Raw genomic sequence first — 205,531 nt, 5'->3', positions numbered from 1 at the left:
GTGCCTGCCGTCGATTCCTAATAGCATATTTGCAATCATCGTTCCACCATGGAACGAAAGGACGTCTAGGATTACCCGATGTTTGTGGGATATATCTGTTGGCATTCTCAAGTATCATGGACGTAAAAGAAGAATACTGGTCGAGGATGTTCGCTCAATCGTCATACTGCGATTGGAATGCTTTATGGTATCCGTTCCAATCTGCCTTATCAACAATCCATCTCCGTGGCCTTCTTTTAATCTCGCAGTCTACACCAAAACCAATAATAATTGGTCTGTGATCACTGCAGTGAAAGTCATCACAAACAGACCAATTAAAATGAGGGAGCACATTCGGTGAGCATATGGAGAGATCAAGGTTAGATACAGTACCAGATGATAAGGACATGAATGTGTGTGATCCATTATTCAGTAGGCAAAGGTCAAAGTCTTGCCTCAATCTGTTTATCATATTTCCTAGAGCGCAGCAGAAGGTTGAGCCCCAGGAAATATGATGGACATTGAAGTCTCCTACTATTAACGATGGAGATGGTATTTGCGTGAGGAGATTTGAGACATCTAAAGCACTGAACTCAGTGTTCGGTGAGAGATACAGACTGCAGATATGAAAAATTTGAAGGGAATAGATACCTTTACTGCAATAGCAGGAATGACAGTGGTTAGTTGAATTCTTGTAGCTGACACCCCATTCTTCATGAAAATAACCACTCCACCACTCCCCCTACTGTCTACTAGGCAGTCGTATCTCTCACAGAAGTATCCTCTGAGTGTAATTGGGTCATGTTGTAGAAGGTGAGTTTCTTGGAAACACATGATTAGTGGATCATGTGCGTGCGCTAGTACTCTAATATTTTCAATGCGGGACCGAATACCTCTAACATTCCACTGAATAATGTTCATAAGTGTAAAAAATAAATAAAAAAATTAAATAATTAAATTTCGGAAATTATTTCAAAATTAGCTGTACGTGTTTCGGTTTTTATTTTTTGTATTTTTTATTTTAAAGAACTCCGATGCCCTAGGGTCGGGTGGTTCTTCAACCATATCCTCCAGTATATGAGGTGATGGTGGAGAAGATTTATTTGAATGGGATGCTGCAGTTAACATCCCAGAGGGGGTGGTTATGTGGGTTCCCTTTACGGGGAGCTTATTAGGTGGCTTATTGCCAGCTGTGATAGTCGCTACTCGTGCCGGTACGACTTTGGGAACAGGAACTTTCGTATGTATCACATTGTTTGGATTCACTAACTGCGACGAAAGACTTTTTATTCATCTTTGTTAGCTCTGAGATAGTGGCTGTAAGTGAAGATACTTGATCAGAAAGCATCTGAACAAGTTTTTTAAGTTCATTGCAGGATCCGCACTGCTGATTATTAACGTTTGTAAGAGTTTGTTTCGATGTAGCGGTGGCAAAAGATATATCTGGTTTAACCAGGTTCCGTGAATTATTTAGCTTTTTGTATTCTCTTCGTGCGGGCGGGAAAGATAGCTTTTGCTCTGTACAGATTTTGAGAATTGCCTTTTCTTCTTTAAAGATTGGATAATCTCGGGAGTGGGCTGTATGTGGACCACTGCAGTTTGCACATTTTTCACTTTCTTCGCAGTTAGTGTCGTTGTGACCTTCTTTACCACATCGAGCACAGATCTCAATTTCTCTGGTGGAACAGCGAGATTGAATGTTAGTATAAGAGACGGTGTCAGTTCTTCTGTTCCGTTCTGCCGTTTTAAATGATTTTAGATAAAGCAGAATAAATTCTGCTTTATCTAAATGGTCTCGACAAAAAATTACACCCCGGCTCGTATTTAAAGTTTTGTAGCTTTCTGCACTTATATTTATACTACCCATATTACGGAGACGTAAGATAGATCGACTCTGTTCGTCGTTGAATGTTTAAATCAGAATCGATCCGTCACGTAATTTCCTGATGTTCTTCGGGGAGCCACTTGCACCTGTTACAGTTTATTAAGAAAGGTGAAACCTTTTGGAGGGAGCCACATTCATGACTATTCCGGAGAACAACGAATCTAATGTTTTTACAGGTCAAGTCTAAAAATTTGCAGTTCTCTTCGGTAGGACTTTTATCCTCGTCAGACAAAGCTGATCGAGGTCTCTTCACAAGACTTAATTTGGTGGTTTTTTCAGATGGACCACCAACCATCTTGGAATTTAATATTGGAACAGAAATTTTGGTCCCACGAGTACCGGCGAAAAATGGACCACTCCAGCAGAGCGCACGCGTACTGGAGCTAGAGCTAAGTACAACTCGGTTCGCCCTGGTGCCCAGAGGACATCGTTCGAGACTAACTACGTAGAGCCATTCACCCATCGGCACGATTTGTTCCCACCTTGGGTTACGGTTGCGTTTCGTAAGATGTCGCAACACCACCGAGTGTTAATGTAAGAAATATCAGTGTAGAATGTTGTTGTGTAATTGTGTAAGTGTGTATGTTGTAATTTATGTAGTGTTCTTGGTGTAGTATATGTGTATGATGTAAAGTGTTCTGCAGCTCACTGTATAGTGGGAAGAATAGCTGCAGAGGCTAGGCCCGTGGGGACGCCAACCCCCAAAGTCTTAAAGAATAAGACTCCCCGTCGGGGTTGTGTTTGTGTTGGAGATTCTCTGTCGGGTAGCGTCACTTTGGAGAATGGAGTCCCTCAATGGTGTATTGATGCCACCTTGTTCGCTATAGCCATCAACGGTATTACTGATTTTATATACCCACCTGTTTCATGTTTGTGTTTTGCTGATGATTTTGCCCTATATATTACGTCCCATTCAACAGCCACAGCAAAGAGACTACTACAGAACACAATATCTCGCCTTGAAGCTTGGTCCAAGGTGACCGGGTTCAGATTTCCACCTGAGAAAACATAATTTATAGTCTTTCCTCACTTGTGGGACCCATCTACTTCGCAAATTTTTCTCAACAGAGAAAAAATTATTATCAGTCCTGATATCAGTTTTTAGGTTTTATTTTTGATAACCGCCTTAGCGGGTCAAATATATCAAAGAACTAAAAACAAAATGTTCCAAATTGCTAGATATACTACGAGTTCTTAGCAACACCATTTGGGGAGCCAATAGGTCATGTATGTAAAAATTATGATGTCATGTATAAATTATTCCTTAGTTCGTTTCCATTCAGATTACAGTTATATTACCTCTTCAGTGCGTAATACCACGCTGAAGTTGTTAGATGCTGTATTTCACGCTTCTGTCCGTCTTTCTACAGGGGCTTTTAGATCAAGCCCTGTCACTATCACACGTGTTGAGTACAGTGAACCATCACTTTGGGATAGACGTGACCAACTTTCAGCATCTTACTTTGCCTGTCTTAAAGGGCAACCGAATCAGCCGGCTTTTACCGCAGTTCTTCCAAATCCTAATTTACAAAGATATGAGGACTATCCACGATCCATTGCACCTATGGGTGTACATATCTAGTGTTTATTACAGCTTTTAAACGTAGACATACCATCTATTTTTCCAATGTATCTCTGTTCGTATCCTCCATGGTGAATCAACCTTATAAATTTTATTTTTGATCTCACCATATACAAGAAACAATCAACACCACCTGTTGTCTTTCAGCAAAATTTTCACCATATCCTTTGAAGAATAAACCCAGACGCAATACTATACACAGATGGATCATTTTTTTTTTTTTTGTCCTCAGTCATTTGACTGGTTTGATGCAGCTCTCCAAGATTTCCTATCTAGTGCTAGTCGTTTCATTTCAGTATACCCCCTACAACCTACATCCCTAACAATTTTTTTTACATATTCCAAACGTGGCCTGCCTACACAATTTTTTCCTTCTATCTGTCCTTCCAATATTAAAGCTACTATTCCAGGATGCCTTAAAATGTGGTCTATAAGTCTGTCTCTTCTTTTAACTATATTTTTCCAAATGGTTCTTTCTTCATCTATTTGCCGCAATACCTCTTCATTTGTCACTTTATCCACCCATCTGATTTTTAACATTCTCCTATAGCACCACATTTCAAAAGCTTCTAATCTTTTCTTCTCAGATACTCCGATTGTCCAAGTTTCACTTCCATATAAAGCGACACTCCAAACATATACTTTCAAAAATCTTTTCCTAACATTTAAATTAATTTTTGATGTAAACAAATTATATTTCTTACTGAAGGCTCGTTTCGCTTGTGCTATTCAGCATTTTATATCGCTCCTGCTTCGTCCATCTTTAGTAATTCTACCTCCCAAATAACAAAATTCTTCTACCTCCATAATTTTTTCTCCTCCTATTTTCACATTCAGTGGTCCATCTTTGTTATTTCTACTACATTTCATTACTTTTGTTTTCTTCTTGTTTATTTTCATGCGATAGTTCTTGCGTAGGACTTCATCTATGCCGTTCATTGTTTCTTCTAAATCCTTTTTACTCTCGGCTAGAATTACTACATCATCAGCAAATCCGTAGCATCTTTAACTTTTCACCTTGAACTGTTACTCCGAATCTAAATTGTTCTTTAACATCATTAACTGCTAGTTCCATGTAAAGATTAAAAAGTAACGGAGATAGGAAACATGCTTGTCAGACTCCTTTTCTTATTACTGCTTCTTTCTTATGTTCTTCAATTATTACTGTTGCTGTTTGGATCCTGTACATGTTAGTAATTGTTCTTCTATCTCTGTATTTTAACCCTAATTTTTTAAAATGCTGAACATTTATTCCAGTCTACGTTATCGAATGCCTTTTCTAGGTCTATAAACTCCAAGTATGTTGGTTTGTTTTTCTTTAATCTTCCTTCTACTAGTAATCTGAGGCCTAAAATTGCTTCCCTTGTCCCTATACTTTTCCTGAAACCACTTCTTCCATTCTCCTCTCAATTCTTCTGTATAGAATTCTAGTTAAGATTTTTGATGCATGACTAGTTAAACTAATTGTTCTGTATTCTTCACATTTATCTGCCCCTGCTTTCTTTGGTATCATTACTATAACACTTTTTTTGAAGTCTGACGGAAATTCCCCTTTTTCATAAATATTACACAACAGTTTGTATAATCTATCAATCGCTTCCTCACCTGCACTGCGCAGCAATTCTACAGGTATTCCGTCTATTCCAGGAGCCTTTCTGCCATTTAAATCTTTTAATGCTCTCTTAAATTCAGATCTCAGTATTGTTTCTCCCATTTCATCCTCCTCAACTTCCTCTTCTTCCTCTATAACACCATTTTCTAATTCGTTTCCTGAGTATAACTGTTCAATATATTCCACCCATCTATCGACTTTACCTTTCGTATTATATATCGGTGTACCATCTTTGTTTAACACATTATTAGATTTTAATTTATGTACCCCAAAATTTTTCTTAACTTTCCTGTATGCTCTGTCTATTTTACCAATGTTCATTTCTCTTTCCACTTCTGAACACTTTTCTTTAATCCACTCTTCTTTCGCCAGTTTGCACTTCCTGTTTATAGCATTTCTTAATTGCCGATAGTTCCTTTCACTTTCTTCACCTTTTTTTCCAAGAAAATGTGGCTCTCTGCATTTTCATGTAGCAATGGTGGAGGCGCCTTCCTTGATAAAATATTCCGGAGGTAAACTAGTCCCCCGTTCGGATCTCCGGGTGGGGACTACTAAGGAAGGGGTCACCAGAAAATTAAAAAATAACATTTTACGAGTCGGAGCGTGGAATGTTAGTCTAAAAAAGGTTGGTAGGCTAGAAAATTTAAAAAGGGAAATGGATAGGATAAATGTGGATGTAGTAGGAATTAGTGAGGTTCGGTGGGAAGAGGAAGGCGACTTTTGGTCAGGTGATTTTAGAATAATTAACTCAGCTTCAAATAATGGGCAGGCAGGAGTAGGTTTCATAATGAACAAGAAGATAGGGAAGAGAGTAGAGTATTTCAAAACGCATAGCGATAGAATCATCGTAGTAAGGATAAAATCAAAACCTAAACCGTCAACGATTGTTAATGTCTATATGTTTACAAGCGCCCATGATGATGATGATGAGGTAGAGTGTGTATACAAAGAGATTGATGAAGCAATTAAACACGTAAAAGGAGATGAAAATTTAATAATAGTTGGAGATTGGAATGCAAGCATTGGAAAAGGCAAGGAAGGAAATATAGTGGGTGAATACGGGCTGGGCAAAAGGAATGAAAGAGGGGACCGACTTATGTAGTTTTGCACCAAGTATAATTTACTAATTGCCAACACCCAATTTAAAAATCATAATAGAAGAATATGCACTTGGAAAAAGCCAGGCGATACTGCAAGGTATCAGATAGATTATATCATGGTTAAGCAAAGATTTAGAAATCAACTCGTTGACTGCTAAACTTACCCTGGAGCAGACATTGATAGCGACCATAATTTGGTGATAATGAAATGTAGATTGGAGTTTAAAAACCTGAAGAAAAGGTGTCAGATGAATCAGTGGAATTTAGAGAAGCTTGAGGAAGAGGGGGTAAAGAAGATTTTTGAGGAGGACATCGCAAGAGGTCTGAGTAAAAAAGATAAGGTAGAAAATGTAGAAGTAGAATGGGAGAATGTTAAAAAGGAAATTCTTAAATCAGCAGAAGCGAACTTAAGCGGAATAAAAAGAACTGGTGGAAACCTTCGGTTTCAGACGATATATTGCAGCTGATGGATGAACGTAGAAAATATAAGAATGCTAGTGATGCAGAAGCGTAAGTGTACACGAAATTAACTAGAAGTACTCTCAAGTTATTTCAGCCATCGGACCGTTTCCCTGCGCGATGGCGGCTTGGAGGTTCGTAAGACCTTAACTAAAGGATACCCTCAGGGCAATGTTTTGAGTCCCCTTCTTTGGATGATAGAATTCGATTCGATAATGCGCTTAAGGTTGCCATATGGTGTTCATGTCGTTTATTCTGACGACGCGCTGCTACTGATTGAACGGGATTCGCGTAACGAGGTAGAGTTCCGAGCTGCTCGTACTTGTGAGACACTCTGACTGTGAAGTCTCCAACATAAGATGATTTTCAGCCCAGAGAAAACCACAATGATGTTGCTTAAGGGCCGATTGGTTGCTTCCCGACAAATCCGGGTTCGGATGGCTGGTTTCCCCATTCAGTACGTTACGACTCAAAAATACCTGGGTGTTATCCTTGAAGAGAATTTTCGGTTCAAGGAACATCTACAGTATGTAGCAAAAAAGGCCGCTGATGTTTTTTTGTGGAATCCGTAGTCATTCATCGCGATCGGGGGTTGAATTATCGTACCATGCGTATCCTTTACAAAGGTGTCGGCGAAGCTATTATGCTGTATGCTGCGCCCGTCTGGGCTCACCGCATGGCTTGTAGATATGGCGCGGACACTTTCTTGCGAGCCCAGCGACTCCTCTTGCTGGCTGTTATAGGCGGTTACAGAACAGTCTCGCGGGAGGCAGTCTGTGTTATAGCTGGAGTCAAACCAATACATATCTTGGCTAATGAGCGTAAGGAACGCTACATTTTCAAGGTAAATAACCTATTGACGTCAAAACGGAAGCATGGGATTGAAGACGGGGGCCTTGCGTCTTGGCATGTCACGTGGTATGAATCCCCCACAGGTCGCTATACGCATGGCACATTTCCTATAGTGTCTAATTTAGGTGTCTAATTTGGATGGGTCTCCCCCAATCGGTATATCACACAGTTTCTCTTCGGACATGTTGCCTTTCGGGCGAGTTTGGCGAGGTTTCGTTTGGTGGATTCGAGTGAATGCCTGGATTGCGGGACTGACGATACAGTGAACCACGTCCTCTACGACATCCCCGTTACGAACGTTCACGGGCTGTTAGGGAACTTGAGAGAATACATTTCTTTCTGGATCTCCGTATTAACTGGATGATCCACGAGGAGTAGACCACTCCTCGTGGATGGTGGCAAGAAAACCTGCCACTATAGACCATAGTGGTAGGTTTTCTTCGCGCTCTTGCGGTATGTAGTTCTGCAAAGGGAGTTTATTATCGAGGGTACGCGATTGTGGTAGGATCCCGGGTGGCTAGGGTACCGGCTCAGGCATTGGATTGGTTGGAGATAAGCGCATTGGCATCGTGCCACGGTTATATTGGTATTGTTTATGATTCGATTTGGGGCTCCCGCTGTTTTGCGGGGGGGGGTTGCGCTGCCGGGGTATGGTAGCTCGTGTGACCGGGGTCGTGGCCTCCCTCCGTCGGTGGCGGTCCTGATCGTGACTTGGTAATGCTACGCGAGACATCCTGATGGGACCGGGTGGTGGTGCGGGGTTTGTCTCCGGCTCCTGCGCGGATCGGAATGAGGATATGTTCTTGTTAGGTGACCTAAACTGGTCGACTTATTTGGGTGTAGGTCTGAATTTCTATGTTGCGTAAAACACAATTTTGATTGGTATGAATGTAGCATTGATTTAATTTTAAACTCGGTCGTTTTCTGAGGCATCACAGTCACGAACGGCTGTCAAATCTGAACTCGGCGCGGGGTCCGCGGTTTCGGTTAGTTAGTTTGAGGGAATCTTGTTACGTTGGATGTGAAGATATCCGTTTGAAGCTTACGTGAAGGCGAAATGTAATATGTATTTACTTATGCAAATGTCTACCGAGGTCTTTACATCGGTGGCATCCCGACCGAAGCCTGGCTGATGACTGTGAGATGTAATCAGTTAGAGGGTATAAAGACGACCTCCGGTAAAGTCCCTCAGGGCTTGGAACGCAGGGGGTAGTGTGGCGACCAGTAACGTCACAAGATGGGTGTCTTCCCCCTACGGGGTTGGGATGCCACACTGTAGTGGTGACCCAACTGCCATTGAGGAGAAGCTCGGTCTGACTTCAATGGAGGAGCCTCAACTCCCTGACTTCGACTAGCTTCCGGACCCAACAGCTCTTCTTAGAGCTAACGCAAAAAACAGCCCTTTTCAGGGCCACCACAAGATTATGAATTATGAGCCATCGAAGCCATTCGACGACAACAGCTCTTCTCAGGGCTACGATAAGGTTATTAATTATAACGAGCTGTTGAAGCCAATCGACGATAAAAACGGCCCTTTTCGAGGCTACTATAAGGTTATTAAGTGCCATGTACCATCGAAACCATTCAACAACAATATATTACATCAAAAAATTAAAACCTTTGTTATGTACCACGGCATTATAATAATTCTTGGTGGTTATAATATAATAGTTTAAATTATTTTATTTGATACAGTCATAAATATGTTTGAAAAAAGATATATAAAGAAATAAGACAAGATTTTGTTTTTCTATACTTGCTTTCTAAAACACTTTATACAAATTGTGGTTCAGAAGCAATGGCCGCCAAACATAACTAATTGAGAACAGTTGAAAAAATGAAAAATTTATTAATAATTTCATTATTTACTTAAAGTAGAGGAATATTACTCAAATATTTACTTTATTTACATAATCACAATTTCGTTTGAAACATTTTTGATATGGAATAAGCTGCTCTAAATCCACTGCATAAAATTCCAATTCCTGGGATTGTAGACACTTTTGTACTGAAATTTTCAACTCTTCAGATTCCTCAAATTGTTGAGATACAAGCCAGTTTTTGATGTGTAGGAAGAGATGATAGTCACTGGGTGTGAGATCAGGACTGTAAGGGGACGATCAAAAATCTACCATCTGGATTCTGAATTGTTTCTGCTGTGCAAGCAGACATGTGTGAATATGGATTATTGTGAAGAATTCTGGATCTCAGTATTTTCCACGACGGAGTTTAGAAAGTGGTTCCAATAGACTTGTGATGTGATGGATGTTCCAGGTTACCTGAAATCAGTCAAAAGCACATGCTTTCGGCCCCAGAATACAATTGCCATGATTTTCCTTTTGAGACTGAACTTGTTTAAAGTTTTTCAGTTCAAAGTGAACTGGAATGACACCACTGCATGGATTGTTATTTTGACTCAGCACTGATGTACAAAATCTATGTTTTGTCACCAGGTGACAATAAAGGAAAAACATTTGTCTTCCTTGTGGTTAAAGAGGTCGAGAAGAGCATGTGCAGATGCAACTATTATTGTATAGGTACTTGTCAAATTTTTCAGTACTCATCGTGCACACAGTTTATGACAGCCTAGTATGTTAGTCATGATTCTCATTAATATTGTCTTTCAAACTTCTGCATATTCTAGAGAAAGATTGCTAATCAAAAACGGATGATTTTCTTTCACTTTTGCATTCACACAATCAATGAGATTATTAGTCTGGACAACAGCCTGTCACTTCTCTGTTCATCCTTCCTTAAACTCATGACACCATTACCTCACTTTTCCTTCATTCACTGCGATAGGCTCATATGTTTCATACAATTGATGGTGAATTTCAGCAGCATTATGTCCTCTTGCATTTAGAAATTTAACCACTGATCTAACTTTAAAACGGTGGGATTTGTTATTACTGCACTCATTTTAACACACTCTCATAAAAATAAAGAACAATGAACTAAGGGAAATTTTGCGGTTACATGCCCAACAAACTACTGAACATGCATGAATGAATCAGTTGTTAATTGTTATTTATAATTCATTAGTCCTTACTTTTAAACTGCACCTCTCACTTTCAGTCATCACTTTCTTAAATGCTTTTTCTAAATCCATGAATTAGAATATTAACAAAAACTTACAGTAATTCAATGTCTTATCCAATGTTGCAATGGTAGGATATTATCCAGCATTGAATAATTCTTTCTAAACCCTGTCTGGTTACTGTGACATCCACCTGTATTGTTTCTCTTGTTCTCTTTGTTATACATAATCATTACTAGATTGTATATCACTGAGAAAAAACATATAGGTCACAATTTTTCAATTTCGACCCATAATTTTATTTTTTTAAATAAAATTAATTTAGATACAGTCTCAAGTGTGGACTTTTCTTACCCAAGACAATTATCAAATAAATCTTGCAAGTATGAGCATAGTATAGAATTGCTACTTTTGCTGTCTTTATTTCTTTACCCATAATGCTATCTACACGCCTTTTTACCAGGTTTCAGTCTGATTACAGCAATAAGAATTTCTCTCTTAATGTTATCAACTCACCAACACTTCATACTTATGCCGTTCTCTATTGTGCTCTTTAATTTCATGTTCGCCTCTATACAGATTATTATAAAATTTTACATATCGAATATTTGTTTTTTTATCAATTATCATTCCTTTTTCATCTTCAGTGCTAGGATTATACCTGCACCTATTAGTTTTTGCTTCAAACAATTTTTATTACTCTTCCTAGTCATTACTAATTCATCCATTTTCCCTTTTTTTTATAATTTGACCAGTGCTTCTTTTTCTTCCTAATAGCCTTTGATATTCCCTGAATTCAGGCTTCTTTGTTCTCAAGTATTTTAATATTTTTTACACCCAGACCTGCAGAACTCTTCACATTATACATATACACTACACCAAGAACACTACACAAATTACAACATATACCCCCCCTAACACAACTACACAACAACATCCTACACTGTTTTCTTATATTTACATTTGGTGGTGTTGAGACATCTTATGAAATGCAACTGTAACCCAAGGTGGGAACTATCATGCTGATGGGTGAATGACTCCCTCATTTAAAGACATGAATGTGTGTGATCCATTATTCACTAGACAAAGGTCAAAGTCTTGTCCAACTCTGTCTATCATATTTCCTTGAGAGAGCAGAAAGATGTGCCCCAGGAAATATGGTGGGCATTGAATTCTCCTACTATTAACAATGGCAATGGTTGCATGAGGAGATTTGAGATTTCTAGAGCGCTGAACTCAGAGTTCGATGAGAGATACAGATTGCAGATATGCTATTTGATGGGGATTAAGACCTTTACTGCAACATCAGGAGTGGGGGTGGTTAGTGGAATCCTTATAGCCAACACCTCATTCTTCATGAAAATAGCAATTCCACAACTCTTTCTACTGTCTACTAGACAGTTGTATCTCTCGCAGAAATACACCGTCTTAAGTGTTACTGGATCCTGTTTTAGAAGATGTGTTTCCTGGAAGCACATGATTAGTGGATCATGTGCACACTCCAATATTCTAATATCTTCAATGCAGGACCGAAGACCTCTAACATTCCACTGAATAATGTTCATAAAGGTAGTAAGATACAGAAATACAGATAAATATATGAAAAATTAGTTGTACATGATCTGGATTTTCTTTTTTGTATTTTTAATTTGAAAAAACTTCAATGCCCTCGGGTCGGGTGGTTCCTCAATCATATCCTCTAGTATACGAGGTGATAGAGGAGGAGATTTGGGAGAATGGAAAGTCGAAGATGACATCCCAGAAGAGGTGGTTGTGTGGGCTCCCTTAACAGGGAGCTTATTTGGTGGCTTACCACCAGCTGTATTTACTCCTGTCCGTAAACATAAAACTTTAGAGACCGGAACTTTCATGGGGATCGAACTGTTTGTTTCACTGGCTGCAACTATCGACTTTTTATTCATTTTAGTAAGATCTGATACTGTAGTTGTAATTGAAGAAACTTGATCAGAAAACATCGCACAAGCTTCTTCAACTCACTGCAGGATCCACATTGTTGGTTAGCTGCATTTAAAGAAACTTCCCTGGATGTTGCGGCGGTGAAAGAGATATCGGCTTTAGCCAAGTTACAAGAGTTGATTCATTTTCTATATTCCCTTCATGCTGCTGGAAAGGATAGTTTCTGCTCCATACAGATTCTGAGAATTGCCTTCTCTTCTTTAAAAGTTGGACAATCTTGGGAGTGAGCTGTATGTGATTAACTGCAATTCGCACATTTCTCGTTATCTTGGCAGTTAGTGTCACTGTGGCCTTCCTTAGTACATCGAGCACAGATATCTGTTTTTGAGCAAGAAGTTTTAGTGTCCATACCCTTGGCATTTGAAGCATCACCGAGGATTAGGTATGAATGGTTGTACTTGAACTGACAGATAACCTACTTTTAGTTTCTTTGGTGGTAAAGGAAGGTTAAATGTCAAAATAAGGGAAGGTGTAGATTATCTAACATCGACCATTCCATACGCTCACCGAGTTTACTCCCTCATCTTAAGTGGTCTGTTTGTGATGGCTTTCACGGCAGTGATCACAGGCCAATTATTATTGGTTTTGGTGTTGAACATGAGGTGAAAAGAAGGCCACAGAGATGGATTGTTGAAAAGGCGGATTGGAACGGGTACGTAAAGCCTTCCAATCACAATATGACGATGGTGCACACATCCTTGAGCAATGTTCCTCTTTTACATCCATGATACTTGAGAATGCTAACAGATATAGCCCACAAACAACAGGTATAGGAATACCTGTTGATGTCCTTCCGTAGATGTCCTTCCATTCTATGGTGGAATGATGATCGCCAAAACGCTATTAGGAATCGGCAACAGGCACTACATAAATTTAATCGCAGGCCTATAACTGAACATCTAAATTTATACTGCAAGGCTAGAATGGTATGCCATTGAGTATTCATGGATGCTAAGAGGAAATCATGGACGAAATATGTGAACACTATTTCATGCACTACTCCCATGCCTACCGTGTGGAAAATGATCTGTGCAATTTTTGAATCACCGAAACAATCTATTCTTGGTCTTATTGATGAAGAACTCCTTTCATCATCTTGCACAGTGGCAAATACCTTAGCAAAATCTTTCTGCTTGGTATCTCCCCCTTCATCATGTAATAACGATTTTCAGAAGTACAAGATACAGATAGAAGTATTATCATTAAACATTGGTAATTCAGTTGGCAAATTAAACACCCCATTCATATTCAAAAATGTCACTCACTTAAAAACTCACGTGACACTTCCCCTGGACCAGAGAACATTCGTCTAAGTATGTTTTCACACCTTCCTAATTTGGCACTGCAACATCTACTGAACATTTACAATGGTTTATTTTCTGAACAAGTCTTCCCACCCAGCTGGTCAGAAGCCTTTATCATACTAGTAATTAGATCTGGTAAAGACAAAGCCAACCCCACAAGCTGTCCCCCTCTCCATAACAAGCATTTTATGCAAAGTAATGGAGAGGATTGTAAACCGCAGGCTTACATAGTACTTGGAGAGACATGGTCTTTTATCTCCAGAACAGTGTGGTTTCTGACAAGGACGATCTTCCATTAATCATTTAGTGTCAATGGAAACATCCATACAAAACGCTTTCCTACACTGCCAGCACCTTGTCACTATCTTCTTTGATATAAAAAAGGCATACGACACGTCCTGGCGATGTGGTATTCTTAACACTCTCAAGGAATGGGGAATCAAGGGCAATATGCTTGCTTTTACTCAGGGTTTCTTAAATCACCGAACATTTTGTGTTCATGTGGACGATTCTCTTTCAGGTAGCAATATCTTGGAGAATGGAGTGCCTCAAGGTAGTGTATTAAGTGCCACCTTATTTGCTGTAGCCATCAAAAGTACTACCAAATGTGTGCAGCCAGCTGTTTCATGTTCTCTATTTGTTGACGATTTTGCTATTTACATTGCAACCCAATGAAAACAGCAGAGAGATTACTACAGAACACTATAATTCATCTTGAGGTTTGGTCAAGGGTTACTGGCTTCACATTTTCACATGAAAAAACAAAATGTGTATCTTTTCTCAGCTGCGAAATCCTTCCTTTCCACAAGTTTTTCTGAACGGGGAGCTTATCGCTATATTTCCTCATGTCAAGTTTTTAGGTTTATTTTTTGATAGCCATCTTAAACATATCTCAAACATATCAAAGAATAAAAAACAAAATGTTCCAAACTTTTAGATAAGATGCAAGTCCTTAGTAACACCAATTGGGGAGCTGATTGGTCATGTATAAGTTTTTATTATTCCTTAGTTCATTCCTGTTTAGATTATGGTTGTGTCACCCACTTTTTAGCTTGTCATATCATGGTTAAAATGCTGGATACTGTACATCATGCTTTCCTTTGGCTTGACACAGGTGCCTTTAGATCAAGCCCTGTCGCAAGCTTTTTTGTTGACTGTGGTGAGCCATCACTTTGGGATAGACAGGACCAGCTTTTAGCATCTTATTTTGCCATGTCTCAAAGGACAGCCAAATCACCTGGCTTTTGACTCAGTCCTTAGGAATCCTAATTTAGGAAGGTAACAGGACCATCCACGTTGTACTGCTTCTATAAGTGTTCGTACCCGACATCTACTGCACCCCCTGATGGGGAGTCTTATTTTTAAGACTTTGGGGGTTGGCGTCCCCACGGACCTAGCCTCTGTAGCTTTTCTTCCCACTATACAATGAGCTGCAGAACACTTTACATTATACACATAATAACAATTACACAACAACAACCTACACTGAAATTTCTTACATTTACACTCGGTGGTGTTGCGACATCTTACAAAACGCAACCGTAACCCAAGGTGGGAACAAATCGTGCCGATGGGTGAATGGCTCTACGTAGTGAGTATCGAACGATGTCCTCTGGGCACCAGGGCAAACCCAGTTGTATTTAGCTCTAGCTCCAGTACGCGTGCGCTCTGCTGGAGTGGTCCATTTTTCGCCGGTACTCGTGGGATCAAAATTTCAGTTCTAATAATAAACACAATGATGGTTGGTGGTCCATCTGAAAAAACCACCAAATCCAGTCTGTGAAGAGACCTCGGTCAGCTTTGTCTAACGAGGATAAAAGTCCTACTGAAGAGAACCACAACTTATTAGAATCGAATTCTAAAAATATTAGATTCGTTGTTCTCAGAAATAGTCAGGAAGGTGGCTCCCTTCAAAAGGTTTCACCTTTCTTAATAAACAAAACCATAACAGGTGCGAGTGGCTCCCCGAAGAATATCAGGAAATTACGTGACGGATCGATTCTGATCGAAACATTCAACGATGAACAGAGTCGATCTATCTTACGTCCCCATAATATGGGTGGTATAAATGTAAGTGCAGAAAGCCACAAAACGTTAAATACGAGGCAGGGTGTAATTTTTTGTCGACATCTCTTAGATATAGATATCTCTGAAATAGTTGATGAGCTTTGCCACCAAGATGTTGTTGAAGTGAAACGTATAATGAAACAGCAGAACGGAACAGAAGAACCGACACCGTCTCTTATACTAACATTCAATCTCCCTGTTCCACCAGAGAAGATTAAAGTGGGTTACTTCTCGGTTCGGGTACGACCATTCATACCCAACCCACGACGACGTTTCAGATGCCAAGGTTTTGGTCACACTACAACATCTTGCACGAAAACTGAGATCTGTGCTCGATGTGGTAAAGAAGGTCACAACGACACTAACTACGAAAAAAGTGAAAAATGTGCAAACTGCAGTGGTCCACATACAGCCCGCTCACGAGATTGCCCAACTTTTAAAGTAGAAAAGGCAATTCTCAAAATCTGTACGGAGCAAAAACTATCTTTCCCGGCTGCACGTAGAGAATGTAAAAAGATAAACAATTCACGGAACCTGGTTAAACCAGATGTATCTTTTGCCACCGCTACATCTAAGCAAATTCCTACAAATGTTAATAATCAGCAGTGCGGATCCTGAATTGAACTTAAAAAACTTGTTCAGATGCTTTCTGATCAAGTATCTTCACTTACAGCCACTATCTCAGAGCTAACAAAGATGAATAAAAAGTCTTTCGTCGCAGTTAGTGAATCCAAACAATGTGATACATACGAAAGTTCCTGTTCCCAAAGTCGTACCGGCACGAGTAGCGACTATCACAGCTGGCAGTAAGCCACCTAATAAGCTCCCGATAAAGGGAACCCACATAACTATCTCCTCTGGGATGTCAACTGCAGCATCCCATTCAAATAAATCTCCTCCACCATCACCTAATATACTAGAGGATATGGTTGAAGAACCACCCGACCCTAGGGTATCAGAGTTAATTTTTATATAATTTCTGAAATTTAATTATTTATTTTTTTACACTTATGAACATTATTCAGTGGAATGTTCGAGGTATTCGGTCCCGCATTGAAGATATTAGAGTACTGGCGCACGCACATGATCCACTAATCATGTGTTTCTAAGAAACTCACCTTCCACAAAAGGACCCAATTACACTCAGAGGATACTTCTGTGAGGGATACGACTGCCTAGTAGGCAGTAGGGAGAGTGGTGGAGTGGTTATTTTCATGAAGAATGGGGTGTCAGCTACAAGAATTCAACTAACCACTGTCATTCCTGCTATTGCAGTAAAGGTATCTATTCCCTTCAAATTGCATATCTGCAATCTGTATCTCTCACCGAACACTGAGTTCAGTGCTTTAGATGTCTCAAATCTCCTCACGCAAATACCATCTCCATCGTTAATAGTAGGAGACTTCAATGTCCATCATATTTCCTGGGGCTCAACCTTCTGCTCCACTCGAGGAAATATGATAAACAGATTGAGACAAGACTTTGACGTTTGCCTACTGAATAATGGATCACACACATTCATGTCCTTATCAACTGGTACTGTATCTAACCTTGATCTTTCCATAAGCTCACCGAATGTGCTCCTTCATTTTAATTTGTCTATTTGTGATGACTTTTACGGCAGTGATCATAGACCAATTATTATTGGTTTTGGTGTAGACTGCGGGATTAAAAGAAGGCAACAGAGATGGATTGTTGAAAAGGCGGATTGGAATGGATACCATAAAACTTTCCAATCGCAGTATGACGATGATGCGAACATCCTTGACCAGTATTCCTCTTTTACGTCCGTGATACTTGAGAATGCCAACAGATATATCCCACAAACATCGGGTAATCCTAGACGTCCTTTCGTTCCATGGTGGAACGATGATTGCAAATATGCTATTAGGAATCGACGGCAGGCACTACGCAAATTTAATCGTAGGCCTACAGCTGAACACCTAAATTTATACCGCAGGGCTAGAGCGGTGTGCCGACGGGTATTCTTGAACGCTAAGAGGCATTCAAGGACGAAATACGTGAGCACTATCTCACACACTACTCTCACGTCTACTGTGTGGGAAAAAATTCGTGCATTTTTCGGATCACCGAAACAATCTATTCTCGGTCTTATTGATGAAGGAGAACTCCTTTCATCACCTTCGCCAGTGGCAAATAGTCTAGCAAAATCTTTCCGCTCGGTGTCTCTCACCTCATCATATAATAACGATTTTCAAAGGTACAAAATACAGATAGAAGTATTATCGTTAAACATTGGTGATTCGGTTGGTGAATTAAACACTCCATTCGTATATAAGGAATTGTTACATGCACTTAAAAACTCACAGGACACTTCCCCTGGACCGGACAACATTCACCTTTCCTTGCTTTCACACCTTCCTAATTCGGCACTACAACAACTTTTGAATATTTTCAACGGTTTATTCTCTGAACAAGTCTTCCCACCCGGCTGGTCAGAAGCATTTATTATACCAGTACTAAAACCTGGTAAAGACCAAACCAACCTCTCAAGCTACCGCCCTATTTCATTAACAAGCGTTTTGTGTAAAATAATGGAGGGAATGGTAAACCACAGGCTTACATGGTACTTGGAGCGACATGGCTTTCTATCTCCAGAGCAGTGTGGTTTTCGACAAGGACGATCTTCCATTGACCATTTAGTGTCACTAGAAACAGCCATAAAAAAAGGCTTTCCTAAATCGCCAACACCTCGTCGCTATCTTTTTTGATATAAAAAAGCCGTATAACACAGCCTGGCGACGTGGTATTCTTAACACCCTCAAAGAATGGGGAATCAAGGGCAATATGCTTGCTTTTATCCGGGGATTCTTAAATCACATAACAGCTCGTGTTCGGGTGGACGATTCGCTCTCAGATAGTGTCATCTTGGAGAATGGAGTGCCTCAAGGTAGTGTATTAAGTGCCACCTTATTTTCTGTAGCCATAAACAGTGTTACCAAACGTGTGCAGACTCCTTTTTCATGTTCTCTATTTGCAGGCGATTTTGCTATTTACATTGCAAGCCGTTCAACTTCCACAGTAGAGAGACTACTGCAGAACACTATATCTCGCCTTGAAGCTTGGTCCAGGATTACTGGTTTCACATTTTCATCCGGAAAAACAAAATGTGTAGTTTTTCTCGGCTACGAAACTCTTCTATTCCACAGGATTTTCTGAACGGAGAGACTATTACTATATCTACCTACGTCAAGTTTTTAGGTTTATTTTTTGATAGCGACTTACTTGGGTCAAACATATAAAATAATTAAAAACAAAATGTTCCAAACTTCTAGATATAATGCGAGTCCTTACTAACACCAACTGGGGAGCCGATAGGTCATGTATGATACGTTTTTACTATTCCTTTGTTCGCTCCCGTTTAGATTATGGTTGTGTCGCCTACTCTTCAGTTCGTCAAACCGTGCTTAAAATGCTGGATAGTGTACATCATGCTTTCCTTCAGCTTGCCACAGGCGCGTTTAGATCAAGTCCTGTCGCAAGCTTACTTGTAGACTGTGGTGAACCATCACTTTGGGATAGACGAGACCAGCTTTATTTTATCTTATTTTGCTCGTCTCAGAGGACAGCCAAATCACCCGGTTCTTGAGTCAGTCTTTAGAAATCCTAATCTAGGAAAGTATGAGGACCATCCACGTCGTACTGCACCTGTAGGTATCCGTACCCGGCGTCTGCTGCAGCATATAAATGTTGACACACCGTCATTCTTTCCTACGTATCTTTGCTCATATCCTCCGTGGAGAATAAACCTTATAAATTTTAATTTTGACCTTACGACATTCACTAAACAATCAACACTACCTATTGTCTTCCAGCTAATGTTTCAGTGTGTTCTCTCTAAGATGAAACCAGACGCGGTTGTATACACTAATGGATCGAAACAAAACGATACCGTTGGTTGTGCATTTGTTGTCAATGAAAGAACTTATATGTTTGGTCTACCCGGTATTACGAGTGTGTTTACCGCTGAACTATACGCTATAAATAAGGCTTTAAACATCATTAACCCTAAATATAGAAAAATTCTTATTTGCAGTGACTCGTGTAGTGCTCTCCAAGCCTTAAAAAACTTTTATTCCACACATCCTATAGTCATTGAAATTTACAACGCAATCGCTGAGTTGAATAATCGCAACACAGAAGTAACTTTTTGCTGGGTCCCTAGCGACGTAGGGATTGAAGGTAATGAACATGCAGGTTCTGCTGCCAAAGAAGCATGTAATCAGCCTCCTTTCACCAACCGAATTGCTACCTCTGATTTTATTAATTGTGTAAAACAATCACTGAGAGCGTGGTGGCAAGGTGACTGGACGGCTACCGTTGATAATAAACTCCGACATATTAAAGATTCTGTGTTACCAAGGGACTCCTCATACAGAAAAACTCGGCGTGAGGAAGTAGTCCTTTGTCGATTGTGGATAGGACACACGAGGATCACTTGATGACAAGAGGACAAGCACCCCTATGCGCACGATGCAACTGCCCCATGACTGTGCACAATATACTCGTGGATTGCATATGTTATCCGGCGTTGCGTCGTAAATTTAATCTACCCAGAAACATCCGTGGTGTCTTGTGCAATGATAATGAAATTTTAACCCGGTTGTTTCTATTTCTGCGTAGTGCTGGGTTAATGCAAAAAAATTAATATCGTTGCGTATATTTTTTAATGCTGGAAGAGTTTTTAATAATTTTTTTTTCTGAGTTTTTGATTTTTTTATCAGATTAGGAGCTTTTTACACTCCTTATCGGAATTTCTTAAATGTGATATAGTTTTTTTTTTTTTAATATTTTAAAGACTGTCTGTGATATTAGTTGTAAGATTTCAGTAATGTTAGTTTTAAGTTTTATTTCACCTTTTTAATTTTTATTTTTAACCTAGTTTTAATTATATAATTTGTGTTAGTTTTAAGTTTTATTTAATTTTGTTATTTTAGTTTTTAACCTAGTTTTAAGTTTTATATTAAGCCCTTTATGGTTTTTAGTTATCCAATAATGGGCCCTTTACACCCATCTTGGACTTTGTAAAATTCTATTTACTCTTGATTTTATATTAGTTTTTACCTGTGATATTAGTTGTAAGTTTTATTCATCTTTTAGAATAGTTTTAAATCCTTTAATTTTTTATATAAAAAAAAAAGATTCCGGGCGATAATAACGCGCAAGCGTTTTTCGCCCTCAAAAAAAAAAAAAAGTCTATTGCACCATATAAATTTTGACACACTTTCATTCATTCTAACATATTCATGCTCATGTCCCTTGTGGGGAATAAACCTTTTAAATTTTATGTTTGACCTTATGATATACAATAAACAATCAACACCACCTGCTGTCTTCCAGCAAATGTTTCGGTGTGTTCTCTCCAAGATGGACCCAGATGCGGTGTTATACACTGCTGGATCAAAACAGAACAATACCGTTGGTTGCACGTTTACTGTCAATGATAGAATTTATATGTTTGGTCTACCTGGTATTATGAGTGTGTTTACTGCTGAACTGTATGCTATAAATAAGGCTCTAAATATCATTAACCCTAAGTACCGAAATATCCTTACTTGCAGTGCTCTCCAAGCCTTAAAAAACTTTTACTCCAGACATCCTAATGTCATTGAAATTTACAACGCAATCGCTGAGTTGAGTAATCGCAACATACAAGTAAGTTTCTGCTGGGTTCCTAGCTATGTAGGGATTCGGTAACGAACATGCAGATTCTGCTGCCAAAGACGCATGTAATCAACCTCCTTTCACCACTCGTGTTGCTACTTCTGACTTTATTAATTATATAAAACAATTCACTGTGAGAAAAATGGCAAGGTGACTGGACGGCTACTGTTGATAATAAACTCCAGCACATTAAAGATTCTGTATTACCATGGGATTGCTCACGCAGAAATACTCATTGTGAGGTGTGAGGAGGTGGTCCTTTGTCGATTGCAGATAGGACATACGAGAGTCACTCACGAGTATCTAATGTCAACGGAAAATGCACCACTATGCATAAGATGTGACTGCCGCTTAACTGTGCGCCACATCCTTGAGGACTGCATACATTATGCGGCCTTACGTCGCAAATTTAAGCTACCCAATAACATTTGCTGGATATGGGAATGACATTTCCTGGGTAATGACAACAAAGTGTTTGATCAAGTACTGTTATTCCTACAGAGTATAAATATGATTCAGGAAATATAACCTGTGTAGTTCTAGTATTTGTAATCTTTATTCATGAGCAAATGTTTTATTTATTATTATATTATTTTACTTATAAACATAAATACTTCGTTATTCATGAAGGGACCCTTTACACCCCTTACGGATTTTGTTAAATTTAATTTTTTTCTTCTGATTATTGTACTTATTTTTAAATAAATTTATTTAATTGTTAAGATTTTAACTGTGATATTAATTGTAAGAAGCTTATTGTGATTTTAGTTTTAAGTTTTTAGTGATATCTGTGATATGATATTAGCTTTCAGATTTAATTGTTTTATTTTCCTCTTTTAATATTAATTTAGTTTTTTATTTATTTTTTTTTTGTTGTATGTGATATTTGTCGTACGTTTTTAATGATATTAGTTTTTTAGTCATATTTTATATAATTTACTTTCATTTCAGTTGTTTTTTCTTTTATAGATTAATTTTAATATAGTTTTAGTTTGATCCAGACAATGATAACATGATAGCATTTTTGCCTCCCAAAAAAAAATTCATCTACTACTATACTATTATTTCTCCTAGTATATTGCTTCATATATTTAGCTAATTCTCTGACCTTAACAAAGTTCCTTTTTACTAAACAAAGTCAATTTAATTTTTTATTTCTCTGATGTGGCTTATACATGCCCATTTATTTTTTAACTTTTTTGCAAAAAAAAATTCATCATATACATGGTATGACCTTCAGTAAATTCCACCAATAAGCTTCCCCTTTTTTTCTACTGCTTGTGACCCTTTTGTCTTCATTTTTGCCTAGTTCAGTGTTACTGTCATCCATTACAATTATGAATCTGGACTTATCTTTTTCAATGAAAATTTGTGTATTTTGAAAAAATTCTAGGTATTTTCTCATCAACACTTTATTTCTGATCCTTCCTCATTTCACATATTTTCTTTCTAATTCTAAATGAATGATTTATAATTTAAAACAAGTTCCTTTAGATTACTATAAATAAAAAATTCTATATAAGTAACTTCACTAAACCATTGTAATAAAATAAAATAAAATTCCACTTCCCCGCTTTCTACATCTTTTACAGTCTCATCTTACATCAGCTAATCCTGTTTCAATTAAGTTTACATTTTTTCAAGAAGTTCTGATTACTTACATATTCCAAGAAAGTTTCTCAAGTTGCTATATATTATCGTAATTGTCCCAACCACAAATCAGCCCCTTACCTGCCTGCAAAGATTGTACGTCACCAAAACTTTTGTTCATAAAGTTATAAAGTTGAGTGAATCTGTTTCTTCTTGTAAATTGGCCTAAACTTCTAAGTGTTTGTTTTTGAATTTTTTTTGCAGATTATTTCTTGAATCATCATAACTTAAACATGATGGAAATACTTCAGCTCTTCTCATTTGGCTATAAATCTTATCAGAGCTCATCTCATTTTGAGTGTGAACTATAGAAATTTATCTTTATTTTTAGCTACTTTAACCCCTTATCAGTCTTTGACAAAAAATTCCGACATACTCAATGTGCATTAGGGCCTTTGTTGGAATATTTCAATGTCAACATTTTGTCCAGTTTTAATTTGTTCTCTGTAATAACAAACTGTTGATTTACATAGTTTTTTTAATAGTAGTATTCTGCAATGATAATAAAAAGAATGAGAACACTAGTTGAATATTTTGTTTTCAGGAAAAATTATAAAACTAATTCCATAAATATTTCACATATATACTGAAATTCTGTGAATTTTGCATGTTTGTATGTGTATGTGTGTAATAAATAGATTTTGCATGTAAAAAAATTGTTTTTAAATTACATATTAGGTCATTATTAGTCAAAATACATACGAGGTGTGATCAAAAAATACGGTGAATGAATTTTTATAGTGGCAACTGCCAACGCTACATCCATATGCTGTAATTTGTCCAATAGCATGATCAACTGAGACAGGCAGGGACAAGTTGTAACACGTTCGAGCTTGCCAGTCAGCTGCCAGAGCCGCTAAAGTGAGGTTGTGTTTATCGTGTCTGTCGCGCAACATGGATTTTGAACAACGCATTAATATTAAGTTTTGTTTTAAGTTGCAAAAGAGTGCCAAAGAAGCTCACAAAATGTTAGAATCCGTGTATGGCAATAATGTGGTAACTTTGAAGACTGTGTACAAATGGTATGACCGATTTAAAAACAGAACTGAGTGTGTTGAAGACGAGCAGCGTGCGGGACGTCCAGTAACCTCAAAAGTTGAAAATGTGCAAAAAGTGGAAACAATGGTTCGTTCAAACAGGCGAATGACTATTCGAGAGCTATCGGAAGACCTTAACATCTCGTATGGATCCGTTCAAAGCATTTTAACTAATGAATTGCAAATGAGACGAGTGAGTGCAAAATTTGTTCCCAGACTTTTGAGTGATGAACAGAAGGAAAATCGTGTGTCAATTTTCATGGAGATGAAATTTGGGTCTATGGCTATGACCCTAAGACCAAAATGCAGAGTTCCCAATGGAAAACCAGTTCATCTCCTCGCCCTAAAAAGGCATGTCAGTCAAAATCCAACATCAAGGTCATGTTTGTTGTTTTTTTCGATAGTGAGGGCATAGTGCGATCAGAGTTCGTTCCAAGGGTAACAACTGTAAACTCTAATTTTATAAGGGAGTACTGCAACGTTTGCGATACGACGTACAAAGAAAGCGACCAGAAAAATGGACCAATGGCTTCCTTCTTCACCACGACAACGCGCCGTGTGACACCTCGCTTCTCATTCACGAGTTTTTGGCCGAAAAAAGAGTGTTCCTGTCTGTCCACATCTGCCATACTCACCGGATTTAGCACCATGGGACTTTTGGCTCTTCCCAAAAATTAAAACTGTGCTTAAAGGAAAACGTTTTGACACCATTGCTGACACTGAGAGGGCCACGACCGAGCAGCTGAAAGCCATTCCGAAAGACGCCTTCCAGAAATGCCTCCAGTCATGGAGTCAACGTTGGGATAAGTGCATTGCTAGCCAAGGACAGTACTTTGAAGGAGATTAAATCGAATTCTATGTAACCTTATTACTTTTTCTAATAAAAAAATTATTCACCATATTTTTTGATCACACCTCGTATCCTCGTATATTGAACAAAAAAAAAATAAAGCAAGATAACATTCATTTCTGTAAAACAAGAAACCATAAGGAGTTAAATATTCATAATCTACACTCAACTAATATATCTTTATAAAAATGTAATAACCCTCAAGTTTAAATTTTTCATTTTGAGTACAAGAAGCATAATTTTCCTATTAGATTTCTAGGGTAATATGCTATATTATTTTTGACAGTTTAAAACTACAGAATTTTTAGGAATTCCATACGTCTTTCACTAGGTAGTTAATTTTAATATCACCAGTTCATCCTTTTCACTGGGTTTTTCTATTCTTAAAAAGTTATCAACTTTTATCATCTTTATATAAAACTTCATTGTATCATTCAGTAGCAACTGCACATTCATTTTAAGATCTTCACGTTTTCCATTTCTTCATTCTTGTATTCTTTGTATTATCAAATTTTTCCTCTTTCATTCCCTATTAAAATAACTCAATCTTCTTCACGTTTTGGAGGCTACAATCCATCTGTTTTATATCATACTGTTGATCATTTCAAACTAGGCATTTATATAATTTCTACTAGAAAATCTGAAATATTCCCCTATATCTCTTTCAATAAGGCCTTGCTTATTCTTGTTACGTTTAACTTGTGTATTAATCACCTAATTCAGTTTTATGTATAAATTCAAAATTATATTTTACTACAATACTATTAGTGGTAAAATAATAGCAATGAGTTTGTAGATTAATTATTTCAATACCCCATTAGTTATTTTTAAAAAACAAGCAGAGAGTTTACTTACTATACAAGGGTGTTCAGAAAGTTCTTGTCCTGACAGAAAGATAGCACAAGATGACCAAATGATGGCAATATTTGTTCTTTAGATGGTTTGCCGCAAAAATTCAGATGCATGTGTTTAGTGCTTGTTTATGGTAATCGAGTAAACCTCTTTTTTTATGTCCATTGGGGTTACAATTTAAAACCAAGTACTTTATAGCAGCTTTAACTTCAATTTTATCCATTTTTCAGAAAATGTCAAAAATTGTTTGCTTTAAAGGTACTACTTCAGAGGATAATATGTATGAATGTAAATGAAGTGTACTGTAAAAAGACTACAATTCATTTATATTCATAAATATCATTCTCATTCATAATTAAGGTAATCAAGTAAAGCAAACAAGTTTTGACATTTTCTGAAAAATGGATAAAATTGAAGTTCATGCAGCTATAAAGTTCCTTGCTTTAAAATGTTTAAACCCAACAGACATAAAATAAGAGGTAGATTCCACTTTAAAGGAGCCTTCATCTTCGTTTTCAATGGTAAAAAAAATGTTGCTGCTGAATTCAAATAATGTCACAATCTTTTCAAGATGATGATGAACGCTTGGGATGCCCAAAAATAACTACAATATGAAATCATCACAAAAGTTCACCATGATGTAGTAAATGATTGCCAACTGAAGGTATGTAATCTTGCTGGCATAGCAGACATCTTGACAGCGTGTGTTCACTACATTTTATATAATATTTTGAGTATGAAAAAACTTTCTGCTCAATGGGTGCCACATTTATTAATCGTTGATCAAAAACACATTTGACTAAACACTTCAGGTGGGTATTTACATTTTAAACACGATGCTCTTCAACAAATTTCTGCAATGCTTTCTAACAGCAGAAGAAATATGGATTCACCAGTAAATGCCAAGACCAAATAGTGGATGGGAGGAGGTGAAAGCGCACTAAAGAAAACGAAAATGGTCTAATTTGCAGGAAAAATCATGGCTACAGTCTTTTGGGATTCAGGATTCCTATAGTGTGGTGCTTGTAAACTACATGGAAAAAGGCAGGAACATCACAGGAGAGTATTATGCTTCAATATCAAACTGAGTGAAGGTTCCTATTTAGGCTGAACATCCACATCTAACCAAAATGAAAGTGCTCTTTCATTTTACTGTACTCTTTTCCATTTTACAGTATTCTTTCCACACCTGAAGAAATAGATTTCTGGACAAAGACTCATGTCAAACAATGAGGTCAAAGCTGAGAGAACTCTTATTTTGCAGTTTGACAAAACACATTATACTGAGGCTATTAAAAACTCTGAAGTTGTTCAGTTCAACTAAATGTATTGAATTGTAAGATGTCAAAATAGAAAAATAAATAAAAAATTTCTGAAATATTTTATGGTTTTTTTTCCGGCTGAGAAGTTTCTGAATGAACCTTGTAGTATTTCAAGTAAGTTTCAATCAATATGTAATCAGTTTCCTTAGAAGGAACAAAAAAACAAAAAAAAATTCTAGACTCCACATATTTATAAACCTTAACATATTATGAAATATTCTGCATTAATATTATTCCATTACTATTCTTATTAGTTATTTGTCACAGTTAAAAATTAATCATCAATGTAATCCAATTCAGCTATAATGCAAATAACATCAATAATGATAACAATCAAAACAGAAATTTTCTTATAACTCAGCATAATTTATATTCACTACGAAAATTAGACTTTTACCTTGAATTATATTTATTTGTTACGTCTAATATTACTTCTTTTACGACAAAGTTATTTTTTTACTCAGAAACATATTTATTTAATTCTGCTAATATAATGTAATGCTTACCTGTTTTAACAGAGTTACTGAATGCGACATCAAATTATCTTTAATCTGATATATATTCTGTATAAGTAACACAGAAATAACTACATTCAACATTAAAAAAATATAGGAGAACAAACTAAACATGTTTATTATACTATAATCTCATGTTTTCCAACCAATGATAAGATACATTCTGTAAAGAAATGTTCACTAGGCAGGTATGATATTTTAAAATCTTAAATCTATAACAATGCATACATCTTAAAAAATTGTGTTTTATATTGGACATGAAAACCAAACAGAAAAAAATACACCAACTAGTTGTGTTCCTTACAGGCTACATATTCGATAGCCTGAGTTATCTGTTTTATGTTTTCTAATTTTTGTCTTCCTCCACACTTTTTACCTTTTGCAGATTCCTGTTTTTTACCAAATCTATTAAACCTACATATACATCATATTACGTAACATATGGCCAACCAGCCTTCTTTATCTCTCTACATGATTCTCCCACAAAGTTTTCTTCTATCCTGTTTATCTTACGACCTATGGATTCAAATTTCATCGACCCACCTAATTATAAACATCCTTCTGTTAATTCCACAATTCAGCAACCTCTATTCTTTTTTTATACTGTTCACATAAAAGTACTGCACACTATACAAATATTTTCAAGAATTTCTTTCCAATTCTTAGATATATATGTTTAATACCAGCAGATTTCTTTTTTCATGAAAGCTCTCGTTGCTTGTTAAAGGGCATAAAAGTAAAAAGACATTCTTAACAGATATGAAACTTAGTAATCAGAAGAAATCTGTTTAGGCTGAGCTTCCTACCCTGTTGTTACATTACTCTGTTAGCTGTTATATTTACGATATAACATTAAAAAAGCAGAAATTCTAATAAAAATTTCAGTCACCAAAACTTAATTTTAGCATTTAATTTATAACACTGAATTCATAACAGTATGAATACAGGATCCTCTAATATCTCTGCAAACTGCAATTGTGGAGATATCATATTTTTAAAAAAATATTGAAAATTTGACAGTCCATTCTAAAATAATTACCTCAAAAATATATACAATATTTAATCAGATAAACATCAAATGTTTATGTACCATTACCCACCTACTTATTAATAAAATTCAGTAAAATGTTCATGTGTATCAGTAAATAAAAAAATTATTATATTTTATTTCTAGAAAAATATGTTTCTATTTTAATCCATTTAATTATCCCCTTAAGAATCATGCATTCTTATATTACCTATCCTTCAATAGCTGCCCTTTTTCTCCTATAACATTTATTGTTCAACAACTTCCATATCTTGTCCTGTATATTTTGATCACAATAAGATTGTTCAAATAAATTTATTTCCCTAGATACTTTTAATTAATTTACAAATATTAAAATAATAATGCTAGTTTTTTTAAAGCAACTAAATATTTTTAAGTTTAAAAGGAGTTATGCAGAAAATGACGCTGGGAAATTTTCCCTGGAGTTAAATACACAGTTAATGAAAAATAATGGTTTAAAATAAAACATATATAAACAAATAAAAAAATTAATTTATTAAGCTATGTATTATTTACACCCACTTTCAGTTTAATATTAACAGAAGCTAGTTGTGCTGTAAGGTACTTAAATACATGAGGAATTGACATGGTCTCAATTTGACCACCATCCCGACATATACGGCATTTTATGCTTAATCTACTCTTCTTTTTATCTTTTTTCTTAGCATCAGTATCATCATCATTTTCTTCATTTAGTTGAGATATGGCAATTATAGGACTCAAAATACTTCCACAGGAGTGACACACCATAGTCTACAACAAATACCATTAATTCAGCTAGTTTATATTCATTTGATTAACATTCACTAAAAACCATAACTAAATTAAGACAGTAATACAAATTGTACATAAAAGGAAAAAAAAACTTAATGCATATGTCAAACAAAAAACTGGGGCTGTGTTGGGGTGCACAGCTGTTGGTTTAACGTGAAACATTACACAACTTGGATGAAGTTCCTTCGAGCTAACGACTGACTACTTATCTGTAGAGTTAAATGGGAGAGCCACCATCATATTTTTTGAACAAAACTGAAAGTCTCCAACATATTGAATTTTTATACTTTTTTACACGCTTACTTTAATTTTTTACACATAAATATTGTCTAAAATACACTTATGATTACTTAAATCGATTTATCTTGACAAACTCTAAACACAAACAAATGAACCACAGTGCTATCACGTCTAAGTTGTGAGCTACACTGAATGGAAATGAGTGAGAGCGCCAGTTTTGGCCAATCTGGACTGTGCCCCCTCTCCGCCAACCTGCTCACCAGTGATGCAGTCGTACCAACGAGCTGACCATGTGAGTTATAAAATGACACTGCATTTATGTCTCTGAAACTAATAGTTAGGAAGTTATTACAGCAGGACGATATAGACCTTTTCATTACGCAACAAATTTCTGTTCTGGTACCTATATGTTTCGGTATGTTTTAAAGACTTTTCATGTCAATAAACAAACAATCTTATAATTAAAAATTATTTAACTGAAAAATATATATTATGATAAGCATGGACATCTGTAGGGAAGGGCGAGATTGTTCCTCCTTTAGGAATCCCATGTCTGTTCTAAAGTCTCTTTCATTTCTAAAGGAAAGAAATTTCTGCAGCAGCCTATGTTTAAACTGGTCAGTGTACAGTGTAAAATAGTTGATCAGAAAAGCACAACTTTTCTATTTCATTAAAAATGACCAAATCTCTCAGGAAATTATGAACTCGATGCATATCAATTGTCTGAAGAAGTACTTAAGATTATCTTTGGGTAGGGTGATTTCTCACCCTAAACTTCCTTTGAATGTATATAAATATAAACGGTGGTGTTTTACCACCTACTCCTTTGATCTTTCACTTTTCATGGGTATAGGTTTGTTCCTGTAAATTCGGGCTAAGGAATCTAGAATTTATACATCCAGGATATCCTTGATGTAAATGGTTGTGAGGGGGCTGCCTGTAAAATAATTTGGGGACTTCTATCTAATAGCTGCATAATAACGATTATGAGCATTTTAATTTCCTTGAAAATAAAAATCAGCATAAAACAAAGTAAGGAGCTAAAATATGATCTACAGTCATATTATGAAATAAACATTAATGAATTAACAAGAACTTTTGAAAAAATTTTAAGAAAAAAAAATGTTTCAAAATGTTGGATCCAGTTTACTGAAACTGATTTATAGGCTGAGGAGAGGAAGACCTTAATTACATGCATATCATAGATGTACAAATTGTAGAATTGGGAAGACATCAAATGACAAATGGTTATGAGACTGTAATGAAAGCAAACTTTCATCATGGGCTGGCTGCAGTGCAAGCAGAACAAATGAAAATTGTAAACATGCCAAAAAAATGATAACCTTATATAATTCAATCAGTTGAAATAAAGAACCCTAGGACCATTCAACCAACCAATATATATATTTGACAGAGAGTGAAGATAGGTATATATATTTAATAAAAGACCCACTATCACTGAAATAATGATCAAAACTGTCAAAAATTTGATGAGGGAAATGATACTATTATGAGTCTATTAACAGACTCATTTTGTTGAAGAGCATAAACAAAAAAGGGCATAAAACTACTTTCACACGGTTTTTTTGTTAATACAAATATTTCTTTTCAGATAACATGTAAAAAAACAGATGAGGTGACCTAAATTCTTTCATTAGTTAAACTATAATTAAATTATATTTTTAATTTTATTATAAATAAACCACTAGTATTCATTTTATTAATTGTACATTAAATAAGATATTACAAATATTAAAAAATAACAACGGTTGACTATTTTATTAATTTTTTAATATCTTTATTTAATGTGCAATTAATAAAATGAATTCAATCATGAATGAAGATGCAAGATTCCACAAAAGTACTATCATGATAAATTAAGATGTCTTACCTAAGTATTCTGAACTCTGTGGTTTATATTAACAGAATTAAAAATATAATTTTAACATAACATAATTTTAACTTATCTTAAAAAAATTTATTTCAAAAATAATTATGTTTAATACATACATGGTATACCTGTATTATTTTATTATTTATAAGCATTCGTCAGCTTGTATAAAATTTCAGATAAATTAAAAGTTATTTTGATGTTTTATTTGAAAAATTAAATATTTAAAAACTAATACAATAAGATTTTATGATTACAACATGGGTAAAAAGGTTAATGGTGTCAATACTAACAAGTTTAACCAAAAATGAACGGACCAAAGGAGCAAGTTTCTATCAATTATTAAATATTTTATTATAAAGGAAGACAAAACACTTAAAAATATGTGGATTGTGGCAGTATGATAGATCATTGTTGAATTTCAAACAACCTTCATAAAGCACAGCATTCTGGTGATGAGAAACTAAGGCAGCTAGAGTCAAATGTACAAAATACACACATCAATAATGCAGTTTTCACATTTTTAATGGCGTTGGTAATTTTCATTAATATGAGATTACTGTCTTTTCTTAGAGTATAGAATTATTCCTTTCAATGTTATATAAAATCTCTATTAATTTAAATTAGTTTTGATGTTACATGGTTAGTGTATTGTAGCAGTTCTTAATGTGGATGCTCAATACGAATTCACAAAAATATTAATAAATATTATTAGGGTAGTTTTACAAGTTGACAAATGTGAATAAAAATCTAGCCACTACTGCAGTGTTCTGATACTGCTACAAAAATATTTTAACTGCAAAAACGCTAACCAAAGATATAATATATAAGATTATTATATATTATATAATTATTTTCTATTACCGTTGATTTATCAGAACAATTAAAAAGTCTGTCGTGTAGTAAAAATGAAGCACCATGAGCAAGTAGCGAGTCTCGTTCCATTTCACCAAATCTAACACCACCACCTCTTCTTCTTCCTTTAACTGGTTGTCTTGTAACTGCATCTACTGGGCCAGTACTACGCACCTGCAGCAGGGTAAAAGATAGCTTAATTTAAGGAATTGCACAATACTACATAATACATACTTGTGCAGTACTCTAAAACCTCTCTAATTAATTTATAAATCTTCCATAATTCACCACTCATCTATGTATATATATATATATATATATATATATATATACTAGCCAGTCAGGACTTGCTCTTCCTGTCTAGCCAGGGGCTCTGCCCCCTGGAACCCCCGTTGTATTTATTAACCTCATAGTTATGAGAATAATACTGATAAATAACAATTAAGGCCTGAAAATCTTTCTTTCCTCCTATCAATTCCCTTGTTCTTGACATAGAAGCTCTGATACACTACTGCTGTAGACGATCAAATCCCTTTTGGTTTCCTTTTTCATTACCTTAGAATACCTTATATCTCAGAAAAGTAAAGAGCTCAGAGTCAAGGTAAAGAGCTGAAAATCATATGTTGTAAAATGCATAGAATATAAATTTTATGTTGAAAAACAAAATCAAAAATAGTACTCAGGTGTTGTGCAAGAGGGAAAATCTGCAACTTCCCTGCCAAGGGGGCTAGGGCCTAATTCTAAGGCTTAAAATATTCCATGGGATAACAAGAATATATCCTCAAAATCTGAAAGCAATCGGTTGATTGGTTCTTGCATGATGCTGTTGCAAATGGGCAAAACTGTGCCATAAACTTTTGCATTAATTAGTTATATATATTTTTTAAATTCAACTAACATAGCCACCTAGCACAGAATATTGAGATAAGACTTACCTTAATTGTATCATGATTGAAATAATTTTGTTACTGCATAATAAAAATTTTAAATTAAAAGTACTAAAATAATGAAAATTGCACACTAATTTATACAAATTCTTCTATTTGTTGCAGTTTTTATAAGATCATCTCCCTCAAAAGGGACTCTTATAAAATCTGCAACAGATAGTAGCATTTATGTAAATCAATATGCAGTTTTCATTATTTTAGTATTTTTATTTTAAATTCTTATTAGGCAATAATGTAATTATTTCAATCATGAATGGGGATGTGGGATCCTGCGAAAGTACTTTCATGAAAAATTACAGTAAGATATATATATGTCTTATTTCAATATTCTGTACTAGGTGGTTTAATAGAATTTAAAAATAATATAACAGTACAGAGGAGTAATATGAATCTTAAAACGATTAATTTCTGTAAAAGAAAATTATATATACATATATGAGAGTGAGAGAGAGAGAGATTCATGCATACATGTGACTGCGTGCATGTTTTAAAACAATTTAATAACAATATTATAAAAAAGTAAAACAGTTTACCTCTTTTGGCCTTGAATTTTACTACTTAGATTAGTATTAATTTGTTAGTTTAAACTAATAGAACATTTAATAGTGATATCATCTATTCTTAAAGGTATGCTTACATAAAAAAAAAATATTTCATGTTAGACTGAAAGAAAAATACATCAGCATATAAAAGTATCAAATGAACAGGGGTGTAGTGAAATGCTTACAAAATGCATTGGATGGTACAAGAATTGGTGAATAACCTGATCTCTTCTCTGAGTGAAAGAAAAAAATACAGATACAATACAAAAAAGTACATTATAGAAATAAAAAATTAAGAGCAAAACAATCTTAAATTCAATAGTAAGTTTTCCTTTTTGATATTGCATAAGTCTAGTTTCACAAGTTATGTAAATATTTTTAGTTTCACATATTCTATTTAGAAAGTTTACTACATACATAATTCTTTCAAATATCCTATTACAGCTTCTATATTTTAAAAATGGTCATATTTTTAAATATATAGTGCAAAAAATAGTTATGTGGAAATTTGATGTTTTCTGCAAACTAAAATTATACTATATTACTGACATTTAAGGCTTTTTACCAAATTATTACAGATTTCATGAATTCTATGATTTATCATATTTTCCATTTTTTCATCCCTACAATCCTAACCATGACAAATTATGAAAGTTCTACTTTAATCCATATTTTACTCCATCTGATAAGTTCATAGTTATTGCTGCCTCATAAGATATGAATTAATAAAATAACTTATATTTTAAATTTAAACATGATAATATTTATCTCTGTTGATTGATTAAAAGAGAATAATTTTACATTATTAGAATGACAGTAAATTTCTATTTTATGGCATTATTTATTGGTCCCTTCACATTTCTGTATTAAGCAATGTGTTTTATTGCTTCTAATGGTGCAGATAAAATATCACTAATCTTCTGAAAGTGGCAATTATTTCCTGGACATTAGGTAATTATTTTTTTTAGTAATATTATTATTGTTCACAGGACAAACATTAGATTATTTTATAAATTGCTTCCAGATGAAAATTTATAAGCAAATAATTTCAAAAGAATGGATCACCATTTTAGTCTATGCCAATAAGTCAGAAATAGAAAAATACCAATTATTAGTAATCTGTAAGTGAAAGAACCTGAAATGTTTCAAAACCATTAAAAATTTATCATCAGAGAATTAAGTAACAAATAACTATGGATGATTTCTGAGATTTTTAAAAAATAAATTCATTTATGGGTAGTTGAATTAAGAAAGGTTGAATAGAAAAATTTGTTGCTGACAGATTGCATGGCTCACATTGATATCATTGGATTAAAAAAAAATTAAAATTGTCTTCTTCCTGGCCAATAATACAAGTATTCTTTAGCTGATGAACGTGAGTGTCATAAAATGTGTAACAGATTACTATCAAAAGAAAATGTTGTTAATGAAAATTCACCTGAGAAAAAAATTATTTTATGTGATACAGAGTGGTTCTGCAAGTAAAATGGAAATGTGTGATGATATCAAATATTTCACGTTTTCTTAGGGGCTGCCCATTTTTTTTTCCTCCTCTATGAATCATGAGACCTTGCCGTTGGTGAGGGGGCTTGAGTGCTCAGGGATACAGAGTAGCTGGACCGAAGGTGCAACCATATCGGAGAGGTATCTGTTGAGAGCCAGACTAAGGAATGATTCCTGAAAGAGGGCAGCAGCTCTTTCAGTAGTTGTTAGGGGCGTGAGTCAGGACGACTTAAACGGCCGTATCAACAGCACTCAGTCATCTGAGTACTGCGCAGCTGAAAGCAATGGAAAACTACAGCTGCTTTTTTTCCAAGAAAATGTGGCTCTGCATTTTCACATATACAATAATGGAGGCGCTTTCCTTGGTAAAATATTCCGGAGGTAAAATAGTCCCCCGTTCGGATCTCCGGGTGGGGACTACTAAGGAAGGGGTCACCAGAAAATTAAAAAATAACATTCTACGAGTCGGAGCGTGGAATGTTAGAAGCTTAAAAAAGGTTGGTAGGCTAGAGAATTTAAAAAGGGAAATGGATAGGGTAAACGTGGATATAGTAGGAATTAGTGAGGTTCGGTGGGAAGAGGAAGGCGACTTTTGGTCGGGTGACTTTAGAGTAATTAACTCAGCGTCAAATAATGGGCAGGCAGGAGTAGGTTTCGTGATGAACAAGAAAATAGGGAGGAGAGTGGAGTATTTCAAGACGCATAGCGATAGAGTCATTGTAATAAGGATAAATTCAAAACCTAAACCGACAACGATTGTTAACGTCTATATGCCTACAAGCGCCCATGATGATGATGAGGTAGAATGTGTATACGAAGAGATTGATGAAGCAATTAAACACGTAAAAGGAGATGAAAATTTAATAATAGTTGGAGATTGGAATGCAAGCATTGGAAAAGGCAAGGAAGGAAATATAGTGCGTGAATACGGGCTGGGCAAAAGGAATGAAAGAGGGGACCGACTTATAGAGTTTTGCACGAAGTATAATTTAGTAATTGCCAACACCCAATTTAAAAATCATAATAGAAGAATATACACTTGGAAAAAGCCAGGCGATACTGGAAGGTATCAGATAGATTATATCATGGTTAAGCAAAGATTTAGAAATCAACTCGTTGACTGCAAAACTTACCCTGGAGCAGACATTGATAGCGACCATAATTTGGTGATAATGAAATGTAGATTGGGGTTTAAAAACCTGAAGAAAAGGTGTCAGATGAATCGGTGGAATTTAGAGAAGCTTGAGGAAGAGGAGGTAAAGAAGATTTTTGAGGAGGACATCGCTAGAGGTCTGAGTAAAAAAGATAAGATAGAAAATGTAGAAGAAGAATGGGAGAATGTTAAAAAGGAAATTCTTAAATCAGCAGAAGCGAACTTAGGCGGAATAAAGAGAACTGGTAGAAAACCTTGGGTTTCAGACGATATATTGCAGCTGATGGATGAACGTAGAAAATATAAGAATGCTAGTGATGAAGAAAGTAAAAGGAACTATCGGCAATTAAGAAATGCTATAAACAGGAAGTGCAAACTGGCGAAAGAAGAGTGGATTAAAGAAAAGTGTTCAGAAGTGGAAAGAGAAATGAACATTGGTAAAATAGACGGAGCATACAGGAAAGTTAAGGAAAATTTTGGGGTACATAAATTAAAATCTAATAATGTGTTAAACAAAGATGGTACACCTATATATAATACGAAAGGTAAAGTCGATAGATGGGTGGAATATATTGAAGAGTTATACGGAGGAAATGAATTAGAAAATGGTTTTATAGAGGAAGAAGAGGAAGTTGAGGAGGATGAAATGGGAGAAACAATACTGAGATCTGAATTTAAGAGAGCATTAAAAGATTTAAATGGCAGGAAGGCTCCTGGAATAGACGGAATACCTGTAGAATTACTGCGCAGTGCAGGGGAGGAGGCGATTGATAGATTATACAAACTGGTGTGTAATATTTATGAAAAAGGGGAATTTCCGTCAGACTTCAAAAAAAGTGTTATAGTAATGATACCAAAGAAATCAGGGGCAGATAAATGTGAAGAATACAGAACAATTAGTTTAACTAGTCATGCATCAAAAATCTTAACTAGAATTCTATACAGAAGAATTGAGAGGAGAGTGGAGGAAGTGTTAGGAGAAGACCAATTTGGTTTCAGGAAAAGTATAGGGACACGGGAAGCAATTTTAGGCCTCAGATTAATAGTAGAAGGAAGATTAAAGAAAAACAAACCAACATACTTGGCGTTTATAGACCTAGAAAAGGCATTCGATAACGTAGACTGGAATAAAATGTTCAGCATTTTAAAAAAATTAGGGTTCAAATACAGAGATAGAAGAACAATTGCTAACATGTACAGGAACCAAACAGCAACAGTAGCAATTGAAGAACATAAGAAAGAAGCCATAATAAGAAAGGGAGTCCGACAAGGATGTTCTCTATCTCCGTTACTTTTTAATCTTTACATGGAACTAGCAGTTAATGATGTTAAAGAACAATTTAGATTCGGAGTAACAGTACAAGGTGAAAAGATAAAGATGCTACGATTTGCTGATGATATAGTAATTCTAGCCGAGAATAAAAAGGATTTAGAAGAAACAATGAACGGCATAGATGAAGTCCTACGCAAGAACTATCGCATGAAAATAAACAAGAACAAAACAAAAGTAATGAAATGTAGTAGAAATAACAAAGATGGACCACTGAATGTGAAAATAGGAGGAGAAAAGATTATGGAGGTAGAAGAATTTTGTTATTTGGGAAGTAGAATTACTAAAGATGGACGAAGCAGGAGCGATATAAAATGCCGAATAGCACAAGCTAAACGAGCCTTCAGTAGGAAATATAAGTTGTTTACATCAAAAATTAATTTAAATGTCAGGAAAAGATTTTTGAAAGTGTATGTTTGGAGTGTCGCTTTATATGGAAGTGAAACTTGGACAATCGGAGTATCTGAGAAGAAAAGGTTAGAAGCTTTTGAAATGTGGTGCTATAGGAGAATGTTAAAAATCAGATGGGTGGATAAAGTGACAAATGAGGAGGTATTGCGGCAAATAGATGAAGAAAGAAGCATTTGGAAAAATATAGTTAAAAGAAGAGACAGACTTATAGGCCACATACTAAGGCATCCTGGAATAGTCGCTTTAATTTTGGAAGGACAGGTAGAAGGGAAAAATTGTGTAGGCAGGCCACGTTTGGAATATGTAAAACAAATTGTTAGGGATGTAGGATGTAGAGGGTATACTGAAATGAAACGATTAGCACTAGATAGGGAATCTTGGAGAGCTGCATCAAACCAGTCAAGTGACTGAAGACAAAAAAAAAAAAGCCCATTTTTATTCAAATATTTGAGTTTTCTTTAGCATGTTTTATACCGTTATATATTTCTACCGTTTGGAGCATGACATATGGTAAATTTATTGCTTTAATTAGGATTATTAATGTAATATCTCATTATGGTTTTATTTCATTTTTAGCAAACATCATAGGTGTTTTTAATGTATGCTGTGTTCTTTTGTTACAGAGTTTAAGTTATTCATTTAATATTTATTTATATTATAAATATTGTGTCTGGGCACTGATAACGACACTTTGTTGTGCACCCAGGAAAACACACATCATCAGTGATCTTATCAAATTCTGATAGTTATCCTAATGGTGACTGCTTCAGTAGGCTGCCCATTTTTCTGAGTTGTTTGTTCCATCAGCAGATGTTATTTTCATGTGATGGCTCATTAAATACACGACAGTATTCACACAATGGCCTAACAATTGTAACTGACTAAAGTTTGGCAAGCCATAAAACATATTGGATCTTAAAAGACATAAAAATATTGGTCTTGAAACATAAGGTGCATGTGCTGATATTAGAACTTCTTTACGTATCAAAAAATAGGACAGCTTCTCTTCATTTTGAGATATACTTCATTTCTCTGTTGTGCTTTGTCTCAAAATTGTCACTGTTTGAAACCTCACAGTTATCTTATGATCAGACTACATTATTTATTCCAATATGTAAACAAGGCTGTTTTAAACAGGTTTGGAAAAAATGAATGCTTGAATAAAATAATTAGAAATTTTTAAGAGCTTGTGTTTTGATTTGTACTGTACATATCTTCAAATTTATTTATAATATTTTTGACTTGAAGTAGTAAATCTTCATCTATATTGTAGCATCAGAAAAAACATTGTCCCCAAAAGTTACAAATACTAAAGTAGTTAGACCACTATTAGACCCGACATGAAGATCTAAATCCTTTTCCTCAAGAGATTACTGAATATTGAATTATTTGATCCATTCACTTTCTGGAAAGTTGAGACTTCTTCATTATAATTATTATTAGTTTTTGGGTTTAGAACATTACCAATGTGTCAAAATGAATGTTTCACTGTTATAATTATACATTTCCATATTACTTTCAGTAGCACTCTGTATCACATAAAATAATCTTTTTTCTCAGAAGAATTTTCAGTAACATTTTTTTTTGATAGTAAGTAATCTGTTACACATTTTATGACACTCAGGTCGATCAGCTAAAGAATTTTCCTTTATTTATTTTCTTTATTACCTTTCTTTATTTTCCAAATGTAGTGGAATGATAGTTAAAAGAAATAATAGTATAGAAGAAATTTTTATAAATTTTATTATAATTTTTTAATTATAACTACAATGAAATCTTTTTTTTTTCTTAAATCCCCATCTAGGGAAACTGAAGATTTCTTAATTTAGATATTGTACATTTTTTACACCTTTCATTATACAAATATATTGAGAATTAAAAGAATCATCAATCATTTCAATGGTAAAAATTTATTCAATACTTCACAGGAAACATACTAACAATAGGCAACAATAAATTTATTCAAATTTTTAGAGAAATTCATTTTAAAAAATTAGAAATTTAAGAAATTAAAAAAAAATAATTATTTTAAAATAATTTTGTGGAAATTGTCTGCAGTGCTACAAACATCACCAGAAATATAGTTTCATGCACAGTATTTAAATTTTTAAAGATTTTATAGAAATACAATTCTGAAATTTTATAACAGCTGTGTTTTACATGCAGAGCTAATACCTTCTTTGAATTACGCTTAGTTCAAACATATAAAAATGCATGCAAATAAATTTTTAAATACCTATTTTTTAATTAAACTCAGTAAATTAAAGCTATATATGCACAGATCAACCATTAAAAAATTATAACTTAAACCATTCACCAAAAGCAGTTTATCGCTCATTTCTTGGTTTTATTACTTAAAATTTATTTAAAAAATACTGCAAATAAATATTTGGTGTTATTAATACTCACGAACCTGCCACTTATCAGAAACCATATGTCGCAATCTTTGATAATGAACAACACCAAAGAATATATCAGCAGTCATTTCACGACCATCTAAGCCACTGTACATTATTTCAGTACCATAATAATTATATCCCCCTGAAACAGCAGAGAAAAGTATTTAAAAATATACTAAATATTGAAAATATGAAATACACTTGTACATACATGTAAAGATAATTTTCCCCTCAAAATTATGTAAAATGTTAAGAATTAATCTATTTATTATAAATAGTAATATAATATCAATTTTGATCTAATTACAGAAAATTAAGTAATGCGGGCCAGCCTAACCAACCTGCATTCATTTATGTGCAAACATACAAAAGGTAATAAAAATACTTGACAATATAATGTAGCATAAAAATTTTTATTTTTAATAAATTTCACAAACAGACAATTTCAACTAATAGGAAAAAATTATTGGATAATTAGAAAACTAAAATTAAAGCTTTTTTATCCTTATAATGAATATTTATTTAAAAAAAAAAACAACTTTTGATTACCACAAAGGTTGAAGAAACAACATAATCATAACTTCCCAGCCAAGTTCTCATAATTTTCGATTGATGTGTGGGGTTTGGAGATTTGAAAGCTGATGCCTTTCTTATTGATCAATTCTGGTTGCTTTATCTCTCTTGCTTTTATATTGCTTGGCAAAATGATTCCAGTTGTTGACAATAGAGGTTAGATCAATCGTTTCACAGGGGGACAGCAGCTCATAAAGAGCAATTTCTTTTCCAAACACATACAAACAGAAAACAGACAGCATCACTTTCTACGACAACCCCGACCTTGCCACCATGGTGGATCTTCAGTTACTTCGATCTCAATCTTTTCTGTAAATGACTGTTGTAAATTACCAATTTTTCATTAACTGTAATGAGCCATTTCAAAAATGGTTTGATTTCACTCCGTTTTAGCAAGGCTTTACAAATGGAAATTCGACCCATTAAATTTTACATTGTTAAATCATGTGGCACCCAACCATCAAGTTTTTTTTTTTAATCCAGGCTTCTTCAAATGATGTAAAATTGTTTTATGGTTGATTTTTTATTTGTTAATGATAATTAACTGTTAATTTGTTACAGATAATGTGCCAGTCATATTCTATTTTTTTCAAGACTTTGTTGACTTTTTCAGTCATTGGTTTACCAGAGAGAAGTGCATCATTAACATTAAAATTTCCAGATTGAAAATACTTGAACTAGCTTTGTGCCAGACATACTAATAATGCATAATATCTATAAACATCACACAATTTTTTACGGCCTGAGTATTCTTCCTTTTTTATAATAAAATTTCAAAATGAATCAATTTCTTCTTTATTTTCAAGATGCAATAAATTTTAAATAAATAAATAAATTAATATAATAAAACTATTTTTAATCAATATTTGACACATCAAGTGTTGCCAAATTTGATTAATATGATTAAAGATATGTGATCCTGAAATCATCCACCAGGAGAATATGAAGAAGCTTCTTCTCCATTTCCAATAATATTCTATATTATAGAGAAATGTTTTTTATTAAAACAATGAATAAAAAATTATTTTAAAAAATGTAAAAAGTTGAAACATATATTATACTGAATAAGTTTTGTGCAGTTCTGGTTAAAAATATATTAACAATACTACTTTTGTTAGGGTTTGAAGTTTTATTACTTATTGGTTCTAATTAATTGTTAAATATACTTATATGTTTACAACTGTATTTGACTGATGAGTATGATATAATATTGGCTATAATAAAATCCAAAATCTTTTCTCAATCATCTATCATTAGATTGTTTTAACATCATTCTTAAACAGAAGAGAAAACCGATAATTAACAAATGAGAATATGTCATCCAGCAGCTGGTTGTTGGCAGGGTTTCACAGGTGTCCTCATGATTTATTAATTTTATTTTGAATCATCAGTGAGATGATTGGTTTGATGCTTTTTTCTTTTCTCTCTATTCTCCACTATCTTCTAATTTCAACAACATATTTATTACCTTCTATGTCCTAGGTTATTTGCTTTATATATTCTAATCTTTATCTTACTCAACAGTTTTTACCTTTCATATATCTCTCTATTTCTAAATTAACTAGTTCAAGATGTCAATGTTTTAGTGCTTTCATTTATAATTTATTATTAATTCCTATTATTTATTTTATTTTATAATTTAATCGTTGTACTTTTTTATTTTATGTACATTATATTTCTTACATCTGTTTTCCTTCTTTAAAGATAACATCAGTTAAGAAATTATTCAATCTATTAAAGAGCAAATTAATAGTTATTTCTTTTTTAAATGCAATTAAGTGAATTAAAATTACTTTGTATTTTATGGGTTTTTTCTTCTAGTTTTCTTTATTTCTGTCTATATAACAATTTTAATCATTGATATTATGTTAATTGATCTATGAATGTAACTATGAATAACACTAAGATAAGACCCACAACAACATCAATCAGACAGTTAGTCTGCACATCTTACAGGTAACATATTATAAATTGTTCATAACTGAGCATTTTTATATACAAAGCACAGATCTTTCTATAACATTTTTGAAAAGTTAATATACTTACTGAGCAGTACACATCATGCTTACCACATCACATAAAAAAGTTTATATTAAATATTTTAAAATTCAAAATAATCATATTCAATGAAATTCACAGACTAAGGGATCAAAAACATTAATTTCTTACAAAGAATAAAACTATAATACTAAAAAGGACTGAGAATTTATTCCTAGAAAGTTGGTCAATTTTAATTGATTTAAAGACCACTAAAACACTTTGATTGTTGGTTTGCAATAAAGTAAATTGAGCCTGAAAGTGCTTAATTGTTGTGTGGTTAGCCTTACAAAAATCTATTCATTAAATCTGATTTGGTTTTTTAAACAGTAAAGTAGTGAAATAATATGAATAAATCTTACCAGCCTGAAGCATCTTCCCAAAATAATCAATTGCTGTATCACTTTCGGTGAATTTAAATGGTGAAGCATCATGAACAAGTCCATGTATTGCAGCTGATTTTCCAGCCATACATTCTATCATCATAGCTGTATACAAAAAAAGAAATTATAGTTCTAAATTATGAAATAAATCTACTATTTTTAAAATCTGAAATAATTGTAAAAAGTAAATGAATTAAATTTTATTAATCATGCAATAACTTTAATTAAAATAATAAATAAAAATCTAATTATAATTATCTAATAATTACAATTAAATTACTATGATTAAAAAAAGTGGTATATATTATATTACCACTTTGTGGTAACTGTTACCAATTGACTGATGTCAATTTTTAACAGATATTTTTGGTGTAAGTTATTTATGATGAATTAAAATTATCAAAACATTATTATAGAAACCAAAACAATGAATTATACAGCAATTATAATATTTGCTTGTAACCAGTTGTGATTTTTTGAGGTAAAACTCCTGTAAATCATTTTCTAAATATTTTTAATAGTTTTATAAATATATGGTTTTCTTGGTCCTAGCAAGAATAGTAGTAATGACAATTAATAATAAATATTTATAATTTGAAAATATTGAAATTGAACATTTTTTTACTTAACAACTTACTTTTAGCTTACTCTTCTACATTAATTACAAGAATCAAACATTTGTAACAGAGCTTAGTCATTTACAGTTGTCTAGACTAGCCTTTGCTATGCAAAGAGTTACTAAAAGTATCCATCCTAATCTTTCTAGAGAATGACGAGTCACAATAGTGCTGCAGAGTGGATGAGGATGCAGATTACTATGTAATTCTCAGCAGCTCCATGGCCTGGTTAGCTTGGAACAACTTCTGGAGATTTTTACAGCAGGCTTGTGGGGTAATTACTATTCTATGTGGAATGAAGTTGATCAAGAAACACAAAACTGATCCCAAAGATCATCCATATAAACTTGCAAAGATAGATTTTGCTTACACATACATTATTTTTTTGATGACCGAGGACAATGCGACTCAAGTGATAAAATTTGTCTTCAGAGCGCTATATGAGACTCAAGTATCATCACCTATAATATTGAAATTGAAAATTTATTACTTTTATGTAGAGCATGTCAAAAGTAATACTTTGGTTTCATTACTGTTATTTGTCTGTGATCTTCTTATCACATACTCATTACCCAATACACATAAATATCTTGTAACCTAAATGTTAAGGAAAATATTTCACTAAGAATGGTTCAAGAGGCACAAGCACAAGCACCGGAAAGTCAATTCAAAATCCAAGATGAAGATGAAATAGTTCTGATTTCATCAATGCGCTTCTTTCAATCATTCAAGTCATCCAGAATGCTCTTTATGTTTCTCTTTAATGAAGAATGTAACAACATTTCATACTATTAACATACATTCTTTCTTTCATTTCATTAACACCATTCACAGCAACTATTTAACTATCAATTTTAGCCACAGCCATGGACGATAGTCCCAAATTTCTACTACTGGCAAGATTTCATAGACAGCAAAATCCATTTTATTTCAAAACTTTACAATTTACATGTAAATGACTATAATGAGTCACAGAAAGTTGTAGGCTGCATAAAAAAAATCAACAAGCAGTCAACCTTTACTGTTAAGGTGAAATTATTAAATGGTCATTATTTCCAAGATAGTTCTCCTACAAAAGCCATTTTTGCTATTTTATCTTACATATATTGCAATAAATAAAAGTGAAGAATATGTAAATTGAAATTAACATAGTTTTCCAAGTTTTCCTTGTAACATTATTGTAGGGGATAATTAAAATTTTGAATTTTTATAGAATTATTACAAACAAAATTTCTAGCTAGTAGGAAATCATAGAATGGTCTGTACAATCTAAAATATTTTTTATATAATGACCTCTTGCGACAAAGTTTTAACAAACTACAATTGTTTAGAACAGTCCAATGTGAATCTTTGGGTTCAGAATCTTGATTAAACAGAGCAAAGCATTTTGAAGTATATATTTTTTTTTGTGGCTGAATCTTCTAACTTTCGTCATACTTTCATCATTTGCATAAAAACCTACTAAATTTATCTTTATATTAAATATATTTTGTGTTTTATATAATAAATCACTTTCTTTATTTAAAAATTTGGTTTTTTAAATATTTTAATTTTTTTTTAATTTTATGGCAATCAAATAGTCAATGTATAATTTTTTAATTTCAATGTAAGATTTTATCTCATTATCAAACCCTTCTTTGTATAAAATAAATATAGTAACTGCAGTTTTAGATATTTTCTTTATTAATAAAGTGAAACCTGTTTGTCTATTAATCTACTATAGAAACAAGTTTTATTTGTATAAGGAGGGTGGCTCGTTGACATTGACAACTGTGTGTAACATAATATATTTGTTTCAATACAAATAAAAGTATGAATAAAAAAACGTACTGCTAAGTAACTTTTAAAATAAATAATTTAGAAAATTATAATTGTTCAATTTTAGATTTATTACCTGAATTAAATCAGCTGAATTTGTGTTACAAACAGGATACACATATTGCAGAAAATAATGTGAGGCAAACCCCCTTTTTATGAATTTTTTTATCAGAATAATTAATAAAATTACTTAAAATATTGCATATATTTTCATAAATTTGTTCAACTTCTTTCTTTTTAATTATTTTATTCTTTTATAACTACTCTACCATATTAATATTCTAATTATTGAAATCCATGTTTGTAATAATTATTGTTGTATGTTGTAACTTCTATTATTATTATTGTTTGAAGCTTTCTTAAAATTTTCTTTATGGTATTTTAATTCATTAATAAATTTTTTCAAAACATACAGAATTTATTATCTTCACATTACTATTTTTTTCTGACAATTCTAAAGTATAAAAAATGTATTTTCATTTAAAAATGAAAACATAACTAAGTGTATAGGGAAATTATATCTACGAAACTGACTGAAAAACTGAATGTCCTTTAACATTTCCTTTAAAATTTAATCACAATAAATGTACACAAAACAATGAATAAGCTGTTTTGAATGAGCTGTTTTTAAAATAAAAATAAAATAAAAACTTCCATAGAAGTGAAAGTTTCACAAACTTTCAGTTTGTTTTGAAAGAGTTAACTGTTTTAGATAATATTTTTAAGACATTATAAATTTAGTACACTTTAAAAAGAGTATTTACTACCTATGGTCATTCGTGATGGAAAACCATGAGGATTAAATACAATATCTGGTACTAGTCCGGTTTCTGTAAAAGGTAAATCCTCAGCACTCCATTTAAAACTGCAAATTCCTTTTTGTCCAGCACGGCTTGCAAACTTGTCACCCACTAATGGATTTCTCTAAAAATTAGTACAAAAAAAGAAATTTTACACCATCACACACATAATTATGTATAAATTTATAAAGCAGTAAGAAGTCAATATGTTGATTTCAAACTGTTTTATAAATTTTTGTGAAGAAACATATGATTTTCTCTTTAACAAATTACACTGATTAATAATGATTTTGTTAGATGAGATTCAATAACTGATTCTTAAAATATTTTTCATGCTAATTTCAAATATGAAATCAGAATTCATCTATCAGGCTTAGCTTTTTGTAACTACCATTCTTATTTTCAGCTAGTATCATGCATGAACTCCATAAGCATAGTATTTTGTGAAAGTATTTTATTATTCTATTTATCAATTAAATAGCGTTTGTTTATTTATTACAGTCCCTTAATTGTTGTCACATCGATTTGTTAGACATTAGTCATCATGTTTATTATTTACACACTAATTAAAATGAACAACAATGTGACCTCATTATTCCTACTTTCATCTTACTATAAACATATCGTCGTTATTATATTTACTTATAAACTGTCATGCAGACTAGAGAAATATTTTTAATTCTCAAGTGTGAGTTCTTGTTGTGTAACAGTTTTGTAGCTGGATTTCATATTTGCAGGTATGTTATTCAGTAAGAGTGTCTGTTTATTAAATTAGTGTTTATAAAATGTTCCTTTTTAAACAAGATTAGTTATTGTAGTGTATTAAAAATGCCTTGCAGTTGCATTAATCATCCAAACAATTTCTGCAACATCTGTGGTGAGGTAACGTTGAAGTCTCAGAAAAGAAACATAACCCAACTGATAAAAAGTCATTATGAACTGTATCTTGGATGTATATTAGGTGATCAGGACAAATGATCAAATTTATCTGAAATTTAGTTTTTCCCTGACAATTTTTTTTTATTGGCTCCTAATATTTTCTGTGCTTCTTGTCTAACATTGTTGACTGGTTGGCTAAATGAATCTTATTACATACAACTTGAAATTCCAATTGTTTGGAGAAAACTGAAGGATCACACCACAGACTGTTATTTTTGTACAATAAAGATATCTGGGAAAACAGCTAAAACTAGACGTACTGTTAAATACCCTGATATTCCCTGCCATGCAGCCAGTGCCACATAGCCAAGAGCTTCCAATTCCAGTATCAACAGAAACATGGAACTTAAATGAAGATGACAATGTCAAATCCTGCGCTGACTTATCAGGCGATGAAGAAAGAGATCCAAACTTTTTAGAAAATAGATATACTGATCTCCATTTAAATAATCAGTCAGAATTAAATGATCTGGTTCGTGAAATAAATTTATCAAAGAATCAAGCAGAAATACTGACATCAAGACTGAAAGGATAGCATCTTTTACAACCAAACACTAAAATAAGTGTTTTCCATGACAGACAGTCAGAATTGAACATTTCTTCTCTCAGTATGAAAACTTAGTATACTGTAATGATATGGACTCTACTGGAAGCTTTGGGACATATGCACCATCCTGATGAGTGGCAATTTTTTATTGATTTGTCAAAGCTCAGTTTGAAAGCTATTCTACTTCACATTGGAACTAAATACCCCCAATACCATTAGCATATGCTATTCACATGAAGCAGTCTTATAAAAATATAAAACTTGTATTGAACAGGAATCAGTAAGAGAAATATTTATGGTATACTTGTGGAGAACTGAAAGTAATAGTGCTTTTACTTGGACTGAAACTTAGAAACACTAAGTTCTGTTGATTTTTGTGCGAGTGGGACAGCAGTGATAGGAAAAACTATTACATAAAAGAGCAGTGACCAAAGAGAGAGGTACTGACTGCAGGAGAGAAGAATGTTGTTAGTCAGGCATTAGTAAAACCAGAAAAAGTCTATCTTGCACCACTACATATTAAGCTAGATTTACTCAAAAATTTTGTTAAAGCAATGGATTGTAATGGTGCAGGGTTTCAGTTTCTAAAAAACAAATTCCCTAATATAAGCAATGCTAAAATAAAGGAAGGTATATTTGTTGAACCACAAATAAGAAAACTAATGAGTGATCCAGCATTTGAATGATTTGGATTTGGAGGTTGTGGCATGGAAATCATTTCAAAATGTAGTAAACAACTTCCCTGGAAACCATAAGGCCAGTAACTACAGAGAAATTGTAAGTGAACTTCTTCAAAACTACAAAGAACTTGGGTGTAACATGTCACTCAAAATCCATTTCTTACATTCACATTTGAATTTTTTCCTTAAAAATTTCTCTGCTATCAGTGATGAACCTGGAAAATTCTTTCACCAGTTGACATTTACATTGGAAACACGATACCAGAGAAAATGGAACCCAAAAACGTTAGCTGACTGCTGTTGGAATCTAAAGAAGGATCTATCTACAGCAAATTACAGCAGAAAATCCAAAAGAAATAGATTTTAAGGGAGTACGAAATGCATGTAATGTATTGTCATATTACGTTCACCATACACTACATTTTTTTGTTTCAAAAGAAATTTCAGTTACAAAAAAACAGCCTGATAGAAAAAATCTATTAACATATATGAAATCAGCATAAAAAATAATATAAGAGTCAGCCTTCACTCTCATTTAACAAACAAAAAATTAAAGTTTGTTGACAATTGTTATCAGCCTGGGATAACTGATACTATGTAGTGATGTTTTATTTTAGAAAACAAACAGAATAATATTTTATAAATTATCAAATAATTAAATTTATATGTGAAACTATTCTTGAGTATAAAGTTACAATATTTTTTTATGAACTTCATTTTATGAAGTTCTTATAAAAGCATTTTCCAAATTTATTAATTGCAAAGCTATAGTTTTAAGAACTGCTGTACTTTCACCTGTTTTAGCCATAATCCAGCAGATTAATTATAAGTTAAATAGATGCATTGAACATAACTAGAGTATTTGTTTTATTTAGCCTTAACACTTATAACCTCACACTGTTTAATGTGCTTTTAGATGAATCATGCAGCAATTTCTTTTTTTAATATTCAATTTAATAGAAAAAAAATTATATATATATATGTATTGTATATTTTATAATCAAAATCCAACTTGAACAACCCAAGTACAGAATTACAAAGTAAGTGAAATGAACACTTACCTTATTTTTCTTTTCTTTATTCCAATACCACTTTCATGGGATCCCGCATCATCAGTTGTATATAAATTATATAAAATTACATATCAAAACACAACAATTTTTTTCTTTGGAAAAAAATTAAAAGATTAAAATAAAAATTACTATCTATCATATATAGAAAACATGAAATCAATAAAATAAAATAATTACATATATCTAAATATGATGATCTAAATTGATTAATTTCAATTTCATTGAAATTTAGATATGCTGTAGGTGTGCACCCGAAGTTATGCATATTAAAATTTGATGAAGATTGGTTAAGTTATTCTTAAGTCATGCTCAATATAAGGCTGAAAAAAAATTTGAGCAGGGTATGTTAGAAGCATATTTTGTTCTGATGCTACAAGTTGTTGCTATACAAGTTGAAACATTGATGTTTCTTTATCTGCGATATCTCTGTTAGCAATATTAAAGTAAATTAAAAAAAAATACATTAAAGTCAAATTATATTAAAAAAATAGGCCTTCTTGCTCAGAACTGCACAAGATTTTTTTTTTTAAATTTACACAAACAGAAAAAAGATTATAAATATAAACTGAAATACAAACTCATGAATTGTAAAATACAGAATATAGGGACTATAATTATTATTTAATTAATATTTTAATATTAATAGTCAGTGCAACTACTTAATATTTAATGTTACAAATAGTTTACAAAATCAGCCAAATTAAAATAAGGATAAAGTCTGTAAAGTTAAGAATGTTAAGCAATCGGCTAATTTTAATGTAAAAGTTTGTTTGCAAATTGTCTGAGAATGTAATAAAAAATTAAAAAGTTCTTTAAATTATGATTATGCCTAATCACATAAATGCAACTTGATTCAATTGTTGTTAAAAATCTAGGAAATATCTTCTGAATTTTCCATAAGTTATATCCACCAACATTGAAACACAAGAAACATAATAAATCATTTCCTCATATTTATACGAACCAGCATTTTATAAATGAAATATGGTGAAAGCATGTACAATTTAATAAAAAATCAGACAATGAAAAAACTCTGGCAATCTACTACATCCATAGAATACCTTCATGGAAGATGAGCCAAATTATGTGGCAAGAAGTCAGCAATTCATAATCATAGTGTAAGTTGTATGAAAATAATTGTTACAAAATATAACCATGGACTGCATAGATACTGAAATTTAAAAATGAATTTATTATCATTACAACAAAGGTAAATAAATAAAAATATTCTTTCAATTTTTATAATCTTTTCAGATGTTAATAGTATTACTATTTTATCTTATGTTTTTATCACATTTGGTTTAAAATATATATCTATAATGAAATGTTGATATTTAATAATTACCGGAACTCTGTAGGTAATGCAGGCCTTGATATATGTACGATCACTTCTCTGTAATTTTGGAAGTGTACCACATAATCGAACATTGTCTATTATTACCTCGGCTGTTCCCATATATTTTTCAACAACAAATTTATTATCAGCACCATCAAAATAACTGAGAAAAGCATACAAAAATAAGAAATACTTTTTATTTGTACTCAGCAAACTTATATTAAATTACAACATATGTGTGTGGCTATTATTGTATTAATTGTATTTATAAAAATAAACAGCAAATAGAGTTACCTATTATTCTTAAAACAATCCTAATAGCCTTTAATTAAAATTAAAAAATATAGTAAATAAATAAAAAACAAATTGGAAAGAAAGATACTGAAAAAATGTATGGTTTGATTCTAGAGGAAGAAATCTATAAACTTAGAAAAGATCTTTAAAAAAACTGGGAGAAAACTGATCATCTTTTGAGGAAAAGAAAATTAAAATTTTATGGCAACTGTAGAGAATGGAAAACAATAAATAAATTAACAAAAGAAATATTTAACTTTTTTGAAAACAGGGAAACTAAAATTAAAGTTTCAAGAAGTCGTTAAGGATCTTAAACTGCTTAAGATATCAAAAGAACATATAAAGGACAGATTCTTTTCAAACTGTTGATATCAAAAGTTGAGTTTTCAGAGAAAAACAGCATCTCAAAAAGCCTAGCATGGACAGTAGAAAGAAGAGAGAATCACCAAGAAAGAATGATTAAATACTGGAAGAACAGGAAATTGAATGCTATTCATTGTGAACCTTAGGTGGTTCAAATGGAAAAAAAATATATATAATTCTGGGTAAAAAAAAGTTACAAGTCCCACTAAAAATTTTGCAAAATTTAAACAAAGTTTTCATTTCCTTCCAATATTTTTATTCATCTTGTTACAAGGTTAGACATGCTTGTCATTTAACTGATTGAACAAAAATGAAAAAATGTTGCTAGTTTGAGTAGAATTATAAAAGAATGGACACTGCTTACTGTGGCAAATAGAGGTAAACATCTCTTGCTTGTTATCCAAATCAAAAGGTATTATTATCATTATTATTCACAGCTCTTCGTATCCTTACCCATATAGAATACTCTTTCAAGCTAAATACAAAGTTAAAATAGTTTATAGTTTATTTACTGAAGCAAAGAAAGGGCTAAACAGATTCACTAAATATTAAAAATGTTATAACAAAAAAAAAAAAATTACAAACAATAAATAGCAGCTCCCCATATAATATACACAATCAAATACTGCTTATCTTACTTATAAATCACAAAAAACATAAATTCAAATAATGTACAACCAAGAACTTTTATCAGTAAAAATTTACTCACAATATTTAATATTTTAACGTTGCAAAGGTTTCTATAATAATTTGTAATCTAAATTTATGCTGTAGGTAAATTAGACAGATTCATAGAATCATATTTCTACAAATTAATAACAAAGAGAATAGCTAAGCAAAAATGAAGATATAAAAATGAATGTACAACTGCAAACACACTTTCTGCCTGGCTTTTTCAAATTCTTCTGAGATCAACAAAACTATACAGTACTTTTATTTTTCAATACATAACCTATCTTCTTAAGGGTAAATCAAAAAGTAAAGGGAAATTTTTTATTTCCTTCCTGATTACATGTTTTGCAACACTGACTGTTCTATTTACCACAACTTCATATAATTTGTTCATTGGAAGTATTTTGTTTCACTGTTAGCTGTTGGAGTTATATTTAAAAGGGAATTTAATGAATGTTCCTTCCACCATGACAGAAATAAGAGCAGTGATATATTTTTGTTAATTTAGAAGGGTTGAAACCAACAGAAATTTTAAGTAGCACACATCAGCAATACAAAGTGAGTTGTTTGAATGAAAGCAAAATCTAGGAATGGATTTATTCCTTTAAAAATGTTAGGATTTCTGTCTGTAATAAACATCAGAAAAGCAGACCTGCCTATAAAACAAAATACTATTTATTTATGGATTAAACAAATGATTCAAATGGGGAATAGTGAAGAATAAATGGCAGTAAGCTACTGGAATCACTGAAGGCAAAGATCAGGTTCACAAGGGATGGTAAACTTTTAAAAGGTATGATTTTGCTTAAAGATCTCAATTTTGATCTGCTGCCATCCACTATTCAGTCCTAACTTGGCTCCAGGTGATATTCATCTTTTTGATCAGTGACAGAAAAGCTGTGAGGGAATCATCTTTTTTTGATGAAGAGGTTCTGGAAGTGGTGAAAAAGTGGCTATGTACCTAAGAGCAAAGTTTCCTCCAGAAGTAAATTGAAAACCTCTTAAAAGATGGACTAAGTGCAAAAAGTAGGAAAGAATTATGTTACAAAAAATAAGCATTTCTATTTATATATATATATACGCACGAAAAGGAGTTAACGGCTGTTTTTAATGATCTGAGAGAGCTGAATGGAGATGTCGCCACCATTGGAGGTCATCACGCAGGCCACTAAGACTGAGCCTTTCAAAGAACCAGAGATGACTGACATACTAAGGACAGATCTGACAGATGAGGAAGTGATAGATCTGCCGCCACGGTGTTGGCCATCTGAGTCAGTGGCCGAGTAAATTAACTGAAGAGCCTACCAGCCGAACCCGTCGATATCTGTAGTTTTACCAGTTTGGGGCGTGCACAGAACATGAAAGAAGAGAAAAACAGGACAACTGTACTGCAGCCTGGTGACATAGTATGTAATGTCACATCAATTATGGGCAAAGATTCTGCTTCCACAGACAGACATAAGTTTAAGATACATTATAGTTCTACTGCCGATGATCAAGCTACAGCAATGGTAATTCTGAAGGTATTGTGGCAAGTGCCACAGAAATCAGAGGCTCCGGTATTTATCATGCCCACATGATACTTAGGTAATCATATAAGGAAGCTATTGGAATTTTTATGTAGAGATCGGCCAGAACCGATGAAGAGCCAGGTGCAGGCTGGAGCAGGTGGTCTGAAGAGAACAACTCCACCTGTCAAAGATAACAGAACAGAGGTTATCCGGGCGAAGGGCAAGTCACATGCAAACCTGCTCTGCACAATGAAGAGAAGTGTATCCATGGAAGATGCTGGAGAGGTGTTATCCATTTTTTGTGGTTGAAACGATGAACTGTTTGTTAGGATCAAGGGATCAACAATGACAGAGTGTTTACCTCTATGTTGTAAGACAAGGCAGCGGATCTACAGGTTGATCTGATATTTGCGTGGTGATAGAAGAGCAGTGGTCTATACTAAGGACATTGATGCTGACACCTCGGGCCAAGAAATCAGGGCTGCAATTTTGAAGATTTTGCCTTCGGTGAAGGCAATGAGTTCAAGGTCACTTTGGTGAGACCAGCTTTTGGAGATACCAAAAATGTGATATGATCACTACTTTACAAGTGGCACAAACTGATCGAGGCCAGGATTAGAATTGGTTGGGTTCATTGCCATGCACACATCAGGGACAACTTTGAGAGGTGTTTTAGATGCTGGGGTTCTGGCCATCAAAGTGCTGAATGCAGTGGACCTAATCACATGGAGTTATGCTTTAATTGTGGAGGCAAAGGTCATAAAAGCTAATAAATGCAGGGAAAATATCAAATGCTTGGATTGTGGCAGCCAACATCGCACAGAGGCTAGATGTGCAACCAATGGAAGAATGATTAAGTTGCTCTAGGTGAATTCCAATCAAAGCACTGATTTAGTCCCATGATGTAATCAGGGAGGTTGCTAGAAGACATGGTGCAGATTTCTTGATAAGTGTCCAAACCAAATAAGCATGAGGTTGCCAGGAATGTTTGGTGTGCTGATACAGAGGAAGACGTGGCTATTCAAGATATTAGTTGCCATATAGGTTGGCAACTACTGTGTCATTTGCCGGTCATAGTGGCACTAGAGTAGGCTGATGCAGTAGTGGCTGGCACATACATTACGCTGAACTGTGACCTAATAGCATATGACTAACCAGTCCTTGAAGAAGACAATAATAAAGGGAGATTTTAATAGCAAATCGATAATGACGGGCAGCTCTTATACTAATCGCAGAGGTGAGTTGTCAGATTTTATCGTCAGAAGGTTATATTGCATAAATGACGGCTCTCCTATGTTCGTGGCCAGGGACATTCCTCTGTACTTGATCTTACTATATTAGACTGTAGATGAAACCATGACCTCTGCTCGTCGAGGGTACTGGACAAGAAGTCAGTGAGTGATCATCTTGCTGCTATGCTTGCAATTGACGAGCCGGCATTCACCACAGCCAGGTGAACTTCACCTTTGAGACTAACACAGAGGCAGATAGATATTATTATGGATAACGTATTAAGGAGGATTGCTGATGAGCATCAGCCATCGCCCAAGATGTTGCAGACATTAATTGGTGATGAAATGTTGAAAATACCACTGCATGATAGAAACTTCAAGCCTCCGAACTGGTAGTCTGACAGGCATGTACTGATAGACTGCGTACTGGTGGTGCTGAGCGCAGGCAAGAGTTTCAGAGGAACAAACGTAGGAAGCACAGGCTATGCCCAAATGGCAGGGCAGTGTATTCAATTGGCCGAGCAAGAGTATCTGGCCAGTAGAAGACTTCTGTACTGAGATCAAATACGCAAAACGAGAAAAATGGTGAGAACTGTGCAATGACTTAAATGAAGATCTGTGGGGACAAGCTTTTCAAATAACCATGAAGCGCTTTGGCTGACACTTGCCCGTCCTCACAGAGGAACAAGCAGCATGTCAGATCAATAGGCTTTTTCCCTGTCAAGAACAAGAAATTACTAAGAGAATTGACTGTGATGTAACAAGATACTCTCTCGAGGAGGTTACAGCGGCAATAACAAAGCTAAAGAATAAGAAGAGTTCAGGGCTGGACAGAGTTCCAGCTGCCGTCCTTAAGGACCTGCTGGTTAAAGTGCCATGGCAGATAGCAGATATAGCAAATTACAGCATGCATAGAAAAATCTTCCCAGCTTGCTGGAAGGAGGCCAGGGTGGTCTTCTTTATGAAGAACAAGAGTGTAGAACTAGCAACCTGAATATAGGCCACTGTGTTTGTTGAACAACATGGGAAAAGCAATCGAATGCTGGCTTCATGAATTATGGGAAAACTCAAACAGGGCGTCAATATCCACTAAAGGCAGTTTGGTTTTAAACATTATACTGATATTGTGTACTGCACTCAGATCTTAACAGCATTGGCGGTAACATCAGCCATACTTTACGCAGCCTGGTTTGGTGTATGGTGGTCAGGGTAAAAAGAAACATCTTTGAGACTGCAACAAATACATAGACGATTATTAATAGGAGAATATCAGCATTCTGCATGGCATCGTATGACTCAATGTGTATATTAGCCTCAACGCTGTCTATAGACTTATTGGCGCAAGAATGGGTGAGTAGGTAAAACGGTCTGAGTAAGCAAGAGGCTAAGGCTAAACAAGTTACTCGAGCGAACTGAAATGCTAGATGGTCAGGTGAAGTGTGAGAATAGACCAGGAAACTGATCCCAGACTTAGAACCCTGGTGTGACAGAAGACATGGTGATGTGAACGTTTGGCTTTTGCAAATTTTTACTGGTCATGGAAATTTTGAATCTTTTCTTTAGAGAATTGGAAGACATTAGACTCCGTCATGTATGTTCTGCCTGTCGGAGGATACAGCTGAACATAAGCTTTTACACTGCCCATTCTGGGCATCTGAGAGAAGTCAAGCTGCTATTGAGGGCCTCAGGCCTAAGGATGTAATCGCATATATGTTGAAATTGGAGTTCAACTGAAGAAGTGTGGATAAGTTTGTATTCACAGTTCTTGATGGGAAGGACATTGAGGGTAGAATAAGAGATTATTAGATTAGGGTGTGGTGGACAGCCTCACCTGTGAGGGCTGGCATGCCAGGTGTGACAGTTTTGATGACTGAGTGGGGACTCTGGGATAAAGTACGAGGGAATTGAATAAACTGAGACCTGGCTGAGGTGGGAGTTTGGGAACAATGTAGTTGGACCTGGATCCCTTCCCTGGTGATTAGAGCCTGGCAATGCAATAGACCAAGACCTGGTAACTGAAGGGGGCTTGGGAACGATGTAATCAGACCTGGTTACCCCCTTCTGAGGATTTGAGGGAGGCACAAAGATCCAATCGGGGGAGGGGCTGAACTGCCATGCCGGATTTACAACCGATGAGTGGGGAGGCTCCCTTTATGTTTAAGGTCACCCACCTGAGTGAAGTTTTACTTGATTGTATGTCCGGCCCAGGGGAGTAGGGAAAAAATGAAGAACACATGCATATTTTTTAAATATTCAAATAATTTAGTAAGATTTTAACTTTGCTAATAAAATTTAATATTATATGAATTATAAGCCACCAAAACACAGTAACTCGATAAGTATAAAAAACTTAGAAAAAATCCAAGACCAGTGTAAAAAGTGCCTACTCGGATAAGGGGAAGACTAGAAAGTAAGATAAAAAACTAATCCTAGTTAAAAACCAAAATATTAAAAAGCTAAAACTTAACAACTAATAACATAAAATACCACTAAAAAACTTAAAAATAATATCACTAAAAAATACATAAAACTACTATCACAGATAAAAAACTTAAAAATAAATAAAAACAACTATGTATATGTATAAAAATATAAATGAAATAAATATAACAAACTTCAAGAGGAGAGTAAAAGGCTCCTTCTTGGATAACAAAAGAAAATATACATTTAAAATCAAACACATAAAGTAAAAAAAAAAACAAAAAAACACCACTATTACAAGGTATGTAAAATATTAATACATCTAAGATATAAAAAGACCCAGGCCAAAACTTCCTTATCACTGCCCAGGATTTGATGAATGTTCCTGGGCAATTTAAATTTAGAAAGTAAAAGGAACTATCGCAATTAAGAAATGCTATAAACAGGAAGTGCAAACTGGCAAAAGAAGAGTGGATTAAAGAAAAGTGTTCAGAAGTGGAAAGAGAAATGAACATTGGTAAAATAGACGGAGCATACAGGAAAGTTAAGGAAAATTTTGGGGTTCATAAATTAAAATCTAATAATGTGTTAAACAAAGATGGTACACCGATATATAATACGAAAGGTAAAGTCGATAGATGGGTGGAATATATTGAAGAGTTATACTCAGGAAACGAATTAGAAATGGTGTTATAGAGGAAGAAGAGGAAGTTGAGGAGCATGAAATGGGAGAAACAATACTGAGATCTGAATTTAAGAGAGCATTAAAAGATTTAAATGGCAGAAAGGCTCCTGGAATAGACGGAATACCTGTAGAATTACTGCGCAGTGCAGGTGAGGAAGCGACTGATAGATTATACAAACTGGTGTGTAATATATATGAAAAAGGGGAATTTCCATCAGACTTCAAAAAAAGTGTTATAGTCATGATACCAAAGAAAGCAGGGGCAGATAAATTGAAGAATACAGAACAATTAGTTTAACTAGTCATGCATCAAAAATCTTAACTAGAATTCTATACAGAAGAATTGAGAGGAGAGTGGAAGAAGTGGTTTCAGGAAAAGTATAGGGACAAGGGAAGCAATTTTAGGCCTCAGATTACTAGTAGAAGGAAGATTAAAGAAAAACAAACCAACATACTTGGAGTTTATAGACCTAGAAAAGGCACCCAATAACGTAGACTGGAATAAAATGTTCAGCATTTTAAAAAAATTAGGGTTCAAATACAGAGATTGAAGAACAATTGTTAACATGTACAGGATCCAAACAGCAACAGTAATAATTTAAGAACATAAGAAAGAAGCAGTAATAAGAAAGGGAGTCTGACAAGGATGTTTCCTATCTCCGTTACTTTTTAATCTTTACATGGAACTAGCAGTTAATGATGTTAAAGAACAATTTAGATTCGGAGTAACAGTTCAAGGTGAAAAGTTAAAGATGCTACGGATTTGCTGATGATGTAGTAATTCTGGCCGAGAGTAAAAAGGATTTAGAAGAAACAATGAATGGCATAGATGAAGTCCTACGCAAGAACTATCGCATGAAAATAAACAAGAACAAAACAAAAGTAATGAAATGTAGTAGAAATAACAAAGATGGACCACTGAATGTGAAAATAGGAGGAGAAAAGATTATGGAGGTAGAAGAATTTTGATTCTCCATGGAGGATACGAACAGAGATACATTGGAAAAACAGGAGGTATGTCTACGTTTAAAAGCTGTAATAAACACTAGATATGTACACCCATAGGTGCAATGGATCGTGGATGGTCCTCATATCTTTGTAAATTAGGATTTGGAAGAACTGCTAAAAGCCAGGTGATTCGGTTGCCCTTTAAGACAGGCAAAGTAAGATGCTGAAAGTTGGTCATGTCTATCCCAAAGTGATGATTCACTGTACTCAACACGTGTGCTAGTGACAGGGCTTGATCTAAAAGCCCCTGTAGAAAGACGGACAGAAGCGTGAAATACAGCATCTAACAACTTCAGCGTGGTATTACGCACTAAAGAGGTGATATAACCGTAATCTGAATGGAAACGAACTAAGGAATAATTTATACATGACATTATAATTTTTACATACATGACCTATTGGCTCCCCAATTGGTGTTGCTAAGAACTCGTAGTATATCTAGCAATTTGGAACATATTGTTTTTAGTTCTTTGATGTGTTTGACCCGCTAAGGCGGTTATCAAAAATCAAACCTAAAAACTGATATCAGGACTGATAATAATTTGTTCTCTGTTGAGAAAAATTTGTGGAGTAGATGGGTCCTACAAGTGAAGAAAGACCACAAATTATGGTTTCTCAGGTGGAAATCTGAACCCGGTCACCTTGGACCAAGCTTCAAGGCGAGATATTGTGTTCTGTAGTAGTCTCTTTGCTGTGGCTGTTGAATGGGACGTAATATATAGGGCAAAATCATCAGCAAAACACAAACATGAAACAGGTGGGTATATACAATCAGTAATACCATTGATGGCTATAGCGAACAAGGTGGTACTCAATACACCATTGAGGGACTCCATTCTCCAAAGTGACGCTACCCGACAGAGAATCTCCAACACAAACACAAAGATTTTTTATCATTTAACAAACCTCTAATAAAAGCTAGCATGTTGCTCTTTACTCCCCTTCTTTGAGGATATTTAGGATACCACGTTGCCAGGCTATCGAAAGCCCTCCTGATATCAAAGAAGATAGCGACAAGATGATGGTGTAGCAGAAAGCGTTTTGAATAGCTGTTTCCAATGACACTAGATGGTCAATGGATGATTGTCCTTGTCAGACACCACACTGCTCTGGAGATAAAAGGCCATTTCTCTTAAAGTACCATGTAAGCCTGCGGTTCACCATGCTCTCCATTATTTTGCTTAAGATGCTTGTCAAGGAGATAGGGCGGTAGCTTGAAGGGCTTTCTTTGTCTTTACCTGGCTTAAGCACTGGTATGACAATGGCTTCTGACCAGACTGAAGGGAAAACTTGTGAGAATAAACCATTATAAATACATAACAGGTGTTGTAGCACTAAATTTGGAAGATGCGAGATCATACTGAGATGAATGTTGTCAGGTCTAGGGTGGGTGTCATGTGAGTTTTTAGTGTGTGTGACAACTTATTGAATTAAAATGGAGCGTTAAATTCACTGACCGAATCACTAATGTTGAACGGTAGTACTTCAGTCTGTATTTTGTACCTCTGAAATTCTATATTGTGTGATGAGGTGAGAGACACCGAATGGAAAGAATCTGCCAAGTTACTCGCCATTGCAGAAGGTGATGTAAGGGGTTCTCCTTCATGAATAAGTTCAAGAATGGATTGTTTTGGTGATCGTTCTGGTACTAGTATTCCAAAAAAAAATAAACCGTGAAACAATGGTTTTTATTATCAAAATCCTTCAAATTGTGATGATATATAACCAGCATATATATTACACAATGTATTATCCAAAATAAAGTTTTAACTAACAAAATAACTAACACGAAAAAAGATGTTAATTTGAATAAAATTATTTAAAACTGTGAACTTTTGAAATGATAAACTGAGTATATAACTTTATAAATGCTTTTTATTTCCTTCAGTAAAATTTTAAAGTCAAGTTATTAAAAAACTGTATTTTTAAATACAGTTGGCTACCTTCTGTACCCAAACTTACCTGTGATTTGAGACAGGAAGAAAATATCTTGACAGTTGTTGGGTCTTTTCCAATAACAGACTAAATTTCTAAAACTACACCAATAATGAAAACATGCCTAGTTAAAAACAGTCTTCAATGTGAGGTGTCTTTCACTCCTTCATTGTTGTAAATCAATTTTAATCCTGCTCTTCTGTAACAGTTTTTTTTTAATAAAACTGTGTATAGTGTGGTGCAGTAAGCAACACACTAACAAAACATTGATTCCCTTTTATTGAATCTGTGTGGTAATATAATAACACTAATCTTTTTTGCAAATAAAGTTATTCATATATATGCAAATAATAGCATTCATCGATTCTTGAAGTGCATGCGTATTGGAATGTGCAATTAATTATATATATCTTTTTTTCTGATAAACAACCTACACACACGCAAAAAAATATTTTTTTTGCATATATTGTTATTTTTTAATTGTTAACAAATATGCCTAAGAAAAATAAGACCTTAATTACACAAAATCTATACTGAGGATGACCTTGTTCTACAACCTCACCCCCTTGGCCATTTAAGTTGAAAATTCATTGGCATCAATATATATAAAAGTAATCTGACCAAGTTTGGTCAAAATCAGTCCAGTAGTTCTGGAGCTATAAGGTGATTTAGAGGGCGACAACAAACACACACATATAAACATTTGGAAAATTTCCATCCAGTTTTTGGATTTATTTGTTTCTTAGGTGTCAAAATGTGAAGATCTGGTGAAAACCGCATATGCCCAATTTGGACTGATTACAATACCTTCCCTTTTAAAGTTATAGCTCTGCTGTAGTGCTAGAAGGGAAAGTAAAAAATAATGTTAATGAAATAAAGGAGATAAATGGAATTAAATACAACATTAAAAAATATAAATAAATGATTAAATAAAGCTGCTGATTGTACAGTTAAAAACTTTCATGAAAAATTTTCAGGATTCCCACTAAAAAATCACTTACATTTCAAATAATAATAGATATTGTTGGAATTGCTGGAAAAGATAGAAAATTTTAATGGATTTGAAAGACTGATGTAAATTCTTAAAGAATTTTCCAGCCATCATAGTATTTGTATTTGGAACTGAAATTTTGGTCCCACAAGTACCAGTGATTAAACTGACCACTCCTGTAGAGCGCATGCATACTGAGTTAGAGCTAAATACAAATAAGTTTGCTCTGGTGCCCAGAGGACATCGTTCCAGACTCACTACGTAGAGCCATTCACCCATCGGCATGATAGTTCCCACCTTGTGTTTCGATTGCGTTTCGTAAGATGTCGCAACACCACCGAGTGTAAATGTAAGAGAAAATAGTGTAGGATGTTGTTGTGCAGTTGTGTAAGGGTATATGTTGTAATTTGTGTAATGTTCTTGGTGTAGTATATGTGTATAGTTTTAAGTGTTCTGCAGCTCAGTGTGTAATGGGAAGAAGAGCTGTAGAGGTTAGGCCCGTGGAGACGCCAATCCCCAAATTTTTAAAGAATAAGACTCCCTTTAGGTGGCTGGTGTAGCTGTGAGGCTTAGCGTATCAGGTACCGAGTCAACCAGGCAATCGAGTTTGAGACCCAGCCAGACTGAGTTACTTTTTTACACTTTAAATATTATTCATTTATTTAATTCTATCGCTCACTTGACGTCACAACATAGCAGACAACTACAACAGTTGTTTGTCAGTGTTACCAACCTTCAAAATATTAACTAAATTAAATACTAGATAATATTTAAAGTGTTAAAAATAATTTGGTTGGCAACCTTGTGGAATTTCAAATTTTCCAGTCCAAGAGGATGAGGGAAAGGGGGATTTCCACAAGGAAAAAGGGAAATTCCAAGATGGCAGACTGCAACACTAGCATCCCTTGTGGTGGCAGGGGGTACTATTCATGCAGTTTGTCAACTTAGCCACTAGTTTAGAGCATTTTTTGGGGTGAGGTGCGATTTTGCAAAAATCTTTTTTTTTGCATATATTTTTATTTTTTAATTGTTAACAAATATGCCTAAAATAAGTGACCTTAATTAGGTGAAATTTCGATGTACTGTGGGTGACCTTGCTCTATAGCTTGACCTTTTATGTTGAAAATTTTAAGTTACGGTGACCCACTTGACCTTTTAAGTTGAAAATTTAATGGCATCAGTGCCTCATATATAGAAATAAACTGACTTGGTACGCTCAAAATCGGTCCAGTAGTTCTGGAGATAAGGTGATTTAGAGGCCAACACTGAACACACACAAACATACTTACGTACATTAACAACCGTAAAATTTCCATCTGGTTTTTGGGTTCTTTAGGTATAAAAATATCAAGATCTGATGAAAACTGCATATGCTCAAATTGGACCGATTATGATACTTTCCTTTGTAGAGCTAAAGCGCTATCTGGACGGGGAAGTAATAATAATAATAATAATAATAAAAATACACAACATAAACTATTAGTCACTAATAAAATGTTTGAGTAATGAGGTTCACCAGTCAGTAATTTAAAAAAAATATTTTCCATTGCTAATAAATAACTACAACGTATACAATACATAACGGATTAATAATCCAAAAATATAAGCTAATATACCAATAGTAAGGCATTTTCTCAGTTAATTTAGCTCCAGGAAATGGTAAACCATCAGATCCAAGATGTTCTTTTAATTCTGGTTTTTCTGGATCCAAACAAAAATATGATGTGGGCTGTAAAAAAAAAAAAAAAAAAAAAAAAATTGATAACAAAATAAAAAATATTTAATATAATACTTATAATTATATTGATAATTAATACAGATGAATATTATCTACATAAAATAATTATCTAAAATTTGTCATAAAAAACTGGTAGCTCTAACATAAGCCATTCCTCAGGATTAAATTAATAATAATTAATAAATTAAATTTTTTTTTGAGGTGGGAGGTGGAAATGCATTTACGCACGGAGTGTCAGGCTCCCACTGATGGTATTATCCAATCACTATCAGCAGACTACCGACTAAAACCACTCCTCTTTCTATCAGGACTCGACCCGGAACCGTTTAACACATTACTTCCGGTCGAGTCCTCCTATACTAGCCTGATTAGGTGCTACCTAATTTTCAGGACTATCCAGGTCAACCTTTTTGGCCCTGAGAATGTTGTCGACGAATCGGGCTACACTTTCCCAGCTGCTCAGGTCACGGAGCATCATTGCAACCACGTTGTGGGTACTCAGTGCTCCGTGATCCGCCTCTAGTGTCCCTCGATCTGCCGCCCACCGAGCACATTTGAAAAAGGTGTGCTCAGCGTCGTCCCGTACACCGGGGTACGGCGCTTTCACTATGACATGGAGGTAAGCGCGGAAGTACCCGTGACCCGTTAAAAATTGGGTCATGTAGTACTCCACTTCTCCATGCCGTCGCTCCGTCCACGGTCTGACCAGAGGGATAAGCCTTACGGTCCATCGTCCTCTGGTCTCGTGGTCCCAGGTCTCTTGCCATGCGAGGAACGTGCGAGTGCGTTCCTTGTTGGCAATGGTTACCCGGTCTTCCCCTGCCCGTCGCCTCCTGTAGATCACCTGGCACTGCCTTGCTAAAGTAGCAATGGGTATGACGTCGGCGACCACAAGTACTGCAGGCTCGGAGACCGTCCAATACGCGGAAGCGACTCGCAAGGCTGCGGTGCATTGCACCTGCGCGAGCCGTTTCCGGTTTCTCGCAACTCTTAATGCCTGGGCCCACACTTCTGACCCGTATAACAGGATGGAATGCACCGTAGACATCAGCAATCGCAGTCTGCTGGCCTTCGGTCCGTCGACATTCACCATAAGCCGGCTGAGAGCAGTTACGGCTCTCGCAGCTTTGTCGATGGCTGTACGAAGCTGCTCAGAAAAGCTGAGTTTCCGGTCAATCATCATACCGAGGTACTTTGCGGCCGGCTTGGTTTCGACAACCTCTACCCCGACCCGCAGGGAGAGAAGGGTGTCGATACGCATCTTCGTGATAACTACGATCTCCGTTTTGCTGAGGGCTAGAGACAATCCATAATCATCCAGCCAGGCACCGACTCTGTGCATGGCTCGACTGAGCCTCAGTTGGGCGCGCTCCACGTCGCGGTCTGCGATAAGTAGCACAACGTCGTCAGCGTACCCAACCAAGACAGATTCTTCTGGCGTCTCCAGCCTCAGCAAGCCATTGTAGACGGCGTTCCAAAGGTCGGGGCCGAGAATCGACCCCTGCGCCGCCCCTGATGTGATCGTAGTCCTACGCCAGCCTGCTGCGGTCTCGTAAATGAGACCGCGGTTCCTCAGGTATGCGTCTACCATTCTGAGAAGGTATTGAGGCACATGGAACGAATGCTCCAGGGCCCGAATCATATCGCTCCACCGCGCGGAGTTGAACGCGTTTTTTACGTCCAACGTAACGAGAAGGACCACACGTCACGAAAAATGATTGTGGTCCTCTGCTCGCCGCACTGCCTCAACAACTTCCTGAATTGCGTCTAGGGTCGACCGACCCTGCCGGAAACCGTACTGGTTAGGTGACAGGCCACCTGCCTGATTCATCGCCGTAACCAGTCTTTTCTATAACAGCTTTTCCAATACCTTCCCAGCTGTGTCGAGCATACACAATGGGCGGTAAATACCATCGGGACCAGGGACTTTTTTGCCTTTCAGCGACCGTAGAACTCCTTCCAGTTCCTCCATCGAGAAGAGCGGGAAGTCACCCATGTCGCTGAAGTCCCGCTCGGCACGGACCGAGTGGGCCGGGAACAACATCTTAACGACGTGTTCCGCTTTAGCCTCGTCTAGTGGAGCTGGTGACCGCGAGACGCCCAATCGCCGAGTTATTATCTTGTAACCTAGCCCCCAAGGGTCTGCATCCACGGTCTCCGTCAGTTCTTTCTAGCAGCGTGCCTTGCTCACGTTGATGGCTCGACGGAGCCGCTTCTTTGCCGTCTTATACTCGGCTGACCTGGCGCGTCTATGCGATTCCTCGCACGTTAAGCCACCCGTCTTAGTCAAAGACACTCTCGGCGCAACCCCGCAATCTCCGGTGTAATAATAATAATGCCCTGAGGTAGGTAATCCCCACGTCCGGAACACAACATCTACGTTCACGTCCAGGGCGGTAACTGCTGTACTCATGTACAATACATGCAGCTGGCTAACGGGGTTCCGAGTGTTGTTCTCGGATATGCTATTGTTCGGCTGAATTACAGCTACAGGCCGAGTTTAAGGACTGGATTTCGCGGCCACCTGCAGGTACGACTTTAAAGATTAAGGACATGGATTGATACCACCATTAGAGCTGGCGATGTGGCGGTCACGGTCGAAGTTATTTGCAAGTGTAACGGAGGCCTTTCGCCGTTCACATGCCCTCCGCGATGGCAAGCATGTAGTTAAGGTGCCCATGTTTTTCGGGACATGGGAGCCCTGAAAACCTCGGTGTGTAAGGGCCTGGAGTCAGTGCAGTGACTGCGCATCCGCTCTCTGCCAAGATATATGCCGGTTCCACCGGAGTACCAGAACGGACCTCCAGAGTTGGTAGCCCTGGAGTGAGGGTGTACCCCGGCGGCTAGCCTTACTACAGAAGGGATCAAAGATCATGCAAACTGATAAAAGACCAAACGTGGCAGAGGATTCACGTAAACACCCTCGTTTAGAACCGGCTGTTTCGCCTGAGGCAAAACGGAGAAAGAGCGCGGAGTTCTCGTCTCAACTTCAAGAAAATTGAAGTTGAGACTAGAAAAAGTTTACAAAAAGCTTTATTCAAGAATAGTAATGCTCCAAAACCTAAATACTTGGTCATTACAAAGGAGCAATTTCTCGAGAGTGAGTCCTTTTCTCATTGCTCGGGAAATAACTAAATGTGCTGGAGGCACTGTGAAGGAAATAAGAAATATCTTTACTGGACTTCATGTGGAGACTGTGAATGATGCACAGTCTCAGAAGATCCTAGGGCTCCAAAAGATAGAGATTTTGTTGTACGCGTCGATCCCCACGACACGCTCAACACTTCAAGGAGTGTTGTGGTCTGTTGGGATCTTCTTAACTGCACGGAGCAGGAAATTTTCGAAGAATTAGCACCGCAAGGAGTTCTAGAGTGTCGGAGGTTGAACATGCGTTGAACATGAGAAGGAATGGCGTAGTCCTATCTTCGGCAACTCATGTTCTTACTTTTAACCGGCCAACTTTGCCGGAGAAGATAAGAGCGGGCATACATCGATTAGACGTGCGAGCATTTGTCCCGCAGCCAATGCGATGCTTTAAGTGCCAACGCTTTGGCCATACCGCTGTTAGGTGTGAGAGACCGCAAATATGCGTGTGCGGTGATGAAGTACATGAAGGAGAGCCATGTAAGGAGCCTCCTACTTGTATTAATTGCAAAGGACAGCATTCTTGTAGATCTAGGAACTGTCCTGTCTACAAAGACGAGGTAGCTGTGCAGGAAGTAAAAACCCTGCAAAAGGTCAGCTACTTCGAAGCAAAGAAGATTGTAAATGCCCACAGACCTAGAGCAACAACAACTTATGCTCAGGCTGCGGCTGCTGTTCGTTCCTGCTCCGGTTGCTGTTGATGAGAATGTGATCATTAACAAACTTGCGCCCACTTTGGCTGGCTTAATTGAAAGGATCATTGAAAATAAAATGAAGCCTTTCAGAAGAAAAGAAGCAGTTAAGCCAAAGATAACTGTACAACCTCCTGAAGATAAATCTTTGAAACAGAAAGTTGCTCCCATTCAGAAGAAAACGGACGTTAAACCAGAAGTTCAAGTCCGTCTTAGAGAGATTTTAGTTCATGAGAAGAAAGTGACTGGTTTCAAGTGGCAAGTGTCCCCCCTTCCACAGGCGGTGACTGGTGCGATCCCCGTGTCCGGGGCCGGCCAGGTTGCCGCCTCTCAATCGGTGCCGATCCATGTCCGTCGTCGTCGGCGGCTTCGGTGGTCTCCGATTCGGAGACGGAAAGCTATAAGGGCGACGACGTTCTCCGCGAACACGAGGCTGTTCGCAGCATGTTGAAGAAAAGAAAAACGACTGGCCGAAAGGAAAACCAACGTCATAATTTAATTAAAAATCAGCGAGTCGATAGTACAATGGAACATCAATGGATGTTATTCAAACATCCATGAGCTCCAACGCTTGGTACTTGATGTAGACCCGATTTGTATATGTCTACAAGAAACACATTTCAGCCGAAATGAAAATTTTAAATTAAAAGGATACGATATATTTCGGCGAGATCAACCGCCAAATGTACGAGTTAGAGGTGGAGTAGCCATATTAACAACGACCAGAGCTACCGCCGAAGTTGTTGATCTAAATACAAACCTGCAAGCGGTCGCCATTAGAATGAAGCGTCCGCTTCAGGTCACTGTTTGCAGCATATACTTGCTGAATTTTGATTGGAAGGAGGATGACATAGCACGATTAATTTCTGAGCTTTCCCCACTTATTTTACTGGTGGGTGACTTTAATGCTCTTAATTCTCTTTGGGGTTCGGATCGAGTAGATCCCCACAGAAGAGAATTGGAAATGTTCCTGATGAATTCTGAACATATTCTTTTAAATGATGGGTCAGGAACCTTTTTTAATGCCAGAGATGGATCGACATCCTGTATAGATCTAGCACTCATAAGCGGATCGATAGCACCGAGTTACACCTTCCATGTTTTAGATGATTTGCATGGAAGCGATCATTTCCCGGTGCAAATTGTAACTGATGTTACAAGAAAAATATACCCCATCTCTAAAAGATGGTTATTTGATAAGGCAGATTGGACGAGCTTCACGGCTAAGACGATACTCCCAGAAACAACTGGAGTTATCGAAGCCGATGTCGACGCTATAACTAATGCGATACTTGAGTCGGCATCGACATTCATTCCCAAAACATCTGGGAAACTTACGAAGAAACCCGTTCCATCGTGGAACGATGAAATAAGTGAAGTTATAAAAAGAAAGAAAAGGGCATATAACGCTTTTAAGAAACGTCCAACCACAGAGAATCTTATTGCCTTTAAGAAATACAGGGCATATGCAAAACGTCTCATGATAGATTCGAAAAAACGATCCTGGCAGCAATACGTGTCATCCATCGACAGAACCACTAATGCATCAAACGTTTGGAGGAAAGTGAAGGCGATTTGTGGCCGTAAAAACTTTGCTCCCATAACTAACCTTCAAGATGAAGACGAAATTAAAGATACTCCAAATGAAATCGCAGAGTTATTATCCAATCAGTTATTATCCAATTCGAGAAGGCCAGCAAAACGGCTAACTACGAGGAAGATTTTCGGACGAAAAAAGAACTTGAAGGTCTACTAAATTTCCGAACTGAGTATAATTATTAATATAATGCACCATTTAAAATGGAGGAATTCGTGAAAACGTTGGAGAAAGCAGGCAAGACAGCTACTGATCTGGATGAAATCCATTATAATATGATCAGGCAGCTGAATACCACTGCAAAACGCAGATTATTAGAATTGTATAATCAAATATGGCGGGATGGAATGTACCCGCAGCAGTGGAAAAAAGCACATGTTGTTCCAGTACCGAAGAAAAATAAAAATCTAACAGATCCCAATAGCTATCATCCTATTTCTTTGACGTGCGCTATGGGAAAAATACTCGAAAAAATGATTAATAATCGACTCGTTAGGGTTTTAGAAAAAGAAAACCTGATATCACCATATCAAGCAGGTTTTCGGCAATACCATTCTACCACAGATCAAATGATCAACTTAGAGAATATTATATACAACAGCTTTATCACAAAGAAGCATTGTGTTGGAGTCTTCTTTGATCTGCAGAAGGCTTTTGATATGACCTGGCGACATGGAGTAATGCTCCAGATACATGAGTGGGGCATTCGTGGCAATCTGCCAGTTTACTCAGCAACTATATGAATGACTATACTTTCCGAGTACGCGTCAACAATGAATATTCATCTGTAAGAATATTGGAAAATGGCATACCACAAGGTTCGCTGTTGAGCGGTACCTTGTTTATGATCACCATTAATAAATTGATATTACCCATTCCAGTAGAAATCAGCAGAAGGGTCTATGTTGATGATTTGACAATTGTGTATGCCAGCAACAAGACTGCTATGGTGAAATACAAATTGCAATGGGCGATTAACGCTCTAAATGAAGTTGCAAGGAATAATGGATTCCAATTTTCACCAGAAAAAACGTGCTGTGTACACTTCTGTAGGAAGAGAATTCCTCACCAAAGTCTTACGTTGACAATTGGCAATAATCCAATACAATATAAGGATAATGTAAGATTTTTAGGACTGTATTGGATAAATCCCTTACGTGGGGATTACATATACAGGACTTGAGTGATAGATGCAAAAAAGTCCTAAACATTATCAAATGTTTATCGAACATTAATTGGGGCTCAGATAAAGAGATATTATTGAGATTGTATAAAGCATTGGTTCAATCTAAACTAGACTACGGATGTATCGTATATTCATCCACTAGGAAGTCGCATTTAAAAATGTTAGACGTAGTTCATAATAGCTGAATAAAATATGCAACAGGCGCTTTCCGCACAAGTCCGGCGACTAGCCTAATGTCCGAAGCCGAAATAATGCCACTACATTATAGAAGAGAGATCCTTTTGTTAAGATATGCAGCAAACGTATGGGCTTTTCCTGCTCATATAAATAACAAACTCTTTACGAATCATCCTATGAACATCGTGGTACCTATTCCAGACCAGCCGGAATTAGGTACCACGAATTAAGAAGAAAATACGAAATTGCTATTCCTGAAACACTAGCAATTTCCACAAGAAAAATACCACCATGACTCTTGCCAGCGATAAATACAAGGTTGGATCTCTCTCAGGGAGAAATAAAAAAGAAGCCAGCAGTGTTCATCCAACAGGAATTTTTAGAACCGTCAGTGACTATGAAGAGCATATCAGAATTCATACTGACGGCTCTAAAACTGAACATGGTGTTGGATGCTTCGTATACGTAAATGGAGAAGCCCACTTTTGGAAACTGCCAGATATGGCCAGTGTCTACATGGCAGAACTTACTGCCATTCAGCAAGCTCTTCGCTACACTGAACACTATTGCGAAGAGAGAGTGCTAATATGTTCTGATTCTTTAAGTGCACTTGTTGCAATTCGGAACAAGAACATTAAGGATGTCCTAATTGCAAACATCCTGTCCATTTTATACGTTCTAATTCAATGAGGACAGCGATGCATATTTGTATGGACTCCAGGGCATGCTGGTATTACAGGTAATGAAAGCGCAGATGAAGCTACCAGAAAGGCAACAGTCTGCGATGATTTGGATGCATTTCCTGTAAGAGTGGCAGATGTTAAAAACTGTCTAACTAACATGGTAAGAAACAAGTGGAGTACTGTTTGGAGGAATTTAAATACAAAATTAAACTCAGTAAAAACTTCTCCATATAAATGGAAAAGCGACGTGAAGTTGACTCGCCGTGAACTAGTAGCTGTGACCAGACTTAGAATCGGTCACACGCGATTAACAAATTCATATTTGTTAACCAGCGAAGAGAGACCAATGTGCAGTGTTTGTAATAAAACACTTACAATTAAGCATCTAATAGAAGAGTGTACCGTATATGAGGACCTCAGAAAAAGGTTCCTGCTGAGAAATGATATTACTGCTGATTTAGCTAATGGAAATGAAAGAAAAATAGTTGCATATTTACACGCCAGTGGACTCCTTAAAAGTCTATAAAAATGAAAATTTAAAGCTGTGATAAAGAATCTCTAATAGGAATTTTTTTTTATATGTATGGGAGTCTCGAAGCGTGGCACGTATAGTGACGGGAGGTAGCGCTCTTGCCTAGGCCACCCTGGCTCATCTGCATTCAAGAGCAGTGAGTCGGGGTGTGTCCAATGATGGCATGGGGGGACCCTCAAGGATGGACTGAGGGTGCAAGGATATGGGTAAGCGCAATGGATGCCTGTAGCCTGTTTATAGGGGGAGTCAACTGCCACAGCATCCTGGCGCGACTGATATACTGCTCAAGGACGGTTCTGGTCGCCCCGAGGGTGCTAAACTAATAAATAATCGAGACAGGTAGAAGAAGAAGATAATGGTATTGATAACTTGTATTTTTTTATTTTCATGTTCATGTTCTTTGAGAACTTTATCTCAAATTTTAAGATCGGGGCCCTTTACACCTCGTAAGTGTTGTGTTTGTCTTCTGTTGTAGTTTGTGCTTTTAAATAAAATGTAAGGGCCTTTACACCCTTACATATGACGACCCTGACGGTGATAGTAATTTCTTTTAAAGATTGTGACGAGGGCTAATGACCTTAGCAGTCGATGCCAGCAAAAAAAAAAAATGTAGCTACAGAGAGCTATAGTGTGAGCAACTTAAAACCAAACTGCTACAGACTGAACACAATTGTGATATGTAAAATTTTATGAATGAAATCAAAACATACATTAAATTCTGTATTTACATTAGCAAAATTTTATATAATAATATATTTTTATAAAAGATGTTCAAAGCGAGCATCCTGCACAACGATGTACTTTCATATCAAGTGATAATATAGAGAGTCACCTGATGCAAAACACTGTTGCCAATGCCATATATATCTTCTTGAATGTTTGCCTTCAGTTCATCAAAAGTGTGGGGATTTCATCATAAATTTTGTCCTTCAAATATCCACAAAGGAAATGGATTGCAAAATGTGAGGAATGTGGAGACCACTGCCCTGTGCTGACAGTTCATTCTTCTATTACAGCCGTACGAATGTGTGCTAGTGTACTGTTTGATTTGTGAATGTTGGAAGAACACGACCTATTAACTGATTATAGTATTCTCTAAAAACTGTATGGTACACTTTTCTATCGAGTCAAAAACCACTGGTCCCACTATACAATTAACAGAAACAGCACACCATAAACCGATTTTCTCATTGTGAAGTGAGTGCTTAAACATCTGTGAAAATGTTCAAACATCCAATACATGATGTGACACAAATTAACATTCCCAGATAAATGAAACCATGCCTTGTCTGACATGAAGTACAGCATCCGTTTATCCATTCATCAAGAATGTTTTTGAGAAGCCAGTCACAGTAATTAAGATGTTTCAGTCTGTCTGTTCTCTTAAACCATTGCACCATATGATTACAAATTTAAATCGTAAAGAAACTTATTGCAAGATGTGTATTTTACACTGCTTTGTTGTGATAACTTATGAATAGATTTATAGGAATGTCAGAAATTCATGGCCTCTGGAATCCTGACAAAAGGTTAATTATTTTGTCCTGCATTTAAAACAGACCCCATTGCATACCAATTTTTAACTAAATGTTTTATGTCACTCTTTCCTGGAATATTGGCATTTGGAAATTTTATATGAATATTTAACGCGTTTCTTGAAAGGATCCAGTGTATAAACTTTCATTATAGCAGACCCCCTGCCCTTGTGACTGAATATTTTAGAAACAAAACTATGAAGAATGATACACAGGATTGAAAAATTAACAGTTTAAGATTGACACAACAGATGAGAGTAGTAATAAAAAAATTAATAGCAGGGTTAATAAAAGCAGTAACAGTAGCAGTGTTAAGGTGACACTTGAATAACTGCACTTCAAGCTGCCTTGGTTCGGTTTTAGATGCTCAGCAGGTATTTTCAAATTGCTACGTAAAGAAAACTTCTACACTAATAAAATTTGCTGTATAGACATTATAATGCTAGTTTTATATATATATATACACTTGTATAACAATAAAAAGAAAAAAATATACTAATAGTAAATAAAACTAGAAAGAAATATAATAGACAGACTTCTAATAAAATTTTCTATTCAGTATTTACAGGCATGATTGAAATAATAAGTTTAGTATAGAGTTGTAGACCTACACACACATTTTTTTATGAGATAGTGTGTAGGATGGAGGGAGAAAGGGAGTGAGAGAGAATATCTATCTATCGTGGCATGAGTATATTTTAAATATACCTCTGAACTTCTAAAGTCGGTGTTGAGATTATATAATAAAATACAGCAAAAGGAGAATATGTTAGTACAGTTTACAAAATCAATTATTTTTCCATTCAAAAAGATGATGTAACCTCAGTAAACAGTTGCACAGGCGTAATGTTCAAGGTTGCAATCGCTAAACTCTTTACAGGGATATCATTAGGTAGATTGGAAATTGGGTGCTTAGTTTGGAGTATTAGATAATAATTATCAAGCAGACTCTAGAAAGGGCTTTTTTCACAACAGATAATATTTCTAATTTGTTCAGTGTAATTAATTTGAGTTTAAATGTTAAAGATGAAATACTAAAAACATTTCATGGACTTTAAATCAGTATTTGACCATACAGATCAGCATATACTTCCAGTCTTCTAATAAAATTTTCTATTCAGTATTTACAGGCATGATTGAAATAATAAGTTTAGTATAGAGTTGTAGACCTACACACACATTTTTTTATGAGATAGTGTGTAGGATGGAGGGAGAAAGGGAGTGAGAGAGAATATCTATCTATCGTGGCATGAGTATATTTTAAATATACCTCTGAACTTCTAAAGTCGGTGTTGAGATTATATAATAAAATACAGCAAAAGGAGAATATGTTAGTACAGTTTACAAAATCAATTATTTTTCCATTCAAAAAGATGATGTAACCTCAGTAAACAGTTGCACAGGCGTAATGTTCAAGGTTGCAATCGCTAAACTCTTTACAGGGATATCATTAGGTAGATTGGAAATTGAGTGCTTAGTTTGGAGTATTAGATAATAATTATCAAGCAGACTCTAGAAAGGGCTTTTTTCACAACAGATAATATTTCTAATTTGTTCAGTGTAATTAATTTGAGTTTAAATGTTAAAGATGAAATACTAAAAACATTTCATGGACTTTAAATCAGTATTTGACCATACAGATCAGCATATACTTTCATATAAATTATATTCACTGGGCTTAAGCAGTAAAAGTGAAAGTTCTGAAAGGTTTTTGTAATAGCACTAAGTCTTTTGTCTGGTGTAATAAGGGGTAGAGAGGGGTCTGAAACACTTAATAGCCTCAAACAAGAGTGCCTATTCTTAAGATAGCTATTCCATTATTCATCCAACCTGATAGATCCCCTCAGGCTATATCATGAATTAAATATTTTCTTTCATTTTTATTATTTTTGTTGGATTATTAAATATTATTAATATTATATATATATATATATATATAAATATTATTTTAGTTTATTCATTTAGTACCTCTAAGTCAAATTTTTTAATTTATAACAATTGTTTATTTTTTCAATAAATTCATTATTACTCTTTGTTTTGTTGACGCTAGACTTAAAAATAAGCAGGGTTCAAAGATTATTTTTGTATAAAAATGACATTCTTACCGATAAAAAATTTAATACTAGACTATTTTAATTAATTTCTTGCCAATACAGAGTTCCCCAAAGTTTTGAATATGATCTTCCCTGACTATTTTCAAATTTTTCCTGACTAAAATAACCATGATATAGATGGAAATCTAACAATATTTTACCAATGTTCAAAATAGCGCATAATTCATTATGATTTTTCAACATGGAAATTCAAAAACTGGTGATATTTTCCAATATCAGCTATTCAGAATTAATCTTAATATAATTTTTTTTTTTTTTTTTTGTCTTCAGTCATTTGACTGGTTTGATGCAGCTCTCCAAGATTCCCTATCTAGTGCTAGTCGTTTCATTTCAGTATACCCTCTACATCCTACATCCCCAACAATTTGTTTTACATACTCCAAACGTGGCCTGCCTACACAATTTTTCCCTTCTACCTGTCCTTCCAATATTAAAGCGACTATTCCAGGATGCCTTAGTATGTGGCCTATAAGTCTGTCTCTTCTTTTAACTATATTTTTCCAAATGCTACTTTCTTCATCTATTTGCCGCAATACCTCTTCATTTGTCACTTTATCCACCCATCTGATTTTTAACATTCTCCTATAGCACCACATTTCAAAAGCTTCTAATCTTTTCTTCTCAGATACTCCGATTGTCCAAGTTTCACTTCTATATAAAGCGACACTCCAAACATACACTTTCAAAAATCTTTTCCTGACATTTAAATTCATTTTTGATGTAAACAAATTATATTTCTTACTGAAGGCTCGTTTAGCTTGTGCTATTCGGCATTTTATATCGCTCCTGCTTCGTCCATCTTTAGTAATTTTACTTCCCAAATAACAAAATTCTTCTACCTCCATAATCGTTTCTCCTCCTATTTTCACATTCAGTGGTCCATCTTTGTTATTTCTACTACATTTCATTACTTTTGTTTTGTTCTTGTTTATTTTCATGCGATAGTTTTTGCGTAGGACTTCATCTATGCCGTTCATTGTTTCTTCTAAATCCTTTTTACTCTCGGCTAGAATTACTATATCATCAACAAATCGTAGCATCTTTATCTTTTCACCTTGTACTGTTACTCCGAATCTAAATTGTTCTTTAACATCATTAACTGCTAGTTCCATGTAAAGATTAAAAAGTAACGGCGATAGGGAACATCCTTGTCGGACTCCCTTTCTTATTAGGGCTTCTTTCTTATGTTCTTCAATTGTTATTGTTGCTGTTTGGTTCCTGTACATGTTAGCAATTGTTCTTCTATCTCTGTATTTGAACCCTAATTTTTTTAAAATGCTGAACATTTTATTCCAGTCTACGTTATCGAAAGCCTTTTCTAGGTCTATAAACGCCAAGTATGTTGGTTTGTTTTTCTTTAATCTTCCTTCTACTATTAATCTGAGGCCTAAAATTGCTTCCCTTGTCCCTATACTTTTCCTGAAACCAAATTGGTCTTCTCCTAACACTTCTTCCACTCTCCTCTCAATTCTTCTGTATAAAATTCTAGTTAAGATTTTTGATGCATGACTAGTTAAACTAATTGTTCTGTATTCTTCACATTTATCTGCCCCTGTTTTCTTTGGTATCATAACTATAACACTTTTTTTGAAGTCTGATGGAAATTCCCCTTTTTCATAAATATTACACACCAGTTTGTATAATCTATCAATCGCTTCCTCACCTGCACTGCGCAGTAATTCTACAGGTATTCCGTCTATTCCAGGAGCCTTTCTGCCATTTAAATCTTTTAATGCTCTCTTAAATTCAGATCTCAGTATTGTTTCTCCCATTTCATCCTCCTCAACCTTAATGTAATATGAAAATATATTTCACAACAGAAGTATTTTAAACCATATTCATGAAAATAATTGGAGATGGAGAATACAAGAGTCTTAAAATATTTCTCAGTAAAACTGTTTTTAAATACTCATAACTAGTCTGTTCTAAAATACTCAATTTGACTCAAAAATTATTCAAAAACTTTGACTACTCACATATCCGTAACATACGTATACGTTACCAGCATGAATACTTACTTATTCATTGTATAAATTGTTAGATACACATTTGAAATTTGCAGCACTGCTTAAAACAATTCATTGAATCCAACTGACTTCATTTCAATGGGATCTGACAAGATCTTTATCTAATTTGAATAAGATTTGATTGGATTTAATTGGTTGCCCAGTGAAGAAATTTGTTGAATGCAGTAGAATGTTAATGAAAAATCACTGAATATGATTTGACTACAACACTGTCCAATCAGATTTCAATAAAATTTGACTGGATTCAATGGTTTTTTATCCAGGGAGTGGAACTCTTAATTTGTAGCTGTCAAGCTAGCAATATATATATATATATATATATATATATATATATACAATTATTAATTGAAAAATTGGTTTTTGATGTTCAATAATGACTGAAAAATTCAAATTCGTGCACAAAGCTCAATCTCAAGTATACACTTTACTACTGAACATTTCAAACTTCAATCGGATGTATAATTTAAGAAAAGAGTTTCTACAAAACTTCCTTTATTTTTTTTCTATTGATTGAAGCATCTTTAGTAAGGAAAATACATAAGTAGTCATTATGTTTTAGTAATTTTTCTGCTCAAATAAAATTTTTCAAATTTTCCCTGATATTTTACAAACTTCAATAGATTTCTCTCACTTAGAGTGATTTTTCAAAACCTTCCCTGACTAAATCAAAATTTTCTGACTTTCAAGGCCTGGGGGAAAATTACAATAGCAAAATTATTGTTTTAATTTTCCAACTGAAAGATGTTTTGTACTGCTGCCTATTGATCTCAGCGAATAGAGTTATGTTCACAATGTCCCAATAGAAATAAAAGATCCTAATCTTGTGATTAATTCTATCTATAAAAAGATTTTATCTCATGGCTGTTTAATAAGGAAGAATGAGAAAAGTAGACTACACCCAGGAAAGTTCAATGAAAAAACCTCTTAGTTACTTACTTAATTGGTAGGATAAATCTTGGGTTAAATAGTTTTTCTTTTGTTTTTTTTTTGGGTGGGAGTAGATTGTCTGCAAGTCCTTTATATGCCAATTCCATCACCAGGAAATATATACCAAACTCCTGCTCTCACAGCATTAAAAACTATAGACCTGTGTTTTTATGTAATGATAACTTTCAAAAACTGAATATTTTACTGCTGTAATTATTATTTTCTGACTCTAGGCCTAATGTAATTGACCAGTAGTTCATGTTTTCAAGATCATCCCAACAAAATTTTATATCATGTTATCAAATTAATTAAAATGGGAACTATTAATGACTGCATTATAATACTTTGAACAGAAATGGAAATATAAACAAAATTAATTTAACAAACCTCTTTCAATTCAATAAATTCAGATTTAAGTATAGACCCATGAGCAAATCCTCTCTCTAATGATGCTTTATTGATAATCATTGCATCTTCCATATCATAACCCTGAAAAATAAATTTCTGATATTAACAATTAGTTCTTAATATATAATACCAATAAATTTATCAACAATTATCCTGTAAGGAAATATTTGCATACTATTCATGTAAATGTTATTTATGAAATGTGTATCTATATAAAATAATAAATACATGTTTAAAGTAAAATAATAATAATACATGCTCCATAGTACAACTTTTATAGAAAGAATCAGAAATAGTTTGTAGTGTAATTTCATCATATGTTAAAAGCGATTCTCAATCTACAAGGCACCAACACCAAGATGTAAGGTTATGTAAGAGCAGCCTGTTTGAACATTTATTTTTTACACCTAATGTCTGCGTAAGCAAATAATTAACATCACTCTCATTCTATAAATTCAAAGGACAAAATATTTTTAGAACCAAAATATCCTACCACCATTGATTTAGATTTTACTGTAAACAATTTAATGGCAGTAAAAAACTGCTTTTACACCATCTGGATGATATTATCTTGGTTTTAGAGTCAATATATTAATATTAAATATCATCAGTAGCAACTTTGCCCAAAAAACTTAAGATGTGGAATATATAGTTTAATCATTCATATGACATTACATCTGGTCGGCCTCCATGGTGCGAATGGTAGTGTCTCGGCCTTTCATCTGGAGGTTCTGGGTTTGAATCCCAGACAGGTATGACATTTTCATACACTTCGAAATTACAATTTCATCATATCATTACTACTCAATTGTGAAAAATGGATGATACAAACTTCTCCGAAGTCATGTGCTACAAATATTTTAATGAATTTCCACCATTACTAGCTACGTATTTCATAAATCAAAAGTACCAGCTATTTCAATACTCATAAGCATTTAGAGAGATCTAAAAGACTTATATACAGAGTGATCGTAAAATAATGCAAATTAAAATTTTCTCCTTTGTAGGAATGACAGTTAAATTTGTAAAAGATATTTTAATTAGGGTAATTTTTTGTGTGACAGAGTAGCGTATGGTAGCACTGCTAGATCACACCTCCAAGCAACAGTGAGCATGGCACCAAGCAGTTTGTTTAGTCTGAGCAGCAATATCTTTTCGCAAGATCAATGCATCTTTATTGTTGAGTTACTGCAAATTAAAATCGTATGTTAAGTGTCAAGATTTTTTAAATACTTTTCCAGATGCTAATGTACCAAACAAATCAATTATATGTTGTTTATTTAATTGTTTTTAGGATACAGATAGTGTGCATGACCGTAAGCATACTGGCCGTCCAAGCGTTTTAACTGACGACAATCTGCAGATGATAAATGAAACACTTCTTCGTTCACCAAAAAAGTCGCTTCGAAAACTTTCTAACCAGAAGGCTATTAAAGTTCTAAAATTACATTCGTACTGGATTAATGCAAGTCATCAGCTCCAAGAACTTGATAAGGAGAAAGGAGTGCAGTATTGGTGGTTTAGAAGTTTCATTCGAAAAGACATATCTGTTTCTATAAAAGATTTTTTTCAGCGATGAAGTTTGGTTTCATCTTAGTGGATATGTTATTAACAGTCAAAATTACAGAATATGGTCTTCAGAGAACTGAAATATGAACAGCTATTACATTTGCAAAAAATTGGGGTGTTGTGTGGTGTATCTCGTCGAATTGTTGGCCTACCTTTTTTTGGAGACCATCATAGCTGAACAGTATCAAGAAATAATCATGCAGTTTGTAGCTTTACTATATGCAGATGAATGTGATTGCTGGCTATAACAAGACACAGCAACTGCATGTATGGCAAGCAATGCAAATAATTTTTCATGGTCTATGGCCTCCATGTTCACTGGACAAATACTTACAATTTTTATTTGTGGGGCTTTTTGAAAGATAATGTGTACTCAAACAACCCGCACACACTTGATAAATTTAAACAAAATGCTGAGGACTGTATATCAAATATCACTACTGCTATACTGAAAAAGGTTGCATACAATGTAAGAATGCATTGGAATGTAAGGATGCATGCATTGGAAATCATGGTGGACATTTCCAGGACTTATTTTAAATTTGTAAATAATACTTTTGTAAATGTTATTATTATTTTGTAAATTAATAAAAGGGCTTTCTAAAAAAATTTGTTGTCATGTTGTCGTTTGGGTTGTGTGACTTTATGATCACCCTTATAACCTTTTATTGCAGCACCAATTAATGTCTTGCAGTAATTAAATTGTACTTAATGAATAAAAATAATATCTTGTAAGTACAAAACACTAACTTAAATTACATTAAAAAATGATAAGGTAATGAAGTAGAAAATTAATTTCCTCAAATAAGGTTATTTAAGTTCTCGTTGTTGTGAAGTTTTGCTGATCTGGAATAATCAATGGGAATCTCATCAAGTCTGGATTATTACATTTTATTCTAATGGAAAAAATGATGGGTGTATCTAATGTTATTTGTAGAAAAATAATTTCATTGTTATGATCTGTCATGACAACTATCAATTTTAAACCAAAATGGGTAATGCATTAGCTGAAATATTTTAATAACTGATGCTGAATCCATGAAGTTGGCAATAGCTTTTTATATAACTTGGTAATATTAAGCTTATTATTTTATTGTTCATAACCAATTTGTATTAATAATTATGAGGGTAAATCAAATATAACAGGATTTTATTTATTTATTGAAAAATAAAAGACAAATATAATTTATTTTTCTACATAGTTTCCTGCTTTAGAAACACATTTTTCCCAGTGAGAAAGAAGGTTTTTTATTGCAGCATTGTAGAATGGTTGCATCAAGAGCGAATTGCGCACGAATTCCTCCATGCCCTGATCATTTTCAAATCACTGCCTCGCTAGAACTTCTTTAAGCAGCCCAAACAAATGAAAATAGCAGGGCTATAGGTCTGGGCTGTAGAGAGGATGATCAAGTTGAGTCCATTGCATTTCTTCTAGTTTTTGAGACCATTAGAGCTGCAGTATGGGGGCCTGGCACTGTCTTGGAGGATGGCCTCTTGAATTGGTTGGTCTGGTCTTTTGTGGTGATAGCAGTCCTCAGCTCATTCAACAGCTCACAGTAGTAAGCAGCATTGATTATGCGTCGCTCACACAAAAAATCAATGAGGAAAATGCCTTGCCAGCTGACAGTTGGCTTTCACTGGGGCTGCCTCCCCTTTCCTTTGCCACTCCATACTAACTTGTTTCAACTGGGGAGTGTAGAGGTGAACCCACGATTATCGCAGGTGATGATCCGACTCAAAAATGCATCACTTTCTTTTGAAAATCTTGCTGTAAGCCTCTGACAAATCTCCAAACCTCACAACTTGTGATCTGCGGTCAAAGGCAAGGGGCCCATCTGACACACAATTTATGGAACAAAAATAACACAATTTAGGAACGATTCAATAATAAGTCACTTACAGTATATGATACAACAGCAACAATGGCATTGACACCCATAGCATAATTATCCATTTCTAGTTTATCGTAATGGACTGGCCTGAAAAGTGGTGATGCTGGTGTCTGTAATCTGTATAGTTTAGTTTCAGCTTGTACATGCCATGTGTGACAAGGTGTACCCATAGACTGCTTACCCATCTGAAAAAAAAAATAGAAAACTTATTCTATCTAGCAAATGCTTCTTTTTGTTTACAAGAATCTTTTGTTTGGTGTTGAAATCCTGATATGCTTTTACATGGGAATTTAAAAAGATAAGGTAATTGAAATAATAGACCAAAAACCAGATCCTTGCCAAGAATTGAACAGTAGCAGTGAATGTAATTAACAATATATTTGTGAGGAACATTTTAGGACGTTACTCCCAAGTCAGTCAAAATACCAAGTGATAATGTATATATGTACAAGTGTTCAATGAAAAACTTTGATTTTATTAATCATGTTAGCACTATTTTGCAGAGGCTGATAAACATGCTTACATCAAATTGTCAAATTTTGTAAATCAGCTTCACAGATTTTTCTTAAAAAAGCTTTTTTAGGCTTTTAAACAACAATGAGTTGAACACAAGGTTTTGGGTAACAACATGTTTTAAGGTCAGCAGAGTATCAGTAAAAAATTATGTGCAGCCAACTTGTACTTTGTACCAAAAAATGGGAAAAACTCATCCATGCCAAACAATCTATAATAAGCTGAGTGACATAGCGGATTGGTTATGAAAGTTATCAAAAACTTGTAACAGAAAACTTGAACATGTATCACAATGATGTAAAATTTGCTCCTTGATCAAGATCAGCAGTATAGGCTTTAAAAGATGGCAAAAAATAATCCAAATTTGATCACCATGTTTATGATGATTAATGAAACTTGGTTTTATAAACTAAATAAAACCTGGTTTATGATTATAACCTGTAGAATAAACAATAATCAACAAGATCAAAGAGGGCATAGTAGTGCAATATGTGCGCTAGTAGTGTATCAACATCCACTTTTTTTTAAAGAGGTGGAGGAACCCTATTCACAGGCACCTGGGCAATGTCGGGCTCGCTAACAGGTTCTGCAAGATGTTACTAAATACATAGGTGTTCCTGTGCACTACTGACTAAACCTCCACCTCTGGATACCCACACTTCCTGGTACAGCTGGTGTGCATTACTTCAGGAAGGGGAAGTAATCCTCACACACATTCAGTCACCACAGGCCCAATCATCACTCAGAAAACATACCAAATACACACACACCATATCAAGATCAGTCACATCCAATCATATAAACAAACACCTCACATACAATTGAACACTACAGTATATTTAACCCACAGGTCACCATTGGATGTGGGAGTGGAATGCCCATGACCTCATCACATCCAGGCGATCCCCACACATACGGGAAACCCCCTAGGCTCTCAGCCGTGCACCTGTCCGCCCCCACACCCTCTGATGACCCCTTCTTCTGACCTGTGAGACTCCTCCCAGGCATGCAGCTCCTACATGATCTTCCTAGCAAACCTTGCTACAGCCGTCCAGTTTTCTGCACTTTCCAACAAGATCGGCTGCAGTTCCTCTGGAAGGAACATTTCCCTTTTATCTATGGTGTCCAATATTTCCCTTCTCGTATCCTCAAATCGGAGGCAGTGAAAGAAGATGTGATGTGCTGTCTCTTCCTTCTCTAGACACACTGGAAAATTAGCGGAGAGATCTAGCTTAAATCTAAAAAGGTATTCTCTGAACCCTCCATGGCTCACTAGAAACTGTGTGAAACAGTAATCCAGCAAGCCAAGGGTCTTCTCGCACCAACTTCTAACATCCCCAATTATGCGGTGTGTCCATCAGCCTCTATCACTAGTGTTCCAATGCATCTGCCATTCTCTTCTAATTTCTTCCATGATGGAGCTAGCTGCTCTTCTTTTTTCCATAGGTGTTGATGCTCATTGCTCTTTAATCTTATTTCTGTGGGTGATCTCCAGATCGTCAGGTAATATTCCTGCCGACACTTTGACTGCTTCTCGAGAAACCATGCGATATGCAGCTGTAATATGGAGGCTGCTCCTTCTGTGTACTGATTTGAAAGCACCTCTGTATATGCCGTATGTAATGACTCCTCCCCATATCTTGGCAAAGTAAAGTAACATAGAGTATATCACTCCAGACAGCAGCCTCGGTCCCCCACAGTTCAGCAGTAATCTGGTAACCAGATGCATGACCTTTTCAACCTTCGAGAAGGCCTCCAAGATGTGGGTGCTGAAACACATCCTGGCATCCACCCATATTCCAAGATATTATATTGCAGTCCTTGAAACTATCCTTTGGTCCTCAAGCACCATCTTCAATCTCCCAACATTTCTGAGCGATGTTTCTGTCCACCAATATACTGGGGAACGATTCTTCTAATAATACCTGCGACTGACTTTTCTTTCAAATTATCATAAAGTCCTGCCACAGATAGGACACAGAAAAATAATCTGACACATTAATTATAAAAATCTGCCGTTATTTTGGAGTTAAAAGGACAAATATACATGAATATAACATTTTGTAACAAATTACCTTCCTTATAACAATCAATAAAAATAGCAGTGAACATACCTGACACTGATACATGTTCCGTGGACTCTGGTTGTAATCAGGCATTGGTATAAGAGAGGCCAAGTTACTGAGAAAACTGTCTTTTGATAACTCCTGATGTGTAGTAATCTAAAAATTAAACAACATACAAAATTAAATATTAAAAATGGATAAGAAAAAAGTAAAACAATGTAAATAGCATATTTCCATTAAGTGGAAGCCATACTGAATAACTGTCAATAATGGTCTCATATAACCCAATATCAAAATATTCAACTTATAGAAGAGTAATATTGCATATCCTAATGCGCATTTCTGAAAATACAATGGATATTTTTTATGAATATTTCTTAAAATTATAAGTACAGATACTTTAGAATTTAACATAATCTTTTCCTCTCTCAGCAGTATTCTATTTGACAGGAATAAAACACAGATATGATTACTAAGGAATTTTCTTTCAAATATTAGATTTATAACAGTCTGTGACCTCAAGAAAGTTAAAGAAATATCACTTCTGCCATTTAATTACAATACATTCAAATCAATGAAAAACAGACACTATGAATATACAAACATTAAAAACAAGCTGTAAAAATAAATCTTACTGAAATACTTTAACTGAATTCCAAATGACTTCTGGAAATTAAGAACAGATGTTTCTTCTATTTAAAAATCAGGTCACACAACCAGGAAAAGAGTACATAAATCTTTTAAAATTATTAGTAAGGAAATTAGTATAACTAAGGGCGATTTTAAAAACATAATTAAGAGTAAATTACCTTTTATTTGGTTTTAACAAGTATGAATACAATATAGATATGAAAGCATTTACTAGATTTGATTTTACATCACCAAAAAGACATATTTATGTTAATGACATCTTGCAGATGACTGCCATTCTGCCACATACATTCAATAAGTCTCTTGCTCAAATCATCCATTACTCTTTGCAGCATCTGTAACGGAATTCTAAAGATTTTGGAATCCCAGTATAAGAAATATTGCTTGCTAACAAATCCTGACAAAGGAAAATCAGCCTCGTCACTCATCTGTAAATTGTTAATAAGGACTTGTCTTTCATTAACTGCAGTAAAGTTTGGCAGAAATTTACCCTTTTTTCATTTTCATGTTTATGTAGGAGTTATTTGAATCTTATATGGATGAAGTCTGAGATGCTTAGGTAAAATTTACCATATATTGGGGTCAGACAATCCACATAACATAGAATGGGGATGTTGTAACTGGTGTGGACCTCTGTCATAGTTGCAATATTCTCGTATGTATTGTTTATACACTGTGTATGTACTGTTTTTACACTGCCACCTTTCATCTTTAGTGTAGAACTAGTGGCCTCAAAGTTTTGAACCAATCTTGATGGCATGAGCTGATGGAATAGCAAGATTTAATTCAAGTACTCAAAAGTAACATGATACACCTCTATAAATAGAATGAATCAGTTCTGCTGATTGTTATGCTCTGTGTGCAGACCTTGATATAAAAATTACAGATTTACAAAACATACAAGAAAATTACATAAAACATATACATAAAATAAAAAGATCTATTTTGTAATCTCCAATTACAGAGTACTTTTTTTGATTATTTACTTAAAATACATCAATCTTAATTTATTGCATTAAAATCCAATTATTTATTTTTATTCTTCAATAATGTGGATTTGACTAATAATGATTTTGTACACATTGCGCAGTCTATAGAAATGTAGAGGTTAACATATACATAAATCTTTTTACCAATGTCCAATTTAATATTTGGTAAATTCAGAGATTTGTTTCTACTAGTCCTACTTGATGTCTGAAATTTATTTTTTAGTGTTTCATAGTGAAAGCTTAATGCACATACAATACAGGTTTGTTTTATTGATGGAGAGGTTCTGTTATACTAATAATTCTTCCATTACTGTTTATCTGTTATTTTTTTTAAATTCTGTTTTTAATTTTAGATACTGAATTTAATGCATTATCATATGCTGATCCCCAAACTATTACACAACAGCTTTCTATACTATTAAATAGTCCATAGTAAAAGGAAAGCAGCATCTTTTGCGTTCAAAAGCCTTGAGAGTTTTGCAAAAATGAACAGCTGGTATTTTGTCTTCTAGGTTAAGTTTTCCACAAATTCATTCCATTTTAAATGTGAATCTATAGATATTCAGAGACATTTGGTATACTGAAATCCTTTCACTTCACAATCTTGAATTTTTACAGAAAAGTTTGTTTTATTTGTAGTAGAATAGTTTGAGTTAGTTATAAAGATGGTCTTTTCAATATTTATTGTTAAAATGTTTTCAGTTAGCCACTCATTTACAAGAGCAACATACGTATTCACTTTCCCAAAAGTACCTTGCCAGGTCTTTTCTGAGCTTAATACTACTATATCATCAGTGTAAGCAAAAATGCATCCTTCAGGTAGAATTTTGAAGATGTCATTCACATATATTAGAAACAGAAGTGGTCCTAGTATTGTTCCTTAAGGAACACCTATGTTCACATTTCTGATATAACATTTTGTTTTATTTAATTTATTGTTTGTACTATCACTTAAATAACTCTGAATAATTTGTGTGCAATACCTCATATTCCGTATTTCTATAGCTTCTTTGATTGACTTTCTTTGACTATTATAAATCTTTACTGTTAAATTTGCCAAAGCTTTGTTAGTACCTACACCTTTTTAGAAATCATACTGTCTTAAAGTTATTACACTATGTTTTATAAAAAAATTCAACTCATCTGGTAAAAAGTACTTTTTAAAAACTTTAGTTATATTTGAAACCAGTGCAATAGAACAATAATTGGAAACATCACTCTTATTTCCCAATCTGAAGATGGGAATTACTTCTGCCATTTTGAATTGCAGAGTGGTAGTAGCATTGACAATGCAAAAATTTATTACATGTGATATTGGTAGACATACAAATTTATTCATTTTTTAATATATCTATATATATTCCATCGACACCATAGTTTTTATTTTTCTATGATATACATTTCATTTCCATCCATTAAAATGAAAAAGACTGAGTCTGAGGCTATTTTAATATTATCAGTATATCACTGGGTGTATCTGATTTTGGTAGCTTTTCTGATTTAACTAACTTTAGTCTGATTTCATTAGAGAATTTATTAAACTGATTTGCAGTTTCCTGCTCAATGACTGTGATCAATTACATACTGTTTTCAAAATTCATGCTGAGTGATTACATAACTATCTTCGTTTTGGTAAAATACTTCTACAGCAAAAGTACATTGTTCTCCACTCCACTGATCCATTGCAACTAAACATGTTTTAGTAAGCTACAAAATGGCAGTAGTGGTTTCATCCCTATTAAAATCTATCTGTACAGCATTGCAAAATCACCCATACAATGCTGCATGCAATGCAGCATTGTATGGGTGATTTTATTAATATTATACAATATTAATAAAAGGAAACTAACTGACTGTAATGTTAGCAGGAAGTCACCTGTGCAACTGTTATACTTTCTGGATAGCCATCGTAAAAATTACTTATATTAATTACGTAAACACGGATTTACCCCATCATAGGCTTCTTCAGGAGTAACAGATATGTCAAGATACACTTGCTCCAGTGTTCCAATTAATTCTATTTGTTGTACTTTTAAATTGTATACTGGTCGCATTAGACGTGCAGGACCAGTAAAAAGGAATAGTCCAGGAAACTGGCAGACTGTCTGTTTTATAGGAAGTAGCACAATCTCCATAGTGTTAGGAACCTGTTAAGTGAATTAGAAAAAAAAAATATCAACATGAAGAGTATCAAAGATAATTAGGTGTAATTAGACATATCGGATATCTCAGATAATTAAGCTTTCTTTATAGGCTTTCCCCCAAAAGAATTTCCATTATTTATAATTCCAAAAACTTAAATTAAAGAATTTTAAAACTTTCATAATGAACACTATAGATGTATTTTAAACTGACATGAACAACACTATTTGTAACATGAATAAAAAACTTCAGATTACCAGTCATTACAACAAAAAAAATTTTTTTTTAACAAACACATCAGGCGGGCAGGCGGCGGCCACTTTTAGGCAGCTATCTATGACAATAGCAAAATATTTTCTCGCTGCATATGCCACACAGTATCACTGAAATCTGTTTCAAGAAACTATGAAACTTTATATATATATATACGTGAGTGCATGCATATGCACACACAAACACACGAGGCATATTCAAAAAGTAAGGGCTGTCGGTTTATATTTAAATATTAGTGAGTCTGAACACAGTTTCACGCATGCAGGGCCATCTATCGGCTATTTACAAAGCCATTACAGTTGTTTTGATTCAGTAGTTATTTACCTGCTGGTGAGTGCAGATCGCAATGTTCGTGACAATTGTTTCTCCCACCAGTTGTGAAGTGCACACTGCAATTCGATTTTTGTGGTCTGCAAAAGGATCTTTAGTTGCTGAATTGATCAGTTGTGCCTAGTATAAGGACCTACAGTAATGAGTGAAGGGAAGGTTACACAATGGTGTCGAGACTTTAAAAATGGCTGCTGCACAAATGTGCATGATGAAGAACGGAGTGGCAGACCCAGTATTCAGACCAATGAAATTGTTGAACAAGTGAACCGAAAACTACAATGTGATCAGTGACTGACGATTACTGCTCTGGCTGATAAATTTCCACATGTTGGACGCATCTCTATCTACATGACTGTCACAGAAAAGCTCTGATATCACAAGTTGTGTACAAGGTAGGTACCAAAAATGCTCACCAACCAACACAAAGAGCAAAGAATTTACAGTGGACAAGCATTTTTTAAAGATTTTCGTTGGTAACTTTTTGACCACCCTCCATTTAGTCCCAACCTTGTACCTAGCGACTACTTCCTCTACTTGCATTTGAAAAAGTGGCTTGGTGGATAATGGTTTGAAAACGATGAGGAACTTAAGACTGCCATTGCCAACTGGTTCAATTCCCAGGCCGTGAACTTCTAAGTAGAAGGGTTAAAGAAACTGGTGCAACATTATGAAAAGTGCTTAGAACTTAATGGTGATTAAGTGGAAAAGTGAAGTAGATATGTAGTACACTAAAACTATAAGTAAAAAACTTTTCTCATGAGTTAATTTTTTTTAATGACCAAATTACCTTTATTTTATGAGTATACCTCATATATATATATATATATATATATATAGAAAGAGAGAGAGTATCATAAAGTTCTCCCAGGACTTTCATAACCTACTCTGCTCATGAAAATAATGGAAAAAGTTCATATAAACATACGTCCTAAAATGATCCATTTACGAGTTAAGGCTAGTGAAAGATTTTGCTCAGATTTCAGCTACTGAAATAAATGTACTGAAATTTAGGATGTTAATTAAGGGGCAGAATTGGTGATTTCTTATCGTTTTTGACAAGAAAAATTGAATACAATGGATCCCAGAACTGGATCTGCAGTAGTTTTTAAGAAATCTGGGGTAAAAACCAATAAATTGGGATAAAAATAAAACACTGTTTTTTTTATGCCTGATGTACAATAACCTTATTAAATTGGTAATAAACAAGTAAAACTTTTAAATAAAATTAGTAGAGGATTTAATTCTGAACAACATGTTGTAAGATAAGTTGAATAAACGGAAAAAGGTTAGAAAAAGTTTAATTTTTGTACGCCTCTAGACCCCCCTGTGTTCATTAAACTTATGCTTGTGAGAATAATAATGACAAATAAATATTAAAGTCTGTTCAATTTATAAAAAACAATCTGTGTATTCTAATCTCTTCAGAGCAACAATTTGATCAGTTTAGGACCCACTAATTGGTTTTTAGATTTCCTGTCGCAGCTTTGCTCGTGAAATACATAATCAGAATTACAGAAATAAATTACAATCACAATGTTACTACATCTCATAAAGACTGATTCAATAGTGGTAGCATAAAATGACAAAAAAACAAAACAAGTATGTTTTTTACCCCTTAAAATATTAAAATGAAAAAAATCCAAAAATTTATCTGAGGAGTATTTGTAAGCCAAAATTAAGTGAATATCTTATATAGTATAGTCAGAAACGGGAAAAATGTTTAATCGTTGTCCAACATTTTTTCCTCACTTCACTTCTTTCAAGGTCAAATTAAAAAAATCTAGAAATTGGTTTTTAGATATTCACATGCCAAAAATCAAGATATCATCATTTGTTACTGAGAAATTAAAAAATTTAAATCCATTTTAACCCTTTTAATTCAAAATTTCAAAAAATCCTTCCTTAGTGTGCACTTACAACGTAAGAAGAACATGTATACAAAGAACAAGTAGGCTGTTCCATATCTCCACTTGATTATCATTCACAAAAATTTGTTGAAATGGTTTCATATTAAAGTCTTTTTTAAAATTGATTATGCATTCTTGCCTGAAGTATATTAAGTCTAGTAGTCATTTTTTACAAATAGATTTAACTGGATACTGCTTAATTTAATCTAACAGTGATATTTGTTTCCATTTGCATCTCTTTTTGCCTACTATACTTTCTGTATTTAACATCACTGAAAGCAAATGGATGTTTCTCCTAATCAAGCATTATTGCTTTAAGGTTCTTGTAAAAAATTCACAAAATGCATTCATCATTTGTGGCATTGTTTTCTTTGTGATCCATCATTCGTATACCCTAACACATTCACCAACCACTCTTCAACACTGTAACTGCATCTACTTACATCAGTCATGGCTTTACAACTGAAACACTGTCTTGCATCAACTTGAGAGCAGGAATACAACCTTCAGAAAGAGAGTGTTTCTTAGAAATTGAATATTGTGCGAGTTTCCCAAAACAGTTGCAACATGTTAAATATGGAGATTTCTTGAACCTACTGCACATACAATTTTTTGAAAGGAAAATGAGATGAATGATAGTGAAAATATCCCAAACCCTTACTGGAAATCATACTGAAATCAGCTGATCTACAAGCTACCACTATACAGATAGCCCAGTTTAATTAATAATGGAAGTAATTATTGAAGATGAAGGAAGGCTGTAGGGAGAGCCAAAAATTTAAATGTTCAAAGCAAATAATTAAAGATGTAGAATGTAACAAATGTGCTGAAATTAAAGATTAGTAGATAACAGAAAGGGATGGAGAAATGAATAGGCCAGCCAAGCAACTGATGGAAGAATATTTGATAATATCAGATTTCTTAATTGCATTGCAACTCTCAATGCGTTTGATATCTGGAATTAATCAGTAATTTTATTACCTAAAATAAAATTTCCCCAACTTCTGGTATATTGCCCTCCCTTATTTAATTTAATTCCTCATGTCCTTCTTTCTTTCACATTTCATTGGGTTTTATTAACTCTAATTTTCAAACTGAGGTTCTATCTTAGCAATAAATCCACACCATTTAATATTTCTTCTAAGTCATGTTTGATTTCTGCCAAAAAAAAAAAACAAAGGCATCACAAATTTAAACAATCTTTTTCTCCTTGCTAGTCTACTCAACATTTTTTCTTCAATTCCTGTATTAATTCTAAAAGCAAAACATCAAACTTTATTCTTGTCTCATCATCATCATCATCATCTACTATTCTAACAGCTATATGATTCTTGGAGATTATAAATAAATCTTCATTACATTTAAATCTAAATTTTCTTGAACATTTTATGCCATTCTACATTATCAAATAATTACCCCAGATGTATATAGATGCTATATGTAGGTGGCTTTATTTTCTTTAAGTACATTTTTAAGATTTCTTTGCCCATAATGGTATCTTTTATGTCCATCTGATTATAAAAAAAATTTTTTTTTCATACAATACACCTTTTACTACACAATCTATTTTCCTGTAAAGAATTTAAGTTAAACAATTTCAGTTCGGATTGCTCATGAAAATTTCTATTATATGTTTTGCTTCCAATTTTATTTTATTAATAAATTAAGCTAAAATTGTTTTACTACTTCTTACATTTGTTTTTATTTATCTATTATATGTATTTGGTTTTGTATAAATTTCTTTATAATTCCAAAATAACTACTGATGACTATTTTAAAAGGGGAATGTGACTATCTAGCCACGGGGCTTGCCTTCTGGAGCCTTAACTTATTCATATCTTCATGTTTGTTAGAATATCAAGTATTTTACAGAAATATTTTAAGAAAAGGAATATTAGTGTATAGAGAATATTTTTCTGAACATTTTGGTGTTTTTATATTTAAAATAGGCTTAAGGAATGAGTAGATATAGAATTTAATAGTTTTAATAGATATATAACGTTTAACGCTAGCCATATTGATAACAGGAAGTTGACTTCTTCATTTACTCTTGTTTGTGTTTGTGTGAGGTTGTTGTTAGTTGCCAGTCTAGTGCTGCTATTGGCACAGAGTGGAGCATGTGTCGTTGGCGCACATCCAGCCAGATGTACACCAACTCTTTCCTGCTAAATAAAAATTATTTTTTTTTTTACTGCTAAATATTAATTAATAATATGTTTCTTTTATTGATAAAATTAGATAAATAAAGATAATCTGCGGTTAGAAATAAATAAAAATAAATTATCTGTAAATTAACTGACAATGGACTGCTTCTAGCGGGAGAGTTGGCTGAGGGAGAGCTGCCATGTACAGCTGTCCGGCGCACCACCATTGGTCCATTCTGTGCCAATAGCAGCTAATATAAAAATGTGAGCACATAAGAAAACTAACAAACCCATGCACCGTCCTTTTTTGTGGGAAAGATAAGCTCAAGAGCAGCATGTCAATCAGCATGTACACAAATACATGGATACAGTTTTGTACAACTTTCCTCTTTTTCTAATTAAGTACAAAGCAGTAATTTATATTGGCTGACATCTCCAAGAGAAGTGTGGGATCCTCCATGAAGATTTGGAACCAAAACTGTCTTGATGCTAATGCTATGAAAACAACAAGGCCATTCCATTCCTCAAGTTGTCCAAACAAGTCAAACTAGTAACAACAGCTCTTTGAAATCTGTAGATTATCTACAATTAAAACATTATAAAACTACAATATTAAAATGATGCTTATAGCCCAGTTTTACCTTCTCACCCATGATTTTAAGTACACGTAGTTTATTAACTAGTCTTTGGGCTGAATCATGAGGTATGTAACCAATTAAACACCCATCTAAAACAACTGAGTAACAATTCTTAATTGGAATTCCTGCTAAAAATCTGGCTGAAGTTTTTGGCTGCATTCCTAGAGAGACTAAAACTTCTGGTAAACTGTTTATTAACTTCTCATCAGGGACAGTGGTAACCTGTTAACACACAGCATATGTATATTAATGAACACTTTATATTAAAACATAACAAGTAATAGAAAAATGCAAAATTTATTATTTTTTAAATTATAACACACTTTACTGGTTCTTTTTATTTTTTGTATATGCTTATGAATGCTTCACGGCAATTCTTACTTCATTAGATCAACTAAATGTATATTAAAAATTCATTAATTTTAGTATATAGAAAAGAGACATCTACCTTTCTTCCAGTGACTAACCTTAATGTTTTCTTAATTTAATATAATCAGTTTTACGAAATGTCTGGAAGAAAACAAATTTCTTTTTCCTATATTTTAAAGTTTATGAGTAGTTTTTAAGATCAGTTTAACTCATTTGATGAAGTAACAATTGGTAAAAAAAGCATTCATGAGCAAAAAACAGAACGTCAAGTCATTAAAATATATATATATATATATTTGAATCAATAATGCATTTAAATTCAACTTAATTGAAAACAATAAAATTAACATTATTAAGAATATGGTTGTAGATTCTGAAATAAATTCCAACAGAATAAATTCTACAGATAAAGGACAATTACATAATATTATCAGCTACAATAACAAAAAAATTAAAAATACAAAATTGCAAATAAACCATTTATCAACAAACAAATAATTTACCAATTAAGAGTTAAATTAAATACAAACAGTCTTTTAATAGTAAAATCAGAGAAAACAAACACACTGGTTATCTTGAACACCGAAGAATATAAAAACTTAATGAAAGAATGCATTTCAATTTATTGTAGGCTTGTCAGTAGTCATCTGTTCTAAATTTGTATCTAGTGCCATCTCCATGCAACAGTTGGAGTTACACCTACCTATAATAACATAAAAATTGTCCTTTTTGTTATTTCTATTCGTATTACTGCAGCTATAGCGAATTTTCTTTCATTTCTTTTTATATTTATGATCATTAAAATTGTTAGTTTTAGTGAATAGAGTATATAGGGAATAATTAATGGTATACAGTATATAATGTTAATTAATAATTACTACTACTGTTCTGTATACTACCATGTGACATTTATAATGGGAAGAAATCACTTTCAATTGCTTTTATGATTTATACATTTTGCAGACAATACAAGTACAAATGATAAATTGTACAAAGTGAAAGACTTAGTGAATAAGCTGCAACAAAGATTTGACAAGGAGTACACTTGGGAGAGGGGGGCTGATTGCGGTTGATGAATCCATGATCCTGTTTCAAGGAATACTGTTTTTCAGACAATGGTTTTCAAAAAAATTCACAAATACAAATAAAAATGTTCAAACTATGCAACCTGATAGGATATACTCAGCAAGTGTTAATTTATGCAGGAAAGTCAACCGAAGATACAAATGAAGATCTGGCAGAAAGAGTTGTTCTTGAACTTGCCAAAAAAATATTTGAATGAAGGTAGGGTGATAGTTACAGACAATTTTTATACTTCTGTGCCCCTAACAAAGTCATTATTAGAAAAAAACACATCTGCTGGGTACATTACACAAAAATAGGAAACACTTCCCAAAGATGTAATGGTGCACAATAAAAAAAGAGAAATAATTGTAAAAAAAATTGAATGGAATAGTTGTAGGTAAATGGAAAGATAAGCGTGAGGTTTACTTTCTTAGTATAAAGCAAACTTTACAGAAAGTTGAAACAGGAAAAGTACATAAGAAAGGTGAAAATGTGAGTAAACTACTGCAATAATGCTATATAATCATGGTAAACAAGGCACTGATATTTCAGACCAAATGACAAGTTACTTGTCACCACTGTGTCATACCATAAGATGGTACCATAAAGCGGCATTTGAACTGTTGATCAATTTTACATTTGCCTCCTGTAATATTAAATCCGAAATAATAGATAAAATTCTTAGGAATAAAATGAATTTACCTAATACATTTAACTTAAAAAATGGTTATGAATTAATAAACAAATTAAATAGCTTAAATGTAAATAAAGCCACTAGAATGGTTAGTTATGATAAGGTCTGTAAATCAAGTAATGAGAATGGTTTTATGACAGTCAAAGTGGCAACACTATAAAGTTACTCGTAAACATATGGTTATATGAACAACTGATTTATATTAGGATTAATATTTTTAGTCTATTGTTGCCATGTGAGATGTAAACTTTTTGTGAAATGAGTTTTTGTTGTGCGTTATAAAAATGAGTGATACTAATTATGAGCAACATTGTGTAATCAATTTTTGTGTTAAACTCTGTGAGAATGCTACTGAAATTTTTTCAAAATTGAAAATGGAGATGATGCTCTGTCACGAGCCCAAATTTTTAGGTGGTTTAAAACATTTTCCTTTGGTCGTAAATCAGTTGCAGATCATCCACACTCTAGAAGACTGTTAACATAAAAAAATGACAACAATGCTGAGCGAATCAGAGACCTGATGATATGGTATGACCGGCGATTAACTGTCAGAATGACTGCAGAACAATTGAATTTGAACCATACCACAGTCCATCAAATTTTGACAAACAAATTGGACATGAAAAAAGTTTGTACAAAATTGATCCCAAAAAACCTGACTATTGAACAGAAAAACAACAGGGTGGAAGTGTGCAGTGATCTTCTAAGGTGAATTGAAACTGATCCTGATTTTCTAAAAAATGTTATTACTGGTGATGAATCTTGGATATTTGAGTACGACCCAGAAACAAAACACCAGAGCAAGCAGTGGCATACTTCACTCAGTACATCCCAAAAAAGCAAAAATGAACATATCAAAAATGAAAACCATGCTAATCTGTATCTTCGACAGTAATGAAATTGTCCATAAGGAAGTTGAAGTCCACAGATTGTAAATCAATATGTTTACTGAGAAATTCTAGAAAGACTGCAGAAAAGAGATGCACATCAAACCAGCCATCAAAGACTGTGCTGCATCATACATAAAAATGCACCTTGTCACACTGCACTCTCAATTAATGAGCTATTGGCAAAGGAAAACATTCCTGTAGTTCCTCAACCACCTTATTCACCTGACTTGTGTCCCTGTGACGTTTTCCTGTTCCCGACTTTAAAAAAAAACCCTCAAAGAACACAATTTTGGAACAGTAAAACATTTTAAAAAATGTAACAACCATCTGAAGGATATTCTGGTTTCTGAGTTCCAACACAGCTATGAAGAGTAGGAAAACCATTTGAAGTGTTGCGTGGCTTCTCAAGGGAACTATTATGCTGATAGAGCTCATGTACAACTGGATTGTAAATAAAACATTTCTCTGTACCAGTCTCATTACTTTATTTACAGACCTCGTATCTATAGACTATGCCATAAAAATAATAAAAAATAAATTAAAAAGTAACCATGAAGATCCAAGATTTATTAAAGGTATCATCACTATTATAAGAAATATGTCAACAAAACTGTTTTGAACCTAATAACAAATATTATACACAAATACCTTAACTACGGGATTTCCACTATCAGCTATAATGTCAGAAATATATTTACAGGATTTTGAGAGTAAATTAGTACATGACATCACTAATACATATAAACTTTTAATATATGTTGATGATATTTTCATTATATAATTCAGTAATAAACAATAAACAAGTAGATAATAATAGAATGTTAAATTATTTAGATGTGAATATCAAAATAAACAAGAACAACCAAACTGAAATATCAGTATACAGAAAACCACGAACTAATAATAAAACAATTCATAAAAAAAATCAAATCACCCTTAGTCTCATAAAATTAACACTTGTACAAATATGATTAATCAAAGAGAAATCTATGAAGAGAAATCCAATACACACATAATAACAAAGAAAAAATAAATGATGAAAATTAACATCCTAAAACATATATTGATTCAAAATGAATATGATACTGCTTTGATTAATAATATTTATTAAAAAATAACTACCTTACAACCAATACATAATAAGACACAAAAGAACGAAAAAAAATCCCTTTTGGCATGTCGGAAGGCACAGGCAGATTTCACTGGTGTTAAGAAGGAGATAAAAAAAGAATTCCACCTTAAAGTTAAGAAAAACTATAAAATTTACTCAATACGACAATGGTTGCATGTGTAAAAAGTGTCACATGTTTTGCATATGACAAGCCCCATCTTACAATTCCAGCAACATTTTGGTTATATCAAAAATTGTTTCAGACAAAAGTTTAGGCAATGAGGACTAACGACCACACTAAACCGATTCAGTACTGTGCTGATTAAGGGAGGTATGATTCTCTTTTGTCTCCAAACCCCATTTTTTCAACCCCCTGGGTCATTAGTTGGCGATATAAAAAAAAATTATTTAAATAAGTTTTAGGCCCTTATCCAAAGAATAGAAGGAACTTTAAATGAATTTGATATTTTACTTAATAAGAAAGTTATAGTGATATTTTGTTTTTTGAAAAAGCCCCCATTTCCACCCCTATGGTCCAATTTGGCCATTAATGAACACAACCGAGATTTTGGGACGAGTTATTTTTAGGGAACAATTTGAAAGTGACTGATGTAAAATTACGGTAGTTATCGTTTCCACAAGAAATTGAAATATATATATATATATAAACTTTTGAGCTGAAAGTGGTTTTGGGGACTGGGGGATGTGAAACACAAAGATATGTTGAAATTTTCTGCAAGTCGAATCATGGTACCATTACAATAAGATAGCTTTCTTATGAAATCTTCCTAATATATATAAAATACTTATAGATTAATAATATCATTGAAAAACATTACTAAAACTTACAATAAAGAATTATTTTAACCAGCATACAAACCTAATAACCACAAAATAAAATATTTTATAAACAAAAACAATAATAATAAAATAAACAATTTATGTGGAATGTATAGAATTAAATGTAATGATTGTGATGCTATTTATATAGCATAAATAAATAGATCCTTTAAAACTAGAATTCTTGAACATTAAAGAAATAATAAATGAGGTTTATCTAATACAGCAGACATTTAATAAACAAAAAACATTCTACTATGATATTAACACAAATTTAAAAATGAATAACATTGACATAAAATAGGTAAATATATTAGAAAAATATTTCATGTATAAACACAAACAAAATTTATATTTGATAAACCATCAGACAGTGTTTCACAGAGATGTTCCTATAAAAACTGTACTGATAGCAGTACTAGTGTAAATTAATATGCAATTATTATTATTATTTTTATATTTATATTTTTACAATGCTATACAGAATTATTTCAATCGTGACTGTGGAGGATGTGGGATCCCATGAAAGTACTTTCATGAAAAATTAAGGTAAGATATATGTCTTACCTCAATATTGTACTAGGTGGTTTATGTAGAAGAATTTAAATATAATTTAATGACACAGAGGATTAATATGAACCTTAAAAAGATTAACTTCAGTTATATATGTATGTTTAAAATACCTTTTTAAATTAATTAGATCAGTATTGGTTAATTACAAAGAATGAGTAAATAAGAAAATGAGTAAGGATATTATGTCAGTAGACTGCATTTAAATAATGTTGATGACCTGAAATAGAATATGATTTTTAACAAATTAATATGTTGATGTAAAATGTAGATATTCCTAACATTCTTAAATCATCATTATGAGCATAAACAAAAGTCTACATTTGCAATAATGGGGATGATTAATAACAATAACTGAAAATATATTACTATTTTTTTTTTTTTAATTAGTTAAAAAATTGTTATAAAACTGCTTCTTTTTTGTGATGTCCACTGAGTACTATTGGAGATATTGTGTACTTCTTCAAAATGTTTTTTTTTTTTTTTTTTTTTATAATAAATTGATTATTATTAAAAAAAATAATTAAAATTTTGAAATTGTGGAGGTTTTGCTATAGGGGGTATATGGTTCACAAATCAAGAAACTGCTTAAGGACTCAACTTTTGACGATAAACTTAGTAAATGTGAACTAGCTACATGGAAGTCCTTCAAAGACATTGGTGGTGGTTTTTTTAGGCAGAAAAGATTAAAACTGTGTTTTTTTGGTTAATAAGCTGTTAGAAAACTGAAAATATTTAGGATGTAGGATATCATTAAAAATTCATTTCCTATACTCCCTCCTAAACTTTTTTCTTGAAAATTTGGGCTGTGTCAGCGATGAGCAGGGAGAGCATTCCATCAGGATATTTTGATCATGTAGCATCGATACCGAGGAAGACAGATCCTGGAATGATGGATGACTATTGTTGGTTTTTGTTTAGAGAAACTGATCAAACATCGTACAAGCGAAAATGTTTGTCAACATATTTTAAAAATTGTTTTTAAACACATTTCCAGTGATTAAGATTTTTAGAAACTGTTATTTTAAAATTGTATTATTGCATCATAATTTACCTGTGTTTTAATAAATAAAAATTTAGTTGATTTAAACAAATTTTAAATGAATATGTTGAATACCTTTTTTGTCGAATAAATAATAATCTTTTTAAATATTGATTTTACAGTGATTATGCATTTATTGATAAATAAATTGTATGTCTAAATTATATGTATCTAAAAACCGTGACATATTACAAAAATTGTGATAACAGTTTGAATTTAGCACCCCAAAATTAGTTAAAATCACCATCTATGATTCCAGATACATGAAAAATCTTTTTTTTGTTGACTAATGTAATTGTAGATACAATCCAGCACATTATTTATTTTAGAATCGGGTTTAGATCACAACTGTGTACATTTTTTTTTTCATACACTCAATCGTAGTCAAATATGATATCCAATTTACTGTTGATATATATGACACAGTGTTCACTATCAGCTGATGGAATATTACATTATTTAAATATTGAAATATTATATAATATTATAATATTGTAATATTATAATATAATAATATAATATAATAATATAATAATATTATATAATAATAATATAATAATATAATAATAATATAATAATAATATAAATAAAATAATAAATAAATAAATAAAATAATAAATAATATAATATAATATAATAATATAATAATAATATAATAATATAATATAATAATATAATAATATAATGTAATATTATAATATTAAATATTATAATATTATAATATTGAAATATTATATAAATATTATAGCTGATGAAATATTACATTATTTAACAAATCGCATAAACCTAATAAAGCTACACTGTAAACACAATGCTTTTTCTTTAACATTCCTTTTCATTGTAACTTACACAGGGGTAGAAATCTAAGAAAAAGAAACATACATTTAAGTGCATGTTTATTTTTCTTCCACAATTCTGATTCATATTTGATTATTTCATTATCAAATTAAGAGTCAAAGTAAGTTAAAATTGCAAACTGGGAATGTTGCAATTTTTTTAAGATATATTTGCCACTTTGAACAATGTAAAATTTTAACTATAAGTAGTGAATGTTTACAGTTGAGCAAAAATTTGAGTGTGTAAGTGTAAAAATTACACCAAATAATAAAAGTAAAATAGTTTTTTCAGCTGTACATGAAGTACTGATGATTATAAAGTAAACTGTTTTTTTGGACATTTTTTTTTTGCAAAAAATTCAGAATTTTGCTGATCGAAAGAGATTTTAACTTGAATATTCTTTTTCAAAGAAAAGTGTGAAAAACTTCAATAATATCTTACAGAGTTTTGATGTGGTTACTATAATAAAATCTCCAACCTGTATTACTGAATCAACATCGACATGCATTGATAATTTTTTGACCAATATTGAGAATGTAAAGACACAAATTATCTAGTCATTCAAGATTCTCATCATGGGACTGTAAGAAATAATAAATACCAACCAAGAAGCCATGGAATTTCAGGATATAGGCTCTAAAAAGTATACCTGAGAAGAGTTAAGAAAAGTGTCCCATAGTTTGGAACAAACTTTTTGGTCATCCTCAAAATAATAAACTCCTTACAAGAATTCAAGTCACAATACCCAAGAATTCCAACATTCACTCTAAAAGCATCTAATAAAATCTACACCACAATGAACGCCCACAACCCCACTAATAATAATAATAATAATAAAAAATCTTCAAAAGACCAAAAAGAAACAGAAAGGTTCTGGAACCTACTCATCCAAACCATAAATATCCCCAAAAATCAGGTTAAACAAGTAATAGGAGACTTCAACACTCAACTAGGCAGAGAAAGAAGATATCGCGACATCATCAGAAAATGGCCAGTCCAAAAGAGAATAAATGAAAAGAGACAGACTCATCTACCTCTGCAGAAACCACAACCTTATCTTAAAATCCGTATATTTTAAGAGCGAACTTCAAAAACTAAAAACCTGGAAATACCCCAACTACACAAAAGGAGAATGGCAACTTGATCATTTCTTCATGATCAAACACCAACAAAAAGTGATCTACAAAGTAAAGTTCTCTAAGTAGTAGACACAGGTTCAGATCATTATGGAGTCAAAATTAAAAATAAATTCACTCCCCAAAGAAAGCAACAAAACCAAGGCCCCTAAAACTAAAAGAAAAATAAACCCTACCAGCTAATTAATAATTAAGAATGAAAATTACCAAAATGCAACTGAAAAAATACAAATCACAGATAAACTTGAAGAACTAGTCAACAACCTAAACAAATCACAGAAGAATTGGCCCCAATAAAACCAATAAGTGAATGCAGGCAAAACAGCGGAGAAGATACATTAAACATGGCTGTTATACCAATCCCAAAAATCAGTAACATCCTTCCAAAATCTAGTAAAACAAAGAACAGAAACCACCCAAACTGTAAGGAAAATAAAAAGATACATTGAAATCAATTTACCGAAGAAGAATTCAACAACACACAGTCAACAGACTACCACAAAACCTTAAAAAAAAACTCCAAAAATATGAACCCCGAACCCTAGTAATATAGGATGAAAACCATAATTTGGGTCATTACAATAATGACAATGTGGAAATCCTAGCTAAATATTTCAACAAACTCCTAAATTAGAAAGAACCGACAGAACGCCTAACTCTGATACCAGCACCCAAATAACAACACCACTGCAAATCATCAAATCTCCAATAATAAAAGAAATCTACCAAGCATTAGGTGAGATTAAGAATTACAAAGCGGCAAGAGAAGATCAGACCTTTGTAAGGAAACATGCAGGAAGACAGCAAAAATCACCCTTTATCAATTAGATCAAAGAATTACCAGAATACTGGACAACAGCTCTCATCTATCTGCTACCAAAAAAAAGGACAAAAGAAACCGTAATGACTACAGGAGAATCTCACTCCTAAACAACACATATAAAATTCTTTTAAGAATCATTCTCAGCAGGATCAGTTTACAACTCCAGAAAGAACTAGAACACCAGGGAGGTTTCAGAGCCTGGAGTTGTCCAGACCAGATCATGAATCTCAAGCTAACAATGGATTACAACAGAAAAAGGAGCAGAATATGGTGATAACGTTTGTAGATGTCAAGAAAGTATACGACTGCATCCATCAAGAATCCCTACTAAAAATTCTAAGACACCTCAGACTACATTTCAAATTAATAAACATGATAAAACTGACCCTCACAAACACTAATTCAAAAGTGATATTCAGAAGTGAACTCTTGAAACTACGAGTCAAAGTAAGACTGTACTAAGACAATGGATTCTCACCATTACTGTTCAACTGCAGTCTGGAATTGGTAATGAAGATAGGCCAAAAATCAAAACAAACTGCCTTGGTTTTGCCAATGATTTGGGACTGCTAGCAAACAACACTGGTGAAGCTAGACACAAATATTAGAACTTCAGAACACTGCAAATAAAATTGACCTCAAAATATCATTCGAAAAGAGAGAAATTATGTTCCAAAAACCAAGACAATTAAAAATAATAAACATAAACAGTTATAAAGTCAAAATTGCAACCCAATTTAAATATCTCAGAGAAATAATAACGAACAACCTAAATGAAAAAACCTCAATCCAAACAAACTAGCTAAAGCACAAAAATTAAACTGGTATACCTTCAGTAAAAAATGTCTATCATAAACACAAAAATAAGTCACTACAATACATTTATAAAACTAGTAGCCACAAATCCAGCAGAAACACTCTTCAACCTGAACAAACCGTCAAAGACTGGCAGTCTCCAGAAAATCAAAAGAAGTATTGGAAGAACCTGCATCAACAAAAAAGTATCAGAAAGACAGGGAATGGTGGATTGTGTCCAACAAAGTTGTGTACAAAACATTACAACCCATCATTGATACCATGTGTAAGACGAGACTAGGATTCTTTGGACACATCATGAGGATGCAAGATTCGAAACTTCTGAAAAAGCTGGTACAGTAGAATCTCAACTTGAACAATACCAAACTTCAAACATAACACATGTTCAACTGTTTCTGTTTGGGGGGGGGGGTGTCACAATCTTTGCTACTAGTACTTTCAAACAGAAGGTAGAGGAAACAGTTTATGAGCTTATGCACAGCTAAAACTGTTTGAGTTGCTCTTTCATTTAATGTATAATTAATCAATGTACGTGGAACTTGAGAAATATTACATAGCTTTAAAACCCCAATATTCATTTTGAAACACATGGTATATTGATAATACCAGTTCGAACTGACTGACAGAATAATATAGTCTCCAATTTTTAATTTTTTAATGTTTATTCTATTTATTTCTATAAAAACATCAGAATAATCCATGGCCATGGAGAATGCTATTGTGTAAGTTTACAAGTTAGAAGAATTATAGCAGTACTTTAAAGGTAAAAATTAAAACAAAAAATTTTATACATTAATTATAATATTACATTGCTGCTAGGGTACGTATATACAATACAACACATTTAGTAAACAATTAACAAACTTTAAAACAATTAATAAAGAGATAAAGAAATCTATAGTTAAACTTATAGTAAAATTAATGTGTCTTATAAATAGTAATAATAAAATAAGTTTTAAGTAAAATTAATAGTATCAAAATATCATCTTTAGTATAAATGTAAATCACACTTCTCTGTTATGACATTATTATTATTATTATTCTGCCTTTTTAATGGAGTATAGTAATTCTATATCCTCTTTTCATACAAACTTTTATTACCTTTATATTACTTACAGATAATGTGTACAATATTTTTTTTATATATTTCTATAGATAAAAAAATAATTTTAAGTTTATTCTGTAAGCACTGAAATTATTGTTAATAACTTTTTTCCAATTATAGTACAACTGGAGGCTTAAACCCTGTAGTGTTGTTTTGAAATAAAATAAATTACTGCTTAACATATTTATCTACAGTTTAAGACATTATATGCATATTATAAACACACATTCAATTCTTAGTCTATTGTTATCATGTTATCATTAGATTTTGTTTTGATAATTTGATAAACAAGTTTTAGAAAAACATTTTTTAATCAATTATCTGTTTTCTGTTTTGGCAGTTTTCTTTTGTACTTAAGACATGATCTATAAAATTTATGTCAAAGCTTGTTCTCAACCTGTTACTTTTGTTTACTCTAAGGAAGTATTTGTCTTTATTACTATGAATGTTGCTGACCAAAGAGTCTAGGAACTTACAGATATTTGAACAGCTCTTCACATAAACAATTTGCAAGCAGAACAAAAGAAATATACAATCTGGAAAAGTCATCCTGTAATGTTATTATTTTTAACTGTGAAAATCTGGAATTATATTGTTTTTAAAAGATAAGAAAGATGCTACGCATTCCAGTCATCCTAATAAAACAAACAGGTTTTTACTGCAGAATATAATTAGGTAATAATTGACAAAGATAGCACTAGACAGTCACTAAGGTCAATGACAATTTTACAACCTATCAATTTATGCATAATATAATCATGACACACACACACACACACACTTAACCTTACCTGACATAATTTTGTTAGATGATTAAGAAGGCCACATGGTGAACCATCAGGTGTATGAACTGGACAAATGAAACCCCATGCATCCGGTAGTAATTGACGAACTTCTGTTGTCTGCATCTCTTGAAAATAACTACCCCTATGAACTGCTCGGAAATGAGACATGTACCTCATTCTGTTAATATTCTCTGCTATTATCACAAGTCCTAAGGAGATCATTACAAAATTAAAATAAAGAGACTAACACTATAATAAACAAATAGTGATAAAAACTATTAAATACAATAATTTATTTGTCAAGAAATTACTGATTTTATGTACTTCTCCATTTCTTTAAATATAACGCACTAATATTTTCATTCTAACACACTTAAACATACTTCTTCCTCAAATAAACATTACTACTTTTTGCAGTGTAGCAGAAATCTTTACGATAAAAATAAAAATATATAAAACAATACCTAATGTAAAATATGTAATATTAAGCAAGAATAAGAAACAGATACATTAATTATGTTATAAAACATTTACACCTAATCAATATAATTACTTTAAAGAACATTTTTGAAACTAAAGATGCTAGTCTCAAAAATATTCTTTTTCAAATATTTTCTAATTTTGAAATAATAAAATATTTTAAAATGTGATTTAAATAAAACATTTTAATAAACCCAAGGCTACTACAACATATACAAAAAAATGCAGATACAAATTGAACAATGTACCAGATTTTATAAATGTATGTATATGAATATATATATACCAGAACTATATATATTCTGAAAGTTTTCTGTTTGTTTGCAACATCATGCAACCAACTGATATCTTTCAAATTTGCATAATACAATTATTGTGTTATTCCAGGAAGAGTTTTAAGTGACAGACTGAGTTACAAGCCTCAGTAAACCTTAGCAACTCATCAAATTTTTAACATTCTTTTGTAATAATATTTCAAAATTTCTTTTCTGTCTTTGCCACAGTTCACTGCCATTACCACGATCCTTATACTACACTATATATTTCAAAGTCTTAATTAAATTCCTTATCTTTATTTCATGCAGACTATTTTACTATAGATGCACATGTAAATAGTGCTGCTAGTATTGTTTGCTTCCTTTATTTTACTTTATTTCTTTACCCAACATGGGTTTTTGAGCAGCCACCAAGGTTCTATAGCCTGACCCTCCAGCCTAATCAGATTTTGCATCAGATAATTCTGCACCCTCTATAAATCTAGCGAAAATCGGGTCAGAACCTTTATAAACAGTAGTATATAAAAGTTTCTAGATTACCTTGAACTTTGGACTCTTAAGATCAATTCAAAAAATGAAACGAGTGCATTACCATGGATGCACAAATCCCTGTTAATTCTAAGCATGTATACATGTTTAGAATTAACAGGGATTTGTGCATTAGAATTTTGGGGATCTGTCAAAACTCACAGAATACCATGTATATGAATGGATTAAAATTAAAAAAAAGAGGATAGGATAATGAGAAAGAAATCTATGCAAAGAAGGATAATAAAAATCACAAACAAACCCCCAAAATTTTATAAGATCCCTTCAGGTAGTAAGCAGCCATTCCGTACTCAATTACTCATGAGATAAGATGAGAGCAATTTATTACTGATCAAAAAGATTTTGTATCGACCAGCTCAAATATACACACTAATAGAATACTTTTTCTCTAGGAACTAAACAGCCATCCGAGAATAAAGGAAAATCTTTGTCAACCCAGATATGTATGAAAACTATCCAATTGAACCATAAAACATTCATGCAGAATTCCACTAAAGGATAGTTCCCATCATTAACTCACAACATATTTTGCTAATTTTGATAAGTAGCCCTAAAATACAATTTACCATGTTTTGCTGAACTAGGTTTGCACTTTGATATGTTATCAGTTATCACATACTGCTCTCTTGTGGACATAATTTAAAATATCACATTCTAAAATAAAAGTAGAATTATATAATAAAAATATTTGTATATATTTACTATTTCATAAAAATAAATTAGGAAGGATTATTTATAGACAATGTTTAAAATATAACTTATTGGTCCACATTTCAATGATCAGGTGGTACTTAGGTATGTTACTGGTATGTAACTGTATGTTGCTGGTATATTTCAACAACTCTTCTCTAAATTTTCCTAAGAATTCCTTAATTTTTTATATGTATTATTTGAAGGAACAGAAATTTGTGGGGACCCCTTCTATTTTTTTTTTTTAAATTAAAAATAAAAAAAGTTTATAGAAATGTTGCTGAGGAAATTATTATTATTAAATATTTTCACAGATTACGACATCATTTCATGACAGATTTATATGAAAATAAAAAATAGTTTGGGGGAAATTGAATCATTGGCCAAGAACCTGAATCAATGATAACAAACTTTATCATATTGAAATACAAAATTCACACAAAATGTGAAGTAAAATTTTATTAAGAATATATATGGAAAAAATCAAATCACCATTACGGTATCAATTTTTCTTTTTTTTAACAATATCTAAGAGCTAGGTTTACTACAAATTCATCCATTCAATCAAAAACATGAATGAAAAATATATTTTCATTTATAGTAAACTTAACTGTCAATAAAAATTAAACATAACAATAATTCGCTTACCTTTATCTTGCTGTACACCTATTTCACCTGAAGCGTTAGATATGTTTCCAGTACTTAAAAATGACTCAACAGCAGATTCAACACTACCACATTTCCTCATAGCATTTTCCATCACTCCTGGAAAAGTAAGCGTAACAAACATCAAACTTAGACTTAAAAAAGAAACCAATAACTCAAAATATTTAAAAATAATGTAATTTCATATAAAATCTACATGAATAAAAAATTTGGCTAACTAAATTGTCCTCCATTTCATTCACTTCACAGATGAACAGCAAAAATATTGCATAGATACTTCAGTGTTATATTATAATTTATCACAAACTGCATGTTTGAAGAGTCCCATTCTTTAAAAGAAGCACAAAAAAACATAATTCCATTTGAAGTCTCATTCTAGCTGTTTAGTGTATGGTTACTTTTATAACTTCTCTGTTTTGTTCATTAATTAGGATAGTTTATGGTTGGTTTTCATAATGAAAGTTTTTTTTAATATAATTGTCATTTTCATTGACAATACTTTAAAATTTGGCGTACTTTTTATTACAATTACTTGAGGAATTAATGAGTATCTTTTTTACATGTTTTATTAAAATTTAATGTACTCATATGGAACAGTAAAGGTGTGGGGATATTGATAGGTCTGTTCTGATTTTTTTTGTTGGCCTTGAGTTAACTTTGGGATTTTAACTTGGGAACTTGGGAACTTTGGGAAGTTAATTTGTTTCTGTCTGTTATCCTTCTGACTATGTACAGATATTTTTAATATAAAGATAAAATGGATCTGTTAATAATATAATCAAGATAATAACTGTTTAGTTATAATTTGAAAAAAAAAACAATAGTTCTTTCTCAATGGATGATAAGAAAGATAGAGTAATTTTGATAATCTTAATCAGATCTCTAATATATGATATGAACAATTTAAATTAGTATCCATTCACAAAGATATAATCTGCATAATAAAAAATAACAAAAAAGAAGTTCAAGAAGTAAAAGAGTGAAAATAAGTTACTAGCTACAATAATTTAAAAAAAAATTAAAATTAACAACATAAAATTGGATGCATTTCTGATGTTCAACAAAGGGAAAATAAAAATCTTACAAACATTTTTTGTTGGTTAATACCTACTTGGAAATTGATTTGTGGCAAAGTGTTTGATAATTACTACAATATTAAAAAAAAATTATTGTTAAAAATACTCACAAGTCTTTAAGAATGATATATAAAATTTTTTTTGTCATCAATTAAAATCAAGAACAATCTGAAAACGAACTCACCTTTTTAAATCTGGAGACAGAGAAGTTAAAGTTTACAAAAAGTAATATATGTCTACCTTGTACCATAAACTTTTCAAGAAAACTGAACATTATAAAAAAAACTAATTAATTAAATATGCAATAAATGCGCAATTCAACTATCATAAACTTCAATTGGGTTTGAATGAGATTTATGAATTTCATGAAATCTAAATTTGTACAGCAGAGTTTTTCTGAATTTGACTTCAAGAAACTAAATTAAACAAGTAAGGCATGTAAAAAGGCCTTTCTTCTCAACTAGTATTCAATATTATTTTTTATATCACTGGGGATGGGCTTAAACTGTAAGAATTTGTCTGATTACCTCCCAATTAAACATGATCAATATTGTAGGTATAAGTGACTTAAAATATAACAAACGAAATATTAATGGATTTGAGAATTTGTTTTATATTCCTTCTAGATTAATAGAATATGATGTTATATTTCAATGAAATATAGTTAACTAACAAATTTAGAACTGGACGAATATATGTTATTCTGGTGATATTAAAGAAAAACCAAAAGATAGCACTTCTGAAGGATTGATTATTTTGATTAAGAAGGTACTTGGTGATTTTACAGTTTTATATTTGTCAGATAGCTGGACATTTATAAAAAATCAACATTGGGGAAATGTCACTAATCATTAGTGTGGTCTATTTTCAGACCTTCTGTTGACATTGAGAGTATACTTAATTTGCTTAGTTTACTGCCAAGTCAGTTTAGACTGAAGCATATTAATGAAATGTATGTAATAGGCAGAAATTTAAATTGTCAAGTGGATAATCTAAATCAACAATACATACTGACTTGCATTTAAATAAATTAAATTTCTAAATTAATAAATATTTTTTGCTTAAATTTGGATGAAAACAGAATGCGTTAGGATGTGCTAGATTATACCAAAGGATGCTTCAGTTGATATGGAAAATTTACACTTTCCAATAAAAGTACAAGGGCTGTTTTTTCCAACCTCCGATATTGCATCTAAGTAAACAAGAGATAGGTGGGAGCCAGATCAATGCGCCGAGAAATTGCGCTGCCCTCCCACCACAACCTCTGCAAGTGCCAGCTCCATTGCATCAGTCTGAGCCGATCTATAGGCAATGAACATGGCCGCTATGACTGCTCTCACCAAGTGTGGTATGTTTGTGTGGCAAACAGAAGGATGTAGCGGTGCTGAAATTCATCACAGAATGAGCCTAGAGTATGATGAAAACTTTATGAGTGACGGGAGTGGTGTAGAATATTTAAAGAAGGGCGAACGGATGTCCATGATGAAGGTGGATAAGGATGCAAGTCTGTCGCTACTGTATGCCTTGTTGAGCGTGCTGATGATTTTGTCACAACAAACAGAAGTTTACCAAAGTGAATTTTCTGTAGAAATCCCAGAAATTTCAAGGTCTTCTCTGTATACAATTGTAACTAAAGACCTAGGATACGAGAAACTGTGTGCACATTAGGTTCCGAAAATGTTGGGTGACAATCACAAAATACAGTGTATGGCGTCAGCCTTAATGATTCTCACGCGTTATAATAATGAGGGGGAAGTTCTTAAAGTCTATTATTACTGGCGATGAAACTTGGATCCATTATAACAATCCAGAAACCAAAGAACAGTCTAAGCAGTGGATGCACACTTTTCCAAACAACCTGAAAAAGCTCAGACACTGAGCAACAGGAAAACAATACCAACAATTTTTTTGGGACCATAAAGGTGTCTTGTTGATGAACTTTATGGAGCAGAGGATAACAATTACAAAGGAAGTTTATTGTGAATCTTTATGTTGCCTCCGCCGAGCGATCCAGAACAATCGAAGAGGATGCTTTTGTCCGGCGTGGTTTTGATCCACAATAATGCATGACTGCACTGTGCCAATGTGACAAAGACCTTCTCAAACAATTAAAGTGAGAAGTTTTCGACCATCCACTGTATATTCCAGACCTACAATATTCACCTCTTTTGAGAATTGAAAGCATGGTTGGGTGGACAACAATTCGCCCCCAATAAACAACTTCAGGAGGTTGTAAAAACATATGTTACCTCACTGGTGCCAAACTTCTTTGAAGAGGTCATTGGAAAGCTGGTGTCATGATGCGACAAATGCCTCCATTGTTTTGGCAATTATGTAGTAAAATAAGTTAGATACTACTCAACTTTTAGTAATAAAATCATTTTATGTTAATGTGTCTTTTTTTTATAGCTCATTGGAGGCTAAAAAAACAGCCCTCGTATTATTAAATATAAATACTCAAGTGAACTCCACAAATAACACTTACTCTACTTACGATGTATGTAAATACCATCCTCAGTTTGGTAACTTTCATAATAACATTAATATATACAAGAATTGAGATTTTGTTGATTCATTAAATATAGCTGTAAGAAAATCAAATATGAATGAAGTTTTCACTCTTGTTCTAATAAAAAAAAATGTTTAAAATATCTTGGTATGAAGTAAATGTATCTGTATAAAAAAGACTTCTAAAACAGGTCCTAAAAAAAGTGAAGAAGTATAATTATTGATATTGCAATATCACATTCCAATACAGTATTAAAAAACATTTATAAGGCAAATTTGCTTTAAGGTAATTTCTGCTTTGGAAAGAAGTTTTATACGACTGAAATTTTATGTCAACTACACTTCCAAATTGTAAAAATCATCATTATAGCACCATTTTAGTAAAAAAAATTAAAAAGTTTTAACTAACTTTTTGGAGAATTCAGGTTTAGCATAAATTTTAATGTAACAGGATCCTATAAGCTATGTCCCAGAATATGCTATACTGATACAAGACATCCTTTCTTGATAACCAAGTAAGAAATTATCTCTTCATTAAATAGATTTAAATTAAAAAAATCTAATGAAAGAAGTGATAATATAAATTATGATTTTTATACTAATACACCTGACAAACACATTTACATAGCTATTACTGATAAAACTGGAAAGATGATTCATGGAGCATGCTATTTTACCAGAAAGTCAGACTGGTTTTAGAAAAAATAGTGGGTGCATCTCAATTCTTTAGTTCAAACAGAGAAGCTGGAATTAAAAAAAAAGTTGATTTACAATGTGCATTTGATTCGCTAAATCATGATTTCCCTTGGAGAAATTATATAAATTTAAATTAGGTGTTTATAAAAATTATTTAAGTTTATTAAAAAATTATATAAAACAGAAGAATAATGGTTAAGTGTTGCCCGTCTTTAACCTCTTAATAGTTTTTGTTTAAGGGATTGTATAAGATGTAATTATTAGTCGTTAGGAATTCAATCCTTAAATAAGTGATAATGAAATTTATTTCTAGAAACACGTGCAGGATGGTATTAGGGTTGGTAGTATGAGTTTACTGCTTTTTTGTTTATGCAGATAATTCAATATTTGGTGACTGTTCACAGACTCCAAATAAATTACAAATTTTTGATGCATATTGTACTAAAACTTAAATTATAAAAAAGAATAAAAAAATAGTACAAGGAAGGCAAGGTAACATTCATAGGTCTCTTCTATATTGAGGTGAGCCTATTGAAATTATATGGAATTTCACCTACTTGGGAATAATTTTCTCCAAATCACCTTTCCTTTGAGAAAATGTTAGATCATCTATTAGTAAATTAATTACTGTATTAGACAATGTTTTTATAGAGGTAACTACCAATTTTGGTCTCCCAAAATTTATTTGTTCTAATCAATAGTGAAAAACAGTCTGCTACATGCTTCTGCAGTTTGGACATTTAGATACCTTGATGAAATCAATAGTATTTAATTAAAATTTAAAAAAAAATACTATTTTATACCTTCCAAGAATCAGAGACAAAATAAATGTTAAAACTGACAAAATAGTACTAATAGAAGAGTATAATTACCTGAAATTTGTTTAAGAAAAAACTTGCAAATAAGATAGCAGTGATAATAGTTTTATTGGGTTACACAGGTAAAACGTCTTCTGAATAAAATAAGGATTTCTGAGAATGTTGGTATCAGAACTATAACTTATCTTTATTCCTGGGTGGTCAACAAAGTATCGTCATAAGCACATGAACACAGTATTTATATAGGAAATAAATATTAAAACTGAACAATTAAAACCTAAAAACCAGTAATGTAAAATGACAGCATAAATGGAAAACGCCATGACGTATGCTAAAAGCAAAATAAAATGACAGTGGAATATTATATTGATTATCTAAATTAAAACAATAAAATTACCATCTGTCATACACCAAATGACATAAATAGCTGAAACATACTACAGAAAACTGAAATATTTGAATATAAACAGATGGTCCTAAGAAATTGTAAAACATTTGATAACATTATTTCATTGTTTCCCAAGATATTTTGGAAGTTAGCCCTTAGTTGAAACTTCTAACACAATGCCACACAATCCACAAGTTAGTTGGCAGTTTCAGCGAATATAAACAGGTGCATTGTTCTGAATCATGAGATATCTGCGAGTGAGACTAGTGTGTCCTATATGCAAATGGCAAATACTACTAACCTCCTCTCAATGGTTATTCCTGCATAAAGAGCTACATACTGTACAGTATTCTTAAAAGGAAGTGGTTTATTGTTAATGGTAGCATTCCATTCATTGTACCACTCATCACAGATCACTTGCTTTAAAAAACAGACAATATCATAAGAAACAACACGATTAGTGAAAGGAGGCTGAAAAAAAGCCTCTTTTGCTGCACTGTCAGCATGTTCATTGCCTGAAATTCCAATATGACTGGGGATTCAGCAGAAGCTCACAGTTGTGTTACGCTGAGTCATTTCAGAGATAACAGATTGTATGTCATAGACAACAGGGTGTCTGAAGTACAAGTCTCCTAATTACCTGTAAGGCACTCATGGAATCTGAACTGACAAATATGTGTCAAAATGTAGGACTAATTATATTTAAATCCTTATTAATAGCATACATCTTTGCAGCGAAAACACTGATAATGCTGGGAAGGCTGAACTTGTATGTTCTACTGCCAACCACAAAAACACAACTAACAGAATTAATGTTTTTAGAACCGTCCATATAAACTATAGCATCAGGATTCAGGTACTTATAATATTTTAAACTTCTTCACATAATATAATCAGATTTGTGTTCTTCTTATGATACTGACAAAGACTAAACCAATAATTAACAAGGAAAGGCGACCATGGGGGTTAATAACATGGAAGAACTGTAAGAACTGAAGGTTACTGTATATTCAGAGTAAAGAAAAGGTGCCAAGCTCTGATGCCTAGCAAAGCAGTAGATCTCGGCTGTTCCTGGTATCAGTTAAGATGCAGGTTAGAGAACACTGCATCAAAGGCTGGATGATTTCATTGTGCTTTAATACAAGCTACATAAGAGCAGATCAACTGGTTTTGTCTATTCCAACAATTTGAGCAAAATGCACTTGTACCAAGACGGATGGATGAATGTATAATGGACTGCATCAAGCATTCTAAGAGTGGTGGACCAAGCCAACCACAACAAGAATCACAACCATAGTTTAAGCGGGAACAGACCAGAGCTCGGTAGAAGTACAATATGCTTATTCGTTCAACTATTCAACAAGTATTAGATAAATTTTTTAGCATTTCTAGCATTTAAAAAAATTTAAATCATCTTAACATTCATTAATTCTGGTTAATTTGGATAAAGAGGTCTAGTTGTTTGAGCAAATACTTTAGTTCAGAATATAGAAGAATTTTTGATAACTCAATGATATACATGGAATTGAGAATCCTATTTATATATATATATATATAAAGTCATTCTCAGACTTTTCAGTAGAATTATTTAAATTTATTATTAACAACATAACAATATATATACACACACACACACACACACACGAGTGTATTAAAAAAAATATTGAATTTTTACATAGCACACCAATGAACGCAAAGAGCGGGTTTCAATAAATAGCACATGCTAGTAGCAGCATTTGGGAACACAATACCATTTGATGCACAACATTACCATTGCTGGTTTTCAAGCTACAATATTTAGAGCAAATATGTGTACTGGCCTTTCATCGGATTTTTAACAAAGTAAAAATTAAAAATTTTGAAGAAAATGCTAATGTTAAATTTTGCTTCAAACCCGGTAAAACTTCACAGACATTTAAAAAATCTTTCAGCAAGCATTTGAGGAAGACTGTATGAGCAGATCACAGTGCTATAATTGATTCAATTGTTTTAAAGTAGGCAGAAACATTGACTGATGAAGATTTCAGACCTAGATTACATTCCACATCAAAACACAGAGATAAAAAGCATTTATGCAATTTTGTGCTACGGTTCATAAAGATCACCACTTAACCATCCAATAGATTGCTAAGTGAGCATCAGCGTAGGATCAAGGCTGTTAATTTTAATGCAAAAAATCACATTTGAACAAATTGTGTCATGTTTGTTGACCGATGATCTTCTTGACTGAGTCAATGTCACTGAAAATCTTTTTAAAAACATTAAACCAGACATGAGACTTTAATGTTTTTAAAAAGCTACAATGCAGAAACCAAGAGGCAACTGTCACAGTGTATGGTTTAAAGATCATCCCAACTAAAAAAAAACAACTTGAGTTTTGTCAAACATGAAGGTGATAGTGGTGGGCTTTAGACAGGAAAGGCTTGGTTCATTATGAATCTATTCCTTGTGGTCGAAAAATAAACAAGAAGTTCTACATGAAAGTTTTATGTTGTCTACGAGATGCTGTACAAAGAAAGAGGCCTGAGCTATGGGAAAACCAGTTGGATGTTGAACCATAATAACAAGCCAAATCATGTGTAATTTCTTATTTGCCATTATCTAACAAAACATGAAACAACCCTTTTGCCTCACCCACCCTACTCTTCAATTTGGCCCCAGCACTTGTCTCCCAAATTGAAGGTAACCTTGAAAGGAAAATGATTTCAAATCATCGAGGAAAATATGATCAGCTGCTTGCCATCTCAAAAAACCATTCTACAAAACATTCCAAAAAGTGGAAGAAATATTGGGAGTAATGTATTGCTAATAATGGAGATTACTTTAAGGGGACAAGCCTAAATAAATTGTAAATATATAAATGAAGTTTTTATTACACAAGTTCAGTCTTTTTTGAATACATCTAATAGATCCATAAAAAACAAATTGGCTGTTAGAAATAATAAAGAACTGAACTTATGTCTTATTATTATTGACTGTATTATGAATTATCACATCAGTTATTTTAAACAAATATTTTAATGAATCTATAATATTCTTAATATTATATTCTTAATCTATAATATTGTTAATATTTTAACAAATAATTACAACTAAATACTAATTTAAACAAAGTTCATCTACTCAACATCAAAGATTTTTTCAACAGTAAATGAATAATAATAAGACGTAGTATACAAAATTTTGCTTTCTATCTTCTAATTATTCAGTATCAATCATTTTCTTTCATTTTATTTAGTTTTAGAATTTTTCTTAATTAATTAAAGAGTTTCTTCTTTTTTTCATTTAAAATATGATACTTCTTTATAAAAAGAAAGTGCTTAACAAATAAATTCATAAATGAATAAAAAATACTAATAATAATCCACCTACCAGCTGTTATATCAAATGTAGGGCCTTTTTCAGCAGTAATTTTAATAAGTGTTGCTCTTAAAACTCCTAACCAACCCTTCAACCTTTCTTTAATTACCTGAAAAACAGAACGTATGAATACTACATAAAAATAATTATTTTCATGCAGAATAATAATTACATACAAACCACAGTGAATTAGAACAAAACAACAGGTATCATTTAAAGCAGCTGAATATCATAATAACTTTTGGCAATCAAAGTTATGCAACCAACAACTCAATCTAGTAGGGTTTTATTAAACTCTCACTTTTTTAACTGAAATTTAAAACAATTGATTACAAGAGAGCCAAAATTAATAACCAAAATTATTTTATTAATGTTTTAACAATTTTTGTTCAAACTACTTCAACATACGAGGGTAAGTCTATTATTATCCGCAACATAGTTATAAATTTTATTGCAATACAAATAGGAAACTTACATCATTTTTCAACATAGTCCCCTTGCATTTCAACACACTTGGTCCATCATTGCACAAATAGGAAACTTACATGTACATCATTTTTCAACATAGTCCCCTTGCATTTCAACACACTTGGTCCATCATTGCACAAGCTTCCTGATGCCCTCATAACAGAAGGTTTTCGGTTGAGCTGTGAGCCAGGAATGCACCACTTCTTTCACTGTTTCATCTGTGTTAAATCGACAGCCCCTTAATGCCTCTTTGAGTGGACCAAACAAGTGGTAGTCAGAAGGGGCAAGATCAGGACTATACGGAGGATGAACCAGTACTTCAAAGTTGAGTTTCTAGAGCGTTTCAGCAGTGTGGGCAGCAGTATGTGGACGGGCATTGTCGTGCAACAACACAACACCTTTCGACAGCAGTCCTTGGCGTTTGGTTCGAATTGCAGGCTTCAGCTTGGCAGTAAGCACCTCACTGTAATGCACACTGTTTATTGTCGTGCCCCTTTACTCATAATGTTCCAGTACTGGGCCTTGTGAGTCCCAAAAAACTGTAAGCATCAGTTTTCCTGCAGACGGTTGGATCTTGAACTTTTTTTTGCAGGGCAAATTTGAACGTTTCCATTCCATATTCTGCCGTTTACTCTCTGGCTCGTAATGATGGATCCATGTTTCGTCACCAGTGATGATTCTGTCTAAGAAGATATCCTGTTCATTACCTTAGCGATCCAAATGTTTTTGGCAGATGTCCAAGCGTGTTTGTTTGTGCAATTGTGTGAGTTGTTTTGGTACCCACCTTGCACAGACTTTATGAAACCTGTGGATGATTTCATAGGCAGAACCATGACTAATTCGCAGACGATGTGCCACTTCATCAATAGTTACTTGTCTGTCCAAGAAAACCATGTCACGTGCATGCTCAATGTTTTCCTCATTTGTGGCAGTAAATAGTCGTCCGGCTCCTTCGTCATACGTAACATTTGTGCGACCATTTTTTAATTTCTCAATCCATTCGTAGACACTCTGTTGCAGCAACACACTGTACCCGTACTGTACCGAAAGTCTTCGATAAATTTCATCCCCTGACACACCTTTCGACCACAAAAAACAAATCATTGAATATTGCTCTTCTTTGGTGCAAACAGAAAGCAGAGCAGCCATGGTTAACGGCAGGGTAGCGATAATGGAACTAACCTAGCAGCGTCAAATCTGCATAGACATAACAACAATTAAATCGTGCATGCGTAATCTACGCAACACAACAGTACTACCAACATAAACAAAAATATAACTAAATTGCGGATAGTAATTGACTTACCCTCGTACTTTCCTTTTCAGTGGATAGACGTGTACCAGTATGTTCCACACTGCTGGAAAATTTTCAATGTTGGTGAATTTCAATGCTTCCAGTAATTTATTTTTCATTTTAGTGATATTTAGCAATGTGTTTCCTTTTCATCTGGAATTTCATATGAAGAATAAAAAAAAGGTCAAGTGTAATATGTGCTTCCTTTTGCAGTTAAGGTCAGGTAAATAAGGAGAATGAGGGGGGAACTATTTTTTAATTTTTAGCCTAAAACCGCAGCACACTCAAGACCATTTGGGGAGATCACTGCTAGTCACATGTCATGTGACTAGCACATGAACATGTCACATGTTCATTTTCACTGGACACTGCAGTATATTTTTTCAACCAAAAATAAAATTGTCGACTTAAAGATTGTTCAAGAGGAACAAATCCATTTGTGAAAAATTTCACTTATATAAAAATGTAAATCAACATGTTCTTAACATTTATATCATATATTTGTATTATATCTTAACTTTATATCATACATTTTGATTTGTAGCATTCATTAAAAATTTAACAACTCCCAATAATTTTTCAAAGTTTCATAAATAAGCATTAAGAAAAGATTTCAGTGAATTTTATTTATTAGAAAAAAAAATTCTGATGAATATTAGCTGATCTACAGAAAATGGATAATAAATATTGAATGGTTGAATTTTTATAACAAAAAAGAATTCTTAAAATTGTGTGTACATTGAAAATTACATCTTATCAGAATTTTTAGAAAACAGAGATAAAAGAATTGAGACAAATTTATAAAACTGATAACTAAATAGGTTTCATTACAAAGACATGTAAAAAAAAGCAATTAATTCATTTAAAATTTTGTTTGAGTTTTGATTAATCATAGAAAGATAAACCAATTTAGAGCAATATGAATTTTAAATTTATGGATGTAAATTGTTTCTCTTCTAACAGAAATTCATGATAATAAGAATATATTTATAATTTATAAAAGATAAATAAAAAATATTGCTACAGGAAATAGTTCTAGTTTACTGCAAGTAAAACATATATTGATTCGAATGTAATTTTCTGCCCTTTCTAGCATTGTCACTCTAACATTTGTAGCTGATGGATTTCGGAGTACCTCCATTCTCAGAACTACTTTTAGCATCGAGTCTTTCTGAATTGGGATTGTCGATTAAATAGCGATGTTAAGCTCTTCACTAAACACCCCAACTCTGGAATGGCCTAATTTACTTTGTTCTGATCTAACAGTTCTACAATTTTTTGAAACTAATCCTTGCGATTCTTTATTTTAGCAATTAGATTTTTAACCATTACATTGAACTGAGTGATTTAACAAGCCTGCAAAATTTGGGTTTTGGAATGTTTTTTAACTTTTGATAATTGATTTCTATGTACTTTTTACTGCTGAATCCATAAATTACCTTCATTTTTCCATCACATCAGGAGTTTTTGCAAATCGCAATTTGAAATTTGTAATAAATTGAAAAATTACAAAAATGTGATACTATAAAATAGATATAAAACTTTTTTTTTAATCAATAAAAACATATTCACTTTTTTGGATTATACTATGCATTCTTATAGCTAAACAGCTGAGTGGTCTGAAAAAGATGGCAGGGGTGGTTTGGGTTAAGGATGACAAGATGGTGGGAGAGCTTGGCCGACAGGTTGTGACAAGACTTAACAAGATGTAACATGTTTATTAGCAGCTATCCATGCCACTCATGCACCGTGCAACCACTATCAGTACTGTTCCAACCATCAGCATTTGTAAATCAAGTTTTGTTCTGTCCTCCGTTATCAAATGCATTTTGTCAGAGGAAAATATATTTTCAGACTATAAAGCAAACTTTCTGTTTTGAAAATGGCTTCAAGAGGCTGCGAAAATTCTGCAGATTCTTTTCGTTATATTTTTGGTGAGTTAATGTTGGAAAGGCAAAAAAAGGAAAAAACACGTTTCATTCGAAAAGTGTACCTCACGTATTTTAGAGAGAAAATAGGAATTCAAGGAAAAACCTGGGCACCCCACTACATTTGCTACAAATGTGTTGAAGACCTTAGATGGTGATGAAAGGGTAAAAAGAAGTGTTCAGATTTTGAGTTCCAATGCTGTGGTGAGAGCATATCATTTATGATCTTCAAAAACTACATATATTTAATCAAGGTAAAATGTCCAAAAGACAGTCTAATGAAAAAAATAATTAGGTGCCAGTAGTTACATACAAATAGTTACACAATACAAAAACACTCTTATTAAAGTATCTTATGGAGCATGATGATGTCAGGTTGGGAAAATTAAATTGTTATCTGCACATATACAGAGCACTAGGAAAGTTTTGCAGTACAACTTAGTTTTTATAATTTTTCAAAATAATTTCCACCATACATTATACCATCGACACCAATTTTCAACGAAATCTTGCCAGATTTCATTGAAAACTGGGACATACTCATCATCCCAAACCTTTAGGAGGTCATCATCACTCGTAAAAGGTCTCATTTTCAGTATGCTTTACCTGAAGGAACAGCATGAAGTTACATGGAGTGAGGTCAAGACTAGGGAGGATGCTCTAACAGTTTTATTTCAGTGCTCGCCAAATACTCTGAACAAATGTTGGAATGTTACTGAGAAGAAACTATGTGTCCATCCTTAAGCTTAAGCGCAGCTTCTTGAGTGCTTCAACAACTTTAGTCAGGCATTCCTCGGTATACCACTTCTCTGAAATTGTCTTTTGATTTTCCAACACAACTTGCTCTAAAAGTGTCCTCATATTAAAATATATGTTCACCATTTTCATCTGCATTGATCTGGATTTTCCAACAGTTACGGAAGTCTCCTCATCTTCAAATAACCACACGTTGTTCTGACCTCTGGTTAGGATGTCATAACCCACAGCACAGTCAAGGTTTGTCATCTAATACAATACTGTTCATAGAGGGAGATTTCCCAATTTTAAACTTTTTAAGTATTTCATGGTACCATGAAACACGATGTGCCATCTGATTTTTGGTAAAGTTATGTGGCCAAAGAGTACCAAACACAGTACCAAGCAAGTTATGTAACCAAACAGTACAAAGTTTTCTAACTTGAGGTGATCTTGCAGAATAGCATCAACTGCTGGTGCATTAATACCCAAGGGCACCTCTGTTTGGTGGTAGGACACATGCCTGTCTGTCTCAAGCATTTTTCGTACTGCAGCAATGTTTCCCTCAGTTACAGACGAAAATGGTTGTTGACCTGACCTTATAATTTTGGCCCTCAAGGCCAAAATTTCCTTTCAAACTCCTGGTACCACCTAAATATTGTTGTATGATGAGGATAACCAAAGGAGATTTCCTCTAAACATTGATCAATACTTAACTCATGTACAAAACTGTAGCGCAAACTCACCCAGTATTTAAGTTTTTTACCATAACAATATTATTACCTCTTTTCTCTAATGCTAACTTTAACCGCCTGTGATGATCTGTTCGGTTATATAGCAAAACCTTTATAATATATATAACCTTTGTAATTATAAATAAAAATGAAACTTCTATATTTTCTAAGAGTAAAAGTTCTTATTTTGTAATCAAGAATCATATTTAAGATAATAAACCTGAAGGTAAAGGTGACCTCCAAGAAGTAATTCTTGAGACATAAGTGAATCAGCACCTTCTGCTAAACATTTACTTTGAACAAAACAGTATAACTTCTGAATCATCAGGACAAGGCAGTTGAATTTATCACGTTTATCATCAACATGTATGCACACACAGTTCCTAAAAGCCAACAAATAAAGTTAAATGACATGTTTTCTTACAAAGATATATCAAATATTAATATATAAAAATATGTTAACAAGAATTTATTAAAAAAAAAAAAAAATTGTAGTCTTTTCTCTACTTACACCATCTAGAAGCTCAGAAACAATAACAAATGAGGTGTGATGAAAAAAATTCATGTTTTTGATTCTGTTGCTATATCTTTTGACTTTGTTTTTCCTCATGAAGGAAGCTCTGTATATAATGTATATCAATTTTTTCAACCACATTATATGCGAAGTTCAAATTTGGCAGCCAAATAATTAGATGTATTTTGTTTAAAACAAGGTGAAGCATAAGTTTTATATTTAAACAGGAATAATGTAGAGTTACGTGGTGAAGATGTTAGAGAAAGCTTTTGGTAAGAATGTTGTCAACACAAAAGGTTTACTAGTGGTACAAACAGTCTCAAGAAAATGACAAAAGGATTGGGTATCGTAACACATTAACCAACGATGAAAATATTGACATTACACTGTTATCAACAATTTTCAAATTACTATCAGAGAAGTTGTCAAACAGAATTTATTATTACTTGTGTGAATTAATTTTGATTGATATTCTGGTTGTGAAATGAGTAGCAGCAAAATTTATTTCAAACTGTTAAATTTTCCAACAAAAGCATCCTTGCAGAACAGTTACTAGCTTATGAAATGTGTCATAACAGGTGACTAAACATGGATGTAAAGTTGTCATATTAAAACAGAGATTCTGTCCAAATGGAAGCTTCCTGAAGAATCAAGACCGAAAAAACCAGGCCAAATTTGGGTGAATGGTAAGGTTCTCCTTACAGATTTTTCAAATACAATGGTATCATCCATTATGAATTCTTACAAAGTTTTATAGTCAACAAACAGTATTACTTAGCAGTTTTTCAGAGCTTACATGAAATAATTTGAAGAAAACAATCACATATATGGGCAAAAAAGTTTTAGATTTTGTACCACGATAATCCTCAATCATTATTAGTGAAGTGAAGCACTATTAATTTATAATTATTTAGTAAAAAAAAAAACACAAATAATCTGATACTGATGCCACAACCTCCATACTCTCCAGACATGGCAGTCTGAGACTTTTATTTGTTCTGATTAAGAGAACGTTAAAAGGACAACAATTTGTGATGACAGATGAAGAAAAAGAAAACTATGAACAAAAAACTATTAGAAGGGAGCAATATCAATATACAAGAATAAATTATTTTTGATACAAAAAGAATTTACTAAAAATTAAGAATTACAAAGAATTATATTAATTAAATTTCACATATAAAAAAATTATTGTTATTTTTTTATCACACCTTCTATGTAAACTTCTTGAATAAAAAACAAAAGGCACCTTCAAACATTCCTTTATCGATTTAAATAGAATCATCACCTTCTATTTTAAATAGATCATCTATCATGCAAGAATAATTATTGTTTTATAAATCAACCAAGTCCATGGTGTCACAATTAGGCTTATAATGCATTCTTGTTTCTTTTCCAACAATAGTTGTGTGTCATGTAACGTGCGTGTGACATCATTATAATTCAAGATGACTGTTACTGTTCAGCATACTAACATCAAATTTCACATTTTGTTTCATAAATCACCATCAAAGACATCAATATTGTATGAAAAGCATATGGTGAAACAGGAACGAAAATAACCAATGTTTATGACTGGCACAAGTGTTCTGTGAGGTTAATATAAATGTTGATGTTCATAGTGATAGCTCATCTATGCACCAAATAATGAACATTGAGCATATGTTGGCGGTATACCATCAAGAAGTCTGTCACATAATGCAATGCAATGTCTAAGGAACATTCACCATATTGTCCTGCCTTGAGACCAACTGATTTTTACTTACTTTCTCACTTAAGTCAACTCTGAAAGGAAGGTGATACACAGATGCCAATGATGTAACTACAATGTGACAAATTAACTGAAATCAATGAAAGGATTCTAAGAATCTTTCCAAAAACATTTTAAACTTTGGCAAAATGTTTACCTGTAAAAACTTCTTTGAAGGAAATATAATATGGCATTTTTAATGTACACAATTTTTGCAAATAAATGTATTTTGAGAATGTTTTGAAGCAATCTTGAACATGTATTAAATATACCTATTTGAATTGTGAAAGTTATGCAAGATCTAAGAAAAGGTCTAAACACATAATTTTATTAAACCTTAATCTGCATTTAAGAAATCTAAACATATATAAGCATATATTAATTTACTGAAATTAATCTTTTTAAGATTCATATTATTCCAACTTACTGTTAGATTATGTTTAAATGTTATTAAAATAAACCACTTAGTACAGAATATTGAGATCAGACATATCTTATCTTACTTTTACTGAAAGTAATTTTGTGGTATCCGCATCCTCAGTCATGACTGAAATAATTCTGTTACTGCATAATAAAAATCCTAAAATAATGAAAACTGCATATTAATTTATATGAGTCCATTTCCCTCAAACACTGTCAGATGGTTTATCAAATTGATATTTTGTTTGTATTTATATATGTAATATTTTTCTAATATATTTAATTTTATGTCATCTTTATTAATTTCTAATATTTCTAAATTTGTATAATTACAAAAAATAGAATGTTTCTTAATTATTAGACCATCTCTGCCACATTAGGTAAAATTTATTATTTTTGTAATTTCTATAATGTTTGAGAAATCTAGTTTTACAGGATCTACAGCCGTATATATTAACCATGTGAGTGCTTATATGTTAGACATTTTACAGGGTTGAGTGGTATTCAGGTAGCATGGGTGTGTTGAATAGTCTATGGATCATATTTGCAAAAGGAGATGGTTTAGTTGAGTGGGATATGGTTTGAGTTTTTGTAGATGACAACGTCGTTACTAGTTTTTTCTGAGGTAGTGAGGGCAAGAAAATGTATTTGTATTACTGCGTTTGAATTCAGCAGTAAAACTTAACTTAAATATCAAAATAGTCTTAGTATATTATTTTGTGAGCATGTCTGTTGTTTATGAGTGACTTGTACATGTTGCAGAAAAATTTCTGATAGAATGTTAGATACAGGAGAGTCCAAAGGAAAGGTTGGTGAAAAAATTTGTTATATAGCACAAAGTAATTCTGTCTTGTTATAATTTATTATTTCTGAAATAAGTTTTTGTATTTTATTTTTCATCTTTAAACATGTTTTACACCAATTTTCATTAAACAAATTAACTTTGCAATTATTTATTAACATTTAATAAAAAAAAAAATTATCTTATTATGTTTTCAAAATGACCTACGGAAAGTGATTTGAAGAAAAACAAAGAATACAGGTAAATTATACTGATTGTAGACCTAATTTTATTAATTACATTACCAAAAATAAAGGAAATTAAACATAAGACAGTCCTTACATTTTACAATATACAAGTAACCAGTAAACCTACATAGCCATCAGTGAAATTTAAAATTCAACTAGTGCCCCTTGAAAAGAAAATGTTGCCCACATTTGCTCTACACAGATCTCGTTGCATTTAAGTAACATCCAGTGTATATCATTGGAAAATAAGGGTTCAAGATAAGGGAACGGGTGGACTATAAGGAAGGAACTATTTATCCACTGAGTCTGGTTAAATGAGACAAACTACTCCACCAAAGAAGTACTTCAAGGGCTTTCTTCAAGTAACAGGATTATTCTGTTAATAATCCCTAGGGAGATCAGGATATCTTTACTCATGAAAGACTAGGATATCTTTACTCAGCTCAATACTAATCAATGATTTTTTCATTAAGCAATTTATATGTACAGTACAACAAATTGTTATTCCTCCAGATGCTAATGACCCAGCTAAAAACAGAATAAAGTTTCATTAATATAAAAAACTTGCTTATGCTCATAACTGTGCAGGGTGTTAAAGCATCCAACTCAACATTCAATAAGGTCCCACTGGAAGGTGGAATATAATGTATTTTATTCAACTGTTCTTGCTCATGAGCATAACCTTCAAAATATTTGCAGTAGGAACAAGTTTGGTATATTCTCTCAATTCTTATTGAACTAGAATTTCAACCTTCTAGAATACAGAATAGGCTCAATTTAAAAAAAAATTAAAATTGAAACTCTCATTTTCTGACCAACCAGTAAAAAAATACTGTTTTGATGTTATTTCTTTTTGATTTCATTTGTAATGACAGTCTTTACAAATCTATTCAACCTCAATCATTTTTACAATATTTTAAACAAAAAAAAAAATTTCATAGCAAAATTTATTTTTGAGTATTTTATTAAATCTACTCTCTAGCAGATGTGGTACCAATGAATGAGATTTATATTCAGTATAATTTAAAAAATTTTTAAGCTAGAAATCAGAAACATTTAAATGAAAAAAAAAATTAATGAATTTGAGACATATTCCTTATTTTGTCATGTGCTGCTGAGTCACCACAGAAAATCAAGGAGAGAAAGCTCCCTAATATGTATATTTACGGTTACAGAAGGTAATAAAAATCAATAACGATAATATGAATAAGGTAATCAATATGGTAATAATAAGATAATAAGGTAAATTAAATCAATAAGGTAATAAAATACGAATATACTAACAATTATACAATTACAAATATACTAACTCCAATAAAAAATCACAAGCATCTGAATCATTTGCATCAGGTGGAAGGTCACGAAAAATTGATCTAAACATTCGTCCAGCATAACTACGTGCATCATCACTAGTTAACACATTCGTTACTTGTAATTCACGTAGCATATTCATTATACATCTATAAACAAATAAAAAATCCATAAATCATTAGAATTAGCTTTTAGAAATAATAATTTACACTAATGAGTAATTTACTTAGCTGAGTAAACTCATTATGCTAAAAATAAATATGTCATTTTATTTTGTGTTAATGAGTTTACTCAGCTAAGAGTTTTTTTTCCTCTGAGACCGCTGTTAGGTATTGCTTCAGAGGATGAGATGAATGTTTTGTAGTGTGTGAAAATCCCACACCAGACCAAGAATTGAATCCGAGACATCCGGATGAAAGTCTGAGATGCTACCACTCACACCACAGAGGCCGGCAGCTAAGAGAGTTTAAATCATAATAAAATAAATACATGATTTTTAACGATGTAAAAAAATATCAAATAAGATACTTGAAAAGCAATTTCAACTTTACTAGCAAAGTCTTAATTATCACCACTGGTTCATCTGCATATGATTTAACAAAACACACAGAATTGACATTTTATATCTTTTTATAAAACAATTAATTATATCAAATAAGATACTTGAAAAGCAATTTCAACTTTACTAGCAAAGTCTTAATTATCACCACTGGTTCATCTGCATATGATTTAACAAAACACACAGAATTGACATTTTATATCTTTTTATAAAACAATTAATTGTTAATTGTGTTTTTTTTTTAAACTGATTGTATGAGTGGCTGACATCAGTCTTAAGTCCTTATTTTGTGTTGCTTTATTTATGCATTGATTTTCAATTAATTGTCTAAGAAGTACAAATTGTTCAATTCACCGAATTCTATGCTTTATACTAATATGCATACATTATTATAATAGTTCCTTAAACGATGTTTACTGATTAATCTAAAACATAAATTTATAGTTCAACTATTAGTACATGTAATTTTTTATATTTAGTAGTAGGTTAAACTGTATTTAACAGTTTTTATTAAACATTTTGTCCAATGTATTGCATTAAACAACAGAGTCATTCCTTGGAGCTCTTAAAAGATCTATGTCAAGACAGGGAAAGGTGTCTCAGTTGTTTTTGAACAATGCCACCAATTTCATTGGTGCCAATAAGAAACTTGAGGGTCTTAGAACTTTAATTAACAGCAATGATCACAAGGAGCAATTAGAAAGAAGGGCTATCTCAAGACAACATTACATGGAACTTTATACCTCTACGAGCACCCCATTTCGGTGGATTATGGGAAGCTGTTATGAAGTCCCTAAAATTCCACCTGAGAAGAATCGTAGGCAATGCTACCCTCACATATGAAGAAATGTACACTATACTAACAATGATAGAAATGTCTAAACTCCCGTCCTATTTCTCCTTTATCCAGTGATCCAAATGATTCACTTCCATTAACTCCTGGTCACTTCTTAATTGGTGATGTAATAACTTCTCCCGTAGAACCAGATCTACAATCAACATCAATGAACCGACTCACCAGATGGCAGGTGGTGCAGCAGAATCTTCAACACTTTTGGTCCAGATGGTCAAAAGAATATATCACTGGTCTTCAGCAGAGAGTAAAGTGGCAATCTCCGTCTGAAAAATTGTTAGTTGGCGACCTGGTCATAATTAAGGAGGGTAACTTACCCCCACTTAGATGGAACATGGCACGCATACTCCAACTTCATCCAGCGAAGGACGGATGTGTCAGGGTTGCAACAGTTAGAACTACAACTGGTGTTCTTAAAAGAGCTATCACTAGACTCTGTCAATTACCACTTTAAGAATAGACTACCATACAAATTTACATAAATATTTTTCATAATTTTTTTTGTGTTCATGTGCCTTTACTTGTGTGATTTATTCAGTTTCTCTGTTTTTTATTTCATTTATTAATTGTGTGGGCATTTAATATAATTGAATGACTATTGTGTAACAGTTTAAGTAAATGAATAATTGTGTAATTTGTTTTTCATGTGTATTTGGGTATATTATTTTTACAGATTTAGGATCATTATAGACTGGTTTTATTGTATTTATTGCAGACAATAATTTAATATCATGTTTAGAGTACAGAATTTTTGAATTGTACCATATTTTAATTGACTTGTTATTGATGAATTTACAACATTTGTATGCATTTTTTAGTTTAATTCTTTTGTATTCTTGGTTTAGTTTGGTTAATACGTATTTTGTTATCATTTAAGTAGGAATTTGTAACTTGCATGCATGTTCATTACATTTTTTTTGATCATTTGAAGGTGGCCCTTCAAGGTAGGGAGTATGAATGGTATTGTTGGTGTATGTGTGTGTGTGTGAATGCATGTCAAATTGTGGATATATTATTGCTGTGCGCTGATATATGTTGATGAGCAAGTGTGAGGTAGTGGGGATTCCTTTATGCGTAGTGAGTGCATGGCAAGATATTCTGAAAGACAGACGTGAGTGCCGTCTTAAGTGTATAATTTGCAGTAATAAGTAATTCATTACAATAAAATGTTATATAGTCCACTATTGTGTGTGTGTTGATCATTTATCAGACAATCATTGTTCATTTAGTGAAAAAACAAAATAGTCTCAATGAACGTATTTGACAAATTTTAAATGAATATCTGAAACTCATATCTGCTCCCAAATTCCGATATCAGTGAGAATGATCTGTCCAATCTGTTTTCATATATTCCTTTGCACTGCCTAATAACTGGTAATTTCAACATGCATCACTATTTGTGGGGCTCATCATCATGTTCTTGAGGTACTACAGCTGATGAACTAAGTGCCTCGGCTGATCTCTGCTTATTGAACGATGGGTTAATGCACATTTATGTCATCTTTATCAGACACATTTTTGCACGTCAATCTGTCCTTGTGTTCAGCATATCTACCTCCATGTCTTACCTGGCACATGTCCAAAATCCTCTTTGGAAGTGATCATAGACCAGTTGTTATCTCTGTTAAACTACAGTGATATGTCTCACAGATGGATGGTCGGGAAAGTGGATTGGATCGAATACAAAGATTCCTTTGGCCCATATGACAGGAGTGGTAGTGTGATTCACCAACATGTCACGTTTACAAACCTGATACTCAATAGTGCAAGTGAATTTATCCCTCTAATATCTGGAAAGCCAAGGTGACCTGTTATTCCTTGGTGGGATGAAAACTGTAGGAGTGCACAAAGGGACTGTCACAGGTTTTTATGTAATTCCAATGAAGGACTACGACAGAACTGCTCTGTGCCTTCTGGAACGCAAGAGCTATATGCAGAATGTTTCGGTATGCTAAGAGAAATCATGGTTTAATTATGTGAATACCATTTCTCAGACAATTCCATCATTGGTTGAGTGGAGAAACGTTCAGGCCATAAGTGGATCAGGACAATCACTGCTGCTAACTGAGCTGGGCAACCACGGCATTCTCATCACCATGCCAATTGTTGTGGTGAAGACATTTTGAAATTAGTTTTTCAGTTTTCCTTACATCATCATCCTGTCCTGAGTTTATGGGGTATAAGCTGCAGATAGAAATTGTCCTCTTTATTACTGGAGACTTGTGAAATGAATTAAACATTCCTTTTTCTTTTGATGAGCTAAAGTATGCCTTGAATAATTCCTGTGACACTTCCGCTAGAAATGATATCAGACTCAGTACGTTATCTCACCTTCCAGATATTGTATTGACATCTTTTGTCTACCTATAATAAAATATTTTCTGATCAGGTTTTTCCAATTTCTTGATCTTAAGCATTGGAGATTGCCATACTAAAACCTTGTAAACATAAACTGTGCCCTTCAAGTTATTATCCTATCTACTTGACCATTACCCTATGGAAGTTGATGGAATGAATTGTAAACTGTCATCTAGTGTGGTACTTTGAGAGAAACGACCTAATTGTCCTTCAACAATGAGGTTTCCATCAAGACAGATCGTCTATCGATCACAAAGTTGGCCTAGAATTTATTATTCAAAATATCTTCCTACTTCGCCAACGCCTCACTGCTGTATTTTTCGATATGTGAAAGGCATATGATACAGTTTGGAGGAGGGGAAGCCTAAATACATTGCATAAATGGTGGTATACAAGGGAATCTTTTTGCATTTATCATTAGTTTTCTCAGTAGTTCATCCTTTTTGAGTTCTAGTTGGAACAACAGTATCTGAAAATTTCACACTAGAAAAAAGAATATGAAAGGGAAGTGTCCTAAGTATTACCTTGTTTGGCGTAACCATAAATATTATAAAAAGCTGATATCAGGAATGGCTAAGATCTATTGTCCCACTAAGCATCAAAGCTCATTGCCGTTTCTTATCTTTACATATAGAATTACCTCCAGTTCTTACTGTTACTCAAATTATTATCACTTGGCAACCTTCTCTCGAAAATTATTTACAATAAAAAATTTATAATATTGTAAATAGCATAAATTGTTTATACAGACAGCTCTAAACATTATATTTCTGTTGGTTGTCCTTTTGTGGTGGGCAATGGAACATACATGTTTGGCCTTGCCATTACATCAATGTTTTCATCATGCAGCTGTATGCTATTAACAAGGCCCTAAATAACATTTTGACATATACTTATCTTTTCAGATTCCACTAATACTCTGCAAGCAATCAGCGACATGTACTTACAACACCTTGTTGTCTATGACATGTACTGACGATCTCGTTCATTTTCTGAAAAGGATGGTTCATGGTGAGTGGCAATATGAATGGAATGCTACCATCAACAGTGTACTTTGTCTAGTTAAGAACAGTGTGTCATCGTGAAGCTCTTCATACAGAAATAACCACTGAGAGGAGGTTTTTCTATTTCCAAATAGGGCACACTAGACTCACTCATGGACATCTCATGACCCTGACTGATGTTCCTGTTTGTGTTCGCTGCAACTGCCAACTACCGATATACCACATTCTTGTGGACTGTGTCTGTATAAGACATTGCATCAGAAATTTTAATTAGGAACTTGCTAATTTAAATTTAAATTAGGGGAAATTTAAATAAGATATTTTTGGAAACAATATGACAATGTTATTGAATGTCTTACTATTTCTTGGGCCATATATCGATATTGAAATATTTGATTATTATAATGTTTTTTGTCTATCTACATAATTTGGTGTATATCAGATGGTAATTTTGTTATTTTAAGTTAGAATTTTAATATTGTATTTCACTGTGGTTTTATTTTGCCTTTAGCAAGCAGCACAGGCACTTTACTTATGTACTGTATGAAGAATATTTTTTGTTAAGAAATTGCATGTTTTAATTGTTCATTTTATTTGTTTTATAATACTGTTATTTAAATTTTAGGTCTGGTGTAGTTAATTTAAATTGATTATTATTAGTAACATTGTATACGGGTGCTGATAATAACACTTTGTTATGCAGCAGGAAAAAATTTACTATTTCTTCTACACGACCAGAAGATTGAGGTATGGATTGCAGTATTCAAGAGAAGAACAGTTGACACTATATTCTTTGCAGAAACAATAAATTCAGCTCATTATTGTGAAATCATTCACCCATTCATGACAAAGTTAACCAAGGACTAAATTAATAATGCTCGGATTCAACAAGATTGCATGGCTGTGGATATAACCAGGCAGTCCATGAAGTTGCTGTGAGGGACTTTCACAATTGCGGATTGTATAAGTTCTTTTTACTTCTGTGGTTTGGCAAAAAGTAATGTTCTTTGAGAAAATCGTCAAGAGTCTTCAGGGACTTCAACTGCTATTCATGATTTCACCAAGAACATTCCACATAACAACTTGCTGAGAGAGTCTGCAAGAACAAGAAGAAACACGTGTAGATATGTCTAGATTTCATGTTGACCATTTCTAACAACTACCATAAGGTGAATCAATGTTATGTATCGCTGTGCTAGTGCATGACAAGTGTGTAGTTACTTTTTGAATGCACTGATTTTATTATGTGAAAAGTTTATGAATTACTCACATATTTATTCAAGACATTCAGTGTATAAACAATAGTAATGCCATACATAAAGGTTTGGGAAATTTGGTGGCACATACAGAATTGATTAAATAAATTGTAAATTTTTGTAAATAAAAAATTATATTTTTATCCAACTACCCTTTTATATGACCAATAAAGACAATCAAACGTGCTCAGACTTATTAAATTTAATAAATAAGATAATGAAAGTGGTATAGTTTGGGTTCCCATTATAAATCAATATAATTTTTAAAATAATATTTCTACTGGTCACCGTAACTGTTGATAGTAAGCCTATAATTAAAAAAAAAAAATAAAACATCTTTTTTACAATTTAATATATTAATAACATTATCCACTTACCCTCTCATATAAAAATCATTTTCAAATCCGGCAGTCACAGATCCTAGAATGTATTCATCAGAATCATTAATAAGACATTTCAAAACGAGAATCACAGGTATAAAATACAAAGCTCTTCTATAGCTGACCATCAGTTTAACAGAACCATCAGTGACAAAATGTAACACATTATTCTGAAATTTAAAAAATTTGTTAAATACTTTGATAATACTAAAAATATATATATAAAATCAAATTATATTAAGCACAACCACTTTTAACATAAATTATTCAATTAACCAATCTCAAAAGTTTAATATTAAATGTTATACTTCAGTATTACGACCTTAGATGTAGTACATGTATTTTAACAAAGAAAATTAGATTGATGAAATGACATGATTCTTCCAGGAATCAAATCCAAGATCAGCTGATCTGAAACCAGAATACTAACTGTTATATACACACCTACTGTTCAGCCAATTGGTGAAAACTGGCTAACCAGTAGGTGTGCATATAATGGTTAACCCTAAACCCTCGGTCTGGTATAAACTCTAGTATAACACTCCCAGTCTGAGGATATTATCTTCAAGAGCTAACCATTTTTTGTACCATTTAAATTAGGTAATATAAGTACATATATTTTTGGAACAGACAGCCACTTTTTAAAATTTTTGCTTCCAAATCAGCGGGTATTTGGAAGTATCTGCAGAGAAATTATAAATATAATCTAACCAAACTTAACCTATGCTCAGTTTGTTTGCTAACATATTTTTTGTTTTATTTCTACTCGTCAATTTTACTCAAACATATGTCTTCCAAATGCACCTGAGAGAGGTCCAATATAAGCATTATGCTTATAATTATAATCTAACCAAACTTACCCTACGCTTGCTTTGCACGATAACATTGATTAGCGAGTGTAGGTTAAATTTGGATGGATTATATTTATAATTTCTCTGCAAATAATTCCAAATACCCACTAATTTGGAAGAGAAAATTGAAAAAGTGGCTGTCGGATTCCGAAAAAGTACCGTATTTTAAAATTTGACAGCAGTAGCGAAATAGTATTTATACCCAAAGAAAAATTATTCCTAAGTTGTTAAAATTACAAAATTTGTCCTTTCACAATTTAATGTGTAATATATAATTACTATTAGTCAGTTTTCATGACTGATTAATTGATTCACATAATAGCTAAGGTATCTCCAGATATTTAAGCCAGCTTTCTTGGTTCAAGGGTTATAGGAGCTGCATCTCTTCTTTGGGTATTGAGTATATCTGTAACATATTACATCTGTGGACTGTCAGATCAGTATGTATTATATGTTAGAACATAAAAACAGAATGGTGGCTTGGATGCAGTATCAAGGAGCTGTTAAGAGTTAAAATTTAATTAGTTTACTTGTCATGACTATTAACATTCCGTACAGGAATGCTACATCTGTGCTACTCTGATAGTTTAAAACAGGAATGATATGAAGTTTTTCATACCATGATAAGTTCATGAAATGATATAAAGTTTTTCAAATTCGATACTAGTAAATAATCACTTTCATTATTCCAATATAACTTTCGTTCTAATTAAATTTATCAGGGTAATTTTTTATTTCTATAAATATTTCACATTAAATATCACAACTAAAGTACAAAATAATATATGTTGTGTAAAAATAATACATAAAAGGAAATATAACACAATTGTAAACATTTCTACAAACAACATGTCAGTACACATAAACATATTATTACAATCATGAATGTAATTTCACAACTCTTTTTTCCTGTTTAGCCTCCAGGAATTACTGTTCAGGTATTATCTCAAAGGATGAATGAGGATGAAATGTATGAGTGTAAATAAAGTGTAGTCTTGTACAGTCTCAGTTCAACCATTCCTGAGATACCCTACATTTTTGTAATATTATTTTTATTCAGCCTTTCATTTTATAAAATTAATTTTTTCATAATTTCCTTTTTTATCTGTATATCTGATTAAACAGAGATTCTGCATTCTCAGAACATACCTTTTAAAAATAATTACAGACATAAATATTTACTATCTGTTATCAAATAACATTTTGATATCAGTTATTAAAAGAAGTATGTACTTTAATCAAGTTTTTAATTATTTATTTCTAAAAAAAAATATGTCTAAAGAGTATAAATCTCTCTTATCTAACAATATAACAAAAAAGTAAAGCAGAAATAAGTGAAAAAATTAACTTCAATAAAATAATTGCATTCTGATGCTAGGTTGCAATTTTTTAAGTTATTTATTAATTTATATAACAACAGGCTGATGTCCAAGTAATGGTTTTTATGGGTTTTTTCTGTTTTACCTTTTACGATAAGTGAGAAATGACTTTGGTAAAAATTTGAAATAAGTGAAGATTCACAGTGATTTTAAATGCTGATGAAATGAAAACCCAAAAGCTGTGATGTACCACTTCATCAAATAAGTTGGCAATATACAAGTAGATTTATTGTACAGTTATAAAATATGAAATAACATGCGAGTCTACCTAGCAGATACAGATAGAATTTAAAGTCTTGTATGGCACCAAAAGCAGGGAATGGACCTACACAACACAAAATCAAGCATGCACAACAAATTTGACAAATGAGGTGATTATATTACAGCTGAGTAGCACTAGATAGGGCAAGTTGTCCTTTTTGCTAGTTCAATAAGCCAAGTGGTTTCAAGCTGAGTGGATCTGTGCTTTGTTTTTTGTGACTTGGTAACAGAATGCTTTGTCATTTTGAGATTCTACAGTGAAGTTAAAATGAATGACAATATAGAGCAACTAATTAGCATAAAATTCTTCAAAACTGGTAAGACGGTTAAGGAAATTCATCAGATATTTAGGCATCAGTTAGTGACCATGCTTTGAACCCAACGAAAACATAACACTGGTACAACATATTTTAAAAATGTATAAATATTTTTAATGATGATGAAGATGATGAGTATTCTTGTCATTTTTCAACTGTAAACAAACTTAAAATGTAGTTATTAACTTAAATGTAGTTAACAAAGTATATGAAGCTATCCAAACCATGACAAAGACTAGAGGAGAACAATCCATGACATTATTGAGATTGTAGGACTCTTGTATTGTATCTGACAGTGAATTCTGTTGAAAAAGCTCAATTTATAGTACAGTTCTGTGAAATTTTTTCAAAGACTGTTGAGGACTGAACAAAAACAGCACTATGTTCAAGTCCGTCATGAGTTAAAAGACAACTCAACTCTACAAAACTAACTCAACTTTATCTCCAACACTTTTACTGGTGGTGAATCATGGGTAAATGAAAAAAACTCAAGAAATAAATCAGCAGTCATGGCAGTGGAACAGTTGAATGTCGCTACAAGCAAAGAGTGAAAGGCAGATTCAAAGCAACATCAAATTAATTAGTATTTTTGATTCTGATAATACTATGCATAAATAGTTTCTTCAACCAAGCCAAACTGTGAAAAAACAACTTTTCTGTGATGTTCTAAGGTGGATCAGAGATGTCATCATGGCAAGTGGTACAAAACATCTTGATTTCTGTACCATGACAATGCACCCATCCACATAATGCTCACTGTGTAAAAAATGTTGTTATGTGAAACACACCCATGTTGTCATCCTACACCTTCTCCTACCTCACTCCTGCAACTTCTTTTTGTTTCTGAAGATAAAATTTAAGGGATAGTGTTTAAGAGCACTGAAGAGACCACTGAAGAACACACTAAATTACAGGATGTAAGGTACAACCCAACGATAAATGACTTTCAGTAGTATTTCCACCCATGAAGCAATGGTGGAATTATGCTAGCCATACAAGAGACTACTAAAGAGAAACTGGAGGTAATTTTTAAGGTAATTTATTTTTTATAGAGTAACTTCAGGAACTTTTGGCAGGAGCTTGTATTTTACCATTGAACTACAAATTGTCTATTACCAAATATTGTAATATACAATATATCACTTTCATACCCATGGAATTATTTCATTACGGTCGTAGGCTGTATAAAAGAAAATATACAATTACAGAAGAGATCTGTAGTTCTGTTGAAAATATCACTATCTGGTACTAACTTCAGGATATCAGAACATTCATAGTTTTGTCATGAAATACCAACATCTGGACATGAGGACTTGCGTCAAAGGATGTCCTGTTATCAGGACGTTTCAAATTTTTTTTTGTAATTCTTGTTATTCAACAAAATTTTACGTGTATAGTAGCAAATTAATCGCAAGGAATTGTAGATTCAATATACATATAAATTTACACAATTTTTATACATTAAGAAGACTTTAGAGGTCAAGAGTTTAGTTAGTTGAAGACTTTGACAACTGCGTAGTTGTTTCATTTTGTCAGTCAGTTGTGTGTATGATTGTTTTCAGTGTCATTTGTTTCACGTGTTGGTAAATTGAGTGTAGAATTGGTTTGTTTACTGAATTTAATTATTGAGAATGAATAGATCATGGTCAATAGTAAGTGAAAACACTTTGCGTGATTTGTTGAACGATGAAAATCTAAGTGACGAACTGTTGTCAGAAGAAAGTTGTAGATGATATACAGTGATCCTGATTATGATCTGGTTTTTAAAAATCAACCATCAATTTCAGGTATACTAAATCTAACTTTTAGTGACAGTAACAGAAAAAGGCCAAGGTTATTTAGTTTCTCGAGTGATAGTAGTGATGAAGAAAACATAATCTCAACAACTGAACAAACTCTCAAAGACAACTTCAGTAGTATCAATGTAGGCCTTTCAGATTCAAGGAAACTGATAATATTAAGTGGAATGAGGTAAATCATGAAAATGACCCAGGGGTGGAACATAATTGGTTACCTCGAATCACTGGGATTCAAACATTGTTGACCTAGAAATTCTCAACCTATTGCTTATTTTAGGTTACTTTTTACTGTCAATTTGATTTTGGACTTTTCTAAATATACAAAAAAAGTTGCCTGCAGACATGCAGGACAGCAGGATGGGCCAGGTAGATGCCGGGTATACTGGTAGTATCCAGCAATTGCAGAAATAAGAGCATCAGTACTCGCATTGAGAAGAAGAATGCAGGCAGGACACGAGTAGAACTGGTTGAATGGATGAGGTAAAGAGAGAAGAATACTGTCATGCAAGAAAGGCATTAACTGATGCTATCAGAGAAGCTAAGATAAATGTATGGGAGAAGTTCATTGCTGAGCTTGATGCTGATCTTTGGGGGGGTCGATCACAGCCTACAAGGCTGTGATCGACCAATTTGGTAGACATATCCCCCTCTTTCTGGTGAAGTGGCAATTGAGAAGGTGAAACAATTATTTCCAGTCGTAGAGACCGAATGGAGGGAGATTCCGGTAGTGCATAACAATAGGTTCACTATTAATAAGCTTAAATATGCGGTAACCACCTTACATCCCAACAAATGTCCGGGGCCTGACTCAGTTTCAAGCAAAATTGTTAAGGAAATAGTGTAAAGACACCCTTGGACAGTATTGGACGCATCCAACGTGGCACTAGAAAAGACATGCTTCCCAGACTGTTGGAAAGATACAAGATTAGTCTTGATTCCTAAATCAAGCAGACCAAAATCCAGCAGAAACTATATACAGACTGATATGTCTGTTAAATACCTCTGAGAAATTATTCGAACGAATGACTGTCACCAGACTCGGGGCTGAACTGGAAATGAGAGGTGGATTGTTCCACAAACAATTCGGTTAAAGGAAGATCCATGGTTGACGCTCTGCAGTACGTGATTAACTGGGCCAGAGAAAGAGTGGGTGGTTCTCGGCATTGACAGAGGATACCATTGGTTGTTCTCCTAGACGTCAAAAATGCTTTTGGAAGCCTCCCCTGGCCAGTTATCAATCAGGCCTTGATCGAAAAAAACTTTAGTCCATACTTCAGAAGTATTATAAATTCTTAGCTTCATCGCAGAACGATGCACGTCAGTACTGAAGAGGGAGACGTCCCAGTTGAAGTATTTAGAGGAGTTCCGCAGAGGTCGGTCCTTGGACCACTCCTGTGGAACTTAGCTTTCAATGGGGTGTTATGTATCGAGTTTAATAGAGACATGGAACCTAAAGACATAGTGGCCTATGCCACTCTGAGATATAGTGGTCTATGCAGATGACATAGCTTTACTGGTTTCAGGGTATTCTGAACAAGAAGTGGAGGAGTATGCAAATGCTGTGATCATCAAAATACCTGCATGGCTGTCAGACAAAGGGTTGTTGTTAGTGCCCATTAAGACCGCAGCAACAGCATTAACTGGCCATCGTAGGCTCCAAAACATAATTGTCTGAGTAGGTGATACGGACATATGCGCAACCGACATGGTCAAATACTTAGGCGTATGGTTCCACAAAGACCACTTGTTACACAAAAAAGACTGATGAGTAATCACTGGGGACCAAGCCCCTCTAAGAGAAAACTGATATTGTTCGTAGCCATGTCAATAACATACTATGCTGTTCTGGCTTGGGCGGAGGCTTTTGATAAAAAACTAAACCTTCAATGGGTCTCATCTTTACAGCATAGGAAGAATATAAGTATAATATCAGCTTACAAAACTGTTTCATAGAATGCACTTGAGGTGATTGCGGGAGTTCCTCCTGTACATCTTCACGTCCTGATGTTGAAAAGGATATGACATGGTGTGCCACACAAAGAAGCCCGAAATCAGATGTTGGAAGAATGGGAGGCATACTGGCAAGCCTCAAATACTGGTTGTTGGACAAGAAGGATGATTCCACAAATTGACTTGTGGGTCTCCAGAAATCATGGGGAGGTCGGCTTCCATCTCTCTCAGTTGTTGACTGGGCATGGAGGGTTTGGGGCTTACCTCCACCGCTTTGGCAGAAGGCCAGAACCGGTTTGCCAGTACTGTGAAGAAATAGATACCGTGGAACACATGATATACTTGTGTCACCGGTGGGACGAACTAAGGCACACATGGGTCATTCAAGGACTGAACCGGATAATACTGTACAATACATGTTAAAGGGACATCATGAATGGAACGCTGTAGCAACCTTAGTCACAAATATTATAAAGACTAAGGAATGAGACGCTGTTGAGTGAAATAGGGTAACCTGGAGTTAGGGTCTTACAGGGGCAGCTCTGCTCATGAGAGGATGGTTTACTGAGGTTGACCACTGACCACTCTTGATCACTGACCGAGGACCCCTGAGTTTGTGGGTAATAAAAAAAAAGACCAAGACCCGGTTGGATCCCTCCCTAGGGAGGGAGTATGGTTAGAGGCAGGCATATAAAAGACCCAGTCCGGGCTTACTGAGTGAACGACCTCTGCGGTCTCCGTAGGTTAGAGGCAAAGGCAACCTCTGAGGGTGTGCAATGCATTAGCTGGTTCACCCTCCTAGGTATGGGAGAAAAAATATATATATAAACAAGTATGTATGAGAATTGTGGAAGAAAATAATGATAGTAAACATAATAGTAAACAGACTATTGCGGAACTGGAAGAAAATTACTGCATATGAAATGTTTGCATTTACTTCAGTGCTACTGAACATGGGTATAAGTAGAAAACCTAGACTATCCCATTACTGGAATACAATGTCTACTAGAGCAGGCTGTGGTTTAGACAAATGTTTAGCCGAAGTCATTTTCGGTCTATTCATTTTTTCATATTACAAACACCAAAGACATCTCAAAACCTGGTGAATCAGAATACGATCCTTGCGCAAGATTTCAACCATTAGTTGATCACTGCAATAGTTCTACTGAATTAAACTAAAGTTTTAGGAGTTTAAATTAAGTAAATTTTTGCATAGGTTTATAAGTGAAATAATTTAGGCTAAGAATTGTTTTATGTATTCAATTTTTTGTTATCTTATAACTTTGAAGTAAGTATTTTCCCAGTAATGCTATACACGTAAATGTAGCCTGTAATGCTAAAACAGATAAAACACATTTGAAAAACTGAAAACTCAAAAACCTAGGTTTTTAACATAATATGACTTTTTTATTTTTAAACAGATTTCTTTCAAATTCTGTGATAAAATACAGTTTTAGTTATAGTTTTTAGTGAAATGTTTTGTGGCCAGAATTTTTTTAAGTGTGTTACATCAAGCCAAAGACAAAATTATTTTTGAAAACATATTTGGTGAGTAATTTTTTATGTTTTTTTATTTGCTTTTATGATTTTCTTTTCTTTTATGTTAATATATTAATTATTGAAATAGAATATTTATCTTTGCACAATTTAAAAAAAAAATCGGCTAGTTTCGTCAAATAGAACAGATTTTACAAAAAAAAAAAAAAGAAATGTAAAATAGTGAGAAACAGCAAAAAATTGGCCTGGTATTTCTCAGTAGTCCAATCACAAAAATCTATGGTATTTTTGGAATAATTCTGTTTTTGCTCTGAGACCAAAAGAGTTAATATACTAAGATGTTAAAATATCAATAAAAAGTACTTGCAAAGTTAAATTACATAATATTCAATATTATTTTTTTATATGAAGAAAAAACTTCATGGAACCTGTACTTTTAAAATTACATTTTCTAAATGTAATTTTAAAATAATTTTGTTTTACTATTTATAGTCCAAGTTACACTCATACTCCACATAAAAGTAATCACAAATCCTTTTTCGAAATTCAATAAAGATCTTGATACAAGAACTAATCAGAATCAATCAGCAGTTCCAGAAATTTAAGTTACTGTGTACATACTACAGTTGAAACAATGTGTAGGTCAAATATGCTGTTCACGAATGGCTCAGACACCAAGGTGAACAATTTTTTATTACTGGAATAAGGAAAATAATAATAGAAATGTAACCAGGGATTGTGTTGCAAAGTAGCGCATTTCATTCATTGAATAAATAACACACCAACAAAAGAAGAAAATCATTTTAATATGTATTACCATTGTAATATGTTATGACTTAGCTCAAACTGGGAGAATTTTCTTGAATGGTTCATGGAACGTAAATCTAAATTTAAAATTACAAAAAAAAGAATCACAGACAATACAAAATCAGACTTTGCTTGAGATTTAATTTTTAATAATTATATTTTATTATTTTCAGGACTTATTTTAAAACTTTGCATGTATGTAACAAAGGCATGAATTGTAAGGAAAAATTGAAGCTTAGCAGGCTAATATGGACAAAAGATAAAATGAACAGTTAGATTTCAAGTCAAACCTAATCTACAATACAACCTTAAATCAATAAAACCAAAACAATTACAGTCCTCTTTAACATTTCTGAAGTGTGCACCAACAATATTGACTGTAATGTTAAACTGCACAGTGGATATTATATATTTATTCATTTTAATGTGTTTTAGTGATAATGTATGACAACCTACTAAAAAAATAATCCTGATACGTATGATGGAACAAATTCCAAAATGCGTCACTGTAATATACAAGTCACAAGATGGATAAATTTATTTATTTTTTTTTTTGTGGGCGAAAAACGCCTGGGCGTTATCATCGCCCGGAATTTTATTAATAAAAGGTTAAAATAACTCCAAAATAATAAAGTTTATAAGGTGTAAAAGTTATATCAACCATATAATAAAAATTTATTAAAACAAGTCAAGAAGGCAAAATAAATACCAAAACTAATACCACAGACGAAGTCCATTTTCCGAGACGACACTGTCTGAAAGTGAATTGTCTAACCGAACACGAAACGTTCGGTGATTTAAGAATCCCCGGACAAAAGCAAGCATATTGCCATTGATTCCCCATCTCCTAAGGGTGTGAAGAATGCCACGTCGCCAGGCTGTGTCGTACGCCTTTTTTATATAGAAGAAAATAGCAACGAGGTGTTGGCGGTTCAGGAAGTCGTTTTGTATGGCTGTCTCCATTGACACTAAATGGTCAATGAAAGATCTTCCTTGCCGAAAACCACACTGTTTCGAAGAAAGAAAGCCATGTTTCTCCAAGTATCATGCAAGCCTGCGGTTTACCATTCTCTCCATTATTTTAAACAACACGCTTGTTAAAGAAATAGGGTGGTAGCTTGAGGGATCGGTTTTGTTTTTACCAGGCTTTAATACTGGTATAACAAATGCTCGGAGAATAAACCGTTATTAATATTCAAAAGATGTTGTAGTGCTGAGTTAGGAAGGTGTGAAAGCATACAAAGGCGAACGTTGTCTGGCCCAAGGGAAGTGTCACGTGAGTTCTTAAGTGCATGCAACAATTCTTTAAATAAGAATGGAGTGTTCAATTCACCAACCGAAACACCAACATTTAACGCCAATATTTCCATCTGTGCTTTGTACCTCTGAAAGTCGTTACTGCTCAAGCCCTGCGGTACAGATTTAGACGTTCAGTTGTAGGTCTATTATTGAATTTGCGTAGTGCCTGCCGTCGATTCTTAATAGCACATTTGCAATCATCATTCCACCATGAACGGAAGGATGTTCAGGATTACCCGATGTTTGTGGGATATATCTGCTGGCAATTTGAAGTATCATGGACGTAAAAGAGGAACATTGCTCAAGGATGTTCGCACCGACATCATACTGCGATTGGAAGGCTTTAATGATATCCATCTCAATCTGCCCTTTCAACAATCCACCTTCGTGGCCATTTCCTAATCTCGTGATCCACACCGAAACCAATAATAATTGGTTTGTGGTCACTGCCGTGAAAATCATCACAAACAGACCAATCAAAATGAGGGAGTAAATTCGGTGAGCATATGGAGAGATCGATGTTAGACATAGTACCAGATGATAAAGACATGAATGTATGAGATCCATTATTCAGCAAATAAAGGTCTAATCTTGTCTCACATTGTGTACTATATTTCCTCGAGTGGAGCAGAAAGTCGAGCTCCAAGAAACATGGTGGGCATTGAAGTCTCCTACTATTAATGATGGAGATGGTATTTGTGTGAGGAGGTTTGAGATATCCAGAGCACTGAACTCAGTGTTCGGTGAGAGATACAGATTGCAGATATGTAACTTAAAGGGGACACAGATCTTCATTGCAACAGCAAGAACGAGAGTGGTCAGTTGAATCCTTGTAGCCGATACCTTATCCTTCATGAAAATAGCCACACTCCACCACTCTCTCTACCGTCTACTACACAGTCATATTTCTCACAGAAGTATCCTCTGAGTGCTATTGGGTCATGTCGTAGAAGATGAGTTTCCTGGAAACACATGATAATCGGATCATGTACGTGCGCCAGTACTCCAATATCTTCAATGCGAGACCGTACACCTCTAACATTCCACTGAATAATGTTCATAAAAAAAAAAAAAATAAATAAAAAATAATAATAATAATAAATATACTTAGGAAACCATATAAAATTTATTTGTATGTGATTCTGTTTTTCTTTTTCGTGTTCTTTAACTTAGATAACTCTGACGCCTTTGGGTCAGGAGGTTCTTCAAACATATCCTCCAGTATATGGGGTGATGGTGGAGGAGACTTAAGAGAATGGGATGTCGCTATTGACATCCCAAAGGGGGTGGTTATGTGGGTTCCCTTTGTGGGGATCTTGTTAGTTGGCTTACTGCCAGCTGTGGTAGCCTCTGCCTGTACCGGTAGTACTTTGGGAACACGAACTTTTGTATGGACCACACTGTTGGATTCAGTTATTGCGACGCAGGACTTTTTACTCATCTTTTTCAGCCCTGAAATAGTGGCTGTAAGCGAAGTAACTTGATCAGAAAGCATCTGAACGAGTTTCTTAAGTTCAGTGCAGGATGCGCACTGCAGATTATGAAGAGTTGAAGGAGTTTGTTTTGACGCAGTGGTGGCGAAAGACACATTTGGTTGTACGAGGTTCCGTGAGTTAACTATCTTTCTATATTCCCTGCATGCAGCCGGGAAAGTTTCTGCTCAGTACAGATCTTGAGAACTGCCTTTTCTTCCTTAAAGGTTGGGCAATCTCGGAAGCAGGCTGTATGTGAACCACTGCAGTTCGCACATTTTTCACTTTCCTCACAGTTAGTGTCATTGTGACCTTCGGTAGTACATCGAGCACAGATCTCTGTCCTCGAGCAAGATGTTGTAGTGTGACTGTACCTTTGACACCTGAGGCGTATCTGAACGGAGAGGTAACCCACGTTAATCTTCTCCGGAGGAACAGGAAGACTGAACGTCAGTATAATGGACGGTGTCAGTTCCTCTGTTCCGTTCTGCCATTGCCGCAACACCACCGAGTGTAAATGAAAGAGAAAATTGTGGTGAATGTTGTTGTGTAGTCGAGTAAATGTACATGTTGTAATTCGTGTAGTGTACTAGATGGATAAAAAGGCACGTAAAAAGATTGTTTATTATAATTAATTATACATGGTAAACTACTGATCGTTAAAGAGTGAAATAATATTTTACGTTCCAGCTACAATCAAATATCACTTTAAAGAAAATTATTAAAAAAAAATCCAGTCCACAATTTTATGAAAATTTATGAAATTTCATTATATTAATTTTCATTACTTTTACGTAACATGTAATTTTTAAAATACATAATATATTCAATTTAAATCACTTACCACTGATGACTGGTCATCTTTGACACAACGCATTATAACTCCCATATCTGAAAAACGAGTACCGCGTTGTTTCCATGTAGTTCTCTTGACAGCGATAGGAAAATTACGTCTCATCATTAAAAGCATACGTATAAGTTTCTCAGAACCCTTTACTACAAAATAACCTCCCCATTCCTCAGCATGTTCATTATTTTCAATCAGCTCTTTTGGAGATAAACCATTTAGGTGACAAAGATCAGACTACAATGAAACATAATGTTAATGAAAATATAATAAATAAAGCAATAAAATAGGGCAAAATGTTAACAATTACTAACACTAAACATGCAACAATATAAACATTAAAAATAAAAAAAATTTCAGTATTTCTTTTCAATGAACTAAAAATCAGCAATATTTGCATACAGTGTACTTTCTCAATATACTCTGGCGATTAGTGGTGTATGAGCTGCGTGAATTCTTAGATGTCTTGATCCAGTAACACAGAAAGTTTCAGTCTACAGAGAGGAATACAGAGCAACCTTAGTTTACAATTGTAGTTAAGAACTTGACTCCATAATTTCACCAAAGTTCAATATGTCCCTAATATATTTCACTTCAAATGCTAATCATAAATCTACTTCAGTAAAACAAAGCTTTTCTTTGATCTTGTGTTAACTATACATAGTTTTAATTCTATATATGATCATAAGCTATATGATCATGGATGGTGACAGTTTATTATTATTTTTATTTCTAAGAATCATTACCACATGTCCAACATACAAAATTAACAACACTATACCCAAATCAAACTTATTAAACAAAACATACACTATAAGTTATCTCATAAATCTTATTTCATTTGATGTCAATATAATCGTCAGAAAAATAATAAAAAACAAAATCATTATACAATATTATGATTATGATGCTAATAGTAATGTAAAATGTTAACTTATTAAAAAGCAACGACTTACAAATTCCAAAATTAATCACATTATAATAATACACCATTTCCAAACTGATTCCATAAATCATTTTTGCTAGATTTATTAAATTAAATGTTACCTAATATACACAACATATTTAATTTCTTTCCAAGTTAAACGATTTCTTCAACTCCACTTAGTACGTCCACCTCTTCATCATCACTGTCCATGGAACTCTAGGAACTTAAATCAGTTTCATATAATTTTAACAAAACGCTCAGAAATTTTGTCTAACATCGGTTCAAGTTTTAAATAATTTGTCTCACAATTTTGCACAGTTTTGCAAACTACTTTCCAGAAGTTTACATTTATTTCTCTAAATTTGTCTTTCATCAGTTCTATTGTGTCTTCTACACTGAATGTTACATTCTTTTGGGCAATGTAATTTTTAAGCCCAGACATTCTCTATAGCATTTATATTGGGATGATATGGTGGTATCTGACAACAGTATATACTTTTTCTACAAACAAAGAATCTATTAAATTGCGGTTTATGTATTTTTATCAGCATATACAATCAGGTTTGAAAATTTCATGTGAAAATGATATCTTGTTTTTAGTGAGCCAGTTGATCATGTCTTGTTTTTTACTTCCTTGTACGAAGTAAAGGAAGTATTGTGATGGTGTAAAATTTTGGTTTCCAGATTTTAATGGAAATATCCATTTTGACCATCCCTGAATCCATTTTGACTAGTTTTGGCATGACGTCTGTACATACGTATGTTTGTATCTCACATAACTCAGAAACTATTAGCCATAGGATGTTGAAATTTTTTTTTGGATGTTGTATCATCTAGTTGTGCACCTCCTCTTTGATTGCAATTGACTGAACCAAAAGTGTCCAAAAAAAATCCCAAAATCCAAATTTTTTTTGGATTTTGGACTTTTTCTTAACTGCAGTAATAAGCCCTCACTGAGAGCATTTCAAGGATATATCTCATAAATGGTACTTATTTTGATTGGTTCCAGAGTTATAACCAAATAAATTTTAATTAATGAAATATTTGGATCTTAGGGAAAAGCACATCGGTTCGAATCAGACTTCAACAAATTTTCTTTTTTTAAAAATTTAAATATATTGATTTATTAATAATTATTAACCTCTCAATGTAAAAAAACATTTTACGATGAATAATAATTCAATAAAAAAAAATTAAAAAGTATCAGAAGTTTTTAATGAAATAAAATTTTATGTACTTTTCATTTTAAAAAGATGTGTAAATGTAATTTAATAGACATACAACAAAGTCAAGTGTTGTCCACATAGATATTTTGAATTTTAATTAGGGCTGGATTTATTTAAACACTGTGGTACAGTGCATTGTCCATGATTATTACAGATCTCAGTAACAAATTCAATATCAATTGAGACACAACCCATTTTTGAAAATTATTAAAATTCATATCATAATGTTAATCACTTGTTTAATAAAACTTAAATATTAGGAGAGCATTTTTGATAAAACTGTCTGCTCCTCCTGCATTAAATATTATTGCTTGACTCCCTTTAGAATCGGGAACTTTCAGCACTTCTGAAAAACCAACAGTACATGCTTGACCCTTCATGGCAGAAGAATGTATGTGCATTTCATCTACGTATATAATTCAATAATTTTCTTCTCTGTACCATGTTATGGAGTGCAGATAATGCAACCTTTTATTCTTGTATATGATCATTTTCAAATTTTTCTGTTTTCAGTTATTTTCCACTGTAAGCTAAATTTTTCATGACTACACGAAGAGTCCGAATGCCCCCTTCAAACATTAGATGTTCTTTTACTAATGGCAAAAGTTTTTTCAGAGAAGAGCATTCTCTGTACTGTAAATGAAACTCATTCATTGTCCTCCAAATAACACCTTCGTTGAAATCATCCAAGTCAGTTTCAACTTCTTTCCAGGCCGTTTTTTACAAGGAGTACTGAATTCACTTCCACTAGTTTCATGTTCTTGTAGCTTTAAAATGCACTGAAGTGACCTAATGGATACACTATTGCTTTAGAAACACTAGTCTGAATTTGATTTAAATTGCTTGTCCTTCTTCGGTTTCTTTCTTCAAAAAATTATCAATACTGAGAAAAACTGCTCAAGTCTGACTTTTGATTATCCTCTTTTCTCCCAATTTTACCGGTTTTTGCAGAAATTATGGGTTTGTGTTTGCACTACAATGAATTAAATTTACAAACAATTCAAATAAAGTTATTAACAAATAACAGCGTTCAACAAAGATTAATAATGTAAATATTAAATCCAGTTATTGGTTACAAAAAACATACAATGTTTTCAGAAAAGTATATAAACACAATGTTTTTGGGCTCAGAGTTCTGATCTCATCTGACAAGTAGTCTATTCCGACCACAAACTATTGTTGTGATGCTGTGGCGCATCCAATTTCTATGCGCCATCACTGAACAAACAACTATTGATTTATATATCTAATTGTGTTAATAATTAATTATACTTTTCTTAATGACACCCCCTGGTGACTCAGTATAAAGAATGAGTAATATGATCTAATTCTACACCCATAACTACATAAACTATTTATCAGGAAGGAAAGATACTCTTAAAGGGTGTATAAATACATTTTTCAGTTAAAAATTGTTTAGGTTTCTTATTAAAAAAAAAAATAAATAAATAAATTTCATATTATCACATGTACTAATGTTATGATATTTCTTCATGAACTCTTACCCTTTAAAGTAATTTATTTTCTATGAATTCTATGTTTAATGCTTTTATGGACCTCACAAATCTACTTATTTCATAATTATATACTTCTAAATCTATTTTATACTACGTCTGCCTGTAACTGATTATTTCATAAATAACTGAAGGAAATGCCATTAATAATAAACATCTCCAGAAGATTTCTATATCTTGTTCAAGCTGAATTGGCACAGATCTGATGAACAGCATACCTGTTTGCTGACTAATGAGCACGGGTTTATAATACTAATCGATTAAAACCAGTATGTACATGGTATGACTATTGTTTATTCCAATCAATAAACAAATTCATGTCTTATATTTATTAGTTACTTATTTAATCCTGAGTTTATATGTTATTAAATTAATAATTTATTTCTTTATTAGATACTGAAACAATATGATATGAAATATTATGCAGGCTAATTGCCTGTTACCGATTAGTGTTTAGGTCAAAGTATATTTATTTATAGATTTATAACTGTATATAATATCCAAGCCAACAAGCACAAGACGGATGTCTACTATTTATGCTATGCTTTTCGCCCTTTGTTCTGAGAGTGGCGAACACTGTACGCTAGCCTAGGCAATGAGTCATACATAAGAAAAATTTCTTTATTTTGTGTAAATAACAACTGAACAATGTGTCATTTTAAACATTCAAATGAAACATTAAATCTCTATTTATACAAACCATTCCTGATTCATTCAGACTAACTTGTTTTTGTAAATGATTTCGTTCTAATTTATACTGTATTTACAGTTGCATAAGATATATATTTTTTTTATATTATAAATTATTACAAACAATAACATGAATCATAAGATTTTTGGCGAGCAGTTATGTTAACTCAGGTTTCTCTTTAAAATTTAAATCTCTTTAAATAAATTCTCACTCGTTTTGTTACTCTATAAATTCTAACTATTTTTGCTACTCGTTATGAATTCTCACTTTTTTTGTTACTCTTATTTAATGAATTTTTCTAATGTGATTGGTTAGTCTAGTTCCAGCCACAGAAACTCAATGTGTATTAAAACTTGTCCAGTTAACTGTGTGTGTCTGAAGAGTAAGGTTATTGTCTGATTATAGCATTCTTTTAGTTTCAATTCTTGAAAGTAGTTGAACTCTTAAGTGAAATTTTAAAAGTAATTTATTCACGTTAGATTAGTAAATTTTTGTTGGCTCTATTCTTATGGTAGTGAATTGATTTTACTATTTTGCATATTATGTCTAATTTTTATGGAAAAGACATTCACCGCCAAGGGAAAGAAATTATACACATTTTTAATTACATGACAGGAGATTCTGCAGTTGGAATGTTTGTTAGTGACCCAAAAAAAGTTGTACAACATGTTTTGTGTGCCACAGGAGTCTCAAAAAGAACAGTTTATCAAATTACTGGTGAAATAGCTTTGGAAAAAAATTCAGTTCTACTCGCAAAGGGATAAAGTGCAAAAAGGAAGTGACAAACCTGGGCAGTTTTAATCAGAATGCTATACAACATAAAGTGTAAAAATTTTACTTAAACAAGAGCTGCTTGCTTTCTCTAAGGAAACTTATCGCAAAACTAAAAAGTGGTAGTGTATTTAATAGGAAAAATAGTAACTTATGGACACTTTTGTTAAGCATGGACTTCAAATGGAAGAGAATCAGAAATATTAGGGCAATTCTTATTGAAAAACATGATACTCAGTACAAACAGTTTGTGTATTTGAATAAAATTGAAGAATATCGAGTTGAAGGAAGACCAATTATTTGCGTAGATGAGACTTATATTTTAAGTTTTCATTGCCAACAGAAATGTAGGCAACCTTCAAATGCATCTGAGTGTTTTGCTGTGTCAATTTCAAAAGGAGAAAGGACAATAATTATCTACACCGGTGGTGAAATGGGATTTATTTCCAACTGCTTGACAGTAGGGAAAGCCAAATCTTCCTCAGGTGATTATCATTCTCAGATGAACTGCAACGTGTTTTTAAAGTGGATAAGAGAAAAATTAATGCCTTAACTTCCAGTAAACAGTGTCATAATTTTAGATAATGCTTCTTATTACAGCACTGAAGAAAACCGAGCACCAAATTCAGCATCAACAAAAAAAAAAATCAATGATTGACTGGCTGCGGACTAACAGCTTACCATTCCATGAAAATTTGACTTAAATTGAGTTGTATGAGACAATTAAAAAAAAATAAAGATCATCTGAAAACATATAAGATAGATAAGATTGGAGGAAGGCAGTATCCTGTTTTACGTCTATCCCCCATATCATCCCAATTTGAATTCCATCACGCACGATATGGACACGGGTGAAGAACTGAATCGCAGTCGAAAATGTACAATTTACAACAGCTGGAACAATGGAAATTTGTCATAAAAAGTTTGCAGAACTCTCAATCAGGATTGGATAAAATTTTGCGAACATGTTAAAAAAAATTACGATGAGTATCACAAGCTGCAAGGACCTCAAGAACAAGTTGAACGTGTCATCATCAATTTGGGAAGCAAGAGTTCATCAGAATCATCAAAAGAAGACGAAAAGTTGCAGTAGAGAGTGAAGTGCTATATATTCAGACACTTTGTAATGTTTTTACTTTAGTTATTTGTATTATGCTAGTGCTTGCTACAAAATTCATAACGATATACAATATAATGTAAAATGTAAAAGTTCTACTGAGAAAAGGATTGTAGAGCTAGTAAAAACAATTATAAAAACAAGAAATACCAACACATTTCAAGATAATAATTACATTTGATCTTTTTTTTACTTTAAATATTTAAAAATAAGTTAGCTAAATATTTATGTATTGTTTTATTCGATTATGAATTTATTTATTTTTTTATATAAAAATAAGACTGAAAACAATTTAAAAATTTATGATGTGAATTTGTTTATTAATTGGAATAAATATTAGTAAAAATAACACTAAAAAGAAAAAATATACCATAAATTAGTATAAAAAAAAATTAGGTTAAAAAATTACTATAAAATAAAATAAAAATTATACTGTATATAAACCATAAAATTGATCACACTGTATAAATACTGTCTTCCACAAGTAGTATATTATAACCCGACGCTAGCTAGGCAACCATCACCTACATCAGATCTGTGCCAATTCAGCTTGGACAAGCTACAATGTGGTTTATTTTTCCCATAAAGATTTGAAAATTTTTTAGTAGATGAATAATATCATGCATAACTGGGATTTGGATCTTGAATTTTTTAGATGAAAAGTAATTTTTTTTTGAATATACTGGGTGAAAAACACTTCGGCGTTATCATTGCCCAGACACAACATATTTGTTTTAAAAAACAAACAGATATTACATTTTATGTCTCAATTACAATTGGTATACGGCAATTGGATGAATAGCTGATACACATTACATCAATTTAAATATTTGAATAAAAATGGACACCCCTAAAAAACTGTAAAACATAAGATAAAAACAGTTCATTATCACCTAGAATAGTTTGCATGTTGGTCCCTAGTTTAAACTTGTGATGCAATGCCATGTAACAAATACAATCCACAAGGATGTGGTGCACTGTCAGTTGGCAGTCACAGCGAGAACAAACTGGTGCATCTGTTTGAGTCATCAGATATCTATGAGTGTGCCCTATTTGTAAATGGCAGATAACCTCCTCCTGGTGTTCATTTCTGCATGAGGAGCTCCACAGTGAGACAGTGTTCTTAAATTGGTGAAGTTTATTGTTCATGAAAGGTAGAGATGCTACTTTATTCATCATGGAGGTTTACACTTAATCTTAACATGTAATTAATGACTTTCTTCTACAACCTAAAAATTCTTTTTAAATTCTATTTTGATGATTTAAAAAAAATAAACTGAATAAAAGCATTTAAAATATTTTAAAGAAAGATGAAAGACAAATATACACCTTAATTTTCTGGTTACAACTTGAGGTTATACTTGTTTCTCAAAATTCTTAATAATGCACGTAAAATAATTTGTGTACCTAAACTGTTGTTGAGATGACCTAAACTGGATTTGAGGAAGTGTTGGTGTCATATAATAAGCTGATTCAGCATTAAGTCTATTATTAATACTTAAGGAAACCTTGTTTATTTGTTTAATAGAATTATAGAATATTGAATTCATTAAATTTTAGCACTTTAATCAACTGTGATTTATAAATTAAGGATATGTGTTAAGGATATGAGTCACCCTATAATGTTGCTATTAAAATGTTCTTTATTTTTTTAGGCTCTATAAAGTTTCATAAAGAAAATTTTTCTTTGTATAATCTGTAATTATGATAATCATATCTGAGATTATTGATGAACAAATGAATGTAATGATAATCTTAGAATGGAAAGTAATATTTGGGAACCTGAGTATGTGAGAGCAGAGGGTTACCTTCCATGATGAAGAAAATGAAGAGGTTCACTGTTATTTTAGGTTTATAAGGCTTTACAACAATCGCTCAACTTCCACTCTCTTAATAATGTTCTGTTTTAAATTATACTTAATTTCCTTGAGAATGCTCTCTAGACCTTTGTTACCAATTTCTTGTGCCCTATAGTATCCCTTCGGTTACTGCACAATTGGTTTTTAAAACTTGCTGTCTACTTTTAATTAACCATGAATTAACTAGTACTTTATTAATAATAACTGATTTGTTTATTTATGAGTTATTCCATGTAGCTCCTGTACTGAAATGTAGGTAAGCATCTACTATACAGGGCAATATGAATGGTTTTGTTTTTTATGTTTCATTCAAACCCTGTGTACTAGTGGGACACTTGTGAGCCATCTCTTTGGTACAGATGAAACCAAATGATCTGCTTCTACATAGCCTGCATTAAAGCACAATCAATCATCCAACCTTTAACACAGTGTTCTCCAAAAAACATCTTAAATGATATCAGGAATGGACAAGATATACTGCCCCGTTTAGCATCAGAGCTCACTGTCTCTTCTTACCTCTAAATCTACAATTACCTCTGGTTTCTCCTGTTACTCAACATTATTACCCACCTAGGCGGTCTTCATTCATAAATTGCTTTAGTTTTTATCGCTATGATAAAATATATGCAAAACTGGTAATCGTACAAGAAAATTTCTATAATATTGTAAATAGCCTGAATTCAGATGCTATTGTTTATACAGATGGCTCTAAACATATTAACTCTATTGGTTGTTATTGTGTGCTTGGCAATAGAACATATACATGTTTGGCCTTCTCAGCATCGCCAGTGTTTTTGTTGCTAAGCTGTTTGCTATTAATAGTCTTAAATTTACTTAAATCAACAATCTGACACGTACTTGTCTGTGCTCAGATTCCATGAAAGCCTTACAGGCGATTAGTGAATGTACTACAGATACCCTGTTATCATTGAGATATAGTTTATTATTTCTGAACAGTTGACTCAGCATAACACAAGTGTGACTTTCTGTTGGATTCCCAGCCATACTGGAATTTCCGGCAATGAGCAGACCGATTGTGTGGCAAAAAAGGCTGTTTGCAGCTTCCTTTCACTAATTGCATTGTTTCTGAAGAGGGCGATTCGTGATGAGTGTCAGATTGAATGGCATGCTAGCATCAATAATAAACTTTGTCCAATTGACAGTGTGTCACCATGAAGCTCTTCAACCAGGAGTAAGCGATGAGAGGAAGTTATTATTTGCCATTTGCGAATAGGGCACACTAGAATGTACATGTACATGCACATCTCATGACTCAGGTTGATGCACTTGTTTGTGTTCACTGTGACTACCAACTAATGATACACCATATACATTTAAACTTTGTCTGTTATGTGGGATTTCAACAGAAAGTTTAAAATTGGGGTTAACATCAGAAATATTAAAAAAAAAACGATATAGCTATGTAATCCAAAGTCAGGCCATGCATCTCTATTCAAATATGTAATGATTATTATTATTATGTCTTTCATCCAGTTTTGTTGTTTTAAGTAAGATTTTCAATATTGTTCTTTACTGTGATTTTATTTCGCATACAGAATAAGTGTTTTACAGCACTCTAAGTTTTAAGTTATTTTCTAATTGCTTACAATAGTAGTATTGGGTCCGGACACTGATAATGACACTTCGTTGTGTGCCCAGAAAAAAAATCAAACCAACAGAAACAAGAACAAATTTTATGGCCTTATGTTAAGAGACCGTGCACAAATCATTTATATTCATAAGATGTATAACCACCAAAACGTATACACCACAATAACTTTTCTGTCATTAACGTTTTAATAAACTATTTTTAATTATGTACAGATATTGGGGGCAATGCAATCTAACATTTAAGTTAAGATACATTTATATTTGATGATAGCAACTTGTTTCTGCAACATGCCATCAGACAAAAAGAAGGAACGAAGATGTAGACTTCAGTGTTGGTAAAAACATACATAATCTAATTCCTATTTATATTTGAACCTACCTTGTAAGAACTTAGTGAAACAAAAAACTCACCTTGATCATAATGGGTACTCTACCCATATCCCGCAAAATAGGTGGTTGAGGAGAATCATTTTTCTTCCACGCTATAACGGCTGTAAGAGTACCGCTGTAAGTACCACCTTGTTGTCTGGACTCACTTGGCCAAATTTCCTGTTTCTTGATGCCAAATGTTCCAGGTGAAATACGTGGTGGAAGAATAGATGCACTCTGTAAAGTAAAAATATAATTAAATCATTTAGTTTAGTTGTGCATTCCATTGCTTATCATGAAATCTTTTTATACATTTGATTAACACTTCTTTGCAATACATCTCTAACTCATTCTTTTTTTAAATAAATAAATAAATAATAAAGATCAAGATTTGAACCAAACTTGTAATAACTCAGTGAAACAAAAAACTGACCCAGATCATAATGGGTATCTGTACTCATACACTCTGAAGAAGAAATTTATGAATAAAAGTGTACACAATGTACATTATTTATTTTTTATCCCTCCGTCAGGTGCACTGTATCTGACAGATAACGTTGCACCATTTTGCTTTGGAAGCTAACAGCCTCTCCCAATGCCTTCCTAATCTCCCTTCCTTTACATGTTTAGTCCAGTCTTAGACCTTGAGTTGAGTGGAAGTATCTTTCAAAGAAGGTTTTGTATCTACCATATACAGTGCACACATTCATGTTAGTTTTTATATTTTAAATGTCGTGTTTTTTAAATATATAGTAAATAAAATATTTTTTAATGTTGTAAATTGTACAAATATATTTTATAAGTAGGCATTTTAATTTTTCTGTTATCTAAAACATGGTTTTTGTTTAATGTGCGTTAAAAAGCTGATTAATTTTTTAGTGTTACTTTTTTATATCCATAATGATTTTAGACAATTTGAATGCTAATAATGCCCACCATGCAAAGATTATTCAGCATTTACTGCAGGAAGATGAAATCGCTGATAAAAGTTTGGATGAATCTTTGGATAGTGAAAATGAAGATGTTATTTAAGAGTGGAAAAGTGATTTAGACACATGTTCGGATGATACTGATAAAGAAATTGAAAATAATAATGATCTTTATTATCTGGGAAAAATAAAATTATTAAATGGAAAAAATGGGATCTTCTCAGAACATGTGAACCAGAGCACAAAATCTACTGGCGTCGTCGTAGAAGCTAAAAATGCAAACTCACCTTTGAGTCTTGGAATTTCCTAATAACTAATGAAATATTAGAAGAGATTTTACAATGTACAAATCAGTATATTAATGTTATAGGTTCAAACTTCGCGTGTGAATGAGATGCAAAAAATGTTACTTTAGTTGAACTAAAAGCATTAATTGAACTTCTTTATCAGACAGGGACACTAATGAGTAATTGATAAAGTCTAGAAGAATTATGCGGTAGTGATGAAGATGATGTTAAAATATTTCATGTGAAATAAGAGTTCAGTGCAATCAGTTAGCATTAGTTACAAAAATATTCAACCATTTGTCCCAATTGTCAGAAATTCTACTCGTTTGGTGAAGATGTGACTGTAGATGAAAAACTTGAGAGCTTTTGGGGAAAATTTGCTGGTAAACAATACATTCCATCAAAACCCGCTAAATGTGGAGTTAAAATATATGCCTTAATAGATGTAAAACTCTACTACACATATAACATGGAAGTATATCCAGGGAAGCAGCCAGATGCATCTTATTGTCAGTAATAAACAAACTGATGTAAGGTTAGTAAAACCAATACATAAAAGCGGATGAAATATAACAGCAAATAATTGGTTTTTGGACATAAAACTTGTGGAAGAACTCAAGAAAGAAAAAACTTCTTTTGCTAGAACTTAAAAAAAAAAAAAACAAATTCCAAGTTGAATTCAAAATTGTTAAAATTAGACCACTAAACTCAAGCATGTTTGGTTTTCATAAGGATTCAACTATTGTGTCTTACGTTCCTAAAAAAGGAAAAAAATGTGTTAAACTGTTTCAAGCCTACACTTTGGCGTTTCTGTTGATGAAAACACTGGCGAGCAGTATTTGGCGAGCCTCACATGGTCAATTCAAAATGATACTAAATCGGATGTGTAGATGTAGTTGACAAGATGTTCCACATATAATGTTGCAAGAAACACTCAGAGTTGGCCAATAGTAGTTTTTTATTCCATACTGAATGTAGCTGATATAAATCCTCAAATAATAAGTGGAAATCAAATAGAGGTGATTTCATGAAGAATATTTGTTGAAAAAACTTTCACAAGAACTGATTTCTGAACAATTGAAAATCAGAAGTTCTAAGACAATGGGAATCCCTAAACTGCTTCAGTAAAGTTTGCAGAAGATTCATCAGCCCACAACAGCTATAGATCATGAAGAACTGGTTGGACCATCTACAAGAAGCAAAAGGAAACGCTGTACACCATGTGCAGTTCACTACAAAAAGATACATCTGACTAAATATACCTGCATGAACTGTAACGACAATTTTTGTTTAAAACATGTAGTAATGATATGTGAAAAGTTCAACTTAAAACCAAAAATGTCTCAATCAATTAGTGATTCAGAGGATGATTGAAACAATTGTTCTTGGTTTTAAGAAGCTGTACAATTTAAACTTAGTACTTCTAAAATGTATTATTTTGTATTCTGTACCCATAAAATATAAAGTACTTTTGAGAATAAAGACCAACAAAAAAATTATATATATTTTAATATTATATACGGCGGTGGCGGCGGCGACGGCGACGATGACGATGACAACAACAACAACAATAATGCCCTTTTTTTTTCTTTTTTGATACTCTACTCCCCTGGGCCGGTCCGACTGCTTGGTATTACGCCTCCCAGGGGAGTGTCTGCTATACTCTAACGAGCCTTTCCGCCTACCGGCTGTATGTCCGGCATGGCAGATCGGCTTGCCGGTCAGATCTTTTGAGTACTTATTTTTGCCCACTTTTCTGACACCACGCCATACCATGATTTGTCTTGACGTGGTGTCGGATCTTTTCTCTTTTATATAATTTAATTTTGCAATTATTCCCCTAACCTAACTTCCAATGGAGTTCCCAGTGGATCCTTGAAGCCGGGACACCTCAGCATGCCGACCCTCACCACTGGGGCTGTCCGCCCTTCCCTATCACTATCCCTAAAAACCTAGTGTCCTCTCATCCGCATCCTTCTATGATATAACCCCCCTCGCGAAGTCCGCCACCTTCCTCCAATTATTCTCGTTGACCATCATATATCTAAATACTTCTATGGGGCTTTTCCCATCAATTCCTGAGGTGGCCCTGAGTGTTCTCCATTTACCACACTCAAAAAAGGTGTGTTCGGCACTGTCTTCTATCCCACAATACATGCTGCCCGGTTCCGGCCTTCTTCCAATTCTACATAGGTACTCATTAAAATTTCTGTGACCTGTAAAGAACTGAGTAAGATAGAAGTCGACCTCTCCGAATCTTCTACCCAACCAACTAAATAAATCTGGGATTAGATCCTTTGTTCGTTTGGCGGTCCCCTGCACTCTCCATCTATTTTGCCACCTCGTCCTTAATCTATTTTTTGTTTCTTGTACCTCTATCCCCTGCATCCTCACTACCCTACTCAATGCCATTAAGTCTATAGGGGGGGACCCCAGACAGAACAGATAGCGCCTCACATGAGACTGTTCTGTACGCTGAGATCACCCCCAGCAACAGTCTCCTATGCACCCCAGTAAGTCTGCGAAGATTTCTTTTTATTTCCACCAAAGGCCACCAAACTGGCACCACGTACAATATTGATGATACCACTGTAGATGCGATAACTCTCCTCTTTGATGGCCTAGGAGCTCTCTTATTAGACATAATGACATTAAGGCTCTTTGTCATTATCTCTGCTTTATTGCATACATTTATGATATGTTGTGTAAAACGACAACTTTTATCTAGGGTAATGCCCAAATATTTAACTGAATGAGCTTCTGCTATTGCCTGTCCATTTAAAGTAATGAGCGGAGATATTAATTGTATTTTCCCTGTAAACATTAAGAATCTGCTTTTATCCATAGCTACCTCTGAACCACGTTCTGCTACCCAACTGCTGATTATCCCTAATGTTATATTCACTTTCTCCTGAACCTCATTGATAGTTTTACCCTCTACAGTAATCGCCAAATCATCGGCGTTAAGCCAATACCTGGACTCCACATGGATACCTCATTTGTAATATCCCATCAAAGGCCAGGACCCAATATTAAGCCCTGTGGCACCCTGCCATACAAATCAAATCTTAATATCTCTTCCTGTGCTTCCACCTGACACCTTCTGTCTGAGAGGTACTCCCTAATTTGTCTTCGTAGATATGGACTTATATTCTTCTGAGCCATAGCTTCAATAATTGATGACCATCTAATGGTCCCAAATGCATTTTTAATATCTAATGTGATGAACAAGGGAATACGCCTCGTCCTCCAAGTTCCTCTCTCTCCTTGTCTCTAGAGCCCAATCCATTACTTTTTGTATTGTATGTATTGTGGATCGCCCCTTCCAGAAACCGAACTGATTATTGCTAATACCTACACCCTCCTCCACTTCTCTGATGATGCGGCTGGCCAACATTTTTTCCACTACCTTACCCAAGGTATTAAGGAGGCTAAGTGGTCTGTAAGATATATCTCCATTTTCCTTTGGACCCTTCTGAAGGAACACAATTCTGGCTTCTTTCCAGCACGCCGGGAAATTTCTATTCTCCAGGCCCTGAGTGGTAATCTCCAGCATTTCCCACGGGACTCTCCTAACTAGACTCTTTCGGAGCGCAGCAGGAATCCCGTCAAATCCGGAGCTTTATTTATTCCCAAGATGCCCGACCGCTGCGTTTAATTCTCCAAGAGTGAACCTCCTGCTGTCACAATTAATGATTCCCTCAATCACCTCTTCTGTACAAGGAAATAACTCGCTAATTTCCTGTTCCGCTTGCGATTTACTTAAAATAGGCAGGCACCTGCCAAATCTCTTTGTAATTATTTTATACGCCTGTCCCCAGGGGTCATTATCGAACTCCTCACACAATACCCGCCAGCAATTTCTCTTTGCTGTCCTAATAGCCCTATTTAATGATTCGTCTATCTTCAATATATACAAGGGCCGCTGCCTCATATTCTTGTCCACCTGTGATCCTGAGTCGTTGTTTCTTTCTCCTGAATTTTTGTAACTTATCTCTTAGGGTCTCTATTTGCTTTGACCACCAATATGCTGAGCTTCTCTTTCTGCTCCTACTCTCCTCCCTTTCCATCTCTTGTTTGACTACATTGGTCAGCACCAGCAGTGTTAATTCAGTCATATTTATGAGCCTCGTGGATGTCCTACTAACTATTCTTTCTATCTCTTCTGCCGTAAACTTCCGGGGTAACGGTCTTTCTGTAGTAGCAAACATCGGATCATCAATACAAATTCTGGTCGCTAAATGATCACTGGCGATTTCATGAGGTAATACTCGCCAGTCCCATTGCTCCCCTCTCCACCTGTTGTTCAGGATTGTAAGGTCCAGAATCGACGAGTGCCCTCTTGCCAGATAGGTGGGGGTACTGTCATCGACACAATGACCGCCAATAGAGCTCATAGTGTCCGACAATATTTCACCTTTTCTATTTGTGTAAGCACACCCTGTAGCCACTGATTTACAGTTAAAATCTCCCAGGAGTATGAATTTCTTCCTATTTCTAGTAGTTATTCTTTGTATGGTATCCATGCATCTCGCAAATTCACTCAACTCACAATTTGGCGAAATATATACTGCAATTACGAGTACAGAGTCGGATTCGATTGCTACTATCCCTTTCGATCTCGCCGTATTCCTCCAGGCTATTCTCCCACTGATATCTCTCACCACTACATCCCCATCTGTATCGGCTATCCAGCCCGCTCTTGCTGCTACATAAATGTTGGGTTCTGTAACCACCAACAAATCTGTCCTCTGTGACACTGCCAGTTCACTGACCAAATCACATGACATAGAACTCCGATTAGTATTAACTAGGAGAGCCCTAAGCATTTTGATTTTTTAAACATGCCCAAACCCCTGTTTGGTGATCCTTGCTCCCGCAGTTAAGACAGTTACTGTGCTCTTTACAATCCGCAATTTTGTGACCTTTGCCCCCACAATTGAAGCAAAGGTTCAATCTATCTGGGCCGTTACACTCACTCCTGCGATGTCCCCTGCTCCAACATCTAAAACACCTTTCTTGATCTTCTCGTATGTACGCCCTACAATTGACCCATCCTATCTTTATTCTTTGGTCAACCAATCTGCATGCTGCTCTGTAGGACGTGACTACCATAGCATTCTGTGTTTCACCATACCCTGGTCTTATGGATGTAATTTTAACCTCTTCACCATCCCCTGTCCTATTCATTATTGCTGCCAGTATCTCATGTTCCGGAGTATCCATTTAAATGTCCCTTATGTGCACTATTGTTCTTCTACCTGCTCTAGTTTTTAAGTCCACTTGCAGGTCCGCGGCTTTATCCCTGAGCTAGTAAAATAGTACTAGTAAAATCTGCTGCTCTTCGAGCCCCCTGGATGCGGACATGTAACTCCTCATTCCTACCTTTTCTGAGGGATATGACATCATTGGCCTCGTCGCTATTTACCGCAGATTACATTGTTTTGAATAGCTCAGCATACGACTTACCCACTGCTTTTACTATCACTGTGCGGCTCTGGACCGGCTCCATCTGGTCTTTTGTTATATATGACAATGCCTTTTTGGTATAACTACCAATGCTTCCGGCCGGCAGTAAAAATGCAGTCCCCGGTGATTGTTGTAAAACCTTCCTAATTGCCTTCAGAATGATGTTCATACTTATTTTCTTCGCTGCTCTTGAATCATAGTATATTTTTAAAGATTAAAGACATGGATTGATACCACCTTTAGAGCTGGCGATGAGGCGGCCACGGTCGATGTTATTTGCAGGTGTAACGGAGGCATTTCGTTGTCCACATGCCCCCCGCGATGGCAAGAATGTAGTTAAGGTGCGCATGGGACCCCTGAAAACCTCGGTGTGTAAGGGCCTGGAGTCAGTGCAGAGACTGCGCATCCGCTCTCTGCCAAGACATATGCCGGTTCCACCGGAGTACCGGAACGGATCTCCAGGGTTGGTAGCCCTGGAGTGGGGGTGTACCCCGGCGGCTAGCCTTACTACAGAAGGGATCACAGGTCATGCAAACTGATCATCAACAAAACGTGGCAGATGGTTTACGTAAACACCCTCGTTTAGAACCGGCCGTTTCGCCCGAGGCAAAACGGAGAAAGAGCGCGGAATCAAGGAAAATTGAAGTTGAGGCTAGGAAAAGCTTGCAATAAGCTTATTTCAAGAATAGTAATGTTTCAAAACCTAAATACTTGGTCATTACAAAGGAGGATGGTAATTTCTCGAGCGTGAGTCCTTTTCTCATTGCTCGAGAAATTACGAAATGCGCTGGAGGCCCTGTATAAGAAATAAGGAAGACTTTCACTGGACTTCATGTTGAGACTGTAAATGATGCTCAGTCTGAGAAGATCCTAGAGCTTAAAAAGATCGGAGAATTGGTTGTACGCGTCGATCCCCACGGCACGCTCAAAGCCTCAAGGGGTGTGGTGGTTGTCGGGATCTTCTAAATTGCTCGGAGCAAGAAATTGTTGAGGAGTTGTCATCACAAGGAATAATAGAGTGTCGTCGATTGAACAGTAGAAGGAACGGTAAGGTCCTACCCTCAGCCTCTCATGTACTCACTTTCAACCGGCCTACTTTGCCAGAGAAGGTAAGAGCGGGGATTCATCGACTGGATGTGCGGGCATTTGTCCCGCAGCCAATGATATGCTTTAAGTGCCAACGCTTTGGCCACACCGCTGTTAGGTGTGAAAGACCGCAAATATGCGTGTGCGGTGATGAGGTACATGAAGGAGAGCCGTGTAAGGAGCCTCCTACTTGTATTAATTGCAAAGGACAGCATTCTTGTAGATCCAGGAACTGTCCTGTCTACAAAGACGAGGTGGCTGTGCAGGAAGTAAAAACCCTACAAAAAGTCAGTTATTTCGAAGCAAAAAAGATTGTAAACGCCCGTAAACCTTGAGCAACAACAACCTAAGCTCAGGCTGCAGCTGTTGTTCCTGATCTTGTTCCAGTTGCTGTTGATGAGACTCTAATCATTAACAAACATGCGCCCACTTTGGCGGGCTTAACTGAAAGGATCATTGAAAACAAAATGAAGTCTTTCAGCAGTAAAGAAGCTGTTAAGCCAAAGATAGTAGTACAGCCTCCTGAAGATAAATCTCCAAAACAGAAAGCTGCTCCTGTAGAGAAGAAAAACAGACGCCAAACCAGAATGCCAAGTCCGTCTTAGCGAGATTCTTGATAATAAGAAAAAAGTGATTGAAGAGTCTGTTATAGAGGCTCCCAAGCCTCCTGCAACTGAGGTGGCCTCTAAACCACAGAGACCACAAAAAACCACACAGAGGGGCAAGTGTCCCCTCTTCCAGGGGCGGTGACTGGTGCGATTCCTGTGTCAGGGGTCGGCCAGATTTCCGCCTCTCAATCGGCGCCGATCCATGTCCGTCGTCGTCGGCGGCTTCGGTGGTCTCCGATTCGGAGACCGGAAGCAATATGGGCGACGAAGTTCTCCGCAAACACGAAGCTGTTCGCAATATGGAGAAAAAAAGAAAAAAAGGCTGGCCGAAAGGTAAACCTAGGCCATAATTTAATTTCAAATTAGCGAGTCGATTGTACAATGGAACATTAATGGATGTTTTTCAAACATCCATGAGCTTCTACGCTTGGTACATGATGTAGACCCGATTTGTATATGTCTGCAAGAAACACATTTCTGCCGAAATGAAAATTTTAAATTAAGAGGATATGATATTTTTCGGCGAGATCAACCGCCAAATGTAAGAGTTAGAGGTGGAGTAGCCATATTAACATCGACTAGAGCTACCGCCGAAGCGGTTGATCTAAACACAAACCTACAAGCGGTCGCCATTAGAATGAAGCGTCCGCTTCAGATCACTGTCTGCAGCATTTACTTGCCGAAATTTGATTGGAAGGAGGATGACATAGCGCGATTAATTTATGAGCTTCCACACCTGTTTTACTGGTAGGTGATTTTAATGCTCATAATTCTCTTTGGGGATCGGATCGAGTAGATCCCCGCGGAAGAGAATTGGAAATGTTCCTGGTGAATTCCGAACTTATTCTTTTAAACGATGGGTCAGGAACCTTTTTCAATGCCAGAGATGGATCGACCTCCTGTATAGATCTTGCACTTATTAGCGGATCAATAGCACCGAGGTACACCTTCCATGTTTTAGACGATTTGCATGGAAGCGATTATTTCCCGGTGCAAATTGTAACTGATGTTACAAGAAAAATATACCCCATATCTAAAAGATGGTTGTTTGATAAGGCAGATTGGACGAGCTTCACAGCTAAGACGATACTCCCCGAAACAACTGGAGTTATCGGAGACCATGTCGACGCTATAACAAATGCGATACTTGACTCGGCATCGAGATATATTCTCAAAACATCAAGGAAACTTTCTACGCGACCCGTTCCGTGGTGGAACGAAGAAATAAGTGAAGCTATAAAAAGAAAGAAAAGAGTGTATAACGCCTTTAAAAATCTTCCTACAATAGATAATCTTATTGCCTTAAAAAAATACAGGGCGTATGCAAAACAACTCATGATAGATTCAAAGAAACGATCCTGGCAACAATACGTGTCATCCATTGACAGAACTACTTCTGCATCAAACGTTTGGAGGAAAGTGAAGGCGATTTATGGGCGTAAAAACTTTGCTCCCATAACTAGCCTTCAAGATGAAGATGAAATCAAGGACACTCCAAACGAAATCGCAGAGTTATTATCCAATCACTTCGAGAAGGCCAGCAAAACGGCTAACTACGAGGAAGATTTTCGGACGAAAAAGCAGAACTTAAAGGTCTACTAAATTTCAGAACTGAGTATAATTACTCATATAATGTACCCTTTAAAATGGAAGAATTCGTGAAAGCGTTGGAAATAGCAGGCAAGACAGCTGCTGGTCTGGATGAATCCATTATATGATCAGGCAGCTGAATACCAACGCAAAACGAATGTTACTAGAACTATATAATCAAATATGGCGGGATGGACTGTACCCGCAGCAGTGGAAAAAAGCACATGTTGTTCCAGTACCGAAGAAAAATAAAAATTTAACAGATCCCAATAGCTACCGTCCTATTTCTTTGACGTGCGCTATGGGAAAAATACTTGAAAAAATGATTAATAATCGACTCGTTTGGCTTTTAGAAAAAGAAAACCTGATATCACCATATCAAGTAGGATTTCGGCAATACCATTCTACCACAGATCAAATGATCAACTTAGAGAATATTATATACAACAGCTTTATCAGAAGCATTGTGTCGGAGTCTTCTTCGATCTGCAGAACGCTTTTGATATGACATGGAGTATATGTATATGTTTTGATATGTATGTATATGGAGTAATGCTCCAGATACATGAATGGGGCATTTGTGGCAATCTGCCAGTCTTACTCAGCAACTACATGAATGACCATACTTTCCAAGTACGCGTCAACAATGAATTTCATCTGAAAGAATCTTGGAAAATGGTATACCACAAGATTCACCGCTGCGCGGTACCTTGTTTACCATCGCCATTAATAAATTAATATTAGTCATTCCAGTAGAAATCAGCAAAAGCGTCTATGTTGATTTGGCAATTGTGTATGCCAGCAACAAGACAGCTATGTTGAAATACAAATTACAATGGGCGATTGACGCTCTAAATGAAGTTGTGAGGAATAATGGATTCCACTTATCACCAGAAAAAACGTGCTGTGTACACTTCTGTAGGAAGAGAATTCCTCACCAAAGTCCTATTTTGACAATCGACAAAAATCCAATACAATATTAGGACAATGTGAAATTTTTAGGGCTGGTATTGGATAAATCCCTTACGTGGGGATTGTAAGTCATTGGTTCAATCGAAACTAGACTACGGATGTATTGTATATTCATCCGCTAGGAAGTCGCATTTAAGAAAGTTAGAGGTAATTCATAATAGCGGAATAAGATATGCGACAGGCGCTTTCCGCACAAGTCCGGCGACTAGTCTAAAGTCCGAAGCCGGAATAATGCCACTACATTATAGAAGAGAGATCCTTTTGTTAAGATATACAGCATACGTATGGGCTTTTCCAGCTCATATAAATAACAAACTTTTTAAGAATCATCTATTGGCTGCATTATATGAACATCGTGCTATCTATTCCAGACCAGCCGGAATTAGGTACCACAAATTAAGAAGTAAATACGAAATTGCTATTCCAGAGACACTACGAGAGAATTTAATTTCCACGAGAGAAATACCGCCATGGCTCTTGCCAGCGGTAAATACAAGTTTCGTCTCTCTCGGGGAGAAATAAAAAAGAAGCCAGCAGTTATCATCCAACAGGAATTTTTAGCAACCGTCAGTACCTATGAAGAACATATCAGAATTTATACTGACGGGTCTAAAACCGAACATGGTGTTGGATGCTCCATTTATGTAAATGAGGAAGCCCACTTTTGGAAACTGCCAGATATGACCAGTGGGTTCACGGCAGACCTTACTGCCATAGAGCAAGCTCTTCGGTACACAGAACATTATTGCGAAGAGAGAGTGCTAATATGTTCCGATTCTATAAGTGCACTTGTTGCAATTCGGAACAAGAACATTAAGGATGTCCTAATTTCAAACATCCTGTCCATTTTATACGTTCTAAATCAACGAGGACAGCGATGCGTATTTGTATGGACTTCAGGGCATGCTGGTATTCAGGTAATGAAAGCGCAGACGAAGCTGCCAGAAAGTCAACAGTCTGCGATGTTTTGGTTGCCTTTCCTGTAAGAGAGGCAGATGTTAAAAACTGTCTAACATAATAAGAAACAAGTGGAATACTGATTGCAGGAGTTTAAGTACAAAATTAAACTCAATAAAAACTTCTCCATATAAATGGAAAAACGACGTGAAGATGACTCGCCGAGATGAAGATGACTCGCCGAGGGTAGCCTTCCCGCCGAGGGGGTTTTTGGCCGTCCTGAACAGGTGGTTAGATTGCTCTTATGACGCTGGGAGGACCCCGATGGGTTAGGTCCGACGGGAATGTTTATAGGGGGGAGTCAACTGCCACGGCATCCTGGAGCGAATGATATACTGCTTAACGGCGGTTCTGGTCGCCCCGGGTGTTCTAAAATTAATAAATAAACGACACAGGTAGAAGAAGATTAATGATTTTGTATTGACTTATATTTTTACTTTTATGTTCTTTGAGAATTTTATCTTAAATTTTAAGACCGGGCTCTTTACACCCCATAAGTGTTGTTTTTTGTTGTTGTGTCTTAATGTTTCTGTGTAGTTTGTGCTTTTAAATAAAATGTAAGGGCCCTTTACACCCTTACATATGACGACCCTGATGGTGATACTAACCTCTTTTAAAGAATGTGACGAGGACTAATGACCTTAGCAGTCGATGCCCATAAAAAAAAAAAAAAAAAAATTATATGTATATTATTATTATATTATTCCGATCAACCCAATATATATATATTATATATATATATAATATATATATATATATATAATATATATATATATATATATTTAATATATATCATATTTAGACCATATAGGAATTAAGTATATCTCAGATACAATGCCCCCGTTCACGTTAGTTTATGTATTGCTCCTGATGGAGGGTTAAATAAATATTAAATAGATGTTACCTTTTATTGTCAAACAAAATGCATCCGTATTAACTCTCCTCCTTATATATTGGTCAGGGTCAGTTATATCAGAGGTATCAATATTAACAACGGATAAGTTCAAAATTGATACAAGTAAAAATGTATAATGAATTACACAATAATAAGAATGCAATCACTTTCTAACAATTAAAATAACATATAATTAAACTGTATCTTTTACTGGGCTGTGTAACTGAATCCTGGCATTGTGAATCTTTTCAGGCCACTCGACCTTGATGGTAGTAAATTTTTCATTAACATCAAATGTAACTTCATGTCCCTTTCTGTACATATACTCATATGCAAATAGAATTATCTTCTTTTCCTCAACATGAGTACACATTAATGCATTATTATAGCCAGGATATAAAAATAAATTTGCCACAAAATCTTAGCCTCATTTATTTAACTTGATTTAGGAAAATTGTATTACTTGTTTTATACTTCAATGATATGACCCATTATATAACTTACACTCTTACAAAGAGTAGAGGAGCAATAAACTGCAATGTCTTGAGGTTAAGCTGGAAAGAGGTTAGCTGGAATCCGGGATCACTGATAAAATGCTGGAACAAATTCATTCATTCATCAAATTCTTTGATGACTAAGCCCCTAATTTTGCTCATTTTGGACAAAAACACCCCACTACAAGATCAATAACTTTCACTTCCAAAACGTAAAAATTCTTTGCACTTTTCTTTGTAGTTCTGTTTTTTAAACACTTTCTGTTTATAAATTTGAATACATACTGTTTACGCCAATGCGTAAAGTAGCTTTAATTCAACTTATAAGAGAGTGTCTCATTATACCTTTTTTGTCTTTTTTAATGAATTAGTGAGCTGTTTTCTCACCAACTTGAAATGAAACAGTATTAAATTGTAGATGAAAATTTTAATTATAATTAAGAAGTTTTTCAAACACTGAAATTTATGCATTCCATTCAACATATATAAATATATGCTCAGCTGATTTTCATTTATGCCTTCTGTAATGTGATTTATTTTTTTATTATTTTTTAAGATTTAGTACTTCCATGTAAATTTATATTATTTCATGTGTTTACATCTTACATAATTAACAAACACATTTAATTTAAAAAAAAAAAACATCTGATTCAAAATTTTTACAAGTTGTTGTTAAGTAGCCATTGTATAAACATCGGTTAGTTATGTGAACATTTCATTTTGTTTAGAGTGTTATATAAATATGCTTCTCTTTGTGTTAATATAAAATAATTATTCTGCGAGAACAGTAATTAAAGAACTTAAGTGATGTACTTATTTAAAGATGAACCTTTTCTTTTATGAAATGTACATTACAGTTGTCACCATTGTACATAATTGGAAAAAATCTTCTATAATTCTATTTCTTACAGCATTATTTTCGGCTGTAAAAATATTATAGTTGTAAAATATTACAGCTATAAAAATATTATAGCTGTCATATTTAAGCTGTAAAAATATTTAAGATAATAGATTTATAATTTTTTATTTAGAAAACTGAACATCTGAATGGATTTATGTGTATGTTTTTAAATTAACTCTGCAAATATTTTTTGTTGTGTTTAATACGTATGAATGTTTGTTGTATGGCAAAATATCTTTTTGATGATTTTTCCATATTCATGATTTTTCTTCTTTATAAGTTAGAATGTTTCATTAAAATCAAAGGAATTTAGACATATATAAAATTCACGATTGTGAGATACATTTTGTGTAAGTGAATAAGATATTAATGTTTTTCATTGTACAGTAATCGTCTGTTAAATAATAAGGTAACTTAATATATACTTTGTGTATGTAAAAGAAATACTAAAAATAACAAATTTACCTATACTTTAAATTAAGGGTTGTTGTATATAAATATTGTACATGGAGATTTTGTGCAGTCTTAACAAAGTATTAAAATGTGATAATGTATTTATGCAGTTTTTATGAATATGGTTATATAATTTTGATTTTATTCTATCAAATTCTTTTGGCAAAAACGAGCTGTGTCATTTTATTTTGTAATTTTTCCCAACACATACAGACATGGTTGTAACTAAATATAACATGAATGAGCATGCTACAAGGATGAATCAAACATAAATGGTAATTTTTTAATAAATTTATTGATTAATAATATACACAATTCACACCTTCACCATTTCTCTATATAGTCTCTCCTGCACGATCTACACACTTTTGCCAATGATCTGCAGGCTTGAATATTCCTTGTTAATAAAAAATTTGAGGACAAGTTGTCAACCACTTATGCATGTGCTCCTCAATGTCAATGTTTTCGAATCGTTCATTCCAAGTGATTCTTTCATGGGCGCAAAGAAAAAATAGTCACGGGGGATAAATCTGAACTGTTGGGAGGGTGGTTGAGGGTTTACCAGTGCATTTTTTCCAATTTATCCCTTGTTAAAATCGCGGTGTAGCCTGGCATTGTCATGGAGACGGAGTCATCTCTGATGGGCACACCCTGCCCTTTGTTTCAGTAGGCAGCTTTTGTTGACTGTGGCAGCTGGCAATAGTAAGCCGCATTCACCATTCATTGACTATAGAGAAAATCAATGTGTAAAACTCCCCTTGAGTCAAAACAAATCATTGCAAGAACATTTCCAGCTGAAAGACATGTTTTGGACTTTCATGTTTTGACTGGGCAGCCCTCAACCTTCCTTTGCCATTCCTCCTCATCCTATTTGATGTGATGATGGGCCTCAAAAAATCATCCCCTTCTTGCCAAAATCAATTCAGAAGTCTCTCACAGATCTCCAACCAGACCTATTTTTGAGTTTTGATCAACCTCAAAACCCATCAAGCACTGATTTTTCTAAAGCCAAGATGAGCATCCCAACCCCGTAGGGGAAGACACCTGCCTTGTGACACTTCTGATCGTCCCCCCCCCTGTTCCTAGTCCAGATGGGCTTTAACTGGAGTCATCTTTTGCCCCTTTAATTTTTTACATTTCATAGCAACAGGCTAGGCCTTGTTGGGATGCCACCGCTGTAAATGCCTTGGTAGAGATTTACATCAGTAATTTACAAACTCAGCTTTTGCTTTCGCTGCAGGCCTCATTTGAACATCTTGAATGTCCTACATTTTTTCCCTCTGAACTAGCTAACCGAGATCGCGGAAGCACAAACCCCCATGCCTATTTCTACACTTTACAAAGCCAATTTGTGCGTAAATGTGCGTAACATACCACCAAGAAATGCTGTTCGCAATAACAAAATTTATTCCTAGTTCCCTTAGTGAACACAAACTTTCAGTTCATACCCCTGCCTTGGTTTCATTTATGGACTCCAGTCTGGTCTATCAGGGAGAGGCAGACAGACCTCCTACTCCCACTCAGCTACATCACAGAGTCCTGTGTGACATTTACTTTCACTTACTACCATCGTCAAGATGTCCCTACCCCTCACGGCTGCATGGGAATCTGTGCCCTCTGCAGCGCAGTCGCCATCCCGCCAACAGTGATGTTTGCTCATTGAAAACTACCCTCGTCAAAATGGCGCTACACCTCACGGCTGCATGATTATTCATACCCTTGGCAGTGCAGTTGTCGTTCCACTAACAGCCAATATCATAGTAATAATAATAATAATATAATGACTCGATCCCAACACACCTAACTACAGCCAATCAACTGTCCAGGCGTCCCTAGCCACCCAGGGTGCTGCTTTACTTATACCCCTTCAGTCGTTCTGCTCAAGGTGAGGAAATGGAGGAAGCCAGCCACGATTGTCTATTCTCTGCGAGTCTTCCCCAGTTGACGTGCAGATCAGGAAAGAATTTAAAAACCTCTGGTACATTCAGCCTCGTACCAGGGACAAACTTAAAGGATATGGTCTGCAGTGTCATCGACCATGCAGTCCGGGCACAAGCCTGAATCAGTCAAACTAAACCTTGCCAAACTATTCCTGAAAGCACCATGTCCTGAAAGGAATTGAGTTGTGCACTGATTGAGGGGAAACCACCCAATTGCTTGCAGCTCCCTAACATTTGGAAATATACTATGTGTGTATCGACCAGTACAAGAATCATTCCACCTAACTTGCCAAGAGTCAACACCTTGGTCTTCAATTTCTCGCATATGCCCAGAAGTAAGAAGGCCTCCCTTCTTAGAAACATACTGCTTGCTATGTTCCATAGCTAAAATGTCAATGGATTTTATACCAGCAATCACAGAGACTGCCTCCCTCAAGACAGTTCTGTAGTCTCCAACAACAGCTAACAATAGAAGATGCTAAGCTTGCAATAAAATGTTCCTATAACATTGGAATTGTAAACGATGAGCCCAGATGGGTGCAGCGTACAACATTATGGCCTCGCAGGCACCTTTGCAAAGAATACGCATGGTACGGCAATTCAACTCCCAATAGGGATGGATGACTATGAACAAAGAAGGCATCTATTGCATTCCTTGTAACAAACTGAAGATGATCCCTGAATTGAATTAGACAAGGTATTTTCTACTGCCGAGCCATTGTAATGGAGGATGACAGTTCTATTGCTGAATTAGCTTGAGAGTCATAATCTAATTTTGTGTGCAGCCATGCTGTTGCAACTGAAACAAGGCACAGAGGGCCACCACAAGTTACTGAAGGCCCCGGATATGTCCAAAAAGATGCCGAGTACATACTTGCAGTTGTTGGTTAAAGCCAAATCCATTACTCTAAGAATAGCAGCCTCTGTGCCCTTGCTAAGGCAAAAACCATACTGGTCGTCCATTAGCATATGGTTAGAAGTCTACCTACTATTAATGCAGAGGTACAGGACCCTCTCAAAAACCTTACCTACTACAGGCAAGAGCATCAGAGGCCGGTACGAACTTACAGTGGGGTCTTTTTCGCCACCTTTGAAAAGTAAGTTTCAACTCACCATGTTTCCAACAAGCTGGGAAATGTCCAGTAAAAAGCATTCTATTAAAAACCCTAGTCAAGGGACCAAGAATCACTGGCAACATGCGGGGCTCCACTGTGATACAATCATATCCGGGGGGCCTTATCTTAGCCAGGCTACAAATTATTTGGCGGACCTCCACTTTAGTAATCTCAGAGCAAAAACCTACAACTTCCCTTCGAACATGTCGATGAAAAGAGGTTTTACCAACTTCAGTATCATCTGGAAGCAGATCGTTCATCAGAAGAGTGAGGACATGATCTTTGTCTATTACAATTTCATCCTGGGTCGAGAGAGCTGACAGAAGAATGTCTTTTTTCTTCTTATGACCAAGAACTCCATAGACAATACCTCATAGGTCTTTATTTCCTTGCTCTTGTACTAAAGAGCGCCACGAGTCATGCTTAGAAGACCTAACCTTATGAAAATACTCACTACTTTTCTGATGATAGTCCACAAGCAAGGCTGAATGCTTATCAGGATCACCCTCACAAGGTGTGGCTCTCCTGAGCCAACCCACAGTCCACTTCATCGTGGTCAAGCCCTCAGTCCACCATCCAGCTACTTTCTCTCAACCGGTACCTCTGGGAATTAACAGCAGCTTCAACTGCCGCAGAAGAAAAATTCTCTGCTAAGTCATCTAATGGGAGTTCGTCCAGTCTTCGAGCAAAAACTCAAAGCCTGGCTGCAAGAATATTAGAAAAAATGGGCCAATCCGCCTACCTATCCAGAAAGCGCCCCTGCTGAACAGGGAAATATTCCCTATAGATATCGCACAGCCCGCCTACCAGATCAAAAACTACTAGTAGATCACTCATGCAATCATAAACTAGATACCAGTTCTGAATCCTACCAGGGACATCGTTACCAATGGTAACATCAATGTTGGTACCACGGTAGGCCCTCCGCCCTTTGACTGCACCGGTGAAAGTAGGCAATTCGCCAGCTACATTAAAAACATCAAATTGATGCTGCATGAATTCGATCAATTCGCTTCCATCATCTGCGATCCCAGTGTGCCAAAGAGGTGATTTGGCATTCACATGAGTCCCTATAAGAACTGGACAACCTGCTACCAGCCTAACAATTCTATCACATTTTTCAAAGTGCTTTTCAGTGGGATTCCTGTACTGAAAATACTAACAACTACGTGCAGACCATCCACGGCAAGCTTGACAACAACGTGATGCATGTCAGAGGGTTGCCATATGAAGATGTATCTAAAGACTTCCTACACAGAACAGCGAATTAGCTGTCACCAATGAAAAACTTCTTCCAACCTGGAAAACCTGGCAGATCATCTTTGACCACATAAGGGTGTTGTAGAACAACATCGAGGCTCTGTTTTTCAACAACTTCACTTAACTCAACTTGTACTACCTAGGGTATTTAGTTGACTGAACCTAATCATCAAGAGGGTTGAAATGAATCTCAACAGCTCTTAAGTAGCAACCGCACTCCTTACTATTAACCGAGTGCCTATGACTTTTGCGCAACTTTTACAGTTCATGCAAGACAGAGCCTCCTTCTTTTGTGGACAGTGGTATACTTGCATACTTCTGTATACTTGCAGAATTTGGTCCTGTGCCGAAACAACAACACTTCGAATCAGGAGTACCTTGAAGGTACTCCTTGCCATGACAGGAATCCATGAAGATTCTTCCATCAAACACAATTTCAGTGGAGACCAGCACCTAACTCAAAGACTCCGTGATATCTTGGGGCATCATGCTTGCCAGTTTTGAAGACTAGCCTAAATTGCTCCTTGAACGAGGCCTAGTCTAAGTCAATGTTCTGTTCTCGAATGAGAGACAGAGTGTCCTCGTCAGAGAGGCTCTGATCTAAGTCATAAACTATGATTCGGGGCCTATGCATTTGCTTAGGATCAACCTTAACCTCAAGCTTTTTGATGGCAGGAGACTCTGTGATGACCCAGACCGTCTCCTTGTTCTCAGCAACGATTACCAGCCCTTTGCTCGTCTCCTTGATATCCCTAATTTTTAGCTGTTTCTAGTTGTTGTGAAGGGCAACCTGGAAGTCTTGCTTAAACTCTTGGCTCGTGGTCTTTGAGAGCTCTGCGTTATTAATGAATATCACCTCCAGCTTCTTAGCCATCTTGCTGGCTTCCCGCTTTGATTTAACAACATCAACATAGCACCTGGGCTGTGCTGGAGCCTGAAACAAAACTTTTGAAAGAACTTTGCCCTCCTTGGCCTTGGAGACCAAAGTCTCATACATACCCTTCTGCCACAGCAGAAAAAGAACCTCGTGAATATTTTCCAACCTGGGAAGGATGGATTTCTTTGCGCCTGAGCCAACACTTTTGGGTAAGCTTAGAAACTTAACCGGGTAGTCTAGATCATCCTGGGCTGCCTTGAGCAGCAGGACAGAACTGCCAGGTCTGCCCATCGTTTTTAAAAACGCCTCTACCTTGGGGTTGACTACCCAGGTGGATGTCCCTACATCCATCTTGGAGATGTCACCATCTGAGGAGGTGGATGGTAAAGGCTCCGGACTCCTCTTTCTGCCTGGACTTCCTACCTCTTGGAACCCGGTTTCTTCCATGGCCAGAGAAACTCTACACTGCTTATCTAGTGAAAGATCTTATCTTGCTGTGTTGCTCCTACCATCCGGTTGGGTGAATCCATGGTGTAGTGACTGCCTGCAGCGAATAAGGCAGCTGGGGACCTTCCATATTCCCCTGTCACTCTGTACCTCTTAGCCCCTACTGGGTCGGTTATAAGACAATCATGAATTACAGCCCTTGTTCTGAAAAGAATGCAAGCAGTACTAGGGAGTATTCCCTTACTTGTTGCAGAGTCTTACGACCACGAGTCATTGCCATCTTTTAGCCGCAATGAGGCAGGTACACGTTGAATAAAAATATGCCTTATAATTCCGCAAAAGCTGTATATGACAAGTCTGTAATCAAAATGTGCTAACATAGCCGCAGTCTAAAAACCAGGAATTTTCGATACTGCTGGAAGGTACACACTCGACCAACAGCCCAAAAATCACTGATAGTAGACTCGATGCCACAGCACTCTGGACGCATGTCGGGAGACCAAAGTATTAGCTAAGATGATCAGTGATAATGGACTGAGCACTCCCACAGCTGATACCCACTTCTGATGCAATTTCTTCAATAGTGAACTGGCAATCACCTACAATAAGCTCTCAAACGGCGTGGATGTTATCAGCTGTTAGACTTGACTTGGGTGTTAATCATGACTTTCATTTTCTACACTTTCCCACTCGCCCTTAAATTGTTTGGCTCACATATGCATTCAGTTCTGGGACAGTGTAACATCCTCAAACTGTACCTTTGAACAATTTAACATTTCTGCAGGTTTAACATCTCGATTAGTTAAAAATTTTATTATACAATGTGTAACAGACAATGGAACCTCTTGCTCACTCTTCCATCCAACACAGAACTGCTTGCTGTGTAGAATAGCAAAATTACTGTTTAAATTTGATTCACCCTCGTACTTTACAAATTTAAAAAAAAATGAAATACTTATTTAACTTTTAATACTATTTGTCTTTCTTTACACACAAACTAAATAGTTACTTATAATTCCAAACAATCTGACTAAATACTAGGCACAGAAAGTACTTTATTCATTCAAAACTTAGTATTTAATTGTAAAAAGTACAGTAGAGGTAAACACTTTATTTTATTCAATTCACCATGTATTTTTATTTACAAATAATACCCAAGAACTTTAAATTTTATTTAGAATATTATACATACATTTGAAATTGAGGAAATTCCTATCTCTACTTTAAGCCACAGATGTTATCATTTCTCCTCCTAAATTTAAATAAGTATTTCATGAATAGAGTATTTCTCAGTAGCCTGGATAAAATAACCTGCAGTATTTTTCTTCTATAATGAGGGTTTTGCATTTCATTTACAAAATTGTTCGTGAATTATGCTATTTCCTACGTTTTCTTTAGTATTTTAATAAATTAGGCAAAATAGCTAACAAAATCTCTTAACAATACATACTGACAAATCTTCAGAATAGTTTTGGAAAAGTATTGTCTGCAAACATCTGTATTTTCCAGAGTTTAGAAATTATTTTAAATAAGAATTCTTTCAAAGATATGTAAAGAAAAATATGTAATTTGTCTGTAGTCCTTATTACTTGTTATGTCACAAATGTTAGTAACCAGCTTTTAAGGCAAATAAATAAACAATCTTACAACTGAGCTATACCCTATGTAACTTAAAATTTCATAACTAAACATGTAGTTAAGTTTTAAGTTATAATGCAATTTAAATTTACACCAAGTCTTTACACTACTTTTCAATAACTGAAAGGATAATAACTATATAGTTGAACAAAACATATGAGGGATGGCTGAATGTAGTGCACAGTCATTCATAACTAGCAAATGAAAATTATCGAATGAAAAAATATGGTATAAAAGTACATTTTATTTGCCACAAAAACTTATATTTATTTTTCCCTAAAATTGTTACATACAATTTTAGATTTTTTTCAACAGTAAACCAGTTTTCTCTTTCAAGCAATGAAAAATGCTAGTGGTGTTTTCTTCATCCCCAAGCTCAGTGTCCTTCAGTTCATCATCCATGGTGAAATGAAAACCTTTAATACCTCTCTTTAATTGTGGAAAGAAGTGAAAATTGCAGGGTGTCAAGTCAAATCTAGTGTGTATAAGGAGGGTATGGAATAGGTTCAAATTTTAACTTCACAAGAAGCTTGGCAGTTGCATGTGATGTGTGTGGCCAAGCAATATTGTGTTGCAGAATCATCAGCTTCATGTCTCATTGAATGCAACATACATGCGTAGTAAAATGTTTTAATTCTCCTTGTGTCGCACAGAATTTTTAATGGACCCAGCTTCAAAGTAGTAACTTAGATAAATGTGTTTGGAATTCCAGAACCATTCTCAGTAAAACTTATTTTTAGAGCTGTATTTGAATTTTTTTATTGTGGTAAACCATACGTCGTTGTACATATGTTACATAGGTACTCTTTGTTTTGCTGTTTTTCTTCTGATTTGTAACAATGCACCCAAGTTTCATTTCCTGTTACAGCAATTGAAAAAGAAGTAATTTCTCTTGTCAAGATAACATTTCAGAAGCTGTCGCAACATTTCTTTCATTGTTCTTTGTTCTTTTCTGTGAGTTTGTGAGGCACCCTCTGCAAACGAATTTATAGTAGGCCAGTTCTCTAACAATGTGTCTTACTTGTTCTTTCAATATGACTATCTGGATGGTGATGCATTATTATACCTCCGAATTTTTTAATCGAATCATACCTCCTTTTAATACTCCTCTTAATCACAAAAACTGACTGACCACTGTGAGGATCATCCTCAATATTTGCTTTACCAACTTCTGATTCACAAAATTTTATTGCCCACCTACTCACAGTTTTTCAATCAACAGTTTCATTACCATAATAGTTTTTAGGCAAAATTGAATGTCACTAGCTTCACTTTTTTCACTGTGAAAAAATTCAATTACTGCATATTGTTTTAGATGCGTTAACATAGGAGGCATACTCGACTCTATAACAATGGTGACTGGCAAAAAAATTAGATGTGTGGGTCAATGAGTTTTAGAATGCTAGTAGTAGCAGCGGAATGAAACTTCAAGATGAAAGCAACTATAGTTTTGTATGATATTTTGTTATTTACATTTCAGCCATCCCTTGAACTTTAGGACATAGAAAGCAAGAAGCGGAATTTTCATAAAAATATCAATTAGCAGCATAGTAACTGAATAACCTAGCAGTACAGTAACTAAATAACTTTTAAAAACAAGTCAAATTTTAAGAAGAAACAAAACACAAGCAACTAAAGAATTCAATGAGATTAAATAGAAATAAAGTTAATTAAATAAAATATATTTACAAAATTAATTCAAGAAACCTTGTAAGAATAGATAGAATTAATGTTTAATATTTTGCTTTATTCCCCCAAAGTTTTCTGTTATTTTTCTAAAAGCTTCAACCACCTCTTTCGTGACTATACTTCTTCATTATATCTCTTTCAAATATGTTTAAATTTTGCTACTTTGCACTTATTAATTTTATCTCTTCTAGATAAATACAATTTTCTACCATCATCTTTTGTATTTTTATACTTTCTGCATTCATTCAACAGTTTTAGTATAATTCTTGTTATAAGTGGCTTTTTATCTACAGTTACATTTTCTAAGCGACATCTTCACTCCTACTTCTATAATCTACTTTTTTAAATTTATCATACTATTTTTAACCAAATCTTCTGTTAAAGTAACTTCCAGCCTGTGCCCATGATTTATTCAAATTTGAATGATATATCATTTTCTTTTACCCTGCCTGTCAGTAAAATCATGATTAATCTCCCAACATAGAAAACTAAGTAATCTTCTGTCACAGTTACCAAATATTTGCAAAACAATCCAAGTGTAAAGGCACAACCAAGCACTACCTAGAGATTCTAACACACAGAACTTTAAAATTTAGAGCTCATCTATAATAACACAGAATTAATAACAAAAAGTAAATGGATCAAATTAGGTACTTTTATATTATGCTACAGAGTTATAGGTATTGTTTCAAACACAAAGATAGCCATGGGATTAATAATGCTTTAAATAGATGTCTTATCATGATGATATGAATAGCATATGAGTATCCCACTATTTTTATTGACCTCTCAGAAGGTAATCTTTATTATGAGTCAAAGATAATAAAAATCTGGTTAATCAGAACATGTGTTCTGAAATGTGACAACTCTTCTGCTCCTACGAAGAAGCACAACATATATTAGGCTCAAATTAGAGAAAATCTTATGTAAATCAAATAAGAAGTAACTGTTAGATTTTCACTATAATAATGATAGGAACAGGAACAATGTAATGAGTGCTCTTATTTTAGTACAAAGATGAAACAGCATAGACGTTAGAAAAAAAACTTACCTCAATATTTATTGACAGTTTAGTATCTCCAGCAGTAAAACTTATTTCTTTAATATTATTAACTGCCTGAGTGAGCCCATCGTGAATTACATAATTGAATGAATCCAAATGTGGTTTGCCAAGTGATAACAGAAACTGTAAAATGAAAAACCCATGTTATTAAAATGTATTAATAGTGGATATTTTTTTAGTAAAAGGGATATGAAGAAATACATAAACACAGAGAAGGTATCACATAAAAATATAATACTGATAGATTATTTTAACAAAAATTAATATTATAATACAGAATATTAAAGATGATAATTTAACATACTGTTGATTGATCTACCAATCACATTTTGAGAAATTTATTTACATTATGAAACACTTAAGACTCCTTTCACCCACAGTGCTGTGTATTTACAAAGAAACAAGGTAAATCTTAGAACTCTCAAACAAGACTTCTTTTGTAACGTTATTTTATTTTTTATTTTTTTAAACTCCTCCAAGACGACCAGCCCACGCTAAAAAGCTTAACACAGTCGCCTCAGGATTTCATGGCAGCGCAGTCTGCCCTCCCTAGCTCATCCGAACTCGGACATCCCATAGGGGTTTCTCGTGCCTCCTCGAAAACATACTAATCACCTCTTCTGGTGATCAGAATTTTTCTCCGCAGGAGAGCACCCTTCCAGTCCCTATTGTACCTGATCAAGACACACATTTCATTTGCCCTTCACAGTTACGCGTCCCCCCATGCGCACCTCAAGGGTCCCCCATGCCATCATCGGGGAGCTCCGACCCACCCACTCTTGCACGTGAGTAGGCCCGAACACCCTAGGCATAGAGGCTGCCTCCCTGGCCCCTACACGCATCAAGATGGACTTGTACCTGTCCTCGATCCCCCACGCATTCCCATGACCCCTCATTACTTGTTGCGCCATGCCTCCCTCGCCGTCAGCGGTAGAGCACCGCACACAATATCCCCCCACTCCAAGTCCATCGGTATATCCGGCAGTATAATCCAACAACAACATGAGCAAAGACACATAATACAGTCATAAATTCCTAACCTAGCAAAGAACATTAACAACTACAAAAAACAAACACATTTCGATGCCTCTTTTGACATCGAGGGCCGTGTGCACGTCAAGGGGGTTCCTCCTGCCTCTTCGCTGTTACCTCCCTCCATTCATTCTCACTCTGGAGCATGTGTCTGACGACGTTATCTGATATTAAGGCCACCGGAATCTGACGTCTCTCGTTCTCCCACCTGACACAGTCGAACCAGGTGTGTTCGGCTGTGTCAGCTGTCGCACAGTACCTGCAACCCGCCGTTCTCCTCCTCTTGAAGCGATGCAGATAGCTATCAAAGTTCCCATGGCCCAAAAGTTGTTGAGTGAGGCAGTATCCAACTTCACCATGCTTACGTCCCACCCAAGCACTCACGTCCAGAATCAGACGCATAGTCCACCGTCCTACCTGGCTCGCCTCCCACTGTTGCTGCCAGATGGCCATGATCTGCGCCCTTGCATTCTCTTTTATGCCTTCAAACCGCAAGCATCGTTCCTCAACCAATAGGTCTATTGGCGGCGTTCCCGCAATGACGCAGATCGTGTCATAGGAGACCGTCCTGTAGGCACATGTCACCCACAGAAGCAGCCTCCTACGAGTGGCCTCCAGCTTCCTCCTGTACTTCTGAACCGCCACTGCCCTTTTCCATGCAGGGGGCACATACAATAGGACTGATGTCACGGTTGCAGCTATTACTTGTCGACTTTTCTCTCGTGGCCCTACTGTGTTCGCCATCAGCCTCGAGATAGCCCTCAGCTGTTGTTCTGCCTTCTTTATTGCTTCCTCTACATGAGGTCCGAATGAACGGCGCTTGTCCATCCAGACCCCGAGGTATTTGGCCCTCGAGACGTGGCTTATCTCTGCACCATCAATGGTGAAGTGCATCTCCCTTAGCTGGTGTCGACCTGCAAGCACCAGCGCCTCCGACTTTTCTGGTGCTATTTGCAGACCGTGAGTCACCAACCAATGGTGCACCATTGCCAAGGCAATGTTTCCATTGGCCTCCACCTGCCTCTCATCTCTTCCTTTGATCAGTAAGGCCAGGTCGTCTGCAAATCCGAAGACTTCAACCCTGTCACTTACGTAGTTACTAATGATTGCTTGAAGTTGTCCGGAGACTCCTTTCACCCTCAACGCCTGCCCGATGACCTCCCATGGCAGGCTGTTGAAGGCGTTCACATCCAACAGTATCAAGTCCGGAATCGCTCTTGTCCGCCGCGTACCAGTTGCTGCTGCGTCGACAGAGTACATCACCTCACGAATTGCGTGGACCGCTGACATGCCCTTCCGGAATCCAAATTGACGAGGGGAGAGCCCCCTTGCTCCTGTACCACTGCCAAGAGCCGCCTTTCCACGACACGTTCATACATCTTGCCCAATGTACTGAGTAAGCACACTGGACAGAAAGATCCTGGCTGGTCTGGATTCCTCCCCGGCTTGGGTAGAAGTACCAAGCGTGCCTTCTTCTAGCATGATGGGAAAGCACCCCGCGTGAAGGCCTGGTTAAAACAGTCCAGCAAGAACTTTTAGTCTCAAACAAGACTTAAAGTTCATTAAGTGCCACATCATCCATCTGACGAAACAATCCTGTTTCCATTTCACATGGTATTAACTGATATGTTCATTAACCAAAACAGATACCATATGCATTAAGTAAAACCACAACAATGCAACAGACGTTTTTTGACGAAAACGGTTTTTTTTTTTAATGTAACTTTAGGCACTGACATTTACCACTGATTCATATTATCAATTTTCAAGATGCTACTCTCCTGAGACTTTTCAGATATTTTGAAACCAAGCACATCAGAGGATGCATTTTGGAAAGCTAGTGTTTCAAACAATATGATTCCAAAACTAATATTATGATATAATATTCATATATTACTTCACATAAATATATCCTCTCTAAAAGTACTAGAGAATCTAAGAAATGCCAAGTAGGTCTTAGATTTCATGAAGGGAAGATCCTGAGATGCATCTCAAGATGGTGAATCCTAGGGAGCAGAAGGAACAGGATGGTAGTAGAGAGGGGGGCAACAATTGTATATATTAAATTTGGTTGGTGTAGACAAGTGGCTAATGACTGAGAAGACCAAATAGCTTCCGGAATAAGGATCTGCGCCTCCTACAAGTGCCAACAGCCTTTTAGGAAGGCAGATGAGCAATAGGTAACTCACCAGATTGGTCTAGTGGTGAACACCTCTTCCCAAATCAGCTGATTTGGAGTCGAGAGTTCTAGCATTGAAGTCCTAGTAAAGTCAGTTATTTTTATATGGATTTGAATACTACAACACTGGATACCAGTGTTCTTTGGTTGTTGGGTTTCAATTAACCACACATCTCGGGAATGGTCAAACTGAGACTGTATAAGACTACACTTCATTTATACTCATACATATCATTCTCATTCATCCTCTGAAGTATTACCTGAATGGTAATTACCAGAGGCTAAACAGGAAAAAGGAAGAAAGATGATCAATAGGGGTTTGGGGGCACTCTTATTGCCCCAAACCATTTGTGAGGGTGAGAAATCGCCCACAAAGGCAGAAGAAATTTCTATAGGAAGTCAACAACATTTAGATATAGAAGGAAACAGAATACACTGTATTACCTTTTCCTAGTCAGGCACCATGGTGATGTCTTCTTTTGTTAAATATTTCAGAGGTAAAATAACTTTCCATTCAGATCACCAGGAGAAGCAGCATAAGTAGTGTCATAAAAAGATAAAGCTGTGAGAATAGTTATGTAGAATATGAGAACATTATTGCCATCAGTTAAGTTGAAAAACTTGAGGAGAGATAAAATGGATATAATAGGGATAAGTGAGCTTAGATGAGAGAGGAGGAGAGCTGAAAAGTGGTGAAGTTACCTTATATTACTCAGGAATTGAAAGAAGAAAATATGGAGTAAGAATAGCTGTAAAAAATAGAGTAGCAGGAAAAGTTATTTATCTGGATGATAAATTACTGGCATTAAGGATTGGAATGCTGCCAAAAGATCTATTAATAGTTCAGATGTACATGCTAACATTGGAATATAAAAGGATGAAGATGTTGAAAAGATGTACAATAACATTGAGGAGTTATTAGAAAATGAACCAGGATTGCAGTAAGATAGTCGAGTTGTGGACTGCACGGTGTGTAGACGTGTCTTTCTAGAGCTCCGCTTTTTTTGTTGTTTTCGATTGGTTTTTTGGTTTTTACATTGTTTTGGTGGACTGGAACTTTAAGTGGATTGGACAAGGAATACAGACTATCATTTTTGAGTTATTTGGTTACAGGTTTATCAAATTTTTTATAGTTTTTTGTTCTCATTAGTGAGATCAATATTTTAGTGCTTTTTACTCGGTAAATCTTAGATATTATAGTGTGTTAAAGTGTTGGTGACTTTTATTAATAACGAAAAGACTACCAGTGTGTATAAAAAGTGAGTAAACTTATTGTACAATAACTTTTTAACAGTTTTTTGAGGTTATAATAGCAAATCATTCTAAGTTATTCGACAGGCTAATACCAGTCTGAAATTAACAGTAAACAAGGACTTAGGAAATTTTTTCGTATATTAGTAGTTATATGAGTGAAATTTTTCTAAGTCCTTAGACTAGTTTTTATTAGGGAATTCTTTGTTCCTTAATAATTTCTGAACCACTCGTCCTACATTCCTGATCCCAAGTTATAAATCCATCCCAAAAAGTTTCCAACCCCCTGACCTCCCCCTCTTCACAAAAATTTTGGACCCTATTTTTAGGGTTGAACCCCCCAAATTTCTTTTGGGGCTCCTATCCCCGAGTGGGTACTCGTTGGACTCGGGATCGTCCCCGTAGTCCAACAGCGCTAATATGAGATGAAGGGGATCACTCCCCTTAGAGGGATCATCGCAGGGAACTTCTAGCTCACAAAAGGTTACGATTACTAAGAAAACAGAGGGTAAATGTAAAACGAGACCCCGACAGGGGTCCTCAGAAGAAGAAGGACCGCTGGAGAGCCTTAGCAATCTGGTTTACCAATTGGGATTAACTATGGTGGCATTGAGACAGCATATGGGACCGGGTCTCTCAAAATACATAAGTACACATGAGCAGGAGCTCAAAGGCATATATGATAGGCTTAATGCCTTGACGCAAGTCTCGTCCCCTTTATCAGTTGTTACGCTGGCTACTCAGACGTACCCTATAGTTGTGGAAGATGAGATGGAGCAAATTCTTACTAAGGAGCTGACAGATGAGCAAATAATAGATCTACTGCCCAAAAGGTGGCCAAATAGTTTGCGGAACTAAATTAGTTTCTTTAATGAGTTGCCTTCTGAGGTGGTGGACTCTTGTACTGTTAGTGATTTAAGTAAATCAAGGCAAGGGGATGAAAAAGAAGGTATTAGTACCAAATACAAAGTAGGTGATATTCGTAAAGATGTACAATCAATTCTTGGAGACTGTGACGACATTAAGAAAAGTAAATACAAAATCTACTATGATGGTAATGCTACTGAGAAGAGCACAATGGGAGCTATATTGAGGGCTTTAAGGAAGCTTATTCCTCAGGCTGGTAATTTTTTTTTGTCGTCCCCAATAATAATATTGGAAACTATATGAAGAAATTAATATCTTATTTGCGGAGAGACGAGGAAGTAGCGGTTAAAGTGCTTACGATCCCAGTTGAAGGTAAAGTTATACAAGGCAAGCCTGGACAAGCCCATATTAAAAAGTCTACAACACCGGCAGTTGACAGTCGTACTGTGGTTATCAAAGGAGCTGGAAAATCCTATTTTGATTTACTTAAAACAATGAAGTCTGCAGTAAGTAGCGAAGATGCAAAAGAGGTCATCTCCTTACGTAAGGGCAGGAATGAAGAACTCCACGTGAGAATTCAGGGAGCGCAGAAAGCTGCAGAGTTTACAAGTAACCACAAGATAAGGCAGCAGATCTGCATGTTGACCTGCGTACAAGAGCGGGAAGGCGCACAATAATTCACATCAGGGATGTAGAATATGACACCACTGAGACAGAAATTCTTGCTGCAATTACTGCAAGAGTAGGTACTGATGAGGACATCAAGATATCATCAATTAGAAAAGGTTACGCCGAGACGCAGAACATTACAGTAATCACAACGTATAGGGCCGTCTGTAAACTCGTAGAGGATAGAATACGAATAGGATGGGTCAACTGCCGGGGTTTTATCCGAGACGATGAGGATAGGTGTTTTAGATGTTGGGGCACCGGACATCGGCGGCAGGAATGCAAGGGGCCAGATAGGAGGGACCTCTGCTTTAACTGTGGAGGGCAAGGTCATATGATTGACGAATACAAAGAACCAAAGAGTTGTCTCGACTGCGGTAGCGGTGAGCACAGGACTGGTGCTTGGGGTGCTCTGACAAGCATGATTAAGCTTCTCCTACCAAACATGAACAGAAGCATGCTATTGAATGATTTGCTGTATAGACTTGCTATTGAGTGATGTAGACTTGTTGGCAATCACTGAACCCAACATACATGAGTCGGCGAAGTCCGGATGGATGGCGGATACTGTGGGTGATATCATTATCAGGAACGTCAGTAACAGGGTGGCTCTGAGTTTCAAGGAGAGAGCAGAGGGAGTCATAGTGACTGAACTGGAGTCTACAATAATTGTAACAGCGTATGTCTCGCCCAACATCACAATTGCGGATTATGACAGGTTTTTAGACAGTATATATCGACTTCTGTCCAGACAGAGCAAGAAATTTGTGTTGTTGGGTGATTTCAACTGTAAGACGACTTTTGCTGGTTGCTCCCGCAGTAATAGGAGAGAAGAGCTAACTGAAGAACTGATGGAATCCCTCTGAGGTCACTGTTTAAATGATGGTACTCCAACTTACGAGGCTCGGGGCCACTACTCTGATCTGGTCATTGCTGATAATAGATGGTCAATGGATCAGCTAGAGCTAACAGTGATGGATAACGATATTTCCAGTGATCACCTTCCGCTACATCTGATCATAAAGGAAGGCAATGACTTTGTAGTTACACAAAGACCTTTTGTTACAAGACCTACAGCCCGTCAGGTTGACAAAATAGTTGTTAAAGTAGCTCAAAGGCTACGTAATATGATTGAGTTGACGCCAGATACTCTTACCTCGGTAATACAGCAAGAAATGGATAAGGAATTAAGGGCCACTGGGGGCAGACGATAAGTCTACTGGTGGTCAAATGAGATAGCACGCTTACGCGATAATTTACAGCAGGCTAGGAGAAGGAAACAAAGACTGAGGATCAGAGGTGGTGCTGAGTTTGATACTGCAGCCAAACTATATATAGAGGCTAGACGCCACTTGAACAAGCCATTAAGAGATCAAAAAGGGATCATTGGTTCAAACTCTGCGAGGAATTGGACAATGATCCCTGGGGCCAAGCCTACAAGATAGTTACTAAGAGGTTTGGCAGGCGTCTGCCTGTGTTGAGTGAACGGCAGGCTATGGCACAGTTTGACGAATTATTTCCATGTCCAGCAGAGACAACTGACATCTTGCCTGAATATGAGCTGAGGAGGTTTACCCCTGCTGAGCTAAGTAACACTATCGAACAACTCGGTAATAAAAAGAGCCCCGGCACTGATAGAATCCCTGCTGCAATACTCAACGGCCTTGTAAAACAGCTTCCCTGGGAAATGACTGATATAGCTAATTATGGCTTGGAGAATGATTCATTCCCGCGATGTTGGAGGGAGGCCAGGGTGGTCTTCCTCCCTAAAGGCAGTGATGATCAAGGTCTGTCTCGATTTAGACCGCTGAGTCTCTTAAATAACTTGGGCAAAGCGGTAGAGAAGATGCTCGCCAACAGAATTGTATGCGAAATTGAAGAAGGCGTGGGTATAAGCGTCAATCAATTCGGGTTCTGGAAGGGACGTTCCACCGTGTTGGCAGCGAAGAAAGTAACTACTTGGATAGCAGATGTCAGAAGAGGTACTTGGAGAACAAGAGGGATTCCGTTACTTGTCTCCCTAGACGTTAAGAATGCTTTTGGCTCCATCAAATGGAGCCATATTCACAGTGCATTATTGGCTAAGAACGTATCTTAGGAGACAGGTGAGGAGATACCTCTCTGACAGATCGTGCAGAATTGCAACGCACAGTGGAGATTTGAAAGTCAACATACACGGTGGAGTTCCCCAGGGCTCTGTTTTGGGCCCGTTATTATGGGTTTTAACTTTTGACAGAATCCTGAATTTGGATTATCCTGTAGGAGTCGAAGTCATTGCCTAAGCAGATGACCTGGTGATCCTTGCGAGTGATAGACATGCACTGGAAGTACAAAATAAGGCCAATTTGGCATTACAGATGATAGAAAACTGGCTATGTAATAAAAATTTAGTGCTGAACATCGATAAATGCAAATTTATCACTTTCACTGGAAGAAGGATCATTGATCGGCTGGATATCAGGATCAATGGTGAACCAATAGCAGAAACTGATAAGCTGAAGTACCTAGGCGTTACCTTTCAGAGGAACGGTTCCTTCACTGAACATATAAACGAAGTTTGTAACAGGGCTGACAGAATGATAAAATCTTTAAATATCATTATGACGAACCAAAGTGCGCCTAAGGCGCCAAAGAGAAGGGTCATAGCGTCTTCGGTAATATCGTCCATGCTTTATGCGGTACCGGTTTGGTGGATTTCAGTGCAAGTAAAGAAAAACCTGGCACGTATGATCAGGACCCATAGGAGACTGTTGCTTGGAGTGATTTCTGCATATAGGATGGTCTCCTATGAGGCTTTGTGTGTGCTCGCTGGAGTCCCACCGATTGATTTATTGGCACTTTTAAGAGTTGAAAGAGACCAGGGAGTTGGAATTCACGAATCAAGGCAGCGGCTAATGGCAAAGTGGCAGGACAGGAGGAATGAGAATGGCCCTGGAGGTAGAACAAAGAGACTCATCCCCGATATTAAAAGCTGAATATAGGAAGCATGGGGAAGTGAATTTTCACCTGTCACAATACTTTACAGGGCATGGCAACTTTAATTTTTACTTGCACAGAATCGGTAGAAGAGCATCGATGGAATGTATGCATTGCGATCGCGAAGATGATGTTGAGCACACATTTACTGACTGCCATAAATGGAGAGAAGAATTAGTAGACATCGATCTATCATCTGATGGTAACGGCAGATTAATTAATCACATGTTGCAGAGTGAAGATGCCTGGAAGAGGGTTGATTCAGCTATTAAGAAAATATTAACGCAGAAAAATGAGGACGAGAGGAGATTGGGGTTCTGATCTTAGTATAGGGAAGGGCGGATAGCCCCAGTGGTGAGGACTGGCATGCTGAGGTGTGCCAGTTTCGATGAGCCACTGGGGACTCCAAGGGTTTTCTTGATAAGAAAGATCAAAGAAAGGACCCAATCGTCACGTCAAGACAATCATGGTATGGCGTGGCGATATATATAGATGGGCATATCAATAGACTCAAAAGAACTGACCGGTGGGCCGACCTGCCATGCCGGACATACAGCCAGTAGGTGGGAAGGCCCATGTGGCGCAATACCAACCAGTCGGACCGGCCCAGCGGAGAAGAGTAAAAAAAAGGAGGATTGTAGTAAGATAATTATGGAAGACTGGAATACAATGGTGGAAGAAGCCGAAGGACAGTGGGCAAGTTCAGATCGAGAATACAAAATGAAAGAGGATACAGGCTGGTTAAATTTTTCCAAGAGAAGGATATTCTCATTACGAATATGTTTTTTTAAGAATTTTAACAAAGAAGATATATTGGACAACACCAAAGAGATGGATCTCACTTTTGGGTAGATCATTTTTTGGTTGAAAATAGATAAAGGAATGCTGTTAAGAAAGCAAATGGGCTTCCAGGAGCCATCACAGGAAGTGATCATATTCTGTTTTTGATGGAAATGAAAATAAAATCAAAGCATTTAAATTACAATGAAAGTGAAGAAATGGAATATAAAGGGTTTAGAGGGCATAGGGAGAAGAAAAGTGGGTGAAATGACAAAAGCAATTACTCAAGTTAAAAAGGAGGATGAACCACAGCAATCGAAATGTGGTCGAGGATAAAATAATTTATGAGGGAAGCTGCAGAGAAACACATCGGTTTCTGTGAAGGCATCGGGCAAAGAAACCTTGGGCAAAATAATAAATGATACAAAATATGGAAGAAAGAAGAAAATATAAAAAAAGAAGGAAAATACAACAGAACAATCTATTGAAGATTGAATACCAAATAAGAAACACAAAGTTAGGGAAAGATGTGTAGAAGACGAACGTAAAGATATACAAGATTTAGAAAAGAAAAGGTCGTATGACATGTTGTATAAAGTAAAAAATGCCTCATGGGATAAAAGAAATCTTATAAAATGGGAGAAATTGAGAACAAAAATGGTAAAAGCTTTTATAAGGAAGATGAGACAAAGAGATGATAGGAAGAGTATATAGAGGACCTATAAACAGGGAAGGAAATGTGAAACACGAGAAGCTGAGGTGGGAGAAGAAACTATGGAAGTGGAAAAAGGCCCACCAATTTTACAATCTAAAATTACACAAGCTATTAAAATCATGAAGAACAGGAAAGCAACAGGAGTAGATAAACTTCCAGTAGAACTTTTTAAATGTTTAGAAGATGAAGGAGTAGATGAAATTTTTTCAATCTGCAATACAATATATGATACTGAAGTATGGGCAGAGAATTTGTTAAAACAATAATGATACTGATACCTAAAAAGTTTGGAATCAAAAATGCAAAGAATGTAGAATTATCAGCTTAATAACACATGCTGCAAAAATAATGCTGAAAGTTATGAACAGAAGGTTGATTACAAAAATGGAGGAGAATGCTGGGGAAGAACAGTCTGGATTCAGAGAAGGAAAAGGAACAAGAGAAGCTATAGGATTGATCAGAATGATTGGAGAATGATGTTTTGAAAAAGGAAGAAGACTGGGCTTGTGTTTTATAGATATGGAAAAGGCATTCAACAGAATACAGTGGGAAAGGTTATTTGAGAATCTAAAATAGAAGAGTTTATTTTGAAAAATATAACATTTTATTTTTTAAATTCAGTTAACAAATGGCTGAATTATGGCAGACATAATGATGTAATAATTTTGTGTCTGTTTTCATGTCATCCATTTACATTCAATTTGATTAAATATTGTTTTTATTTATTGTTAATTCTAATATTGTAAATCAGTATCAAATTAAATGATTTTCTAATAATAATAATATATCTAATAATTAAAACCTCCTCTATGAATCATGAGACCTTGCCGTTGGTGAGGAGGCTTGGGTGCTCAGTGATACAGATTAGCTGGACCGAAGGTGCAACCATATCAGAGAGGTATCTGTTGAGAGCCAGACTAAGGAATGATTCCAGAAAGAGGGCAGCAGCTCTTTCAGTAGTTGTTAGGCGGAATAAAGAGAACTGGTAGAAAACCTTCGGTTTCAGACGATATATTGCAGCTGATGGATGAACGTAGAAAATATAAGAATACTAGCGATGAAGAAAGTAAAAGGAACTATCAGCAATTAAGAAATGCTATAAACAGGAAGTGCAAACTGGCGAAAGAAGAGTGGATTAAAGAAAAGTGTTCAGAAGTGGAAAGAGAAATGAACATTGGTAAAATAGACGGAGCACACAGGAAAGTTAAGGAAAATTTTGAGGTACATAAATTAAAATCTAATAATGTGTTAAACAAAGATGGTACACCAATATATAATACGAAAGGTAAAATCGATAGATGGGTGGAATATATTGAAGAGTTATACGGAGGAAATGAATTAGAAAATGGTGTTATAGAGGAAGAAGAGGAAGTTGAGGAGGATGAAATGGGAGAAACAATACTGAGATCTGAATTTAAGAGAGCATTAAAAGATTTAAATGGCAGAAAGGCTCCTGGAATAGACGGAATACCTGTAGAATTACTGCGCAGTGCAGGTGAGGAAGCGATTGATATATTATACAAACTGGTGTGTAATATTTATGAAAAAGGGGAATTTCCATCAGACTTCAAAAAAAGTGTTATAGTCATGATACCAAAGAAAGCAGGGGCAGATAAATGTGAAGAATACAGAACAATTAGTTTAACTAGTCACGCATCAAAAATCTTAACTAGAATTCTATACAGAAGAATTGAGAGGAGAGTTGAAGAAGTGTTAGGAGAAGACCGATTTGGTTTCAGGAAAAGTATAGGGACAAGGGAAGCAATTTCAGGCCTCAGATTAATAGTAGAAGGAAGATTAAAGAAAAACAAACCGACATACTTGGCGTTTATAGACCTAGAAAAGGCATTCGATAACGTAGACTGGAATAAAATGTTCAGCATTTAAAAAAAATTAGGGTTCAAATACAGAGATAGAAGAACAATTGCTAACATGTACAGGAACCAAACAGTAACAATTGAAGAACATAAGAAAGAAGCCGTAATAAGAAAGGGAGTCCGACAAGGATGTTCCCTATCTCCGTTACTTTTTAATCTTTACATGGAACTAGCAGAATGATGTTAAAGAACAATTTAGATTTGGAGTAACAGTACAAGGTGAAAAGATAAAGATGCTACGATTTGCTGATGATATAGTAATTCTAGCCGAGAGTAAAAAGGATTTAGAAGAAACAATGAACTGCATAGATGAAGTCCTACGCAAGAACTATCGCATGAAAATAAACAAGAACAAAACAAAAGTAATGAAATGTAGTAGAAATAACAAAGATGGACCACTGAATGTGAAAATAGGAGGAGAAAAGATTATGGAGGTAGAAGAATTTTGTTATTTGGGAAGTAGAATTACTAAAGATGGACGAAGCAGGAGCGATATAAAACGCCGAATAGCACAAGCTAAACGAGCCTTCAGTAAGAAATATAATTTGTTTACATCAAAAATTAATTTAAATGTCAGGAAAAGATTTTTGAAAGTGTATGTTTGGAGTGTCAGTTTACATGGAAGTGAAACTTGGACGATCGGAGTATCTGAGAAGAAAAGATTAGAAGCTTTTGAAATGCGGTGCTATAGGAGAATGTTAAAAATCAGATGGGTGGATAAAGTGACAAATGAAGAGGAATTGCGGCAAATAGATGAAGAAAGAAGCATTTGGAAAAATATAGTTAAAAGAAGAGATAGACTTGTAGGCCACATACTAAGGCATCCTGGAATAGTCTCTTTAATATTGGAAGGACAGGTAGAAGGAAAAAATTGTGTAGGCAGGCCACGTTTGGAATATGTAAAACAAATTGTTAGGGATGTAGGATGTAGATGGTATACTGAAATGAAACGACTAGCACTAGATAGAGAATCTTGGAGAGCTGCATCAAACCAGTCAAATGACTGAAGACAAAAAAATAATTAAAAAATAAAAGAACTACCTGTGATTATGTTACGTTAATTATTGTATGTTATTGTATTTTTTTTTTAAATTAACTGAAAACAATTGTTAAAAGTTATTAGAAATGTTCAAAGCACCCACCATTTGAAATTACACAAGTCTCCAGTCTTTTTCAGAGAATCGTCTTAATCGTTCAAAAATTTCAGGAGTATTTCTTGAAATCCATTTTGGATCCTTTATTGAAGATACTCAACATTAAGTACTGAAGTTGAATAAACAATATGTTTCAAATGGCCTCACAGATAGAAATCAAGAGGGTTTAAGTCAGGTGATCGGGCAGGTCAGGGCACTGGTCCTCCATGGCTTATCAATTTCATGGAAAGTTTCATGCAGGAAATCTAATACCAACTGACTGAAATGTGCAGGAGTTCCATTGTGGTGAAACCACATATTTCCTTGTAATTGTAGAGGTAGAGCTTCCAACAAATGTGGAAGATCTTCGGTCATATAGCAAGATAATTTTCTCCACTTAAACGATTTGGTAGAATGACAGAACCCAAAAGGTAGTCATTAAAAATACCTGCCCAATGTTCAGGGAAAATCTTTGTTGATGGCTACTTTGGAAAGTACCATAAGGATTCTTGTTGCTCCAGATTGACATAGTTTTCAACACCATTCCTCTTGAAAGAAGCTTCATCTGTGAACAGAATCCTTGCCAAAAAAAAAGGATCTTCAATTAATGTTCTTCAAAACCGATTACAGAAAGCCAATCTAAATGGAAAATCATCGGCAATGTCAGTCACTGTATGTGCTATTAAGTGATAAGGGTAAATACAGTTACCATTTAAAACCTGCCACACAGTCATGTGGCCCACACCTTGTATTGCCAGATAATGGTACTTTTATCAGGGGGAATCTTCCACACTTTCTTCTAATTCAATAGTCCTAATACTCCTTGGTCTACCACAGTCATGATTCCCTGGTGTAAATGAGCCTGTTTCCCTAAGCTGTCTGTAAAGTTTTACAAAAGTTTTTTCACTTGACACATGTCTATTAGGAAACCTATTTTCATAACCTTTTTGCTTCTCCCGTGTTGCAGTTTGCTAACCATGCATTAAATGCACACATTTCTGCAAAAGAATATTCAAACTCTGCGATGACAAAAAACAAAACTTAAAAAAATAAACCAATGACACTGAATGTTAACCCTTTGAATGTCAGGGTTACCCATAATTTGCACTAGAATTGTCAGGGTACCGATCTATCGGTATGATGGCTGTTTCTATCTATCGGTTTTAGATGGCTGTTTCAACAAATTATCAGTATAATCATATCATAATAATCTGACTAATTTTCTGGATAAATGGTATTTTTTTCATATATATAAATTGAAAACAGCGTGATATACAATGATTTCAATAACATCTCTGCATGCCTGGATAAAAACGCTTGACAGTTTTAGCACAACTCACTCCAAAATGGCTGATGGCCAAAGGAATACACTAAAACTCACAAGTAAACAATGAGTTACTTTAAAATCATATGGTTTTATATTTAAATAATGTGCATTGCATTTTAAATTGTTAACATTATCAGCAGTAATAGTCAGTGTGTAAAATTTTTAAAAAGTGAAAAGATAATATCAGCTGGTTTTATTATTATGTAATATTAAATTTTACTGTTAGAAAATTATTACTTAATTTACAATACTAAAATTAAAAATAAATACAAACAATATTTAATTGAATGGAATGTAAAGTGGAGAACATGAAAACAGACACAAAATTACATCAATTTTTTACCATAACTCAGTTATGGTAAAAATATGTTAACATATTTAAAAAAATCAAAATGTCATTTTGTTCAAAATAAAAGGCTTAATATTTTAGCAAATATTTTAACATATATTTTGATAAAACTAATATTTATGGAGATATAACGGATTGAAAAATAATCATGGCCGCCATTTTGTAATTTGCGAAGATATTAAGGTTCTGATTTTTTGGTAATTTAAAAATTTTATAACAAAGACGCTTACCAAATATTAATGTAATTCCTCTATCTGAACTTGAGATAAAAATTTTATATAAAAATAACAAAATTGTGGACAGGAGGAGAATAAAGGAGAAATTGCCATTATTCATACGGAAATTTTTAGTTTAGTTTATTTAGTTTTACAAATAGAATCTGAAAAAAAAAAAAAAAATATATATATATATATACATTGCTTTAATTTTAATATTACATTTATAAAAATATGTATAATATTTTATATAGTTGTACACAAATGCCAAAGCCCTCACTGAGATCACTAGTTCTAAAACTTCCTGAAGTACTAGAAAGCTGAAATGTGGCATGGTTATTTCAAAGGATATATCTTCAGGAAAAAAATTATTTTGATCAACAAATCCTATGGGAGTAAAAAATAAATCAGTAGTTAGGCACGCCAAGACTGTAATAACAAGAAACTTGACAAATATGCTTATCTTAGACATTATGCTACTATTATGAATATTTTTTTTTTTAACTTAGTTCTATGGGAGTGAAATGGAGAACAAATTTCTACAGGAAGAACAAAACTAATTATTTCACCTATAATTCTTCCTCTAAATAATTAAAATGCTAAAATCTAGCATAGTTAGTCTTCAGTTTCTCCTGGTAGGGGCAGATGCGACTGGTTTAGTAATAAGGGATGGTAAGATTTAGGTAGTAAATTAGTACAAATATTTAGGAGTTAATTTGCATGTTTAGGGTTTACTTTTTATATCCATTACAGAACCCACTGTGTTCTTTATAGAACAGAAACTGGACCACAAAAATAAAAATAATCCAGAGGTTGAATGTATTGGAGATGAATTATAAGAAACAATGCTGCACTGCACGCTGATGCACAGGAATAGAATGGGAAATAAAAATATTTGAGAAAATAGGAGGTAAAGAAGACATCGATTGAAAGTATGGAAGACAGACAGCTGGGAAGTAATGGACATCTGAAAAGGGTGGCTGAAAATAAAATTTCAAAAAAGACTTTTGAGTGGTGCCTAATAAAAGAATAAAAAGGAGCTGAGCTAGGACGCATTGGATGGCTGGCAGCAATATGGAGATTAAAGTTAAGGAGAAAAGGGAAGCCCTTAAGCAGATACTTTTGTCAACTATAAAAGGTGGAAATGTTCTCACGAAGACCAGGATGGCCTTTCTCTGGGTATGGAACTTGTAGAACGATATACAGCCACGTGAGATTTTACAGGGGTTGCCTGCGGCCTCCGGTCAGGAGTTAACAGCTGACACAAGAGTGACAATTAGACTGGGTTTTGAAGAAACCAGAGTGGCAATATGTCGCCTCCCAGTACCGACTGTTACACCCATTGTACAAAAGGGAAGAGTGAAGATCAGGCTTGTGAGCTGTAGAATAGATGTTGTTGATCTCCCTCTGCGATGCTACCGATGTTTAGAAACAGAACATCTGGCAAGGAACTGCAGAGGCGAAGACTGGAAGGTTGTATGTTACAATTGCGGGGGCGATGGACATTACGCTGTAGAATGTAGCAAAACACTGAAGTGTCTTACGTGCAATGTGGAGGGGCACCGCACTAGCAGTGCCACATGCCCCAAAGGGGCCAAAAGTGAAAATAACAAGGAGAACCGGGGAAGGGCCAGGCGTACCTCAACCTGTTGATGGAAATGAAAATTGTTCAGTTGAATATGAGCCATGCGACACTAGCGCTTGACCTGCGACAAGGTATGTCTCAGAGATGGGCATTGATATTGTGTTTATCTCTGAGCTCTACGTTCCTAGCTCGCGGCTGGAGTGGGTTTTCTCTGGAGATCGGGGTGCGATTATTTGGCCGATTGCGCACCTACCTGTGCGGTGCGGGACGTTATGAGACAGCGTGGTTTTGTCAGGGCGTGGATTGGAGGCATTTATTATTACAGCTGTTATCTTTCGCCTAACATGTCTGTGGAACGATACAGGGAAGTTTTAGCATCGCTTAGTAGAGACCTCGAAGCTCATCGGCCGGCCTGGGGTTTTAAATGCCTGGTTGGTTACCTGGGGGTCACCAAAGACCGACGTGAGGGGCAGATTACTGACTGAGGCCGTCGCATTACTGGATCTAGAATGTCTCAACTCTGGAGACGCACTAACGTTCTGGAGGGGAACCACTGGGCCCATTATTGATCTTACTTTTGCTACGCCTGCTGTAGCGGCACGGATTCGGGACTGGCGGGTGAGTGAAGACTACCTAGCGAGTGATCACGAGGCCATCCTCAAGAGTGTTACAGATGGAGGATCTGCGGGCGCTGGGAAGCCGGTTGATCGTGGCTGGAGTACGAGGGGTATGAACTCGAAAGAATTTGCGGAGACACTTGATCTCAGTGCGGTACGAGAGGTTACTGTACCAGAGGACAGGGCCGCATGTCTGGTCGACTGCTTGGAAACAGCATGTGCTGCTATTCTCCCTCGCAGGTATTGTTGGAAAAATCGTTCCCCAGTATATTGGTGGACAGAAGACATCGCTCGGAAACGCAGCGAGTGCCTTGGGGCCAGGAGGCTCACGCAGCGTACGCATCGACAGTTATACATGGTCCGATAAAGGAGGTGCAGGAGCGAGCTCAATAAGCTTGTTAGAGACTCTAAAAGGGCATCTTGGAAGCAATTCATCTTAGAAATTGATACAGACCCTGGGGCAATCCATTTAAAATTGTCCTTAAGTTAACCGGAGAGGTTCAAAACACAATTGAGGAACTGTTTCCTCATAGGAATGGAATCGTTGCGAAAGTTGAGGACGATGTGAATTCCTCTCTACTTTCCATCAGAGAGGAGCTAACAGCAGCAGTGAAACGGATGCCTCTGGATAAGGCGCCAGATCTTTTGCCAAATTTGGCAGTTAAGGTGGCTGTTGGAGCGGACCCTGATGCCTTTTTGAAGGTATAAATTAGATGGGAAGTGCTTCCTCAGAGGTGGAGACGGCAGCGTCTGGTCTTGGTTCCCAAGCCGGGGAGGGACGTCCTCTTATAGACCACTGGCGATGACCGTAACCATGTCAAAGATACTCATGCGCATGCTGTTGCAGAGGCTGACCAGAATTATTGAAGACGGAGGGGGACTTTCGGATAAACAATTCGATTTTCGCAGAGGAAGATCTGCTTTGGACGCGGTATCGGAAGCGGTTAGTATGGCAAGGAGAATCATTGAAGGGAGGAAGATCGCGTGGTCGTGGTCGTGGGAGGAAGTTCGCAACGCAATTAACTGTGTGACCCATGAAGCCATTAGGACTGCGCTGGAGAATATAAGAGTCCCCCCCCCCACATCTGAGAAGGATAATTCTCTCCTACCTCAGTGAGCACAAATTGATCTGCGAAGTGAAGGACGGAGCAGTCGAACGGTGAATTGATAGAGGAATTCCACAAGGGTCGATACTTGGGCCGGCCCTCTGGAATATAGTGTATGATGGCATACTTCGCACTCCTCTACTGTCCGGTCACTCTCGTAGGTTACGCAGACGACTTGGCCCTCGTGGTGAGTCGAGTACTCTTGAGAGTCCATCGCTTACATACAAAGTTAAAAATATACAACAATCAAAACCTGGATGGCCGGAGTCGGGTTATAAGATGGAGAACAATTACAACAACCAAGCGAAGACAACATTGAAGATTGAGCTTGAGGGCCAAAGGATAGTTTCAAGGAATGCGATAAAATATCTTGGAATGTGGGTGGACGCCAGAATGCGTTTCGGTATTCACGTCTTGGAGGCCTGCTCGAAGGCTGAAAAAGTCATGCGTCTGGTTGCCAGAACTGCCGAACTGTGGGCGACCGAGGCAGCAGAGGAGGAGGCTGCTGTCTGGAGTGGTATATTCCACGTTACTTTAGGTGCCGAGATATGGGGAGGGGTCATTAGATATGGCATATACAGGAGTGCTCTCGAATCAATACACAGAAGGAGCTGCCTCCATATTACAGCTGCATATCGTACGGTTTCTCGAGAGGCAGTCGAAGTGTTGGCGGGAATATTACCTGTCGATCTGGTGATCACCCACAGAAAGAAGATTAAAGTTCAACGGGCGTCAACACCTGCGGAAAAATGGAGAGTGGCTAGCTCCATTACGAAAGAAATGAGGAGAGAATGGTAGATGCGGTGGGACACTAGTGATAGAGGCCGATGGACACACCGCATAATTAGGGACCTGAGAAGTTGGTGCGAGCGGCCCCATGGCTTGCTGGATTACTCTCACACAGTTTCTAGCAGGCCATGGGGGGTTCAGAGAATACCTTTTTAGATTTAAGCTTGATCACTCCGCTAATTGTCTGGTGTGTGTAGACGAGGAAGCGAGAGCATGTCACGTCTTCTTTCGCTGCCCCCGACTTGAGGATGCAAGGAGGGAAATATTGGACACCTAGATAAAAGGGAAATGTTCCTCTCAGAGGAACTGCAGCAGATCATGTTAGAATGCGCGGAAAATTGGACGGCTGTAGCAAGGTTTGCTAGGAAGATCATGGAGGAACTGTACGTCTGGCAGGAGTCTCGCAGAGGTAGAAGAAGCGGTCGACGGAGGGTGCGGGGAAGGACAGGCACACGGCTAAGAGCCTAGGAAGTTCCCAGTATGCGTAGGGATCGCCTGCGTGAGATGAGGTCGTGGGCATTCCGCTCCCTCGTCCGATGGTGACTCGTAAGGTACATATACTATAGTGTTCAATTGTCTGTGAGGTGTTTGTTTATATGATTGGATGTGGCTGGCATTGATGTGATGTGTGGAGTGTGTGACGTGAGGTATGTTTTCTGAGTGATGATTGGATGTTGCAGAGTGTGTAGTGAGATTTAGTCTGTTTGGTATCTTGTGGTGTGAGGTACGTATCTGTTGACTGTGGCGTCTGAATGTATATGAGAGTGTATTCCCCTTCCAGAAGTAATGCACACCAGCTGTACCAGAAAGGGGGGGGTAGCCAGAGATAGAGGTTTAGTCGGTAGTGCGCATGAACTCATACGCATTTAATTACATCTTGCAGAACAACACTGCTCAGGCGCCTGTATATGGGGTGGGGTTCCTCCACCTCTTAAAAAAAAACTCATGTATAGAAAGTGTTAAGTGTTAAATGTAAGGCTTAGTGCAAGAAATAACCGTTCTGATTGTTAGACCTCACTTATAAATTGTCCTAATAGGATATCTAGGAAAGATAAAGAAAAAATAAACTTGCAAATGGGAACTGATTTGAAAATTAGTTTAAAAACCAGTTCTAGTTTGTAAATGTTAAACTTATATTTAAATTTCTAAAGCGCATATCAAATAATGTTTTAAATTTGAGGGGGTGTTTTCTTTTATTTGAAAGTTTTTTACTTTCTTAAGTAAATTAAAGGGATAGCAGCCTGAACCAGAGAAATTAAACTGTTAATTAGCAGAACACATTAAAAACATATCCTTCTAAGTCATCATCATATACAAAGCACTCAGAAAGTTTCTGTGCAGTGAAATTATGTTAGTGTAATGACAAAACTTTCTTTTTGATTATTACTTTGTATTTTTATTTCATTAATTCACAGTAACCGATATTACAATAACTGGAATAGTTTATAAAAGATGTTGAAAATGACCTCTTCCAACATAAATACAACACTGCACAAATTTCAATTTTTTTCAAACACTAACCAGCTGGAATGCTGGAACTCTTGACTTCCATATCAGCTGATTTGGGAAGAAATTGTATGTACAATCTGTACATACAATTTCTTACTGGAATGTCTTATGTACAAGCATTCCGGTACACTTTATGTACTGGAATGTCTTGTACATAAGCTGTTATTATGGTTTTTAGTTCATCAATTGTGCATGGTCTGTTGCGATACATTCCTTGTTTCACTGCCCTCACCACAGAAAGTAATCTGGGAGAGTCAGAATGGGCGATCGTGCAAACCCCCTGAAATGATTTGTTCACCAAACATTTTGTAAAAAAAGTCATTAACCTGTTGGCTGTGTATGCTCTGGTCCCATCTTGCTGAAACTAACCACGATTGATTTTTACTTCTTTTAACTGTCTAATGAAGTTTGTTAAAACAGCACAACATTATTAACTGTATTTTCAAAAAAAAGTTAGACGCACAATACACATTCTACTCACACCAACGCAGACTCCAATTTTCGCTTCGAGTAAAGATTGTTCGTATAATTCATGGGGGTTAGTTGTCGACCACAGTTATGTACTTTGTGAATTAATATACTCTCCCAAATGGAAACATGCTGAATCTATAAAAAATTAATGTTAAGGATACCTACGGAATTAGTCTTTTGGCATGATCTGTAGGTTTCAGTACTTAAACACACATTACATTATAGGGGAAAATTTTCAGTTCCTTTCTTACAGCTTTACATGTGGCGACCCACCGAGTTGGTCTAGTGGTGAAACATGTCTTCCCAAATCAGCTGATTTGGAAGTCAAGAGTTCCAGTATTCAAGTTCTAGTAAAGGCAGTTACTTTTATATGGATTTGAATACTAGATCGTGGATACCAGTGTTCTTTGGTGGTTGGGTTTTTAAATTAAACCACACATTTCCAGAATGGTCAAACTGAGACTGTACAAGACTACACTTCACTTACACTCATACATATCATCCTCTGAAGTAATACCTGAACGGTAAACAGGAAAAAGAAAGAAAACGCTTTATATGTGGCACCAAGTTCGATATCTTGCTGCTGTGCTAACTTACACATTGACTTAATGGACTATCAGCCATAGCATCTAAAAATCAAATACACTTGATCGCAGCACATTGTTTTAGCCCAATAACAGACCAGGAATTATTGAAACTTCAATAAAAAACAACAGATCCAAATTATGATTTAATTCATTAAAAGTGTAATTTTAATATAGTTCAGTAGTTTTGCGTTAAGATCAAGCACACTCCATCTTTATCGTTCGTAACTGAAAACCTCAAACAAATAATTAATCAAATAAAACCAACGAAACTTTACAAAATAAATGAGCTCTTTAATCATGGAGTAAGACAGTATACAGTGAGGTACAAATTAGCGAATATGGGAATTCTTCAGATTCAGTGGATACAATATTAACAGTGGTCCGTTATAATAAATTTTAACTCAAATATAACCTATTTAAATATAGTCAAAAACGTTAATTTTGTGAGTGCGACCCCAAAGTTGTAAATAAATTACCTCGTTTTGTTTGTCTTTCGGTCGGTTGAATTTCGCCGATGCTAAGTTCTCCAAAGACGGATGTTCCAACATTGTTAACGTTCAATCGCACAAAACTTAACCTCAAATACAGCACATTGACCAACTCGTTATGGGTGACTTCGGTAGTATTCATTCGAATATTTCGATTGTATAATTGTACCGATAGTTATCTATCTAGGATGTTTGTCATTGAAATGAATTCTCACACTACTATTCAAAAGAAATTAATAGATGGGCAATGTTGTGCAAAATAAAATTATTCGAAAAAAATATTAATTTCCTTCATACAATGTTAAAACAATCCGGATCTTCTCCGTTATCTGTCACCACTGAATTAAATCATTCGCTTAAACTAATGCTTTTATGAAAAGTGCAGCTCCGTTTCAGTGAACATCAAATATTAAGCTATTTTAAAATGTATTGTGAAATAAACATTATTTTTAAAGTTATAACAGCAATTATACTGACAAAAAACGTAAAATAATTAGATTAATATTTAGAATTAAAAAAAAACTAGAAAAAAATTAAGGTTTGATAAAATGTACTTTCGATAAAACAATGTGCTTTGACAAGCGTATTTGATTTATACTTAAATGGAGCGTAGTTTTCTTGAAAAAATTAGTTTAAGTGAATGATTTAATTCATTGGTGGGCGACAGATAACGAAGATCTCTTTTCGACCTTAAATTGAGCGTAACTCAAGAACAACTCAACCAATCTTCATCAAATTTTCACATGCACAACTTCAGATACACTACTACACCATATCTAAATTTCAACGAAATTTATCTAGCAGTCTTGGAGATTTTTGAGCTGCAAAATTTTATACATAGGCCTATTTTATATACATATATATATATATATATATATATATATATATATATATATATACAGAGTGTTTTTTTAGTCCTGTTACCCAATTTTAAATGTAATTTAA

General features: G+C 34.7%; 1 protein-coding gene across 2 annotated transcripts; it reads right to left on the bottom strand.

The window, feature by feature from the left end:
- Nucleotides 1–29,287: 29,287 nt before the first annotated feature.
- Polr1B (RNA polymerase I subunit Rpl135) lies at nt 29,288–205,300 on the bottom strand. 2 transcript variants are annotated; one of them, XM_075356931.1, is made up of 22 exons: nt 204,575–205,296; nt 182,053–182,187; nt 157,437–157,631; nt 147,306–147,545; nt 134,827–134,999; nt 128,419–128,568; nt 123,616–123,778; nt 118,249–118,345; nt 109,373–109,489; nt 106,737–106,939; nt 94,651–94,869; nt 89,163–89,360; nt 85,622–85,729; nt 83,003–83,179; nt 79,513–79,614; nt 64,390–64,502; nt 51,671–51,824; nt 47,054–47,210; nt 43,831–43,956; nt 40,873–41,000; nt 32,583–32,747; nt 29,288–29,566 (listed from the first exon to the last, which is right to left on the bottom strand). In XM_075356931.1, exons 1-22 carry the CDS (start codon nt 204,644–204,646, stop codon nt 29,315–29,317), a joined length of 3,444 nt encoding a protein of 1,147 aa, XP_075213046.1. In that variant the 5' UTR covers nt 204,647–205,296; the 3' UTR covers nt 29,288–29,314. The 2 variants fall into 2 exon arrangements, with proteins under 2 accessions (XP_075213046.1, XP_075213052.1); XM_075356937.1 differs by lacking the exon at nt 32,583–32,747 and having other exon boundaries at nt 204,575–205,300.
- Nucleotides 205,301–205,531: the final 231 nt, after the last annotated feature.

The sequence above is a fragment of the Lycorma delicatula genome, chromosome 1, assembly GCF_047948215.1.
Source record: "Lycorma delicatula isolate Av1 chromosome 1, ASM4794821v1, whole genome shotgun sequence".
NCBI classification, from domain to species: domain Eukaryota; kingdom Metazoa; phylum Arthropoda; class Insecta; order Hemiptera; family Fulgoridae; genus Lycorma; species Lycorma delicatula.
Note: the sequence above shows the minus strand (reverse complement) of the source record. Positions and strands in the feature narration are given on the sequence as shown.

What these genes read in the sequence shown, in the direction of transcription:
- Polr1B (XM_075356931.1), bottom strand. Translation starts at nt 204,646, where the DNA reads ATGTTGGAACATCCGTCTTTGGAGAACTTAGCATCGGCGAAATTCAAC. An exon ending in GCTTGTGATTTTTTATTGGA is followed by an intron (nt 123,779 to 128,418) that starts GTTAGTATATTT and finishes GTTGGCTTTTAG; the next exon opens with GAACTGTGTGTGCATACATG. An exon ending in TGGTTTCTGATAAGTGGCAG is followed by an intron (nt 32,748 to 40,872) that starts GTTCGTGAGTAT and finishes ACCCTGCTGCAG; the next exon opens with GTGCGTAGTACTGGCCCAGT.